At 34.5% G+C, this 288,358-nt stretch overlaps 2 protein-coding genes and 1 non-coding gene across 3 annotated transcripts; 1 reads left to right on the forward strand and 2 right to left on the reverse strand.

Moving 5' to 3' along the window:
* The first annotated feature begins 207 nt into the window (after window positions 1–207).
* Window positions 208–39,874, forward strand: LOC145662852 (serine protease 30-like). Its single transcript, XM_081728785.1, has 8 exons — window positions 208–356; window positions 20,664–20,737; window positions 22,036–22,248; window positions 25,573–25,757; window positions 27,421–27,643; window positions 30,286–30,447; window positions 31,626–31,826; window positions 37,826–39,874. Exons 3-8 carry the CDS (start codon window positions 22,137–22,139, stop codon window positions 37,948–37,950), a joined length of 1,008 nt encoding a protein of 335 aa, XP_081584911.1. The 5' UTR covers window positions 208–356; window positions 20,664–20,737; window positions 22,036–22,136; the 3' UTR covers window positions 37,951–39,874.
* Window positions 39,875–62,517: 22,643 nt separating this feature from the next.
* On the reverse strand, window positions 62,518–188,501 carry LOC145661683 (uncharacterized). The gene is made up of 12 exons (XM_081727011.1): window positions 188,406–188,501; window positions 122,834–122,915; window positions 114,563–114,664; window positions 103,380–103,508; window positions 96,423–96,573; window positions 94,508–94,683; window positions 84,879–85,933; window positions 76,091–78,005; window positions 74,720–74,867; window positions 73,026–73,116; window positions 70,329–70,502; window positions 62,518–65,512 (listed from the first exon to the last, which is right to left on the reverse strand). Exons 1-12 carry the CDS (start codon window positions 188,499–188,501, stop codon window positions 65,342–65,344), a joined length of 4,290 nt encoding a protein of 1,429 aa, XP_081583137.1. The 3' UTR covers window positions 62,518–65,341.
* A 6,485-nt stretch (window positions 188,502–194,986) lies between these two features.
* Window positions 194,987–195,058, reverse strand: TRNAQ-CUG (transfer RNA glutamine (anticodon CUG)). The gene has a single exon. It is a non-coding gene; the product is annotated as a tRNA-Gln (tRNA).
* Window positions 195,059–288,358: the final 93,300 nt, after the last annotated feature.

A 288,358-nucleotide genomic window follows, 5' to 3' on the forward strand; every position in this document is an offset into this window, starting at 1 on the left:
CGATATAACGCAGAAGCAATGGCTGTGGATGCCTGCGGGTTTGTTGTGATGTAACACTCTCACAAGTTGTCATGTTGCCTTTTTTTCGTGTGTTTTTACTTGTTTCTGTCACGTCTTTCATTGCCACTTCCTACCATAGCTTTTCCCCTCCATTCAGCTGCATTGTCATCATCCACAGCCTGCATCAAGTCCATGCTACAATGTGCAAAGCTTGGCCAATCATCAGAAATGAGGACATAGCACTGCACCCTCGTGGGCTGTATAAATTCCCACCCTTCACCCAAACAATTACAGTCTACAAAAATCTGTGTTGGTGATAGTTATGATACGTGTTGTGCCACATACGGATATTGAGGGTGAGTAACATTTTTTTTTTTTTAATTTATTTTTTAAAAATTATTTGTCCACATACGAAGTGATGGATCCTTGGTGTTGTTTCCACTTTCCTTCGTCGGCGCCCTTCCGGCAAGATTCTTCTGTGAGTTCTCATAAAACACGTGTTCACACACGACGAAACAGCCAATATCGGACCAGTATAATATAATATCGCTGCAACAATTAATGCAACATGGTTATGTCATCTTAATAGGATTGTATCATGACATTTTGTCAACAGAGAGATAGTTTCTATTCGTTTGTCATTTTTTTATATTCTTTTTTTTTTTAATCGAAATAAGAGAAACATCCTCTTTTAAATTAAAATAGATTGAAATGAGAAGATAAGGCATATCAATGGCAATTTCTGGAAGTTGAGCTAAATTGTTCCAACTATGCCTCTTGATACAAAGAAAAAAAATACCATGCTGGATCTTCGTCTGTTAACTGGAACTGTCTGTTAACTAGAGCCCGGATTTCTTTTATTTAAAAAAATGCATATATGTATATGCAAATTCAGATTTTGAAAGTTAGTGCGTATTCTAAGGGTATTCTGATATTTCTGCAAATATTTGAAATTAGGAATGATTTTTAACACTTTAGGTGCCACGTGCATATATTTTATGCGCACTGGCCTATTATTGTGGACCAAATGCATATATATTATGCACACTTCACGTGTTATTCAATAAGCCAGTAAACGTTGCTGATCCCGGAATAAAACGTCTGATTTTGGGGACTTGACGCTTAAAGTGCTAATATTCTTTACGTCCTGAATCAGTAGTTACACGTGCATCGTATATCCATTAAGAAAGTATTTTTCCTGGCCGCTATATAACGGAAATACAGTTTTCTAGGATCAAGCTATTAATTTCATTCAGGTATCTACATTATTCGACAATTATTACATTAATTAAGCGTCTGCAAATTGAAGGTTCATATTTCTATAAGTCTCTCGAGCTTTTAAGAAGACAACTGTTCGGACGAAATTGAAATAAAAAATAGTTTAGAAGAAGTTGAATAAGGTGCTTAGCTCAAATCCAGGATTGGGAGGGATTGAATTAAACAGCCAGTATAAGTGTGAGATCAGTAAACCAGTGCTAAATGATTGTGATGAACTTTATGTATAATTGTACAAATGTTGTCCAATCATATCAGTTATGTTGAGAGGTTCCTCTTCGGCCTATGAGTTAGTTTAGTAGACATTAAATGAAGTTTGACATTAGAAAACCTTCAAACACTTCTAATTTTCTACGGAATTTCATTCTGCAGTAAGTAAACGTATACAAAGTAGCCAAATAGAACGTTTCGGAACCAAATGGAGTTAAAAGAAATAAATTGTTTCTTAAATACAATTTATAGTACATACTTTCTAACATTTTAGTGCGTATATGCATGCACTTTTTTCTAGTGCTATAAATCCAGACTCTATTTTCATTGCTGTGAATTTTGGAGATAGGTGTTCTTTTATTTATTAATTATATTTTGACACTATAGTGAAGAGTTGTTATCAGAATTTCTTATTTTAAAAATAATGATATATTTAAAATAAATAAATAAATAAATTATAAATACTTTCTACGTTTGAAACAGTGGCGTCATTTCAGATTTTACTTCGGGGAGGGGAAATTAATAAAGTTTCGTGTTTTTGCTAGTATATTAGTATACTATTGATTTACAAAAACACACCTCAAAATCAAAGGAGGTAATTGAACCTCCTGCCCTCTATAAATGACGTTCTTGCTTTGAAAATATGAGACAACTTTTATTCAGCTTTACAACTTCAATAGCGATTACTGGGAGAGAGTAGATTCCATACATCACTGACCAAGTACTTACGTAAGTCACAGTACAAATATTGGTGTAGAACACGATTTTCTGTTCAAAATCTTCAAATTGCAGCTAAAATTTACGTAAGAATGAAATTACATGAATTGTCATTATATTATAATTTAGAAACAAAAGTACTGTAAATGAAAATGAAGATGGAGGTAAACGGCTTCGGTGTTGAAGCATTTTTCACAAGACACGTCGTATCACATTACGATTAAATAGTTCAATAAAAATAAAGTGGAAGGGGGATCTCTTCATTTCACATAGACTTTATTTATGCGTTCGAAAACTTAGCTACTTGATAGCGATTCTTGTTTCGAAGTTGCAACTTTTTAATTCGTAGTTTAGTGCTACATGCTGAAGTAAGGATGTTCACAAAGTGTTTCATGGATGTATCGTATTTCGCATGCATTTGTTAAAAGTAGCCGGCGCTTAGTTTCCTTGACAAGTGAAATAAAAACTCATTAGGAATGAGCCTAATTCTAACCAACGTTACATCTCGCCTAAGCAAACCTGTTAAGTTATCTATACTGGTATTAGTAACTAACTAGGCTACCTGCTCAGTTGGTAGTGTGTATCAATGAATTTTCCATTACTATCTTCACTTCGTGATTCTGTGGCTTCATGGTTAACCTGCTTTCTTTCGCTAGAATATGCCCTTTAATCAAAGTGATGGTTGAAACCTAGCTCGAGGTACATACTGTACTAACAAGGAGATCTACGGAAGTGTAACTCACCGATTCGAGTAAAACTTTGCATACTTCTAAAACATCAAAAATAGTTGATTCTTTTAAAATTTCTGCAGTGGTGCATTTTAAGGGTAGAAACCACCCTTTGAACGTTAGGGGTGTTCTCCAAGCACAGACAGAAAACAGTCATTTAATGTTCAAGAAAATATACTGACAGGGAGGTTTTAAGGCAGTTGATTCAGAATCTGACGTCAAAATAACAAATTTCAAAATGGTGAGTCCAATATGGTGATTACAATTACAAAAAAAAAAAAAAAAAATCTGGTTTGAAATGCTCTGCAGTTAGCCAAGAACAATCATAGTTGGCAGGGGTTACTGCGAGAAGGTTACAGACAGATTTGAAACCCCTTTCTGTATTTATTTTAACGCGATGCTTGATTAAAGTGTACCTCTCACTATTCGGGGTGCTTATTTATAGTGAGCCTCTCACTATGTCAGAACTTCAAATATCCCTAATTGTTATAATTATTGATTTATTGAGAAAACATTTTACAGTGATGATATTCCATAAAAAAGTGTGTGATACACAAACATTGTTTACACCACGCACACCTTATTACGACAATGACTGTGCACAAATCACAAAATGATGCACGATCTTTATACTTAAAAAAAAGTTGCGGGATGTTCAAACGCAGGTGGTTTTCCTTCCAAATAACCACTTTTGTACCACACATACCTAATAAGATTTGCAAATCTGGGAGAAGAAAACCGATTATGAATCAGTGATTGGATCTTAATTGTATTATTATGGAGATATAAATTTATGATACAGTTGTAGAGAAGGACAATGTCAGAAAACGTCGCAAAAAGTTTTCCCACGGCCTAAAGAAGAACACATCAAGAGGCTTAATCCTACGCCTATGGCGTTCTTCACGGTTTAACGCGGGTTCCAAATATACTATATAAATCACTATAAATGAGCATCACAACTAGTGATAGGCGAGGATACTCACCGTAATCAAGCATCCTTTAAAAATAAGTACAGAAACGGGTTTCAGATTGGTCCGCAACCTTCTCGCAGTAACCCCTGCCAACTATGTTCTTGGCTAACTACAGAGCATTTCAAACCAGAAAACCTTTTGTAATTATAATCACCTTATCAGATCAAGATTTTGAATTTTGTAATTTGGACTTTAGATTCTGAATCAGCTGTCCTAAAAAAAAAAAAAAAAAAAAAAAAAAAAAGCTGGCAGTATATTTTCTTCTACATAAATGATTGTTTTCTGTCTATGCTTGGAGATCACCCCTAACGTTCAAAGAGTGGTTTCTACTCTTAAGCCCACACCACTGCCGAAATAATAATAATCAAAAAACACCTGTCGATTATTTATCGATGTTCTATAAAGGTAGCCAAGAAAGTTTGTGAAGGTCTGTATTCAATTGGCTCTCACACAGTGAGTTGAATGCGAATGGAGATAAGGCGAAGGTCAGTTGTTGATGTGGGTATATCCAACATACTACCTGGTTCTGGCAGTTCAGTTACACCGTGAACTTGCGTGAGGACTGGGTGAACATGGGACCTCCACAGAGCGTCATAAGGGCATGTATGCTATACGAGTTCAAATTGGGTCAAACTCCGCTGCAGTTGGGCGGAAGATATGTCAGGCCTTTGGTGAGGGTGTCGTGACTACGCGTACAGTGCAGCAGTGGTTTAACAAGTTTAAGGACTATGACAAAACACTCGGAGACGCACCACGTGCTGCAAGACCACACACGTACAAACTGATCTTCAGGCAGCAATTGAGGCGAACAGTGCCCAGACATGTGAGAAACTGGGACTACAAGTCAGTGGCAGTGGAGAAACCATTCGGCAGCACCTCCATCAACTTGGGAAGCACTACAAGTTGGGTCGATGGGTCCCACGTGATTTGACTTCGGGCGAGAAGTCAATGCGATCAGACAAAGGCGTTGACATGTGATGAGAAGTGGGTCCTGTAAAAAGCTCCACGGCGCCGTTATCATTGATTAACATCCCATGAACCGGTTCCAAAACAGCCGAAACAGCACTGCACCAGAGGAAGATCTTCCTGTGTGTTTGGTGGACTGCTCACGGTATCGTGCATCGGGGACTGCTACCAGCTCTTCAGAGCATCAATGCAACTGTGTACTGTCAGCACTTGAGCCGTGTTCAAGAAAAAACTCAAAACTCTGAAGCCAGCAGTTCTGAATCGTAAAGGGGTATTCCTGTTAGAGAACAACGCTAAGCCCTACGTGGCTGGAATGACCCACAGGGGTGCCCACAAAGAGGAGCTATGACGCAAACTGCGTCATTGAAATATTTGGGGGGGTTAAAAATCTATATAAATATGTTTGAGGGGGTGTAAAAATTAATCGAAAAGATTTTTTCATGGAAGAACACCTGCGGATAGACAATTGGGGAGTGCGTCATGGACATAAGGGGGGTGGGCACCACTGATGACCCAGGATACCATTCTACGCCTTGGATAGAAAACACTATTGCATCTGCATCCGCCATACTCTTGGGCATTGCACCGTCCGATTATCACCTGTTCAATTTCTTGGACAATCACCTTAAAGGAAATCCCTAGTAGAGGTGCAAAATGCATTTGATACCTTCTTCGCTTCACGCCACCATGTTCTACCGCGATGGAATCCATGGCCTTCCAGAACGTTGGCAGAAGGTCATCGATGCTGGATATTAATAAGGACTACTTTTGATCTTCCACCTAATGTATCGGTACGTCTTAGGTGACATATCGATGTTCGAAGGTGAAGGGTGAAAAGGCGATAGAACTTTCTTGGTTACCTTATCCCTTTCAACACGGTGACAGTTATGGCTTCGTTGAGAACACTACTTTTCTTTCTTCTTGTACGCGCTAAAAATGACCTATCACAGACCAAAACAACTGAAAATCGTTGAACGAAACTTACACAATCACTGCACGCCGTTTCGAAGCACAAATGTAATAGGGGGCACTTCTATATCGATTTTAACCAACCCGCACAATTGTGTTTCTCCGTGTTGAAAGGGTTATACAAGTATGCAAAGCTTCATTCAAATCGATGAGTTACACTTCCGTGTGTCGTTGTATGTTCGAAAATTAATTTCTAAGTTTTCAACCGCTTTTCCGTGATCACAATCAACGAACAACGTCACTTTCAATGTGGAGAAAAATATAGAATGCCCCTTTCCACTTCAAATGCAGGCAGAGCAGGTAAAAACTATGGCGGGGAGCAACCAGAACCCAAACTATGATAGGTTTATCATGAGTTTACTATAAACTTTCAAAAATGTAAGTAATAGCTTCAATTATTTTTGTCACCTAAAATCTGGAAGGCCTAGACCCCCCTGGCCCCGGGCTAGATCCGCCACTGCTGGCAACGTTGAAATATGTATTTCCTTATTTTTAATTTAAAGTTTATATATCAAATTTCCAATCTCTATCATAAGCGAATCCTCATATTCGGCACTTTTTGATTAAACAAATGGAAATTTTAATATTTTAGAAATGTCTAGTTTTTCCCGCTTAGGAACAAAACTTTCGAAAACGCTGAAATACGTGTTTCCTTGTTCCTGATGAACAATAATTCTTATATTTGAGTTTACATCTTAGTTACTGCTTTTTAGGTTCTGGGAGAAAGATTTGTAATATATTTTTATTAAAAACAAGATTAAATTGAAAATTATCAATAATAATTATATTTTTCTAGCTATGCCATTGTCGTAATTACACACCAAATCATTTGAAAAAGATTTTGCGGGTGTATAAATAATCAGGTACGTCAGGCAAATAAATAATCAGATGCGGCTTCGAAATAAAGCCTTATCCGCTACACTAGTCAATAGACCATGTCATATAAATTGAAAGAAAAAAGCTATACAGCCATGAACACACTACACGTATATGTAAATAAACCTGATTTTAAAATTAACAAAATTAAACTTTAAAATAAAAGATGCGTTTTCCAAAAGGAAAACCTTGCCCCTTGCTTACAGTACTGAAGAAACTGTCATATAATCCGAAAGAAAAAAAGTTCTATAACTATGAACATATTGTATTTAAATAAAAATAATCTTTAAATTAACAAATACAATCAAAGTTAAGGCATTAAAATAAATGTGCTTACATGCAGAGTAAATTGAGGAAAGTAAAATTGTGATACTAATCATTTTATTCTCTAAATGTATGACGTGTGCCACGCATCTACATAATGATTCAAGTCTTAAGTACTTTAAAGCGTTCGTTTATATGCTTCCATTTCATCTTTTGTGGCTTAGAATAATTCCCAGCTTCCAATATGGACGTTAATGCGTCGTTTAATGCTTGTTCCTGTTGCATCAAGGTAATAAACCTGAATATCTTTGGATGATCAGTAATTAACTTTCTCCTCATCTTCGAATGTCATCCTTCCAAATTATTATTTATTCTCTCACTTTTGTTCTCGAAATGATTCCATATGGATCTGAAAAACAAAATTACATTGAAAATAATTATAGATGTACAACATAAACATTTACTCCGTAAATTTTACCTAAACATTAAAACGCATTTATGATATTCTGATGAGAAGTCTGTATTGCATAGACTGCAATTTAAAGTATTGGAGAGATTTTTAATAGACTGATATTTTCCGCCCTAAAGAGATTTTGTTCGACAATAAGTTCCAGTGCTTTAATTTTCATTGTTAATTAATTTACTTTATTAATAATAGTCGAATTAATAATTAATTAAAAAATTAAGAATCAAAGATCGGAAACAGTTACAAATAAATAATTTTCGCTACTGATACCATGAAAGTCCCATTCACACATCAGCAATAATTATCACTTAAATATGTTCAAATAAATAAGAAAGATGTAGGCAAGTAGAAAGGGTGTATGTAATACTTACGGAGGAAACAACACGTCGACCTCGTCTCTCCGGGCGGTATTCAGAGAGAATTCGTTAATCGGAGGTTAGTCATAGACTAGCTAGTAAGCATACTAAATCTTTACTAAGGAAAGTGCACTTTTTAGTATTCAGAGTCTACTTTGAGTATAACTACAATGATGATTTGGGTATGATTAACTTATAGAACCCCAATGCATCGGTGAGTAAAATAAATGTGGCAACTACGGAAAAGTAGATGAGCGCATGCGTAGTCTGTAGAAATGAAAACACATGAATTACGAAATACGAAATGTTGTGTCGCACGCTAACCCGTGGGTAAAAGATTAGCCTCTGCTCTAGATTAATTAGTCACATGTGATTAACTTCGTCAAATACTACGGGGCCGCGGTGGCTCAGTGGTAGAGCGTTCACCTCTGGTGCTTGGGGTCCCGGGTTCGATCCCAGCCCTCGCCAAGTGAACTTTGTGGTGGACAAACACCGTGTGCGTGGGTTTTCTCGGGGTTCTCCCGTTTCCTCCCACTTTCTTCATTCCAACATTTCATTCATTACTCATCATCACCGTCTCCTTTAGCCTAACCGGCATAATCGTGGGACGTAAAACTCAAAGATTTCATTTCATTTTTTTTTTCGTCAAATACTACGTCCTAATCAGAAACTCTGAATACAATTTTGAAAACCATCCGTTAGTCAACCCCGTAGTATGGCGTTAATCAAACTTCAAAAGGACTCTGCATAAGGCCCTCCATGTTTCCACCAAATAGTCAAGGAAAGGTTCCTTGTTTGGAAAATGGGTTGCGTTTTCCTGCAAGTCAAAAAACACTTCTTCCATTCTTTGGAGAGGAACTAAAGGAAGTGCTGTCGCTCGACGAATCCACTTTTTCATATTTGGATCTTTTTTATATAATACAGATAAACGCAACTCTTGCATCTTCCTTCATATGCACTGTGTATAATTGAAAAAGGTAACCTCGTATAGTGACACCAGGAAAAACACCCTGCCCTCCATCCAATGCTGACTTCTCAAAGTTTATGGATATTTCGATAGAAGTTCATCCCATTTTGTCCAGCCCTTGTCTTTATTCGATGAAGTAGTGTTCTGTATGAAGTTTCTTGGAAAGGAAAAAAAAAAATTATTCTGTACTTAACATCTAAGTGGAGTGTATGAACGACTTTCCATGAAAACTGGCAACATTGCACAAATTAACTATAAGAAAATGAAGACTTAGATGGGGAAAATCCCTTTCTGTACTTAAATTCCCTTTTAACTAGTTCTCGTCCTAAAAGGATTCTGCGAAATATGAATTCCTGTTTTGCTAAATGTGGCTGACTGCCCACATATGCGAGAATTTGGTAGCTTAAGGCATTCGGTGAAATAGACAGAAACCGTGTGAAGGTAAGCCCCTACACTTCCATGACCTTGGTATTGAGAAGATATGATCTAGTCAGCACCAAATCCTGGCTGCCCTCATCCCCAGGTTCCACGAAGGTATCCATTTGACAGAGGTTAAGTGAAGCACGGAACCACACTTAGACCAGAATAAAACGGAAGAATAAATTCCGCTCCATCGAGGATAGAATCTGAACTTTCTTACTGGTAAGAAGACACCTTACTGACTCAGCCATCGTGGCTCTAATTTTATCAAGGAAATACATTTTCAGTTTCCCGAAACATGAGCATTTTAATAAATTATACAGACGAGCTACGTATGATATATTTCATATTCAGTCTGATGTATTACTTTTAGTCAACTTACTTTTGACTCAAGAAATAAAGCTATACATTAATACATACTATTTAGTCCAAAATTTAAAACAACTCCTTCTGATAAAAGAAATTTTAAAAAATGTTTAAACTTAAGTTTACTTTTTAAATATTAATATGCATATGATGCATTTCAAACTCAATCGTTTTCCATTTACGCAGGGCAGCGATGGCTCAGTGGTAGAGCGTTCACCTCTGGTGCTTCGGGTCCCGGGTTCGATCCCATCCCCGCCAAGTGAACTTTGTGGTGGACATACACCGTGTGCGTGGGTTTCCTCGGGGTTCTCCTGTTTCCTCCCACTTTCTTCATTCCACCATTTCATTCATTATTCATCATCACCGTCTCCTTTAGCCTAACTGGCATAACCGTGGGACGTAAAACTCAAAGATTTCATTTTTTTCCATTTACGCACTTTGACCGACAAGTATTACCCTATAACTATTGACTTCCTTTCTAAAATATAATTTTTTATGTTAACAAAAAAAAAAAAACAAAAAACAAAAAAACATCGAATTCAGGAAGAACTTGGATTAATAATAATAATAATAATAATAATAGATCAGATTATTTCCATTTGAATTAAATATAACAGATTACCTACCTGATGGAGTATTAATGTAAACATGCTTTGGGTGCCTTTGCCCAGTGAGCCCTCAACTGTGTGGATTGAATCCGCCAACACATGCACAGAAAGCACGAACGCTATCCTCTTAACATATGAGACCCATGATATCAAAAATGAAGCGCCAAAACAAGAAGAAGAAGCGAGAAGCTCTAAAATCACAACTTTTAATTTCACACAATTTATTTCGAGATTATCGAGACGAGATCGAGACTTGACCAGCATTTATTGATCGAAATCGAGACCAGCATTTATTGATTGAGACGAGACCTCTATTTATCTACCGAGACTGTCATAGAGTCTCGTCTCGTCTCGGCACCATCCTCGTCCGTGTGTTTGCTGCTGTTACCAAACCGCTGCTGGGTTCCAGTATTTTTAGAAAATTCTATTTTCTCTACATCAGGGAAACCAGAATTAAAATTGTTCTGTCTTAACGAAGTTATCTGACAAAAGAAAACGTTGGCTGTGAATAATTCGTGTCACTGGTGATTGTGAAAGAGATGGTAGAACAACTTGTGTAAAGAGGCTGCCACAAGATGGGTGGAATTCGGATGTCTCTTAGAGGTATTTAGAAGCATTTCATGTTTATGTAGAAGGCAAATAATGTTTAAAAGACTTCGGTTATTTCATTTGTTTTCATTTCAAGAATGATCTTAGAATACCTAACGTTTACCTTCTAGAATACGTGCTTCCTTAGTTGCTATGTGTTTCCTTAGCCCGTCATCCGCTGGTATGTTCTTCGAGTACATAAATCCTATTTACCAGAATTTAAAGATGAAGAAGTGAGGGCACGTTGACTCAGTGGTAGAGCGCTTACCTCTGGCGTGTGGGGTCCTTAGTTCAACCCCCGGCCCAGTAAGTTTGTGGTGGACAACATCGTGTCATGGATTTTCTCGAGGTACTCCCGTTTCCTCCCACTTTTTCATTCCACCAATTCTTCCTTCATCATCCACTTGCCTTAATAATCGTCTCCATTAGCCGAAAAAGGGCATAATCGTCTCCATTAGCCGAAAAAGGGCATAATCGTCTCCTTTAGCCGAAAAAGGGCATAATCGTCTCCTTTAGCCGATAAAGGGCATAATTGTCTGCATTATCCGAAAAAAAGCATAATCGTGGAACGTTAAATAGAAAATTTTAATTTCATTTCATTTTCATAAAGATGAAGAATTTGCCATGCAATTATTTAGCATGTTAATCTTTGGTTTACACATGATCGTTTTTTACATATGTTCCTAATTCTGCATTATTTCTTTTTAATTTGCATAATCACATATCTCTATATTCTACGTACCTGCTTAGACCTACACGTGTACACACATAGTCGAGTATGTGGTGGTGGTTGTAGGGAGTTGATCAAGTACACAAGACAAGATCAGTTGATACTAAACAAACATACTTAAAGGAAGTGTTTTAGCAAACAAAGCTCTACGTGCCTTTCTCGTTACTGTTATTGGGTTGAGCGTGAGTTGAACAAAGGCGTGGTATCACTTTCACAGAGAATGCAGGCCTACTTTACTCGAATGTCCAGACTTCTTATCTTCTGGCAATCTGGTTCTCTACTACTCATCTGATTCATTCATTCATTCCTCGTAAAGAGAGAGAGAGAAAAATCCACCCACGAACATTCTTGTTCCTTTCATTTGTTGTTGCACCATTACAAGCTCAACAATGAAATCTTTAATGTGCTGCAAAATAATGGGTGAATCGAAGAGAAATAGAAAATACGTTAATGTAGACATACTGAATTATATGCATGCTATTCTCCATATTTATCAAACATCAAGATGAGCTTACCTCCCCCTCCCCGCAGGGCCGTACTTAGGTAAGTGCTATTCTGTGGTCGAGCACAGGGCGGCAGAATTTAGGGGGCGGCAAAATTTTGATTTTTTTAAAGATGTATATAAAGTAATATTTAAAACTAGCAACCCGCAAAGTCCCATGCAAGCGCGAGAAAATATGTTTATGTGTTTAATTCGCTCTAATTACAGTAGTTACTAATTAGCTACCGGTAGCTTATTTGATTATTTTTAAAAAGTCATCCTCTTCCACCCCCACCCCAAGGGGTGAGGATAAAAACTGATACCCTTAAACTCAGCAACCTTGAAAATTATGAATTTAACACGAATCTACACAACATGATCGAATCTGTCGTTTTCGATTACTTTTAAAATCTTGCCCTCTCCCTGGGAAGTGGAGTATGAGCTTGAAGTTGAATTGGATTATAACTGTCACTATTCATCTCAGCGACCCCCAAAACTATGAATTCAACTCTAATATTGGTCGTTTTCAATTATTTTTAAATTGTTCCCATGTTATTTCCATGGACTTTGCACCCGCTATCTCAGCTCAGGAGTGGCCTAGGGACCTGAAACAGGTCATTTGGATATTTCTCTGATAGCTTTAAAACATTAAATTTTCATGTTTCTGTCTATTATGGTTCTCTAGTTGCAAAGTACTACAGACAGACAGCTTACTGCATTATTACTATACTTAAACTGCTACTAACTTGTAATACTGTACTTAAACGGCTAATCAACAAGAGCTGGGGTATTTGCAAAATCACGGCTTGTTTCCTTGTTTGAGACATAAGTTTGTGCGGGGTGGGGAGTTGGCGGAAAATTATTTAGAGCACAGGGGCGCACAATATATAAATACGGACCTGCCCCCACCCCCCGGCTGCGTCTAGTTTCAGCTCCCCTGAATCTCTCAGTTCTTTCTCTCGATCACAAGTGGTCAACATTTTTAAGCTTGAGAACTACTTTTCATTTCAGAAATCACTGGCCGTATACTTATCTAAACCTTGTTTTATACAAATAAGTTCGGTGCGACTATGCTTATAAAATAGCAGCAGTAGGTATTGTAAGATTTTACACTACCGTATACAATTAATACACTAGGGTATTTGCACATATACCCTCGATGTCGACTCAGAACTGCCTTGTGACTATATGGTTGGCATAACATACAACTCGGGTTTGATCCCCGCTGTTAGCTCATGTGGTTCGGATTCTACGTTAACCTTAATGGGGCGTTTACACTTGGTCGATTTAGTCGCACGACTAAATCGATTTAGTCGCACGACTAAATCGACTCGCTGCATTTGCCACTAAATCGAAGCAACTAGACCGAATCAGATCGATGGATGTGTTCAATTATTTCAACCACAGAAGATAGAACGTCTTTTAATTCAGTTGCCAGTCGATTAGTCGCTTTCGATCAACAAGCGATTAAGTTGAATTCCCGTTTACACGGTCGATTAAGTTGAAAGTGACGTCAGTTCAACTGAATCGAACGCAAATCGACTAAGTGTAAACGCCCCATTAGGCTCACGTTTCATACAGCGTCGGTACTGAGAGGAACGTTAAGCGTCCGTAAAACCATCTAATCAATCTCAACTTGAATATCCCGCGTAAACAAAATTTCAAGGCTGTATATATATAGTATACTGTATACCAGTGGTGCATACAGAATTTCGTCAAAGGGTGAATTCAAACATAACATCCCTTATATTTTGTGTAATCAAATTAATGAATAACTGATTATTTAAATTGTATTTTCATTTCAGTTATATTAACAATTTGGAGTTCTTAAAATATAATAACAGAATATTGAAAAACACAACCATATTATTATTTCTACTTACTTATATTTCTCGACGTTTCAAAAATCATATACAAAAATTAAGTTTTTACGTCTCACGAATATGCCGACTAAGCTAAAGGAGACGGTAATGATGAAAAATGAATGAAATGGTGGCATGAACAAAGTAAGAGGAAACGGGAGAATCCACGCACACGGTGTTCGTCCACCGCAAAGTTCACTTGGTGCGAGCTAGGATCGAACAAAGGACCCCATGAACAAAATTATATACAATGAAGAGAACAAAAACTAATTTTTATATCAAGATATATGTTTGAAGTTTCTGCAAATTCAAATGAAAAATGAAAACACAATAAGTAATTCGTTATTATCACTTGATTGGTTTTCTGGAAATTATATATAATTGAAATAAAAATATACGTACAAAAAAGGAACTTATCGTTCTGGAGGCTAGCAAGAAATTGACAACAAATAATGATCGGATTCATGTTGCAAATGTTAAAAATAAAGAAAACAATAAGATAATACGATATTCCTTTATCCGTTCCACTGCTTGCTGTCAACACATGCTAACAGTTGTTTCCAAATGCACAACACGGTTACTTATGATATTTCACTACTAAGAGAAGTGAGGCAGTAGATATTTTGAGTATTTCGTGGAACTGACGACCTTATCTAGATCTACCGTCACAGCTGGAAAGGAAAAAAAATAAATATTGTGCCGTGTTGTTTTGTAGCCAATTACCATGTCGAAGTAATCAAAGTTAAACCAGTTGAGAATGCTCCAAGAGCATTGCCAGAACGAACTTAAAAAGAATGGAGAAATGAAGCGGGAAGGATAACTGTCATTGTTTCTACATGTAAAAGTAAATCACTTTATTCGCATCTTCTTCTCTTTCTCGCAAAAAATAGCAAAATATTATCTCTCTATGACTTACAGTTCTCGAGATATGGCTGATCAAGAAATTCAAACTTTTTGGCCAATATCTGGGGAACGGTGGTCAGTTAGCCAGTAGATAGTTAATCTGTGGCAATCGGTTACTATTTGGTACCAAAATATTCACCATTCTCTTAGGTATTGATCAACATTAATATGATCTATGTGTGGGTAAGCCATAGAGAGATGATATTGATGTTAATCAAATCCTAATAAAATGTTAAACATTTTCGTACCGATATTAATTGATGACCACTATCCAATTAGCCCCTGCCCAAACCAGTGACCAGTTGGATAGTGGCCACCGGTTACTATTTGATATCAAAATATTTACCATTCTTTTAGATACTGATCAACACAATATGATCTCTCTATGAGTTACGGTTCCTGAGATATGGCTCCTTAAATTTTTGGTAATCGGCCATTTTTGGCCAATATTTCGGGAACGGTAAGAGTGACGCGAAACATTTAATCCCTTTCTGTCATATTTTTGATGCTCTATCGAATACAGGGTTCAAAATTAAAAAAAAAAAAAAAATCGCAAATAACAAACAGACGGATAGCCACACAGACATAGGGAATTCAATAACGAACTTTTTAAGTGCGTTGAATAGGTCTATAGCGTGCGAATGACAAACCAATATTCATATTTATTACATACATACGGCTCGTATATTACGAAAAGCTATCCGTAGAATTGACGACAAAGAGATGGGCTCTTCGATGTTTTATAGCATATGGAAAACAAGAGCTTCAATGAGCTTTCGAAGTGCAAGATTTCGGCTTACTTTTAGGAAATAACTAACGAAAATACGGAACTTTGGCAGTTCTCCTTTTTCTGTCCCTTTGTTCTTTCAAGTTCTCGGGTAAGGAAAATATAAATGGCACACCTGCTAGTTATTTCATAGCATTGACCCAAAAACTTTCTTTTGCTACTTTTTCTTGTTTTTTCACTGAAATGGCGAAAAAAGGTAGCGTTCTATTTAACATTTTTTTTTTATAAATATAGAAAAAAAACTTGATCCTGGCATCATTAGTCTATAATAGAGTTAGGAAACTAGCACTTGTGCAAAATTAAGTTATTGCACCTTTCTTTTTAAAATACACGTTCACTTCGTGGGAGTGCGTAATGCTAAGATGCAAACCCCAAAAATAGAAGAGTGACTCTTTGTCATGGAAAGAAAGAAGTTTCTCATAGAATTATTGACCATACGAGTAACTCCACGAGCAATGTTTTTACTTATTGAAAGTTTCCTAAGATATCCATCAGAAAGCAACTTATTGCGAACAGAGAAAGAAAGAGATTTAAACTTGTTTGCAACTGTTCTGTACGGTGCTCCGTTAGTCATCGACTTGAAAACCCCAAAGACATTTTGCAGGAAGTTGATTTTCTGTCTACTGTACTAAATACGAATAAACTGAGATTAATTTTTGTCCATTATATATATAAGGTTACTGAAACGTTAGATTGAAAAGGAGACTCTCTCCATGTCCGTGAAACGGAGGGTTGCGTGTCGTAATAATACATAAATATTATTTCCGCGACAAACATCTGCCCGTATTATGAAGTATCCGTTAAGGGAGATTTCACTGTATTAATAACTGCGCTTAACGTTTATTATTACGCATCTATTTTATATAATGTATCAGTACGTCACTTAATTAATAAAGCTTGATTTTGGGACGTTAACAATTAAGTTTAGGCATTCTTTACCCTTTTAAAGTAGTAAATGATGGTATTGGTTTCAAGAGCCAAGACAGATAGTTCTTTCTAAGTGAATACTTCTTGCTATATATAAGTCTACTAATTTTACAAATTAGAGTTGAGTTGAGTTGATTTCAGTTTAGGGTCCCTTTTAGCAGCGAGATTATGTGAGACGTTGACTTACAACTTAACGTGGGATCCGAACCACATGAGCTCCAGCCGGAAATCGAACTCGAGTCTCCCACGCCACAGGCGCGTACGCTAACCGCTTAGCCACGAAGGAACTCCTTTAAAAATTAGACTAAGTTCTTTCGAGATGAGACGAGACGCGACATTTTGAGGACCAACTGGCCTTGTGTCCCTCACTGTCGAATCCTAAAAAGCATGTTTCGTCTCAAATCTCGTCTCGTCTTCGAGACGAGACACCTAATGACCGAAAAGACTCAAAGAAAGTATATAGTATATATTATTAAGTCGTAAGCCCACACCTTATACGAGAGCGTCGGTGCTAAGCGGCACGTTAAACTCCAAAACAACCAACCAACTAATCGATCTCGAATATCCCATGTAAACGAAATTTCAAGCCTCTGTACATAGTACAGTGTACACCAGCGTGAACAAGGCAATATTTACCGAAGTTATGGCTGAAAATTATTTCGTTATTGCATTATGTATGTGAAAATTTAGGAGTTAAGTTAAAGTATTTACTTCACTTTAACTCTTTTATTTATGTTCAACTTCAACTCCAAGCTAAAGGATGATTAGGAACCTTCAGAGAAAATATGCGCCTATTTTGATCAAATTACGTATAAGTTTACCTAGGATTATCGCGGAAAATATTATGTGATAATTTTGTTATCACGTTTGTGTATAGTTGTGTTGTGTATATGTTGGGGCAGGGGATCCAGGACAGACTTCTGGGGGGGGGGGGTTGTAATACTGCTACTTACATCTACTTTTAAGAGCTCCAAACTCTGGGATTGGTTTTATTTATATATAAAATAAGAAAGTTTCCTCTTCTGGGGGGAAAGCAATTGCCCTGATCGCCCCCCCTTGGATCTGCCCCTGTGTTGGGGTAAACTTACTTCATTTTAGCCACATATTCTTGACCATTTTAACCCGAAAACGAGTACATAGGTTTATTTTCTAATACTTAAAGAAAGCATATGCATTTTTTTAAAATATCGAATAAATTAGGAATGTTACCTGCAACAGACAGGAAGACAAACACAAAAGTTCCTGTTCTGTTGAATGGTAGAAATCCTTTTACACTTGCTGTAATAATTGTTTATTATTAGTGGTGGCATGTAAGTAGAAGCAAAGGCATGTTCTTTTCATTTAAGGAAAAAAAAAACTAGGGATTTCACCGTCTAACATTTGGCCACCGATTTCAATCCCAACCAATGACAGTAAGTTGTAGAGTCAAAGAGTATATTCTATATTTAACAAAATGACAGTGGCATAAGTATACTACGTGAAGAAGTTTGATTTGTATTGTGTGATATTTTCACCATTGATATTGAATCCGAAAGTGGAAGTATACCACTTCCGGTTCTAGTAGAAAGATTAGAGGGGAAATGGAATCTATTTTTGGGACGCTTAATTGATTACAGAAACAACTTCTCGCTATCTGTTACCATTTTACTCTATAGCAATCAACATTAGAACCGTAAGTGGTTGATTTCTTGCACTTCTAGTTTGAATAGATGGTTAAGAGAGAATATGGTACGTATTCTTAGAACGCTAAGTCGATTTTAAAAGAAGTACTTCTCGTATCTCATAGCGTTTGCTGTAAGTAGATCACTATTAAAACTGAAAGTTGTAGTGGATTTGTACCACTTCCACTTTTAGTAGGAAATTAAGGATGGAGATGAAATGTAGTTTCGGGACACTTAATTGATTGCTGAAAACTACATCTCGCTATCTATTACCATTTTCGTGCTATAGCAATCAACGTTAAAACCGGAAGTGGTTCATTTATAGTACTTCCGGTTTGAGTAGAGAGTTAAGAGAGAAGATGATACTTATTCTTAGAACGCTAAATTAACGAGATTATTTAAAAAAAACTTCGCTATCTCATAGTTTTTGTTATATGTAGATCACTATTGGAACTGAAAGTTGTACCACTTGCACTTTTAGTAGAAAGTTAAAAATGGAGATGAAATGTATTCTTTGGACGCTTAATCGATTACAGAAAACAGTTTCTCGCTATCTATTACCGTTTCTGCTCTATAGTGATCAACGTTAAAACCGGAAATAGTTGATTCTGTTTGAATATCACCTCCATCAACCAAGTCGATACTTAACTTTCGACCCTCGTTTAAATTATTTTGAAAGAGGGTCAAAAGTTGAGTACTGACTTCATTCTGGTTTTAACGTTGATTATTTTCGTTGATTATTAACATTGATTCGGTTATTTTAAAAAATGTTAATATAATTAAAAAAAATGGTACTTAATTCAGATTTGATGTATAAAGTATATTTTGAAAAATTCTTACGAAGTATAAGATAGACAAAAATAAATTATAATGTACTTTTTTCTTTTATAACGGGCGTTTTAATTAAGGAGTAAAATTACCTCAATCTCACAGGTAATGAAAAGTTCCTTGGATGTTAACGCGATATTATGCAGTATGTGAAGTATTCTCATTATTAATATACCGCTAATTGTTGATTTTTATACAATGAGATACCTGTAGGAGTGTACGTGATTCGAAAACAAAGTTAAGCTCTAGATTCATGTCTAAAATAGCCTCAATATTGCCTCAATATTAAGAAATAATTTTGAGCCCCAAATAAACGAACAAACACTATACAGAAAACATGGAAGTTCGTTACTATTATTATTATTATTATTATTATTATTATTATTATTATTATTATTATTATTATTATTATTATTATTATTATTATTATTATTATTATTATAAGGTATGATATAAAGAAAAGAAGGCCGTTAAGAGTATATTCATTACGGAATTTGGCCTTAAGCTACTGATAATCACCTGAATATTTAATATATAAATACTATATTTTCACACCCTTTTGCTATGCCGGAATTTCACGGCCAAGTGTTATCTTTCTTTGCATAGCTCACTTTTCGTTCACTTTTCTATATATATATAATAGTAAATGTTTTTTGATCATATCGCCTACTCTTTTAATACTTATAGTGGTCACCCCGAGTTGTTATTGGTTATCCCGTTGGCTAATAAATATACCTTGTGATTAATCAACGATATTCTATAAAATTTTATAAACTCGTTAGCTTCAACAAGTTAGGAAATCTACCCATTATGATAAATGACAATAAAGATTATTCAAAGCATTCTAAAGACATGCTGAAAATGCCAATACAATTATTGAAACATTCAATTTGTTAATTGTTTCGTTGTTTCGTCGTATATTAGTGAATCCAGGAGTTATAATATAGAATGAAGGAAAATAATAAAGATATCACCGTGGATGAAATTGAATTGATGATGATGATTTTTATTTATTTCCAATAGAGGAGAGGACTTCTCACATTTCCGAAAATTTATTCAGATGTGATAATACTTGCCAGTCGGAAATTGTAGCAAGTAAAGAAGTTCTTATCATTCCCTATTAAAAAAAAAAAAAAAAAAAAAAAAAAAAAAAAACCTATTTTGATTCTTTATATTGGTTCAAGTGCAGAGAAAAATAATGTTTAGATTTATTGTTGGTTTGTTCACATTCGATGGAATAAAAATTAAGAGTATAAGTGGATTACTTTCTCTCGAATATCTGTCATTCGGTTATTAATGTAAATTAATTTACTATACATCTTGCAATTGCTAATAATAGTAGGTTCCAATAGAACTTGTGAACAGTATTAGGTTCTAAATTTATGAATATCCAGTTAACAAAAATGTCTTCTTTCTAAAGATACCAAAGTTAGTGTAAGTATTTTCTTGTTAAAATTAAAATTAAAAAAATTACTGTTCTTTGTGTTTCTTCATACATACTCATTGATGTAAGTATTTTCTTATATGTGGCAATATAAAACGAAAAATAACTGTTCTTTGTGTTTCTTCTTATATACTCAGTCTTAATACAATATTTAATTCATGTCAGTTGAGGACAATTCGCAGAGTTTGGATGTGATTAAAATTCCGATTTTGTTACAATGTTAATATCACTTAACACAAGTCAACTATTTATTTTTAGCATTATTATATATTTCTTTCTTTCTTTCATTACAGACTGCATAACAGAAAAGCAGATGATCGGAGGAGATTCAACGGGACCACAATATTCTGGCGATTCCTCTAGAAAGGTATAATTTTACTTTAACTTATTTTATTGTGCACGATTATGATACCTAAATGTAAAGTTGATTCATTTATTCATTTTTCGTCACCATCATGAGTACAGTAGCATTTTTTATGTGCAAGAAAATACTAAATTTACTGCCAAATAAGTCTTATTACTGGTTCATTGCTTGATTATGTAATGTCTTTCTTTATGATTAAATGTAGAAATGATAATTGTGTACAGATGTAAGTGCAATAATACCTATTTGTTTCTGTTCTACGTTCTTTTGTGTTACAATGAGTGACTACAGCACAGGAAATTTCTCGTAAACCTATTTATCCGAAATCGAAAAATAGAAAAGGTCGATAGTGCATCAAACCATATAGTGTTTACTTAAGAAGAGCTCCTATTTATACTAAGGACATATGTGTTTCCCAAACTATAACGCATGGAGTGAGAAAATATGCACATTTCTCTTATTTCACAGGCTATAGATAATCTACATAAATTGCCTGCCGCTCTCATGTAAAAAAATTTAATTCACAAACTATCTACATTATACTTAAGGAAATTGAACTTTGGCATGAAATAAGTCTTAGAACGTTCTTAATTTTCTGGTTTGGATGAACAGTTATTGCTTTGCGTTTGGTGCGACAGACCCGGGTTTGTTTCTCAGTAAGATTAAACCTACATGTGGTTCGAATTCATTAAAGTTTTAGGGGATATTTCATAAGACCTCAGTGCTGAAGGGAGATGCTAAAATCCAAATACAAACGTCTCTGTACGTAACATTAGAAATTAAATAAATAATATCTTTTGAAATAAGAGAAAGTGAACAATGCATTATTAAGTAAAATTTAATATACAACAAAACAATTAGTTTTAAGATAGTATTTAGATCAGAAAGTGCTACATTTTAACAGTTCTATTACTAAGTCTGTTAAATTATGATGGGAAAAATAAAAATAAACTGTTCAGAAAATGAAAGTTCCTTTTTATACTATGAATAAATTTTCTAATTTTCAAGCTATATGAATCAGAAATTTTATAGATAGGCATTGCCACTTAAATTTTCATATATTTACGTATATCTATAGGCTGGGCAACAAAAATCCACTGATTATCTTTACCCGTGATACAAAATATTTTGTATTAATTATTTTGACTAAAAGAGAAATAAGTCATATTTGATTTATAAGTGAAGACATACTGTTCAAGTAACCTAAAATATTACAGTGAAAAACAAAAGTTTGTTTGATAATTCCAACATTAACTCATATTTATGATGTAATATCGATGATGTTTTGTTTTTCATTTCAGAGACCAACTAACAGCACAATTATCAAACTAGCTGAAAGTCCGGGTTCACCAGGTCAACTAACGTAGTTATCATCACTAAACTCAGCTGAACTGGCTTAATCATGCTTCTCCCAGCATTACAAACATTATTGCTCTTTCTGTGCCACACCATCTTCGCATCACCAATTGGAGGTGAAAACATTCCATCGCTGTTGGATTCAGTGTTGTATAAAGGTAATTTATCTATATGACTATCTCTGAAAGATTACGTTCAAATAAATTTATTTTTTTTTTTTTTTTTTTAAGTTTTGAATTCTCAATAAAATGTTACAGCGCAGCCTTTCTATATATATTTTAAAAAGAAAATATTAATTTAATGGGAAGTCACTCAGAATTTTGTTTTTGATTAAACTAACTTCTTTGGATAATCATAATTTAGAATAATCATAATTTGATGAATCAGAAGTAGCGTACATCATTATAGATATAACTTTCGTACACAGCAGCAGATTTAACTTGGATCACAGTCTCATGATTTCGGATATACGGATAAAAATTCAGAAGAAAAATAAAAGATAACAAAATTTTCATAACAAAACGATTTGATTTTTTAAATATAATCTCTCAAGGATTTGATGCTGAAATACTAAAGGACAACAATGTTGAGTAAGATTGTCAAACTAAGATTCTGGTAGATTTAAAGATGTAAAGTGTGATGATAATATGAATGATGAAAACAACAAAGATAATGTTGGCAAAACGTGAAAAATTATTCACGATACTCTAAGAGAAGTAACTAAAAAGAGCATAATACATTTCGAGAAAGAAAAATGAACTGTGGTTCAGATGAGAAAAGAAAAGGGTAGAAGAGTGGAGAAAACAGGCCAAATTATAGTAATGGCTTCAAGCTCTGAGCACTATAAGCACGGTAACATGCAAGAGTTTCGCAACAAATTGAAACTCAAATATACCTGATTATTAAGTACTGTAAATATACTTGAACAAGAAGAAAGAATAGAAAAAAGTAGAAAAAACGTAAGATTTCGGAATCAGAGAAAAACTACAAATACAAAAATATGGAATTTATGCAAAGACTAAATGTGATAAGGAAGGAAGGACAGGTCGAATGTTGTACAAGATGGAAAAGAAGCATCTAGTCGCCTGGAAAAGTATTAGATATGGGAAAAAAATTCAATGAAATCTTCAATACTTACAAGAAAAGGAATACTATAGTAGAACAATAGAGAAATAGCCTCTTGCAAAAAATGGAAATGTTTATTTTAATAAACTGAAAAATCGGCCAAATGAAAAAAGTTGCATCTTGCGAAGCTTTGTAATTGTATAAGTCATTAAATGTCATCTACCTACAACATATAAGTAGCAAATATAATTCCATCGGTATATGTATGATACATATCACATGAATTACTTACCAGAAGACAGTGAAAATATGATCACAATATGAAAAAAGAGCACTTTCGCTAAGTGTCTCATCAGATAGGGGAGAAGACGGGACAAAATAAAAGGAAGACTAATAAACAGGGAAAAAGTTTTTTTTTTTTTTAATGAGCGACAAAGATTATAAGTAAACCAATATTATATCTTTTTCTGTGGTTAGAGCAAAGAAATATTTGCCACACACACACACACACACACCCACGCATATATATATATATATATATATATATATATATATATATATATATATATATATATATATATATATATGTGAAAAACCAAAATACTTAGCTTTCGAGACGTGATCGGTCGTCAACGAAGAAAGAAGTGAGTAAAATAACTAAGTGAATAAAATACTAGAGACAATAACTCTGTTGTGTGCCATTTTCAGTCATATTCGGCATTGTGCTTGAATGTTATAGGCAAAAAATGTATGATCTTATCCCAGTGAGAGTAGTTATCAAGAGAAAGGAGGTTATATTGGCAATAGAGAGAGACATAGCCAGTAAAAATCATTACACTATAGAAAAACAGTTGTAAAGTTATACAGTAGAGAATAAATGAAGTAGCGAGATACAAATTGAAAGTTGGGATGGGAAATAGTAAAGAAAGTGAAATAGAGTTGAGCGAAGAAAGTTGCAAGGTTGTTATTATTATTATTATTTTACACTACAGCTTTCAATGTCTGGCTATTTATAAATTATTAAACTAGAGATCAGAGACATTGCAAAGAAAAATCAATTCATTCTTGACAAAAGGAAAATACAAGATTTTTACAAGATGTTTAAATAAATATTTAAAAGATATCTCTGTTGACAATATGTACTACATAAATTATTCTTTTCTGCGATATGAAAAGAATTTATAAGAGAAATTATCTTTTATTTCATTATTGAAACTGATAAATTGAGAAACATAATAGTAGAGCATTACAGGAAATATTTTCCTAATTCTCAACGGAAGTATGCGTCTCCTGACCGATCAAATACTACACTTTCACAATTACTTCAGTGTGTAACCTTACTGTCAATGACATATTTTTGAGATTAATGACGTAAGTAATGCTGTTTCTATACACTGGAATACACTATGAAAAATGAAATGCCTGATCAATTTGCAACACCTAAAGCATTAAGTATACGGAAGAAAGAGTATCCATCCGGTATTTTCTATATTTTGAATATTTGTTTAAATAACAATTATTATTATTTGCCACGTCGTATTTTAAAGTTTCTAATTACTATTTGATTAATACATTATATACACTCATGTAATGGAGATCACTAATGTAATAATGTATAATCATAACTCTTATTTACAATTGTTTTCATCTTAAAGTTGATTCCATATATAAAAGCGGACTTTTCATTTAATTTCTTTTTAAAAATTTTATCTCCATGGTTGACAGAAACAATAATTTTAAGTTAATCTTTGAAAGCGAAGAGCTTTGTTTGTGTTTGAGTAAGTTGATTCCAACTTTTGTTCAATTTGCCTAGTCGTTTACATAGCAATTTTTAAAAAAATCCGTCAGAATTGAAAAAAAAAAGAAAGAAAATAATACTAAAACAATGATGTATGATTCGAGTTTATCTAAATTTAATATGACATTGATTTTGAAGAATATTCAATACATATATAGTCTATGGAAGCACTGAGTCTTAATTGGTGAAAAGATAGTTATTAAACATTTTTTAAAATAAACAATATAAAACATCCGTTAAATAAAATAATATAAATAGATCCAACTTATTGATGCACACACAAAAATGTCAGTTTTCAAAAATTAAGATGATAGTTTCTATAAAAATAGGAAATTAAAGACTTTGAAAAACAAATTAAATCAGAAGGTATTTTTAAAAATGGAAACAATTTCATAATATAAACAGTTGAAAATACGAGTTATTTTATTATATTTTATTGTTCTATTAGTGTTCTCCTAATTTCTTTTCTGTGTTATCTTAAAGTTTTTAATCTTTCCTTCATATTTATTTTAAATAATCCATTCCTGATAACTTGAAGAAAATGCTTGATTAAAAGTATTTCAATATATAGAAAATTACTAAAGGCATGGAATTAATAACAAATTTGGCATTGTTATAGCAAATGGAAACTTAACCCGTTCCAAAAGGAGTGGAGGCTATCCAAAATTTCCAATTTCAGAAAGAGTCACTTGCGGTACGAGGGACATTTACCACCAGCCTCAACGAATAGGGGAATACCAAAGGCGTCCAATCGCCAAAATTATTGGAGGAGTCACAGTGCCTTACGGAGCTTATCCCTGGCAGGTAACATATCCATATTCATAACTTGCTCAAGTAATAGTTAGTAAATTGTAAAATAATGATTCCTAATAATATAGTCATAATTCAAAAATTTGTGACAGTAAATTTTATTTTAGATGGCACAAGTATTAGAAAAAGATTACAAAAAATTAATATGTTCTTAATAACTGACAGCTCGATATTTCGAATTGAAACTCAAACAAAAACACTAGCCTACACCGGTGGTCAACTGATACCACATACATCTTTAACTTGAAAGCATTACGGTGGTTCGGATTTCACTTTAAACGTCTCATATAGCCTCGGTGCTGAAACGAGACGCTAACTTTCAACAGACCACTGTAACTAACTCAAACAACACTCAACGATGATCGTAACAAATATGGTACAGGCTTTAATGCTGAGCCCAACAAAAGTTAAAACCTCATTATGAGTAGAAGGGAAATTTAATAAATTTGGCATTTTGAATTTTATTGAGATGCAAACAAGAGACTCATGTTCACATATAAAGGGTTAATTTGGGTAAGAACTTGCGTAGCTATTCATCAAAATATATTTTATTGCACAAATGACTAGATATGAATTTATGAACACGTAAAGCTTATCAAAGTACACGACTCAATACTGATAAACCAAATAAGTACATCAAATCAAGTAAGAGAATACGGTAAGATATGTAAAAGATTAGAAGAAAACTTCAATAAATAAATATAAAAAAAAAAATGTAAAATTTTACATTTGTTACATCCAATTCAACCCTTCATGTGGTGACACTTTTCTATTCGTTCACAATCTTTTTTAATGTATTTTCCCGATCATTCAACAAAGTTTTATATTCCAAAAAGGTGCATGCGAGAGGAATACAGAGAAATGTTTCTATGATGATTTATGAACCAGGAATGCACCGATAATCATACATAGTGATATTTCAGATGCTTATGAATGAAATAAAGAGCAGGTTGAACGCTAATGTTCATTATGTTAGCAACAGAAATTCAATCTATTTTCACAAATGAGTGCATTCCCAAGAAACATTTTCATCAGTGATTGTTGCAAATGACCCGAGCGCTGATCATTAATGTCTGATACATATAATTCTTCAAATATGGCTTGCACTATACATTCTGGACCTTTATCCTGTAAACTGTCATTAATTTAACTTTTTCTGACCACAAAATCATATTACAGAAGCATTTGCTTCTCTGAAATGCAATTTTCTGACAGAGTAGCTATGCTTTTATTACTGTCATTTGTTTTTCTTGGGGCATAATGGCTCAGTGGTAGAGCGCTTATCTCTGGTATGCGTGACGTATGGTTCGATCCCAGCTCGCACCAAGTGGGGTTTGTGGTGGAAAAGCACCGTGTTCGTGGGTTTTCTCGGGGTTCTCCCGTTTCCTCCCACTTTATTCATTTCACCATTACATTTATTTCTCATCATCACCGTCTCCTTTAGCCTAGCCGGCATACCGTGGGACGTAAAACTGAAAGATTTCATTTCGTTTCATTTTTGTGTCGTTTGTTCCCCTGCCACTTGTTGCAAACTGTATGGGACCTTTACCCAATAACTGTCTTTTTACGATAAAGTAGTTTCACAAAATTACTTTCAAATCTATTATGTCGTGGGAATTGCCATTGTAAATATTCATAAAATGGTGTTGTTATTTAGGCTGAGATCCAAGTGTGGAGACCAGAAAAAGGCGGATTTGAACACCATTGTGGTGGAGCAATTATTGAAGAGCATCTAGTAGTGACAGCAGCACACTGCCTTCGAGATATCCAACCTAGCCAAATGAGGATCATTGTTGGGGATTTTAATTTGGATAAAAGAGATGACCATGAACAAATATTTGGAGTAGAAAAACTATATACACATCCAGGTTTTGGCAGAGGTAAATATAATTAAATCGTAGATATTTTTTGGTTTAAAGAGCTAAAGTATGAGTAGTGATATTATGTTTATTTCATATTACTTAATGAAATGCTAAATATAAGATTGTAAGATTTGATATTATCATTAATCTGTATACATCAAAATCAAAGTACTACTTGTGAAATTACTGACAATTCTGTTTAATAAGTTGAACAACACAGCTTATTGGCTATAATTTATTTTCTGTTCTAACTATTTATGGCCACAGAATTTGCATTTAACTCAAATTTATGCTGGACTTTTTTTTTTTAAGTATGTTTTGTAGACTATTAACGTAACATTTAATCTGGCAGGTAAAACACTTACTCTATAGATCTTTGCGACAGGAAACACATAAAACAAACAAAAACAAAAACAAAAAAAAAAAAAAAAAACGCAACAAATTAATCTTTGGATCCAAATTTTGACTGAAACAGTGAAGTCGTTAATTTTGGTTCAAATTCGTTTCTTTCTACAGTAATTATTTCGGTGATACACAAGCTAGGGAAAATTTATCACGGTGAATTCAGTTCTGGTCAGTTCTTGTTCTGGTCAGTTAATATTCCTGTCTATTCTTGCTCTATTTCTGGTCAGTTCTTTTCTGAATAGGATATTAGACTACAATGTCTTTGTGAAGTTGTAGATAACATATGATAAAAGAAAAAATATCCATAAAAGAAGAAAATACTTTTTATTAATTACAACATTTCATTTTTCAGTTAAAAAGTTTATATATTAATATTGTTTAATTCTATGCTCTCAAAGAGGCTTCAATCTTAACAAGATTGATCACAGTTCAGCGTTTATTTCCAAGTTATTTTAGAAATCTATTAAACATGACCGTAAGATTCCTCAGCAAGTTATCATTTGGTACTTGTTTTTCTTCATTTATTTATTATTTTATTTATTTATTTATTTTATTTCTTCTTAATCCTCTTGTGAAGAAAAAGTTTTCTCGACATTCCTTACAGGTTCTAGTAAAATTTCCAATATTATCCTATGCTCTCGAAACTTTTAAACAGATACTAATACTTTCACTATATCCCTGGATTGCGGAACTGTATCGTTGCCAAAGGAACTTCGCATTCTTTTGTGTGTTGATTTTACTGCGCTTTTCTATCTTATACTAGTTAATTCCGTAGGTGAATCTATAGAGGGAACGAATGGTCTATCTATTATTTTAGTTTTCTTCAAAAATCTTGTTAATTTATTTAATTTTTTAACAAATTTAACTAATTTCATTTTTTTAAATATTTTTTATTTGGAATGGTTTAATTATAGAGGTTTCGCCACTCCTAATCTATAGCCTGTGTAAACTTATCTATTTAAGAATCCTGTTCATAATTTCTACGAAAAACGAACAACTTCCGTTTAGAGTCACATGTACAGAACAGTTACTTCACTCAATCATCTTTAACCTTGCTGGATACCGTAATCATCATAAGTATTCTATCAATGCTGACAGATCACCAGCTGTTCAAGTTAAGAAGCTTCTGTGCAACATGGTCTACCATCAATCGTCTTGACACAAGAACTGTTCTCTTTGATATTGTTCATCAATTACAATATTTTTTATTCTCTACTATCATTTTTCTTCTCCCACGCAGGGCCGCTTTACCGTTTAGGCACGCTAGGCACGTGCCTAGGGCGCAAAAAATTGGAGAGCGAAAAGAGAAAAAAATAAAATACGCTGGTGCAGAAAACGTCATTTCCGTTCCGGTTGAGCTACCTGGTTACAAACAAACTAGATCTCGGCGGCTAATATAAATGTGATATGTATAATTTTACCTTTGTTAATTGAAAATCACGATTTATATTACTTGATAATTAATAATACTTAAGGGCAGTTGTCTGAGGATAATGGAAAGACTCTCCAAAGAGCAAAAACAAATAAAGGGGAAAGAGTAAGAGAGTTAAGGGAAAACCACTCCCGAACCAAAACTGGCAAGGTAATAACTGAAGGGGGATGCTCTGGAAATAGTGTGAGGGCGTAACAATTTGAAGTGCCTAGGGCGCCTGGGAGGTTAAAAACGGTCCTGCTCCCACGCCTTCTACCACGTTCCCCATTACACAATTCGTTGAAACAATATACTTATCAGTTAATCTTCCTCTTTTTAATTATTTTTAATATTGTTCTTCTATACTCTGATCTTCTCAATGCTCACCCAAATATTTCCATTTCTTTCTTGTTCTATCTATTTTAATTTTCTAAATTCTTCTGTATTCTTTCGAAAACTTCTAGGCTTTTTATTGGTTTTATTAGTAACCATGTTTTTACAGCATCGAGTACAGATCGAATGATAGTCAATGTTTGTTCATTATTCAATATAATAGTACTTTGAAATCCAATATTATGTCTGTGATATGTCAATTTGAAGACACACATACACACATACACATACACAAACACACACACACACACACACATATATATATATATATATATATATATATATATATTAAGGATAAGAATGTGGTATACTAGATTGAAAATGAACTATTATGTATTTTTAGTTTGGTTTTCGGATGGTACCAATTATTAGAAATTGAATCTAGATCTATAATACAGAGATATGTGAAATAGTATATTTTAGTTGTTGAAATAATGTTATTTCTTTTCAGACGGTCCCTATAGCAACGATATAGCTGTTATAAAAGTTCATCCGGAAAATGGCCGTGGAATTCATTTCAGCAGTTTTGTTAAACCAATTTGTATGCCAGAATCCAAAACGCCTTATAGTGGAGGCACATGGTGCACCATCACTGGATGGGGAGTTCAGAAACGTAAGTCATTTATAGTGTCTGAAAAAAGAAAAGTAAGCGTCTTGTCATTGAAGAAATGTTTGAAATTATTAATTTATTCAACCTTAGACAGTGCTTTATGAATATGTCTAAAATTAAAATTTAAAAAAAAAAACAAAAAAAAAAAAAAAAAAAAACGGATTAGTCCATGGTCGCCTGTAGCAGGGGGCAAGGGAAGGTAGTTGCCCCATCTAGATTTTAGAAAAGTGTTCAATTCTTGGAAGTACCTAGGTACATGTCAGGACATTAATTTGCTTACATACTATAGTACTTAGTACTATTGTCCATAAGACATGTGCGTAAATAACTGCTTTTGTGTTATGTGTTATGTGCAAGTGTGCATCAAAATGTTTATGTATTTACGACTGTATTTGTGTGTCGATCTTTTGTACCTCCCCCTTGAAAAAATTTTGTGGGTGTCCCTGCACCATACTAAATAAATGATTTTTAATTCTCTCAACTAAAATTTCAAATGAAGGCCCAAATAACTTCAGTTTTCAAACATCCATTCAGGAACTAAATATAACATAAATTTCCAATGGTAGTGTGCCGAAAACATTGTTCGTGAAACTTCATTTAAGATATAATGTCTTTAAGTAAATATAACCATAAATTTTTAGTTCAGAAAAATGTATAACTTTTAATGGAGTTAATCGAATCTCGCAGAGAGTTCTTCAATTAACATATAGAATTTCAGGCGTTTCAGCTATATATTTATGAGCCTTGGTATATTATTTACTTATGATAGCTTCTAGAAGTGAAACACATATCTACTATTAATCGTTTTATTTTTATTCAATTAAAAGAAAAAGTTAAGCATATGGAAAAACACATTGTTGTATACTGTATTGTTACCATGAAACATATCATTATTATTTAGTTTCACAATATGTCTTCGTCAGTACCCAGATTTCTGTAACTTTTAAAGAATTATTATAAAATAGGTTTGTAAATAATTTGCTGACAATTTCTCTTTACATTAACATGTACAATTAAATGTGCCCTCAATCCCTTCAAATATGATATTGTCAAGAAGTTGCATTGTTTTCTTTATTGAAATACAGTATACATAAGTTTTTAAAATTTTATGTGAATTCTAAGGGAATATTACATTATGTTGAAATTAATAACTAAAACACTATCTTGCTTCATCTTTCTAGCTGATGACATCGGCAGTCTGTCTCGAATTCTTCAAGCAGCAACTGTACCACTTCTAGATATTGAGACCTGTAGATTGAATGAAGTCTACGGAGGCAGGCGACAGTCAATACTTGACAGCATGTTATGTGCTGGTCTTATGCAAGGAGGTGTAGATGCATGTGGAGGAGACTCCGGTGGACCTCTTGCTTGTGAAATTAACGGTGAGTAAACAACTAATTAATTATCAAAAAATACTCTTTTCCGAAAGATGTATTAAACATTTAGTTTTGAAGTGTTGTGGTACTATGAATTTTAATATTAGAAATTTTTTGATCAAACGTGCATGTTATAGTCGAGGAAAGCTAAGCTATTAGTACTCACCGGAATCGAATCCTAGCCTCCCGCTCCGAATGCGCCTATTCTAATCATATAACCGTGAGGTCATCTTATTTTTTCTTTGTTTTAAGAAGAAAGACGTCAACTGAGTTTGAGGAACCATGTTTGATTGGATAAGATTGGATTTCTTGCCGAGGAAGTTATACATGTAATAGGTGATGTTGGAAAGATGCTACAGGAGTTCGAATTGGTAGTCTCAGTAATTCGAGATCACTGTGTTACCGGTCCTAAAGATAAATAATTTACATTCGAAAATAACTGCTACCACTTACAAATCAAGAGCCCTACTATGAACGCCATACTACTAATACGCTAATCTATTGGTGAGAAACCTGAAACAATAAATTCGTAGCTCTTCACCATTTGAAATTTTCACGTAACTTCGATCATAGATTGCTTTTCTTTATGTGTATCACAGCATTAGATCTTATGCTACAGTCCCTAAACAAATTTCCCACCAAATTCACTTGATCTTTATTCATTCAAACTATTATTTTTCTTAATAAGAAAATTATATTTAAGAACAAATGGCTTTAGACTAACGTAAAATTCCCAGCAGAAGTATGAAATACCTATACTTCAACATTACTCACGCTACAACATTACCCATAACATTTGTATCATATGCCTTAACAACTTAGAGAATCCTTCCTGTTCCATCACTACCACAAAATCCTCTAGTCAGCAACCTCCAAAAGGGACATTCCCTAAACTTACTACGAATTTAGTCCTGAGAAAATAAATAAATTTGAAATAAAATCCTCTACTCTGAATTCCTTCACTCAATACAATCCCAGCCTTCATTATTCATGAATCTCGCCTATCTTCTGCTCACTGCCTCATATGAAGATGAAAAGACTTTCACAGTTTGTTTTAAAGTTACTTACCGAACTCGTTACGAGAACTGGACCATAGACTTCCTCTATATTCAATACCAGTCCGTTTTTCCAACATCCTACCACAAAAATAACACACACATATTCTATCGTTCCAGTAGTTGTGATATTTCATTTCTAAATGGAACTTCTATCCAATCTTTCACGCTGGCGCAACTCTTCTTCTATTTTCTTCCTTCTTCAAGTCAAACGTTGGTGGACAAAATGGGAGGATTAAATTCTCTGTCAATACTGTGTACTCTATGCAACTCTTTTGTTTCTGGTTTTCTGTATCAATAATCACAGATACAGACTCCATACCTAACTAGGATATTCTCCAACTACGATCTGATTCGATCTATTTCTACTCTCTTTCTTCTTCTTGAGTTTCGTTTCATCTGCACAGAAAATATATTTTCAAAGGAATGAAATACACAAGAGCTATTATAAAATAACATAAATGGCTTACATATATGTCTTCAACTTGGCTTAAACTTGTGAAGTATATGCCTTCAACATGTTTAAGTAATTTATCAAGAACAGACAGTTGACAACAGCCGGACTTTTGACAGCACGTTCGGAATATTTTTCAACTTCGGACCGACTGTCCGACCAAGATTTAAGTTTTTCTCTGTTTCTGTTGCGCTCCAATCGTTTTTTCTTTATAGATGTCATACAATGAAAATAACGAAATTCGATGAGTTTGTACCGATATGTTGAGCAAAAATGATTCGAAGGTTTTAAATAAATACACAATATTTTATTTCTCATTAAAAAATCTTAAAACTGTTTGCATTGTATATTAAACACCACAAATATTGCATTTACAATTTTATTATTATTATTATTATTATTATTATTATTATTATTATTATTATTATTATTATTATTATTATTATTATTATTATTATTATTATTATTATTATTACTTTGTTAAATTATAGAATGTAAACTATGGTTTCACCAACTGCTCATCACAATAATATATCCTGAGCAATTCTCTTCTATGTTGAGCTCCTTCGTTGCTAAGCGGGTAGCGTACCGCCTTTGGCGTAGGAGACCCGTGTTCGATTCCCGGCGTGTGCTCATGTGGTTCAGATTCCACGTTAATCAGTAGGTTCCGTCTCATATAGCCTCGCTGCTGAAAGGACGTTAAACTCAAAAATCAACTCAAATCAACTCTTTTCTATGTTATTCAGCAGCCCTACTTAATTTCATTACATAAGGACGTTGTCTACCTCAATCTTCATCTCTTAGTAGCCAGTCAAGTATAAATTTGATCAATATTCATAATTTCTTCTTGCGACATCTTATCTCCAATCCATATATCAAAACAAGTAGGGTACTCTCTCCAGATACATCGGGACTTAACTTTTTAATGTGAAACTGTTTCTTTCAAACGCACTTCAGTTTAATTTAATGCGTCTGTTAATTTTTTTAAATGTCGTCATTCAAAGAAATCTTCTATCCCATGTAGACTAGATGTTCTTCTTAGGTATTTTCAATCAGGCTTCCTTGCTCTTCAAATTAAACAGCTTTTTGATAATGTTTGCAAAGAGAATGATTTCATTAGTGCAACCACGTTGACTCAGATATCAGATATTCTTCAGTTCAGAAACAGAAGAACAACTTATTTTCTTTGTTCTATCAGCTCAGAAACCCAAAGATATATTCAAATATATTTGTAAAAAGGTGGAAGAGACATTATTTCTCTACCACTCTCGCTTGACGTTTTTGTACAGTCAAACAGTTGGATAATTTCACGGGCTTGTTCATAGATATTTTCAATATCGTTAATGTAGACTTCTTCAACATTGATAAATTTAAGGGTATTGATAATACCAGAGCTTTCAAAGAATTCAATGCTTATTCATATTCAATGAAGACAATACACGAGGGTAATTTATACTCACCTGATTCTTTTACCAGTTCTTTTAGTCGCTGAAATTATCAACTGCAATAACTAGTCCTAAATTTAGTCTATTCTGTCTTTAAAATCAGGTCTTTCTTGTCTCTCTCTAAATTTGTGCATTTGTAGTTTCGTTAAATTCTGTGGAAATGACAGAGAGAAGCCTTGTAACTCTGCAATTGTGTATTTTTTAGACAGCATTATTATTACTAGAAATGCAATGGATGTACCCGATTGCAATGAAATGAGCTGAGCGAGCTTAAACTACGTAATCATTCCTGGCCATTATGCAATAATAAATGCCATTTTTAATTGTTGACAAAAAAATCGCGTGAAAACTTTTTCCCCATGTTAAGTCTATGCAAGCGTTTTTCGGTGATTATTCCTCGATGGTACATCGGATTTTTGATTTCGACCTATGTTGTCACTCAGCACGACATACTCTATCAGCGTGCTAAGTTTTGTTGGGATCGGCCAAACGGTCTAGGAGGAAGCGTTTTTCGGTGATTATTCCTCGATGGTACATCGGATTTTTGATTTCGACCTATGTTGTCACTCAGCACGACATACTCTATCAGCGTGCTAAGTTTGGTTGAGATCGGCCAAACGGTCTAGGAGGAAGCGTTTTTCGGTGATTATTCCTCGATGGTACATCGGATTTTTGATTTCGACCTATGTTGTCACTCAGCACGACATACTCTATCAGCGTGCTAAGTTTGGTTGAGATCGGCCAAACGGTCTAGGAGGAAGCGTTTTTCGGTGATTATTCCTCGATGGTACATCGGATTTTTGATTTCGACCTATGTTGTCACTCAGCACGACATACTCTATCAGCGTGCTAAGTTTGGTTGAGATCGGCCAAACGGTCTAGGAGGAGTTTGCGGACAACCAAACGGCAACCCAATTATAAGAGCTTCGCTTCGCTCAGCTCAATGACACTTCTCGGTGAAATCTACATTTCTGTTGTCACTTAATATGATATGAAACTGTGCTAATACTGTAGCCGCCCCTTCTCCAACTTCAGTCTGTCTCTGAACCTATTATCTGAATAAAAGTGAACAGCTTTGGTAGTATACATCTAAATTTATCGTTATCAGAATATCGCTTTTATCCGATTCGAAATTCATTACGTCCGATTCGAAATATAGACGGTGTGAATGACAGAACAGTACAAACTCTACCTGTGAGATTCGACAGTATTGATGTTTATACAGATTATTCCAAGGTTTTGTAAAAACCCATGTAAATAACAATAAGTTATCTAAAAATTATTCGATTTGCATAATTAAACATACACTGAGAAATCGGACGTGATACGGCAGAAGCAAAAATAAGTCAGGGAAACCCTTGACTTCTTACTCAACTATTAAGTGTATTTCTCCATAAATATTAAATTGACCACAGTTACAATTAATTTAGATTAAAATACAATATTTTTTGAAAGATATACTGACTAAATCACTTAAGAGAAACATAAAACTCAATTCCTAAAATATATATCTAGTTCAATTTATATGGAGTAACACACCATGTATATGTATCTTCCTTTTCTTTCATAAAAAGTTAGAATTATGTTTAAAAAAATATATACCAACATAAATGTTTAGCAATATACTTATGTTTTGGCTAAAATAGACAAAATTGTCCACAAGGTCTGCTATACACTATAGGATAGATCCCAGGAAATTTCTTACGATTTGTCCTAGAGATAAAATCTCAACAGGTATGGCATCAGATCACATATCATTTCCTATGTTCTGAACGATCCTATGAGATTTCTCTTGTTTATAGCACGCTCTATTTCAGAAAGAAAAATTCGTAACATTTCGATTTAAGCGACATCAGGTAAGAGAAAGTGAAAACAAACAACTGATGAGGTATGTTTTGCTAACTTATCTTCTGATTGTAATGTCTTTTTAGAGGTGTGCAATTTAACTATATCACCTGGTATCAATATCACTATGATATGCAGTGTAGTTAGCATAGGAATTTATCAATTTTGTACTTTTATTGAATAGAACTATCTCGTGATATTGAAAACGTCATTCGGTCAGACAGGAAAACTCTTCATGTGTATGGCACAAAAGGGTGGGATTTTCTACGAGGTATGTCGTAACATTTTTCCGAAGATAAATCCTAAGATATTTCCTAGGATTTATCTCATAGTGTATAGTAGACCTTACTCAATATTAATAATTATACAGAATTAAATCTAAAATATTTACGAAATTAATACATTAACACATTAAACATAATTTACATTAAGATATTTGAGTTTGGATTTCGTTTTTGATAATTGTCTATCTGGATATAAATAACCTTTTCCCGTTAACTAGATAAAAAGAGAATACTTGCTCGAGAAATGAGAACTATTTCAAATTATTACATTTCACTTGTTGAAGAGTCAAAGACTGTAATGAAAAGTGAATAACATGATTCAGTATACTAGGATCTTTCTCGTTTTTTCACCAAGTTCTTTAATATGTTTAACATAGCACCATATTCTTATATTTTCTCTCATTTTTTGTTCTTAACAAGGTACGTAACTTGATTTTTCAGCACAAAGGAAAGGGAAGAGACTTCTATGTTTACCGTCCTAAATTGCTTTTGGTATACCATAGCTTGAATGTAACTGTTGAGATTCGTAATATTTCTCGTTGTGAATGTAACTTCATAATATTTTTTCATGGTTTTCAGTAGTTGTGACTTTTTTTTTCTTCAGCGCTATGATTTGTTTCTGTCCACTGCTTACATTCTTGTTTCTCTTCCTTAGTTCCTGTTTTGACTTTATAAAAATACCTTTCAAACGATGAACAAGAGCTATTATAAGTTGTGCGAGTAAGCTTCCCATAAGTGTCTTTGACTTAGTTTTAACTTGTGAAGTACTATATATCGTTCAACATGCTTTCAATTAATTACCTTCCGGCCATTTTACATATACTTGATTACAAATAAATAAATTTTATTCTAAGCTTTCGATATTTAAACTAAAAATGTTCCGTAATTTCGTAACTTTATTTCTTTTCCTTGTTTTTTACAGGGAAATTTGTTTTGACAGGCGTAATATCATGGGGAGATGGATGTGCAAAGAAAAACAGACCTGGAGTTTATACTCGTGTATCATATTATTTAGACTGGATAAAATCGATATCTGAAAAAATTTAGTTTCACATTTACTTTATTTGAAGTTGAATGAGCACCTGTAATGATGATTTGTCCACACTAGACTGAATGTTTGATCGCACTGTGTAATCAAAATCTATGCGATTTCTGTGGACTTACAAACATAAAACATTTTCAAAGGTGCAAGTTTTCTTGCAACAAATATAAACTTACAAACTATCGACATTATATAAAGACTTATCTTTTGTTGACTTTTGAAAAAAATATGAAGCAGCGCTTCAATTGTTTATGTATAAATACTTTAGAATGAAATAAATTATGTGGTTTATTCATGTAAACTACTGAGTTCAATGTAAATTATACATGTAGATAAATGTAAATAAATGTGAGTATTTGAAAACAAATATATATTTTTAAATAAAGATAATCTGTGTGTTATACGTAAAGAACTGAACATTAATTGAAAGAATTTCTAGAGGAAGTGATTATTGTCTTTATTACAAGCAAATCTTTACTAATTGTTTTGAAAATTAAAGTGGAAGACAGCTTAATAGGAGAAGTATATTAGTGTCGTTCTATCAGACGAAGATAGGAGGAAAGTTGTACATTACAATTACACGTGGCTTTAATAGTTATATATGTAATTATATTGTTAAATCAAGATTTCTTGGTAAATGTTTTCAACTCTACGATTCCATATTATGGATTTGACTGAACACGTTTACATAATAGTAGACTTACGTGAACAATGAATATTAATACTCTTTCTCCTTGTTTTCTAATTTCTGCATTCATTTTCATGATAATTCCAATTGAAGTTGTTAAGTTGTGTGAGGCAAGTATCTTTACAAAAGTGTGCAATTATATCCCCAGAAAAAAATCAACAGATTACTTCTGCAATATGTCTTTTTAAATAAGACAAACTGCAGCTAAATGATGTATAAAATCACACTAAAACACAAAATACTTTTTTCATTTTATTCAATGTGTTACGCGAATGCTCGTCTGTATAATTAAAAATACGATAAAATTAAATAATACACTATATTGAAGTGTAAAATAAAAACAAAACAAAAATTTTAATGGATTGTTTTAACTATCTGGAAATGAGGTCTAAATTCAGATCAGGGCGCATTTATACATACTTTATATAATGTTCTATATACAGTATATACACATAATATATACATAAAAGATGTGTCCTGGCCTCAATTCAAGTCTCATTTTGGGCTAGTGTGTGCTACGTTGTTTTGAAAATAATATGCACACTATATTATTTTCGAGTTTTAGGTAGTGTAATAGCCCTAAAATATTCTTTCTTCTTCTAGTATTTTAAGTTATATTTCACTGTAAATACAGCACAGTTAGGAGTAATTTTATTGTTAAATTTGTAATTCTTCAAAGAAGATTAATACGATTTGTTAATTAAGAAGCACGTTAGTAACGAAGTTCATGTCTTGATATCAGAACCAATTGTTTGTTGTGCATGAAACGTGTTTGATAATAATACACTTTGTACATCACAAGTTTTGTTTAATATTTTAATTAATATCCGGTAAAACTTGTTTCGTTGAACCAATATGATTTTATAACTTATTTCTTACCTATCTGTATAACTATTGTCAGTTAAGTAACTAAAGAAAGAAGAGATTACATTGTTTCAATTAATTATATATATTATTACAATTTATTATGTAATAATTAAAGAAAAACATTTTATTTATTACTTGAAAACTTTTACCCTATCATATCTAATATTGCACTATGCACTCGATTATTGTCTACTTGTTCAAAAAAATGCCTTAAAGCTACATCACCAATTTAATGTGGTGAAATAATTATTACATTTATTTGTTCAAGTCTGTGTTTACAACAATCCTCAAACCTTTGTAGCATTGTAATTAGCTTTCAATTTAATATGTTTAAATTTGGCTAGTCAATAAAATTCTAGTCAATTGTTCAGAAATGAATTTTTATTTATTATATTCTTCATTAAATATCAGGGTATATTAGCTTCCATTACGAATGTGTGAAATACTCTTCGCGTTTTCAATGAAAACAAACTTAGCAACAAAATATCCAATATGGTGATAGAAATAAGTTAAATGAGCAGAATTTCACTAATCCTGCGAAGTAAATTGAACAATCCTAGAATACATGGATATTTTCTGTGCGTATTGTGTTAGGTTTGTTTTCCAAAGGAGAGTCATGGAAGTTGGATCCGAGTTTAAAGTAAATCCATGTCTCGTACAATCTCGGTGCAGGAAAGAGGATTTAAACTGCAAACGAAAGGTTTTTAATTATTTTCTCACGCCATATTATATAAGATTTTTCGTGTTTTTCAACACTGTTTCATAGATACTGATATTATATGGAAGTAGTTTGACATTTCGAAACGAAATTATCTAAGATAGTACTGTATTTACCACACTTTTAAAGCAGAAAAGCTCATTTTAGATATCCACGGAATAGCACTGCCTCTACGAAATAACTGTGACAGGACCTCTTGTTTAGATGCATAAACTGTACACATAATATCTGTCTGTCACCGTTAGTGCTGCAGTAGAGAATTTGCCCAACAAGAAAAAAGCATTTGATTTTCTACCAGATTGTGATTGGATCTTCATGTATTTTTCAAACAAAGGATTTCTTACTACACTTTCTTTCTTGACTTACATAATTACAGACATCTTACAAGCCAAATAAATCTTCATTCTTTTAATTATTCATTGCACAAATCTGACTCTGCAACATCCCATTATATCAGTTAAAACACAAGTCTTATTGCACTTATATAATTAAGATGTTTCATGACGAATTCATTATATTAAAGAAAAAATATTCTCATAGTTGTAATTTGAAAAATTATAGTACGCTTAGTTACGAAATAACATGATTAAAAACTTGTGTCAGCAAGAATAACTTCCATCTAACAACCTCCTGAACAAATATGGTAGGTTTTGCTACATCAGATCAAGTTTTTGGTAGACAAATTCATGGAACTTCTAAACAATGAGTTTCATTTCACACTATGGGACTACTATATACTTCCAAACCATGAAGGTTACTGTGTATTGTTACTGCGTACTGAAACTAAAAATGGTAAAGGACTGAAAATGATAAGAGACACAAGGGTGAGGGCAAAAGATGTTTGGATTACTGAATTCGTATTAATATATATATATTGCTATCTCTTATCGTTTTTGCTCTGATATATATCAGCACACAGATGGACAAACACAGTCGTTTTATAAGACTTTCCATATCTGTACATAGCATATTTTGGAAATCAGAAAACTTTCCCGTTTCTGAGGCAAAAAGAATTTCCATGTATGTTCTCTATGATATCCCAAAATAGGTCAAGTGTCTTTCTTTATTCATGTGATATCTCGATTGGAAACTATCCTAGCTGATTCAAGTTCTATCCTATGTCAACAGTTGGTGCGACGCACCTATGTTTGACTGTTCTTTTGACGTATAGTAATAAATAGATCTTTTTGACGCAAAATTTTTCATACTAGGAATTTCATAAATACCTATGTATAAAAATAAATAAGGGAGATCCCATGGAAATAGGGAATGTCTACGACAATAAATATTTCCATCTCTTTCTCTTTAGTTCAACTGAAAATATCGAATAATGAAAAAATCCGTATTCTATTATTTTGAACAAATAACTTCGTGAGCATAAAATATTTCACTCCTTTCTTTTCAAGTATTTTTTTAAAATGAACTTTCTGAATTTGAGCCAATAAAGGCAGAGAAATCGAGCTTGATTTGTTTTGAAAAGTAAATAAATTGCTACAAGTTTCTACCCTTCTTCATTCTTAGTTGGCTAATAATAATAATAATAATAATAATAATAATAATAATAATAATAATAATAATAATAATAATAATAATAATAATAATAATAATAATAATAATAATATATAAGAAGAAGAAGAAGAAGAAGAAGAAGAAGAAGAAGAATGTAGAACGCGAATTCCATAATCCAAAGTAATTTGTCACTCCCTAAACAGCAAGAGATAAAAGTCAATTCAAACATTTTAAATAGCTATAGAGACTGTGTGATATTTTATTTGAATGTTTTTTTTACTGTCTTTTTACAAATATTCATTTTCTAAAAATGAGCTAGTTAATACTGAGAAATCAAGCATAATTTTTTTCGAAAATGTCAACTCGAAAATGTTGAAAGAATATGAGCGGTTTAGTATATCATTTCAACCGCTTCTTTTTAGCTTTGTTTCAAAATTATTTCTCCAATATAAGAGAGTCTATATGAAAATATCGAGCTGTTTGTGTCTGATGAAGAGGACGTTAGGTCCTTGAAACTGTAACACATTGTAAGTATAGTTTTTAATATATTTCATTCTGCTCTGGCTAGAACTGTGTTTTACGAGTTTGTTTTCCAGCTAAAAATCTGCTTTTTAAAAATGTAAACGTATAACTTAATGAAATTGTTAAAACAGAAATTGTTCGCAAATTCTGTGTTAACTTCACAGATATCAGTTGTTTACTAAACATAACAGTAACGAACAGGAGCTTCCTTTCGCATTGTGAAACAACAATAAACTCTCAATTGTAGTGATTCAATATTGAAATCTGCAGTTACAGATCCACCACTTTCGGTTCCAATAAAAGGCCAAGAATGGAGATGGAACCCGTTCTTGAGAAGTTGAATACCTACCAGAAAAAAAGAAATCACTATCTGTTACCGATTTTGTTCTATGGAGACAACCACATCCAGTTTCAATAGAGAGATACGGGCGAATGTAAAACCTATGCTTGGGACGCTTCATCTACATCAAAAGAACATTCCTCATTCTTTTACCGTTTTTGCCCTGACAGCTCTTAACAACCAGACAGACGGACGAACAGAGTTGTTCTATAAGACTTTCCATACCTATGCATAATAGCTTGGAGGTTTGACAATTGTTGGTGTACGTATGTAGGAAAGTCAAACATGTAATTATATTCTGAACTATGAGAATTCCGAATGTGTATATATAAAAAGTTCGAACATCGTGCAAGATGATTATGCTAGCCAATTCTCATATTAGTAACTTCAAGCAGCAATACAGAGTTTAATATTCTATTACACTGAGTATGACTTCATATATTATTCTCCCGATTCCTATCATTACCGAAGTAATGATTATTTGAACTTGAAGAAAACGATGATTCGTTGGTGAAACAAACATCAAATCATATATTCGCTTGTATTAAATTTTCACAAAATTGTAGATGATGATTTTTGTTATCCACTGATTCCACGTATAACTGTTAGCATATAAGGTTGATCTTGCTGCTGACCTTCAAAATTATATGAACGGAACCTGGTGATGTTGCCAAATGAAAAGCGTTTTTACAGTGTCAATCTGCAGATATATAGTTCTATTCAAAAATATCAGAATTCTAACTTGTTTACAGCAAGTTCATTGTGAATACAAAGTTAACAGTTGCCGATATGAATTAATTAATTATTCTTTTGAAAATAAAGACCATAGCTGCTAGAGGCTGGAGTGGCTCAGTGATTGAGCACTCACCTCTGGTATATAGGGTCTGTGGTTGGCTTCCATGTCCCGCCAAGTGAGCTTTGTGTTGAACAAACAACGTGTGCGTGAATTTTCTTAAAAAAAGAAAAATTAAAAGAAAGAAACATACCTACTAGGTGAGTGCATCAGGAATCCACATTCTACAACAGGAATCTTGAACACAGCAGTAGGGCCTGCTCATTTTGTTCCTTCAACAGTTCGGAATCTGCAAATCGTTACGAGATTCTTCACATATTATAATGAAGTGAGAAGATTTTTCTGTAACTCCGAGTTACCGAGGAAGACAGGCGGCTTTTCCTAAACTGTGCAGAACAATTTTAATACGACGCAAGCATTGGTAAATTTTGTATAATGATTTATCATCATCATTACCATCATCACTTTGACATTATTGCCGCAGCTGAGAAGCTTTTATGCTCCATGGTATTCTGCTAACCTCTTTGTCTTCACGTACAATTCTTTCTGTTTTGATACCGTTCAACTGTAGACTTCTCCGGCTCCTTCCTCTCTTTCCTGCCACCATAACCTTTAGCACGTCCCTCATGATACAGTTCCTTCTAGGTCAATGTCCCAACTAATATCTTTTCCTCTTCCCAATTACATCTAAAATTGTTCTATTTCCCTCTACCATTTCTAACACCGTCTCATTCGTTTTCCGCTCGACCCAGATAATTTTCTCAATTCTTTCCAACACCCACATTTCGAAAGTTTTCAATTTTTTTCCATCGCTTTTGCGTCCCATCCGTTTCTGCCCGTATGCAATTGCTCCAAACGAAGCATTTTATGACTTTTTTTTTTCCACTCTTTATTCAAGGACCAACAATCTAGATTTTTCTTGCTTCTAAATCCTTCTTTCGAAATTTGTATCCTTGCTTTTATTTCAACTTCAGAGTTCTCATAATACTAAACCAGATATCAAAAAATATTCACATGTTCTGTTTCTCTCCTCCTACTTCTATATTTGACACTGACCGCTTCGTTTCAATCAGCATGACTTTTGTATTTGTAACCTTTATTTTCATTCCATCCTCTTTACAGGTCTTCCTCTAAGTTTACTAACATCTTATTGATTCTCTTTTCACATTCCACAACAAGAATTATATCATCTGTAAACTATACACACCTAGTCATTTTACCTCCTAGCGAAATACCGTCTTCATTATGGCTCTTTTTTCACTGTCTCTTTTTGATAGATATTAAATAACATCGGCGAGAGACAACATCCCTGTCGAACTTCCTTTCCCATTGCCCTCTCTTCTATCATTTCTTTCCCTATTCTAACACTTACTTATTGGTTCATACATAAGGTTCTTATAAGTCTTCGATCTTTCTATTTCAACCCAATCTTCTTTTGAACTCCCAACAATAATTTCCAGTTCACGAGGTCAAAGGTCTTTTTAGATCAATAAATATAACATAGTCTTCTTTCCGTTTTTATATAAACCTTCCACCAATTATCCTTGATAAGCCAATTGCATCTCTTGTGCCCTTGTAATTAGAAAGTAAAATCACAAAAATATGTCAAGTTTACTCTAATGTAAAATTTCGAATTTATGGAAAGAGAGAATTCATTGCCTAACATATAGAACTGTTATGTTGATACAAATGTAACACAAAAAAATTAAGTGACACAATGATGTGCAAAGTGTGTTAGTATAAGAGAGAAAGGTAGGAAATGTTAGTATTAGTGGATGCTTTTATTGTTTCGTTCCAATATAGGATTTTTTTAAATAAAAAAAAGTAATTGCTAATGGTATGCATGAAACAAATTGTAATAATAAATAATTTACTCACCATCTCGTATTTCTATATCAAATTGTACTTCAATATTTTCACTTACAGTAAAAGTTTACTTCAATATTCCAACCTCAAGAAGTTCTTTACGTATTTAGTTATATGAAAACATAGGAAATTAAAATATATAACAAATTATATAAACAGATAGTAATAAATTACAATCAGCAGTAAACTTGGAGGTAACTCCGGTTTTCTATCAATATTTAAGAAAAACTATGAATCTAAGTAATTTTCTTAGTGCACTAAACAATTAACAAATATCCTATTAAGTTTTTCTTCTAACAAGTGTTATTAGCGACTGGATTCATCTATAAAAGAAGTTTATAACATAGTTCTTATCACTGATCGGGCTGGAATGTTATTTTTATTTATTTATTTATTTATTTATTTAAGTCGAAGAATCCGGTTGCTAATAACACCAGTAACAAAGGAAAAATCATATAAGGTATTTGTTATTTATTTAATGCACTTCGTATTAATTAGATTCATAATTTTATTGAATATTGAAAAAAAAAAACAAGAGTTGCCTCTAAGTTACTGGTTGTTGTGACTACATATTCATATACAGTGAAACCCCCCTAACTTGGACAGTTTTCTTCGGAACCAGAAAAAGTTGCATTGATTTATATATATTGGAAACCCCTGTAACCTGGACACCCCTCTATCTTGTATTTTGGACACACATATTTCAATCTAAGTTGGACACCTGAAGGATACATCACACAGGTAAAGGAGAATGAATGAACCGTTGACAAAAGGTTATGATCTGATGATTCGCGATATAAGATTGCTGGAAGTCCAAGAAGAGATGGTAAGTGAGGAAGGAGAACAGATGACCTACAGCATTTTCATGAGAAAACAATGATGAAATTCCGAGAACATGTGAAGGGTGACAGGTAGTGACCAGCAATATATTCCTTATTCTGTACAAACTAAACACTGCAGTTTTATCTATGGTGTGATCGGCGTCAGAAGACTTTTGAAGTAAAAATGAGTAAACGGAAGTGGAACGAAATGATATAAGAAGAAAAGAAAAAAATATCGCTTGAATAACGGTGACAGTTGTAGGAAACTAGCAGATCAATTTCGGGTTCCAAAATCGACAATATCAAACAATAACAGAAACAAAAATGTTATTGTAGAATCATGAGAACAAAACTGTAGCGCCCGAAGGAAACGGGTATATAAAACACCACACGAAGAAGTGAATGATAAGGTGGTCAATTTTTTTTTTTTTGTCTCTGTCGCACAAAAAATATCCTTGGAAGTGGAACTATACTTCAAGGAAAAGAAATTACATTTAGTTTAAATGTTAGTGACGTCGTAGCTAACAATGGATGGGTTAGATAGGTTTCATAAATGCCATAACATAAATTTCAATGTTTTTTGTGGATAGTCTACCTCTGCAGATTTTCAACCTGCAGAAGATTGGAAGAAAATGCTACCTGCTGTTACGGACGGGTATGAAAATGAGAATATTTTCAACACGGTAAAAAAAGCCAGCAATTGCCAACACGATCTCTCATGAAGAAAGGAGACCGTTGTAAAGGAGGAAAGAAATCGAAAGAAAGAACTACGGTTTAGCTATGTTGTACAGCAAATGGTGAAAAATTGAAACCACTTGTTATTGAAACGCAGCAAATCGTCGTGCTTTTAAAAAAAAACAATGTTGGTGTAAGTGATCTTCCAGTTTATTGGCATTCTAATTCCAAAGCCTGGATGACCTTAAACATTTTCGAAGAGTTAAAAGACATAAATTTGCAAATGAGACGTGCAAAACGTAAAATTCTATTATTTATTGATAATGTCACAATCACGGAGATCTTAACTTGTCAAATGTCAAGTTACATTTCTTCCTCCCGAACCTGACTAGTGAAGTCCAACCTTTGGACAAAAGTACCATTCAAACCGTAAAACTTCGTTACAGGAAAACATTACTCAGTGCTCTCATGAGATCAGTAGAGAACACTGAAGGCGTGAGTAATTTTACACAAGAATAACAGTTCTGGATGCAGTACGCTGGATTTGTGGAGCTTCGAAAAACATTTCGAAAACGACAATTCAGAAAAACTTCAAGCATGCTGGCTTTTCCGTCGACTTAAAGGGAAACGAAATTAAAGAAGCTTTGGAGATGAAATAGAAGATGAATTGAGGACTATTCCAGGGAACCTTCCACGCGAGATCAGTTCAGAACATTACACATTTTGAAGATGATCTTGTTCATCACAAAGATGAAAACCCCACCGAAAATGAAACAGATGTTGTCAACATCGCAAAAATAAACCACATTGTCAGACGAAGAAGAGGAAGCAGAAATAAGTCAAGAAGCTTCTCGGGGAAAAGTTGCGAAACAGAAAGCTGTTGAATGTTTAGACAAACTAGAACGTTACGCCTTTCCAAACAATGAACCAGGGCTAGTTGAACTACAGGGTGTTTCAAAATAACAACGGCAACGTTCAGGTGGTGATTCCTAACGCCAAGATAAGACGAAAAGTATAGACCAACCTGGGTGCATAAATGCATCCTTTCGGAGTTTTAGGCTGCCGAAAACATGAAAAAATGAATTTTAAAGATCCATAGCTCTAAAACTATGGGACCTACTGCAATAGGGCCAAGACTTAATTTAGGAACTAATGTACCCGATTAAAATATCCATGTTTCGAAATCCTAAGGTACTCACGTAATAATTTTTATAGAGGGAGTTTGGCTACGGGCATATACTTTGAAGTACTCAACAATTACCTCTATAAAAATCGTTGCGGAAGCACCGCAGGATTTTGAAACATGGATATTTGGATAGGGCATATACTAGTTCCTAAGTGAAGTTTTGACTCCACTACGGTAGGTTCCATAGTTTCTGAGCTATGGGCCTTTAAAGTTAATTTTTTCGTGTTTTCGGTACCCTATAACTCCGAAAGGAAACATTTGTGTACCCAGGTTGGTCTATACTTTTCGTCTTATCTTGGCGTCAGGAATCACCTCCCAAACTTTGTCAGTGTTGTTTTGAAACACCCTGTATATTTGGTGTGAGAAAATTAGTTGAAAATGTGTGGATGAAGGACAAGTTACAGAAGAGAAAACAAATCTTTGTAACTTGCTTCTTCACGAAAAACTGAAATTATGAAAAACAGCCATATACTGCAGAGTTAAATATTTTCTTCTCAATGGTGTTTGTGTCTATATGTTTATTACTGTGTGTGCTGCTGTTCAAGTATTAAGTGTTAAATGAACTGCTAATATATGTACGTACTTTATAAACTGGATTGTACCATGTATTGTAGTGCAAGTTCAATTATAGATGTGTTTCAGATAAAGATAGTGTAAGAGTTTTCACTATCAACTGTATGCTACTTTTCTACTACAATATACGAGTATTGTATTGATGCATGTAGTAGTGTAGGATTTTTTTTAAATGCAACATGGCCATGATACAAACCACTACCCCTATATCTTAGACACCTCTCTAACTTGGACAGTTTTCGAAGGAACCGCAGGTGTTCAACTTAGAGGGGTTTCACTGTAATAAGTTATATATATATCATAAATTTTATTGTGATAACACAACTGAACATGAAGAGCTTGTAAAATGACTGAAACCAAGATTTGTTTCTGATGATAAACGTTCCAGTAAAACATTCGAAATATTGAAGAAAAAACTGGTATAGAAATACAAGAAAGTGGATAAATTCGTTAAGATAATTTTTTGAACGAATGTGAATAGATTTCAAACTGAAGTATTTGGAAACAACAGTAACAGGAGGATAACACTAATTGTTATAGCGTATATTCAATTTATTGGGAGTTGCATTAGTCAAAATGATCTAGAACCGAAGTCTAACTACAGATATCGCACAAGAAAATAAAATTAAAACACTGGTATCTCGTTAAAAGAAAGGAAAAGGAAAAGGAATTTGAAGGCTGTTACTCCATTATTAAAGAAAACAAAAACAAAAAAAAATTGTTTTCTCTAAGATCTCATCTCTCCTCTAAGGTCATATTTTCGCAACCGTACATATGAAATTACAAAATACTCAAAAAAAAAAAAAAAAAAAAAAAAAAAAAAAAAAAAAAAGATCTCATTGGCAAAAAAAAAATCTCGTTTGTATAACGTCATTTCATCTATAGATATGAATTCATGGATTTTCAAGAAAGGAAAAAGAAAATGACCAGTTTTTAAGACTACATATGCAATATTTCATCACGTGAAGAACATAATGACAAACCAAAATGTTCCTAAATAGAACAAAAAGGGTGAACTAACGATTAGTGGGGAGTATTTTGCACTTTTGTTGGAAATTCGATGACAGGTAACGCAGAAAAGGTGCCATTAGTGGCACCGATCTTACTGAATTTTTTGGGGATATTTTTCGGACAACCCCTTACCCTGTCCCAACGAACTTAAAAGTTTTTATCGTGTCTGGTTAGGCAACACGCACAACATCAAGGACAGAAAAGCTACTGAGTTGCCTGATTTGCTATAATACAATTATTTTATTGAAAGATGCTTGTAGCAATGCCAGTAAATAATTTACTAACGTTCACAAGTCAAAATACAGTCATATTAGATCAGTTGTTGGAATGAATGTCCAGATTTTCTTCGAAAGGTTACGTAAAAGATGATTGTAGACATAGTCTTTGTTACAACACAGTGTATTGTGCAACTCTTCGCTTTTATTTTAGTCTGTACACAAAATAACCCAGAACTCACCACGGCAAGGTGGTTGTACATCGAGTTCCGCCCACCCACCCACCGGTAGGCCTTTCACATAAGGTCACATAGTTCTTCTTGGTCTCGAAGTGGGGCTTTCTTGTTCTAGACTTCAGTTTGACTCTAACGTAGATATCTCTTGCATCCTAGCCGCACTTTTTCGACGCTGTCTCGGACACTAGCTTCACTGTGCGTTCCACAGCTTGACTATGGCAAGGGAATTTTGTTAGAGTAGCTGAAGTTCTGATGTTTTCTTCAAGCTGCTGATCCGTTATGTTTCGTGTCATTAGCGGCTCTGTTAGACGTTTAGGCCAATTAATCATGTCGTAGTAATTTTCGGCTGTAAGTTTAATTTCGGAACAACGAAGTCACGGGGGCGGCTTGATTTTAGAGTCTTCTGACTGCGGCACTTTTTTATTCTTTGCCAGCCTAACGATCGAATATCTGGATTTTCATCTGCTGTCATCGCTATCAGCAGGTTTCCATGATGAGCGTAATATCCGTTTGTTTGTTGAACAGAATGAACTATGCGTTGTAGATTTTTTGGCAGAAAATGTGAAAGCTTAACCAGGGCGCTTTAAATTACAAGTGGTGCACCTTCCATAAGACCCCGTAGTTAGACTGAAATAGTTCCAAATTCCAACACCATGCGGCGCGCCGTTCGTTTGGTGAAAACAGAGGGAAAACAAAGTATATACTACGTGTAAGTTTAGTGCCGGTGAGGTTCTTGTGTGAGTTTTAAAATCATTTGAAATAAGTCTTTTTTATAATGCCAGGTTGTTTTGTGCCAGGTTGTAAGTCAGGACATACTAAAGGCGATGGTAGGCATTTTTTTAGACCTCCAAAAGATTGTTTAGACGAGTGGAACAGAAAAATTCCTAGAAGTGACCGTGCGTTAACCCTAAATGATCGTGTTTGTGATATACATTTCAGTGATGACATGTTAGTGAAAGTAGATTCTTTTACAGTAGAAGGGAAACTAGTGGAAATAAAATGTGACAAATGGAAACTAAACCCAAATGCTGTGCCGCATAATTTTCCCGGGATTCCAAGCTATTTAAGTTTCAACCCGCGTAAACGAAAAACCCCCTCTAAACGTCGGCGCCCCCCTTCTCCTCGGAAGAAAAAGAAATCGGAAGTAATTTCGAACCCAAAACCAGGTAGTGCGACACCAGTAGTTTATAGTGCTGAAGAAAGCTCAAGTGCAAGTAATTCAAATAACCTTGCAAATGAAGTTATGCGTCTTCGTAGAGAAGTGAAACGATTAAAACACATGCTCACTCGAAACCAGAAGAAGCGACGTGATCACATCAAAGAAATTGAAAAATTACGAACTATTATAAGACAGTACAAAACGGAAAGACTACCGGACAAACAAAAACTAGTCGTTTGTACCATGACAAAGAAGAATGAATCAAAGAAATGCGGAATGCGCTATGAATCAGAATTCATTTTGGAAAGTTTGCTTTTTTTAATAAAATCAAGGAAAGGATATGAACATTGTGCGAATCATCAATTGTTACCGTTGCCTTCCGTTTCTTTACTACGTAAATTATTGCGCGGTCTCAAGTGTAATTATGGCATAAATCCTCATGCTCTCTCAGCTATAGCTAAGGACATGGAAGATAGTGATGAAAATGGTCGTAATTGTGTTCTGATTTTTGATGAAGTAAAATTACGCGAGGATATTAGATACAATTCCAGCAAGTGTAGTTTCGATGGTTTTGTGAACATGGGTGAATTCACGAAAGAAGAAGATAATAATGTTTTAGGCGACCATGCTTTAGTGTTTTTTCTCGCTCCTCTTATGAAATCGTGGGTGCAACCCATTGCAATTTACTTAAGCAAGAATGCCACTGATGGTTATACACTTGCAAAAATCATCTTACAAGTAATTATCCAATTAGAAAATAATAACGTCAGGGTAGTGGCTTTCACATGCGATGGTAGTCAACCAAACAAAAAGGCTTGGAAAAATTTAGGAATATCAGGAAATTTAGGCAATATAAAGAATTTCATTTCTAATCCCTGCGATGCCAATAGACAAATTTTTGCAATGGGAGACATTTGTCATATCATCAAATGTATTAGGAATAATTTTCAAAAATTTGGAAGTGTAATTTACAATGGTCGTTCTGTGCGGTTTGATTACTACAGAAAACTATATGATTCCGAGACCAAATCACACACTAGTAAGAGAGTAGTTCCGAAATTAACTTCTTCTCACATAAACCCTAAGGCATTTCAGAAGATGAGTGTAAAATTAGCCACACAGCTTTTCAGTAGAACAGTTGCAACAGGTATGAAATTTTACCGAGAACTTGGAGTGACCGGCTTCGAAAGCAGCGAAGACACAGAGTTATTCACGCAAGACATAAATCAAGTTTTTGACGCATTGAATTCCAAACGCCCAATAGAAGGACTTCGGAAAGGAGACAAACTTCACAATGTATTGATACGTTTCTTCGAAATTCTTCAGCGTTCAGACAACACCTTTGCATCCAAACAAACTTTAGAATCTCTTCGAGTATCAGTTAAAAACACTATTGAATTGTGTGAATTGCTTTGGTCCTCAGACTACAAATATGTTTTAACAGCTAAATTTAACCAAGATCCTGCTGAAAGACATTTTGGTCTTATACGTGGTTTGAGTAGTGATGACCATCCGACATCAATTGATTTCTTCCACCTTCACCTGCTTCAGTCCATATACGTACCCGTGAAAGGAGCACTTTCTTCAAAAGCAAACTGTGAAGATTCCGTTGATGGAAAGTTAACATCCTTTACGCATCAGATAAGATCTATGGCTCAAATGGAGATAAACAAAAGCAAGGAAATAAAGGAAGGCATTCAAGACCACATAAAGAAATCAATTACACTAACTGACATTGAACCGGAATTAGACCCTTTTAATTTATCCGCTAGTGATCAGAGCACAACAGCAAGGGGGAATAATGTAATTTATTATTTGTGTGGCTACTTGCTTCACAGTGCAAGTAAACAACTTGTTTCGTGCAAAAATTGCTTGGCATCTTTGCAAAGTGATTCTGAATCTCCAAGCGATACAAATGACGTTCATATTCTTACTCGGTTAAAAGATTTTGGGGGCAATGATTATAGTTATCTCAAATACCCCTCTATAGCATTTTATGATGTAATAAGACACGTCGACAAGGTATTGGAACAGAAACTACAAAAAGAAGACGCACTTTGGGGTGACGTATTTTCTGATTGTGTGGAAATGTTGTACGAAATACCAGTGTTCCGAAATTTATGTTGTTCAGAGGATCACCTGTTCATGTATTTACCAAAGTTAATATTCCACTACATTAAGTGTCGTTTCATTTTTCGCGCGAAAGAAATGTCAAGGAAAAGAAGATCTGCATCAGTGGCAAAATCGGCGAGAAAATTGACAAAACTTTCCTCCAGCTAGGGTAAGTAGAATTTCTTAAAACATTTGCCTTTTTAAATTTAAATTTTAAATTTCTTTTTCTATATACTGAGCTTCAGTTTGTTATTTTGAAAAGTGTAAATGAATTTTTATGGTTACTATTTCTTTTTTCGTCTAGTGTGTGCATATGGGCAAAAATATTTACTTGTTTTTCTTGCGCTAAGCAATGCATTTTCTGGCATCTCCTCCGTTTCTCTTTCACCAAACAGCACTAGCACCACCAAGCGGCAGAAACATTGTACTTCCCCAGTTCCACCACTTATAAGTTAAAGCGCCCTGGCTTAACTAAGCTAATCAGATGCATGGTGCCCATTTTGCACGAAGGATTTCGCCGTATAGAAAACCAGACAGGAGCGTATACTTTAACAATGTACTGGCAAAGTAGACGCAACATTGAGCCAGTGGCTCTCTTATTATTTACCTTTTTTCTGTGATTGTGTGTGGTGTTTATGTGCGTGCTCTAGTGCCTTCATGTAGTTTTGGTGCTGTGAAAGATCTTTTCATTTCATTGCTGCTACTTGCATATGAAGGGGATCGTCATGTGCTTTGTCAGGAACTGCTAATAGTGACGGAGGAACTATCACTGATTGTGTGACAAGGTACGAGTCAAAAGCCAAAACACAGTACCTCTTTCTCTTTTGTTTTCGCCTGCTTTGTGGTGATATTCACGTAAACCCTGGCCCACCCTGTCTTGATTCCACAAGTGCTTTTAACATATATTACCAAAATGTTTGTAGTATTGAAAACAAATTACTTGAATGCACAATGAATTTAGGTGAGATAATTGAATTGGATTGCTTCGCAGTGACCGAATCGTGGCTGCATGAATCAGTGAACGACAGTGAATTTAATCTTTCAAATAATTTTTCCATTTATCGTAAAGACCGTATAACTCGTGGAGGTGGAGTGATGATTTGTTTAAATAATATGTGGAAGAGCAAGAGAAGACTGGATCTTGAACGGAATTGTGAGCTTATTTGGGTGGAAATTTTTATTCCGAAGCGTCGCTCTGTGTTTATTGGGTGCTTCTATAGGCCGCACAAGAACACTCCCCAGCACATCTTAGAAGCTTGCCATAATTCACTGTTAAAAGCGTTGTCACGCGGTGACGTCAGCCTATTAGGTGATTTCAACCTTTCTATCACGTGGCAGGGCAGCAAGCATGGCATCGTTAAAGACGGAAACGACAATTATTTCCTGGACAATTTTATTCATGAACTTGGACTAGGTCAACATAATATGCATAATATCTGCATAAAAAGCAATCTTCACTATGTTCTCTCTAACCTAGAACCTCGTTGCGTTATCCCATGCTGAAATCTTTTTCCCTCGGATCACGATTCCTTGGATGTTTCTTTCGATTTCTTCCCCTCCACTACTACAAACTAGCCCCTCAAAAGGTCATAATTTATTTGAAAGAAAGGCCCCTGGTGGGACATCTGTCGGGCTATTAAACTGTTTCATTGCTGTTTGTTAAAGGCTGGAACTATTGACGAGGCTGTGGACTTATTTACATTTGCCGTTCACTCAACCATACAGGACTTTGCTCCTCTAAAAGCACCAAAATCGAACAAGTTTCCGGTCTTGCATGGCAAGGAACTACGTGATCTTCTTAAAAACAAAAAGCTTTCCTGGAATTTATAGGAGCCACATCCGAGTGACTACACATACAAAATACCTTGCTAAAGTTAGAAGCCTTACTAAGAAGGTACAGTGACGTAAGTACTTTGAATACATGGACTCAATTGGTGATTTTACTGTTAGCAACTGTAAACTCTTTTGTCAGTAATTAAATCTAGATCGAAATCTCCCGGCATACCGGCAACCAGTTCAGGACGAGGATACTGAACCTGACCTCTTTAATAACTACTTCTGCAAAACATTTACTTCCCTTTCCCCTACAATCCATCTTCTCCCTCTCCGACCCATCTGTTGTAACACCCTGTCCAACCTCTCTACCACCCTGGACGAAGTTCAGGCTCTCTTGCAATCGCTATCTCCACATAGATCACTTGGACCAGACAACATTGGTTCTCTCTTCCTCAACAAAACTGCGTTAGTTATTGCGGTCCCTCTATCCATCTTATTCAATAGATGCTTCAAGGGTATTATCCCACCAGTTGGAAACTAGCTCACATGATTCCAATATATAAATCTGGCCTTAAGGATCAAGTATCCTCTTATAGGCCAATATTTCTTTCTGTAATATCAATTACTTGCGAAAATCTAATCAAGGACAGGTTGCTTAACTTCACATCACCTTACATTCACAATTCTCAGCACGGCTTTCTACCGAAAAGCTCAAATCTCACAAACTTAAATACTCTTCTGTCCTCTGCAGTGAAATGTATGAATAGCAATACTGAATTAGATGTTATCCACTTTGATCTCGGATTCTGTCATTCATATTCATCTTCTCCACAAGTTTTCCAATAGGTTTAATATACATGCCAAATTTCTCTCTTTAATCACCAGCTACTTGAAGGACGTAAACAGAAAGTTGTTATTTCAAGGGCGACTTCTAAACCCCAACCCGTGATCTTAGGGGTGCCTCAGGGGAGTGTACTTGGGCCCCTGTTATTTGTCCTGTATATGGATGACCTCTGCTCACACTTATCAACTCATCCTAGTCGTGGTCTACTTTTGCTGAAGATTGTAAGTTATATAGAGAAATATTGTGTCTCCATGACACTATTGCCCTACAAGAAGACATAAACTACCTTATAGGCTGGCGTAAAATATCGCACTTGAAACTTAACAGCAAGAAATGTGACAGTATTATCTTTACTCTGAAAAAGTCTCCCTTTCCCTCTATATATCATATCGACGATTCCCCTATTACACATTCTGCTAGTTATAATGATCTTTGTGTCATCTTTGATTCCAAACTCACATCCTCTGACCACAATACTTAAGAATTCAATGCACATGTTGGGGTTTCTCTATTGATTTACTTAACTACGTACTGTGTCATCATTATCAACTTTTTATGAAATTCTAATAGCGCCCAAGATCAAATACTGCTCTCCCATATGCGCCATAGCAGCACCCACACATCTCTCTAGACTTGATTCCATTCTCAACTTCTTTATTTCTATAGTACATTTTCGTCTTCCTGCACTTCGACTCTTAATATCCAGAATCAGAAATAACTCTGACCTAAAATTTCTTCATAAAATAGTTAATGGAAACTTAAGATCCGAAACATTACTTCAGGAACACTATTCTTAAATGTCTCTTTCCGCATAACCCGAAATACCCATCTATTCCATCTTGCTCGCCCTAGGTTGGCAATTACAGAGGTCTCTTTTCTACTAATTACCAAACTGTTATAATTACTTAACAACTGATGTGAATATTTTTTCGAGCTATCTGGTGTTTAAAAGAGCAATTAAACGGGTTTTGGCGAGATAATATTACTTTTGCACTACTTGTTGACACAGATTTTGTTGTTGTTTTCCTGTTTGTTAACATTTCTCTGTGTAAAATGGCAAAGTTATGCTATATCTCGGAATTTGTTCAATACATAAATAATATTATATAATATCTTGATCTTTCATAAATTCTTTATCATTGATATTATATATTATATAATATCAGTGATAAACCTAACTCAATGTTACGTCTACTTGCCAGTACATTGTTAAAGTATACGCTTCCGTCTGGTTTGCACTACGGCGAAATCCTTCGTGCAAAATGGGCGAAAACGTTTTATTTTTGTAAGGTAATACTGGAATAAAAGCTTCTAAAATACTCAGGAGGCTCTTAGCTCGATTACGTTGTTGTTTCTCATGACTTTCATTCCAGGTCAAATATTATAGAAAACTAACGAGAAGAAATTTCCAGTTTACTAATGTTTCTCCATTTCTTTTCCACACTATGAGAATGTAAGCATAGAATATACAATTTTTTTCCAATAAAATATTATTTCTGATTTTTTTTTTTTTTTTAATTACCAGTTTAGTTCATACAGAATAACGCAAATCTAAAATTTTAGCCGAGGAAAAACTTTATATAGAGAACTAGTACAGAATTTAGAGCCTTAATGTTTTTTGTGCCACTTTCAACAAAACACTAGGAAAAATTCACAGACTTCCTCCTGTGACTTAGAATAAGACCAGACTCAACGTTACCAGTAAACTTTATGAGATCTAACTAACGTTTCAGAGAGCATATGTTTTCTGAAGTACTGGTTGCAAAATTTAAAGGGACAGGACTATATGAAAATTGGATTTTCCAAACCACATGCTGCAAGTTTGGGTGGTTCTTATATTAGTATTATTATTATTATTATCTATTTAAGTATTGAGGGGCAGCGGTAGCTCAGTGATACAGTGTTCACTTCTGGTGGGTGGGGTGTTTGGTTCGATTCCAGCTCGCACCAAATGGTCTTTGTGGTGAACAAACACCATGTGCGTTGGTTTTCTCAGGGTTCTCCCGTTTCCTCCGTCTTTATTCATTGTATTCATTTCTCATTACCACCGTTTCCTTTAGCCTAGCCGGCATAATGGTGGGATGTAAAACTGAAAGATTTTATTTTATTTATTTTTTAAGTTAAATTGGTTTCATGAAAGTTATTTGTTATAATTGTATATTAACTACAATTATTACAGCATTTTCACTCTAAGTTTTTAAATATTTCGTAGAAAGTGTTCTTTGTACAGTGCGTAGCAAAAAACCTGCTACATGAGCTTGTAAGTTTATTGTGGAACGACGAAGTCTTTTGCTCTAAAATAAGTGTACAGGAGAGGACGCCGAGGTTTCTCCTGGCGTGTTCGTGCCACTTTGACGTTATGTTGATTCCATGCGCTGTTAGACGTAGTTTCACAATAAACTTACATGCTCATGTTGCAGGTTTTTTGCTGCGGACTGTACATAGCATCTACCAGTGATTTATTTGTGGATTTTGTAGAAGGGGGGAATATTTACGAAAGATTGTGTTCCGTATAATAGAACAGCTATAAAGTCAGGTTGGGACAACGTTATTTTTAAACCTATCTACTTTGAAAGTATGGTACTAGTTTCAGGGAGTCCTCAAGTTCATATTTTTTTTTTCATTTTTTTAAAAAAACAATTTTATGATAAATATTGGGGGTACGTTAGATAAAATTTGGTTAGGTAGATGATATCACATTTGTTACTTGCCTTGCTACTTTTCGTCCTACTGCTGAGGACAAGTGGGCAGCATCCAGCAAAAGCCCTATAGTTACATTGCAACCTGCGTAACTTATCATAACAAGTATCACACTCTTACGTAAAACTGTTTTGAATGAATGAATGATTGGGGGTTAATGGGGACGTCAGCAACGAGTAAAACTGTTTTGTTATGACAAGTAATTCTTTAGTCCATTCTTATTAATTGAAAACGAAATTCATCGCCCCAAGAATAAATACTAAAATAGTTAAGAGTTTACTTTTTGCAGAACAGTGATAGGTGCACATACACTTGATCTAATTTTATTAAATAGAAGGGAAAAGACGGTACTAAATGTCATTCTTCATACCATAAATAAGTTTTAGTACCAGTCGAATTAATAGTACTGTCACACCGTACCTCACTTTAGAATAGTGAAGCAATAGGAGATTGGTTTAAATCGGATACCGGCTTTTCCCAGTTGTTTTGTCGGTAGCAGCATGATGTCCACTTTTTATCCAGCTGATGACATACTTTTCTGCATTGAAAGAAGTCTCGTAATGTCTAGATTCGATTTTTTTTTTTTAATACAGATAAACTGTTTCTAGCGTCAGTGTGCTGTAAGTTTAAGCTGGAAAAGCCCCTCTCACAGTATGCAGAAGAAACTAGAACGACAATGATTTCATGTTAAGATTTTGTAGATTTTGTCCAATATTAGGAGTTATCTCGGAATGCTGCAGAATTTTGGCTATATTATCAGAGGAAAATTGTATTTTATTTTTTTAATTTCCATTAGTTCTTTGTCGCCGTATAACATTCTTTCAGACAATTCTTCTAGCCACTTGCATTGTAGCAAAACCTCGAGCCTACTGAACGTTTCATTAGGAAAGCAAGACCGTATGTTATCTGCTAGACCCTGACAGAATTGCAATCTTATTTGCTGGTATTTCTCAAGAGAACTGTCTAAGGGTTTTACAAGTGGGACTCCACAAAACTGACCAGTTTCTTCAAACTGACGTAATTCTTCCATGAACATGCCATCCTTATTTTGCAACGCTTCCAATACACGCACAGTTGTTTCAATTTTGCTTATTGCCTGTACAGTACAAAGTATGCTGACCTTTCTTGTAGAAACAGGCTAAGGACATCTAGAGGTTCCAGCATATCTCGGATCATGGACATTTCATAAACAAAATTCCACTTAGTGAAATTTTGCAGGCCCGCAAATATTACACGCTGCTCAAAACTTCTGTGCCAATTTGTAGAAGCTTCTCGAAAGTGTTCCACCAGAGCGCAGGGTAGGATTTCCACAATGCTTCTACTGAACGGTAAGAAGAGCGTAACCACCGTATATCAAAAACTGTATTAATATTATAGAAGAGAATACCTAGTTCTTCTGATATTAATTCGATTTCTCGTGTTCTACGGGGACATTGGATAAACACCGTGTAATCGCTCTAGTAGCATAGCCAGGATGTGTGTTTGGGGGGGGCCTAATGCTGTTATAGGTACATATAAAAATTACAAACAAAAAAATATATAAACATAAAAATATATACATTGTCGGACCTCTTTGGGGGGCCCGGCCCCTCTGCCCCCCTTCCCTACGTCACTGCGCTCTACAAAATGAACCATATCTGAAACCGTATTAACAACGTTGTGAACAACAAGTTCCATCTTCTGACTCATGTAGCAAAACACGAGTAAATTGGTTTCTAATTCTCACTGCAGTAAAGGGACAGTATCATTTATTTCGCGTCGCATGTTACTGGCGCTCTCAGACAAACTGCCATAAGTCTTTCCCGTAATATCTCTTTGGAAAGATTCATACGTTCACATAATCACGGAATCACAAACCTCTCTGCCTGTTATTGCCTGTAACTCAAATAATACTAAAATTGTATTGATACATACGCGATTAACTACAGTACGGATATACACAATGAGAACAGATTTATGAGACACAGTGGAGGATTCATCCACCATTAGGATTCAACGGAACGCGCAAGGTACTCGGCCAGTTTGCTTTTATTTGTGTAGCTAAAAGTCAATAATATTTGCACATGTAACATACGAGTAAAGAACTTGTCCAAGGTCCATTAAATTTATTTCTTGCAATTTAATAAGACGTGAGAGCACCGTAAATGATAGACGATTTTGGACAATAAAGTAGGTAGTCCTAAATATCGTAGTTGTCTTTTTAACACGAATTTAATTCACAATTTTCCACCTGTCTTCTGCATTTGCCATTGAAACCTATATTTCTTCCGTATCCCTTTGTTCACACATCGACATGTGAACATTTCTTGTGTGCAATAGTCTTTTCGTGGTCAAAGATTTTATAAAAACAGATTGTATAGCCTAAGAAAGGGGGAAAATATCTTCCCAGGCTGGGAAGACTGAATTAAATCTAGAGACAGGGAAGTCAAAACTTAGAAGGGGGGAAATTCCCAGGCTTCCCTGGCTACAAATAAATCCCTGGCATCTACAGTAAAAGTTATTATCATGTTTATTGGATCTTTCTATTTATTTTACTTACTTATTTCTTGTAGTGTAATATCACATATTTATAGAGAGGTATAAAAGTCCAAATTACAATTTCCTTTGAAGTCAAAGATGTTACATGTGTAACATGACTTGTATAAAACGTCATAAATTAAAACTGAAGATTGATATAAACAATGAAAAGATGAGACTATCTTTAAACATTATTTAACAGGAAAAAATATATTTTGTAGTTAGAACAGCTTCTCAATGTTTCAGTTTCCTTACTCAGGTGATATGATTGTGAAACATGATATTCACCTAGAATTTATTGTAGTTAATAGCAATACCTTAATTCACTTTTGTTAAGTTTCCTAGTTTTTGAGTTATGCCGACTTAAATGTATTCTAAGGGCTGTGGTAGCTCAGTGGTAGAACATTCACCTCTGGTGCGTGGGGTCCCTGGGCTTTGTGGTGGACAAACACTGTGTGCGTCGGTATTTTAGGGATTATCCTGTTTCCTTCCACTTTCTTCATTAAACCATTTCATTAATTTCTCATTATCACCGTCTCTTTTAGACCACACGGCATAACCGTGGAACGTAAAACTCAAAGATTTGATTTTTTTAAAATGTAGTCTTCGTTTAGTCCGTTTGTTCCGTAGTTCCCAAGGAGGCAGTTTTCTATGATTTCTTTTTGTTTTGAAAACCCTATATGATTCTATGTATTTTGTATACATTATATTTATATAATAGTTACAAAGAAAGACACACTAAAAAGGTTTCCAAGATCGAAACCTTGAAACTGTGGGAATAAAACAGGGAAAATAGTATAGACAAATAAAAAAAAAGTGTCAATTGGGTATATTGAACGTTGTGTTAAAATGTTATGACGAGAGAAAGTGTGCCTAATCAATATATGAGTTCATATCAAGCGAGATAGAAATACTAGAGCAGTCATTTCAAACTGGGTGCTCTGTGATGTCACAATTTGATGCTCCTATTCTCCAAATCATACAGAGGAGAAGGAGCAGACAGAAAACACAGTGGTGAGAGTTGACGTACTCTATGGATTTGAAGATACGGTACTCACGGATCCATGAATAATACTGGTTATACTTGTTTTTCGATTCCCCTACATCGACTTTTCCCTACTATGGTCCAGCTATTTCTTACAGTCCTTCGTTCTATCGCATATATCATCCAGTTAAAAGTGACTGTACAAGAGAAAGAGAAGGCGCACGGCCCGCTGAAAACCACTGAGTAGAAACATGTAGCTGTAACGTGAAATAACGGAGGATACAAAGAAATGGTTAGGAAGAGAGAATGGTAAAGGTAGTGGAGACAATGTAGGTGAAGGAAGCTGGAGAAAAAGGTGAAAAAAAAAAAACTAAATGACCGAAAATACAAATACACATTTATCTGTCTATTTTATGAAATTCTTTGTTCTCAAGCAAAAGGTAACGAAGAAAACAGAAATTTGATCTGAATAATTTAATATCTCAAGTTACTTTGTACAACTTACTATTGTGCACAATACACGTGGTAGAGTTTCAAGGTAATTTTACAGACAAAAGTAAATGACATCATCTATGAAATAGAATGGCCAACACACAATAACACAAAGTATTCACATTCTTTATCTTCCAGTGAAAACGTACCAATAAGGTAAGTTCTTGTTAAAATAAGATTATAAAACATCCCCCTAAAACTCCATTGGTGTCAATTACCTTTGCCTCCTAACTGTACATAATTTATATTTCTTACATTCGTTCATTTTCTTTTAAAAGATGCAGAGAAATTATTATACCTGAGTTTCAATTACAATTTGCTATAATAATGACTGATTCCTTTTTCTCTTTTTTTTTTTTTTTAAGTTGTTTGAGCAGGATAGAACCCCTACCAGACACCAAAGTTAGAATTTATTTTTATACGTGTGAATATATACTATGCATGTATATGTAAGTGTACACGTTGATTGAAGGCAAAATGATATTAAGTACAGCCCACCGGAACTCTTAGAGTTCAAATACCTCAAATTATGCCTCACAGCACGCTCATCTAACATTATCAGTACTGTAGAAATGACATTTCATTACACTAACAATATGAATGTTAGAAAAGCGAGCCATGATTTATTTTTCTTCTAAAAGCATACCATAATTACACACAAGAAAACACATGACTAGCACAAAAAATGATCACAATTAAAACATAAACCTCTTTCTAACAATCTAGTCTATGATAGAAAATCCTTCCTTTTTTATTATCTGTGTGAAGATAACAATATATAGATATATGTACCGTACGTATTAGAATTACATATTTATGTGGTATAGAGTTATTATCATACATTATACAACTTCTTTACGGCGATTTCTGTTTTAGGAAATACTGAGCAAGATTGTTTTATTGGTAAAATACCCAGAGGATACCTTCATGCTAGAAGAACTGAAGTGTGCTTATTTCTCAGCGGTTTATTAAAAAAAATACATCCTGGCTTGCACTTTCACAATATTTTCTTATAAATACACAAAAATATACATTTGCATTTTTAACCAAGATTTACAATAATTTTATTTTGTTTATAAATTCGTAATCGGATACAAGTTCACCAATATTAAATCTTATATAATCTTGATTTCTTTTTAAAAAAATGTCCTCATTTAGCTTCTATTCAATAACGCAGTTTTATTATAGTGAATTAAATGCAATTTGCTGGTTATTAACCCAGCACAAAATGTTTGATCAATTCCGATACTAATGAACTGGACATGTTATTATAACAAAGATAAAAGCTAAAACTGGATGGAACTTAAATGATGAATGATAATTATGTACTTCATGAGGATGCAAACCAACAAATACCTAACACAAAAGTATAAGTTATTGTATGTGTTACTTTAAAAAGTAGGTAATTATTTCTATTATGTACAAGGTGTCTCAGAAGTCCCCTGACATAGGGTAACTGTTATTATCAGAGTTACAACAAAATCTAAGAGGGGAAACCGTCTCCAAATATGATATTTTCAATCTAAAGTGAAGGAATCTTTTAAATCGGACGCGCCGTTTGGGCTGTACACTCTTTATGTGCCCAATGTTAAATGAAAATGCAACGTTGCCATTTATTTGAGCCCACAGCATAAACTGAATGGGAGCCTGTTTGAAACAGGGTTGGCCATCAACACGATAGCGTAAAAGATAGTAACTTCATTCACTTATGTTGTGGTGTTCAGGTAAATCGAAACTTGCATTTTTATTTAACATTGGGCGCGTACAGCCCAAATGGTTCGCCCGATTTAAAAAGAAATCATTCACTTTAGATTGAAAACATCATATTTGGAGACGGTTTCCCCTCTTACATTTTGTTGTAACTCTGATAATAACAAAGTTACCCTATGTCAGGGGACTTTTGAGACACCCTGTACTTTGGACGCTGCTGTATAGATTACACACATGCACATTTGGTAATAGCTTTGTTCTCAGGTATCCAATGGACATTTTGTACTACTTTATCAGGTTCAGCAAATACTGTAGTTTAAGAAGACTGAAACTTTAATATATATATCTTTACATCATTAAAGGACCCGTAACTAACTACAAATTACAAGGGAGTATAGTTTAAAATTTTAACGTTGGGCACTATAACATTCCAAAAATTTTCCCTTACAATTATAGAAAGAGCTCGAGAAATGTTTGAAGGTGCGATCTACAACTTCCTTCCTGGCTACGGGTCATTTCATGAAATAATAATCATATTAATCAAACGATCCGATGTATCTATATCTATTATAAAATTTCTGCCATTTTCAGTAAGCTATATCAAAATATTGTTGTTTGATTTTATTTCTCTTAATAAGCTCATTCTACAATATGGCAGGTTCAGAGCATCAAATTTATACGTTAAAATTTATTTCATTCCTACATTGTTTCATTCCTATTTGTATGTATAAATACATACATAAACTTGTTTATTTTTATTTCCACCTTTCCATTTTTCATTGTGACTAATATTGAAAGTGATGATAATATTACTACACACAATCGTTTCTGGAAGAAATAATAGTAGCACTGTTTTACTTTGCTGCCAGTTACCACAATTAACATACAATGAAAATATAAAATTCTCTCTTTTAAACTTTTAGTTTCATTTCTATGCAATAAATATTTGGTTTTAGTAGTAGATACAATTCACGCACACTGTTCTTTTGTGATAATAATTTCGTCACTATTCTTCTAAAGAAAACTCTAACACAAATACGAAGAAAATATTCACAACTATTTACACTGTTTGTTATTAACTTTATAGTGTTTCGCTCTCACGTCCCTGTGTTCGTTCTTCTGCAGCTCTTTTCACAGCACTCGTGGCCATTACATCTATAACAGCGTATTCCACATCTGGTTTCACATGCATTGGACTAGGAGGCTCACTTTCTGCATGTTCCACTCTTAGGTAGTTTAGGTCATTACTGTCCTAGGAAAACGGCAACACGTTAGAACCAGAACATTTACATAAAAATTATTTCAGAATGTGTGAAATAATTAAGGATCTATGTTTATGTAGTTTTATTTTGAATGGAAAGACGAATCAATACCAATAAAATTGCATCTCTTACTTTTACCACATAATAAATATATTAACCCAATAAGCATCGTCTTCCTTAGCCTTGGATCTTTATTATGATTTTTTTTTTTTTTTTTTTTTTTTTTTTAAAGTATGAAGTATTAAATAAATGTATACAAGATTAACAAACTCCTTGAAACAACTGATAAGGTTCTCTACCCTCTTAAATATAAAATCTATTCGGGTTCAATTCTATAACCTTACTATAGGCAAACGCTTGTGTATAAAAATAGAAATCAGTTTATCAGATTTTATGAAGAACTATATTACAGATAAACGAAAAATATGCCAAACAAAATTGGATACTGTGTTTAATATTTGTACAGAATAGACTATTATTAGTCTTATTAAATTTTCTAGTTTGTCATATTGGAGTTCATTGGATAAGTCTGAACTCTATATATTATATCTATATGAATAAATGAAATGACAGAACTTCAGAGTTAATGTAACATTTCAAAATGAGAAAACTTAATAGGAATAACTTGGTTCCATTTGACATATTTGTCTTCCATCTCTAATATAGTTCTACCCTAAACTCCCGTCAAATTGTCTAAACCTAGATGAATCTAATACGAAAAGTTTCAGCTCGTAAAGGTGGTATGAGTTCTATTCATGTTCAGATGGACCATTCTGAAAGTTTCCGTGTTAAAAAAAAGATACAGTATTTAAGTGAACACATTGTTGGTCAGTGATTAAAACAGTAGATAAGAGATTACACTCATCTGAAAATTGTTATATGTCCAAACGTTGTGGAAAAAAAAAAAGTACACACAAAGGGAAGGAGTCAGAGCTTGCACCCGAAAGGGAGACAAGAAAGGAAAGGCGATGGAAAGTGGGATCTCTTTGAAGTAGGTAGATGATGAGAGAGTGGCTAGAAATGGACTTCCAAGCAATCCGTGATTTCTTCTTGCTTCCACGCCTATCCATTGTTCAGAGAGTGAGCGTAGTAGAAGACGTCTCTGAGTGTATATCAGATACAATCTTAATTAATAATTTATTTATTTACTCATTCATTCATAGGGTAATTCAAGATATAAAATCTAGAATAGATCAGGCGAAGAAGGTATTTGAACAAAAATAAAAGTTTCTAACTGGAAATTTCGACATAATGCTGAAGAAAATGTTGAGGAAAGCGGATATAAGGAGTGTAGTTTTGTACGAATGTAAGTTATAGATTCTAGATTCTAGAAGAAAAATAAAAAGAATGCTGGAACTTAGATGGGTGAGTAAGATATCAAATGGAAGAGTGATGAAAATGGTAGGAGGAAAAAAGGAGTACAGTATACTGAAAATGAACACATTATGAGACATGGACGAATCACGTTATTAGATAAAGACTGGCAGGGAAAAAAGTACCTACAGGAAGTCCACGACTGAAATATGTGGATCAAATAACGAAAAATGTATGGAAGAAAAATTACATGATAATAAAGACTCAGGATAGGGAAAAATGGAAAGGTGAGTCAAATCGATCGAGAGATTGCTGATCTAAGAAGAATAGGACAATTACTGCTTTTGTGTCATGTTAAAAGCGATCTTAAGAAGTAATAAACTGAATTTTTTCATCTTGTCATGAACTGGTTTATTTATTTTTTTTTAGTTATAAATAATTTAAAAATTACATTAAATACTATTCTTCATAGCGTATTACGTTTAATGATACATTTCTGTTCCAATAGTGAAAACAGTTCTTTAACATCAAAACACAGAGGCTGATCTATTTCCAGCCGAGGGGGCACGGTGGTTGAGTGGTAAAGCTCTTACCTCTCATGTGTGGGATCCCTGGTTCGATCCCCGGCAAATTAAGTTTTTTTTCTGTGGACAACAAACAACATCGTATCCGTAGGTTTCTCGGGGTATTCCCATTTCCTTCCACATTTTCATTCCCCCATTTTTTCCACAATCATTCACTTGCCTTCATCATCCGTTTCCGTTAGCCTCAAAGGCGTAACGTGGGACGATAAACTCAAAGATTTCATTTCATTTCATTTTTTTTTAAATATTTATTTATTTGAGACGGAACAAATTAAAATTGTTGCTTACGTAAGATATTTCATTTGCTACCATCGATCAAGTTGGCTGTGATGGCCACTGATATGGACCATTCCATGACACAAAAATTTTCACTGCAGCAAATCTAGTTGGAGCTGTGCAAAGAGTATGCTGTTCCATTCCTCTTATATCATTTACAGAGGCTACTGTGTGAGCTCGACATGATAAAAGGTGCCGTTTGAGAAGCATTAATCCATGGGATTAGCATGTAAACTCTTAATGGTAATAGCCTCGAACCGAACAGCATGGATACCAGTTGTAGCAGCCATCCGTCGGTAGAAGGTCAGTGATGTTTTGGCCATGTAACTTGAAGCTTGTCCTGGTGCAGTTCCACACTATTAGTGTCGTCGCTATACAATGCTCGTATTTCGTTCAATATAACTGTGGGTAGTTACATCGGCCTTTTACATGAAGTTCTATTTAGGTGATGGCCTGAACTTTTCCACAGTCACTTGATAGATCGTCCACTGTTACAACAAATTTTCCGCGGTCACCAGCTAGGTGAGCTCTACAGCCTTTGTCCTCGTTCTTTTACTCCGAGATATGTCGAGGTGTTAACGCATGCACGCTAGCTTTGCAGATAATTTTCAGTCTCAATTTGTGATGGATTGCAGGATTCACTGTTGATTGGAACACATGTAATCATTAGTCCATAATACGATAGGGTAATGAGTTATCATAGGCCACCATATCCTAGATATTCTATAGCACAGATCTTGTAAGTTTCACTAACTCCCTCTTTGGATGAGATTTCACTGGCGACGTAAGCTGTGGAGGAGACTACTAAAAGTGACCCGTTCAATCACAAAGTCATTTCTCCGACACTTTCTACTATGCGGACATGCTAAAATTTGCATGGGAAAGACATAGCACACCGTTCTGAAAATCTATTTTTTCGGCGACCATTTGACAACTAGCTACAACATCCTCATTCTGGTGTACAACAGCTGAAAAACTTATATATGTGCGCGTACAGTTTTGTTGCTCTGTAAAACCCGATTTGATAGGTAACGCTGTCTGCAAGTTGTTCGGATTTAAATGGATCAGCCTCTGTATATGATAAAATGATAAGATATTAAGATTCATATTAAGATTCTAGAGCTTAGCTTTGAAGAGTAAATAAATAAGCGTACCAAGGAATTGAAATCTTCAAACCAAGATGAAATATCAGTTGCGGTCAGCAGAGAATGAAAATAAGTAAACCTCCATTACTTAACTTATTTGATGAGTACCATTTGATTATCATCGAGATGTCTTAGTTGCTGAGTAACATTGACTATCATCAAGATAAGGCATTTATAGCTTCAAACTACAAAGAATACTAAATACATAATACTAATGACAAAAATTGAAATAACGGCCTGTGGAAACATTTCATTATTTGAAATCACCATTAAATTTCCATTTCTCGAACTATAGATGTCTTCAGTGGAGTACTGTTTAAAGAAAAGTTCTTGGACAAATAATATTATAGCAAATCAACTTATGAGATCTCCAGATACTTATATCACTAGCTAGAGAAAAGGACTAGTATTCAAAAGAACGCTAAATTACTTTTGAGGTTGAATTTCCTTTAGTAAGAAAGAAAGAAAAAAAAAAGAGAGAGAGAGAGAGAGAGAGAAACAGAGAGACTGTAGCTCGACAGATGAAAATATAATGATTAGAGATAATAACATGTTTCCATATTGAGTTAGTAAGTTGTTTCATTATGCTATATTACTATCAACTAAATTTTCAATGTTGTTTTTGGTAAAAAGTGTGCGCAGTTCATAATTAATGATGGCAGAGACTTGACTAATTTCGTAGAGTTTATAGAATTAAAGGAATTGTTAAGTAAAAGATGAAATCAGTATACACTAAATAAGATATTCATGTACTGTCAATTTCTGGGGTGAACATCAGCTAAAGATTTAGAAAGAAACCTCTATAATGATAGGTACCATGCTGTACGCTGCCAGGATAAAAAATAGTTGTTACAAGACTTAAATATAATTCAATGTATGGCTAACTGTATAGATGATTCTCTATATGATTATATGATTCAATAATCATGACGTTCGTTCTTACTTTTTGAGAAAAGACAGAATGTCGACATGGACACAAAAGATCTACTTCTGAATGAAGAAGAAATTTATAAACAAAAGAATAAAGAAGGTTTGATTGTGCAATCTCCAACTAAACAGAAATGTCTTTTTCAATGAGGAAGAAAGAACAGACAGCTTGTATCAAAGAGTTATTTGAGTAATCATGTCAAAATAATTCCCTGAAATATTTTCTTTTTTCTTTCTTTCTTTTTTAATATCCGAAAATATTACATTGGTCCTCTTCATATTCTGCAAAGACAAACATTAAAAGTTTGCCCTAACACGTAGCTTTTCAAAGCACAACTAAATACGTTGATAAACTTCGAGTAACAAATCAAATCTTTTTCTATCATCATCAGAAGAAAAGGAAAAGAGCATCATGGTAATCTACATTTTTCTCCTTTACTATAAATAGAATCATATTGAAAGAATAAGTTTGTTCTTTTTTAATTTTTCGAAGCTCATCTGAAACCTTAAATTCTAATAATTTATGAGAAAAAAGGAATATTTTTCGTAATTTTGTTTACCTTAGGAAAACAAAATCTATGATCATCTTTCGGAGGTATCTGCTGCTCTTCTCTTTCCTGGCCTGGAGAGCCACTCATATAACCCGGAGACGGAGACTCTGCCTTTTCGGGAACTGGAGTAATGTTGGCGTACTGCGGAAGACTTCGCAGCGAACCTTTCTCCACTATATTACCCTAAAGTACAAAATAAACTATGAGATTTATGATATCGTCTTAATGCAATTAAAATGTAATAGTAAAGATAAACAAGTATTAGTTATGTACTCCTACTCCAGTGGTTATCTTGGAACATGAAATAAACTCCAGTGGTCATCTTGGAACTCCAGTAACATGAAATAAAATATTATAGCACAAGTATTAGCAACTAAACTCTTATTCTGCTGGCTATGTATTTAACAAATTACAGAAGTGACGTTAAAGGTATTCTAAACCAGCTTTGTCAATTAGTCACATTCCCGCCTGTTATTTTCTATTCTTTGATCCAATGAAAATAAATAAAAAGAAAAGGTTCCAAAATGTGACTTTTAGCTTTCGAAGATGATATTATAATATAATGTGCCGTGTGACTCATGAATTTTCATTAAATATTTTGAAAAATTTGAAGTTAGAATGTCATTACATTTAGTGTCCGTAATACATTGACGTGACTCTTAGTTATGTCAATGTATCATTTGCAGCAGGAGCAAATAATCTCAAATACTAGACGAGCCTGGTGTTGATTTAAATTTTTAAGTGTTTCTGATGTTTCAACGGAGAGAGGAGTTGGGAAATGACGCTGGCAAAAACGACTGACAGGGAGAAGCTGCTGATGTAGAATAAATTGTTCAAGGTAGACGTAAGATTACTTATAGAGAAGTTAAAGAAGAACAGAATAGAAGAGGAAAGAAGAAAAGGAGGAGGAAAGGAGAGAAAGGAAGAGAAGAAGAAATGGCAGACAGAAGTATTAAAAAACTTACTAAGAAGAGGTGGTGTAAAGACGTACAGAAAAGGAGGACGGAGAATTCTGGAAGTGGTTAAGAAGGTGAAAAGTAGAGCGAAGGAAGTATGTGAGGAAGATGTGGGTGCAGTGTATAACGTGGAGTGTAAGGATTGTGATATGATACACATTGGGGGATCAGGGAAAAACTTAAGGAGAGAATAAAACAACATAGAGATGGTGTGAGACTTAAGAGAGAAAATAATGCCATATACAAATATGTTACAGAAACGGGGTATGATATAGATTGGGAAGGTGTACAGGGACTAGAAAGAGAGAACAGACTAATAATAATAAAGAAATAGAAGGAAGCACAAAGGATATAGAAAAAAAAGTGACAAACTAATGAACTGGACAAGTGGACTGTTAATACATGAGCTATGGGATAAATTATTGGAACAGATTGAAGGAAAAGAGCAAGACTAGGGAGATTTACATGTAATTTATATCCATATATTTAATATTGTTATACTTATATGTAGTTTTATTTACTGTTACATTGTTTGTTATATGTATTTTTTATATTGTTATATTTATAATCAGTTGAATTTAGTATAGTTTTGTTACTTTTAAATTATGGCTAATAGTCATCGAGGAAGGACTAAGAGAAAATTTTGAAGTCAATCGTTCAATTATAAACAACAGCTGCATTACAGATGTTTGGAAAAGATAAACATAGGTGGAAGGGTTGGGTTGAGTTGAGTTTAGTTTAGTTGATTTTAGTTTAGCGCCCCTTTCAGCAGCGAGGCTATATGAGACGTGAGCTTTCTGATTAACGTGGAATCCGAACCACATGAGCTCCAGCCGGAATCGAACCCGGGTCTCCCACGCCAAAGGCGTTTACGCTAACTGCTTAGCCACGGAAGAGCTCTACATAGGAGGAAGGGTAATTAAGTCTGGGCAGGGGCCGCCAGATGAGACCCGAGGCAGTAAGACTCAAGTGGCCTCCCATACAAACAATGAATTTTAGTATATATATTTCGAGCTCTGAAGATATCTCTTTCAGTTAGTGTCTGATGAAGAAAACATTAAATTGTCGAAACAGTTAAACTTTATTTTAGTTTTAACTGTATATAAATAAAAAACTGTTCTCTGCTACAAGTGTCAACCACATATTTTTATAGTCATATATACAAAGCACTCATAAGATCGTGCTATATACATTTAATTCCTATACAAAATGCAACACCATGCCTACATAAAATGTTAAACATTCACTGTAACCATAAATGTTTAATTTTAATATATATTTCTTTTAAAATTTTATCTGTTATTTCCACATTGACTTCGTTATCATTGTTGTTCGTAAATTTGTTAACGTCTTCATTTGTTTGTTTGCTTAGTTTAGCGTCTCTTATCAGCACTAAGGATATATGAGATGTGGATCTACAATTTAAGATGGAACGGAAACCAACATAATGCGTTTAATGGTATCCCATTGGCAATCGAACCCGAAACCAAGTGCACCAAAGGCTCACGCCCTAATCATTAGCCCAGCAGAAAAGTCTTATCATCCACATCTAATTGGATATATTTTTCTTTGGAAGAAATTTAATAAATTAAAATTTATTGCAGATCTTACAGCTTCAAAAGAAGACAAAATTGAGTTTTCTACAGATAAATAGATTCCAAAATCTTGTTACTGGGATTGAATGCTTAAATGTTTCTGATGTGCACTTAAAAAACTGTTCGAAAAAAAAAAAAAACTCCATGATCTTTACCTTGCACTCTCCATCCAGCAAAGATCTATCAATCTTCTGATATTCCTTTCCTGATCTAGGCCTTAAAGTCGTTGTAGCTGGCCGGATATTCCTATAAGTAAAACAGGTCATAAAGTAATAATAATAATAATAATAATAATAATAATAATAATAATAATAATAATAATAATAATAATAATAATAATAATAATAATAATAAAGTTCTTAAAACCAGAAAATAACTGTTACTATTATCTATAAAAATTCTGAAGTGTGTGCCAAGCTAAACAAATTAATCTATAACAACTTATAAACCTATTACCAAATTAGTTTCGATGATAATTTTACGAAGCATTAGTTTGTTCGGCTTGACAGAGGCTTCAAAATTTTTTATAGATAATAGTAACGAATTATTTTCTGCTTTTACGAGTTGCTTTTAGCGCTTTTGTTGAAGTCAGTTAATGTTTTCTTTTTTTTTTTAAAAAAAAAAATGCTTTTATTTTCTACTTTTTAGTACGTTTTTAAAGTCCGTTATTTTAAAGTTTGTTTATTTTTCCACTTTTTCGTCACCCTAGTAGCTTAGTTAGATATCTAATTTAAAAGTAGGGGATAACTTCCTATAAAGTGAATTACTCAAAGAAACACCGTAGCTCCGTTTAGCTCCGTAGACTATCATTAGATCCTAATTAAATTTATATGGAACTACCGCGAAAGTATACTCTTTCAAACAAAAGAGAATCATCAAAATCAATCAAAGTCAAAGTTATGCGTGATCATACCACAATTACAATTGAATACTGACAGCTATTGAGGAGTTTTATGGTCTAGCTCTGAAGACTATTGTTAGATTCTTATGAAGTTTACATGAAATCACAAAGAAAAAATACTCTTTCAATCAATAAAGAAGTTATGAAAATACGTACATTTTGTCGAAGTTATGAGTTATTATACACAGAAAACTTAATGATGAACACTGTTACGCGTTGAGGAGCTTTATGGTCTAGTTCCGAAAACTACTGTTAGATCCTTACAAAGTTTATACGGAAACACATGGAAAAAATATTCTTTCAAACAAAAAAAGAATCATCAAAATCGTTGCACCTTTGTCGAAGTTATAAATGACCATACAGAAAAATATTAATGAACACTGTCAGGCATTGAGACGTTTCATGGTGCAGCTCTAAAGACTATTACTAGTTGAAGACTACAAGGTAGTACAAGGAAAGAAGATTCCTCCTTTTTTGAAGTCGGTTAAAACGGAATAAAAATTACAAACATACGTAACTCAATGGCTATTTACAAACTAATTTTTAAAATTTATTTTAAAACTCACTTTACGTGTAATCATCACTTACGTAACCACTACTAAGTATTTTTATCTTCTACAGATGCCATTTTACAAAACTATGAATTTTAATATTTTTCTGTCTTGTACTTTGTATTTCTGATGAATAAATGATATAGACGCATACACAAAATATAAAAGGAAAATTATACAATAATAAGTAACAGAAGAATAAACTACCTGAACAAAAATAGTAAAACAAATATTGAGTCTCAAGAAGTGAGATCGCACATAAAATTATATTCCAACATAAAAATGAGAAAAAGTTTCGATGTTAAATTCAAGTTATGTTAATAAATATTAATTTATTCATGCATATGTTACTGTATTTTATTGTCATACTTCTTCAATATTAGCATTATTTTAATACCTGTGACTATCCGGAGTGTCTGAGGAACTGTAGGACGATAGTGAGAGTGTTTCGATGTAGTCAGACATATCAGAAGTACCGCTGCTCGTGCTTCTAGAATCTATGTAAGCAGTAACCAATGCCGGATCAGTTCCTGGACTTGCATATCCTGTGATTAAAAGTAACACACTTTCAGCAGAAGTAAATTTTATTTTTTAAGAATTTTGCGTTTGCTAAAGCCATTCAATAACAAAACAAGTATATACCTATATAATACACATATAACATATAACGTCAAGTCTTGTCTACAATAAACAAACCAAGCTTTCTACACAATATTTTTACTATGCGGAAGATACACGGAATGCAAATCTAGTCATTAATACCGGTAAAATATCTTGTTGTAAAAATTGTGTAAATGTAAAAGTTGTCATTTAGAAAGTAAAATTAGAGGAACATGACATGGATATTAAAGCTGTTTCTGAATATGAATAATCTCCCAAGCTTGTTTAAGGTAAAGTAGTTAAGCTTTGAAAAGATATAGCATTCATGTATTGATTCAAGTATACCTTAATTACTTAGAAGTAAGACTTAAAAATTACGAACTTAAAAAAAAAAAAAAAGAAAGAAAAGTGCTCTCCAAATTATCTACTCTACATTTCTCCGACGTGCAGTTGCGAAGTGTATGTATATATATTACAGTGAGAGATGTTATATCGGCAATCATAACAATAAAATTAACTTCAGAACTGTATTAATGCAACTTTATCAGAGTATCTTTTATAAATATTGGATTCTCACTTAATTTGCCTGTTGTTATTATTATTTTATTTTTCCACAATCATAAGTTATAACTTCTTGGTTTTAAATTTTAAAATACATCATCTACAAATGCTTCACATTATTAGTGCTATTGTGAAGTTGTTAATACTCACTGCATTATTACGCCATATATGTTTTTGGACAATTTAAGTTTTTTTTTTTTTTTTTTTTTTTTTTTTTTTTTTAATGCAGACAGATCTTAGTAAGATGTAACTAATGATCTTCTGTAAGTTACTGAAAAACGTATTCAGATTTATTTATGTATTTAATTCACTTAAGCTAGTGTCAAGAGAGTGGTGTACGTATACACTTCTGCCATTACTTTATAACTACGCTTATCTCTTTCTCTATAGTTTAAAAGAAGATCTACAAACTACTATAGCTTCCTTCTTTTTTAAGGCATTTCTTTCTATATTTGTGTTTCGATTATTTGTAATAGTGTAATGTATTTTAGAACTTGGCGATTGATAATTCTATTGCAGCACAATTTATTTGTTATTATAGATATTAAATTACTCAAGCAGAACTAATGAGTTAGATTTTAGTAATTCAATCAAATTACAAACTTACCTTTCACACTATCTCTCCTAACACAGATTGGAACTTCTGCTTCGGCAGATGAGGATTTTGGTGGAACCTTAGGCTTCAAACCTTGGAAGCTACTAAGTTCACGCAATGGATCTGAAGACTTCGATCTACGTGGTAAAGATGAATGAAGACTAGCAGCAGAAAGTCTATGGTCAAATTCCATAAATTCACCCCTATGATTTGGTGATCCTGTACAAACACCAGAATCATTTGAACTTGATGAGTCCCTATTTCCAGATTTACACGGAACACTAGAAGATCTTCTAATGTTAACAGTTTGTGTTAAGTGTTCAGCAAGACACTCTTGCACTAATGTCCTTAGGGAAGCACTATTGTTAGATTCTTTTGTGTTAGGTTGAGTCGACATATTAGTTCTAGAAATTTTATGTTCACACTCAGAAACTACTGGCTCGTCTGAAGGTAATTTGGTTTCTTCTGACACTGACGATTCTTTATCGTTGGTTATTTGTTCCGATTGTCCATCAGGAGTATATGTTGAAACAACTGAAGATGTTGTAGCACTTTCCTCCTCTTCGTACTCATCAAGGTATCTAGAAGAATCTGCAGAACTCGAACGTTTTCTCATCAACACTCTTCGCTTTTGGTCATTTGCTTCACTTGATTCAAGGAACCTGCGAACTGTCTGTGATGGATACATCAAGGCTGATCCTGGAATACGTGGGAAATCAGATTCAGAACGCTTTCTTGTCCTCTCCATTAAAGGTCCTGATAAGCTGGGAATACTGGCAGATTTTTCTGGGAAACTATTTCTAAGATTTGCTCTGAACTGTGTTCCTTTTGCATCAGTCTTGCATGTGATAGGTGACATAGCCAAATATCCTGGATAGTTATTAGAATCTACAATTTTCGGATCAATAGCTTTGTATGTAGTCGGTTCCATTAAAAGGTATTCATCCTGATTTGCAGTAGAAATAGCTGGTTTTGCTTCTGAGGGCCGCTTCGGGGGTTGATTTGGGACACCACTAGTAGTAGCATGACCACACTTATGACAGATTTTAACTCCATCATTAAAAGCAAATGATAATGTATTAGCTATTTGCATACTAGTCGCATCAAGACCCTGTTGTACTAGCAATATTTGATCTTCGTTATTTCCACTATCGTCAGTTTCATCTTTTGTTATCCCTACTCTTTGCAACACATCTTTGGCATTTTCATAATATTCTAAGGATTCAGCAAAGTCAATATTTGCATAATTTGGCTTTTCATTTCTTTTAGATGGCGTTTGTGTAACGTTTTGTTCTTCATCTACAACAGTGGTATCAACATTCATATAATTTGCAGATTCCAAATTGTTGTTTTCAGAATTTTCTGACTTCTCTACATTGCTAGCATGTTCGTCTACTGCTGTTGCATTAACTGTGTCTGTACACTCACAAGATTGCTGTTGTGCCAACCTCTTTGTTTTCTTAGATTTATCCACTGTAGCGTAGATAGCAATTTCCCCGCTAGGGCTCATTACAGGCATCTTACCTTCTCCGCTTAATTTGACCTTATGGATAGGTACTCCAGTGTTCTCCATGCCGCTACCGCGTCGACACGGCATCCAATTCTCAGCCCATCCCATCACTTTCTGACACGGACATTCAGCACCCCGAACGTTATCTCCAACTACTTTTAACTCCACAGGTACAGGGACCACTGCTTTTGCATATTTGATAACGCACCCGCAAGGCTTCTTTAAAGTTTTGGCAGCTGGCGGAGTGTCATAATTAGCAAATTGTGGCAAATTCTCCTTTTCGAAGACTTTCTTCTCTGTTGCAGCTGCAAGGCATTCCGTAACTTTCTTAGGAGTATCATAGTATTCACCAGGATTTGGATTCATCGTAAATGTGTTCTCTGTTCCTTTCTGTTCGTCATCTTTCGTGTTTTGCTCCTAAAAATAATAATAAAGAGAAGTATTAAATTTAAGTAAGCGAAAAACTCTACATTGTCATTTCTGTAAATTACATATAACATAACTCAAATACAAACAATCTTATTTTGTATCCCGGAATAGTAGAGCCACAGTGATACAGTTCCCAGTGTGCGCTAATTTCCGAGTATTGCTAAACTAGAGTGACACGTGAAAGTTTCTGCCTTCCTATGGAACCATTCTCACTTATGACTCCAGTTTAGCAGTACTCAGAAGCCAGCGACAAAGATGTCAGCGCACACAACTATATCATTGAAGCTCTGCTACTTCGGGATACTTTCATATTTGAGTTATTAATTGTGTATCATATAGCATCCATCAGCAATTACATACTTAAATGGCAAGAAAGTCTTGAGAGAAATTAACAATTCATTAATCACTTTATAGATCCAAAAATATCACGTGATAATAAATCTAAAAAATATTTTAACAACCTTACACTGCTATCAATATAAATTTAAAACATGATTTATGTTTTCTGCACTTACTTATCCTTCTTTACTCAAGTTAGAAATACTGTAACACACACACAGAACTAAATATTGCGGTCTCAGTTCGTTTATAATTACTTCAGTATCCATCAAAACTTACCACGATAATTATTTCAATAAATTAAACTATTTTTATTTCTTTTAAACTCTGTATTTCCTTAATACTTATCATTCATTTCAGAGAAATTAATCAGAGTTTTAGGAATGATCCAGAAATGGATCAAAGGATTGCGATCTTGGCCAATAATTAATTTTCGGATCAGAAGCAACAAAATTTTTCAACGGCCCCTAAATTGAGTTTGGCTACAGTATATGTAGTTCTCTAGATATGGGTCGTACAAGAAAATGTTTGATTGAATGAAATATAATGGATTTTTTGGATCAGAGGCCACAAAATTTTTGAACGGCCCTAAATCGAGTTTTCTTTTTCTTTTTTTTTTTTTTTAATATACGGAAGAAGAACATCATACTGAGTTAAGTGATAGTTTTGGTTTGGCTACAGTATATGTAGTTCTCTAGATGTGGGGCGTACAAGAAAATTTTTGATTGAATGAAATATATTGCATTTTTTAGATCAGGATAACAAAATTTTGAATGGCCCCTAAATCGAGTTTTCGTATTTTTTACGGCATAAGCACATCATACTGAGTTAAGTGATAGTTCGAGTTTGGCTACACTGTATGTAGTTCTCCATATATGGGGCATACAAGAAAATGTTTGATTGAATGAAATATATTGGATTTTTTGGATAAGGGCCACAAAAATTTTGAACGGACCCTAATCGAGTTTTTATACTTTTTTTACGGCATAAGTACATCATACTGAGTTAAGTGATAGTTTGGGTTTGGCTACACTATATGTAATTCTCGATATATAAGACCTACAAAAATTTTTTTTGTCTGAAAAATATTGGATCTTTTGATCCAAAAGCACACTTCAATCTATTATGGCTTCCTCACTTATTATATCTTTAACAGCATAAATAAAACAAGCTTAAACAAGTCTGGCCACAAGCTCTGTTATCATAAGGTACCGGACTGTTGTTCTTGTTGCCCATTACATAAACGTTATCGTTCCAATACGTACATTCATTTTATCGGTTTAAAATTATATTCATGTCTTGTAGAAACGTAGACCTACTTTAATAATCATCAGAAAGTATATTCAGCTTATCGAAATATCAAGTTATAAAGAAAACTACCATCAGAACTAAATATCTTTTTGTTATCACAAGTAGACCTCGCCATTTCACCAGTGCGTTAGCAAAATGAAACAACTACTGACATATAGTAGGGACAAGTATAATATAGTGACGCAAATTTTAGCTGCTAATGAGCACTAGAAGTATGGAAAACGCAAATGGAATCGTGAATGTGAGAAAGTGATGTACAGTGTGATGCAATTATTCCAAGACCCATTTTCTCCAAAACAGATGCAGGTACAATAGTTCTGACGTTAACATTGTAAATCGGGCTAGGAGGCCTACGTTTTATGGCTCTTCCGGATAATGTCCACCATCTTGATGTTTCATATAATATGGTTCTGGATACTTTATAGGTTGAATGGAAATATATTACACTCTTGCAGAGTAATTTCAAATTTGTTGAGCAAGAAATTTTACATATGGAAATGTGAGATTTTGTTATAAAGATAATTAAGATTTTGTGAATAAAATGAAAGCATAAAGAATAAGAGTTTGCTTAAAAATTATAGTAGTTACAGTCGGATATCGTGGATAGGTAATCAACTGTCAGTAGCTATATATAAAGGATATATATATATATATACTTATAGGAATCAAATGGAAGCATCCAGTATATTAATTGATGGTAAGTCTGTCCTAATTACCAAATACAGTAGAACAAATGTGGACCACAAGAAAAAAAAAAGAACACTAAAAACGTACATTAATTTCGTCCTTAAGCGATTGAAGTCGAAGATAAAAATAATTCAGACTAATATTATAATTTCCTCAGGATATGCTTACGTTAAAAATAATAATAAAAGTGCTCGCTTGTAAAAATTAATAATATTTATTCTCAAAAATCCCTCAAAACTGCCAGGCATTTTTTTTTAAGATCAGCTTGAATAAGATGTTACAAATATATGCGATCGAAAATAATTTAAATTTATCCAGAAAAAATGCGAAGCACTTAATGTTTTCATACATTCATTTTTTAATTATGATGCTATTTTCTGAAGTGGTGTTATTAGCAGGCTTGTAATTAATCCTTTCAAAAATGATTAAATTAATCGTTAATATTTTTTGTTTATTTTTAATTTAGTCAATTAAAGTTTGCAGAAGTTGCTTATTTGATCGTTATCTTTTTCTCGAAAAACACGTTAAATGGATACTCTGTAAATTAGTATTACTCTGGCTTATTTCATAGACTTCGTAGGCGGTAACACTACATAATTAGATTAATGCAGGACTCTTTTCCCAAAGTGGTCCCAACTTGCTTTAAGGTATGGATAATGGTAAAATCAGGTGGACATTGTAACGATGAAATCACCGTTATTGAAGTTATATACGTATATGTCGGGTGTTCTAAAAATAGCGCCTACAAACAACAGAGCGCTATTCTTCAGGTCAAAATAAACCGAAAATGCTATACGTATAATGGTATACCCTCCGAAGCTTCCTTCTGCCCGCCATGTGGCATCAAAATTTCACTATGTGGCAACGTGCAGATTAACTCGGAACCATTAGTGTTGCTCTACGAATCCATCAAGCAGTTATGTCGATTATTATGCTAAAAAGTGGTGTTAGTGTCAATCTATCGACTTTAACAGCAATCTGGAAAGAATCGATGTAACTATTTGATGGATTGGTGTATCTTCTCTTTGGTTCTTTATCTGCGACGTTGTCATATAGTGCAATTCGCACCTCTCGACGAGGACCCGAAAGGTGTATATATATATATATATATATATATATATATATATATATATATATATATATATATATATATATATACTTTTCGCTTTATTTTGACTTGTATAATTTTCGTTGATTTTTTTCTCAAATTTATGATACAGTGAAACCTCTCTAAAGCGGACAGCCATGGGGAATCAAAAATTGTCCGCTATAGAGAGGTGTTCGCCTTAAAGAGGTTTCAATATTTTCTTACGTAAATCAGTAAATAAGGTAATATGAAATTAGAAAGAAATATGTTTGCACGAATCATGTATTTACGAATATTATCGAAATGTTGCTGTACCTGCATTATCCTCCGCTATCCAATACTCTATGTTCGAGGCACAACATGGAAATAAGATGTCATAGTTCTCTGCACTTTACACTTATCAATGGGTACTACGTTTTCAGTATGTTGCTTAATTTGCGGATTAATTGCAGTCCAGTAGTGTCTTTTTCGAGACAATATGCGTACTCGCAGGCAAGAAATATCAAACTTGTCTTCTGTTTGGTTAGAGATTCCAGCGGGACAGTAGAATGACATGTCATCCCAAACGGCGGGCAATTCTCAATCACTTTTGGGTCTAAAAGAGGTTGGGTGGGAGTCGAATGCAGGCAAAGGATATGAGAGTATTATTAAACAGAGACTCTTCGTCTGAGTTGCTCAGCAGACAGTTAATGAGGCAAAATGTCACAGTGCTTTCTTGGTGACACGTGTATGAATTACTAAAACCGTACTTTTACTGTAATTTTCAACTTATTTCTTGAGAAAGTGTCCGTAATACGAAGGTAAATAATACCTATACAAGACAGAAAAGACTGTCCGTGTTCGTACTAGAGAGTGTCCGCTTTAGAGAGGTTTGCCAATATGTTTTATTCCTATTACAGTGTTTGGGGACTACAAAATATGTCCGTTACGGGAGGTGTCCGCTTTAAAGAGGTGTCCGTTAGTAGAGGTTTCACTCTATTTTATTTTGTTTTACTAATTATAAGTTTTGTTTGGAAACAGTACTTTTTTTTTTATAATAATCGACTAATTTTCCTATGCCCCTGGTTATTTTACCCATTGTATTTTACATTAACTTCCGAAAGTCAAGTCAATTCTGGTTTCGTAAAAATCAAAATTGCAATTTTGAATTCCAATTTAATTCTGAAGTTAATTTTACTTTTATCTGTTAGTTTAATTTAATTATTTTTATTTACCTTAATTTTTAATCTTAATCTGCTAACTTTTTCATTAATGTTTTCAACAATGGTTATGAGACTATGTAAAAATAAATGAATAAGTTAAAAGAATAAAAATAATGTCATCAAGGTCATTTCAAGCATCTTAATCATCACGATGTATTAAATATTTTACCTTATACATTTGTTTCAGAAATGACAACATTCATTCATTACAAACAATATAAGAGTAGGCAAATTTACATTTCCACACTTTTACTTAATAACGAGACAAAATTCCACTGAACAGATTTGACTGAAGAAATCTTCAAATACTAGGCAATGCTGCACTTCTGTCTGTCTTAAATGACTAAATTTCAAATTTGCAAGTGTTCGTGTTTTATGAAACCAAAATAAATAAGTCAACAAAACATTTTGACTATCTACATTTCTAAAAATATGTAATAAAGTACTATTTCATGTAATAAACTAGCATATTTACCCAAGAAGAGGGATACTTTTTTCCAGAAGTTTGCTAAGAGTTAGATTCGATTAGCGTTTTAGTTCGGCAACTTAAAGAAATCTATTTAAAGAGCCACATTGTTTCTGAAAATTTATAAATTCTATGACATACAAGAGTATCACAGGAAGCACAATGTAACAGGGAAAAACATCAACTGATATTTTCAGATGATCTATCAATTTTTGCCTTTGCATAATTAATGTTTACTTAATCTTAAAAAATGAAATTGAAAAACTGAATGAACTCTTCAAAACTGTAAATTTATGTTAGGGTTTTGACTCTTCTTTTTTTAAAAAAAATGACGAAACCATTACTTCGGCAAGAAATAAATAAGTAAAAAGTGTAATGTAAATAACATTATACTGTATGTCCAGACAGAAAAATAATAATTTCATGTGTTATTCTTAAAATGTACATGTTACAAGCCATATTTGTTTTGGTATAAAAATTCGTTACGTCTCGTTCTTCGTTCTGGAAACACTTTATTGTGAGCTTCAGATATTCTATTAAAACTTCATATAAGTTCAGTTTACAGAATTAATGCCATAAACATCCATTTTAGATAAAATATTAGTTTAATGGTTCTAGAAGTTTATTATTTACAAAATTTATTCTTTCTTTCTAGTTATATCGTATCTACATGTTTGAAATACAAAACTTGAGCATAGCCTTTTCAACCTTCTCCAGTTCGAATTTTAACGGCTTTGATAAATAATAAGTATACAAATAGATATACTTGTTCCGCGTAACTTTCTACATAAAAGATGTCTTTAGCCCAATAAAGCTGAAGTTTGAGTTCATGCATAAATTCTAACTGATAATTTTGTTCCACTTAGGTCTAACTTTCAGAGCAGTTACTGCTAACACTATTAAATTTTCACTAAAACACTTTTTGTCGTAGAATATTACTCAAATAACTCCACAAACAATTTGTTTGAATTGGAAAACACATTGTGTTCATTAATATGTCTTTTTTCTTTTCTATCGAGTGATCGATTATCCTTGTTTATTGGACTTTTGATATTTATTTTTCTTTAAAATGCATAATTAAATACTTCTCCGTGTTACAATAATAAAGATGGAACGTACTATTATTTCTTCATTAAAGTTGAAATGTTCAAAAAACACTCCAACTTTTCCAGGCAAAAAACCTCAGGAGGAAAACTTTTTTTTTGAAAAAAAAAAAGGAAGTCTTCTTTTTTCGAGCCCTTGCATCTCTAATTTTTAACACGTAAACACAACATGAGGTAAGAAAACTAATTGTGGTAAAAGCAAAGTATATCTATTGTTCATTATCACCTTTCTATTACTTGAAGTCGATAACGAAGCGTACAATCCTGTAGTAATGAATAATAACAAAGGTGTTTAAAATCATATTTCACACTTCTAATTTATTTTTATTTCTACTCTTTAAAATTTTACCCGACTACCACTGGTCCATACACTTAAATCAAAGGCATAAGAGCTAAATACTACCGAATTGATTAAAAAGGAAAATACAAACACATGAATTACAAAAATGCATATCTAACGGAGGGGCAAAGTACGAAGAGGTCTGATAAGGGTGAGAGGAATATATATATATATATATATATATATATATATATATATATATATATATATATATATATATATATATATATGGACACAATATATATTATGACAAAATAAATTAGTAAGGACATTAAAACTACGAATTACTTCAATAAATTTAAGGAAGCAAAATATATTAAGCTTACCTGAAGATAAGATTTGGGTACAACAGCTCGAGGAACATCGTAATTCTCATACGGATCAACCGCTGCTTGTTGCTGCTGATGCTGCTGTGCGAACTGATGGCATAGACAATGGGGCACTGGGGGCATCATTTTCGGTATCTTCGGTGCTGCCTCATTTCCTTGGAAATTAGACTGATTCGACTTCTTTGGCGATACAGACGGCGATCGTGTCTGTGGTGGAGACATGGGTGAGGCCTTGGGAAGCCTTGGGGGAACAGGTACACATCTACATTTATGGGCATCTGGGAGCATCGTGGTTGATGCACCTCGCTGAAGTTCTGGTGGAGCAGGATTTCTTGTATGTAGTACGGAGTGGCTACAGGCTGAATGTAATGCAACAATATCCCTTTGGTGGCCAGTCTTTGCGTTTTTCGGAGAAACGATTGGCATATTTGGCATGCCCATGCCTCGAGGTTTGTCATACCACGCGTCACCATATGCTCTTGGTACACAATATTCTGAAGTGCTAGCACTGCTGCTACTACCCTGTGAAGATAGCGAGAGCCTATCACTACCAGTGCTCTGGCTATGGCAACTGTTTTGTGAATGTACACTTTGAGATAAATTAGCAACACTATCCATTGTCCATACAGGGCTAAAAAGTCCACCGTCCTGGGATTTCTGAGTTGTTCTTGGAGCACCAAGTTTGCTCATGCAACTGGCACATCTTTCTAAAATAGCTCTTTTGTTCTCTGGATGAGGTCCATCTGGAGTAGATGATCGACCCTCCAGATGAGGTGGGTACTCTGGTAGTTCACTCACAGTAACTGATAAGGTTTCACAACTTTCCAAGTCCATATTTCCAGATTCTGCAGATGACCAGAAAGGTGATTGTCCACAATGGCACAAATCTTCTGCACTCTGTAGATCTTGTCCGTGAGAACTTTCTGAACAAACCTCACACAAACTTCGGCTAAAGTCAGCTGCGAGAAGTGGATGGAAGGAATCTGCATAGCTAAGGTCTGAGGTTCTCGTCTCCGCACGTGAATGAAGATGCTTTCGAGGACTTTCCATTGCTACAAATAGAAAAAAAAAAAAAAAACAAGTGAAAGTTTGATTATTTATGAAGGTTCACTGTAAAATACATTAACATATTATACACATTAAACATACTATACTATAATAATATTATGCTTGATTCTTTAAGAAAACAACTACTGTGCATTAATGCTTCCATATACGAACTTTTCAAGCACATTTTACAAATTATCCATAATTCTTCTTATACACTACTGATTTCACCATTTTGTGCTTAGAAAATAAGTTTTAAAAAAAATATTTCAGTTTAACGGCCCACGATTATGCCCTTTGGGCTAAGGGAGACGGATGATTAAGGCAAGTAAATGAGGATGGAAGAATTGGTAGAATGAGGTTGTGAAAGGAAACAGGACTACCTACAGAAAGCCTACGAACACGTTGTTGTCCACCACAAACTTACTTGACCGGGGATCGAGCCAGGGACCCCATGCACCAGAGATAAGCGCTCTGCCACTGAGAAACTGTGCCCCACAGAAAGTAAGTAAAAAGATGAAACTTATTTGACCAATTACTTTTTTATTATTCCTACCAATATTTCGATTATATTTTAAACATATAAAGGATAAGAAGATTGTCGAATATAGGAAGCAATCGGATGAGGAAGGAAGATGGAAGATTTGATTATATATAGACATAATCTACGTTCAAGAAACTGACCAAGAGACTTACAAGGATGGATACATAACCTTTTCCACCGGAACAATGATATAATGAAAAATTGCAGTAGAAATTATATTATCCAGACTAGTATTCGAAGTGGAAAAAAAGCAGAGGCGGTATGTTTTATTACGATTTTGACTCGACATATTGCCTATCTAAATGTTGAAATACAGTGAGGTATGTTGCCTAAAAGATTGCATTTCTATTTACATAATGATTGAAAACCACTGGAGAGCTTATCTTACGAGGGGCTTTGGAGACTTTGATTCATCGCCAACAACTTTCTGAAAAAAAATAAATAAATAAATAAAATATCCCCTTACGTTGTATTATAGAGAATTATACACGAAAATATTTAAAAGCCGAGTTTTTATATTAACAATTTCCTGCAGAAAACTCCCGGATCTCCACACGAATGAAGGATATTTCAAACCCCCGTAAGATCCGCCCCCACAACAGACAACCCCTAAATCCGCCCATGCTCAAGACACGACATTTATATGAATTAAGACAAGAAGACACACATACATACCAAAGAAACAATTCAATATACGCAAGGCGCAATATTTCGAAATTAGACGCACTCGTCAATCCAAAAATGATGGTCGCCAGTATCCCTCACGTACAAATTATGAGAGATACCCCTCACGGGCTTTGGTTTGACAAAGAAAGAGATTACCTCAGGGCATAAAACTAGACGATTAGATTTAAGACAGGGGCGGATCCAGGGGGAAGATCGTCCCCCCAGAAGAGGGAACTTTCTTATTTTATATATAAATAAAACCTATCCCAAAGTTTGGAGCTCTTAAAAAAGCTCTGAGTAGCATTGTTACAGCCCACCCACCCTTTCCCACCCCGTCCGGTATCCACCCCTGATTTAGGATATAATCAATTTTGAATTGGACAATTCATAAACACGTTAAAATATATGTTATCTTAAGACTTCACGTTTGCGTAACGCCCTCTCTCTCTCTGCACTGAAGTATCAGTTGTCGACTGCAGCTTTCAGATCAAAGTCCTTAAGTGAAGCGCCATTGATGGAAACTTCACAAAATGTGACAAATGGAATCAAATTTGGGAATCTCGTAATGAAGTTTTCACTGTAAATCTTTTTCAGTGTCTGATTCAACATCAATGAGAGTGAGAAAAGAGGGGCGAATTACAACGTTGCGAAGACCACATTCCGTGTTTTCTCTCATTCAGTGACAACTATTTTCGTGTGCAACTGAAACTGTGTAGCCCCGTGAGTTTAGGCAGAAATAATTCCTACTGAACACTGGTCGCCAGCTCTAAATTTCTAGTCGCCAATGGCGATCTGCCGACCGGAAATTTTGCGCCTTGCAGTATGGCAAATCAAAATATAAACTAGATGAGCTTCTTTGAAGACACCTCATTTTAAAAATAAAAGGTAGAAAAGAAGATTAAAATATCGGTGTTGTCAACTTAGAAATTACTTCTATATAAGAAATAAAATCTTTTTACGTACAAAGCTATTCGTCAATTACTGTGTGTAAAAATGGATTTAGTAAGGTATTTAGCATCTACTTTTCCGTAACGGTATGTCTTGCTCACTGAAAAACCAGAGGCGGTATGGCATACCACTGCATACCGTGTCACTTCGATTACTAATTCAGACAAATTAAACCTAAAAATGTTAAATAACGTGATAGTGGATACAATACTTCGAACAAGAAGCACGGAGAAAGAAAGAAAAAAAAAAAACAGTAATTTTGTAACTTAATGTTTAAACAGGTGCAGATTACATAAGGAGGAACAGTAATAAAGGAGGAGACTTCTAAGCAAACATACCGAGAAAAAATTAAGAGGATTTGAATATGAAAGGATTGTAACGAAAAAGACAGATATATTTTCAAAGTGACGTTTTAGAAATGTTCCAAGGGGATAGGAAATTGTAACGAAAAAGATAAAAAAATATTAGAAAATCAAGTTAACAGACAAAAAAAAAAAAAAAAATACAATTATAGAAATATTCCTTATTTCATTGGACAGTATATACATGTAGAAGAAACATAGAACTGTAAGCTACTACAATTATGGTAAAACCAAATGACCACAAAGAAACAAGTAAATGGAATTAAATCTCCAGGTTTTGGGGACATCCTATTTCTTAATGCACAAACAAAATGTCGCAGGTAATATAAAAGTAGTGAGTGCAGATTGAAAGTTTAGGTTTGGCTTCCAGGGTTAGGCATTCAGTTTCAAAAAAGCCAAAGAATACTATTTGCAGAAAAACGAGGAGTTTCTTATGTTACTTTTATTAATAGTATTATATATTATTTATGTTAGCCATTAAACATGTCTGGCTATACTAAATAGCATATTTGATGACAATATTTGTATTTTCAATCATTATTGACTATGATTTCTCTATATATAAAACTGTAGTTTGGCTAGGTCTCAAATTCGTTAATTAATTATAATGAAATATAATGAAATTATAATCATAAAAATAATGTACATTTTTATAAATTAAAACTTTTACATCTTCCGATTATAAATATCTTGCTATATTACCCAGGTAAATTCCAATATACTACTACACCAATACCAATATACCAATATACTATTCGATTCATTCGTATCTCATATTTATCAATTTCCGTCACAGAATAAATCGAAAGACAGTCGGATCTCTTACTATATTGCTGAATCCCTTCTTTAATAAGAAAACAGATTATTTTATAATGTATAACAGAGATTACATATTATGTAGAAGAACATACCTTAAGGAGAAGGAGAATTTGAAGAGGACATGAAGCATCTATTATAATGAATGGACATACTAATTAAAGGCAGAAAGAACACAAAACCAAGAAAACAATGCTTAAAGAGAATTAAATAGTTTCAGCTGAAAGACGAAGAATCTAGAATTAAATTTGGGAAAATGAATTTGAAGAATATTTTTGCAGAAACAGAAAATGTATAGTCATAGACAAAAGAAAACAGTGAATTTGTGTTTAGATCGTATATTATTTACTTTTTTCAAAGACCGTACAAGATTGATGGTAGAAGATGGTATTAAATCCTTAGGCTCTAATAATGCAAAGGTTATTAAATCCTAAGGAAGTAATGAATAAGAGAGACTTCAGGGAAGATATGAAAAAGTAAGGAAAGCTGGTAATGTAGCCAGGAAGTCCAAGACACAATTCAAGTAAAGGAAGAGGCTCTGAAGAAATTAAGACAAAACACAGTATCATGAAAAGAAGAGCAGAAAAAATGATAATCCAAGAAAAGAAAAAAGCAAATATGAATCTGTACGAAGATTTGGCAATGAAGAAAGGAAATAAATCAACATTTTCAAAGACATCGAAACAAAAGACAAGAGTAACACAGATTCAAGGCTTTTATTATAATCTCCTTCATGGTAATGCCAACTATATGGTTGGTGGCTTCTGAAACTGAGGTGGAGAAACACCGTGAAAGACTGAATAAATACAAATTAAATGGAACAAATATTTCGAAGAACTACGAACATAGAAAATGATAGGAAATGTGGTGAAAATGAAAAGCCAAATGAAGAATGGAAACCGCTGGAGCAGATAGAATCCTAGTAAAAGACTGGAAGAAATAGTGTGGAATTTCATGACGAAAATACCTGTATATCGAAGGAGAAAACGTACATCTGTACCAATTTACAAAGGGAGAGGAGATACTAAGAATTACAAGGATTACAGAGTCGTAAAACAAATTTCTCATACTATGAACGTATTGGATGGGTGCTCAGAGATGTGGTCACATAGAATATCAACATATGCCAGATAAAACAACAGACTCTATCTTGAAATTGAAGCAAACAATGGATAGCTAAGTAAACAAAAAACAAGAAAGAAAAGAAAAAGACTTGAAAATAATCAGCTAAAAGCTGAATTTTTGCCAGTTATTAAAATCTACAGTAGTATTACAGATAATGTTACCTATACTTTTCTCTCCCCTCCCCCCCTCTTTGCTTTTCCCGTAAAACCCGTGAATATTTTGTGTCATATACGTTATAGTAATTATCTCCGTAATTATTTTTACTAGCCAGTAAAGATTTCAAGGGGTGGCTTGGGAGGAAAGCGAAGAAGCAAACTTTTGCCATATACCGTTCATCTTCAATGTTGGTTACCAGAATAATCAAAGAACTATTTTTTACCCCCTGTATATTGAAAGTCTTCTCCGGAGAACTGAAATCACCACTGATTCAAGCAATCTGATATTTCTTTTGTTTTAGATATGGAGCAGAAACTACAACAATGCTGTTAGTAAAATTTATGCTAATCATAACAGTTTAATCATAATTTTAATAAGAACGTCAAAATAATTATATTATTATATTGAAAAAACCACCATTCTTTAAAATGATAAACATATAAGTGACATCCATCTTCATTATTATCTTAAAGAACAAATGTAAAGTGTTAATAACTTTCACTTAGAAATTTAAGCTCATTGCATTCATTGCATTTTGGTCTTCTCCTGCGCCAGGTCGAAGCAGTATTAGGTTAATGACGTTTATAACAAGATGTGATGTTCGCGTTATGGCAGACAGAAATATTCCACGTAGTGAATTTTGTCTTATTTATTGTAAGAAGATAAATGGAAGAAAACAAGTTCATCAGGTATGAATGTTTTGAATAGTTCAATAACATTGTAGAACTTACAATAAAAAGAGATTACTCTATATCCCCTCCCCTGACACAAACACTTGTGAACAGATGTTCAATTGAATCATGTGCTTGAGTATCAGTCCATGTAAAAGTAAAACACATCTTGACTACTAGCTAGGATTTCGTCCGTAATCAATATTTGATAAAGTTTCACTCTGTAAGGATTCTAAGTATTCTCTTGCGTAAATATCTGAAGATGGTATTGTCATTTCAAAGAATTTGATATAGCGAAAACTTTCCCAAACGATGGCTCGTCACCATCTAAAAGTTATCACAACCCACTAAGTAATTCTTTTTCGTGATACTGCAGTTCACAAAAATAACTTTTCATTCTTATGCATAAATAGTAAGATTTTTCCTAATATAAACTTTGCATATCAGAGAGGTTTCATGAATTAAACATTGTGCTTTTATGTTTAGTAATTCAAAAAAAGAAACATGTGAATGAAGTGAGACCCTTCTCCTAGCCTTTGAACTTCTTAAAATTCAATATCGAACAGAATCCGAGTAATGATCTATCATTATGCAGTTTTCAAAATTTTACCTAAAAATTTTATTCTTATATTGTAGATTAATATATTATCTATTTATGAGTTATATTTAGTACAACTTATTGGATTATTTACTCTATTCTTTTAAAACGTTTCATTATACTAGACTGGTTAGGGACGGTAATATCGACTTGTCCATAACCAATTCTAAATTAATTTAATAAATTTTATTTTCAAATCTCTCATAGGAGCTACTCAGGAACATGAACATGTTTTAGACAAAGCAGGATTTCTTCCCCTTAATTTTAATTATTTTCTTTAGTTTTGACAATAATATTTTTTTTAATTAAGGATTTTATATAGAAAATATAGAAATAATAGGTGTAGCCACTCATATATCTAGTATTGTAGATACGTTAATCAATACAAATTACAGGTATTATAGTTGCATTAAATCAAATTTTTACATCCAAAGTAACGGATTAAATATACATGCTCTATTTGCTCTAAATTAACCAATTATAACTTAAAATGCTGCTTAATGTTTCCACAAAGAGAATATTTCAATAATGCTTTGATACCCTTTTATTTATGGAATATAATGTTGATTTTTCTTACAAATATTGTTTGCTGGCAACAGAACTGTCTGCTACTTCAAAACAATTAAGGTGAGAAATAACGAAAGAAGAAGAAATTATTTTCCGATGTAACGAGAAGAATAAAATAGCTTTTTATTCATCACAGTGAAAACTGCACAGTACATTTTGTAGCTACTTTGTTTCATATTCACTAATAAACTAAGATTGACTGTTAACCCCCTTCAGACCCATAAAAAATGTCAGGCAAGTAGAACATATTTTTTGAGTTATTTAGGCAAAGTTCGAACTGTAGATTCCAAAACTAGTCATTGGAGGTTTTGAAACCGTCAAACTAATCACTTCAATGGTTACCTACTTTTGGTCTGGGACATATATGTCCCTATGGGCAATAAATTATTTATTTTAAAACAAACAAGCATAAACAATTCTATCTATGATAAGTGATTTTTCATTTTTTTTATTTGGTCTAGGAATTAATTCGTGCGGTTGGTACGCACACATTGAAGCTGTAGTACAAACACAAAATACATAAATACCTTAAGAAAAATATTGTCCATCGCTAGCCACCACTTTCGCCCATCTGTCAGGCAATGTACGGATTCCGTGGCGAAAGAAGTCCTCATCCTTGGAAGCGATCCAGTCAGAGACCCATGTTTCGATATCTTCTGAAGAAGTAAACCGCTGTCCAATCAAATCGTTGTTCATGCAATCGAACAAGTAGTAGTCCGAAGGAGCAACGTCTGGTGAATACGGCGGGTGGGGTAAAACTTCCCATCCGACATTTTCTAAATAGGTTTTGACCGGTTTTGCGACATGTGGGCGAGCGTTATCATGTTGAACAATAAGTTTATTATGTCTGTTCTCCCATTCTGGTCGTGTTCTGGCCAGAGCTTGCTTCAAACGCATTAATTGTCGTCGATAACGTTCTCCATTCATAGTTTCACCCGGTTGCAGCAGCTCATAGTACACCACATCTTTCATATCCCACCATATGCACAGCATAACCTTTGCACAGTGAATATCTCGTTTTGGTTGTGATGGACCTGGTTCACCTGGTTTCACCCAGGCCTTTTTTCGTTTAGGGTTCTCGTAATGGATCCACTTCTCATCACCCGTAATAATTCGATGCAGAAACCCCTTTCTGCTCTGTCGTTGAAGCAGCAATTCGCAAATGGTTTTTCGTCTTTCAACGTCTCTGTCTTTCAATTCATGTGAAACCCAATGTGACATCTTTTGAATCATTCCCATGGCTTTCAAGCGTTTGGAGACTGTTGTTTGATCAACGCCTAATGCTGCTGCAAGTTGTTCCTGCGTTTGACACGAATCCTGCTCGAGCAATGCTGTCAATCCTTCGTCTTGAAATTTTTTTGGCTGTCCAGCTCGCTCTTGGTCTGCCAAGCCGAAATCACCACTTCTAAACCGTGCAAACCACTTCTGACACGTTCGCTCAGCTAGAGCATGGTCACCATACACTTCCACCAAAATACGATGACTTTCAGTCGCACTTTTCTGCATGTTAAAGTAATGCAGCAGGACACCCCGCAAAAACACTTTATCAGGCACAAATTGCGCCATGTTCACTTAACTACAAACTGGTGTTGTTGACGCTTTAATCCACTGCCCTATACTACGAACGATACGCGATGACAGGGGTTTGCAACACATGTGTGGATACACGGAACTGTGGGACGCTCCGTTCGTTGCGCCATCTCTTGTCCACCCGCACGAATTAATTCCTAGACCAAATATTTCTCTGAATAGTATTAGCAATTATAATGTTTGTGTGTGCTAATAGTAGTGTTTCCTACATATTTCATAAATCCATGAGTAAAAATTATATAAAAATTATAAAATTGGTAAAAATTATATAAAACCAGAGGCTAATTTTTAAACTACTATAGAGCAATTTGTATTTATATTCATGCATATTTAATCTCATTTAGGTAGTCTCTGAAGTGTTAACATCCAATACATGAAAATTGAAACATTTTAAATGATCCAATACAAATCTAGGACAGTTTAAAGAACTGGGACAAATATATCCCCTGGACTTGAAGCGCTTAAAATAACCCAATTTCAGACTTCATTGTAAATAATTCAAACACGATGGTTAATAAAGATGAAACGAAACTCACCTGACATTTTTCTAGCCACAGGTCGTCGTCTCGATGCGAGTTTTCCTTGGGACGCAAGCTGAATAGTTTGTGTGATTTCTTCCCCTTGGTCTGTGACAACAACATGCAGACCTTCTCCTTTGCCACACCGAGAGCCACCTTCGAAGCAGAAGCGACCGTCCACAACGCCATAACGCCTAAGAAGATAAGAATAATGATATAAACATTACATTTACATCAAAATTACATTAAAAATGCAAAAGCTGAAAATAAATTTTAAAAAAATATTATTCGATGTTATGCATATTTCGAACTTTTTATCCAGTAGGGAGGTGACCAGTACATATAATTTTGGACACCCCTTAGGAGATTCAATTACTTCAATTTAGGAGCACTCCCAATGAGATTTCACAAATTATAAGTGTAATGTACGGTATTTCTGGTTGTTGAGATAAGGACATTCAAAAGCGAAAATTTTCGGTGAGAAAGGGCATGGCGGCTAAGAAACATTCATCATTGATTACAGAGGCTTTCAGTATTACCCAGTGATGGAAGTGTTATTCTGAGATGACAAGAAGTTCGAAAAACAAGAGAAAAGCTGAAACTTAAATCCTCCTTTGGAATACCTTTTATGTCCCTAGTGATGAAAAAATATAAACACTGTCACCTAATTTTCGATGGATTATCAACTGGGCTCTACTGCTTAATTTAGCCATTTAAAATGTCGGCTAAACTTCAGAGAGATCAAAATTGAAAATTTTTGATAAATGGAGATGTGAGGGTCTAGAATACCTTCCCCTATCAATAAGTGTGGGGGACTTAGAGTACTATCTAATAATAAAAGTATCATCTGATGGGTGTACAGAGATTGATTCACTTATATTTACCCGCAGTCAATGTGCTACTGTACCGCGTATGTGCAACCCATCGCCCTGAGATTGCCACGAGGCAAGGAACAATATCTAGTTAGTCACATACTAAAGTAGTGGGTCGAGCGTAGTCTGATACTGCAGAAACTGAACAGATTTTAACAAGGGTTCATTGTGGCTCTTTTCTACCCCAATTCACAGCATCGCGCGTCGGAGAAATGTCTCCAGTGCATGGTTTTCGAATAAATATGCGGCACAAAGCCCTGGGCCAATCACACCGACGCGAGCAGTTATAACAATTTCCCAGAGAGGTTCATGATTGAGTTCCGTTTCTTGTACAGGGACAAGCTGCGTTTCCGAAAGGTGGAGCGAAACGACAAAATCAACGCTGCGCTCTACCAGACTCATGTCCTGACTGAAATGTTCCAGCATAAAATCCCAAAATTGTACAGAGAAGACGTGAACCAGGTTGAACTTCACTAAGACAAGGCATCCAGCCACAGGGCGAAAACATCACTGGAATTCTATCGCTGTATGCAACAGGAAACTGGAATTTCGGCAATTCCCTTCTCTGACATCCCTGTCATGAGTCCAGATGCCATCCCAATACACTATTGTGTAATGATATAAGTATTGTTTAATAAGTAACTCAATATGTCAGTAACAATGAAGCTAGTTTGTGTATTTTACACATATAATTTCAAATTATAACTTACTTTCATATTTTTGTCCGAATATGAAGCGTAATATTAGTAAAACAGATACTTTATTGAGCGCTAATATGTGAAAAAAGCACAGAATCTTTATTTATTGATATTTTTTTTTCTTTAATTTTGAGTTTTATATCCTGTTCTGTCCTTTAGGCTGAAGAAAACGATGAGAAATGAGTAATGATAATCATATGAATGGTGAAAAGACAGTTCACAACATCTAAGTCCTGAACGGAATTCAAACATGAGACAAATCGCCAGCCTAGTCTTACACCGCTCGACCATTCCAATTAACATTTATTAATTGATAACTGTTAATATTTATTATTGAATACTTATTGAATACTACTGTCATACCTTAAGTGAGCTATTTCCCAGAAGCCTATAAGTCTAGGAGGAACTCCAGTTGTTATACAAAATCGTTGATCTTGCACATGGAGTCTTGCTGGTCCAGTGGCAATTTTCGCTTTCGGTGGTGCTGTGGTAATTTGTATCAAAAACTGTTGATCTGAAATAAATAAATATTTCATAATATTAAAACAATTATTTTTATAAATATAGTTTATCAAATGGAAATGATTGCGCAATCAATGTAAATTCTTTTATCAAACTTAGAAAATGCATTCGTTTACAATTAAATAATCTATATATACAGGCGCGGATACAAAGGGGGACTATAGCCCTCCCCCCTTGACGCTCAGGTATACACTGGATAAAATGGGCTTCAATCCTACTTTACACTGGATAAGGCGGCAAACTACGGTTTAGCCCCTCCCTTGATCATATCCTGGATCCGCTACTGATATATATATACCTATATAAAAGAAAAGTAACTGACTGGCTGATCAAACTGTCAAACTGCTTAAGCTAAAAACTTGAAGTGTATAGGATTTGTGACGTAAGGTACTATTAAGAAGGTAGAATTTTTGAGAATTCGACGAAGAAGGAGATAAAAAGGGTGGTAATTATTATAGTTAAACGTTCATATTTCTGAATCTATAAAGAGCAGAAACATAATAGTATATGGACTTCACCTTTAAATAATTAGACACGTGTTTCACTATTTTTTGGTATTTCAACTAGAAGGGAAGAGGAAACGTAGGAAAGAAAAGAGTGCAGTTAGAATTGTTATAACAGGATGACATATCTCGAAATCCTTCAAGGTTAGAAATATGAAATTTGGACTTTAGAATTTTCTTTGAAATAATTAAGGATATGTTTCAGTTGCTATTTTGCCTACAAGAGGAGAAAGAGGTGAGAGAAAAAATTGTAAAGTTGTAATTGTTAAAATAAAATGGTCATATCTCGAAATTCTTTACGGTTGGAGACATGAAATTTGGTATTTAGTTTTTTTTTTTTCATTTACAATAATTAAAGACGTGTTAAGCGTATTATATATATATATATATATCCCACAGAAGGGACGAAAAAAGTGGGAAGGAGAAAGGATGGCAGTTAAAATTGTTGTAATAAGAGCCATATCGCGAAATCTCTTGTGGTTAGAGACACGAAAATAAGTATTTAGGCGATAATTATTTTAATTTAAAATAATTAAAGACATGTTTCAACATTAACAAAGAATTGCTTACTTACTAATAAATCCTCCCGTGGGAAAACTAGATACTCTCCACACGTTTCGGAATAAGCTAGTTCCGTCTTCAGTGGTAAGGTAACAAGAATGATAACGGATGAGAGAAAAACAGTGTAGAAAAAAGAATACATACTTATGCATCATTTCGCATTGTGCTCTGCTCGTGGTATTTTAGTATCCTTTACGTTATATTTATTCATTCTGTGGTATGTATTCCTTTCTCTACACTTTTTTTTCCCTCTCATCCGTTATTATCCTTGTTACCTTACTACTGAAGACGGAATTAGCTTGTTCCGAAACGTATGAAGAGTTTCTAGTTTCCCCACGGGAGGATTTATTAGTAAGTAACCAATTCTTTGTTAATTTGAATCATCTTCTCATGCACCTACAAAATAATTTTAACGCGTTTCTGCAATTTTTGTTATTTCTCTTAGAAGAAAAGAAAAAAGGGAGTTGCAACTCTTATAAGAAGATCGCTGTATCTCGAAATCCCTCAAGATTTCAGACATGGTTGAGATATGAAGCTTGATATATAAACTCCTTATTCAAAACATGTGAGCATATACCACAGCGTTTCCACAAATTCGTGTTTTAACGAGAGAAGGGGCAAATTATATATATATTGAACATATAAAATTACTTGAAGAAAAATCAATAGATCAGATCACTAAAACTCTAAAAATGATAAATGATTGTCGATATAAATCAAGGGACTTAAAAAGCAAATATGGCGCATGCAGTAAACACACTCAAGAATTTATTCGAAAGATTTATAAAATTTATAGTATAAACAATGCACATCTCTAGACATTGATCATCTGATTGACGTATTGAATATATTGTAGAAAACAATCTTTTTCTTGTTCTATCAAAAAAATATTCTGCATCAAAAAATTGCTCTGTCCGCTGCAAATCTCTCCGAAATACTACTGGCTCTTAATTCAGTTGAATGAGTGAGATTGAAAAAAAAAAAAAAAAAAAAAAAAAACGAATAAACTAAACTGCGATAGACAGTAATTTTATTCCTCAAGCAAGGACGCTTTGATTGATGCAAAGAAAGAAGTGATTCCACATTTCTAGTGCATTTACGAGCTACCGTCAAACGGAGCAATGCTGATACACTTTTGGGGTAAAAAGGTGTGTAATTTCAAAATGATTACAGCTGGAATTGCAAAGAAAATTATTTTTTGTACATCCTTCCTAGATCTTCCCATTTATACAAAAATGGGATTAATTAGTGTTAACATTTTACAGAAATAATAATAATTAGTACTGTATCAGGACTGCCCCGACCTCGGGGTAATGCTGATACAGTCAGTTGAATTGTCATTATCTTGACGTAGGTGTCTGTCAGTGGGACAATGCTGATACAGTAGAAACATACTCTTTTAGCTGATTCTGTAGATATGTAATATGACATGCTTGTGGAAGATTTTGTCCGTTTACATGCAGGTCACCTGGAAAATGGAAGTTGTGCAAGATAGAACTTCTATTAGGTAAATTGGGTAATAAAATAGTGTAACTGAACCAAAATACTTTCAGCATGAGACCTTAATGTACCAAGGAGCATGATAATTCTAAAAAATAAAATAAAAGAAAAGAAAATAAAAATAAATAAATAAATAAATAAATAAATAAAACCTGACAAAAATTATACATTCCAAAAAAACATTGAAAGTGAACACTGAAAAACAAATAAAATTAAATACAGATATTCTGCTTCTGTGAATGCAGTATACATATTAATGAACTTCTTTTGCTGATCCATTGTGTACAATACCTGTACCATATCAAAAACATGCCGTTCTCACAGTAAGTGAAAGAAGCAACAATTTACTCGTGCTTGTACCAATGTTTAACAGAAGCATAAATGAAACAAAATAAACAGATTTGCCACAAAAACATGGGGCTACCTATCAAAAATAATCTATTTACTCTATGAACATCTATTTACTGCACATTCAGACCCTCAAATGAAACTGAAAAAGACATAGTAGTGCCCCTTTTGTCTAGCACAGGCTGAGGCAACAGCAGGACAACATCATCAGCAGAAATAATATCTACATCCTCTTAATTTGGCCAGTAAAACACAGTACCATTCATACTTTTGCGAACAAATCTGACATCATAAAAAGAATCAACTACTTGAATTACTTGGCCAACAAAATTCACTGATTTATTTCCTAAGTATTTAACCAATAACCACTGTCCAACTTTATTACAGCTCGAATTCCATGTTCATCATAAAAAAAATCAACAAATACCATTGTCTACATATACATTGTTTTGTTATGCGCCATTATCAGGCACAAAATGGGACAAGTAAATTAACTAACTATGAATACACTATTATTGTTTAGCATTGCCCCATTCTGATAACATTTTGCCTCTCTTTGAATAAGGTCATTTTTAGGCAATACAACTTGGGTGACCACTACAGTAATTGTTGTAGATAGCGACACTGATACATTTCCTACAATAATCTGCCTGGAAAATATTTTTAAATTTTATTTGTCAAAAAGTACAGACCTCTTAAATTGACCCACGAAAAATGGCAAAAATAGGTCCTGAACAAAACTTTTTCTTTTGGCAAAGTGGGGCTAAAAATACACAATATAAGACCTGTATTACCGTGTTATATATTTGCAGAACTGGTGTATATTTTTAATTTACAAATTTATTGCAAATTTTACACTCAGGGTAAAAACGGAAACTTTTTCCCTTTTTGTTCAGGTTTACCCTGTGCGTTCAGCATTGCCCCGATTGACGGTACTGATAGTTTTGACTGACTGTAAGATGAAAAGAGAAAATATTCTTGTAATGTTTACACCTTAACCTAATAATAATAATAATAATAATAATAATAATAATAATAATAATAATAATAATAATAATAATAATAATAATAATAATAATAATAATAAAGATTACGTGACTGTATACTCATGTTAAACGCTCACTATTGTGACATTAACAGTGAGGTGTTTAATCTGCATAAGTGGATGAAGTTACCATTCCAATTGCTACAGCATATGACGGGAAAGTACTCATCAAGAAGCAAGAGCTTGCATATGTGTTTAAAATCATCCATTACGTTTAGGATGACTGCAAAGTCTTTCTCACCAACTAATTTTGACTAATTTTGCTTTCGTCAAGTATTATTACCACCAAGGGGTGACAACAGTAAGTAATCTAACCTATTTTTGAGACGTGTATATGTGTGACGAATATGATATAACTTTTTATGTTTGAGGTAAACTATTTTTTTCTACGTTAAACTACCAACAAGAAAAACAAAACAAACAGAACAAATAGTTATTGTTTTGTTTTTATAACTTTTTGCGTTATTATTAAGAGAAGTTTACACAGTTTTATTAGTACTTTCGCAGCATTCTTTTAAAAGTAAGTTTAAAAAGGAAAATATATTATCAACGTTTGATGCTAATAACTAAACAACTACAAGAAATGTTTAAAAACAACATGCTGGGTAATCTTACATGAATCTTAAAGAATACCTCTGTAATTTTAGTGTTCGTTTTGCTTATTACTTTAACCGCAAATTAGATTTTTTTTTTTTTTAATGGTCAGGTGGAATATTTTCCTTGTTGATCTCATCCACTCAATTACTATTGTTTTCTGTTGATTATAATTTATTGAACTTTGTAGCTGGATGAATTAGGCTATTTAATAATAATAATTTGATATACACATAACACCGCTTATAAATAGCATACTATCATTCAACAAGTGAGTTTTGTTTGACAGCGAGTAACCGCGGTAGACTTCCAAACTATGGCAATTCAGCACTCAAATTTGAAGTAGTACATCTATAACTACCAGTTACAATAGATTAATAAGATCAAAAATAGAACTTGTTCCTCGCACGCTGAATTCATATCGGAATGCAATTACTCGCTAAGTCTTGCTGCTTTTGTTTTATGGTGCTAAAAAGTTGATGCCAGAAGTCGTCAATCTGAACCACTTACGGTTAAAATAGTTGGTTAAGGAAGATGGAATCTAATCTTGGGAAGCTCCACCGCCAAAACCGGACCTTGATATATCTTACCGTTTTTGCTCTATGGAAATCAGTATTGACACAGGAAGTTTCAACTACTTCCGGTTTTGATAGATTGTTGCGGGTTGTGACGATATGTTCTCTTGACACTCTAAATCGTTTGCAGAAAGCCGCTTGTCGCTATTTAATAATATATTGTTCTATGGTGATAAATGTCGAAACCGGAAATGTTAAATTTGAGCCACTTCTGGTTTGAACAGATGGTTAACAGAGGAGATTGAACCTATTTTTGAGACATTAATCAATTGTAGAAAACCACATATCGATATATCTTATCGTTTTTGCTCTACGAAAATCAGTATTCAAACCAGAAGTAGTAGTAGTAAATCTAAATCACTTCTAGTTTGGGTAGTGTGTTCGGGATAGTCATTGTACGTTATCTTAAGACGCTAAATCTTTTGAAAAACAGTTTCTGTTACCGTTTTCGTTCTATGGTGATAAACGTTAAAACCGGAAATGGATAATTTCAACAACTTTCGGTTTGAATAGAGGGTGAAGAAGATGAAACCTATCCTTAGGAAGTTGAATCGATTCCAAAAAAAAGTTTCTATTAGCGTTTTTGCTCTGACACCTGTCAACTGACAGACGAACGGATGAACGGACACAGCAGAAAACTACATCTCGATATCTCTTACCATTATTGTTCTGTGGAAATCAGTATTGAAACCGGAAATAATGTTCAATGTGACCACTTCCGGTTTCGATAGTGTGTTCAGCATAGTCGAGGTACATTACCTTGTGACGCTGAATCATTTGAAAAAAAAAAAAAAAAAGCTTCTCGCTATCTGTTACCATTTTCTTTTATAGCGATAAAATGTTGAAACTGGAAATGACTAATTTGAATAGCTTCCAGTGTGCGACGCTGAATCGATTGTAGAAAACCACATCTCGATATCTCTTACCGTTTTTGCTCCGATACTTGTCGACAGATGGATGGACAAAGCCGTTCTATAAGACTTCCAACACTTATGCGTAGCATACTTTGGAAGTCTCATAAGAGGCGAAACTATATTTGTATGCTACAAAACAATTTTTTAAAGAAATATTATACATACATTTCAAAATGAATGGCAGTGAGATCTGACATGGAATAGTAATAGAGATATGTATTTTGAAGAAAGTTTTGGAATTAGAAAGGAAGAAGCAAACATTCCGAAGAGAGCTATTCAGAGAATTTTGTATTACATCATCTTCTTTTCTAGATACAAGCTTTCTTGTTGGTTCTCATTTTTAATTGTGCATTTGAACTTGCATCCCTTCTAGCATCAAGCAATACGAGGTCGCAAAGCTTATAATGGTATACAACATACAGCATTTTCGAAAATTTGTGAGGCGTCTTTCTCTTGGTCAAACAAAGTTTTAAAGACAATTTGTGTTCAAATGGATCGAAAAAAATCTTCGATTTGAATATATTCTATTGTTTTAAATACATACATATATATATATGAACAATCAACCCCATTGGATGGCATACACCTAGAACTCCCAAAACAAGATGCCATAATTACTTTTGGCTGCAATACAAGACATCCTTAAAGTCTTAGACAAATATTATATTTTGTAGTGTATTTTATATTAAAATTTAACGTCGTATTTAAGGTTTGACTATGCATTCTACACATCTTATTCGATTTATTAGACAACTTACCTTCTCCGAGATTGTTGGATAATTTTACTTGCCACTGGATAAGACGCTCCCTGGTATCAAAGGCAAGTATTACTGTTACATCTTGGCATATAATAGCTATGGTATTCGACTCTTTATCTAGAGTAAAACCTGTAAAGGATATAAAAATAGTAAATAATTAAAATACATTATGGGACATAGATCATTAGTAGGTTACGTAATTTTAGTTTCTAATTTAAAAGTCTATTAATAATTGTCATTTGCTACAAAAGCACTGTATTTTATGATTAGTATTAAGACATACAAAGCTTACAAGAAATGGATTATAACGAATGCTGACAAGAAAAAGTAGCAAAGTATACATGTTAACTAAGAATTTACTGTTGCATTTGTATACTAATTAAACATATGCCGAAACAAATTTAAACTATGATTAAACTCTTATCATTTTTCAACTGTGTGTCTTTCTAGAGTAGTTACACATAAAAAAATATCTGCAAAATTTAGAAAATAAGTGCCAATTCATTTCATGTTAGACTGTAACTAATAAAAGATACGTATCATTACACTGAAGATACTCGCTCCCACTTCTTAACTTGAATCATGCAATTAATAACGTCACGAAAATATCAACAAACTTATGACAGGCTTTTTGGAAAACTTCGTTAGAAGAAGACTCACCTTAAGACTCTTGTATTTTTTTTTTTTTTTTTTTCATGAGAAATGATCTATGAAACATTCTAGGGTTGTTAATGAAACATTTATTTTTGGAATATGAACAAAATCGCTTGAGTTGCTTTTGAGAAAATCTCGATTTTTTCCCTGAGGAATGACTTTTTATATTACAGGGTTGAAATAAAAGTAATTAATTTTTGAAAAATAAACAAACTCGTTACAGTCGTTTTAAAGAAAAATTTCAGTTTATTTTCGAACTACCCTTATTCTTAGGGATAGGAAGAAAATTCAGAAACCTCTCCTGGAGAATTTTATAAAAATCCTTAAATTTAAAATTCGGTCCTGAATGAAATGGCCTCTAGGAAATGAACATCCAAGAAAACGAACGGACGAATAGACGTTAAAAATGACTTTTTTAAGTATGTAGGGGCCATGACATGTCTAAATACGTTGAAACCTCGAATAGGAAATTTTTCATGATTACCATACTTTCTTTTCTCCTACCGTCGCTCGAAAGAAAAAAAAGTAATGGAGTCTATTTTCAACAGTCCCTAGGTGAAGATTCTAATCTCAAAAAATGGCTAAGAAATACAGTAATATAGAAATAAAATAACTGTATGAATTACCAATAATTTAAAACTTACTTAATTACAACACCTTAAGTAAGACGGAAAAGTAATAAAAAAAGTTGAGTAAGTATATATAGAATATTAACAACCATTGACCCATTCTCTTTTGATCCATGCCGCCATATGAATTCCCCTGACATGTGTCCCAGGAAAAGCATTAAAATTTCTAAACTTGCTCAATGGTTCTACGCTTCAATAATCCTCCCCTATCTTTGGGTACTCCTTGATTAGAATGTATTTTTGTACAAATTACTTTTTTTTTTTTTTACATGTTTGGTTTACTTTTTATTAACTTTAACTAATTTCCTTTCAATTCCTCTTGGTGCCTCTGGTTATGTGATGAAATAGATCATTAAGGATGTTAACTACACTCCCTACAACTGTTTTGGATTTTAGTGAATAAACATAACAAAAAAGAAGTATAAGTTTTCTTTTTTTCAGAAAGTGATCCAGGTAGTATTTATAAAATGAAATAACGTAGTTTTACGTAGACTGGAAATACTGTATGTTTCTTAGTTTATAACGACATAAATAGTGAGTGTTCAAATTTCTTACAATTTTGCCACTCATTCTGTCCCCCAAATGTACCTTTCTTCCTTCCCAAATTAACCATTCTCCAGTTTGATTGTATTATTTTCAAAGAAAAATTATGTCTTTGCGAATATTCTTATCGGCACAACCTGTTTACTAAACCCACCTATGAGTATCTCTGGATCTAAAAGTTTTTTTTTTAAATAATTACGAAAAAAGTAAGCAATTTCTGTAGTAGCTTTTTACAATCAAATTTTTTACCATGTTTTGAAATGTTACCTATATTGAGTGAGATCTGTGAATGTTTTTTTTTTCTTTCTTGAACTATATGTACCAGCCAGTCAGCATATACATTCATACGGTTTTTGCAGTTCTATCGTGCATGCAACAGTTGAAAAAAAAAAAAAAAAAAAAAAACTAGCCATGGTTCGCTGCTTAATGACGTTTGCAAACAATTGCTTTAGTTCTTCGCGTGCAACACAAACTTCTAAAAGTGTGTTTTTCGTAAGTAAATACGGTAAACCGGGATCATGTATTCTCATCATGCGTCAATGTGAACAGAACACTGACTCTGAAAGCATACATTTGCATATTATATATTCGTTTACAAAAGTTGCTCTTATTTCAGGAAACAGCTCTTGTGAATATATATATTCTGGAAACATGCTCAAAGTTATGGTGCCTGTTTACAGATATGAACTTCAAGTTGCTGCAATATATATGCAGTGCGAAAGAATACTTTCTACAAATTATTTTAGTCAAATAACTAGAGCACAAAATTATATCAAGTAGTTAAATTTACTCTTGTATAAGTAAATGTCAATATTCACAATTCACGTTTTTTACAGACAAGCAGCAAAACTTGCTCCAACTGAATGCGCATCTAATATCAATAAACAGTCAAATTTACTTACAGTGAAATCTTGTTTAATGCGGAAGAAAGTTTTAGTCCTGTTAAATGCCGTCTAGGATAATGTTCTACAATTCTACTCATATAGCTATTTCGTTCTTTTCTTGGGCAAAGATGAATAGTTTTAAACAAACTTAAATCGTCAGCACAATTCAGTATTTCAGGAAGCGTTTATTTCCTTTAAAACTGACATGAGAGATGTTTCCTTAAATAACTGACCAATATATATATATATATATATATATATATATATATATATATATATATATATATATATATATATATATATATATATATATATATATATTGTATTAAAGTATAAAAAGCATGCATCTGACAGATAGCAGCACATGCTGTAAACAAAAAGAAGGGGAGGATTGTTCACTAATTGTTGCAGTGTCAGGGTCACAGTGGCTCAGTGGTAGAGCGTTCACCTCTGGTGCATGGGGTCCCTGGTTCGATCCCAGCTCGCGCCAGGTGAACTTCGTGGTGGACAAACTGTACGCATGTTTTTTTTCGGGGTTCTTCCGTTTCCTTTCACTTTCTTCATTTCATCCATTTCTCATCATCACCGTCTGTTTTAGACTAGCCCTGGGACATAACACTTAAAGATTTAATTTAATCACTGCAGTATTCTTCCATGCTGTTTCTACACAACCAAGGTAACTGACCACTCCTATGCCGGTAGTTGAACGTTGAATCTTCTGTCAGATATTCCAAGTAAATATTATTTCTGATATTTGGAAATTATACATTACAAGTTTTGTTATATTATAAGGAATATAGACTTATGACTTATTGAAAACACTCTAAGCTTGTCATCAGAGTTGTTGTCTATTGCTGCAGAGCCTCAAACGTAATGACGTGTTCTGTCCAACTGCGAAACGCCAGTCTTCCTTGACTGCACGAATAATATACCAGAAACTTAAACCTGTGGTTAAAATTGTGTTCAATAATATTTTCCTGATTTTTGCTTTAGGAATAATTTTATTTGTTTATTTGTTTACAAGCCCAAATATTACATTACATCTTTATAATAGTTATTTTAGTGCCTTACAAGTCATTCTACATGCATCCATTTTATCTTTTTTTTTTCACGTAATTTGTTATAGGCAGAACATATTCTCCAGAATGTGATTTCGGCATAATTTTTCCTAACAGTGTGTCGCGTAGCCCCCTAACGTAAGGTATATTGCAAAATTTTAGAATTTAAAAATATATTTATATCATCCTATAAGTCTAGGCGTTATTAGACACATTTTTTTTTTTCTAGCATGAAGCCTTTAATAATAAGTTAAACTAAAATTTGAGATTGAGTATATTAGTAAGGGGCGGATCTAGGACCGACTTCTGGGGGGCGGTGGGTTGTCATACTGCTACTTTTAAGGGCTCCAAACTTTTGGATGGGTTTTATTTATATTTATAAAATAAGAAAGCTTCCTCTTCTGGGGGGGACGATCGTCCCGATCGCCCCCCCTGGATCCACCCCTGATACTAGTCAATCCTGGAACGACACCAACAATACTTATTAATGTTGCGATGCCATGTACGTTCAGTTAAACGTGACGTCAATCAAGAAAAGGTTGAGAAGCACTGTCTTGCATTTCACAATATTGCTTTGATGCAAAGAGGAGGTTAAAGTGCTGTTTATTCAGATTACAATGAATTAACGATGCGAAAGGGTGGTTGATTGAAATCATCCGCTCTGATAAGCTGTAGTTTAAAGGGAACAACGTGCAACTGTCCCGAAAAATCGAATATAGTCGCGGTTACATATTTACTATAAGGATAATTAAGCGGATGCAAGATTATAGTTCAATGAATAACGCTAGGATGTCGTTTGAGTACAAAGTAAAATCATCTTACACACAAAAATGTATAATGAATATAATTAGACAAAATTGAAAATAGATAGTTCGTTTGAAAGAAATCATTTTAGAATATTTACAATTACACGAAAATTATCGTGGCACAAAAATCTGAGAATACAGCTGATAAGCCCATTGAACAAAATTTTCTTAGTTTGGTGAAAAGCTTACAATTTCAATACATACAGAGAAGCACTTATTTTTTCCTCTTGTTATACTGATATGCAAAACATATTCTAAATGTCGGTAAAGCGAATAACCAATCGAAGCATCGATTCTTTCCTGGCTTCAGACTACTTTAATTTTGGGAATTCGAAATTTACCTATACAAAATTCATACTCAAAAATAAATAATGGATATACGAGGTGCATACTAAAAGTAATTGCCGTTACACCATAGTTCAAAAGCTAATAAGGATAGGATTACCATATGTCAGCATTTATGTGTTGACATGTCCGCAATTAGAGAGTAAAAATCTCTGTCCACTTACATTTTCCGAAATTCCATGATTTGTCCGTATTTTTTTAAAAGCTGAAATGTATTGTTAAATTATATAAAAGATTTCACATATAAATATTTGTTTGGCTATTTGTATTCAAAGAAGAAATTATCAAAAGAAGATTAGATCTACTGAAAAAAATATGAAAAGGCAAAGTCAACATGATGCAGGGTAAATACTCTCGTTTAATCATATTTCGTACATTTCAATATATTCATCATAATGCTTTAAAAGCAAACCTGAAAGTAAAATATAAAACTTACCATTTTTGTGCCGAAAGTTAATGTTTACATAACGAGTTAGCCAGTTGGAAGTGTGTCCGCGTTTTAGAATTTCAGAATATGGAAACTCTAAATAAGGGTAGAGACTGATATTAACTTGAATTAACTTTAGACTTTAAAGTCCAACTGTGCAATATTTAAAGCTTTTAACCATGTTCATTTTTAATAACTTATTTATCTGTAAAATAAAGCCTTTTTCGATAGTCTTGAAATGACAGATTTCATCATAGAGATGCCAAATGAAAATTTTGTCTCAACTTTGTGAAAAAGGTATCGATATTCATCGCCAGTTGAAAGATGTTTGTGGGGACCGTGGGGACACTGCCGTTGCAAACTGTACTGTGGAAGTAGTTGCAGGAATGTACGGGGAGGGGGGAAATCAACTGAAGACTTGCCAAGGTCCGGAGGTCCAATGTTTGCAACCACTTAAAAATAAATAAATAAATAAATAAATAAGCTGCTCCCGTTGAGGTCATATCATGAAGGACAGAAGATTAACCGTTGAGAATATCTATAATCTTAACACGATTCTCTCATTGCACCATGAAAAGAATCTTGACAGTTTACTTGAAGATGTCGAGGTTGGTTCACGTTAGGTCCTTCGACAGCTGTATGAAGGGAACATGGTCTTTCGTATAAGAAGACGGTATTTTACAGAACAAGAACATCGAAGGGTTCCTCATCCATTCTGCTGCTAAGAACTATCACTCAAAGTGCCCTTCATATTTCGAAAACTGAGGGATTCATTGCGAGGCAGTTTTCAGTTGAGAAGTGCTCTCGGAAGTGACATTTTTCGTGCCTAAAATACCTCACAAAATGACTTCTCAGTCGTTTTTGATAGAGAAATACGAAGATTGCAATAATGTGTATAAGAGGACAGGAATTGCGTTGAAAATTCACAAAGATATATAACTCGAAAACTGTGAGAGTTACGGGAAAATCATACGTACTTTCGGTGTTCATCTCTTAATTAGATAAACTTCGTTCATCTAATTGATAGCTGGTTCGTTTGAAATACGAGTAACTATTTTAGAAGAATTACAATTCCACACACAAAAAAATAATGTTACAAAACCATAAGAACATAGTGAAAAATTTAGCAAAATTTTAACGTTCAAGGACAGTTACTTCTTCCACATTTCCTAGCTGAAATAATTATTTAAAATTATTTGAAGAAAATTAGCTATAACTCTGTCCTCTATATCTGAGGTGCTTGTATTTTTATTAATAAAGATTTTCCTGTAATTAAGATGAGTGGAAGCACCCGCCATGCATTTGACTATGATAATAGTTAAAAAGAAGACGATGCGAACTTTTGAGTATTTCATAACTTGATTGCGTAAACACTTAGTGCATTTTGTTAATAATGACCTAAATTGAATTAGCAACCTAAGTCAGAGATACCATATCTACAAGGAGAGTTAAGACGTAAATTAAGTTGTTGATATTTGAGTGGAATTAGGAAAGAAAATGGTTGAAAAATTCATAAAGACTGAAAATTTGTATAGAAGGGACATAATTTATACTAACACATCTACTGAAGACTGGACGCATGGGTGGAGTAATTTAGGGCCGGAATCTTTGAGGAAAACTGTAGGGACAAAAATCTATGAATGAGGATTAATTTCAAGTATTGAAAATAAATCTTTGAGGCATGAAAAAGGGTCCAATAGAAAGACCAAGAGTAGTTGCCGCACTTCATCGAATATTCCTGTCCATCTTCCACTTTTAATTACTCCTAGTAGTAGTATGTCTTTTGAAACACACTGTAAGATGCTTTGCGGGTTTATGATCCAGACAGTTTCTAAAAGAAAACCTGGTCATGGACATTGTAGTTCTTTCCTGCTTATTAACTTTATAAAAAGCTGCACCTTTGTGAATATTCCGATGCATAAAACATAGGGTAAAAAAGAAAGAAAGAAACGGGAGTACAAGGCAACAAATAAAGGCATTGTAATAAAGAAATACAAGATTCATGTACTTTTCAGTCATAAAGAAGGGGAGAAGAAAAACATAAAAAAGTCTCCAAATATTGGGTTTTCTTTTCCTCTGAAGGTAGAAATAAAAGAAAACTTTGCTTTTTAATTCCGGGAAAATACTTTCCCCCTTTTGTGTAAATCATTTGTTTCTTGTGCTTGTATATATATATAAACCTCAGTGGACCAAGCATACAAGCAAGGTCCATCCGTACGCGTATGTAAACGCACACACACATACATTCGCGTATATATTTGATGAATGTCCGACATTCGAGACATCAAAGACCTATTTTGGGTTTTTGAAGTCGTCGCTAATTAATAGTCGACGACAAATTGGATTAATTTAGACTCTAGGGATGAATATAACCCACAATGTGTTCAGTATTTCATTTTGCAGAAGGGAGTTTTGTGTGTATACGGAGTCCACACACAAACAGAAAGGGGGTAGAAATAACTGGTGTAGAGGAAAGGGCCCTTGTTAGCTGAGTTTACTTTTCACCCTCCCTTCCCCCTCTACTTACCTCCCAGACATAATGATTAATTAGCAAGATTGAAAACATAGGAATTGAACATAGTATAGAGTGCTGTATGTCCTCAATGGCAGAGAAGAGGGTAGAAGGGCAGCGGACGGGTTTAGTTATTTCATCTTGAATGGAAAACTGTAGAGTGGTGATTTCGCTCTCATTTTTTTACTCTGTATTTTGGATCCAGGACAGAAATTGAGACTATTCATTTATACGCTGTATCCCAACAACGGATAATGGACAAGCCCCCAAAATAACAAGGTTAAAATTCATACCACACAAAGCATGTATACCTTCACATATAAAAGCTATATGACCTACAAGCTAGTTTTGAATGTAGGGCTATAGATAACTACAAGAGAGTTTGAAGCGATGACGTATTTAACAACAAAACACAATATATTGCACTATAGTCAATGACAAAGCTCCTATTAATATATGTTTAACGACTCAGATTGAAAACGCATTGAAAACGAAAAACAATCCTAAATTCACTTTATCTAAATCATATTTTTAATAGTAATTGAGATACTTTCTTACAGGCTTTTAATTTTTGTACAATAATCTTAATTCTGTGACGTTTAGAACATTGCCTTTGCTTTAGGGGTTTCCTATCTTGCGGTATTGTTTTCGGTGTAATCAGAGGCGGCTCGTGAAGGAATCACACTAATAAACAAAGTTTTATCGCTTGAAACTACGGGAATAAAGGTTAACTAACGTATTAATTATTGTATACAATAATTAAGTACATTAAGAAAGTTTTATTGTTTTCGTATCAAGCGAAAAAACTAATTTTTACCGGTATGACTTTTTCACGTGCCGCATCTGGGTGTAATTTAATTATGCTTGCGACATAAATAAATCTAAACATTAAGAGGGCAGAAATTAGTTGCACTGGAATGGTTAAAATCTGCTAAATGCAGAGCTATTCCATTGATTTGCGAAAGTAAATTGAGGGACCAATGATGTAGGTGATCACCAACATGTATAAATTGTTTTGTGCCAACTTTAACTTCTTCACATCAATGGTAATGATATCCTATTGTGATTGCACTTCACAACATTACAAATATACAGATGTCTTATAAAATGATGGTTCTTCACCTCTAAATACAGAGTGGCCCAAAAGTAGGTATACAGTCCCGCACTGATCGATCATGACAGTTTACTAGAGATGGCCAGAACCGGTTCCTGTTGGAACCGTTTTTCGAGTCTGAACGGATCCGGTTCTAGAAGATCCGGTTCCGAAACCGGTTTTTCGGATCTAGGTCTGGAACCGGTTCTTCAGATCCAAGTCTGGAACCGGTTCTTCGGATTCAGGTATAGAACCGGTTCTTCGGATCCAGGTCTGGAACCGGTTCTCAAGATCCGGTTCTGGAACCGGGTTTTCGGATCCAGGTCTGGAACCGGTTCCTAGGACCCGGTTCTGGAACCGGGTTTTTGGTTCCAGGTCCGGAACCGGTTCCAGAACCGGTTCTGAAAATCGGATCTCCGAGAACCGGTTCCTCGTGGAACCGGTTCCGCCGGAACCGGAACTTTGTGGCCATCCCTACATTTTACATCATTTACTTATTGTTATCCTTAAGATCGGAACAAACCAAAGCACATAAATTCACTATCTTAATCAATTAAAATGTCATACTTGATAGATGTAGGTCTGTATACTTACTTTTGGGCCTCTCTGTATTTTGAATCTCAAGAATGAACCAGAAATAGTAAACATGTTACATTTTCTGAACAGCCTAACCAGGGGCGGATCCAGGACGGAATTCTGGGGGGGAGGTTGTAATACTGCTACTTAGAGCTACTTTTAAGAGCTCCAAACTCTGGGATGGGTTTTATTTATATATAAAATAAGAAAGTTTCTTCTTCTGGGGGGGATCGCCCCGATCGTCCCCCTCTGGATCCGCCCCTGGGTCCAACTCTTTCCTCCCATGGAGTGGGGCGTGGAGTGACTCTCTAACTTGCCCCACCAATGCAACGGTTCTGATAGATTGATTTTCTTTATGCAATTTGTTTGATGAAGTTTAACGTTTCTTGTTAGTACCGAGAATATACAAGACAAGGACTGCAGTTAAGCACGCTAATGTCTGAAGCAGATATGCTCACATTGAAGATTGGATTTGGGATCACGGGCATATAAAGCACGTGTGCTCTTCACTTGATAACTCGAAGAACCAGCTAAGATCTCATAGTTAAATTTTAAGACTGGAAATACGTATTAACAAAAGTGGCAACTCTAAGACTCCCAAAATTATGTAATGTTTTCATTACAACAATATTAAATGTGCAATAATAATAATAATAATAATAATAATAATAATAATAATAATAATAATAATAATAATAATAATAATAATAATAATAAATCTGGCAGTTTTGATCCCTCGTTTGAGAACATGTGCTCGAGGTGAAAAGTTGAGATAAAACTATAGATGCATTCTCACATGGATTAAGTGTTGCAAAGAGACATCAAAACTCAAAAAAGTAGAAGATACGAACAAGTAGTTTCCAACCTCTGCATCGCAGCTCCGTTGGGTATGTTGCAAAATTTTAGAATTTAAAAATAAATTTTATGGTATGCACAAGGTCTGCAGAGTCCATATTTTAAACAACATGTTTTAGTTTTACCAAGAAGCCTTTAAATAATACGTTAAAGTCAAATTTGAGACATGCAATGGGAGCAATAATGTTCAATTCTATTCAAAAACCTATAGTCTTATACAGGGTCATCATTTGGGGAGAGCAGGGGGGCAGTTGCTTCTCCTGAGTTTAACAAGCACACACTTTTTAATAAATTGTATACTAATAAAGACATGGAACTTTCATGTCGGTAGATAATTCCTCTCCCCGCAAAAGCAGAAGCTGAGATGACACTACTAGCAGACTCGCAACCAGCCACAGAGGTTTGGGGGGCCATGAATATGTAATGGGGGCCAAGTCACCAAAAATTATCTTACAAATATCTAAATTGTGTTTTTTTGAATTAATAATAGAAATTTGTATTGAGGCCTAGTTGGGCCACGAAAAGATTTTGGGGACCGGGCCCCTAGCCTCCTCTAGTTGCGGGCCTGGCTACTAGTCTTATAGTCTATGCTTGTGATTTATGTTATTGATTAAATATTATAATTTAAATTAAATATCATAATTCTTGTTATTGATAATAACAAATGGAATAAGGGTGCACTGTTGTAAGTATTGAGTAAAAGGCAAAAATATCATTGAAAAATAAACTAAAAACTATAAATGCATTCGCACACAGATTCAAATACAGTTACTACTTATAACAGCTGTTTATTAAAAGTACCTGATTCGATCCCCAGAAAGTGCTGTAGCGAAAGAGATGCTTTGGTTTGGCCTTCTTTGAAACGATCTTTACTGTCTCTGTAGAGCTGAAGATGCAGACAATCTGGAAAACAATGAAACGAATTAAGAAATTAGTTACCTATTTATTAGCTATAGCTTCTCTGTATAAAGCAATTTTACATTGAAGATATAGCATATATATACAAAATCTTCACTAACTCCCTACCACTTTTTGTTTTATAGTTTGATAAATAACTCAATGACAAGAAACGACATGGTATGCACAGTGTAAAAAGTAAACCGGTGTTCGGACATTTTTAGAGAATTTTTTGTCATTGTTTAGCATGTCTAAAAATGTATTAAAGTGTTCTATCAGTGAAGAAAAAAAAGTCTAGAGTGCGTCCTAATAGGGATTAGTAGGAAGTGTCCTAAGCAGGGTTGTTGGAATTCCCTCCAGCCCCCACCAAAAACCCACAATACTCCCTTCAAAAAACCTCCAAAAATACACCTCAAAATTTGAATTGAAATAATGATCTTAATGAGATCATAATTAGTTTCTTCATTCGTGTTTCTCAGTACATGTCTAGTTTGATAATTGAATATAAATTATGTTTTAAAAAAAATCAAAAGGAGGTATCCAGAACAGAATACTATTGAATATACAGGGTGTTTCAAAACAACACCGACAACGCAACAATTTCTATAGAAGTAGTTGGTGAGTACTTCAAATTATATGCCCGTAGCAAAACTCTCTCTATAAAAATGTCGCGTGAATACAGCAGGATTCTGAAACACGTATTTTTGGATTGTGCACGTATTGTTCCTAAGTGATGTCTTGACCTGACTACGGTAGGTCCCATAGTTTCGGAGCTACACACCTTTAAAGTTCATTTGTCCATGTTTTCGGCTGCCTATAACTCCGAAAGAAAGCATTTGTACACGCAAGTTGAACTACACTTTTCGTCTTATTTTGGTGTTAGGAATCACCTCCTAAACATTGTCGGTGTTGTTTTGAAACACTCTGTATAATATGCGCGGATCCAAGGGAAGGGCTATAGGGACTATAGCCCCTCCTTCACGCTCAGGTACACACTGGATAAAATGGGCTTCAGTCCTACTTTTTTTTTTTTTTTTTTTTTTTTTTTTTTTTTTTTTACACTGTATAAAGTGGCAAACTATGGTTTAGCACCTTCCGTGATCATATCTTGGATCCGCGAGATCCGTGTTTGGGAACAATGCATAAGTAAGTTTGTTCGCACTCGATCAAATTCACTGTAACAGTGTTCAAATGTAATCTGGGATAAAAGGGAATGCGACTACGTTTTTGTAATACATAGCTGTGTATTAATACAAGTCAATAATAAAGTGTCTTTCTTTCTCCATGTGTCAGTTGATTGCAAATTGAAAATATTTCTTTTTTTTTTTTTTAAAAAAAAAAAAAAGTTTCCCAATACTACATTTAGATAATTACACACACATACAAACGAAACAATGTTGCACTTAAAAAGGAAACTATGATAATGATCAAATGCAGAAATCATTTTTTTTTTTTTTTTTTGTAGTATCGTAATTTGAATCAAAGACACTATAAATACTTTACTTAAAAAGGAAATTACTGAACATCTACCTCTATTTTCTCATCGCTACATCTGGATAATTACACACATAAAAAGGAAAAATAGTTGCATTAAAAGGAGATCGGGAAACTCTTGAATTCTTGTGTATCTGGTGGAATACGTGACGTACAGTACAACTATCGTATGTTACAAAAGACCTTTGATCGTAAAATGTATTGCAAGAAAGCAAATTGGCTACTACTAAAAATGAGATTTAGAGAAAAAAATCCAACATTTAAGTTCCTCTCTCTTCACCAATAAAACAGAATTTTTAATGTTTTAAAAAAAATCCATCAACCCTTTTAGATTCTTCCATTTTTTGAGGAAAATATTGACTTTCAGTTAAGTAGCTACTGCTTCAGTATTATTCATCCGAGTATCATGGATAAGTCATTCTCTTCAAAATAAACAAGCTCTCAAATGGTATTATGCGCATGTGTGCATGATGTGCGAAAAGGGAAATTTGCGGAAAATAGAGGAATTTCCCACTGCATATCTTTTTTTTTTTTTTTTTTAATTTGGTCTCCCCCTCAGCGGCCTTGGCTACAGGACCCAAATAATCTACCTTGACAAATATTATGGTTTAAGCGTAATGCATGTACCAAGTTTCATTGCAATATCTAAAATAATTATGAGGGGAAATTATTTCTCAATCCTGTTCTATAATACACATTTCATATATAAATGAGAAAAAAGTAGGAAATATAAATGAAAGTTTCCAAACACTGCATTTATCAGAATATCATGGTTAATATGTCATTCTCTTCAGAATGATACAATCTTTTAAATGGTAGTATCTGCATGTGTTCATAATGAAGGAAAAAAGAAAATTTGAGATAAATAGGGAAATTTCCCTCCAATCTTTTTTTTTTTAATTTATTTATTTTGGCACCTTTTGAAGCGGTCCCAGCTACAAGTACCCAGACATAACCTACCTTGAAAAATACTATGCCGAATTTCGATGCAATATCTAGAACAATTACAAGAGAATAAATATTTCTTAATCCTGTTTGACACTAGAAATAAAATAACAAACTATCGGAGATTCGATCCCAGAAACCGCATTTTTATCCTTTTAATATACTACAAATTACACCACTCAATTACCATCCGCAAACTCACGTAAAAAATAGCTAAAACGATACTTACTTCCCTTGTTTGGCCCAGAACTAAATCATATAAAATTTTCTGGATGTAAAGAAGGAAATGAGGAGAGAGGAAAAGAGGGAAAATGCTACCATGTTCATTTCATAATATATACCTATGCGCATTGGATGTGGACCTGAAGTACTGACCGAACAATACTGATACATTTTCTTTCCCTTCCACTTTGGCGAAGCAAAGGCGTAAATATTTTTACGCTACCCTACAACACTTGACTTCGTTTCAAGTGCAAACTTTAGGGGACGTTATCACATTATATCGTCGAACACAAAGAAAAGAAAATACATTTTGATATAACGTTATACCCTCTAGACATACGACAAGAAAAATCACTTTGAACTGGAAGTGGTAGAAATCTACTACCGCTTATGGCTCCAATTTCAATTGAGAAAATATCACACCATACAAATCAAACTTCTTCACGTGGTGTTCACGTGGCACTGCTACTTGTTACTCCAATAATATAAATATGATGTCTTATAGGATTTCTTTATAAAAATATAATCTCAAGTTAGCACATTTAGAGTTTTATCACAATTTTTCACACGTGTTCACAGAGTGTTACAAAAGTTGTATTCGATGATGATATTTGGAAATACATCATCATCGAATCCAAATAAGAGAAAAAAAAAAGTTCATATGGACTTGTGCTCGGAAGTGCGTAATTTCGTAGTTTTACGGTGACGAGAACGTGAAAAAAATAAACTTTAAAGGCCTATAGTCTCACTACTATAGGATCGATGGTATCCGGTCAAGACATCACTGAGAAACTAGTATGTGAGCTATGCGAATATCCATCTCTCAGAACCACCGATACTTGTACAATCAGGCTGTTTGGGAATACTTGATCACTCCCCACCTACCTCTCTAAAAAATTGGTGTGCAAGTACTGGAACATTCTTGAACATAGATATTTGGATAGTTCATATACCAGTTAATCAGTGATGTCTTGAACGGACTATGATAGGTCCCATAGTACAGGAGCTATAGACTTCTAAAGTTCACTTGTTTCACGTTTTCGGTACCCTATAACTCCGAAAACTATCCACTTTTGAGCACAGGTCTATATGATTTTTTTTCTTATTTTGATGTAAGGAATCTGTTCCCAAAATTTTGTGACACATTTTTGAAATACCCTGTATATTGTTTTGAATCACTTCATTTATAGAGAAAAATAAACGAAAGAAAGAAAAAATATAACAGATGAGTAGCAAAGGTACTAAAAAAAAAGCAGAACTAAATTAAATAAATTTATATTACTGATTGTTTTTATTATTATTATTTCTGAAGAAAATATAAGACAAACGGAAGACGCCAAGCAATTGAAAGAACAAAAGGAAATGCAATTGACAAATTACAAAAAAGAAAAAGAAAGAAAGAAAAAGGAGCAAAGAAAGAAAGAAAAAGAAAATGCAAAATTAAATTAAGTATACAACAAAACACGATTTTAATTTACATGGTAAATAAGCCAAACACAAAGAAAATAAATCTCTATTAAACAGTACTCTACAGAAAATACAAGTGAGTTGCAAAATACCCCGACCTTTGAGAAGAAGAAAAAGAGGAGGAGGATGAAACGAAAAGATGAAAGAAAGAAGCTATAAAGACATTCAATCTCAAAAAAGCTTTCTTTTTCTCTCATTGGTATTTCTTTAAACAATCAACATACTGCTTTCAAAGCTAGATTTAACAGATTCTTTTAAACTGTGAATTTATCACCATGTTGAAACAACTTTATTAAATTTAGTTTGAATTTGTTAGCCTCAAGTGACACAACGATTTAAGTCTATCTCACAGAAGGAACGACGAATTAATTACCTCCCGGAGCTTCTCACAAGCTGACGAATGATGAGAAGGAATCAACTACCCAGCTCTGTAATTGTAATTGAAAATTTACTATCAGCATCTGACTGGCGAAATTAACTCTTGATTTAAAGTAAATAAATAAATAAATAAAACATACAGAGTAATACAATAAACCTTTTTGCTCACATTTCTATAATTAAATCAAATTAAGCTTCAGTTATTACTGAAATATTTTTTAAATGAAATATGAACAAAATCGCTTGCATCGTATATGAGAAAATAACTCACTGCTAAGAATGAACTACTCCTTTAATGAGAAACCACAAACGTCACATTATATTTTTTTATTAATAAGATATAACTTTACTTGTATATGAATAAAATATGAACAAAATAACTTGAGACGTTTATGAAAAATCGATCGACAAAAACTCACTCCCTTCCCATTTTCAAAAGGAAAATTTATTCACTCCATATTGCTAAGTTATTGATGATGTACAAAATGTGAACAAAATGTTACATAGTATGGAGAAAATCGTCTGAAAAATAAGGCACCCCCTTTTAATCCCCCTCCCCCAGAAAAACGATTTATATCGTACTATCGTCAGTTAGGCGCTTCGGTGAGTTAAAATAAGACAAAAAATAGCAATATGTTCCGTTAGTCAGTCAGTTTTTACTATTACTGAAGCACTTTCTGATACACGATGTTTCTTATCTTAAAAATTAAATATTACTTTTGTGGGCTGAATTTGGATTTAAACAGCATCGGAAGTGTCACTGTTCATCTCAGGGACCCCTAAAACTAAGTATTCGACACTAATATTGGCCATTTTCGATCATTTTATATATCTCCCTCTCCCCTTTCCCTAAGTTGCATCGTCAAAGTGAAATGATAAACTTCATCCCAGGCCTGAACCTCATCTATGTGGAAAATTTGATCGAAAGCAGAAGGATGGATCAAGAGTTATGAAGTTACAAACATAGGAACTTTCATTTTTATGTAGAATAGACTATAGGGTTATTAATAATATATTGATTTATAAAATATAAACATATCAGTCTCGAAGAAATTACAAATTTTAATTTTTATCATCTAATAAACTACGTTATTTTCAGAGTGATGAGGAAATTTGAACTCTTCCTTCCCCCTTCTAAGGAATCTTATAAAAGCTTTTAGTTTAATAGGTCTATTTGGTCCAGATACATTGAACGGTATGGCGTATATATATACACATCGGAAATATATATAGGGTGTTTCAAAACAACACCGACCACGTTTGGGAGGTGATTCCTGACACCAAAATAAAACGAAAATTATAGACCAACCTGGGTTCACAAATGCTTCCTTTCGGAGTTATAGGAAGCATGAAAAAAAAACATAAAAAAAAGAACTTTAAAGGTCCATAGCTCAAAAACTATGGGACCTACCGTAGTCAGGTCAAGACTTTACTTAGGAACTAATATGTACTTTATCCAAAAATGCATGTTTCAGAATCCTAAAGTACTCACGCAACAATTTTTGTACAGGCAGTTTGGTTACGGGCATATAACCTGACTAACTACCTCTATTAAAATTGTTGCGTGAGTACTTTAGGATTCTGAAACATGCATTTTTGGATAAAGTACATATTAGTTCCTTAGTAAAGTCTTGACCCGACTATGGTAGGAATATCATTTTTATTCTATCAGAATCATATCTTTTTTTTACTGTTTTATATATATCTATATCTATATCTATCTATCTATCTATCTATCTATCTATCTATCTATCTATCTATCTATCTATCTATCTATCTATCTATCTATATATATATATATATATATATATATATATATATATATATATATATATATATGTGTGTGTGTGTGTGTGTGTGTGTGTGTAAAGACCAAGAACAAAATCCTTCATTATTACCCCGGAACAGTATATATCTATATCTACCATTGCTGGTTTCAGTATTGGATCTCATAGAGGAAAAATGGTAAAGAATACAAAGATTGTTTTTTTTAAAAATACGGATTCAACGTCCTAAGAGTAGTTTTATTTTCGTCCTTAGCTCTCTATTGAAATCAGAAGTGGTAGGAAATTCAGTATTGAATTCAGATAGAGCAAAAACGGGGCCAAAAGCAAGAAAATGTCTTTGATATGGATTCAGCGCCCTAAAAAGATATTAATATTCTGTCGTTATAACTGTATTGAAACCAGAAGTGGTACATATTTGCCATTTTTTGGTTTCAGTATTGAATCCACTTAGTTTTTTTTTTTTTTTTTAAAAGTTGATTTAACAGCCCAAGCGTGTTTCGTTTTTTTTTTAAATTGATTTAACAGCCCAAGCGTAAGTTTAATCTCCTTCTTATCCTTTTTCCAACACGAGAAGTGATACCAACAGAAGTGAATTACTGAGGCAATTAGTATGTTTAGTGTACAAGAATTCCTGTCAATAAATGACGAATACCAGGTTTGTATTTAATTGTAGTATGATTGGTGAAGTTACAGTATTATTATCGTGGTGTATAAATCGAAAAGTTGAATCATTTACTTGCATTCAGAACATTTAAAAGATTTGTTATTTATTTTGATCACAATGCAAACACATCTGAATAATAAAAACCTTCGCATCTTTTATGAAATCATACTTTGCACCAGCTGCGCTCCATACTCCTTAACTAAAGCTGACAGGAGTAGTGAAAATGTTTATAGATCATTATTGAGACGTTGTATGTATTATCATTTCTCAGTCCACATGGACGGCAATAAATTGTACTTGATATAATGAGGTCCCCTGAGATCGCTTGGAGTGATTTAGGTCCTTGTTCTTTCTTTTCTTATTCCTCCCATTCTCTTTCCCTTTCTTAGAACCCCAGGCCTACAACCACCCTGTCACCATGAATTTCCCCTACCTTCCCTTCGTTTTTTTTTGTGTGCCCTGTTTTTTAACGACTTTCAATTATTGAGTCCTTTATGATTGGTTTGGTCAATGCGGTGAATTAGCTTTAGGGTATGTATGATTCAGGGTGCATAAAAAAGACCACAGCATGACCTCCCCCATACTCTTACTCATACTCACACACACACCAACACACACACATATACACGTAGACAAAAAAAAATCCAATAGAACTATAACAATGTTGCCACTTAATTCACTTTAGGAAAAGAGTGAACTGAAATTACATTTAGAATCGTAAAATTTATAGACAATTTCAAAATCTCCAAAAAATTCTAAGTGGGTAATTATGAAGTAATCAAGAATAAATTATTATAATGATATGTCAATATGTCACGAAAACTATCAGTGATCAATTATTTGAATTTCAGCATAATTACACTTTATTTCTTTCTGGCTTTATTTATTTGATCTTTAAATATAAAATAGTTACTGGTTGTCTCCAATATATGAGAGAATACCCAATCTGCCTACGTATATTTTTACCTTAATGAAGGGTTATGCATACGAAACACAAAATGTGTCTTACTTCAAATGGCTACAAAATTTGTGCTTCAAATTGTACGTTTTAAATAGGCCTACATTACGGAAAATACTTAGTTAAGTGAGTAAATAAAAAAATGCAAGAGCAATCAAAAACTAAAATTATGCCAAGTATCCTCAATAGTAACAGAGAAAATTATTAGCACATACATAGTCCTCACAATTTACGCAAATTTGTCACATATTAAACTATACTGGAACTATCAGCCTCCCGTTGCGTACTGGAAGCGTAATTATAACAGGCACGATTCGCATTATCACTCATTACACACAATGGCTAAAAAACGAAACAAAAAGGGTTAGTAAATTTTAATCATTAAAATCGTATCGCCTAAATAACTTTTTACTAAACTGGTCCGATTACTTTTATTGTATTATATTCGAAACCTACGAAAACGACTCTCTAGCAGGCCGCAGACATCCTTAAATGATTTTTTCTAAGCTAAGATGTTCGATTTGAAGGTACTCCCACATCCGCTACATTTTCCCAACTTAGCTCTTAGCGATTACCATCTATTTGGGTTCCTGAAGAATCATCTTCATGGTCGACATTTTCGTGACTGAAGAACTCTAAAAAGCTGTCTAACCGTTGGTGCAACATACACCTAAACGTGGTTCACCGAGGTACTAAAGAAACTTGAACACCAGTGGAACAAATGCTTTTGGTTGGAGAATGATTATATCGAAAAAGTAAGACTGCCTGCTCTGCAGTGAAGTTTGTGAATTTATCAGAAAAGAATAAAGTTCAAATCGTTATGATACACTCCACGTATAATTAAGTTGACCATGAAAAGATTTTTCTGCAACCGTCATTAAATGATTCTTTACAAAGTAGGGACCTAGATTTATCATATCCGAAATCGGGTTTTCGCGAAATTTCATGAAAAATGGTTAGAATCGTTGTCAATACTAAATTCACAAATATTCTAATAATCATTAACCAAGAACTGACAGCAGCTTTAGATTATAGGACATATATTATATAAACACCTGTATGGATATCGGTATCCACATAATCTTCCGATAAACACAGATCTTTAGGTCTGTGAAGTGAGACTCGTAGCCGGATGACTTGAACAAAATAATGATCCAAGTGATCCGAAGACCTATGCACGTGAATCGTGAGATTGTTTATTTATTTATTTGTTTTTTTTTTTCATTACATATTTTCTATTCTCTAGTGTTGCGTATAGAAACAATAAATAAATAGACATGCACAAAGCAGAAATATGAGTTATTAAAATTATATACGAAATTTTAAGATATCTCATTCGTTCTGGTTAAAACCCAAAAGGCTTTTTTGTGTTTGTGTGTGTGTATGTGTGTGGGTGTGTATTTTCCATCATGTATAACATTAATTAGCTGACTGGCGTTCCTTCCAGCATCGAGGCTATACGAGACGTAGATCTACAGATTAAAGTGGAATCCGAGCCACCGTAATACTTTCAAATTTCAAGGGAACTCCTACCTGGAATTGAGACATGCCAAAGGCATGTGCATTAAAAAGTTAGCGTTCAAAGTAGTGAAAAGTAGTAAACGCGTCACCTACTTGCTAGAATGATGTCTTAACTCTTTAACGCACCATTTTTCCGATCAGATTGGTTTTGTTTTAAACTTGTGGTGGTCTCGGTGTAGGAAATACGGGATTAAAAAAAAAAAACAATAGTGCAAATAATATGGGGTCTATGGGATATTTTACGGTCTATGCAAAGTTGCGCATTGATATCTGCAAAATCCACTAAAACCAGATAGAAGCAATAAAAAAATCAACAGTTCAAAACCTGTCCACCTAAACGAGCAAAGAAAGCTAAAAAATGACAAGATGACAACTCCGCATGCAGCAAGTAAGACTAAGAGTCAAACTCTGGCTTATTATGACATCTAGCGGGAAATTCAGAACTTCATTAGTGAAAGGGCATCTTAGCTGATATGCAAATCTGCTTTTCTATGTCCGAACTTGAAACTACATGGTGCAATATAATTTAAAAGTAAACTTCGCATATATGCAAAGCTGCGCACTAAAGGGTTAAGTTTGTAGTAAACGCGTTAGCTACTTGCTAGATCTTTCTATTTGAAAATTTTAACCTGAATCCAAGATGGCGGATTTCAAGATGGCCGCAATGACAGTACTATACAAAATTACGTATGTTTCTTCCTCTATTTTGATTATCCAGGGTATCTTCGCATTACCTTTAGCCGTTTCTAAATCACATGAGTTTATTTCAGATTTTTCCCATATAATATGTACTGTAATCGGATTCAAAATTTTAGGTCGCTTGGGGCACCATTTAATATTATTCAATGAAGCTAATTTTTCTCCTGGCTTAATTTAGTTCCATTTGGAACCATTTTAGGGGGTGAGACCAGCCCGATCTGAAAATTGATATTTATGGACCATATATATATATATATATATATATATATATATATATATATATATATATATATATATATATATATATATATATATATATATATATGCGGTGATTCTTTATCGGGTTTATAACTTCAATCAGTTATAATTCTTTATTAGAACCACATACAGACTTGGTTTATATGTCATTATACTACAAAACACTTTAAGTTTGACTTACATAGTGAGTAGTTGCGGAATTGACCACATGCGGCGCCACCGATGAGTCGTTGAAAATGGAGACTTTCACTGGTACGGAAAGAGCTAAATACGTGTTTTGGTTTGAAGAAACGAAGTCAGTAACGAGTGTACAGTGTAAGTTTCGTGCACAATACGCTAAGGAACCACACAGCAGACCAACAGCGTACAAATGGCACCAAACATTTGTTGAAACATGTTGTTCTGTGCGACACACAAAGGCTCCAAGGCGCTCACCCGTGACTGGCGATGTGGTGCAAGCAGTTAGAGAGAGTTTTATCCGCAGTCCTCGAAAATCTACACGACGTGCATCACAAGAAACTGGTATCCCTCAGACCACTGTTTGGCTTGTATTACGTTGACGTTTGTCCATGAAGCCATACAGATTGTCTTTGGTTAATGAACTGAAACATCGCATCACAACAGCCATCGCTCACGTTATCCCCGAAATGCTGGATACTGTTTGGCAGGAAATCGATTTTCGTTGGAATGTGTCCAGGATGACCGCAGGTGCACACATTGAGCCATAATGAATTTGTCACAAAAAACTTGAAGTGTTTTGCAGTATAATGACATATAAAGGAAGTCTGTATGTAGTTCCAATAAAGAATTATAATTGTTTGAACTCTATAAAGAATCACCCTATATATATACACAGTGGCGGATCCAAGGGGGCTATAGGGGCTATAGCCCCCTTGACGCTCAGGTATACACTGGATAAAATGGGCTTCAATCCTGCTTTACACTGGATAAAACGGCAAAATATGGTTTAGCCCTTCCCTTGATCATATCCTGGATCCGCCCCTGTATATATATATATATATATTAATAAAATACTAAACATTCTGTCTCAAACATTTTTTTAAACAGTAAAACTACTAAACTTTGAAAAATTAAAATTGTCTTCAGTAGTCATTGCAGAAAAAGAATAGATTAAATATTAGTGTTTGAATATAATTTCCGCCCTGATTTCATCTTTCAACATTACTCTGTATAACTATTCATTTGCAAATAATATTCATTTGCATAATATTTGGAAATGTTTTGTATATATCTACTGGTGAGTGAATACATCTGTTTCTAAAAACTTTATATATATATATATATAAAGCACTTATTTAAACCGCTTAGTGAACAACGCAGAATTCATAACATTGTTGTTGTTTTTCTTTTTTTTAAAAAAAATAGAAAATGTTAGGTACTGACGTGATCTAAGTCATTCAAGCAAGCATAGTATTTCAAAGGTAGTTCAAATTAATAACACATAACTTCTTGGCAATATATATATATATATATATATATATATATATATATATATATATATATATATATATATATATATATATATATATATATATATATATGCATGCGTATATTTTTGAACAGTTTGTTCAGCTCATGTTGCAGAATGTACATACGAGGCAAACTGGGAAAATAATTCAAAATATCAGCGAATTTTACGGGATTGCACACAGTAATATTGTTCAAAATAAAAACTGACTAAGAGGAAAGTTACTTATGAATAAATGTATATAGTTTTGATGAACAAAAAGGTAACTTTAATAACCACATAGAAGCTCATTACAACACTACATACATTTTTAAAGATAAATTCCCTACATTACATGAAAAGGTTCAGTGTAACATTTCATGATAATGTCCTGTATCCTAATACGGAAGGCTGAGTTGATTTTTTTTTTGTTTTACGTCCTTCTTCAACACACAAGTTATGAAAAACATGAACCCCCAACCACAATCAGGGCTTGAATATGGCGCAGTTAGAGATGCGCTGACCATCATGTAAAATCACTCGTCACAATATAGGTAGTTCCCACCACACTATCTCGCCTTCAAGAGAGCTTGATTACAGGATTACGACACCACTCCCCGTTTCTAAAGCGGAAGATGAATGTAAATAGATGATAACGGAGAATTGATGGAATGATGAAGTGAGCTCTACCACTCACCATCAAATGTAATAAATAGATGATAACGGAGAATTGATGGAATGATAAAGTGAGTTCTACCACTCATCATCAGAGGTGATAATAAATGATAACGGAGAATTGATGGAATGATAAAGTGAGTTCTACCACTCACCATCAAAGGTGATAATAGATGATAACGGAGAATTGATGGAATGATAAAGTGAGTTCTACCACTCATCATCAGAGGTAATAAATAAATGATAACGGAGAATTAATAGAATGATGAAATGAGTTCTACTACTCAACATCAAAGCTAAATGCTCTATTATTGGCTTAATTGTAATGCAAGAGTATATGGGAGAACCTAAGAACAACCAAAATGTTCATGACACACATTTTCAATAAGAAAAACAACTTTGTATAAAGAATAGTTAACTGATTTACCAGGTTCGTTTCCTAGTGTGAGTACTATAGTGCCGATTTCACGTAAAGTTAGTAAATACATATGACAGAACATTAACCAGCACTTCTCTCGGTTAGTCATTTCACATAAAAATAAAATGAATTCCTTCGTTCTTCGGTGCTGTCTTTTCTGCTCCCCGAAAGATTCAACTGTCATCGCCCATGCTTGGCTGGGGTGAAATGTAGGAATAAGACGAAATCGTACTGCTTATTTCTAATCTCATTTAATAGTCTTTTTAGTAGGATTGCAGGTAAGTCAAAATTACTGATAGAATATAAAATTGGCTATTCAGCTAGAAATTAGCTAGGTTCCAAAAGACTAGCAACTGAATCATTTTGAAATCCTAAGGACAGTTGTATCTTTTAAGGACAAATCTTACTGAATTTTCGATTGAAAGACACTGAAGAGAACCAAGCAGTAAACTAATAGCAATCTAGTAAATATAACTTTCCCATTTTTCATCAATTCAAATTAGTTGATCTCCTCAAGACTTGGGTTCGATGTACGCTATAAGTTAAAATCACCATTAATTAAAAGTTCTAATTATTTACACTTAACCCCTTTTTTTTAGTTCATTCAACTACCTTGCGCTTACACAAATATTAATGCTCAAATCTTAAAAAAAAAAAAAAAAAAAAAAACTTTACGGCCTATTAACGGTAGTGTGTTTCATGTGGGTTAGTGGTAATGCATATTAAATATTGCACTGTCCTAAAAGTAAACGGTAAGAATCATCTGTAGTTCGTATACGATGTCCATATTGCTTAGTTAATACATTATAGTGCTTCACACGGAATATATACTTACGGATTTTATATAAGTAACTAACCTTTGGCTAATTACGGACTTCGCTTCCAGACCCCTGTTCGCTCGGCCTATTCCTTCGCACCCCATACTTCAGCTTTTGCGTCAGTTTTCCGCACAGCAAAAATACGTTTATGGCATTATTCTTTGAAAAAAAATTCCTTTCTCCCTTAGAACACGAATTTCAATCAAAGTGAAATAATAAAATTCCATGCAGGTCCAATTGCTATATATGTTCAAAAAGTCATTTCAAACGATTTACCCGTTTTCCCGTGATGATGAGATTGACAATCGAAGTCATTTTTATATATTGGGGAAAAATAAACAGAAATTGAAGCCCTTCTCTCGCTAAAAACGGAATTTCCGGAAACGCTGTTATATATGCCCACACGTTTTGAATAAGAAGTTTATACATTAAGTTCTATATCTATAAAATGTATCTAATCGGGATTTCGAGATATAATCATATCATTATAAGAATTGCAACTCCCACCTTTTTCTTTCTTCTAAAGGAAACATAAAAAAAGCTAAAACACGTATTTAATTTTTTAAACAAAAAGTCTAAATACCAAATTTCATTTCTTTAGCTTTAAAGGATTTCAAGATATCGCCATCCTACTATAAAAATTATTCTAGCTCTCATCCTTTCTCTTCTCTTCTAGGGAAAATATTTTCTAAAATAACGTTTAAATATCTCTAATTATTTTGCATAAGAAGTCCATATATCAAAATTTTATGTGTCTATCCTTTAAAGATTCGGAGATATGGACATTTTACTATAATAATTGCTACCCCTATCTCCCTCCTCTTTGTCTAATTTCCAAAAATATTTCCCTAATACTATCTTACGTCACAAATTGTATGCACTGTCAAAATTTCAAGTTCCTAGCTTAAGCGTTTGGCCTAGGTGTTGATCATTCACTCGCTTACTCACTCAGGCAGGGGCGGATCCAGAGGGGGGCGATCGGGGCGATCGCCCCCCCCCCACAAGAGGAAACTTTCTTATTTTATATATAAATAAACCCATCCATAACAAGTTTGGAGCTCTTAAAAGTAGCAGTATTACCGCCGACCGCCCCCCCCAGAAGTCCGTCCTGGATCCGCCCCTGCACTCAGGACTACTTCTTTTGTGTAGAAAGATTACATTACATTACGTTTATATTTAATACTGCTTTTGTTTTGATAATAAACAAGAAAGACGTTTATGTTCTGCATAATCACTATACATTTTCAAATAAAGGCAGGCAGCTAAGGTAGTGGGCGATTGTCAACTACAAGAAATTAACGTTACTCATAGATTGAAATTTTTGTATTATAAATAGATAATTACTTGACTTATTTGGGTATTGCCTAGGAGGTGTTTTGTTTGTTGAAGTTTAGCATTACATTTCAACACCGACGCTATACAAGACATGGAACTACACTTTAAGATGGAAACCGAACTACTGTAATATGTTCGAAACCATTTAAACCGTGAACCGGGAATCGAAGTCGGGACTGTGTAAACCCAAAGGCGCGCACGTTAGTCATTGGACCAGCGCAAATGGCACTAGAAAGGTTTCCAGTTTGTAGAAACATATAACTTATGAGTCACATATTAGATCCATGCACGCTGAAAACAACATAGAAGGTAAAAATACTTTGCATTAAAGCTATGATACGAATTGACTTTGTGATGAACAAATGCTATGTGCGTGGGCTGTCTCGGGATACTCCAGTTTTCTCCCACTTTATTAATTTTACTATTTCATTCATTCTCACAATCAACGTTTCCTTTACCCCACGCGGCATAAACGTAGGACGTAAAACTGAAAGATTTCACTTCATCATACGAACTGAATTGGAAAAACACTCTGCTTGTTAGAAGCCATATTACGTCAAGAAACACATGTACACACATGCACATGTACATATATGTTTTCATAGAAATTCAAACGAACAAGCATACATCTATTTAAGAGTGCCAACGGCAACATCTTTTCAGAAACAAACAGATGACAAGTTCTTTTCCTCCACCCATTTCTCTGTCTTTTTCAACGTTCCTTCTTATCTGTTTAAATTTTTATTTAGCAGAGACCCTTCGTTCGAAGGAGAGGGAAATAAGACGAATAATAGGGGAGGAGCCCTTCTGATTAAAATATTATATTCCTTTTTTTTTCTGTGACGAAAGAAAGAAATATTTTTCATTTTAGTTTAGCATCTACCATGGGGAAAAACCAGAATCATGCATTACCTGTACCTTACATGGTTTGGTTAGAGACGGAGGAGGTTCATCCAGATGAAATTCTCTTACGAGAGGGCAGGAAGGAAAATGCTCCACGTATTGAGAAGAGAAGTAGAGGAAAACAGAAGATTATATCCGAATATAATGAGTTTTCTCCACTCCATCTTGAAAACGTTGATAACGTAACTTCCCATCCTCCTTCTGGGAACATTGTTTCCTGTTACGCATTTTGGAATCTCTGCTCTCCACGTTCCACTCTCTACCATTTTAGTTATGGTTATGTGATAACTAATCCAAAAGTAACACACACAAAACTGAGATACGGTTGGTTAAGTTAAATAAACACATTTAAGGTATATAATTGCTTATTAGAACAAAGTTTTAATAAGCAACTACAAGATTGAGGTGTATGTTTTCTACTACATAAGATTTTAGATATTCAATTACGAGAAACAAAATACGTTCAGTGAAGGAATTTCTTAAAAACGTCTTTGATGTTGATTGTTTGAGGATTAATTTGGACTTTAGCTTGATGCATTTGACAAGAAACTTAAAAATTAAACTTAAAATTTATGTTTACTAAGTTGGCTAGAAATGAGTGCTTGCTATTCTTCAGTCCATTACAATCAGAATTTTATACAATACTTATATGATGTTAACATATTGGTAAGCTTTTGTGTGCTGAGATTAATCCGTAAGTATAGTAGGGATGTAAAAAAGAAAACGTATAGAAATTGTATGTAAGAAGCGAACAGATTATATTGTAGATGACGAATACAGTCATTACAAAGACAAAATTTCCCTGTTAATAGGCCACCAAAATAAACAAAGACCCAAAAAAAGAAAATTTCACATGTAGCATAACATAACAGAAAGAAAGGCTACAGAAGCACTCGGCTACTAAGAAAGATAAATGTTATCAGCTTCAAGCACGCTTTCGAAAAACAGCAATTAGATTAAGAAAAAGACTAAAACCCATTTCCGTCCAACCAGGAATAGAGTATCAAATTCAAATTACTACAAGATTCAAAGTCAGCACAAAATTTCTGGTCAGCCATCAAGCACAGTTTTGAGGTAAAAGACACTTTGAAACAATAAACACATCTATTTACATTTCTACAGTCAAGGTTAGGTTTTCGTTTTCACACAGACTTATATTTTCAATATTCTTCTGTGGCTTGTTATTTAACTCAATGCTTAATTCCTTTAATGTTAAAAAAGGATATTAATTATTGTTTACAGATAAACTTGGCTACTGACACTGTAATACATTCTATTATATACTTTGCTTAAAGCTACGTAAAATACTACTTTTATTGTTGATAACCACTATACTATCATCATACTTAGATATAATCATTTTCTGTTATAAAAGCAATACTAGCTCCCTCCGTTCGCCTAGTGGCCATCGCGTGAGCCTTTAAGCATAAATCTCGGGTTCGATTCTTGGTGGGACAATCTTGAAATTTAAGCCGATTACGGTAGTACAGATTTCATCTTAAACTATAGGTCAACGTCTTATACAGCATCAATGTTGAAAAGGGATGTTAAACTCCAACCAATAACAACAAAAGATATACTATTAATTAACTGTGACAACTCAACATAAAAAGCAATCTGCTTGTTTATATAAAGAATATTCCCGAGAAATTAGTCGTCAACATTTACTTGTTCACTGACATATTCAAATAACTTGGTTTCATTTTGTTTCTCTCTTAATTACACATTCATTATCATATTATATGAAAGTTAAATAAAGTTGTCGCTTTATATTTTTGTGACATGACTCCCCAATGGGAAATCGAACCCCGGCTGCCCGAGTGACAGTAATGATAATTTGTTTCAGTTTTAGCTCATGCTTTCACATTTCAGAAGATAGTTTATTCATATCCATGAATACATTATTTTTATATATGAGGAATACGGATGGGAAAGAAAAAGCAAACACGATATTAGGTTTCTTTGAGCTGAAATACGAAGAAAAGTAAGTTTGAGTTCCTTTTACTTTAAAGACTGCTTTACATTTCCGAAACGCTCTTGTAAAGAAAGGGTCACCGACATTCAGAAACACGTGGAGGTCACTTTTCCAGTTTACTGAACTGGACGAATGACGTCATCAACACACTATTTTCAAAAAGAAAGAAGAAAAATAAACTTTTCTTAACATAATCCAAAATTTACTTTGATGACGAAAATTAGTTTCGGTATTGCTTATAAATTAATTTGTTTTGGTTACTTAGCATTATTTCTTGGTCGTTCCAGGAGTTAAAAACTGTCTGACTCCTTCCCTATAGAATACTGCTACACTGTCTCCCCTCCTTTACGTACAGTTGTGAAAAATGATCTCAAAATCCTTTTCCTATACCTTTCAAGCATTCAATTTTCAACAGGATAAATATTATACGTATAATATTTAGAAATGTTCCTAATTCAGAAAAAAAGAACCAACTAGAAAAAGGTGATGGTGTGGGAATTACACATCTGAGGTAGGGGTGGGAAATGAAATTTTCGTGTGTCGTTAAATCTGTCGGAGGTTCCTGTGATTTCCTTTGCGCAATCTCTGAAAGCTGATTATTCAGTTGAGTGAATGTGCCCAGCGGCGGAATACAAGCACGAGTAAAGCATGTATGAGACATGGAAATGCTTTGCCCTCTATGTCACACACACACTAATAGTACTGGTACTTTTTAATTGCATCAGACTAGTTCCCCATTTCTATTTTCTTTTCTTTCTTTCTTTTTATTAAGTAAGGTTCTTTTTGTCAATGCTTACTTGCCGAATCCCTAATAGAAAGAATATTAATAGCATTCATTGTCTACATGGAAAAAAAAAAGAGAGAAAGAACAGAATACAATGCCGCAACTCATTGGATTTTCAGAGATGGAAAACGTTTAGGGAAGATATGAAGCATGCCTGATCAGCCTAATAGAAATGAGAATCGTATGTCAAAGTAAAATGGTTCCCTTTGTAGAGAATATGCCACAATGCGAAACTTCTTTTAAAGTAACTTTTGATTCAAGTCTCTTTCAAGCAATACATTCAGATTTTGGTTGCATTCTCGAATTCTTTACGGAAGACATCACATTTCTATATGACAATTGAGAGATTATCTCATTCTAAGTAAGATCAAATCAAACCTCTACGAACTTAAAATCATGAAACCCAACATCAACTGATTTATTTATTTATTTTTAGACGAAGGTCTTTCCCAGCCGCAAGTTAATTTTCTACTGTATGAATTGATCTAACTTTTTCCTATTATTCCTCTAATCGCTTCACTTACCGTGTTCCATTGTAATCTATCATTTCGGCTCTTTTAGTCTAAAAGGCATAAACGTAGGATGTTAAGCTAAAAATTTCGTTTTATTATACAGAGACAAATTGTCTTTAATGTAACTGGACAGCATCAAAATTAATTTCGTTCTTTGTTCTATTTTATGGAAATTAATTCATTAAAGAGCGATTTTTGGTTGAATACAAGTTCTGTTTGTTGAATACAACACAGATATCACATAGAAAACCATGTACGAATGCTGATGGGCAAATTGAAATACGTTTTAAAATATTTCCTCGCTCCATAAATTCTCTTCTGGTTCATTTCTCAATAATTAGGCTACTTATGGAAATATTTGTTCATTCGGAAGTTAAGACAAATCTACCTTCTTATATGGCAGCACGCACAGGATTCCGTGAAAAAATTGAGATTTTCTTCATTTTCCTCTGAATTCTGCATCCATGTTTTTATGTAGACGGACAAGATTTAATGGTGTTGCTGTACTTCTTCGTCTATCGGATATACTTATTGTAAATTTTGCAATAAGCGTATTACATCTTCAAGTTAGAACCAAAAAAAAAAAAATAATAAATAAATAAATAAACTCTTGAAAGAGAACTCTTCGTGGCAGTATGATTGCCATACATGCCTTTGGAGCGGGAGACTCGGGTTTGATTCCCAATGGGAGATCATTTGGTTCTCATATAGCCTTGAAGCTGAAAAGGGATATGTTAAACTCCAAATGAACTAACAATAATTTGAAGTCTAAATTATGATCAAGGTATCGGGGACCAGGTGTGTCCCTGTACCCCATCTCTCTCTCTCTTGGAGGCGAGAAGTGAACCTGTGATCCGACTAGATTTAAGCCCCGGTCGTAGTTCGGAGCCCATGTTAATAGTAAGTCCAGTCCTCTATGATCTCGGGGTTACCTAAAGAAGCAAAAATTATCGTTATTATTTGTTAGTTATTATCATGATTATTATTATTTCTTATTATCACATAAATATTATCATTATTATTTGTTAACACGGTATTTTAATTGAAAATCTAGTGTATTTACTGTTAAAATAATTTGGAAATTCGAGTTCGTGAGACCCAGAAACGGATTAATCTAGTTTCTATTACTTCAAAGAGAAAATATTGTCTTGGAACTGAACGATTTAAACCTTAGAAGTTCTGGAACCAATTCGATTCCAAGATATCACTATCAACGTACGTATCCTGCAGTGGACAGCAACCAGCTTTCCTTCAGAGTTGATCAGAGTTGCATAACATTCAGGAAGTGATGAACTAAAAAAGTTCAACGGAAAGAAAGAAATATACACAATTGCATGCACTTTTACATTAATTACGGATTTTCTAGTTTTTCGTCGCCATAGTACATGATTATTTCAAACGTCACAAATACTTTCAGTGGAATTGAAATTATCACTCTGATCAACTAATCTTTAACAATGCAAAATGATATTTTTAAGTAAGACTAACTACGCTTACTTCCAACGCACATGGTTCGAGTTAACTCCTCTTTACAGCATCGAGGAGGATATATAAGATAAGATATGGCATTCGAACCTCATGTACTTGCATAAAATAATATAGTTTCTGGCTCACCCTTTTCAAGAACGCTAATATCAGCCTTAAAATTCCATTGCTTACATAGCAAAGTTAAGCTGCATTGACTTCTACCCACTTAATATATATTCATATTTTAATCAACTCTGACAAAAACAGTAAAGAAAATCATGTGAAATATTTGGATGTATGGGATAGGATAGCCAACGTTAAAGTCACCATTTCTATGTTAATGGATCCTTGACCGACCTACTGCATGATCCTAATAGAAGTAAGATGAATTTACAGTTAACGGAAGTTTTTTTTTTTTAATTTAGAATTTTATGTTTTTTCCGTTAAAAATAATGAGTATGAAATGTAATTTTCCTTGAAGATATGGATAATCTGTAAAATGGAAAAAATGAAATCTTTGAGTTTGACGTCCCACGATTGGGTCGGCTAGGCTAAAGGTGACGGTGATGGTGAATTAATGAATGAAATGGAATGAAGAAAGTGGGAGGAAACGGGAGAACCCCGAGAAAATCCACACACATGGTGTTTGTCCACCACAAAGTTTACTTGGCGCGAGCTGGGATCGAACCAGGACCCCAAGCACAAGAGGTGAACGCTTTATCACTGAGCTACCACGGCCTTTATATGTAAAATGGAATCCATGACACATCAATCTGGATTAAATTGAGACAATTACGCATTCAAATTTACAACATTCCAAAACACATGCACTTTGAATGAAATCAAATTAGATATTAACAATGATATTGTTGTTTGGTGTATTATTTTGTACTTTTACCAAGAGATAAGCTGAAAGAAACCATTAGGAAGAATGAAAGCGTATTTTGTGGGTGGTTGAAAAATCAATTCATTAAATGTTTAGTTTGGAATATTGTTCTATGCTAAGCAGAAACATGTCTATTATAATAGAGCAATCAAAAAAGTCGCGAAGCTTTTGAAATGTGAGTGTGAAGACGAATAGAATTACTGCTGTTAATTACCTAGGGCCAGACACTAGAGACCTGCATGGGCCGGGCTTGGGCGGGCCGAATCTGTTATTTCTTTGGGCCGGGCCGGGCTTGGGCGAGCCGACACTGATTTCTCTTCAGGTCGGGCTGGGCTGGGGCCGATTAATTGCAATTCTTTAATAATTATTGACTTTTGTTAAACGATAATTAGAATAAAGAAAAACATTGAAGAAGTGTGCCCGTGAAAAATGTTACAAAATGAAACTTTTAAAATTTATCGGGCCCGGGCCGGGCTTGGGCCAAGAATTTTAAAAAACTTATTGGGCCGGGCCGGGCTCGGGCCGAAAATCTCCAAAATATTTCGGGCCCGGGCTGGGCCGCGCCTAGGTACATTCGGGCTGGATTGGGCTCTACAGACACTTGACAACATTAAATAAAGTTGTAGGGATGGAAGCTTCCCCAAATCAGATTTGGTCATTAGAAAAGTATTTTTGAGCAGATTTTAAATTCAAAACATGAAAATAAATCGATTAATCAAAAGTGGACTTATTAAGAAACCAGACCAAATTTGCTTCCTTGGTTCGTTGGTTGAACTGAAATTTATTGTCCTTTGTACCATCGAGGTTATATAAGATGGGATTCGAATCACATGATCTTCCACCGGGAATCGAATCCATCGCAAAGACGAGTATACTAATCATATAACCACGAAAAACTTTTTTAATTATTATTACCGCAACTGGTAACATTTTATGGCTCATATTGATCTCTTATATCGAGCCACGTTGTATTTGTAGGAACAGATACAGTACAAGATGCATGTAACAAAACTGAAGATTTCAGTGCAAGAAGGGGACAGTTCGAATTTTACATTTGTTCAGGATTGAAACAAAAAATATTGTTAAATTCAACCTATTATAGTTTCACGTCTGTAATCTTTTTATAAAGAAATTTGCTATTCTAGGGGTAAAACCTTTCTTGCTGTAGTTCAGAAACTGACAAAGATAGATTAATATAGACCCCCCTAATTAACTCTAGACTTTAAGGCTTAACTGTGCAAAATTTCAAGCATTCAACTGTGCCTATTTTTAACAGATTTACATATAAAGAGAAATCTCTTTTGATATTGAAGGATTTCACGGTAGAGAAGCTAAAGCTTTTTTCTGTACGTTGAGAAAAAGCTGTCGATGTTCATTGCTAGTTGGGGGATTGTTGTGGCGATGTTGTCCTTGCTGAATGTAGCAGTACAAGGGTCAACAGAAGATCTGACACGGTTTGGGCGCCCAGTTTGTGTAGCCGCCGCAAAACGCATCGTTCGTGTTGAGATCCTGGCCAATGGCCATGGAGGTCAACAGGTAGTGAAAGATAACTGTAACCGTACAGGATTCTCTCATTGAATCGTGGGAAGAATTTTGACATATCATTTGATGTTGCACAAGGTAAATTCACAATGGTATCTTCAACTTCTGTATGAAGAGAAGATGATCTTTCGGATAACAAGGCATCGTTGCATGATAAGAACATCGAAGTGGTCTTTCATGTACCTTGCTCTCCTTATCTAGACAGTAGGATACACAATATTTGCAAAAGCGTATGGAAATGGAATGGATTTGTGTTGAAAAGCAACAGAAATACATAACTTGCAAATTGAAAATTACGCGAGTTAGGATTATAAGTAAACAGAAGGTAATTTTGGTATGCACCTCGTATATCTTACATGCACTATTTTCGTGATTCTGTACAGATTAACGTGCCACTGAAGTCAAATTCGTTTTGTGTAAGGTGTACTGCATACTGAATAAAACAGAAGAGGGGAAAAAACTGTAGTAGACCGGTAAATTCTTATTAATAAACAATTGGAAATCGACATTACTCCTTTACATTATTCAGCTTAATCTTTTCATTCACGATTCATTCTATAATCTGTCACCAAAACTGCACACACACACACATACATAAGGATAAAGACCTACTATAGAAGAATAGTGAAACTAGGAGTAAAACCTACGCAAACATGTGTGCTTATCTCAATGTCTACATGAACAGTATATGTGTGTACGAGAGAGAGAAAGAGAGCATGGATGCCGGAGAGGATGTCCACCGCTAAGAATTAATTATAAGCTTGGTTTATCTTTGCCACAGCACAGAAGCCAATCTTGTAGCAAAAAGCGAGTGAGAGAGGGAGAACTCCCTCAGCATTATCATAAATGATTCATAGGAGCAGCTGAGCTGTGTAGCCCAGAGAAAGAGCGCTGCTCTGCTAATGTTTTTAAGTATTAATGTTCCACCTGCAAAAGGAGGGACGGATTAAAATGAGTCACGAACTTCTGCGACAATTTCAGGAAAGATTACTTATATAGTGAGAGAGAAAAAACTCGGCAAGATACACACTAACTTCGCTGTTGGATTATCACTTTCTTGCTCTAATTAGTGGTGCTATCTTCTCCTCTCTCAAAATTATGTAGCACAATGTAACCATCATTGCATAGCGTGTCCAATATTACCTCCACCCATACCGAACATATTACACACTGTAAAAAAAATAGGTGTTGAAACAACACAAAATGACTACCACTTTAGCGTGTTACTTGTGTGTTAATTCAGCACCAAGCACATCGCCTTCCGAGCATATCAAAAATAACTCGTTACTACCTGAGAGAATTTGCATTGCTATTTATCGTTTAATATGAGCAAAGCTTTGCGAAATATCTTTGGCACTTATGCCAAGTAACGAATAATGTTCTATGTTTTCTGTAATTTGTCACAATAATATTGTAAACCTGAGAATCGTCTGACAACAGTTATATAGGCAACAACAGTTCTGCAATCTTATGTTCATACATGCTAAGACACAAGAATAACAGATAAAGAAAACAGATGGAAGTACAGCTATCTGTGTAACTGTTGTCAGATGATTCACAGGTTTACAACAATATTATTGTGACCGATTACAGAAAACATAGAATGCCATTAGTTAATTGCCATAAATGCGAAATATATTTCACAAAGCTTTGCTCATACGAAACAATAAAAAACAATGCAAATACTTACAGCCAGTAACGAGGTATTTTTGATATGCTCTGAGGCGATGTGTTTGGTGTTGAATTAACACACAAGTAACACGCTAAAGTAGTAGTCATTTTGTGTTATTTCAACATCTCATTTTTTGCTGTGTAAATATGGACTTTTTCAAATTATTTAACTATAGATCAAGGAAATCTATGCTGAACAGTAAAATTCACAAACAAGTTGTCCCCTTATGCAATTATCAACTTCCGAAAAGTTTATTCTTTTTATTCTTTAATATTGGGTAATACAAATATCTATATATATATATATAAAAAAAAAAGCATTAAATTATGAGAGTATACCGAAAGCTCGTGATAGTAACAGAAGTACATTTCAAAACGTTTGTGAAGCCATAAGGACATACATAAACGGACGCATGGTAAACGTAAATTAATAATGATCCTGCTGGAAATATTATATATAAAATACTATATATAAATGAAATCTCTACACGCGCATCCACCAGTTACAAAGCCAATATCGATGTCCAAATAAACGAAATGTGTACTCCAGAGATGAGTACTTTCATCGCAGTGCTACAGTCGTTTTATTGATAAATTAATTAATCCAATTTAACATTCTCCTTCAGCACCAAGCTAATATGACACGAGATTTAAATACTTCAAGTACACACGAAACCTACTGCTTGAAGTGGGTACTGAACAACTACTCCGGAAATCGAACTCGGAGACCACGTGCACAGAAGAGCACACACTCGTTAGTCATCTGGCCACAAAATGCACACATCCAAGTTATTTCAAATCTTCTTTTATTATTTATTTTTTTATTCCAATTACCAGTTGCCTTACTGGTGCAGTTCAGTTAGGTTCTGACCCTGGCACTCGTACACTGTTAAAAATACTTTCTTAAATCTGAGAAACCATTTATTATCTGTGCACCGAAAATATATTTTCTTAGAAACAAGAGTTTGAAACTCTCATTATGAGAAATGAAGAGAAGTAGATGAGGTTGTATAAAACGGAATGAGAATATATACTGTTACTTTTCTTATGAATGAAAATTGCCAAATCTCATTTCTAAGAAAATATTGTCTCAATGCATAAGTAAGAAACGGTTTCTCAAATTTAAGAAATTATTTTAACAGTGTATCTTGCAACTGTTCTCTGTGACTGGGAAATCTGAATAAGTTAGATTCCTTTTTACCGGAATGAATGGTACCAAACATAAACAAAATGCAATGAATTCTTAGTTTACAGGTCAAAAGTCGCTAAGTAAGAACAAACACAATCATAGGCGGTAGTATATTCTTGGTCGATTGGTTTGGAGTACAGCATCCCTTCCACGCGATGCGACGCGAAATTCCAACCAAGCAATTAATGTCAACAACCCAATCAAATTAATATAGTTCAAATTGTGTTTAATAATAATAATAATAATAATAATAATAATAATAATAATAATAATAATAATAATAATAATAATAAACAATCTAACTGAAATACATCTTGGTAACATTTAACGAAATAATTACGTCCAACAGACACAAAACAAATAATGACGAGGTACACATTAATACCACAAAAATACTAATAGCAGAGGATAATATTTGTCGAGTTGAATGTTTAAGGAGAGGTTATATACATTATTCTGTCTTATGTATTCATCGTTGCCTCCCCTGCCCTCTCATATGTGGGTGCCTGTATTTGCGAACACGACTATGCATTCTTAGTCATGACCAGGCAATGTTTGCAGAAACATGTCTCTCTATGTAACTTCATTACGGATGGAAAATTGCTGGGTTCTTTGCAGAGTCTTGCTACGTCAACACTACGTCACTCAATCGCCCCTCTACCTCTGACGTCAGAATCAATCTTCAGCATGATTAGCTACAGTCAACATAGGTGACTTTAAATAATGAATGGGCTCTCTGAAGTGAATGAGCCTAAATTATGTATTTTATACCTCCTTCTTCGTAGTGTTTGCAACTGACATGATAAAAATATTACAATTATATATATATCTGTATATATATATATACAGATAAATATATATAGATAGACATAAATGTATCATAAATATATAGATAAGAACGTGTATGTCTGTCACAAGATTTTCGCATAGAAGGGAGTCACCTAGAACCTACTGACGTAACTAGGCGGAAAACAGGGCTTGTGTCCCGCGCGCCGGATTGGGAGGGCGCAAATTTGGGCAAATGTTTGGGGGAGCAATTTGGGTAGCCAGGAAGGCACTAAGGCGAGTTCTTGCCCCGGGCGACAACTAGCGTAGTTGCGTAGCTGCTAGAACCATCAAATTTCGTACACTAATTTTCATTAGATCTAATCGTGTACGAAGTTTCCTTTCTTAAAATTGTATTTCGACTCGAGGGTGTCTCTTGTGCAACCCTATATATATAATTTATACAGATACCGTATAGAAAGAATGTTGAAATTCATAAAATGGAAGTATAGTTTAACGAAGTTTTACGGAAGCGCCAATATACTTGTTGGTATAGAATCATTCAATACATTAAAATCAGATATTAATTTTAGTCTAAATCTAGAACAGTAGTTATTGTGGTGAAACGTTCCGATCATAAGGAGAGCTAAATATCAGTTAGTTACGCATTTCTTAAAATTACTTACACAGGTATTTCTGTTGTGAAGACCCCAATCCAAAACGGGAAAAATAATTCGCGAATAATTGAAGATAGCTTCTTACTTTATAGTAAATGCAGAGCCATATTCACGATATTCAAGCTAATAGGCTAACCATAAATACAACACACTATAGTTTTATTAAATCTATGATATGTGATTAACCAGTCGCCAAACCGACAGCTCGTTCATCTTTGATGTGCAATATCCTGTGTTCGATTCCCTGAGGAAGAGCATCTGCACGAAGCTACAGGACATAACCGTTGAACATAAAACTAAATAAATAAACAACATGGAGAAAAGCATCCGGGATTCGACCTCCAGTGAGAGTATACATGGTTTAGATCTCACGTTATATTATAGCTCTTTATTAGCCTCAGTGCTGCCAAACCTTTATAATATATATACAGTACACTCTTGTCTGCATAGCATTCCGCCTACTCCAGCCAAGTTTTCTCAAGAGTACAGAGATTTAGAAATTTGCTAGCAACTTTATGCAAAATATACATATAAACTGTGCTTACATCATCTCTTATGACAGTTTTCCTAACTATTTTATGCATAGGTATAGGGAATCTTGTACAGAACGATTCTGTCCATTCATCTGAACGACAAATGTCATCGCAAAAGTGGTTTTAAAAAAAAAGCTAGAAACTTTTTTTCTTTCTCTTAATAAAGATTCAGTGCTCCAAGAACATATTTTGCCCTTATCATTCTATTGAAACTTGAAATGGTACATTTCGCACCCGAATAAGCCAATCATAAGTCAAAATAACTTTTAAATTGTTAAAATTTTTAATGTTTAGGAAATATTTTTTTCTATGATAATTAACATTATACATTGCTGAAATAACGTAACAATTCTTAACAACAGAAAAGATAATCAAGTTTCTTTAGATACAAAGAGTTGGAGATTTAGATACAAAGGTTTTACAGGATACAAAGAACTGTAAAATTAACCTTTTTGAGTTACGATTTAATCATTTCCGGTTTCAATTTTGGATCCTCATAAAGGAATATTGCAAGAGATAGCAAGAAACGTTTTGATCTACGCTCTAACACTACTGAAACCGAAAGTTTTTAACTCTTCCACTTTGGGTTACAATATTGCATCTCTCCATAGAGCAAATACAATAAAAGACAACGAGAAATGGTTTTCTGATATAGAAGCAGTCTCTTAAGAAAATGTTTCACTTTCACCTTCATCGGTATTGAATCCTGAAGTGGTACATCGTATTACTTTCGATTTCAGCATTGATTCTTCATAGATTGAAGTGGACATCGTAGTTCAGTGGTCCCTGGTGCGATTCCAGACCGTGTGAATTTATAGTGAAGAACATTGTGTCCATAAGTTTCTTCGAAGTTCTCTCGTTGCTCATCAGACCCTCAGACCACCATGCTAACCAATGGCATGACAGCCCTTTGTAGGCCTGATTCGCTCCTACGCCACTCCAACGCCATCTGTTAGCGACCGGTTGAACTACATCAGCCTAAGGACAAACACGTCGTCAGCGCGTTGCGTCGTCCTGATTCTAACAGGCGTTTCAGGAGCTTTCTAGACGTATTTTATTCACGTGACTCCTCAGTTTGCCCCACGACGCTAGGTGGATGCCGAAAATTGGGAAACACCGGCTGGTAATCGAACCCGGGACCACACGGACGTGAGTCCAACACTCTAACCACTATACTACTGTGTCTCCATCCTCAGACCACCAATTATTTAATAATAGTTTATTTTCATGAATCATCCAGAGCATAACCGTGGGACTACAGAGAATTTTATTTTTTCTATGGTTACACACTGCGAATATGTTTGATTCTTAGCTGTCTTCCGGTGCCCTTTCATATAGTGCAGATAATCTATTGGAAAATTTGAATTTGACTAAATCGAGTATGTATTACCATTAGATGCCAACACTGTTCTACTAGATATGTTGTATATTGTGGACTACGTTCCGTACCACAATTGATTCTCTGAAAACCATTACATAAAAAAAGGGTCCCTTTCCTATACTCTCGCTCTCTATACCTCAACATTCCTGCTCTTGTTAAACCTACATTCGACAATCAATAGTCTTCTTTCTCCTCAGGCAACCAATATCAAAAGGGATCATGGGAAATGATGACGTCACATTTCTCTCCCCCAACCCTTAAGCTAAAGCTATTGCACATGGACAAATTCGGAGAGGTCAACTGTAATAGAACCGATTCAAAAATATACAATAAAAATGGATATAGGGGGAAAGTGAAGGAGGCTACTGGTTGTAGAAATAAAAAAAAAAAAAAAGAATTTGATAGCTTGAATAGGGATGAAGTACCCTTTAAAAAGTCCACTAAGAGTCCAGACAGAACTCTACAATATGACACTGCAACGAAAAAGAAATCTAGGAAGCAAAATAAAATTGCTTTATATACTGACTGCTTCAGAAAATCGTCCGAAGTGTTATCCCCACAAATGGATATCGTCCGGATCCAATGACACTTCCATTTATAGTATTCTTGCAACAGTAACAATATTAGATACTGAAAAAAAATCAATGAGATTGTTCCACTGCATGAATTATAGTGGCTCGGCTATAATCACAGTGAGTTTCTACAAATCCATAATTTACGTCTACACTAATTCTTTCATTTTGTTTCAGGAAAATGACAAGCTTTCATCAATATATTTGTTGTAAATAGGTAAAAACTAGCTAAATAAATAGCAGTATGTATACATAGATATAAGGAAAGCAAATGAAGGATTCAGAGGGAAGACCAACTGTCCATTTTTTAATATATAGATACTCGTATCACTGCTTCCTCTCATTTAGAAGTTTTAACATGTGCAATCAGTGCAAGGGAGAAACAAATATTGTCCAAGTTATGAAATGAATAAGTAATAATTCTATTTAATGTTTTAAGTATGTGGTATGTAAACCTGGATTCCTGAAACTACACTATAATGGATTTTGTTGGTTTTCCCAGCATCCTTTAAAAATAAGCAGTTCACAAGTCTACTGTTGTTTCGGAGAAAAAATTCTTTTTAGTCGTGCAATTTACCAACAGAAAAGAAATTGGTATACCTAATGCATTTTATATGAAAAGCAACGACTAATTTCTCAAATGTTATCTCAACAATTATTTGAAAATTAGTCGTGGAACGAAATACAGGCGTTCGCCAAACTTTTCTCAAGTGGAGACCGCTTTTATTAGTTACCAGTATACTTATATTTTTAAAAAAGTATTAATTAAAATTCCCTTAATCTTATATTGATACTAGCTCAAATTACCGTTCTTTGTACGCGAAGGATAAGTATATGGAAAGTATTTGAATCTCTTCCCTCCTTAGAATACGCATGAAGGATGAATCCGGATTCAAATGGCATCAGACGTGTCACTATTCGCCTCAGCGACCCCGACAACTGTGAATTGGGCACTGATGTCGGTCACTTACCATTATTGTTGTATGTCAACACCTTCACTTCTTCCCATGTCGATTGGGAATTAATTTGTATTTAAATGGCTATTTATCTCAGCGACCTCGGAAACTATGGATTGGACACTACAATCAGTCGTTTTCAATTACTGATTCAAGTCAAGTTCTTGACTTCTTCTTTCCTTTATCGATAATACTAAAAACCAAGTCAGGTTGGGTCAGGGTGGACTCCTGTATCAAAAATATTCAAAATCGGGTTGGCGGTCTACGAAGAGCTATCGAGCAAACACCATTGCATTCCTTCCTACTTATATAGATTAATAGAAGAAAATACGCGTTTGTTTTTGTTTTTAATAATTGAAAGGTGTCAAAAAGACTTTATAATAATACATTTTCACTAGGCTATTAGAATTTATAAAACCTTATTAAATTGTATAACCTATTATTTGTGCAATCAATACCTGCTTCAGATTTTCAATGATATTATCTGATACTCAGTTCACTTGAATTTTATTTTTGTCCCTCTTTTTTGGACTAATGTTAGTCTAAAAAGACCACTTCTAATCCGTTGAGTACAATTTTAGAGACGCTGCTCTAAAACTAATGGAAATTCCTCACATTGTCAAAGTTAAGCGAATTCAATCCAAAATTCAATTAAATCGGATAAGAAAGGGATAACATGCATTTAATTCATTTCTTTATTCTTTAATTCATTAACACTTATCTAACCTTCAACTGATATAAATATTAGCTTTCAGATAAAAAAAAAATTAAAAATTTTGAAAACAATTTTTATCTCTGACACTATAGATTCAAATTTAATAACCCACAGCTCAGGTTTCCAAAAAATATATTGGTGATACTCGACTCTTCGTGAAAGGAGAACATGTAAAAATATAGGAAAAAGCACTTTAAAATTAAAATTAGGATAGAGGATCACATGACTGGGACGTATTCCTTCAACTGAGATTCGACTACATGCTCATGATCGAAGTCCTTGTCAGTACGTTCATAATGCTCTCGTTTAATTACACAGTTTGTGAGCATAATGACAGAGGAGTGAGACAAGAACTTGAGAAAACTAGAAGAGACCATAGGAACAATTAGGCAACGAAATCAACATGTATAATGTTTACTATAGATTTCCAAGAAGTTATATAAAAAGATATTTTTCATTTAAGAGCATATACATGACAAAAAGGCGAATAAATCCATTAACCTGAGATATTAGGAAATTATTTACAGATACTACTATATATGGGAGTATAAATTTACAATAAGCTGCTCAGAGGAATAAAAAATGAAGAAAATATAAATGTTTTTAAAAAGAAACTCAAGAGATTCCTGGTGGATAAAGTATATTACAGCGTACCAGATTATCTTTGCAATAATGTGTGTTAAATAGTGTAACATGTTTCCTTTTTTTAAGTGTATCAGAAACAAGAAAGAAAACTGTCTGAACCCTCCAAATACCAAATGTATCTTGGTTTCAAATGGAGTAAATAAATACAAGTACATAAGCTAACAAAGCACATAGTTCAGAGTGCTTTCATTCACATTTTTGTAAACAGGCATGTTTTGAGACATTTTACAGAACCACGGCACAAAAATACCACAGGCAAGCGTTCTAAATTTATGGTGATGTGATACGGTTATCGAAAACGAGCTTAAATACAGGCACATGCTACAGAACTATACTATCTTAAATTCCCGTGAAAAGTCATCCTGTAACCTTGTAGGCACGCGTGCCCCAGGTTGAGTACCACTGCTCTAGAACATGGCTTTGCGTTGCAGAATAAAGATTTTCTATTATGTAAGAAAAGAAAAGAAGCTGTATGTTAACAATACAAATATAAAGTGATGTTTTAGTATTGTCCTTTGAAACAAACGACATTCGATCTTTCTTCTATAGAATTCATCAGTTTATAGGTCGGTATTCAGTTGCTTATGATATGATAGAACAATGTTTCAGTAATGTCTCCCCGGAGGGCTCTGCTGAAACAGGTCAAGAGAATATTCTATACTATCTGTACTCACGTTATATTCGAGATACAACACACAAAAAAATTCACTCTCAAGGGTATTATTTCCAGTAAGACTCCGGGACGGAGATCCGACTATTCATAGTGTTGTTAGTGTTTGTTTCTTTTTCCTCTTCCTCATTTCTTTCCTTTTTCTTCTCTTTTTATTTTTCTTCGTCTTGGACTTGTGTTTCGATCTATTGTATCAAATGGCATTGCTAAAATCTATACAAGCTATAAAAGAGAGGAAATCCAAGTTACTGGAAAACTTTTTAAAAAATTACAAAGAAAGAAAAAAAGAACATCTATACATTTTTAAAGATGAATATGAAGAAAAAGGAATTTGAAACAGGCTGCAGTATTCCTTCGTTATAAGTAGTATGTATATACATCACTGTTAGGTTTACGTCAGTGTTAGAAAAGTATGTGCGTCATTATTAAGAGTGTGTGTCATAGTTAGAATAGGATAAATTACAATACAATTTGCTACTTAACAATATATATATGTAGTACCTAAATAAATTAACAATACCAGGGTGTCTACTGAAATTCTAAAATGAAATTTCGTGACTTTTTCGCGACTTTCGTGACCGATAGACACCCTGAATACGTTCCAGCAGCATAAAAATACTCTTAACTATACTAAGTGTCTCATGAATTGGTGTATGGCATTAGCCAATAAGCTCGCAGTACGCTGTTACTAAACCTTCAGGGAAGAATATAATCATTCATAAGTGATTTTATTCGTATTTGTGAGCAATTGTTTATAATGTCTAATTTAAATATGGGAAACTTTGGTCTAATATGATGTACAGTGTACACATTTTTAAAACAAAACATTCATGTAAAACATATAGGCCTAATTCTTAAAGAAATAAATAGGTCTAATTCTTAAATTAACAATACACTTCTTTTATTGTTAATTTATAAATTAATCCACAAATGTGAAAAGATAGGCCTAAAAGAGTCAAAACTTACATTTAAAAAATGTCTTTGATAGATGACTGTTTTCCCTTGGCAAAAGCGCGTTTTTATGGAGACGCTACACGTCGAATAAGTAGTTCTAACAATGTATTCCTCATTTTATTACACAGTATGTGTTTCTTTCTCTTCATTTTCAAAACTACCGGATAGTCGAAAGTCTACTGTACAAAGATTAGACATAATATGCTAATGGACAGATTATACTGAGTTCAATATAATAATACGAATAGGGTTATCACATATATTGATGAGTGAAAACCAGGACAAATGGATCGGAAAATATGACAGATTTAAGAAACAACAAAACCAGATTTATCCAGAAAAATTGACAAAATAATAGTATACTATCATTTTTTTCATTATAAATGAACACAATGTACTGTATACAAATTTAATCAATCCAGTTCTCACATGTGCATTACTACTGACACTCTCTTGCTCACTACGTAGTTAGTGTATCGAGTTCCAGTTCACGAAACACACCTGGGTATAAAGGAAAACACCCAAAGGCGGTGTGAAGTATTTAAATATCATTTGTGGATTTAAAAAAAAAACGGACATCTTACACATTTTCAAAAATAAGTACGGACGTCAGGATAACCACTATAAATACAATTTCTGCTAAATACGGACGTTTGGTGACCTTTGATATAAATATAAAGCCTCATGAGTAGTTTTCGAAAAAACGATTTTTTTATATACCTAAAACTTGATGCTGTGCGATAATTACACCAGCTGTTACTGCTACTGAAGTATCCGTTACCATGATTTTCATTATGGCTATGCAGATGACAGTATGCACTACGGTTGTTGATGAGACAGCGCAAATTTATAATTAACTCTTAATTCTTATTTTACTATAATATTGTTCCACGTTGAGAATATATCAAACGTTAGATGAGATCGTGTTCAACAATGAGATGCTTATGGGTATTCTCATACGTAGTTTAAAAAAAAAATGCTGCGAAAGATATATCGTTCGTTGCCAGTAATAATAGATAGTTTTTAGACCAGATCGTTTATTTACTTATGTACTGTATACATAAAATATACATTGTTAAGGGTCTTCACTACAGCGAAATTAAACTACTGTTAATTTTTTAGTTTTTCTGTAATATCTTCAAAACAAATAAAAATATTCGAAAAGCAAAAACGTAGTGAACTAAACAATACGATTTTGCATGTGAAACCGTTATCACAACTCATCTATCTGCTTTCGATTTACAACTGTAGATAGATTTAGTTAGATTTTTTTTTTTGCGGGTTCTGTAAATAGTCGCATACCAAAAGCAGATAGGTGAATTGTGGTAAAGGTATCACATGCAACATCGTATTGTCTAGTTCACTACGTTTCTGATTTTCGAATATTTTTTGTTTTGAAGATATTACAGAAAAACTCTAAAATTAGCGGTAGTTTAATTTCGCTGTAAAGGAGACCCTTAAGTAGCAAGATAGATCTACTATTGTCTGTCATCTTCTAACGATAACATATATACTCCTAACAGCAATATTTATAAATAACCTGACAGTGATACACATTACAACTTCTAATAACATGACAATATACTGCACATTCTCCATTCTTTCAACAATCACTGCGAAATCTCAATAACAATCTACGGTTAAGTTCAGAGGAAGATTAATGGTCAATGTATGTGTGTTTGTAAATTTATTTTTTCTCATGAAGAACTTTAAACGAATTGACAAATGAGATAAATTTATGCTAATCTCAAACGTAACACTGGGTATGGTATCAAGCATTAGTTTATCGCTAAGTTAAATTTCAGAAAAAAAAAAGTATTGTCTGAGTTATTCTGTTAAATGTAAAGGTTTGGTTGGTAGTTATTTCATTGAACAAAATTCATAAAATCTCTGTACCAATCGGTGAAGCAGTGAAAATTTCGCAATCCCTTGCGATGGAAGCACATTTTTTAAAAGCCACAACCCACATACCAATAAAACATGTGTGGTTGCATACCAGCAAGGTGTTCAAGACAGTATCTCTGCCTTTATTGAAGGAATGAATTGAATTCCCCCTGGATCCCTTAGATCCTCTGAAGGATTGAATTCTTCAGGGAGTCAGGAACCATTAAAGGATTGGATTCTTGAGAGAATCAGGAGCTGTTTGAAGGATTCGATTCTTTAGAGAATCGATGGATGTTAAAGGGTTTGATTCTTTGGAGAATCGGGGAGCACTGAAGAATTGGACTCCTTTAGAGAATTGGGGGACGTTGAAGAATTGGATTCTTTGGAAAATCGGTGAGCGGTGAAGGATTGAAATTTTAGAAAATCGGTTCTTCGCAGGTATTGCTAGAATATGTTGGAATAGCGGTTTAAAAAACTTTTCTATGCAACTGTGAAATGATTGGTGATGATAAGGCTAATGCCAGTTGTGATTTCTTTCCATTCTGATTATACCTAATTTCTTTATTTACCTAATTTTACCTTTTTACCTAATTCTAATGATTATAATTCTTTAAATTGTAAAAATGGTTCAGCTGTCTCATCAATCATTATAAATTATATTCTACACATCCCAAGTTGGAATCCCCTAGAGGAAATATCATGGCTATAACGCAGTTGAATTTCTGTATATACATTTTCAGCAGCTTATTTACGAAATCTCCTATCTGAATCAAATAAGTGAAAATATAATAACTGTTTATCTTACCAATCTGTATTACAGACGTAACATCTCAGATGAAGATAGAAGAAACATACCTGAAATAGAGAGAAAATAATTTGTTATTTATTTGGACATTGAAATAATTTTTGTTTTTATTTATAATATAACCGCACACTAGGGTAAATCTTGTATAAATTTTATTTCGTACAAGTATGTACAGGGTGATTCTTAATAGAAGTAACAAACTATGGGATATTATTTCTTATTCCAAATGTAGAAAAAAATCTAATAATATAGAAAAATAAAAAATCTAATTAAAACTATATTATTTTGAAGCTACAATGTATATTCCAAATGTGGGTGTAGAAAAGAATTGTGAAAATGAGCTGGACCGATTTTTTAAAAAAGAACAAGAGTTACGAATAGTAGAAGGAAAAAATATTGGATGCAATTAAAAAGAAGAAAAGAAACTGGTAATGGTATCTGAGAATACATTGAATTGTACACATCATGATAGAAAATACAGTAGAAGAAAAAAAACAGGAGAAAGACAGCCATTAACAACAGCAGTAAAACGTATGACTCCTGTATCAAAGCAAAAAGAGTAATTGATGTTAGCCGTGAAGCATGGAAGCTTCTTGATTTGTTACAAGTGACCTCTTACTGCTGGTGAAGTATTATGTATGCTGGTGCGCAGTTTAGTTGAGTATGTTTATTGAAGTTTAGCGCCCCTTTTCAGCACAGAGGCTATATGAGACAAACCTACAGCTTAAGGTGGAATCCGAACTACCGCAATGCTTTTACATTTTTCAATACTCTCCTACCGGGAATGTAATCTGGGACCGCGTGAATAAAAGACGCACGCGCCAGACACTAAGTCTGCTTTTACCTTAGTTTTAAAACATGTCATACACGAAATGAACCCACAATTCATTCTTTCTTTAAGTTAGTCTTCATAAGAGGAACTTTTGGAAAAGTCGTTCATTTGTTTGTTTATTCCTTAATTTTTTTGTCACTTTCCAGCACCAAGGCTATATGAGGTATGAATCTAAAGTGAAATTCGATCTACTGCAATGCGTTCAATGATATTCTACCAGAATCTAATCTGGGACCATGTGCAATAAAGGTGTGCGCTCTAGGTACTAGACCACAGAGAAAGACTAACAAAGAAAAAAGTCGTTCATAAGTTTAGTTATATTGTAAGAAGAGAATTAGAATACAGGATATCGTTTATCTTCCCCTACCCTCGAAATAAATAAGTAAATTACAGCCTACTGCAAAGCTATTATGACGATAGTGGTATTTTTTTTTTTTTTTTTATGAGAACAAAAATTACAAGATTGATCTATTAAGTTCAGAGTAGTTAATACGACTGATAAATTGGGAATATAATTTATCTGTCTGCAAAGTTAAGGGTGGCAATTCAGCGATTTGGATCAGAAATTCGCCACGGATCTGCTTTCCTAAAGTCACGCAAAATGGACCAATAAATCTACAAATACAATGTGTTCGAATGCTGATAATATAAAAATAGAACTCCCGGAAAGGGATCTGATGAGAATATGCATTAGGAACATGTGGTCGTTGAGTTCGAATGTGGTCGTTGAGTTGAATTCCGAAATGAGAATTTCAGAAACTAAATATATACACACACAATCTTTCTCCCTCTTTCGAACATACACACACGCAAGACCCTCATTAAGACAGATTGTTTCATTCTACTCTGTTAGCATAATAGAGCTGACAGATGGCAGCATCGACTCCACCTTCACTAAAGATGCCGCAGGGAGTTCGGAATTAGAGAAAAGATAGGCAAAATTAAGGTAGAAATGAGGGAATTACAGGATGCGAATATCTTATGTATACCGTATATGTATGTAGCTGCAAAGCAAAGAATGAACTCGAGAGTTAACAAGAAGGAACATGTTTGTCAGTTCTGTCTTTTGTATAAACATCAAAGATCCACACTTAGAAAAAGTAAAATTATCTAGTTAATCTTTCCAGGTTAGAAGTATACCTACACTGCACTCCACGCAGTAAGTCTAAAAAATTGTGACTTCAATATACGCTACTCCCAGGACTCAATATACGTTTGCCTGACGGAGCACGCTGACGTACTTTCAACAATTCGTTTTAGTTGTCGTACTATTAAAGGCAAGTACAATGCGGTTTAAGGACAAGTTATGTGAACAATTTTTCCCTTCGCTTAAGACCAATATTTTGGGATACGAATGCACACACACGCCTTTACCGATAATTTCAGTGCCTAGTAGTGCTTTTGCGCATTTGCTGTAAGTATTATCAGCCAGGATGTTGTAATCAAAAGTTCACCTTTCTCTCCTTCTTCACTTATTGTATATACAGAGTGGCCCAAAAGTAGATATACAGACATGTACAGGTCCTGAAATTTTATACCATTTACTTATTGTTATCCATACAGGTATTGACTTAGTTTCTTCCTTATCTGTTCCTAATTTATTTTCATTTATACCTTAAGCACCGAACAAACCAAAGCAAATAAATTGTTTCTCTTAATAAATTAAAATGTCATACTTGATCGACGCTGGTCTGTATACCTACTTTTGGGCCATCCTGTAAATTAGCTTTTATACTGTTTTGTTTAATTCAGTGTTACTTATTAGACTTTCAGAACGATGTTTTGCTATCGTTTTATATCCTTTAATACATAAATAAAACTCAAAAACGTAGAAGGGAAAAAGAAATAAATAAAAAGAAAGCAAAGAAGAAAAAGAAAGAAAGAAAGAAAGAAAAATCCATACAATACCATGTTTTTTGAGGTAGAACTGATTCATTGTATTTAGCGTATATTAACTTAAATGGGAAAAATAATTTCGGTTTACGAACAATGTTACGGAACGAATTAAGTTCCTAACCCAAGGGTCCACTGCATAACACTTCACGTAAAATCGTGACAATGGAGAAACATGTTGCAACGTAAAGAATGCTTAGATATGAAGCGGCATAGATAAAGAATGGTCATATATTAGCGACATAGATACGGAATGGACAAAACTGTAGTGACATACATGAAGAATAGTCACCGCTGTAGTGATATAGACAATTATTACAACTGTAGTGACATAGATAAGGAATGATTATAATTGCAGTGACATAGATAAAGAATTGCCACACTGTAGGGACATAGATAAAGAATGATGATAACTGTAGTCACAGATAAAGAATGCTCACAATTGTAGTGACACAGATAAAGAATGGCCACAACTGTAATTGACATAGATAAAGAATTGTCACAACTGTAGTTATATAGATAAAGAGTGGACACAACTATAGTGGCATAGATAAAGAATTATCAACAAGAGTAAACTATCCCTTGTAGATTTTGTCATGAGAAGTGATTTGTACCAAATTGCAACGCTTTTAACGAAACGGTTATTTAATGAACAACATGCTTTCCTAGGATGTTTATGGGAAAATCCTCCAATAAGAACTCATCTGAAGAATAAAGTATTACAGGGAGCTGGCTTTAATGCGAGGCTGAGGAATTCAGAGTTGATTGACAGGTGCCCCACCCCCGTCATCAAGAAACGGTCACTCGATGGTCCTGGGCAGGGTTGCCAGTGCGCTGTAAAAAATTCTCCTAATACTCACTTAATTCAAAGAGTTTATGCAAACTGTGCAATCTCAGCGAAAGATTTTTTTTTAAAAAAAAATGCATAAGCAGTTACTGTATTTGAATACATTTTGCATATTACTCACCTTCTATATTTTATAACCACCCGGTTTAGCATTTTTAGTCTTCGATTGCAACATAAAGAGTCAATTCCGCTGGGGATAGTTGAATGTAATGGTTCAAATCCCGCTTTATGCAAGAAAAATGTAGGTCCTACATTTAGAAGCTTCTAAGCTCGTTTAGAGCGTTATTTCTTAATAATAATAATACGTAATAATAATAATAATAATAATAATAATAATAATAATAATAATAATAATAATAATAATAAATATTAATTCTTATTAATAATACCTAAGAATATTCCGATCTTTTAAAGAAATTTTGTTGGCTCTAAAAATAGCATTGTCTTCCTATGATACATTTATTTACAATTTTAATTACAGAGCTTATACATAACACTTGAAATATATAAATTATATACATAATTTCTTATTAACACTTTAGAAGTGCAAAAAAATGAAGAATATACTGGTATGTTTTATGTTTAAGTTCGATTAATCATTATCACTAGAGACCAGATGTTTAAGCATTAAAACCTGGAAAATAGGTGGGCAAATAGGCACTTAAAATTTACAAAATAGGCAGTAAAATAGGCGCTAAAACGTAACAGAAAACAATGAAGATAAATACTCAATACATTTAAAAAAAATTAAGTCATAAATAATGTTCAAAGAATATAGAAACGTGTATACGTGGACACACTCAAATTAGACTGTGATAACAGATGCTTGTTTTTTTCTCCCTCACTTCTTCGTCACACTACACTATGACCTTTCTTATTACTTCTCTAGCTTCGCTGTGTATAGTTTGCCCTCTCTTACGCTGTGAAGCCATTGTCAAATGAATAATAAGCAACAAAACCGCGACCACAACAACACCCAAAGCAACAAAACCGCGACCACAACAACACCCAACAAATAATCAACTAACTCTTCAGAATTACGTTCATGTGATATTGTTTTTACGCCTGGCAACGCTGACATATAGAAGGAGGGTAAGGGAGTGTCGCAAGTCAGGCAGAAAAAATGTTGAAAATTTTCCCCCTCTACCTCAGCCCCCGCTGGTAAACAAGCTAGCTCCCTATAATACCTCTTCTGGAATTTTTCAGAAAAATGATTTACACCATATTGGCATATTATAGATTGTTGTTGAAATTTAGCGTCCATTTTTCAGCTCCGAGATTCTATGAGACATTATCTGCAGTGTGGAATGCAAACGACCGCAAAGCGTTGAACGCTCTCCCGCCGGGAATCGAATCCAGAACCTGGGACACCATATTATAGTGAAACATTGACTTATGAAAATTAAACTAAATAGTTAAAGCAGTTTTGAAAAAAATTGATTTTTTATTTGTATTATTTTCACCCTCTAGTAAACTACCCTTATTTTTAGAGATAAAAAGAAAATTCAAACTCCTACCCCTTGAAGAGCCCTATAAAAATATTAAGTTTAAAATTTGGTTCAGATATGACAAACAATATGACCTCTAAGAGAATATACTTACATAGGAACAAACAGACACACAAAAATAAGTAGTATAACCTTTTCCGATATATATAGATCATGAAACATATAAATTCGTTGAAAAGTTGAAATTGATTTTTGTTACTAGTATATACACCTACTGAATATAACAATATTGTTGAAGATTATTTTAATTTTGATTACAAACAAAACAGAAAATCATACACCATAACCTATAGTGTACGGATATTAATAAATACTGTAAAAATATGCTTAAGTACAGAAAAAAGTTGTTCTTAACATTAAAATAATTGTATTTTCATAGTTTTAGGGAGCGTAATTGCATTCGTTAGTATTAACAATATAGAGAAATGTGTTAGAACTGGCAACGCTGTAACACTTATAAGCCATTCATAAGCTTGTCAAATATTGAATTCAAATTTGAGTGATTTAATAATTGATTTTCTACCTCTTATTACTCGCATATTAAACCTGACGTGGGTAATTAAAACTGGACAGCAATCAACTCTGTTGCAAAGCGAATATATTAAAAATGTATTGATTCGAAGCATTTGTCATGCTATTGGTCTATGTGATACGTTACTAACTTAAAAAAAAAAAAAAAATCAGTAATAATAATACTTGTGCGTGATGACTTTAATATGAGAATACTTCTGGATGGATCTCACACAGTCTTCTAAGCTTAAACAGTCAGAAATATCTTAGAGAGATTTGCATTTTAAAAAGTATTAATTTTTAACATAGTGCCCTGTTTATTTATTTATAACAGTTACGTAGCGTATTAGTGTAGCATGGAATGACCTCCTACAACAATATTAAGAGATTTATTGACGTCAGCAGCATGGCTATGCAGGACAAACTTAACTTACAGTTTAAAGCGGTATCTGAACTACTCTAGTGTGATCGATGTTCTCCAAACGGAAAACGAACCTACAATCGCGTTCACCTCTAGTACATGGGGTCCTTGGTTCAATCCCATCTCGCGATAAGTGAACTTTGTCGTGGACAAACGCTGTGTGCATGAGTTTTCTCGGGGTTCTCCAGCTTCCTCTCACTTTCTTCACTCCACCATTTCATTTATTTTTCATCATCACCGTCTCCTTTAGCCTAGCCGACAAAATCGTGGGACGTAAAACTTAAAAATTTCATTTCATTTTCATTTTTCCCTAGAATCTCGTGCAGTAAAACTGCATGCGCTAACCACTAGATCAGGGATCAAAGAAAGATACTGGTGTACTGGTGTACAAAGTACATCATGGGTACACTTCGTTGAGAATCCACACGAAATTCTGTCTGTATGTAGTCACCAAGATGTTTATATATATGGACAACACCAACCTATATTGGGTAGTACACATATACATACACTTCCTACGTAGACCAAAAATTGCATCGCAAAATGAGATGCATCTATGATCATGATTTATTACCAAAATGGACTATTTCCCCCGTAGCTATATGGTTACCGTGCACGCCTTTAGCGCGGAAAACCGATGTCCGATTCCCGGTCCGATTCGGATCCCATGTTTGGCGGTAGATCCTGGTCTTATTTACTCTCAGTCCTGTATGGGACGCTAAACTACAAATCAACCAACAACTAATGAAGTGAGCTATTTTAACAAGAAAATAGCATAATATATATATTTTCCTTCATGATAGACAGTTATTTTTAATCAACATAGTTGTGACAATCCTCCCTCGAAACGTTTCCCTTTGGGTAATATTTTGGTTCTCAATAATACATACCAATCCACCATGTCGTCGACACCATTTTAACGAAGACTAGCCGTAGAATTGATGGCAAAGATGGTGCATATGTGCACTTCGATATATTATAGCATATGGAAACAAAACGCTTCCCTCAGCTTTCGAAACGCAAGTACTTAGCGTACTTTTCGGAATTTAGGGAACCAGCGAATAAATGAGTTTAAGCGTACTCCCTTTTCTGATCTCCTATTTGAAACTCTGAGATAAGGAGTTCATAAATGACACAAATGCATAATTATTTCATAGTATTAGCTCAGAAATAATCTTTTGGCACTGTCTCGTGTTTTCACTGGAAAGACAAAAGGTAAGTGTTATACGCTTTACAACTTAAAAGAGAAACAGATTTGTAGAATGACCTATCTTTTGCTTTTCATTATTATACAAGTTTATTATATATGTATATAACAATTGTTTATTTTCCTTATTTCATGTCTGCGTAAATCAGTAAAATAAATAAATGATTTCCATTTTCACTGCTGTCGAAAATAATACCTAATTACCTAGGTATACAAAAATTATATTTTGGGAAACAAATTGAAGTTTGTTTTGCAAATTGCTAAGCAAGAAGCAAAATTTAATAACGTAAAAACGCTAATATATAGGGTGGGTCAAAAATGTATACACACTTTGAACCGTCATAGAAAATTTATTCCGTTCTACAAGGTTCAATTGCTGGAAATGGAAAGCTTAAAGTCCAATTTGAAGCACAAATGCACTTTCTCACGCAAATGTTATTACTGTTCAAAATGGCGGCCTTCGGCATCAATAAATTTCTGAGTACGAGTCACCACTGATTTCGTATATTGCATCAACGTGTCCAGTGGGATTTCTGCGCACAAAACTTGAATCTCAATTTAAAGTGTGTCTAAGTTAGGTGGTTTACGTTTGTACACCTCATCTTTGAACCGCAGCAACATTCTCAAAGTTCCAGTACTACTTAATTACCTGCTTCCGCGCTTTAAAATTCAAACGTACGTCCGTCATCTTGCAGTACCTTCCTTGCCACTAACTGGGTTGAGTAGCTAGAGCGACAATTCTGCTGCCACCTATTGAAGAAAGATAGCATTAATTTCTCCCAGAAATTCAACTTTGTAGCACGGGAAATACGGTTTTTTATAACGGTTCAAAGTATGTATACATTTTTCTGAAGCACCCTGTATATACCTAGGTATATAAGTGCCATTAGAGAAACACATATTCTGTTATGCTACACTGAGAAAAATATCGTATGTGGAGTACGTAAAAAACGTATGTTACATTTATAAATCCTGTAGCTTTTGAACTTAACATACAGCAAACGTATAACTGAAAACGCATGTTCTATAATACTTTCCACATAAGTGTTCCATCTATACATACTTTCCGTATGAAACAATAAAGGCGGTCAGGATCTCACATACAAATGGACGTACGTATATAACATATAGCTGAGGAATGTAACATACGTATTAAATATATGTATGTAATATACCGAAGACTATTAGATGTCAGGCATCCTGCAACGGCACGATGTAACATCTAAGGGTAGTGAGTATGTAGCATACGGATAACATATGCTCCGTACTGATTTCTATAGTAAGCAAGAGGATTCCGTATATTTGTACAATATACAGCTGTCTGGATAACGAATTTTTCTCAGTGTAGTTTCTTTCGAATTTCGGACGATATTTACTAGGCTCTTAAATGCATTTTCTTCAGTGTATAAAGACTTATATAACATTCGAATATGCTATATGAATTCTTAAGTACAATGGCAGTATTCATTAATTAAAATTCAATAAGCGACTTCTGTATGTCTTATTCTGCATTTTCCTTCGTCTATATGCTTTATTATTTACAGATTCTAACAAGTTGGTAACATTGATGATGGTTGGAGAGAGGAATGGAAGAAACAGCTAATTGGCGTGAAAAGAGAAGAGGGAAGCACAAGAATAAAGAAAAAAGTAGAAGAGAAAAAATTGTGGAAGATGCTGTGACATCCAGTTCACAGAATCAACTTTGGTCCTGAATTGCTAATCAATAGCTTAGAGAAGAGATAATGAGGGAGAAAACTTTTTAAAAAATCCCCTTATTTCACTTCTTACTGCAAACTTGACTCCCTTCTGCATTTTTTCTTTCCTTTTTTTCATACGAACAACTAGTAGAAAAGAAATGCTGAAAAATAAATTATATAAAGATGAAGAAATAACATTTTTCTTCGAAATATGATGAATAATAAAAAAGGGAGCTCCATTTCCTACTTCACGCTCCTCAAATACTGCTAACTAGGAACTTACTCTTGCATGAGGATGGGATCTATCTTATTATTAGTTTCAAGGCGTCATGGTTCTTTCAAAAGCATCCTTACAGATGCCAATCTAAAAGATTTCAGAACAATACAAAATATGAAGCTGTGAGTGTAAAGGCAATTGCCTAACACAATGTTTTTTACAATAACTTCTACCCTATTTGTTTTATATCTACTGTATTTTCAATTTACTTTTCCCTTGAATCTATTGAGGGAAAAAGGACTTTCTTTTGGGTCAAGTAGTTAATATAATACATAATTTTCATATACTACAGCACGTCAGACAGAACTATATCTTAATTAAAGTTTGTGATAATTATCTTCTTAAACAAAGATATACCTCAAGTGTAAAGAACACGAGATACGACAAAAGAAAATTAATCTTTACAGAGTAAATTAGAACCTATTTCCTTTAGCTTTTGATTCCAGATTAATAAGAAAACTAATGAATGTTGAATAAATCGATTAAAGAAAAGAATAGGTGGTCTGTATGTACGGTCACAAGCAAAATTACCTATACTAGTATATGCACTCCATATGAACACTTTTTCTTTCTTTTTTGGTCAATAACTACTAGCCACGAGACGAGTACATTTGCAACGAACTTAAAAATTTTGTTACTGAATTCTCTATGTCTGTCTGTGTCTGTGTGTGTTATTTGCGATTTTTTCCATTTTCATCGTATTGGATCCTAGCCTGGGAACATTCAGCGCGTTGATCAACATTTACATCGCTGCACAGTCTGCACTGAAATTGAAAAAAAAAAAAAAAAGTGTATAGTCTTTCGTTACGAACAGTAAACAAAGGGACGGAAATCGAATTTCAGAGCTAACGGGACGATCATTGATAGGTACAGTCTGACCAGGCTACGTCGAAAGAACATTAGCACCAGAGGGAAAGGCACAAGAAAACTTTCGTGGATGACCGACTAAAAGAATAGCGTTTAGAACAAACAAGATCACCATCCAAGTTTCTGGTGTTTATTAATAACTACTGATATTCTTCCTTGTTTTGAGTGAACACTTCAGCTTACTAAGGAGAGGTCATCCACTCGCGTCACTCCTCATTTCCATCTCTAAGTACACAAAATACTTCATGACCATTTGCTGTTCCGAAAAGTGAGTGCACGTTGCGTTTCGAAACAGTTTTTCCCTTTTGACTGCCACAGAAGAGTTGAAGCCTGCACTGAATTGAAGGACTAGTATGACAAGGAAAGCCCAGTGTTTCCTGGATCAAACCACCATATGTTTTGAACCATTTCACAGTGATCACGAAGTGAAACAGGCTATTATAATATGGTTCAGATGTACTAACAAATCTTTAAAGGCAAAAGTCTTCCAGGCACTACTGGTAGTTCAAGTTGAGGTAAAATGTGTGAATGATGTAGCAGGGTTATGTCGAAAAATAAACTCAGTTTAAACTCCTCGAAATTTGTTGTTGTTCTTTATAACAGTCCCGGATTTTCTTGAACGCTCCTCGTAATATAAAAAGGGTTCCGAGCAGATGCTTGTTAGTGGCGCCTATTTCTCGCAACTCTTTTCAGTTGTTACAACCTAGAGAGAAACAAAGAAAGTAAAAGAACGGGAGCGAAGAAAATAAACACAGGTAAATATTACAAAGAATAACTGAAGGATTCTGATAGAACAAAAGCAAACAATTAACTATCATAATTGGACAAACATCTGTCAAGGAACAAACTGTGTTTACTCATTCAATCAACATGGTTGCCTTGGCGCCAACTTAACTAAGAACACTCAGCGCTGTCACAGAGAAGAAAAGATTTCAGGTGAAGGCCACGTGAACATTAATTCACGTATTGTTACATTTCATAAAACCTATAACAACTACAAAAGCTTTTTTTAACTTAAAAAACACAACAGAATAACGTTATGTTCTTTATTCTTGTCCACTTAAAAGCACTTTAAAGTTTTAGCCTTGTTCTCCCCAAAGCGAATCCTGCTATTATGTACAGTAGACGGAGCAATCAAATTAATAATAGGAAACACTTCTTTTCTAAATAAAGGATTTTAAATTTTAATTTACATGTTCAAACCAGCCCTACTCTAAAAGGCTCATCTAGCTTAGTCGCAAACAAGGGTATCGCTCTGTAAATATACAAAGAAATATTTCTAAAACAACCTTAAAATATACTAAAACAACCCTAAAATATATTAAAACAACCATAAAATATATAATCTTTAAAAAAAACTACTTGCTCACTTCTGGGCAACCACAGTTGTAAACAGTAAAGGGAAAATGTAGTGTAATAATAATAATAATAATAATAATAATAATAATAATAATAATAATAATAATAATAATAATAATAATAATGCCATCACTCTCAGAGCATAAACCGCAAATTTCTACTCATCCACCATTAAGAACCTTCGTTAATTTCTTCAGTTCATCATCATCATCATCATAGGTATTCTGCCATTATTGATAGGTCACTTGCTGCAACTGAGAACATTCCACGCTCCACAGTCTTCCGCCAACCTTTTCGTCTTCACGCAAGATTTCTCTGTTTTGATATCGTCTATTAATTGTACTCTTTATTCTCTTCCTCTCTTTCCTGCCAACATAATCTCTAGCACGTCCCTCATGATATAGATCCTTCTTGCCCAATATCCCAACCAGTTTCTCTTTCTCTTCTTAATAATATCTAAAATTGTTCTTTTGTCCTCCACCATTTCTAACACCCTCTCATTCGTTTTCAGCTGCACTCAGCTAATTTTTTCCATTATTCTCCACATCAACATTTCTCAACGAAGTTTCCATTCGCTTTTCATCATTTTTGCATAATGCCAATGTTTCTAACCCATATACAGTGCAATGGTTCACACGAAGCATTTTATAAGTGTTTTTCTCAACTCTTTATTCAAGATCTCGCAAAATAGTCTTTCTTTCTCCTAATGGCTTCTTCTGTCATTCCTATCATTGTTTTTATTTCACTTAGACATTAAAAAAATATCGCTAATATTTCAACCAATTGCAATATATTCCCGTTTCTCTTTTACCTTTATAATTTCCCATTTTAAGCTTTAAAGTTTTGCTGTTAAAGCTGAATGTTGACAATAATTATTTATTTTACAATGTTCTATTTGTTTTACAATCTTCTATTTATTCTAATTATTCTGCGTTATAGAATGTGTCATTTTGAAAAAGTCAATGCTTGATGTAATATACATATTCTTGACTACATGATGGTTCTTACGTTTTATTAATCTGTGGTGATGATAGCTCTTATATTTTTCTGTATCTATGACACAGTTCAATTTTGATATGCAAAAATCGTATACAGGTACAAAAACATCATGGTTATTCTCCTCTTTCGTATAAATATATTCTGGCATCCAAAAACTAACCTTCAATTAAAATTCTGCCGCAATTTTTATTAAAGTCCGGCTTAAACCTTTGAGAAAAGGAACTTACTTTAATTTTCAATTATTATAACTTATACGTTATTGAATAGTAATTCTCTGCTGTGAAAAAGTAATAAACAACATCACTAAAAAGTGCTGCTCAAATTTCTTATTTGGATTCACTTATATCAACGAAATAACATGTAATAATATTAATATATATATATATATATATATATATATATATATATATATATATAGGGTTACCATAATTTTTTGATCCAAAATACGGTCAAGGCTTAAAATGACGACCCATCAAAGGTACGGTGCCCAAACACAGAATAAATACTTTGAAATTTCTTAGCTAAAAATCACGTTTCTAGGTTATCACACAATTATTTAAAACACTATTGGAAACTAATATGTTTATTTTTTTTTTCCATTTACACAAATATAATAAAGCATGCAATTAAATTACGTATATTAAATCTAACCAATGGAATCCTGGAATGGAAAAATGAGACACTTTTTGAAAACATAACCTACTTTATTAATAGTGACCAAAATATAAGTTATATTATGAACACACAGTTCTTTTCACCCAAGATTTTAGCGATTCCCGACTCGGTAATTTTCGGGCAGCTCCGGAACTGTCAAATACGGACAGTTCATGCTTTGTACGATATGGACATGGACACGGTCCCAAAAATACAAATGGTCCGTACAAAATACGGACATATGGCAATCCTAATAGAAGACTACAACTTCCTACTCAATTTGCATAAAGGTTAACATGATAAGAACTGGCTCAAAACTACAAGGACCTTTTCCAAGTTCATGGAATCATACTCCCATTGATCTTTATAATTTACTGATATGTGATCATTGTGCTTAAAATAATTACTCTTTTTCTACACTTATAACACACTTCGGCTGATGCCTGGTGACCTATTCATCACTACTAATAGTGCAGAAGAAAGAAAGAAAGATCGAATATATCCCGCCGAAGATGTCTTCTAGATCATCCATTAAGTTATACGATTCTATTTTGAAAAAAAAAATATATCAATTTTTTACTTGACATCACTTTACAATTTTGACAAATGTTATTTTGTTATAAATATTGAATTTTATACGGTTTAAGTTTCAATCATCCAGTGCTAATATCAACAAGTATTTTATGTTAATTTTATTGTTTTACATTACCTACTAAAAACAGAAATTGGAGAACGGCCATGCCATTTTAGTTGCAGTGAATATTGCAGCTAGTGAAACCGGTAAATATTTAGCAGAAGGGGTCCAGAAGTACATAAAAACTACAAAATTTACGGGAGAAATGGAAAATGCAAGTACTTAGTTCCAACATAATCTAACCAAATTTAACCTAAACTAAACTAACTTGAACTAACCTAAACTAATCTAATATTAATAGAAATAAGCGAAAATCAATTACTTTTTTTTTTTTTTTGAAAATTATGCAGAACCCTTAACACTAATATAATCTAACATAAACTAACCAAACCTAACCGAAACTAACCTAACTTAACCTACTGTAAACAGAAACTACCGAAATTGTAACATTTTTTTAGAAAAAAAAAATAGCTGACCTATTCTGCTAAACATTGTCTGTGAAACCATTTAATTATAAAACAACAAAATTATACTTTAAATGATTTTAGTGACAGTCGATAAGGCTCTATGGCTGCGACTTACACTAAGAAAGATCCAAGGTCTTGAATAAGGTTGTATGGAGTTAATAATGTACAACGTGATTTTTTTAATTTTTGAAAGAAATATTTCTTTAATCGTATTATCCCCAAATCTGTGATAGAATTTCAGTAAAGTAACTTTAGAGCGGCGACTTTTTATTGTTTTATATTGCAATAATGGAATCGTTTTAATCATTTAATCATTTTAATTACTTAAAACTGCTAAGTGCGTTTTGTCTCTATGAACGAATTTCTATTGTAATACAATGCAATTATATTTACAAAAAAATTAGTGGATATAGTATACGTAAGACCGTCTGAGTTCCAGAAGAAGCTGGACGCTCATACTTTTAGGGATTATTCATTGAGTATCTACGAACTTAGAAAGGGGGTAACAAACCCACTTTCATTTACTTAACCACTGATACGAAAATAAAAAAGAACGTACCTATTTGCCCTTGTACTTTATATGCTATAGCGCATTACATTATATGCAACAAGGATTTTGGTCTGCATCATGATATAAATTTAAAAATATTTAACATTTTTCGAATCGAAATCAACAAAATTTATTCTAGAAAGTAAAAATAAAATGTTAAGCACATATAATGAAGACAACCCAGTGATTTAATTTGGTAACGTATAAATATATAATATGAAGTATCCTCGCGCACGGAAGACAGGGGGTTCTCATGTATACTATTACCAAATTAGTAAAGTTTATGTAAATTAGAGTAATATTTACATAAATTTTATTTAGATAAGTAACATAAATTTAATAATTTTATCTCATTCTAATGAAAATGCTATGCAATATAAAACGGGAGTAGGAAAGGTTTAAACATGATATATATTATTCGCTTATTTTGCTTTAATTAAGTGATTTTATTCCATATAGCGTATTGTGTAACAGGAATACGGGTATATTTTAAGTTTTCTGAAGCCACCTCATCGCTTGATTCTATGTAAATTTTGATATTTTGTTTACACGAAAGAAAGAAATATACATATATACCGGTATTGATTTGGGTAAATGTTTAGCAGAAGTGGTCCAGAAGTATGTAAAAAATGCAAATTTTACGGAAAAAATGGAAGATGTAAGTACTTAGGCCTAACATAACCTAACTCAAACTAACCTAATTTTAATAGAAATAAGCGCAATTTTATCTAATTTTTTTTTTTTCGAGAATGATGTTGGACTCCTACACTAATATAATACAAAACAAACTAACTTAACCTAACAGAAACTACCGAAATTGTAACACTTTTTAGAAAAAATAGCTGGAACCCTTCTGCTAAACATTGTCCCTGATTTGATTATGATAGCTAATGAAACACTGAATGAAGAATTGTATAATACAAATAAGTACAATTCATGTCTAAGAATAGATGTGAAAAATACCAAGGTGTAAAGTTCGTGCTATCTCATTTTATGAGGGCATACTTACAGTATATTGATAAAATATGGAGTTTTCGCAGCAGAAAAAATTGGTGCAGATTTACTATACGGATTCACATATTTAGAAAATTTACAAAACAAGTTTGTAATAATATTTTAATAGGGCAGTGTGTAAAAAAAAAATAAAAATCTAAATATGTTGTGTTCTTACTGTGAGATGCGTATCTATGCAGAGAAACATTAATGTAAGTCTATCCTGTTGAGTATGGATTTACAAATAAGGTAGCCATTAACTACATTAATCAAAGTGAAGTGAAGAGAAAAAAAGTATCTGAAGTTTGTGTGCTCACTCAAGATAAGCAACCATAGAAGTGTTGAGTGTTAAAAGATCCATATATTTGTGAAATGTACATTAGTAATGTGTTACGTTACTTTGGAACACAAATAAGCAAGCAAAAGACATATCGGGATATTACCCTAACGTTTTTAGTAACGTACAAATACATAATCCAACACGTAGGATAAGGGTTTTTATGCCGTATACAATGTTTTCCGCTATGCTCGTTTATATGTATACCCATCACGCTGAAGCCCGGTCCTTCCTGCTGCGTAGTGGATAATACATATCTTGGCGTCCCTCCACTTTCTAAAAAACGTTAAAATGGGCAAAGAGAGGCACGAGGGAAGGTGAGACGTCATCCGTCCCCCTACCTTTTCAGATCCACTTTTACCTCTGGCTGGTACCCAAAATGTCATCTTGGAATCTCACGTTTACCCCTCGCCTTCCTCCATCCCATTTTTCAAGTTCAAATTATCTTTCACCTTAATGATAATGAATAATGGAGAATACAATATCAAAAGTCATATGGAATAATGTAACATGTATATAGCTATATGTATTGTATATAATATGCGCTTCGTTATCTGACGTAGGTTGATCCCTATTAATAGTCTTTCATACTTCTCCAGAGAAAAGCGCTACAATTAGGAAACCACCGTTCTTGGTAATGATTTATTATTATTTATAAAAGAGAAAATGCATGTATTATTGAAAAACAAAAACAAAAACAAAAACAAACAAACTGGTAACTAGGTCCCTTCATATCTTCGTAAATTGGAATTTTATATCTTCCTTAAAATTCATTTCTCCTTTCCTTCTTAATGCACAATTACATTTCCCGTCTTCCTTTGAATCTGTACACGACGAGAAAATATCTTTGCAAACATAAAATTCTTTGTAAAATGAAAATGGTGCCACAATAACATTGTTTACGATCCAAAATGGCATTCAAAAAGCAGTACTGTTAATGTTTCCTATAGAGCAATAAAAATCACCGAAGCAAACACCGAACCAATGGGTAATGTACGCTAAGAAGAAAGTTATAAAAGGAAAAATAAGAAAGAAAGAGGACTAGGCGATAAACGATGTGTGGCAAACAGTAGAGGAATATCCCAAGGGAAGATGTTAGGATTTCTGTTAACGTGTAAGTCGAAACGACTCTTGAGACTCATGTTATGCCAAGTAATTGCTGGCGTCTTGTTGACGACAACGAAATTCCTCTCAAACGTATACAAGCACTAAATTTAACTGTCTGCCAATTCTAATAGTTTTCTCTATTTTGTTTTTATCGCTGATGTCAAGGAGACTTAAAACTCATTTGAAGGGCAAATGACAAATTCCGTTATTTTAGAGACGAACAAAAAAGGCTCTGGTGACATGGTAGTTTACGAAACTCTAAAGGTAAAATTAAAAAAAAAAAATGGCATTAGGAGGGGAGGGGGAAACAAAAAATAGAATCGTATTATTTTTGGCTGCAACTTTTATTTTTCTCAGCGTCGTATACAACTATTGCATACCTTCGGAAAAACAAAGCAAAATACATCGAACATTGCAAAGAAGATATAGAGAAGGGAAAGAAGTTACACATAGTGGGTGAACGCATAAAATCTTGTACTATTGCTTAACCCTTAACGGTTCACTACCTTTTCAGTCTGCTTTCGGTACTGCTTGCAAAACAACATATCCACAGACTACTTCCGGCGTAAAATTCATGAGAATTGTCACCAGAGGGCAACAGCTGCTCTACCATCGCGGAAAGTATGTACACAAATAACCACAACAAACAATTCCTGAAAATAATACTCTTCAAACGCAATATGCAAGATCAAAAAATGTGTAACCAAATGGTTACGAAAACTTTAAACATTATTATTAGTTTAATATTGTCTTCAAACCTGTAAATATTTATTGGTGTTGGCATTAGGTCTAAAGTTTTCCTATGCAGCTGATAGTACTCTTGACTCTAAAAGGTATTGCGTAACAATTACTTTCCTAATATTTAATACTGTTTAAGAAAAAATAATATTCCGTTAGATAAAGTAATATCACGTAATTAGGAGGATAATTTTAAAGAAAGCAATAAATAATGATTTCCTCATAAATCATGAATTTTGACTTAGAGCTAGTGCTAGAATTTTCTGATGAGTTTAACCGAGAATAAGTTGTTGATAAGTGTTCTGTTATCATATCATATACAACTATACAGTATAATGTCAAGTATAACTTTCGTAAAAATTAAGAACACGAGTTCAAATTTGTGTAACAATAAAACTCACATTTCTCCATGGGATTTTTTTTTTTTTTTTTTTTGTTGTTGGCGCATTCAAATATCCCATTTTAAGGTAAAGTACACGGGTGCCGCCAGAAATAATTGTTAATTGTTCCAAAATTACAATTCTAATTATCTTCCAATGCAGTTTGTTTGTTTGTCAATCCCCTGTGTGTGGTTGTCCAAGACCTTCCTTTCTCTTTCCTTTTCATCTATCTATTAAAATGCTACAATAGCAATTAAAAGTGCCTGAGTTCCAACCTATAACTTTAGCTTTCGAATCTTTTATTTACGGTTATATGTGATTTCACGTTTAACGGAGACAAACAGTTTAAGTATTTGTACTTTAAATAGTCTAAATTAGTTAACTATATCTTTTTCATAAAGTTTATGATATGAAATTCGTGTTCAAAACCTTTGTATTTTAATAAGCCTTCTCCAAAATGAATGCACATGAATTATGCTGCCATCTTTGGAGTTCTTTTAAACTATATGTTTCTGGAAATTTATATGTTTGTGGCCAACCCGTTCGACAATGAGATCTCGGAAACTACAGGCTCTAGAAAGATTATGTTTTCACTGATCGATTGCAAATTTTGCGTAATTGTCCAGTTCTAATTGAATATTTAAAAAAGACATGGGCATTATTTCTTTATTACATTTTTAGGGTACACTGGAAGTGTCGAAATTAAAAAAAAAAAAAACAAAAGCATCATATCCTACGCGTTTTACATTCCAACACCACATTGTTGTATATCGGGGTTGTATATGTCTCAGGCGTATGTTTCATGGCCAAATAATAATGAAAAAGGAAGGATAAGCATTTCTCGAGTTTAAGATAAATCTTTATTTTTTGAGTGTTTTGCCCAATGAACACCATACATAACTGACATTATAATTAATTGTATATGTGATGTATTTGTTTATTACATACTGCATGCAAGAAGAAAGAAAACACTGGTCATACATGAATTAGAAACTCCAACCGGAAGTAGGCTCAATTCTTGCAAACGGTGCGAGATATTGAGAAAAAATAATCGAAAAAATCTCCCCTTTATGATACTCCTTGCCGATTTTTTTTTTTTTTTAAATCAAGACATCTTTCACTTGTGTCTGTAAAGGGACATGTACATATGTTCTGAGGAATGAGAAGGAGATTTATGCTCATATGCGATGATGCGCTATGTAGAGAGCGCAGGTTCAGCTAGTTTACTTAAGAAATAAAAGGTACGAAAAACAGAATAAACAAACATTCGCAATGATGATACCTCGCCGGTTTTGAATGCTCAAGACATAGGCTGAGAGTTACGGAGCTGTGCGAATGAAAAAAAAAATCTCCCAATGCCTTCTAAATTCTTATTTTCCTGACACCTGTGCATCAACTGAATACAGGGAAGAGATTTATAATACACCTGTAAATTTACATGCGATTAAAACGAATGGCAGAGAAAAATGCGTCAACCTGTGCTAGGTGGTCACTACACGTCAGCATTGCATCTATTTCGAATCAAGAAAGGGCAAAGCTTGTAGGCCTGCTAGTTAGTCCGTATGCGGTGTGTCAAGTAAGAGTAAGTATCAGCGTAAGTGGGAGAAACATGAATCAATGTGCTAGGTGGTCACACAATACAAGTTAGACTTGAATTAGAATTGCATAGTAATAAACCACTGTTTTAATTTTCAATGCTTCTTAAATATTACTCTTTATTTGTAAAATAAAATGTTACCTGTAAATCTGTATTCTTAATCGGCACCAAAGCATTCTGATGGTTTTAATGTAAATCAGAAATTTAAAAGCTGATCACAAGTGCATAGAACCAGCAATTAGTGACTATCATCAGGGGTGCCCACAAGGGGGGACTATGACGCAAACTGCGCCATTGAAATATTTGGGGGAGAGGTGTAAAAATCTATATAAATATGTTTAAGGGGGTGTAAAAATTAATCGAAAAGTTTTTTTTCATGGAAGAACACCTATGGATAGACAATTGAGGGGGGGAGGGGTGCGTCATGGACATGAGGGGGGGTGGGCACCACTGCTATCATCATAAAATTTTGGCATCGTTTGCAGGTTACTTTCCGCGAGAAAGAGATTTCCCAATCATTACGGTTCCTTGCTAACTTCTTAGTTTCCACATTAGTCTTTTTAATATAAATTTTTCTTCCTTTCCTTCTCTTACCTCCCACCACAACCCTTTAAGTTTTTTTTTTTTTTTTTTTTAAATCTTGTAGTTGTAAATGCGGTTGAAATAGAACTTTTATAATTGTATGTAAACTTCTAACTTTGCACCTGGAGTAGTAACACTGACAGAAGCAAGTAAGATAATTTGGAATTACATCTGAAACAAAACATATACTAAAAATCCATTTAAAAGTGTGCTGAGTAAATAAAGATGATCTTAATTAAACTCAAGGTTTTCATTAACTCTGCAAAATTGCAAATCACCCATTGCCAATAATACTCTAGAGACAACGCAAATAAAACATTAGAGGTTCAAAGAAAAATTGTTTAATTTTCACTCTCATCTGCTTTATTCGTGACAAAATGTAGAGAAAAAGTAGAAGAGCAACTATGCACTACCATATACACAACCATAGTGTAGAACATAAAGCCAAAAAGAGCTCAAATTAGCAATAAAGTGTGTAGAGTATTTTAAGCGTTTTACATCCCATAAATTTGTCCAACAAAAGCACGCATGCATCTGCTGCTCCTTTCATCCAAATACACAGCCATAAGTACGAGATTCACACATAGAACACGAAAACGTGTGTATATATATTCTGCCATTAGCCACTAGGCTTTTTTTCTTCCTTTTTCAAACAAGAATAACAACACTATGGAATGCCATAAACCCGCCGGAAACAGAAGCAAACAAATTGTTCCGTGGTTTCTGTGGAAAGAAAGGAATCAACCACAAACAGCACTAAAAGATAAACCATCTGATCTAGTCACGTGGTAAACGCAATTTACAAAAAAAAAAAAAAAAAAAAGGTTAAAATAAACAAAATTCGATTTAAAACTGAATTAAACTCAGTGGCGGCTCTAGCCCAGAGTCTGGAGGCCTAGGCCCCCCACTTTTTTTAGTGACAAAAATACTTTAAGCTATTATTTATACATTTTTGAAAATTTATAGTAAACTCATGATATACCTATCATAGTCTAGGTTCTGGCTGCACCCCTTCAGTTTTTACCTTCTAGATCCGCCACTGATTAAACTCCTTAATTCTATAAACCACGAAGAGCTATAGCTGGCCAGACACTGTCAGTTGCATATTGAGAGCTCGACGTCATATCTGGTTTTCTCTACTGGAGTACGTTACCTCTTAATTCACATAGTTCCCCAAATGCCTCACGAACCTTGGTATACACCGAAAGAATTGTGTTATTCCAGGAATCGAAGTAAGGTCCATGCTCACTAAAGTTACGTGCGGTAACTTTTCGATACAGAAAAATATTAAACATAATTTATTAATTGCCTTTCTACTGTGCGTTTAAGGAAAATTGGCGTCTGAAAGACAGAACATGTGATACGTTGAAGGCGCTGCTGCCAAAAGCCCTGTAACAATAACGACAGTAATTCTGGCGGCAATCTTAGAGAGTTTAAAAGTCGTAACTCTATAATCGTAATATGATGACAGGATGGTTTGTAATGTATGACTTCCAAATAGCAAAAATAATAGTACTTGGAATAGAATATTGGGCTCATCTTGTAATACTGACGTACCGAGAGAGCGCAGTTGGTGACCTGATTTGCTTCAAAAGAACGTGAAAGAACACTACAGTAATTGACCAGCATTTTCTTCTGAGGTGAACATGTTGTATATTAAATATCATGCGATGTAGATGAAGTGGCAGTCGGGCACAAATCATTACATTTCTCCACAAAATCACATTTCAAATCGGGTTATTAGGGAAGACAGTCCTTCCTAGTTCCAAAATTAAGGGAGACATGTCTCCCTCATCACCCCGGGATTTGCACCAGTGGTTGAAAGAAGAAAAGATAGAAACAACGAGCTTGATCAACGAGTTTAATACGATACAAAGTTATGCCTGTGACCATTTTAATGAGTTAGCTTCACACTTTATACAAATACCCTTGGGGATTGAAGAGGCAATCTCGCAGTTGCGCCTCGATACTGGCGCTCTCTCGTGACATCCCACACCTTTGGAACGCGATATTCCAGGAACGGTGCATCCGACCACTCTGGTTCTTTTACAGGCGTGTTCTACGCATCACTTGCACTCAAGTTTGGACAAATTCATGGGGAGATGAAATTGAGGCTCGAGGGTAATGTTTTGTTGGCCGCACTCTTTAACCTTGTAGTTTGGAAAATAAGATTTTTATGATACTTCAAAGTGTGTATACCTTTTTTGACGCACCCGGTATATAGGAAAATTTAATTTTCACGAAATAAAGGACATTTAAAATAGACTTATAGAAAAAAAGCAGTAAAATCGAACCATTAAAATTTCAGTTTATTTCAAAGAAATACAAAAATAATTACCCGTATAAATCAACGGACTAAACAATACAGATGGACGTAATTACTGTTTTCTTTGTAGCGAAAAATGTAATTTTTAATCCTTAATGATTCCTTGATACAAAGCTAATTCCAGTAAATTTTCAACTGTTCATATTCCAGATATAATTACAAATGAAACTTAAAATTACAAAACTATACGAAGATTGAGAATTTTAGTATGAAAAAAAAAAAAAAATAAACAGAGAGAGAGAATATCTTTTCTGCACTTTTATTTATCTTTTTTTCAAAAACTTCTATACTGTGCTTTTGCTACACAGCAGTAATTTGTTTTGTATCTTGGCACCGTTGCGTAGTAATAAAATCCTGTTTTCTACGGTAACAGAGACGCTTTTAGCACCAAATCCCTGTGTGCAAGCTGCAATTTTATGGGGGCGATTTAAACCCCTTCCTGCTCTACGAGAACTCGTTATCGTCTAGTAGAAAAGTTTATTTAAAGGCAGGACACATAAGTTTCATTGGAAAGAAGAGGAGGAGGGAGGAAATGTATACTTTTAACCTCTCTCCCCCCTCCTTTTGAATAAAACTGAGTAATGTAGGAAAATAGAGAACATATGTGTGACTGCAAATTAAGCGGAAGAAAGCAATTTTCAAAAGATAACTTCTTCGAGGTTGGATTAGGCCAATAATCCGCCATATTTTCAACTGAAGTTCCACTTTCATCCCTATAGAAGTCAGTTTGTAAAGGAACTATGTGAATGTTCCAGAGAATTTTGGGAAAACATAAGCATATATACACTCCTAGTGATCTCTAGTATATTAGATAGTAAGATTTAAAAGAAAAAAGTTGGAGAGAGTTGGTTGCTTACGTAGTTGTGTACCGAGAATAGAAAGACGCGAGGAGGTTTGAATATCAACAGAACTAGTTTCTCAATATAAAAAATAGAATAATACAAAGAAAAAAACATGAATCTCTCTCCGCAGCAAACCTTAATAACACAAAAAAATCAATATTTTCACATAAACAGGAGCACGAAAATCTAAAAAAGAACCTACTGTGGGTTTCAGCGGCGTTTGTTAATATTTATTTGAAGATTATATTGATTAGCATTGTCAGTACTAATTTACTTTACACAACGTGTACTTATCGCTCAGTAATAGGTTCCTGATCTACGGGTTCTAGTCAAACTATAAGCCACGTGAGCTTGCATTGGATAGCACTGTGTGCGTGGATTTTCCCGAGATTCTTCGTGCTTTTCTTCCACTATTCAATATACCAATCATAGTCATTTTCTTATAACTCATTACGCTAAATAGCATGTAAGGTGGTACAACTCTTGCCTCTGGTGCGAGAGGTTCCTTCTTCAATCCCAGGTCCTCTTGTTTCCTCCCTCATTCTCATTCTACCATTTCTTTCGTAACAATTCACTTCATTACTCACTTGTCGCCTTTAGCCTAAGTGCATTAAATTAAAAGACTACATCATTTTCTTATGCTAATTATTTCATTCGTTCTCCTTTTCTTCCACAGTTCACGCACGAAGCTTTGCATTATATTTATTTATTTATTTATTATGATTTGAAGATTGACTGGAAGTCTCCTATGTCAGGTTGTACAGTAGTAATGTTAAAACTGGTTACCCCGATAGCAATCTGAAAATTATTATACTTTACTGTAATCATCACATAGATATTCTGCTCTTATTGGCAGGTCACTTGCTGCAGCTGAGAAACCTCCATGCTCCACAGTCTTTCGCTAACCTCTTCGTTTTCACGTATTATCTTTCTGTTTTGATATCGTCCATTAATTGTAACCTCCTTCGCCCCCCCCCCACTCTCTCTCTTTCCTGCCACCATACTCTCTAGCACGTTCCTCATGATACAATTTCTTCTTAGGCAATGTCCCACTCAGTTTCTCTTCCTATTTTCAATAATATCTAAGGGTGATTTTTTTTTCTCTCCCACTATTTCCAACACCTTCTCATTCGTTTTCCGCTCGACTCAACTAATTCTTTCCATTCTTCTTCACACCACATTTCGAAGGCCTCCAGTGTTTTTTCATTAGATTTACATAATATCGATGTTTCCACCCCATACCAGGCCTGTATCCAGGGGGGTCTAGGGGGGCCGGCCCCCCTAAGTTTTTGCGGGCTTCCTCTAAAATTTTCACGGTAGGCTTGCAAATGAACTATAATATAGTGATGAACTATAATATGGTTGAATCGACCCCCCTAACTGCAGCCGGGCCCCCTACATTTTTTGGGCTGGCTACCGGCCTGCCCCATACAGTACAACACTCCACACAAATCACTTTAGTAGTAGTACAAAAAATATTGATTAGTCCAATAGCAATGTGAAAAATTACTTAATTCAGAAGTGTAGAAACATTTTCTTAATGCAATACTAGCATAACATTATTAAGTAGACCCGTAGTAAATGTAGAAGTAACTTAGTTCAGCGGTATTGTGAACAATAGGTAGTTACATTATTCGAGTACTGTATTAAATTATATTCGATTTTCTTGTAATATTTAAAGTGAAATGAAATATTTCATTTCAACGTCCCACGAGTATGCTCTTTAGGCTAAGGGAGACGTGTGATTAAAACAAGTGAATGATAATGGAACAATTGGTGGAAGGACAAAGACACGATGTTGTCCACCACAAACTTACTTCACCGGAGATCGAACCAGGAACCTCATGTACCAGAGGTAAGCGCACTACTACTGAGAGACAGTGTTCCCCTCCTTGTAAGATTGATCGCTAGAATGAATCACACAGAATTCAAACAACAAAACATTGCAGAAAGACGTAGTATACAGAATAATTTAGAGTATACTGCAACCTTATGTTGATGTACTCACTTTCTTATTATTTAGGTAGTTTTTCTGTTTAGTTGAGAACCTTTTTATCTAAATAGTTGACCATATCAAGCAACGAAACGTGAAATGTTGAAAGCAATATTCTTCTTCTCATATTAGCAATTCATTTCACGCCGATTTCCATGCTTCCCTATTCTCAGCAGACTTTTCATTCCCATACTTTTTGTTCTCTACGTCTTGCACAGGCAGCGACAAAAGTTCTTTCCACTTCGTAAAATTTATTTTGAGAATAACGATGGTAGGGCTGGAACGTACAAGGGTGGTATGACTGGAAACGTACAGAAAATTGCATTCTTTTTAATTTTTCTGAAAACTGTACTCACAATGTCCTTCCATTCTGAAGTTATTTACGAAACTAATTTCATCAAACGGAAAGAACTTTTGTCGCTGACTGTACCTACTTATTATATGGTACGTATATTTCAATCGCAGCCTCTCAATCTAGGCTACTTTTCCTTTTGTATTTCCTCCACATTAAGGTGATTCCTCCATGTCCCATAATGCGTCAATCATCCTATCTCTTTTCGTAATATTCTTCATTGAACTTGTAAACATACCTTAAGGAAATCGTCTGTTAGTATTGTATTAATATTAAAGTAATAATAATATCAGAAATATAATTCTGCTTTAGGTCGTATTGTATATTAACAGAGTTCTCCAAGGAAAATGAAATGAAACAAAATCTTGTAGTTTAACGTCCCACACTTATGTCTGTTAGGTTAAAAGAGGCGATGATTAAGGCAACTGAATGAAGATGAAAGAAGCGGTGAAATGAGAAAATGAGAGAAAACGGGAGTATACCGAGAAAACCCATGGACACGATGCTGTCTATCACAAAATTTGCCGGGGACCGAACCAGGGACCTCACGCAACAGGGGTAAGCGTTCTACCACTGAGTCACTGTGACACCCAGTCCTCTAAAGTATGTCACCAGGAAACTAAAAGGGTAATCAATTTCATCTCGCTTCTCAAACGAGAGAAATGAGTTCCAAGCCAGGATATTCGGAATAAAATTACAGCTCACTGACAAATAAACTTCACAAACAAATATTCACTTATTTTAGTAGCAAACTTATTTATTTATTAACGCATAAATGGATATAGCTAATAATTTTAAAATGGATACATTCATAACAAAAGATAGAGGGAATATCCAACAAAGTACACTAAAGTCGTTTTAATGTCTAAATTATATTAATACAAAATATGTATTACGTAAATACTAATCATTAATATATTGCGAGAAACTTGGATTAGATCCATGGTGGTAGGTCCGATCCACCGATCCGATCCTTGGATCCGATCGTAGGTCCATGTTTGTCTGGGATCAGAAAAAGTTATACAATGTCTTGTAACCACCATACCAAAGTAAGATACCGATCACAAACCAATATATCCGGTAATAAATCCGCCAGATTCGAACTACTCAAAGAAACAGGTCTGACAATTATTCCTCTCTCTATTTATGGCGGTCCGTAAAAGCCTGAAAGGTTCACGACATTTCATTGTGGTATGAGTACAGAGATATGCTCTAACAATTCGAAATATACTTGTTCAATGAATTACCTTATAAAAACAGCTATATCCAAATATGGCAATATAAAGTACAAAGACAGAAAGAACAATCTCCAAACAAGCAAGTCAACAAAAATCTTTCGTATTCATTGTTACTTTCAGACCTACCTTGTATTTAAATAAATTACAAAAATAAAAATATTTTGATTATTCATGCGAATTATTTTCTTCGTCTTATTAACAAATGATTTTATTAACTTGATTTAGGGCAAATTAGAAACCTCATTTCATTAAAAGTTACAATACTTCTGTCAACTTAGTAACCAATGTCTTCTCTATGCTTCTACACTACTATGGTTCCACATTTGAAACCTATTGTCGTCACATGCAGGTCAACATGTTTAAAATGTATACTTCAGGGGATTTGTGGGCCATTTCAAATGTTTTCCTTAGAATACAAAATGAAATTGCAAGGAACAACAAAAGAAAGAAAAAATAGTGCAGTACCTCTGGTCAAGAAGTCAAGAACAGTGTCATTAAAAACGCATATTCACGTCGAATATATTTTTGGATGTTGGAGAAGTATGTGTACGCAGGGTATATCCCTGTCAAAAAGCTGTCTGTGTCTGAGTGCAAGGGAGGCAGACACAAGAGAGAGAGAGAGAGAGAGAACCGTTTTCCCTCCGGACTCATATCGTATCCCCTTCAGGATCTGTGGTGACTCTAGCAAGGGGGAGGTCATTTTGAATGGCAGTGGAGGGCTCCGAGGGGCTATGCCCCCAAACACAGGAAATGGAGAAGGGGGCTTGAGACCTTTTATGGTTGTGTTCCGTAATGAAATTTTCACGAGCCCTGAAATGTCAGTAGTGGAAGGGAGTCGTCGCTTTATATACTCCACAGATGCCCAGCTACGTTGCTTAAATGTCGTCTATCTCTGCTCACAAGGGTTGCCACATTACAATAATTTTCATTATATTATTATTACCTGCATTTCTTTTTTCTTTCATCTTTTCATTTTGTTTACAATGATAGAGAAAGTAGGTAAAGAAAAGTCCGATCAAAAAATACAATAATATCGTACTTATAGTCAATAAATTTGGAATACATTTTAAAAAGTCAGCAGTTTGACGGGAATAAGCACATTAAAGAGATAACGAGGATCAATGTGATGTAAAAGTAAGTTGGTTGATTCGTTTAAAGTTTCACGTACCGTTTCTGTGTCAATATAACTGAATGTGAGTGGAACTCAATTTAACGTAGGATTTCAACGATATACACTGGTACTGGGAATCAAACACAGATCTAACCGTTTAGCTTCGATGAAACTGAGAAAACAAAACTAGGACTTACTGAATGAAATTACTCTTACTTATAGTCTCGAACTTAAAATTCAAATCCCAAATAGACTATTTTTTACTGATTTATGGTAGGTTTCTTGTCTTTTATGAGATACTACAGGAATTGAAGTCTAATCCCAGAACACAATTGAATCAACTGAAGGTTGCAAGCTCGGATGTTTCTTCCAAGATACATAGGTTTTTGTAAAACCCGAGGAAAGGTTCAGCCTCGTTTTGACTATTAATGTCACAATTATTCGTACATTTGTTTATCGAATTGTTTGATAATATATTGATCGAAGATCGAAAATTAGAAAAAAGTAAGTTCGTTTCGGTTACTCAAATAGGAGATTATTCGAATTTTCACAACATTAGTTTTGACCCAATGACAATCGATCTGCATAAAATCCAAGAATGACCATTCCCCATATTGTCTATGGCACTTTTAAAATCTTCCTCAATGTTTCTGATTTCGACTACTCCACGTCCAGGGTAAGATCTTGATTAAAACATGTTTCCTTGCATAAATTATTGGTAATTATACATATTTTTCAATAACTGGTTTCACTTACTTTTTGACTTCATTGACGCACTCTTGAATGATAATACCACAGTAGGCGCTCTTGTAAAAACCAAACCAAATATCACTCTATAACCATTCATAGGTATTTTATCATTATTGCCAGATCACTTACCGCAAAGTGAGAAATTTGCACAATCATTGTCCTCTCAGCTAAAATCTTCTAGACGCAGTTTGTTCTATTTTAATACTTTTTTTTCTGCCACCATATCTTCTAGCATATCTCTCATAACAGTTCGTTCTTAGCCATGTATATTCGTCGTCTTTTTTGTTATATTTAAAATTGTTCTTTCAATCACAAATCAGTTCAAAATTAACGTCAGTTTTACAGTGTGTTACGTTTACATATATATTGGACGACCGATGACAAGTTTCAGTGGAAAGGTAGTGTAATTTGTATTTCTACTGTTATTTAATATTTTGGTGATATACTAATAAACAATAGATTCTGATTGAGAGAGTTTTGGATACGATCTAGAAAATAATCTGGTATATCTTTAAGAGTCAGGATATCTTTGAGATGGTAAAGCAGGAAGTCTTATTTTTCAAACTTGAAACTCAATAAGAGTAAGTACATTACAAATTCTTAAAGCCAAATCTCCATCCGATACAATTTTCTGCAAGTGCTTAAAATTGTTTTGGGTATTTTAACAGAATCTGGTTCTAAAACATTACACAAATAATTTTAATTTTTGTTTCACACTTCACTACGAAAACTCAATTTAGTGCAGTCTACAACTAATACGTCATTGGCAATAAAGTACTGAAATGTAGCTATTTTGTTTAAGATGATAAACTAACTCGACTTTCATTCAACATTTTCCTGGGTTAATCGAAAGTGGGATGGACAGATGAGCATTGTTCGGTCAAATTAAGCAAGATTTAGATTTCTATAGGAATTTAATAAAACTTAATAATAACTAAATTTAGAAAATATTTATTTACTATATTGAATGATGTAATTTTTCTTTGTCTGATTTTATACGAATTTACGGAATGTCGGTTTCTTTTTTTTTTTTTTTTTTTTTTTTTTTTTTTTTTTTTTTTTGCAGATACTTGTTCAAAAATTCTATTTTGATAAGAACAATGAAAAATCTAAGTTCATTTTTAAAAACTTAAGTGAGTTTGTTGATTGATGGATGTAAGTGCACGCCATTTTGGTGCACTAGGTCTGGGGTTTCGTTTCAGAATTTCATCATGTAGTAAGCTACTTCAAATAAGATATAGTAATCTCCATTCTAGGAAACTGGAGACAATGGCGTTGGGAACTGATGCTCTGACTCCACACATTACCGAGTTCAACTTTCGCTATTCTTCAACCATAATCTTTCATGCGCTGTATGACTAGAGAACGAAGTTTGGGGGAAATGAATATACACACAGCGACTGTTAATATTTGTTCTTTTTTCTGTATACTCAAGACATCTTACAAGCAACCTATATGTATATAAATGTAAGTGACTATGTTTGTGACTTAATAACTTTTGAACCAAAAGAGCGATTTCAACGAAATTTTCAACATTAATGAGGTTTAGGCCTGGAATGGTTTTTATCATTTCATTTTGATGGTGCAACTTAGGAGAGGAGGAAGGGGATATATATAAGTGATCGAAAGTGACCGATACTAGTGCCGAATCATTAATTTTCGGGGTCGCTGAGATGAACAGTGACACTTTCGATGCTGTTTAAATTCGAATTCATCCCCGAAACTCGGGAGAGGGGGAAAATATATAAAAATGATTAAAAAATGACCGATATCAGAAAGCGCTTCAGTACTAATAGAAAGTGATTGACTAACTGAACACATTACTGTTTTTTTCTTATTTTAACCCACTGTAGCAAGTAATTGACGCTAGTACTTGAATATATGCGTAACTATTAGAACTGTGTGCCACTGTTAAGAGTATGTATGCCATCCTTAGGAAGTTATTGCTATTTTTTCTACATGTACAATACATAAATGCAAACAATTTGTTATGGCACAATATAAGCTATACATCATTATTGACAAAGACCAACATATTTTGTAGCCCCAAAACCCTTGTTTTTAACAACTTTCTCGAAAACTACTCATCAGAGTTTACCCTCAAATATGTCATTTTGTTCAGTTTGATGTGATCTATTGATTGTTATGTATCTCACATTTAGATAATATATTATAGTTAAACAAAAATTAAAGTTAATGGGTTAATTTTAATTTTGGACTATATCATATTAACCATAAGGTGTACTGTCATCTGAATAGCGCAGAGACGGATTTCGGTTTGGTGAGGCCATAAGCTTTAAAGGTACTTCGACCTTTGTCAACTAACATTTTATACGTCCAGCTGTCCCCTGTCAACTGACATTTTAGGGAGAATGCTAGCAGGAGGAGTCCCATTACTTACATCATAGGAGAACATTGTTGTTAGATTTTATGTCATTTATTTTTTAAAATGTATATCCAATTTTTTCCTTTACTTTTTCTGGGGCCTCAAAGAAAGCAGGAATACAAATTATAGCTTGTTTAGCTTATACGTAAATCCGGCACTGGCTCAGTGCCATAATGAAGAGCTTAGTGAAGGTATACTTAATTATCAGTTTCATTATCTTAATAGCTGTCGTGTGTTTCCTACAATAATAATTTTTAGATATACAAAAACACAAGTTTTTCTTGATTTGTTCGAAAACTACGCATGAGGATTTATAGTCACAATATAATTTTGTTCAGCTCAACGAGATCTACCGATTGGTATATTTCTCCTCTTTAAACACATTTTCTTCGTTATACGCTGGTAATATTGTACAATTACGTTATTATAAATTGAAACAAGTTCTCTAATAAATAATATCTACATTACTCAAATAGTAAGAAAAGAAAGGAAATAAACTTGTTACTTTCTTTCGTAAAAAGTTGGCAACCTTGTCACAAAACCTCCCAAAACCATTTCATCTTCAAAGCTCGAGAAATGTTTTACTTCCCCTTCCTCCTGGAACACTGTCTATTCTACCTGGAACCTCTTCTTACTCTTCGAGTTGTGCAGGAGAAAACGCATTCCGAAAACGGACGCGCCTGTTTTCCAGCACGATGGACATCAAGCGCATTAGCCATTGACTGAAGTTCATCTGCTCTCCCTTTGACTCTATTGCGCTGCCCTTTTCCCTTCCTTTCTCTGCCTTCGTTATAGAAACTCAGTTAACTCCCTCCTTCGCTACTGTTCTAATCGATTTCGTTAATGATGTGAATTTAAGGAGGAAACCGTATAATATACGACCATGCTCCCCCCTCTCTACATTCCCTCTCCCCCCAAAAAAAAATAATGTAGAAAAATATCCACAAAATGTGGTCGTTTATGATATTTTCATTTTACAAGGGAAACAGGAAAAAAACCTGGTAGAAAATAATAATAAATAATAATGAAAAAAATAACTTCGAGCGTTTTAAAGGAGAAAACTATTTAAATTACATCAATTGGGGAACGTTCAACGATTATACTCCGAGGCTAAGGGAAGTGAGTAATGAGTGAAATAGTCGAATGATAGAAGTGGGAGGAAACAGCAGAATCCGAGAAAATCCATGAACATGGTATTTGTACACCACAAATCCCACTTGGCGAGGAATGAGAATGAATCAGGAACCCCACGCACGAAAAGTAAGGGTCTTCCCAGGTTTTAAAGTTTCTTTCATTTAGTACAAATACAAAAATAGATTATAATAAATACAAAGGGTATTACTATATAAATACCACTGAGCCATTATTATCTCTTCATGTGTTGAAATTGCATTTCATTCTAACTTACGAAATTGATCATACTTTTTGATTTAGTGGAATATTGAGTTCCTTTATCAACTGAGTAAAATTAAAAGGGGCTTAAGTTTCTATTTTAGAGGATCTAAATTTTATTACAGTAGTGACATCTTACCAAGATTTTTTCCTTTGATTTTTAACTGATTAAGACAAATGGCGTAATCGTGCCTTGCACAAAGCGCAAAGCTGCTTCGAACATTAGAACCTACACTTCTGCAATATTTTGCAAACAAAAGAAAAAAGGAAGAAAAAATCGTAATACTGAAAGAATCAGCACAGGTAACATGAAGCAATAGGTAGAAAAAGTGAAGGGAAAATGTTAAACCTCTATATAAGGTGAATGAAGTAGTCCTAACTAACTGATCAACGCCTAGATCAAACCGCTTAAGCTGGAAACTCGGACATAACATAGGATATGTGACGAAAGGTACTACTAAAGAAGAATTTTTGGAAATTCTAATGAATATTGTAATGAGATGTCCCTATCTCGGAATCTATTAAACTTAGAGACATTAAATTCGATATCTAAACTTTTTTATTTAAAATAATTAAACACGTGTTCCAGTGGGGTTTTTCGGACCTAAAAGGGAATAGTAAGATCGGGAAGGTGTAGGTGGGTATTGTTCATTTATCTAGGTCAAATACCAAAAAACGCTGAATCGTGTGTTTAATTACTTTCAATGAAAAGTGGAAATACAAAATTTTATATCTATAAATTTAAGTAATTTTCAGATATGGATATATTATTGACAATTCACCTTTCAAGGAGAATAAATGAGGGTTGCAGTTATTATAAAATAAAAAGATATTCATATCTCCGAACCACTTAAGTTTAGAAACATGAAATTTGATATTTAGATTTTTCATTTAAAATAATTATCACATATTTCTACGTTTCTTGATATTTGACATATAAAGAGAGACAGAAAGGGGTGGAAGACGAGTCGAGCTCCCACTGTGCTACGTTCTTCAATTGCTCGGCCATACATAAGTTTGTCGATAATGAACGAAGTGTGCTACAAATAGCCAGCCACCTATGTGAGAGTATGAATGTAATATTCACTAAACCTTATTTTCCCCATGTGAAGAACGGAAACTTTCGCTAGTGTTAGATATTTTGGGCATTTCATATGAGAAACTAAAAAGGAATGCCAATTCGAATACTAGTATTATGCTTCAATCTGATAACCTTATGACTTGTGTAACAAAGGGCATTTCTGTGGGAACTCATTGCTACACTACTTACTGTGCCAGTTCCAAATGGCTTATTGTGCCTCCGAATGCATTTAGAATTTGGACACTTTTCTACGCGAACTTTACTCATTTTACTCACAAGAACAGTTAAACCAAAGCTAATCCTTCCGAATAACTTGAGAACGAGTTGATGCGCAAACTCATGTACCACAGAGAATTTATCATTAACTCACTCTCATTTTGCTTTATTTGCTGAAGTTTAGTGCTCCTTTCAGGCTATCAGGCTATTAGACGTCGACCTGCAATTTAAGGTGGAATTCGATCCATCGTATTACTTTCAAATTCCAATACTCTTCCACCGGAATAGGCGTAACTAGAGGGGGGTCAGGGTACCTTGGAATATCACTGAACCACATGTAAGGTTCTTTCAAGTTTCAGAAGAAAGAGGCTATGACTCCATAGCAAAATATGCCCATCAGAAATCGAACCCAGGAGTACGTGTACCAAAGGCCCATTTGCGAGGCACTAGACCAGAAGGCGAGGCTTTTTCATTCTGTATTAGGGGTCTAATCATTCTGTATCAATTCACTAACATATATATTACGGCATGCCATTATAACGATAACAATACGATAAATAGATAACATTGCAGTACAGCGTGCGACAATTATTCACAACACAGGTGTACACAGGAATCTTATTTCGGATGTAATTCAAATCCAAAATTAGGATAAATTATACTAAAATTTGTAAAATTGCTCCTAAAATTACACTAAATTTACACAAAAGTCGGGATTTTGAGTGTAACTGGACCTCCAGGACCCACCTCCTGCATACGTCTGATTCACCTGACACAATTGCTAACCTATGTTTTAACATGATTATTTCTATCGGTATAGAAAGATGGCTAAACAAGATATTATATATATAAAGCAAGAAAATTTCAATCTTATGAATTAAATTTAAAATGCTTTCAGTAGGAAATTTTTGAACTTTTTCCAGTATATAGATCTCAGTGTGACCAAATGCCGGATAGAAAAACAGAAAAAAACATGGCATTAGACAAATGAAACAATAACAAGAAAAATACTATTTACGAACTTCAGTGTGCACAATGAGGACCTGAAAATATTTCAGAGTCGAGAACATCTACGGTAGGTTGAAGTATATTGAGTGGGAACTGGGAAGCCTGAACATAAACAACCTTATATTATGTTTCGGATCATAATATAAACTTACGTTACGTGTACTGCAAATGGGTACTCCGAACTTAAATGTGGGAAGTAAGGAATGAGAGTTTAATTTGCCACTATCTTATGAAGAGAAAAATAGAGTTCTGTAATGCTATATTGCGTTATCATGAAGCTTTGGAACTCTATGACGAGCAATGTCTAGTGTTGGAAGATATATAGGACAGAGTATAGAGATTAAATCACGAAAAATATTCCAAAAGGGGTTGTTGTGTTCAATGGTAGAACGCTCACCTCTGGTGTGTGGGATTCTTGCTTCGATCAAATGGGCTTTGTGGCATCATGGGAGTGGGTTCTCCCGTTTCCTTCCAGTGAGGACACTCGGTCGAAAAAGTGTAAAAGTTTTTTTCCAGGCCACGCATCCTGAGTGAGATTTTCCTGGGTTTTTCTCCTCATTCACATCAGGCAAATGCTGGGATGGCACCTAATATATAGGTCCCAAGCTTCTTCCTTCTTTATCTTTCCTCGGATAATGTGATTGCCGAGGTACGTCATCCCTCATACGTGACGGGATATAGCTTGGCCATAGATGTTGAAAGCCCAGAAATCTAATTTCTAATCCTAACTCGTAATCCCATTTCCTTCCGCTTTCTTTACTCCACCATTATAATCATTATCTCCTTCTTTCTTAGGATCGCTGCATAATCGTCGGACGTGAAATTAAGTTTATGATCAATAAAAGGAGTAAGCGTTTCAAAAATTATTAAAGAGTAATAGGTGACGTAGCAATAATACCGCAGAGAATGCAATGTCCGAAATCAGAGTTGCCCAAGAGACAGAAATTTCGTGACGGAAGACGAGACAGAATTCTTCTAATAGAAACAGATACACAGTATAGAAACGAAATCTCAACTTTGTTGACACCTTTACGAGATGAGACAAGCACAGCTCTTATGTTGTAAGCAACCCTATTTGGAATAACATTAAACACAGTAAGTTGCCATGTAATATCATGTGCTTTTATTTATAAACGACGTGATCTTCCACTAGAAGTTACTATATGAAACAGACGACAGGAATCATCGTCATCACTTGGTCATGTGATTGAAGAGGAACACCAGCGCCATTGCTACTCAGTAGATGGTATAAAATTACAAGCATCGCCTTACCGAAATCATTTCGGCTGGTCAGCGGTCCCCTCTCTTATCTTGCCTGGAGCTCTGAGGCGTCCTGCCCACCTGGAGCATTATGGGAACTTGAGTGGAGCTTTGACAGATTTCTAACCGCAAGCACCCAGCGGAACTTCGTGATTTGTCTTTCCGCTTAGCTTGCCTGGAGCTTTGAGGGACTCCAACGTCACTTTGATTACGTGGAACACTGAGAATCCTAACCCTATTCCCAATGGCGTATTTAGGGTGCTTCCGAAACCTTACTATAGTAAAGTATATGAAATATCCTGCAGAATTTTCACATTTTCAGGCAAAGTCCCCTCTCCCCCCGAAACAAAATCGTAAATACGCCACTGCCTATTCCACTCAGCTTGTGGGAACTTTGCTGAAATCCTTCCCTAAGCTGCCTGGTCTTGGGACACCTATTTACCCTAATTAATTACTGGATTTTTTTATTGATCTTAGTGAATCTGTGATGTTCTTTTTTAACAGAAACTTTATATTATATATATATATATATATATATATATATATATATATATATATATATATATATATATATATATATATATATATATATATATATATATATATATAAAGATTTTGGGAGAAAACCGATTCCCATGTGTAAATTGCTCTATCTTCTATCTAACTAGGTAATTTTACAATATAATCGGGAAAAGGAAAAGGAAAATGCTCCTATAGCTAATTTTATTTTACTGAGAACTTACGAAATTAATTCTGCCAAATAAAGACGGTTGTTGGACAACATTATGTCCTTTGGCTTTGTCTGTACATTCATCTGCTAGTTGCTCTTCTTTCTCCATTGTTTGAATTACTTTACTTTCTACATTAATTTACGAATCCTACAGCATCATCTTTCACTCCCAGTTTGGGGAACTAATTAGCACTCTTAAACATACATTTCTCGTTTAAAGATAAAACATACATTGTTTCTGAGTGATCAAATATCAGATAATCAACATTAAGACTTCATTACTTTTCTTAATGCAAAAGAAGACACTACAATAAAATAGAAAGAAGGAAATTCTAAATTACTGTTTTTTTTCTTTTTTAAAAAATAAACCTCAAACAATTTTGTCTTGCAGCAATTATGCGACAAATCTCTAAAGGGAAAAGACTATATATATATAAAAAATATGGTAAAAAAAATCTGTGGAGTAAAGAGGCAGTGAGTTTGACATTTATTAAACTTCTGTTCTACTTTGGCTCCGTGTTTGATTTCCCACTGGAGTAGTTTTCGCTTATTTTAAACGCTGAATATTCAAGCGAGAACGTTAATATTTCGTCGTTCTTTTAGGCTATAATCCGTATAACGTAGGAGGAACGAAGAAAATTAAAGTACAAGTAAAAAACACTATATGTATATATATATCTAGTAGTGTGATTATCATTTCCAAACAATCTATGGTAATGCTTCAATCTAAGTTTTTAAATACTGCAGCATCATAAGAAATTAAAATCCCATTTCCCATCAGTAATCTACACACACACTAACCATAATCAACAGTCGTCAAGCCCATTTCACTGGAAAAATATCAATGTTTCTCGAGAAACAACAGCACTGGAAGAAAATGAGGAAATAATAAAACAACGATGTATCTTATTATTTTACATTTACTTAATTTTTAGCTAATGACTGGTGAATTCCAAACGCGGACATTATTTTTCCATGATAATGATACGCTTGCAACAATACATGAATATGCAATGTGGAAAGAATATTAATTTCTTGACTATCCAATATTGCCCAGTACAAATTAAGCTGCTATAATCGTATGAGCATGCTCCAATTTTGTTTCATATTGTGTTAAGCATACAATTTCTTAGTTTTTTAAACGACATGTTAATATGTGAAGCGAATGCGACTCTTTATTAATGTCAGCAGTTCTTAAAAAAAAAAAAAAGTCCAGCAAAAGAATAATGACTGTTTTCGATTTGCAGGAGATTTTCGAAACATGTATTATCAGGCAAACATACGGAACAGTATATGCATGAAGAAAATTATTGTTTGGACATTCATGAACAAAAATTCTTTCCTAGCCTTAGAAATAGCACCACAGTGAAAGAACATTTAACATAAAAATCGAGTTTTTAAAGAGATATTTGGTTTGATTTGAGGAAAAATTGTTTAATTGAAAGGAACCAGCTTTTGTCCATATGTGAATGTAGTAGCTAATAGATTGTTTAAATCTTGACCATTCAAGTAGCTGGGTTCCAGCCAACCAAATATGTATTTGACAGCTTTAATGTTGTTGCTCTTGCAAAAGTGTTGTTTTCTCTGAATCATAATGATTTGAACGTGTGTAAACACATATTATTTCCTACACATAATTTGTTTTCAGTGATATGGTACGTTTCAATGGTCGAAGTGAGACGGTATGCGGTGATATGCCATACCGCCTCTGGTTTTTCGGTGATACCGTCTCTGGTTTTTCAATGATTAAAACATACCGTCACTGGAAAGTAGATGCTAAATACCTTTAACAAATCCATTTTTATATACAGTAATTGACGAATAGTTTTGCATGTAGAAGGTTTTATTTCTTATGTAGAAATAATTTCTAAGTTGTCAACACCGACATTTTTACCTTTTTTCTACCTTTTGTTTTTAAAATGAGGTGTTTGCAAAGAAGTCGACCTAGTTTGTATTTAGACGTGTCATATTGAATTGTTTCCTTGTTATGTATGTGTGTATGTGTGTGTCTTCTTGCTTAATGCATATAAATGCCATGTTTTGAGCATGGGCGGGTTTAGGTGTTGTCTGCTGTGGGAGCAAACCTTCCGAGTATTTGGAATACCCCATAGTCGAGTGGGGGACCGGGAATTTCTCGCAGGAAATTATTAATATCCTCATTTGGTTTTTGAGCATTTTTGTGTATAATTCTCTGTGATACAACATAAGGGATATTTTCCCCCCAGAAAGTTGGAGGGGATCAAAGTTTGTCCATCCTCCCTCCCAGGGGCGGTGTGGTGATTAGACGTTAAACGCAGGGGGGCAAGACTGATCTGCATATTTGTATGTCAATGTTAATTTCCTGGTTGTTTCTAACATTTTGTTTGACAAAGATTGTATAATTAATAGGATACTATCTTTTTCAATTAAAATACTGTATATCGTATTTCATATTTTATTAAGTAAATTGACAAGAGCAACGCAAGTAGGTACTAGCCCTTTGTACACTTAAACAACGAAAGTGTAAAAAGAGATTTGATTCCTTGCTCATGAACATCTTAAAATTCTGCCTGCAAAATTGATTATTTAATAACAAATGTGATCAAATTATTTAAGAACAGATTTACAAACAAATAAATAGAAACGATAATATTAATCATAGTAATGAATAATGAGGCTTGTTTTGCAAAAGTTGTATTGAAACTAGGGTTAAATGAACAACTTATAGTTTCAATTCTACAAATGCCATTAAATGTACAGATATGTTATTACTCTTAGAAAATGAAAGACAGTAAACACTACAAGCATATACTACGATATTTAAAGAAATGTGCAATTGCAATAATAATTGCTTTGAATTGCAGTTAAAACGCAATTCCTGTAGCTTTCTTAACTTCACGGGAACACAAATAACGAATACGTACTCACGCAACGGCAAATATTACATGGCATCATTTTTACTATGAACCAGTAATACACACGAAAAACTTTACATTTCCAAAAGAAACTATATGTATATTAAAGGGTCACTTCAAAAAAGTGGGGGCAACTGCCCCCTCTTACCCCCCTATACGCCGCCACTGCTCCCTCCGCGTTACTACAAGAAGCTCTCCAATGGTTTTCAATCATTATGTAAATATAAATGCAATCTTAAATGCAACATACCCTCACTGCATTTCAACATTTAGGTAACCGGTATGTCAAGTCAAAATCATAGTAAAACATACCGCCTCTGCTTTTTTCCCCACTTCGAACACTGGTACGCTTTCAATGCTATCATTGCAGTGTTTAAGCAACATAAACTTAATGTGCTCTTAAGTTTGAAAGAATAGTAGTAAATGTTGTCCTTTACCAAAATGTCTCTTGTCCATTTTACAAAACTTCCGGCAAAAAGCTTTGATCCTTTTTTATTTTCTTTCTTTCTTTTCTTTCTTTTTTTTTTAAATCTTAATTTCTACACTTGACAATAAGCAAAATAGTTTTGTAAAATGCAATAAGTTTTGTGAAATGTAAATTAAATATGTGAACTCACTAAATGAGATAAATCAGATGAAATTAAGTATTAACAAATCAAAAAGCATGAAATAAACACATTCCACAAAAATAGACAAGAGACATTTTGGTATTGGGCGACTCATATGAACTGTAGTCGTCGGGAGTTTCTTAAATACACACTTCGGAAACTACTTGTACAATTAAAAAATATAGTAAGGAAAGATATGGAAGCTAAATGATTACATTTTCATTCACATGACAAGACTGAGAAGAATGTCACTTCTGTTGAAGAACAATTACGCTCTAGAATACTGAAACCGACTTTATTCCCTCGATTTTGCATTACTGAAGGCATCAAATCGGCAGAAACAAGCAGGAAGGTCATACATTCGAGAGTCGCTTCTATCGGGCTTCCTTGTGGTTAAGTGGCTAACAGCATAGATACAAGCCTTGAGTAAAAGCCATCAGTAGCACTTCAGACTTCACTTTGTACACTAAGTCCCATCTCATACATGGGTATTAAACTCCAGTGAATCAACCAAGTTCCCCTTCGTATTGGGTATCAATAATTTTATTCTTCGATTTGTTTTATTAACGTCACGTATTTGTTTCTCAACTTCTTTAGCCTACAGAGTAAAACTGTGAGACGCAAATAATAAATAATAAAATTACTGAACAATCATATGATTTTTACCTCTGATATAAAAAAGTTCAAGTCTGTGCATCCTCACTCCACTTCCTCTATTATATAGGACTAGGACACACGTTGAGACAACAAAGAATTTTCGTTACGAGATATCGCTTTTACTACCTTCTCGCGACTAAACAACCTGAACTCTTCTGTGTGTGGAGAAACTCCTTCGTAGCTATATAGCTTGCTTACGTCCCTTTGGAGCGGGAGACCCGGGTTCGATTCCCGGTGGAAGCTGATATGTTTCGGATCCCACGTTAGACTGTAGATCCACGTCTCATATACCCTTAACGCTGAACGGGCCGATAACCTCCAAACAAACCAACCAATCTTGTCTCATGGCCAATCCTAGATAGGACATGGCTACAAGTATATGTTTGACGGAGAGACAGAGTAACATGCTTCAAGAATGTTATTCCGCCGCCCATGTAATCGACTTATTCGAAAAGCATTACCAAAAGGATGCTGAAGCACTATTCTCGAATAAAAACTCAACATTTCATTTATTTTAGGTCCTTTATATTCAAAAATAATCAACATCTCGGAGGCAAAAGAAGGTGATAAAGTAAATAAATAGAAGTTTGCTTTTGATAATTTTCCGAATACTTTTGTTGCTTGAGTCCAACGAGAAAATTGCAGTATATGTTCTCTCATTACTTGAATTTGATTTTGAGTACTTCAGTCAAATGAGGAGAGTACATATTTTATCACCGTTTGCAGAATAGCAGAATATTTTTGCTATAAACTTGATCTCATACACATTTTTATTTTAATAAGGAAAGTGCACATTATATGTCACTACTTGCGATCATAACGGCGATAATAGGGATAGTAAGATGTAAAATCCAGAATAGCTCAGGCAAAGGGATGCGAAGAAAAACAAAGTTTCTAGTCGGAAACATCAACATGGAACTGAAGTAAAGGCTGATGAAAGCATATAAATGGAGGTCTGGTGTTGTGCGAATGTAAGGCATGGAATCTAGAAGGGGAGAAACGGAGAATGGAAGACTCCAAAATGATGGTATAGAAAAATGTCAAAAATAAGATGAGTTAATAAGGTAGCATACTGTAAAGTTCTGTTTGTGCAGGTATAGGTAGAGCAAATTACAGTCCGGAATCGTTTTCTCCCACTACCAGATTTTATTAGAAAATTCCACTGTATAATACAAACAGATACACAAATTCTCTAATGTTTATATAAAAATAGGTGTCCCTTTAAACTAAAAGTCTCTGGAAGGATTCCTCACGAAGTAAGCTATGTGAGGAGTCGTAGGACACTCAATACTCTACTCCAAGCAAAGAAGGGTTGGAGTTCCGACAGAACAAAACTGCAAGCCAAACCGGTGTTGTGAAAAGGAATCTACCAATGCTCCACTGCAAGCAGATAGAGTGGTAAAAGTTTCCACAAGGCACAATGCAAACCAGGAGTAAATGGAAGCCAAGAGCTCCACTGCAAGCTCGAGGCTTTGGGTTTAGGTGAGGTACTTGAAAGAGCTCCACTGCAAGCCAAGGAAGGGGATTTGACCAGTAGGGGCTCATGCTTATCACTGAAATCCTCTCGGTGCTCCAGATGAGGCGGTGGCGGTATTGTTCCTTTGTCGTCACATGACTAGCGGTGTCGCTGTTTTCCCTGTCGTCTGCAGCTATAGTAATCCGTAGTAAGACGCACAGGATTGATGTTTTTAAATATAAGCACATGTCGATTGTTTGTAAATACAACCATGCGGGATATTTCAATATGAAAGAATACTGGAAATGGTAGGAGATAAGAGGAATATACAGAAGTATATTTCGAAAAGAAAAAAGAAACGAAGTTTCTAGTTTGACGTCAACGGTTTTGTTCTTAAGGCTAAAGGAGACCATGATTAAGGAAAATGTACGATGCTGAAGAAATTGGTGGGCTGAGAATACGAGAGGGAACGGGAAAGAACTCCAAGAGAATATATGGACACAATGCTGTATACCGCAAATTCATTTGCTCTGGGTTCGAAACAGGGGGCCCTACCACCAGAGGTGAGCGCTCTAATACTGAGCCGTCGTGCACTATTCGAAAAGAAAAGACAGTATAAATGGGCATATTATAAGACATGGAGGAATCGCCCTATTAGGATGGAGAAAATGGCAGAAGGAAAAATACCTAGAGGAGGCCACCATTGAAAATATACATGTGTATATACAGGGTATGTATTACAAATGATTCATCACGTTTTAAAATCTTATAACTTAAAATATTTAATGCCCACCTATTTCTACTAATAACCAATCGAAAATGAAATGAAATATTTTACGTCCCACGGTTATGCCTGTTAGGCTAAAGGACACGGTGATGATGAGAGATGAGTGAAATGGTGGAATGAAGAAAGTGGGAGGAAACGGGAGAACCCCGAGAAAACCCACGAGCACGGTGTGTGTCCACCACAAAGTCCACACGGCGCGAGCTGGGATCGAACCAGGGACCCCAAGCACCAGAGGTAAACGCTCTACCACTGAGCCACCGCGCCACCGCTCTACCACTGAGCCTTAATAACCAATCGAAAGAGCATACTTTAAAGTTTTGTTTATGTCATTGCAGGTTCCGTTGTGACTCACCAGGTGGCCGGGTGATGGCAGTTTGCAAAATGGCGAATAATCAACAGAAAGCATTTTGTGTGATGGATTATGTAAAGACAGAATCAATCACCACCGTGCAGTGTGCGTTTCGAAGACAGTACCACATACAACCACCAACCCACCCAAGCATTTTGCGATGGTATCGACAGTTTAAGGACACATGCTGCAGTTTAAGGGCAGGACACTGTGGTGAGAAAACATTGACAGGGATATGCTCGAACGTGTATGGGCTGAGTTTGACTAGCGCATACGCATAGATGTATGCAACACGAGGAGCGTACATAGAAGATTTGTAATAACCCTGTATATATATATTCATAATATAATATGTGTACAGAATAAAAAGTACAGGGAAATGATAAGTCTGTCTCACGATAGGGAAGAGTGGGAAGCTGGCCTTCTGGTATGATATTTGGTCTGAGGAGAAGATGAAATTGAACCATATACTTTATCGTAATGCGCACACTATACTGTGTCCAACACTTTATAACCTTAATAGAATGATTCCTTCTATTATTATATTCATGATCTAAACATGTAAAAATTTGAAGAAACAATACTTATGACGATGAAGAGCTCTCCATACAATTTTCTTCGTGGTAACAGATCCTTCACATTTCTTTTCCCTCGTCTCTAAGACTACTCTTTTAAAACTTTAAGTACACACTGCCGTTTCCCTTCGATTTTCTTGTTATCACGAATTGTGTTCTCACCCTCACAATCTTCGTCTCCTTCTAGATTGTCCCTGGCTTTCAAACTGTGTATTCCCAGGAGACGAGGCATTTCATCGTGTTATTGACATTGACACCGCCAAGAAAGAATAGGAGGATCTTGCGAACTTGTAGATTGCGTCCGTATTTTTTAAGACTTGAGTCAAGTGACTGGGGAAGCACTTCTTTTTTTTAAAAATGCTTAAACTTAAGAGTAAAGATTATAAAGAATGGTACTATTTTTCCCCTCTTTCTCTCTCGGAGGATTAGGGTATGAAAACAAAGATCGGCAAACAGAGTATGAAATGAGGAGTGTGGATGGGGTGCGTGAAATACTGAATTCGAATGAGTTTCGGGTCAAATAATGAGAAGGGGAAGTCGATGGTATGTTAGCATGTATTATCTATGGAAAGAACTTCTTAAATCGTAGGGGGAGTTATAGCTCTTCCTCCGTGGTACTTAGGGCTGCTAACTTAGTTTCATCAGAGCTCGTGCATTACAGAATTTTACGTGACTTTTCGCTGTAGAAGATGGGAAGGAGCTAACCTGACCTTGATATGTTTAATCAGTATTCCCAAAGCGTTTCTAGCTTTAAGACCTCAAAATGTTTGCGCTCTATGGAGAGCGTCTCTCTTTTCTTTCAAAATAAGAAAACATGTAGTAGTTCAGTAGAACAGGTAATGCATACGAAACTTTTCACATATTTAGTTATAATCTACACAGTCACCTCGTGCTGGAACTACAAAAACATGTCTGTATCTATGTATCTATCCAATGTGTTATGAGACATCGTAGTTGCCTTAAAATATGAAGTCTTTCTATTCCCAGGTGTGGCCAATATATCAACAACGTGTATGAATATATACTGTATATTAACAGACGAAAATGATATTCACGAAGAAGTTAAATGTCGACTAAAAGCAGGGAATTCGTGTTATTATTCAGTACAAAATCTCTTGTCGTCGCGAATTCTATCGAAGAATTTGAAGCTTAAAATATATAAAACGATCATCATGCCTGTTGCTCTGTATGGTTGCGAAACATGGTCCCTTACTCTGAGGAAAGAACATAGACTAAAAGTATTTGAGAACACGATCCTGACACAATTGTTTAGACCCAAGAGGAACGGGAATGGGGAATGGCGAAAACTTAATCGTAACGAGGAACTACATAATTTATACGGTTTATCAAACATTGTTAGGATCATCATGTCTAGGAGGCTCAGGTGGGCAGGTCATGTAGCCAGGATGGAAGAAAGTAGGAATGCTTTCAGAGTCTTAATTGGAAGACCAATCGAAAAACGACCATTAGAAAGACATAGGCGCAGACGGGAGGACAATATTAAGATGGATCTCACAGAAATAGGAATCCAAAGTAGAAATTGGATCCAGTTGGGTAGGGATAGAACTCAACGGAAAGCTTTTGTGAACGTGGCATTGAACCTCCGTCTTCCATAGGCCATAGAGTTAGTTATATATATAAATAGTTATAATATGAACAATATATAAATGAGTTATTAGGTACGTGCAAAAGTCCTACTTGTGTTTGGTGTCTATAAGGAAGTGCGAAGAACACAAAATGTAATTCACATAGGACTGTGTATAATCACTAGTATCTAGCCATCTTTCCGGTAGAAGATGTATCTCACGATAACAAAACTCAGCAGGTTTGGAGAGTTGAATAACTCATATATGGCAATTTTCATAGTCTTTATATAAGCTAAGATCTTCCCAGTGAAGAAGGTCTGCAAAGCTCGAAGAAGATAGAAGTCTGTAGGGTCAAGTTATGGCAATAGGGCGGGTCGAGTAAAACTTCCCAAACATAGTCTATTAGTTTCCGGTGTCATCACAGCAGTATGCGGCTTAACGTGATCATGTTGGATGATAACCCCTTGACAATTAACAATCCCTGGCCGCTTCGACAGCAATGATTCCTGTAGTCTGTCTAGTTGTTCACAGCAGAAGATCGCATTAATGATTTGATTAGGTTCCAGGACCTTCCAATTAATTATGCCTTGAATATCTACCACACATTGAACAACGCCTTCTTGGGATGAAGTTCTTGTTTGGACGTCGATGGAGGTAATTCAGAAACGCAACACACAATCCTGAGACCCTTCACGTTTCGGTACCTACCTCATTTCTCATTCCCTGCGACAAATTGTGTCAAAAGGAGTCATTTTTTGTGTCTGGAAAGTAAAGAAATATGTCGTAACTCGCCTCTGTCGATGAGTTGCACTCAGCTGTTGTGGAACTCAACGATCGAAGCTTGTGCTGAAACCCGGCGTCACAAGCCTTCTTTCAACTGTTCTCCTGTGTACCTACCTGTATGATTTCCGCTAATTTCTTTTACAGCTGGATTCGGACTGGTTCAGAAAATGCCGGAAAATGTTGATGAACGTCCAGACTATGGTTGATCTTGACAATTTCTGTCGCCGTCCCTAAATTTTCGAAACCAGCGACAACTGTGCTTTCGTCAATTGCAACCTCACAATACACTTGCCTAATGTTGCGGGAGGCTAAGATCGCAAACTGCCCTTATTGAACAATAAACAGTATGATGTGTTCTTTACTGTTAGATGGGTACAACACCAGTTACCCACTCTCTCACCAGTTACGAGCCACTAGTACACACTCACTGTCCGCTGCTGCAGTAATGTTCTCCCGATAACATGACAAGCGATTCCAGCTCTTGGAGCACTATCTATTCGGTTGCAACACCTTTCAGCAGCGATCTATCACAAACGGGCAGTACTTTTGCATGAACCTAATATCTCTTCATTCATTGATTTAATATTTTGGAAATTTTGTATTAGTTGTTATTTTTATTTTCAGTAGGAAAATAATAAGTCAGGCGAAGTGTTAAAATGAACACTTCACCTTTACTGGTACAGAAGAGGTGCTACACCACTTAAAAATATTACGTAGTATTATGGATCTAGTAATAGCGCTTGAAAGGTCTTTTAATTCTCTTAAAAAATATATGTTCAAGAGGATCAGGGATTATTAGAATATTGAACTTCAGTAACTGTAACTTTGCATTCGTTTTATAGACTGAATTCTTCAGAGAATTAGAGCCTTTAAAACTGAGTGCATATTTTTACTGTGGGATTCGTAACTTGGCATTCGTTGAAGGACCTACACATTTCTGCGGATGACACAAAAGAAATGTGTATTCTTACGGTTCAACATTACACTAACACGATTGTAACGTCCGTAACTGCGGCACGTGGTGATATCTGTTATCAACTCTGTGAAAACTGATTCCAGGCCGCCTCTTTTCACGCATTGGAGACACTCCATCGTCGGTGCATACCTCAGGCTTACTGCTCTTGATTTCACCCATTTGAGAATACCTAAAGAAGTAAATGATCGAAATCAGATCAGCGCACATGGAAGACTTCAAATAACAGAAGTGTGAGGCAACAAATGCCATACAGCACTAGATATTACAACAAAAAATAAAATAGTAACTTTTACTAGAGCACAACAACAGTGGATTCGAACCAATGGTGGGTAAAGGATGTATGTTTGTTCAAGCTATGTCAGATATAGGTGTGATAGTCTCTAAAGTGTGTTCCTTATGCTCATACTATGAACACAACGCATGCATTTTGTAGGATTTCATAAGCTATTCCACGTTTAAATTTATTCTTGCAGCTACCAAAGTCTTCATGCGTGCGTGTGTGAGAAGAGTTTGGTCCATTCTTCTACACATAACAATATCCAAGCAGTCTTAACTTGCAACCTTTCCTGGGGAGGACAAGCATTAATATTTGGAACCCTCTAGAAAAAATGAAGTTGAGCCCCTTAGAAAAATATAAAATTTGTGCACCCTAGAGTGTAAACCATATTAAATATATTTATTATTTCTCCGGTCCCAATTGGAGTTTTACTGAAGTAGGGTCCAGAGATTACATTTATTTTTACAGATAGTCTTTTAATCTCAAGAAAATATAATTTGTACAGATGATGGGACAGCAACAGCACCTTAAATTATTTTCAGTTATTTTAGAAATGCTCATTTCATGCTTCCCTAGTTAAACTGGGGTGGCAATATTTTACACAACTTGAGTTGAGTTGATTTTGAGTTTAATGTTCCGTTCAGCACTGAGGCTATATGAGACGTGGACCTAATGATTAACGTAGAATCCGAGCTACATGAGCTCCCCCGGAAATCGAACCTGGGTCTAACACGCCAAAGGCGCGTACCCTAACCGCTTAACCACGAACGAGTTTTTACACAACTTAATGCTTTAAGAAATGGGGCAGTTGCCCCCTGCTCCCCAAACAAGTTATGGCACTATATACAAGTCATAAGAGTAATATGCTTATCGAATATTAATACCATGACTCATTTCGAAACTTGGCCTGGACTTGAAAGCGAAAGATAGATTCAGACATCATTAAGTAATTTTGGAGGCTTCAGTAGCTGCAACTCTCCATAGAATCACTGGCTTTTGTTTCGCTTTGAAAATTTCCCGTAGCTATTAGTCTAAGATGATTATATATTAATCACCTCTTTCTCCCCTATTGGCACATGCCTATAGCGTCTGAATATTTGATCATTTTCGGAACAACGTTAAAATATATAGCTGAGATTTTCATCAAGAATAGAGGGTCGGCAGGACTTAAAGGGAGGGATTACAGAAGGATATTGATAAGCGAGAACAAAGATTTCTCCTTTTCGTATTGTCTTTTAATCTGTTGGGAATTGTGTAAAAATTGAAACATGAAAGACCGAAGAAGGAACCCCCATCGTTATCTATTCAGGCAAAAAGAATTCTTCCGGTTGGTTACACCACATCGGAAAATTATTATTCTTTCATACTGCAGGAAAAAGAAATTAGGGAACCGAAGAATATTGAAGAAAGAGTAGCCCCACTTTTTCTTCCTTTCTGACTAGAAGAGACCAGTGCACAAGATAATTATGTCCATGTTATATTCATGAAACGAGCTGTCCTTGATTTGTCCAGAGAGCTCGCTGGACATGTAATACGAGGGGAGGAGTAAATGCCCACGAGTCTCCAGGCAGCACTACCTATTCCCCTCCACCCAACTCACTCCCTCAATTCTATCATCATCCTCATCATCTCCTGCTCTGGTTCCATCACCTCTGTTATTGTCTACAAGCTTTATTATTCTGTCCATCGTGTTTTGTTGGCCCTTTGGAGATTAACCGCGACGGACAGAGAGAGCTTAAAACGTGTTCGAGCAACTTTCGCTCAATCTCGCCTTTAATGGCACACACACATACATACACCAGCATATACTAGCAGTGCTTTATTATTATTATTTTATTCACATACACAAGCTTTCACAAAATCCAAGAGAATTAAAGATAATTATTTTTTAAATACCTTGAAATTTATTTTCATACCGAAACAAAGAAAAAGAAGCATCATTGTGTTTGCATGCAACTAAATGTACAGAGAATTCCTAGTTTACTATATACCCACGCGGGAGCTCACTGGTCCAGACCCCCTCCCCCCCCCAAAAAAAAAGAGAAAGAAACTTTGTAACCTGACATATATATTTACACTTTCCTAACATAACTGTACTTTTTTTTTTTTTCTTTTTGATAGCAGAAACTGACTGATGTAGACTAAAGATTTGAGATTTCGCCTTCATCCATGCTCTTTTTTCTTTTCTTCTTCTTTTTTTTTTAAAATCGTGTTCTACCAGTTTTAAAAGAATATAGGTGACAGTACTTAACAGTTATTTATAATCTTTTAGAGTATAGAATAACATCAGTTCAATACTATACAGAGTTTGTGTGTTGTAATACGGATTCCTTCCCAAACCTTGGCCACCTCCCAATAAAAATTTCCAGGGAGGAAATTCCACTCCGGATTCCACTGGGTCCGGACCCCCTTCTCCCCCCCCAAAAAAAATTCTAATCAACATACATTTCTACACTCTCTTAATACAACCATATTTGTTTAACCGTGAAATGATTGATGCAGTATGAACATTTAATTTTACACTTCATCTGTACTCTTTCTTTTATAAAAACAATCTAGTTTTATCATTGTTTTTCTGAAAATATAGATAGAATATTTTACAATTACTTATGGGGTACAGAATAATAGCTGTTCAATACTACATAGACGTAGTAGCTTGAATTTTGGTCCCCCCAAAGCTTGGATCCCCGAACAAAAATTTCTGGGTGCGTGCCTGAAAACCGACAATTATTATTATCTTATACTTTAGAGAGAGATTCTTAGATTGGGAGTGAATGCCAATTCTTTTCTTGAGAGTTACGTTATAGTCCATTTCGCCTACTGACCTATTATAACAATTTATACCAAGTCCAAACACGGAAGCCCGGCTCTCAGACTCAATCGGCCTCCAGCTCAATAATTGAGCGCAAGTCCATGCCAAGATAAGTTCTGGAAGTGGATAGTATTGAAGACCTTCAGCTCCGATGAGATTATTTGCCACAAACACGAGCGAATACAAGTCCCACTTAGGATAGAAAGTCCAAGCCCACTGAGGTTAATGAGCGCCAGATTGAGCTCGTGCAAGCCTCATTGAAGATCAAGCGGGTGCGACACTGCGCTGTAAGCCTCTTTGAGACTAGTGAGCGCAAGCCCTATTGATGATAGTTAGTCTGAGACCGCGCAAACCCTGATTGCAAAATGGCCGAAATTTCTGGTATCAAGTAGACTTAAAGTAAAGATCATGATATACTACTAATATTACTCACGAAAACCAAAGATAATTAAACATGATATATTAGTGTGGAGCCGCTGAAGCTTCGTTTAAGAAGTATGAGTATTAAAGATGTGGACTTATTCAACTTTCTGAAACTATTCCATGTATGTATGTTAATTCAAAGAGTATAGAAAATCATAAAAAGAATCCATCGAAGCGAAACGCAAATCACTGCTGCATGATTCCTGACACGGGAGGGTCCCAAAAGTTGTCGCTAAAATCTGATTGTCACATACGAGGGTCACTACGAAAGTTTTGAGATACATTGTTGTGGCACAGTATTTGAATTCCAACAATTGCGTTCGGTAGTGGTATCCAGAGCGAAGAAGCGAAGCAAGTTTCAACTCGCCTCGCTTATCGGCGTGGCCGTATCGCCTTCACTTGTTTGTTGATGTGAGCAGTATCCGGCTGTCTAGAATAGAGCTCGAAAGGGAACGTTTTCGGGTAATGATCCTTCACGATTTCAGTACGGTTAGGACTGGCTTCCAGGAGTTAGAAGATCAGGTTTAATCTGTCAGATTGTGGTCATACTGTGTGATTACGTACCAACAGGAAGATTTCCTTAATGCTGTGACGCTGATACTGCATTCAGAAAAATTCCGTTATCCGGGCAGCGGTATATTGTACAAATAGACGGAATCCTTATGTTTACTACGGAAATCTGTACGAAGCATACTTTATCCATATGCTACATACGTACTGCCGTTTTCACGCTTACATGTTACATCACGCCACTGCAGGATGTTTGACATTTAACAGTTTTCCGTATATTACGTATATTACTTCGATCTGTATGTGAGATGCTGATAGTCTATATACAGTTATTTCTTTCATACGTAAAGTACGTATAGATGGAACCTTATACGGAGAGTATTATGAAACATATGTTTTCAGTTATACGTTTGATGTAGGATGTTACCTATAGTCGTGCGTTAAGAGTCTTCATCCCGGCGAAATTAAAATACCGCTAATTTTACAGTAATTATGTGATATCTTCAAATTGATAGAAGATAATCGAAATGTGGAACAAGAGCGCCCTAGACAATCTCATTTTACATGAGATACCGTTATCACAACTCACTTATCTACTTTTGATTTCGAGCCATTATGAAAATCGGCATTTATTTTCGCGTTTCTAAATGGCTGAAAACGAAGAACCACTAGGTAACTTGTGATGACGGTACCTGACGCAAAATAATATTGTCTAGGACGCTCTTGCTCCACATTTCAATTATCTTTTATCAATTTGAAGATATCACATAATTACTGTAAAATTAGCGGTACTTTAATTTCGCCGGGATGAGGCCTCTTAAGTCCAAAAACTACAGAATTTATGCATGTAACCTATGTTTTTACGTATGTCACGCACGTTTTTTTCCTCTCTGTATGGAGATTCCGCTAGACTCGTACTTGCTAAGAGAGTTTTCTTCACCGTAGGTATAATGGGAGATGGACTTTGGTCCGTCGAGCTAATGGGCGTATACCGTTTCCCTTTCTCGTAAGAATTCTCTGTATGCAGCAGGCAACTTTCGAACGATCAACAACAACTAATAATTAAGATACACAGGTCAGGTCTAAGTAATTAAGTACTGCTCTTTAAGGAGGGCGATTACCAACCCATTATGGAGAACTAGTGAGTAGACTCTCCACCAACCTTGTCACCGGTGTCCACTGTCAACAGTCCGTGAAGGGGTATCTTAGGACGAAACAAAAACAAAAACTAAGGATGGTAAATTTTCACATGACATTACTGTATCTTTTATTCACGAAAATATCCACACAAAATTTAGAAGTACACTGTCTTCTTACGGGATGAGAAACTTTGGGGGTAACATGAAATTTAAAAATCGCTTATTCTTGTCCACCAAATCCCCAACTGAGAAAGATTACGCTATCAACAATATGGACATATGGGCTATGTTTTAAATTGCGAATTAACACTTATAATCAGTCCTGCACCAAATTCAGATATAGTCTTGGAGGCTCACTCCGAGGATTGGAACTCTTTTTTACACTGAAAGATCATGCAGAAGCACTAAAATTAACATAAAAAATTAATTCCAAACATGTATACGTTTAACATTCTAAAATTGTCTAAATTCTTACAGAAAACATTCACAGTTTTCTATCCTTGTATTATGTTATGCTTTTAGCCTCAAGGAGGCAGATGCTGAATGGAAAGTGAATGAGGAAGAAGAATCGATTAGTAAAAATGACCAGTAGAGAATAAGAAAACCAAGTTATAGTCTGGAATCGAATCAGAGACTTTTACATCCAAGGTGAACACCCTACTACTGAGCCACCGCGCTGCAATATAAAGTTAATAAACACTCGGTATTTTTAACTCCCAGTTTGAAATTTATGGTAACTTACTCTGGAAAGATAACAGGAACTATGAATCAATTTACAGTGTTTGTGGTTTATTATTCAAGCTAACTTTTCCTAATCGAATAAACAAACAAATGAGAGATTTATAGAGAACACATGTCAACAATTTATAGAGATGTATAAGCGATTTACGAATATTTCCTACCGACCATATACCACAAAACCATAAATTTTGTCCCTATTATATGGAATGTCGGAAATGTATGGTGCCTGTTCATATGAATGAAAGTGGGTTTATACATTAAAAGGGGGAGGTTGATTCTGTAGGGTTGAAATTTTATCCCTTTCTCCACACTCTCTCCTCCATATAAATATGGGCCCTCTCTTGCACTTCCACACACACATACACAAATACAATGTATATACATATGTGGATGTAGGAGTACATAGTGTACCCATTTATGATAGTGGGTGGATGCGTAGTAATGTGTAAAACCTGACCATCAGAATGCAAAAATATCCATTTTCCAACCCTTTCTGTACTCATTTCCCTTCCCCTGGCATACACCACCCGCAAGCACCTTAATGATACTTCCTAATTACTGGGGGCATATTTATAGCACTGGTTACTCTGTATATCCCTACTAATTAATTCGCAGTCTCCCAATGCAATTAGAGGCACGTGACCTCTAACGACTTCCCTTTACATCAAAGTGCAATTAGCCAATTAATTAAACACCTTCCTTTTCACCCATTCTCCACCCGCGCACCCATCCGCTCCACAGGACTTATAATGTTATTTAATATTTACATTACATACTACGGCTTCATCTGCTTCTATATCTGAGCAAAGTAACTGCTGAAAAGCTTTTGAAGCCGTCGTGAAGAAACGTAACCATTGTCTCCAGACAGAGAATTCACAAACTACCCTGTGCTATAATAAATTCCATTCATAAATGGCAAAGGACATGAACCTGTCGAAATCTACTTATAAAGCTATTTGTCTGTTGTTCCTTATCCAAATTCAAACCGTTGGCTAGGCATGCCTCTCGGTAACTGTAAGAAAAAAAGAATGGCTATTTAGAATATTTGGAATGAGCATTCTAGAGAAAAACGAGGTTCAGAATTTAGGAAGTATTTCACAAGACTCTCAACTTAGACAACCCAAAACGCTCCGCTGTATTTCAGGTTGCATACAATTCAGTGCATGTAAAGAAGTAACTTCGGTAAATAATGAAAATGAATTGTCAGTGAGGCCTCACGATTATGTCCTTTAGGCTAAGGGAGACGATGATTAAGGCAAGTAAATGATGATGGAGGAGTTAGTGGAATGAGCATGTGGGAGGAAAAAGGGATACCTGAGAAAACTTACAACATGTTGTCTACCATGAACTTACTTGGCCGGGGATCGAACTAGAGACCCTACGCACCAAAGGAAAGCACTCTACCACTGAGCAACCGTATCCCCAAATCACTTCTATTAATTAACTATACATTACAAGTTGAAATGCAACAGTGAACATCGAATGGCTTACATTATGTATCAAGCTCTAAAGCTGCCGAAAAAACTGTCTAGTTTATCCAAGTAGAAACAACCAAAACATAGTTCTTACACCATCTCTTCGACAGCAAACACAATCGTCGAAAGAAACCTACCTGTGTTTATTCCTAAGTTTTTCTGGCTGTGCTCTACGTGTAGTTAACCTCATCCTCCGCGATTTATATTGAATTACACGAATTATATTGAATTTATATGAAGCAATAATATGACATACTTCAATAATTCCTCCAATTGGCAACATTATTACCAGTAGAAAAGCTTATGATGTTATTTCTTGTCTCCTGCGTAAAAAAAAAAAAAAAACAATAATCCAGAAATTTATATTAATTCCCTTTTTAGAAATACGTCGCCATCGTTACGAGTAAGAAGTTAAAGAGAAAAAATGTTCGTTTCTAGAAAAGGAAAATATTTCTATCCAAAATAAAAAAAGAAAGAAAGAAAGAATAAGAGAATTAACGTAAATACATATGAAAGATACATACTGCAACTTCTTTTTTGTACACAAATAGGGTACAAACAATATGTCTTGCGTGACAACATTACGTTATGTCATGTTTGAGAACTATGCAATACTTACTATCTTTAAGATTGAGATTAGATGAATGAATGTGAAAGAGGACAAAGTTAAGACAGAAAGCATTAATGGTAAGCAATTTAGTTGATTAATATACAAATTTGCCCGCATGCCACACGTACTGTATGTACATTTACAGTATATACGCCCACATTATACTATATTATAAAATTTAATGATAAAGGGAAATGAGCTGAAGTAAACTTGATATTACAAAAGCAAGAAAAATATAAGATAGTTAGAGACGAAACTTTATCGTTAATGTGATATGTGCGAAACGTTAAAAAAAATACATATATGTTTCAGGAAACCTCAAACTTTTTTGTTTCAGAGACGTTTACATTATCGCGAATTTTCGCGAAATTCGCAAAAAATATACGTTTATATTATCGCGAATTTTCGCGAAATTCGCAAAAAATATACGTTTATATTATCGCGAATTTTCGCGAAATTCGGCATTACTTGCGATAAATGCGAATGAAAACGAAAAAGTGGAGTTCTTGATAATTATTGCTAATAATAAATTAAAAGCGTATTTCCAATATTATTTAACTTAAAAAAAGATGCATTTACGAAAAAGCTCTGCGAGTTATTTGATCCAGAAACTGTTTCACTTCATAAAAATGTAGACATCAACAAAATTGAACTGTTGTTTAAATCGTTGACTGTGTTTTGTAATGAAAACGTTCGTTATCTGTTGGTTGCTTACAGTGAATTTTAAAGTAAGATTATTGAAGATCTCAACAGTGAGGATAAGGAAGTTGACATTGTATCATTGTTAAACAGATTAAAAGTTGCTTGCCAGTCTCGAGTGTTGATGCCGAGAGATTATTTTCCAATATAATGTGATTTTTACTGACAAAATAAGAATTGGTCTTGCTGCACAGGAACGTACGCAGGAATTTCTTTCGGGAGGGGTCCAAAGCTTTTCGGGGGGAGTCCAAACACAATTTCAGGCTAAATTATATTTAAAATTGTAAAATTGCCCCTAAAATTAGACTAAATTTACCATAAAAGTCCGGATTTGCGGGGGTCCGGACCCCAGGACCCAAACCCTGCATAAGTCCCTATTGCTGCATGTTATCCTTTAACTAAGGATGAGGTTAGAGGAAGTGTTTAGATTTTTGCATTAATTTCTATATTTCAGTGAATACATTAGGTAGAATATGCACCTAACCAAAGTATATCCTCATTTTTGTATTAGATCTACATCTTACTACCAAAAATATCTTGTTTACAAGTTCCATAATTTAAAAAAAAAATGTGCTACATTAAAAAAAATATCGACATAAATGCGAAAATTGTGATAATTAATGGTACAAAATATCAAAATTGTTGCGAAAAAGTTTTGTCTCTAAGGATAGTATAACAGATATATCAAATTAAACAAGTAGGAGTATCACTGCACGCCACGTGAAAAATTCGTTTTTTAAGGTATAATATTTTCCGTATTATTGTATCTCGAAATATTAGTATAATTATATCACTTCCGGTTTTAGTAGAGAGATTCGAGTGGAGAAAGAACTTGCATTACAGCTTTTACAAGGTACCGAATATTTGTGTAAGTACTCACACACATCGATTTCACACAAATGTGAGCATGCTCCTTATGAAATACCGACTTGCTTTATAAATTTTAAACCATGACGTACTAATGATGTTTTTCGAGTTACTGCACCATTTTCTCTCCTCTACTGTGGCAACACTGTTTAACTGACCCTTCTAAACTTGGAGTCAACTTAAACACTACTTGCCAGTATTTAATTTAACGTGCACAGATAGTTAATACTTCATTCCCTATGTGTGCAAAAGACGTTTTAATTTGGCACATGTTTAACGTTATTTCTCGACAAGTGTGCAACACAGATCTGCGAGTGCCATCTCTTTTGTGTTTGTTTTCGTTGCTCATTCCAATTATGAAATCAAATTTAGGGCATTCCATTAAAAAAAAAAAAAAAAAAACTTCATATTGCATTGGCAACACTGTTTATCTGGTGATGCTAGCCAATACGTGGATAGGTGTCTCCTTTCCTAAAGTTGCATCGTGCAAAATTTCGCTTCTCTCCCTCTCTTGGTGTCTCCATTATCAGGATTGGACATTATAAAAGGTGCATCTACTGTATATATAAACAGACGTTTCTATATAAGATGGAGCGATGACTTTTGAGCAACTTTTTTTTTATTTTTTAATTTCATCTCAACGAGAGGAGGTTACATTATTTTACGTTTCTTTTGAACCGTTGAGCATAAAGACCTGAACTTTGTACAGTATATGGAAGTGACTTACTTTAGCGAATACGAATATGTGAATTTCTTGTACGAATTTAACACAAACGACGCAGAAGAAAGGGGCAAAATGCTGACCGCGGCAAAACTCGGAAACATTTGCTAGTACTAATTAAAATAAATAATTTGTATCGCTGTACTTTTTGTCTTGGCTGTGTACTGTAGAATAACAAAAAAAAACTTACATTTATTCATGAATCATTATTAATATTACGAAAACAAGTTTAAACTATTGCGAGCAGTAACTACCTTTTGTATTTATATAGCAGCTTTAAGTAGTCGTAGCGTAAATCCTATTCTCCCTCGTTACCATAAATCCAACCATTTGTTTGTTTCTTTGTGAAACGTATTGTATTCCGGTAGCCTTCAGCAAATGAAGATTTAACCACTGGTCGAATGAGATTCAGCGCGTAAGATTGTAGTCAATGGCCACCCAAGCCTCAAGACCACAATTCAGATAGTGAATGGGTTTAAGGGTAGTGGTGGGGAGTAATCTTAGACAAGAAACATCACGGTGACAATATCTGAAGATCGTCTGCTTCCGCAAAAGAAAAGATGGAAAGAGAATAAAACAAAGAACTATTTCTGAAGAGACTGAGTTCTCTTTTTTTGTGGACGATGAGTTTTTTGTCTCCGTTTCGTGGTACTATTGTCCCGATAAAACTTTAAGAGGCAGGAGGGTGCTTCGAAGATCTTTGGTTGTTTGGTGGACGAAAGAGGAGGATGAGGGATGGAAATTGACCATTGAAGAGGGGTTCCGTAGCTCTGAGTAGTAGTAGTCGCTCGCCGTATTCTGTTCCACCCTTGAGTCCGAAAATCTGGGAATGTCGTCGTAATCTTCTTTCGCCTTGGTTCCTGCGTAAACGAGCTGTTCTGATGTTGATCTGTCTCTACAGAAGGACCCCACACACTCAGTCGTCGTTTTCTTTCACTTTTTTCTTTCTTATTTCTTGGAGAAAAGATCTCTGAACAGATGGAGCTAAGATGAAGGGAAGGAAACTGATGGTTTGTGGCACAACCAAACCACTTCCATATTACCGATCCAATCTTCCATCTAATTTCTCTTTCTCGTCCATGTTCTGTTCAATTATCGGCCTCCCCTATTCCTTTTCACCCATAAATTCGGTTGCTGCTAGTCGTTAATTCGTCCTTCTCCCTTTACCCCCTCCTCCCAACAAATTTCTACCAACGGTCTTTGAGGTGTTACCGATAGCTTGTCTTACTTTTAGTAACCACAAAGTGCTACTTCCCGAAAACGGAGGAGTAAACCTTGACATCAACCGTAGTAGGTCACTACTAATGTGCTTGTTCCCTGATTGATTAGATCTTGGTTCAAAACCAAGACACATTTCACTTTCATTAACCTTATCTCCGGTGAGAACACACATACACGAGAAAAGGCCCATTCTTCTGAAAATATTTCTAATCGAGATATTCGACCAAAAAGAACTCTTCGCACACAGAAAATCTCAGAAATAAATACGGCTTTTACTGATTGGTTGATTTGGAGTATAGCGTCCCGTTCAGTACCAAGACTATATGAAACGTGGACCTACGGCTTAACGTGGAATCCTAACCACATGAGCTTCTATCAAAAATCGAACCTGGGTCTCCTGCGTCAGGAAGGAGCGTACGTTAACCATATGGCTTCGAAGAAGTTTCCACTGGTTTTAAGCAAAATTGTATTTTAAAAAAAAACTTTTATATTATCCCCTGCAACATATTATAACCCTAATATATATAGGGTTATAATATATTGCAGGGGTATAATATAAAAGTTGTTTTAATACAAAATAAAATTTGCTTCGTTTATGAAATCGTTTATTCATTTTAAAACGTACATTTAAAAAAGAAAGAAAGAAAAAAGATCACTTCCAGGTTAGAAACCTAACATGTTTTCTGGCATCTATTTTTCTTATTTATTCTGAATATCGCTCCCTAATTATACTTATAGGCAGCGGAACCTAAGGCTCATATTCCTACAGCACCATTAATATTGTTGAGGGGGAAGAGCTCTCTCATTTTTCAGTGTGGTTTTCGTGTTCTAATTTCTATAAAATATTTTTCCGAGTTAAGCTTGCAAACATGACTGCTATCTGTGCAATACTGGAAAAATTTATATTTGGAGAAATTAACGGAAATCATTATGCGATAAAACTTGAAAGTAACTGAGCCTCTCAATATTTTATTCCGTGTGTGCTCTTTACACTACACTCCTCGCTAATTCCGCCATTTCTTCCGCAGAGGGATGCAAAATTTCAAAAAAAATCCCTGTTCACTGAGATCGCTTCAATTTTTTTTTTTACTTTCAATTTAATACATTTTGAAGATATAATTTAATTATTTTAGTATACACTGGCAGTACAGCAGATTTAATCACAAATACAACTTAAATTGAATAGAAGTGTCTTTAAAATACAGTACAGTGTATATATATATATATATAAAACATTGAATTATTTTCCTACTATCCATTTCATAAAGATAGGCCCCTGACTTCGCGGTGCTCCCGTGACGTCCAGTCAAAACTTATACTGCATTGTCGTACCTCGTTGGAATTGCTGGAATGTTGTCTTTCCAACACTTAAGACATACAAATTTTCCTTGTACTGTATAGTGAGAAAAAAATAGAAATTAATGAAAAAGTGCGTATTTTTTCGTACTTTTTTGGCAAATCAATGTTTATAGGACTATATCTCGGAAAGGAGATAACATGAAATAATTTCCTGTGCACGATATGTAGATGCATATATTACCTGCAAGTTCTGAAAATTTCATTACTTAACACGTAGTAATTTTCTTGTTATTCAGTAAAAAGTGAGACATCATTATCTCTGAATTGCTGCGGTGTATTAACAATCTGAAAAAACTTTTAGAAAGATCTTAAAGTAGCTTTTTCAACCAAACTATTTTGACTTGTTTTAAAGGATAAACAATCACAAATATGACATTATGATTTTCTCTGCTTTGCGCCCTTTGCTATCGCAGTTTATACAGAATGCTACGTTGCCACATTTTCCTGGCGCGTATACACTCTCAGCCGGACGGGTATTTAAACTTGTCACGCACACTGTCCGGCACTTTTTAGAGATATTTTTAAAATGTAATGTCTCCACAGATTTTAAACGAACTTCTTAGAAATTAACAGGATGTACAGTAAATGTACCAAGTGTTCAAAATTAGAAAAGCGAACTCTTATCTTGTTTGGATTTGCATGTGATGGTCCTCGAAAATTTGTTGCTTTTTGTCAGTTTTTCACTTACTGCACGCAGTACAAAATACACTTGCACAGATACAAAAACACGCACAAAGTTTATTATATGATACAACCTTAGTTGATATGTAATATTGAGTTTACACTTCACAGAAAATCTTTTCTCAGATCTAAGAGCTCCAAGCTACATTAGAATCTGCCTTTGAATAGGAATGACGCGTTTTTTTTTTTTTTCGGCGCAGCTTCAGGTTTACTTGAAACAGAGTTACTATCTTGTTCACTCCCGGATACGCCACTGAGCACAGAATAATCAATGTCCTTACTATTAATTACTAACTCATAACCGTCTGAGTCGGAGTCATTCATCAGTTCTGCAATTTCATTATCGCTAAACATTTTGCCTCTTCTTTTTGTAATACTGCCGCTCGTGAAGGAATATCCATTTTTTTTTCAATCAAAAAGCACAAGATATACTCAGGAAAATATAAATGCCCATTCGTCCGTCTCATTGCAATGAACCCATATGATGTAAGTTTGTCTGTGAGTTTTTGACGCCTACGAACCGAAGGGAAGTGTTGAAGACTTAATCAGTGCGACGTGATTAGACGCAAATACAGCCCTCGTCACCTACTCATTGCATTGTTTACTTTCGTTGAAAGAAAACAAAGGACTCATTCTGTGTTACATTCGGCAGGGGAATTGATCGCAGAACTTGGGTGAACATATGATTGCCAAGGCTACAGTACAATTCTTTTTAACCTTTAACATGTTCGTAAGCTGGAGAGTGTGTATACTGATAGATCTTGAGGTAGAAATGGAGCCATTGTTTATAAATATTAGGGAAGATAGCAGGAGCAGCGATGAGTCAACAAAGCCATGACGAAAGTGAATGAAGTAAATAGATTAAGAGATGAGTTTTTGGATGTGTTACTTCAACGTTTTATTTCGATTACATTGAGATGTGTACACTCATGTCCAAAATTATTGGCGCATATCTATAACTGTCTTCTTGTAAGAATATAATTTGATAATGATTTTGCAGGGTACTTTTAATACTGATACTATATGTAGAGTCGGGAAATGTATATTTGTGGTAAATTTCATAGGAAAAGAATACGAAAATTAGCATGAGTAAAACAAAATGTTGCTAAATGGATAAGAAAATTTTAGTTTCGTTTTATTGTTCTTATTTACTGCTCTTTTGACATGAAATTTGCCACATAGCCTAGATGTCTTTGCCGATTATACACATACTAACATTATAAGAAACCAGGCGAATTCGTTATCAAATTATATTCCTACAATAACATATTTATAGACATGCGACAATAATTTTGGACATGAGTGTACATGCATTAATATTTTTATGATGTTGTAAAAGGTTATAATAAATACTTTTTCCTATTACATTCTTATGAAGTAGGCTTCGCGCTACAAGCTTTCTGAACGCGACAACACTGCACGACAGCGTTGCCGCACTTTCATTTACTGTATGCTGTTTCTTCATATAAGCGCGGGGAATTTAAAGATTGGGCGGCAACATGGCTCACCGCTTAACGCAGAGAATATGTTGAAGTAAACATTTTTTTTAAAAAAAATAAATACTCTACCAACTAAACCCTTTTTTGTTAATAGTTCCAAATATTTGGAACACTAGACTTCCAAATTTTCGAACAGTGTTTTGTACGTTTCTCTACCTACCATGGTAAAGAAGATCAGAGCGTCGTACATTTGTTTTAATTACTTAAAAAGTATCAAGTGATGAAAATTGAACTTTTCACAACTTACAGCTAATTGATGCATCTACATATTGTACACAGGAAATTATTTCACGTGATCTCTTTTTTGAGATATAGCTCTATAAACATTGATCTACCAAAAATGTGCGAAAAAATACACACTTTTTCATTAATTTTTATTTTTTTCTGACTACATAGTACAAAGAAAATTTTTATGTCTTAAGTATTGAAAAGACAACATTCCAGCAATTCCAACGAGGTACGACAATGAAATATAAGTTTTGACTGGACGTCACGGCAGCACCACGAAGTCAGGGGCCTATCTTTATGAAATGGATAGTAGTAACTTGCGACGTTTCAAAATATGACACTACTTTTTCTTTGTTTTAGTGGAGATTATCGTCGGGGTATAGTTTGTCATGCAATCTCTTCACTTTTAAGTAATAACAACAATGTAAAAGAAACAACAAAAATAACACAAAACTTTTGACGACCGAATAACTCAGAAGTGGGTTAATTCATAGCCGGATTAGCAAGAGTATAGTATACTATATTGTAATTAAAGGATTAATATAATTCTCAAAATATTTGTTAAATGGATCTGAAAATACATGTACATAATTATTATTATCATTAAAACTAAGTCAATCCTAAATAATCTAATAATCCATACTTTCCTAATAATAGAATATAACACTAAAATCAATGAACCAACTAGCTCACCTAATCCGTACTTTAGTTCTTTCAAGCGAACCGTAAACTTACACCCTATGCGCTCAGATACCAATTTAGTACTGTTGATATAAAATATAATACTCTCTCTCTCTCTCTCTCTCTCTCTCTCTCTCTCTCTCTATATATATATATATATATATATATATATATATATATATATATATATATATAATGGATGAAAGAGAATGAAAAGATGATTTTACTAATAATTATTTTATTATCATTTTGTTTACTAACAAATAAATAATGCTTATGATCTGAATACAACAGACACAAGCAACAGTTTATTGACTAACATTTTCCTCAATGGACACTTTCCAACATGATATAAGCATAATGTAACTAAAAATTTGATACAGATCTCCCGTTACAGGTAGGAAATTAGTCATTTCGCACAAAAAAAAAAAAAAAAAAAAAAAAACCTGGATGTTTCACAACTAAGCTAAAGATTTTTTTTGAAGAAATTTATTTATCTTCTTTATATGTACAAATACCACTTCTAACTAGCACATATCCATTCCTGTGTTTTTTTTAAAGTGATGGTGACAGATATAGCCCTACTACTTTTGCACTTAGAGAATAATTAAGAGAAAAAGAAAAGAAAAAGTAATTTAATCACACATAGTTTGTATGCAGATTTTCTCACTGAAAGACCTGATTAACTAGTGGCGTACACAAGGAGGGGGATTAATCTCTCTTGACAATATATTATGAAAAATAAAATATTTACTATTATGGAAAAAACATACTTGCCCTGACATAATATGATGTTGAGTGCTAAACACCCCCATTGATGAATTTCTGCGTACGCCACTGGTAGTCACTGAAATACGTCATTGGCTCTGTTAGATTTGTTTACTTTAAAGAACTAAGGAAACAAAAGAAATGAATACGAAAACTAACAAATTATTTTCTTTTTTTTATTTTGTTAAACTTCGATTTACCTGTAATAACGTTCAAATGTTTTCACAGTTTGTTCTAAACAATGCGCTTTTATCCTCAACACATCAAAAGCAGAATTTAATTTATAACAGCATTCATAACGTACAAGTTAGAAGACAGAAAAAAAAAAAACTTCATTTACTCTGGTATCGATTTCTTCCTTTCTGAATAACGATGGTCCAAAGCAGAAAAAATTCCCCAAGTTGTTTCCAGCGGAAAACCGAAAACAAAGAATGCTTTTCTAGCGTATAGAACAAGTACGAAAAGGATTTTCAACGACGAACTGAACGAAGCAATACCGAAGGGAAAATAACGCGGTTTATTTGCTTGTTTATCGGTTCTCCATTTCCCTTCTACGAGTGCCTCTTTTTATTTTATTTTTTTAACTTATTCTTTTCCTGGCCAGAAACGAAAAAGCACTTTTGCAACCTAAACCAGGTACGTACATGGAATGCAATAATTAGTTTACATGCTATTTTCTTCTGGTTTCTCTAATAATGGATAAAAGGTGTTACGGAACTAGTTCTCGGTTCAGAATCGAAACGTATTTAAAAATCACAGTTAAAATTCTCTGACAAGAACTTTCTAATTTTTTCTCTTTCGATTCTTTCAATAAGGAATTTTTAATAAAGGTATAGCACACTAGCTCCACAGATTGGAATTCTCTGCTTACCTTTCTCACACATACATTATATTGTTATTGAGAATTTGTACCAAAAGACCTATCTACAGTAATGATTCTGGATGTTACTTGCCATCGATTTTACTCTTTAAAACTTATTTACCTCTGCTAATTAAACATTGCTGCATTGGTTGTACTAATTACATATTAGCGGGTAGGTATTGCCATGAATGCACAACAATGTCATGTTTAAATGGCTGACCGCGTAAGGAACTTCTTCCATTTGTGCAAGCGTGAGCGTCAATAAAAGAGGCATATCCACTCTAGCATTTTTCTTCAAAACTGTGTAATTAACTCTACACAATATAATCAGAATTAGGACCCTCATAAATTTCGCTGTGCGCTTAATAGAAGTTCTTATTCCCTTTAGAAAAAGAAAGTTTCCTTTAACCTAGAGCAGTGGTTCTCAACCTAATTTCTATTACGAACCTCATTTTATCACATCTTCTTGTCAGCAAACCCTTATGATTTCTGATTTGTAATAAGCTTTTGTGGGACTTTTAATATACTTATTGCGAACATCTCACGATATCCATCTATTTCTATAATAGTAGAATCCATTTCTCGTATATAATAGATACAGTAACTTCCCTAAAAGCAAATGGGATGGATTAAAATAAGATTTGGTCAGTTCATTCATATTACGAATATCGAATCCGATCCATCATACTGTTTCAAAATGAAGGTCGTCTAAAAATTTTAAAACTTCATAACTCCCTTTTGGGTCATATGATAATATAATAAAGTGATTTCTAATTTTGCTTATAACAACTTGGACAGTTGTTAAAAAAGTTATTGAGTACTTTAAATGACTTGATAATATGTATCACGAAGATTGAACCGGGTATTGCCGCACTAGTGAAATCACTCCATGTTCAGGTATCTCATTAGCTTTTAATTTTAATTGTATTTCAATATGCAGGTTTTGTTGCATTTGTATTTTTCTGGTATTTCAGTATGCAGTTCTCATTAATTTGATATCGTATCTCTTTCATTTAAATTGATTTTTAAACAAATCTGTACCTGTTGAAAACCTGTTCTGTACCTGTTTAGTAGACCAATTTTTTGTTGTTCTTAACAGTATGCATAAAAATAAAAATATGCCTACCAGAACAAAATTCAAAATAATATTTAAAAATATTTTCCAGTATTAAATTCCAATTATATTTATCTCTTCCGCATATCTTCGCGACCCCCATGAAACCTTGTGGCCGCTACACCCAGGTTGAGAAACCCTGACCTAAAGAATATGTTCCGAGGAAGACTGTGAAAATGAGATGGATGATACTGGTGGAATAAAGAAAGTACAAGGAAACGGGAAAACCCCAAGGAAACACTTCCCACAATGTCTGTCCACCACAAAGCTCACTTGGCGCGTTCTGGGGTAAAGCATACTAAATAGAAATAATAGGCCTTATACAGAGTCGTTCTGAAGCGTGATTAGTGCCATACTAAAGAGCTCGATTAACATATCTTTCCAGTAGTAGTCAGGATTTTAGTATGACGCTAATTATTCCTCAAAACGACTCTGCATAAGGCACAGAGTGTTTTAGCAAGTAACAACACTGAAAATAGTATATCTCATTCTGCTTTTTACTTCTGCCACCATGCAACGAAGAGGGAAGAAACCCTCCCCTCAACGTTCCGTGTGCAAAATTAGATTTGTAAGCCGTAACCCTATAATCAAAATATTTCCCTCATAATTAGATAAAATCCCTGATTGCTTAACGTTGACACAGTAGGCTGAATAAAGAAAAACTGCAGGAAGTTGAAAATTTATAGTGATTTTACCGACATAATAAGCGTAAAGGCAATGAAACAAACAGAAGGAACATTGGATACTTTCATTTTCAAGCAATACTCGGAAACGAAAGTTTTACATCTATTGAAAATGTTTGCATGTTCTCAAGTGTATGTTTTCAAATTGTAATTTCTGCAAATATGATGAACTTTCTTTCTATTTTGTAAATTTTTAATACACATGGAGTGATATTACAGATAAATAATTTTTGAAAAGGAATGGAAAAAGAATTAAAAAACATGCATCAATTTAACATTGCGTATTATGAACAATCAAGAGAATGAATAACAGTGAGCGCGGGATCCCAAACAAGACCCGCGATTGGTAACGACACGTCATAATGACGTAATACACGACTGTTACAATTTCTCATTAATTTTCCTTCTAATAATGTAGAGCGATATTACTTTCTACTATTTCCATGTCTAGATCTTAATATTTAAGAATAAATGAAATATTATTATCATGAATTTATTATGTATTCCAAAATTATATATATATATATATATATATATATATATATATATATATATATATATATATATATATATATATATATATATATATATATATATATATATATGTTGTGGACGTATCCCTTCTATGTTACATTTTGGTCGGTCCCGATCACGCGGGCTGTTTTCATTGGGATCACTCGTACATTAAACATGGCGTAAGATGAAAACTGTAACTGATCTCGCGTAATAAAATTTAACCAAAGTACATAGGTGTTATTTCAATGTATGAAGAACCATAAAATACAAATACAATAATCACCTCTATTTGAACAGTGTTATTTTTTTCAGACAATGATAAACTTACCAAGACGTTCCAGATAGAAGATTTGGACATGTATGAGTTTATATAGATTCCAAGATAGAAGGTCAAGTATACATAAGGCAGACAAATTGTTCTTGTGCCATTTTTCCATTTTCCATGTAGTAGATTTTTTTTTTGGGGGGGGGGCTTGTTATGGAATTAAGATAGGAGTTTCTGAGTCATTACCAGAGGAATAGTAAAACAGTCTTCATGCCGCAATCATTGCTGCACTACAGGGGGAAAAAATCCAATATTCAAACCGAAAGTGGTACATATGCCATTTGCCCTGGCATTTGCGTGCTGAAAAAAAACTGGGAAACCTGTTAGGACAGCCAGTCATCGGATTCAAACATTCGATTTGATTTGGTTGGTTAGTTGGATTTGAGCGTTCCTTTCCAGTTACAAGGCTATATGAGACGTGGATCTACAATTTTAAGACGGATTCCGAGGCACCGTAATGCGTTCAATTTTCAAGGCTTTTCCACCGGCACCAATAGCTATTAGATCAGCGGGTAAAGCATCGAAATCCGAGATAATAGGATTTCCAACTCCAGTAGTTTTACTGTATAAGTGTGGTAAAATAAATAACATTTTTAAGAACTCAACTGCATAAACTATTGGAGAAATTTGATTCTGAATGCATAGCACATAGCTTTTCACAATAGTTTCAAAGCCAGATCTTCATATCGAAAGCACAGTTTCTGGAGTTAGAATTGAGGCTAAAAGCACGAGCAAGTAGTCGTAGTTTCTTTGGTCATTGAAACTTAAGGAACTAAAGTGACCTAAGAAGGAAAGAAAAAACTCACTGGAACATTTGACGAAAGTTCCAAAGTTTCATCGGAACAAGGAAGTGGAATTTGGAGACCGAAAGACCATCTTTAGCTTCCTCTTTCCCACCCTTCTCTCCGCCTTTCTCGAGACAAGTTCCGTGTTTTCCGTTCTTTCCCCCTATTTATTACTTCCCAATCTCTTGCACACCGTCGTTCGAGTAAGGGAACACACGAAATATGGCCGTGGAATCGAACCTCTCTAATGGAACTGGAAACCTCACCGGGAGAATTCATGGAAAAGAAGGAAGTGCCAAAACGATCGCAAACTTCCGAAACGAACCTCTTCTTCTTCTTTAAAAAGAGACGACCAGAGCAGCATGGATGCTTGTGAATGGGATTATGCAGTACAAATACAGACAAACTATTCCCTATGGGAGGCGAGGGATCGCTATATTCCTCTTTGAAACTCAACATTTCATCTCTGAATGAAACTTCGTTACTACTACATGTCACTACAATTCTTCCATCTACTCATGAATGAACGAACTGCAAAACACGGAGATGATGTCGATGAAATGTGCTATATTGGTATTGAACACATGGTCGTACTTGTATGGAAATAAAAACAAATATCCAATTTTAAAAAAAATATTTAAAAAATCCCACAAGAAAATTGTTGAGGGTTAAAAGTATTTGTATTTTCGGAAAGGATCAAAAGTATTTTATCATGGAAAAGGGTAATTCTGGGTATGACGGCCATACGGGGGAGATGACCAATCGCTCTTATTTACACAGCAATAGGCTGATCAAGTGTAATTCAGTAGGCGCGGAAACTTTTAGTACAACAGTCAATTGTTGTGCACAAGCGGTGCTTGTATTAGTGTCTGAAAATACGAAAAATTTTACGCGTTATTTTTTTCAATGCTGTCAATTACTTTGTGGCTGAAGAGAGAAGTAGAAATGCGACGTTTTCGCGAAGCGATTTTCAGAAATATGTTATCTGAGGTAAGATACTCTATTATGTTTTACATTTGGGAGAGATGGCCCCTACGACTCCGGTAGGCTTGGCCAATATAATTTCAAGGCATACTTTGACAAGACATTTATACTTTAATTACCTTTTGTAGTACATTTTGTATAAAGTGCTCCAAAATTCACTTACCAAAATTAGAAGAAAATAAATTCGCAATATACAAGGTGTTTCAAAACAACACCGACAACGTTTGGCAGGTGATTCCTGACACCAAGATAAGACAAAAAGTATAGACCAACCTGGGTGCACAAATGTTTCCGTTCGGAGTTATAGGCTGCTGAAAACATGAAAAAATGAAATTTAAAAGTCCATAACTCCAAAACTATGGAACCTACAGTAGTCGGGCCAATTCTTCAGTTAGGAACTTATATGTTCCCTATCCAAAAATCCATGTTTCAGAATCCTAAGGTACTCACACAACAATTTTTATTGAGAGAATTTGGCTACGGGTATATAACTAAAAGTAGTCACCAACTACCTCTATACAAATTATTATGGGAGTACCGCAGGATTCTGAAACACAGATATTTGGATAGGGTACACACTAGTTCCTAAATGAAGTCTTAACCCGACTAAGATAGGTCCCATAGAACTGAAGCTACGGACCTTTAAAATTCATTTTTTTACGTTTTCGGCAGCCTATAACTCCGAAAGGAAGCATTTGTACACCCAGGTTGGTCTATACTTTTTGTCTTATTTTGTTGTCAGGAATCACCTCCCAAACGTTGTCGGTGTTGTTTTGAAACACCCTGTATATGCATTAAGTAACCATATCATCGTGGTCAGTACTCGTTTTTGTAGTCGTCGTCGTCAGTAGTAGGAAGTTTATCTGTATTGTGTTTTGAAGAGTTTCCTTTGTAAGGAAATGTTTTGTTTCGGTAAATTGAACAAATTCTGGTGAAGAACTAAGATGAAATAAGGCATGTAACAGAACTGAATTTAATTTTAAAGAAAAAAACTTGTAACTTTATAAATTGTTTTTGTGAAGCTAAGACTTAAGTTCTAGAAGAGATTCCGGCAGAAATTTCTTCAGAAAAAGGAGAAACTATAACAGTCGTTGTATGTTGCAATGTAGAAGAGACGATTCTTCCACCAGTGTCCATCATGAAGGAGAAAAAACAAAATGCAACAATTTGAAGATGAAATGCTTCCAGAAGTAGTTGTTTATATGTCTGAGAAATCAGGACAAATAAATGCAACTCTATTTTCTGCGTGCCCTACAACTTATTTAGCTCCTCGAAAGCCAGAAGGAAAGTAATTCTTGTATTAGTTGGGCATACTTCGCACTGCAAGACAGTAGAGATGCTAGAATTTGCAGAGGTGAATGGGGTCATGTTGATTTATCTGCCAAGTCGTATGACACACAATCTTCAGCCTTTGGACACCACAATTTTTAAGTCATTGAAGAGCTATTTTTACAGTGCTGTAGCAATATGAATGAAGGATCACTCCGGCCGCAGACTAGTAAGGTTTCAGTATGAAGAATTGTTGAATGAAAGTTAGGCAAAATCAACCACATCAGAAAATGTCATTTTTGGATTTAGAAATTATTCCTTTAACCACAGCTTAATATGATCTCTTCTATGTCATCTTTATTACCTGCCCGAATAACAACTGCATATCGAATTACCGGTTGGACACCTCTAACTCACCTATGTCGGGTAATTTCGGGTGTGATGGCCATAATTTTTCAAAGCCTGAAAACATAATGGAGTTTTAAAGAATTAGATAAAAAAAAACAATTAGATTCTAGAATATATACTTCTAATAATGAAATGGCTTTTGATGAAAAAAAAATCGACGACGTAGAGAAAAAAATTCAAATTTTGAAAATTACTTGTATAACAGTGGCTATCTCTTCCGAGTTCCGAGGAGATCGAGAGAGATGGCTATAGGATACTGGGATATTTATTCATCTTGCTTCTGAAGTTAGAATTATCGGCATTTATTTTTTAAACAAGGAATAGTAATATATTTTTTCCACAAACATAAAAACAATAATAGAGAATAAGTTTTACAAGGAATATATCACATTATTACGAAGTCTAACTAAGTAGCTTAGAACTGTAGGAGCAAAAGACAAATATATTTGTCACTAAAGCATTCGCTTAACTTTCCTTATTATCACTTTCCCACAAGGCAAACAAACATCAATGAGTAAACTGAAGGTTGCAAGAAGCCACCGTTTACAGCGAATACAGTGAATCCAATTGTATTTTTTGTTTAGATTTTCATAGTATTCATTCACCACTTCCAACACATTCTGTAGTAAGATCCATGAACTCATCATTGCTGAACTGATCATCGAATACACCTTTTCTCAGAGCTGGAGCTGCACCTGGATGAAAGAGACCGCTTTCTGAGAAATCAGCTGATTTGCAATGTGCTTAGGACGACACTTAGGTCTACGTTTACTGATTTCATCTTTACTTTCTTTATGTATCTGGAGAAGTTAAAAACAGTAGCATGAAACTTTGGTCTCTTGCTTTAGGAAGTCTGGCCAAAGATGGTACTTATGAAATCGACTCCAAAAGTTTTGTAGGAGACTGTTGCATGTTAAGCCCAGATGTAGGCCCTACTTGGCCGTGGTTCAGTATTTCTTGGACGAGGAGAAGCGAAGTTTTCATTGGGATCCCCATGCTCGTCTTCAAGTTGATTAAGCCTGTCCAGCAATTTCTGCAGTTGAAGGTCCACTTGCAAGTGAGTCTGCAGTCATAAAAGCGCAGTCTGAAGTGATGTGGGGATTGTATAGATATTCCTAACATCTGTGACAACTTTTGTTCTAAATAAAGGTTGTCATTAAATATCATTAGAAGTCAAAGTATTATTGGTGTACCTTTAAGTAGAGATATTTAGCTTACTGAGTATTGCTTTTAAACATATAGATGTTTCTCTCTACTGCTCATTAATGTAGTTTACATCTTAGTTGTTCTTATCCCCTGAAAAGTTCAGTACAAAAGTAGGATTATTTACTTGTTATATGCCAGCTTTCATGATGTCGAACGTTTCCTCAAAATAGCAACTGTGCAGTGTATAATTTAAAAGATGAGTGCAAACTGAATCATTATACAAAATATGGAGTATGCAATAGGCTTGGATTATTTAATTGATTAATATGATTTTATTCTGCGATTACAAGCAGATCATCTGCAATAAATGATCAAGTTAACCTTTCTAACGTTTTCTGATGACTTACTCGTTTTGACGTAATCATTCACTTAAATTTCGTTCATGATTTGTCTCCTACCTCTCTCTCTTCTTTCTCTTCTAAGGTATCTTTTCGGTGGGCATGACATTTCAGAGGAAATGAGAGTCAAAAAGTCACTGTCAGCCTATTCCTCTGTAAGTAAACGCTCTCTTGTATTTAGTGTTGCCAAGTATGTTGTGTGTTTACTGAATATCGAATATTTCTGATAGGGTTTAGCATGCGTTATCAGTAGATTTTGAAACGCATGTATCAGAATATACTCGTAAATAGTCCCCATTTGTACTGAGTAAATATTTGGAACAACATTACCAAGGTTCTACGAGATAAAACGAAAAGATAAATAACGAAAATCATGACCTTTTCCAGTATTATTCGCCAATTCTCGAGTGGAATAAGGTAAATGCAATACATTACACTTCATGAGAAAATCATTCATTAAAAAAATGACAGCTCAATTTATTCTTAGGGAAGTACGCTCGTCTCTGGCGCAAGGAGTCCCTGGTTCAATCCCAAGCGATGTGAATTTGAGGTGAACAACTTCATGTCCGTGGGTTTACTCAAAGTTCTCCCGTTTTCTCTATCATTTTCACTTCATCAGTTCTTTTCTAATCCTTTACTTTCATTAATCGTTTTCTCCTTTAGCTTACACGGTGTAACTGTCGGACATAAAGCTAGAAGTGTAAATTCAATTGATTCCAGTTTTCGTTTATAATAAAAATTTACGATCCGGGAATAAATCGACATACTCTGCACACGTGTTCAGGATCTCGATACAAGAAAAAAGTTTACCTGCGGCTTTGATCGGAAATATTTAATTATGGAGATGTGGCCAATTTAAGGTAACCAGAGGAATTATAAATCTTTGAGTTGCACGTCCCATGGTTATGCCGGCTAGGCTAAAGGAGACGGTGATAAGAAATGGATGGAATGGTTGAATGAATAAAGTGGGAGGAAACGGGAGAATCCCGAGAAAACCCACACATGGTGTTTGTCCACCACAAAGTTCAACTGACGCGAGCTGGGATCGAACTAGAAACCCCACGAACCAGAGGTAAACGCTCTATCATTGAGGCATCGCGAACCCATCAGTGGAATTAATCCTCGTAGGGTAGCTACACTGCATAAATCAACCAATAGATTTCGCGTATGTTCAGGATATTAGCAAAAGGAAAACAGTTTATTTGAGATTTTTGTGAGGAACGTCTCATTATGGAGATGGGTTAATTTAAGTTAATTAGTTAAATTGATCATAGGGTAGCTTAAGATGCCTCATTTCTGTAATTAACTGTTTCCGACTTTAGTCGCAGATAAACTTTTTTCCTTGTATCGAAGTCCTGAGCAAATATGAGAAATCTGTCGGTTTTTATTCAGTGTAGGTACCCACGAATCAATTTTGCTAATATCCTTAAATTGGCACCGACCGAAGTATTAGGCATTTCCGACCAAAGTTGCACATAATATTTTTATGTCGTATTCAAGTAATGAATATGTATGCGAAGTTTCTCGGAATACTTTGTATATACTGTAATATCTACTTTAAAAGTGATATCTGGTAAATAAATACCTGATTTAATATTTTAAAAAATCATACAGAAAAATAGCCACTTAATCTTTGGTTACATCTGTTTATCTTTTGAAAATCAATTATTATTTGCTTGCACACTTCGTTTGAAGGAATCTGAAGAACTTTAGGGTTCTGATTTCCTTTCTCCTTGACGGTCTATAGACCTTGTTACCCCTTTGCAGTTGTTACCCATTCACGCTTTTAGGTAACGCCATAGAGGAAATGCTTCAAAGGATAAGATTCAATTCTTCTCTTCACCGAACACTGCTGGTATTTCAATATAGGTCGACATCCCATCGTAGCAGAAAGGCTGTTCTCGCAAGGGAGTTGAGTTCGGAGAGAACAGAAGATAGGAAATGTGGTGGTTGCTTGTCCTCGGTATTATTATGGGTAGGGAAAAAAAACACAAAAAGATCTTGCCAGATCTAGCTTCAAAGCAACATATTTTCTGGACCAGAACGAAAAATGGGAAAAGTTGTCAAAATATGAGCTTCCTTTCTTATGTCATTTCCATTTTAATGTTTTTTATTCTTTTTTAAATTTAAGTTATGGGATTGTCTCAAAATATTTCCAAAACACATTCTAGAGTAGACTTTGGATATATTATTATTATTATTATTATTATTATTATTATTATTATTATTATTAATAATAATAATAATAATGATAATAATAATAATAAATGTATTATTATTATTATTACAATGGATGTCACTCTCGTTAAAAACAATCTATTTTAAGCGCTCGTTGGCGCAATATAAATCTTACCATTGTATAGGAGTTTGCTGAATTTACATACTGCCTACTTCTTTCTGATTTCGTGTAAGTTTATTTAACACAGTCCACAAGTGCAAATGATACTTCTTTTATTTGTAACTCAACAGTCTTTCAAATATTGGTACCTGTTGATGTTGAAGTTTAGTGTCCGTTCAGTACCGAAGCTATATGAGACGTGGACTTACAGCTTAACGTGGGATACAAACCACCCGAGCTCTCACCGGGAATTGAACCCCAGCTCCCACGCCGAAGGTGCATACCCTAACCATATAGCCACGAGCGAGTTCGATACCTCCTTTACATATATGTGTCTATTTGTGTTGGTAGCCTTTATAGAAATTATATATAGCTATATATTATCTCTGCGTAACAAACTTTTAGAATTATCGATAACAATGATAATACACTAAATACCGAGGGGAAAACTTTTATGTTTGAAGGTAATGTTATTTAGCTGAACTTTTTGGTTCTATTCCCAAAGACTTATTCCTTGCATAAAGACGTTACAACATAGTGGGATTTAGACTAATTTATTTATTCTATTAAATAACAATATTTCGTGCCTTATCAAATGAATGTATTTATTTTTTGGTAATTATAACTGTATTTTCATTTGTAACATAATGTACAGGGTGGTCCGGAAGTGGGCTTACCCCCCCCCCCTTTAGTTTCAACAGTATAGTGTTAGCTATGGTAGAATGTCTGTACACAGTTACCTTGAAGTCTTAAGAGTCATAAACATCGGTATGATCACCATCCGTGTCGTAACACGGCTGAATTCTGCGCCAAATTCTCGCAGATGTTCTGCGGAGATACTCCGGAATCATGAGGGTGAAGGCGTGTTCCACAGCTGCTCGTAATTTCTGCGTTGTGTGATATCGATTGTTTCTTACTTGTTGCTTTATGAAACCCCAGAGAGCATTGTCTGGTGTCGTCAGATCGGGACTTCTTGGAGGCCAGGCAAAGGGAGCTGGTGAAGATGCACAACCTCTTCCAATCCAGCGGCCAGGAAACGTTTGATTCAGCCAAATAACTGTTACCAAGCAAATAATAGCAGAAAACAAATGAACATGGATAACAATGTTGGCAGACAATGTCAACCAATGTTACCAGATAGTGCCAAGCAATGTTACCAAACAAATGTAGGTAAAGCCTAAAACTGTCAGAAAACACCAAGTAGGGGTACGCCCACTTCCGAACCACGCTGTAACCGAATGCTGGTTTGGTTTCTGGTTCGAATGCTCAGATCAGACATCAAAATTGATGCATTTTCCATTTTCATTACAGAAATTATTAAAAGCTTTAAAAAATCCAATCACGCTGTCAAATTTTCTCTTTCACAGTTCTATTGACCATACGATGACTCAGTACTATAGTACTTACTTCTAGCGCTGGTATCTGATTCGTCTCCAGATCATGCGAGTTTGTAAAAAAAGATAGTGTCATGTTTGTGGAATTTCACAGAATTCTGTCCCTCCCCCTCCACAAACACACTTTGTCATTCTCCTTCACTTGCGTTTGAAGTCCCTAAAACATGCTTCTGAAACATTAAACCTAAAATTTATTTTCGTTACATATTTTCCTATTGTAGTGGTGGCTCGCACCGATAAGTTAAATTTTTTACCAGATTTGCCAAATATACAATAATTTATCGTGATATACGATAATGCTCTTGCGATAATAGGTGAATATACGATAATTTTAGAACGCACACTTTTTTGCAGTTTTTGAATGTAGAAATAAATTGTAGATGTGCATTAAATAATTACAAAACGCACACACTGAGTTTTTTTTAACAGTCATTCTCGCTAAAAATAAATCAATAGCCATTTGAGAATTGCTACATGGCATCCCTGCATTGATTCGTTAAACTCAACTATGTTTTAAATACTGTTGTTGTTCAGAGTAATGTTAAGACGAATTTAAAAAGTGGAAAGGACAGTGACGCTGATTTGATGTTCGAAACTGAAGATTACTACATAAGTTTTATTATATCGTCGCATAAGAACCAGAGTAACGTAACTCCAAAAAATGCGGTTTTCGTTTTCTATCATGTTTGGACATAATTTTGAAAACCCCATTTGGTGTAAATAGAACGTAACACCATCTGTTCTCCTTGTCGATCATCTGTTGTAATGGAGCTCAATTACCATCTTATTAAAAACACATCCTTCTTAGAAAATAATATTTTTGTCCCCTCGCCTGTAAACCTATGAAAATGGAGTTACGTTCCTCTGGTTCTCATTCGACGATATATTATTGCTATTATTAGTAATATTACATTTGTTTAGCACGTAAATAACGAATATACGATAATTTTTGTAGTATACGATAATTTTAAAGACGAAAATTGCTAATTTATTCTCTGAGGTTAGCAACTCTGATATTTACCAATGCGACTTTCCTCAAGATACGTAACTACAGTTGAGTTTAAAAGTTCATTCTTTATTATAATGAAATACCTTTTCCTGTCGATAATTTCGGAATGTAATAACAAATGAAAATGAATTAATTCATGGCTGATTTCTTTTATTTGCAAAAAAGCACTATACAGTATACTCGGAAGGCATTAGGGAAAAAATATCTGAGTAAATCCAACTTCTAACACTACTGTATAATATTCTAAATAACGTATCCTTGAGAAATATGCAAACATGTTTATGTTGAGAGAACCCTAGTTGAATATCTACAGGATGAAAGGAAGAATAAGAATTCCACAGCAATGGTAAGAAGTAGTAAGTGAAGTTTTTAAAGTGAAATGCGATTCCCCTACTTTCTAGACAGACGGAGACAGAAAACAGAAAACTATTCCATAAGGACGAATAGAATTGTTTCCATAGCAACCGTTTCTTTTACCCGAGTGAGAAACCTTTCTCATTCCCAGTCTGTCATGTTTTCCCTTTTCGACTATGGTCTCCCGTTAATAAGAATATTACTGTAATATTCCGTTCTACCTGTATTATAACGTAGCATTGACTTTTGTAATCATCTTCATAAAGGCAACTTCTTCTTTGAGTGTGAGAACAAAGTGCTTACGATTCGCTTTTCCCTCTTTTGCATTTGCAAAGGCTTCCCTTTCCTTATATTTCTGAAATTCAAAACCCGTTGGCCCACGAAAAGACGCTAAAATGGTTATATGCGATGCACACAATTGCCCGGGCGGCAGCTTCTCATGAAATGAATTCATCCTGAAATAATTTTCTTCAACAATGGAATGCAGCAAGGAAAAGCGCTATTTTCAGCTATCAAAACCGAGATGTATTATGAGAGGAAATACGAATACAGACACTCAGAATAGGAGAAATGTCTTAAGGCTATTGCATTGCAGTCATTATACAAGATATTTATTAATGAGAAAGTCGTTCTTCATACACAAATCTGATTGAATTTACTGATCCGAAACTCCATGGTTGAGGAAAAGAATCCTTCAATACTTACAATCTCAAAAGCATATATACGTCTGACAAAGTATCCAAAACCAAGAAAAATGTTTTATTACAATTGAATCGTTGAAGTTCGAAAACCGGTCATCTCCATCGAAGCTAATTTGAGAGGAGTGACAAACAGAACTAAATTAATCAATATGTATCTAACATATAGGGTTATTTTCATTTTTGGAAACTAGAAAAATGCCAGTTCTACGGTCCGAAAATGAAAACAGCCCTATATGACAGACACATACGCATTGACTAATTTAGTTTCGTTTGTCACTCCTCTCAAATTAGCTTCGATGGAGATGACCGGTTTTCGAACTCAACGATTCAATTATTCTGACTAGTAGCTCAATTGGTAGAGCGTTGGCTTCGCATTCGGGAGGTCGTGGGTTCGATTCCCGCTACTAACTATCCTGATTGACGTTTTCCAAGGTTTTCCTCAGTCCCGCCAGGCAAATGCCGGGATGGTACCTACTAAAACAGGCTCTGGCCGATACCTCCCAAAGTCCTTTTCATTGTTAATGTCGTTGTTTAGATATCCAGTATAAAATAGCCTCTGAGCTATATCTGGTGATAGTTAAATAAACAAAATGGAATCTAAATATGTCCTATGATTATGCCTTCAGGCAAAAGAAAACAGGTTATAGATCAACCTATAATAAGCTGGTTATAAGAAAATTAAGATCTTTAGGCGAATATATCCGTATCAGTATCAACAACTACTCTTTATATATACCTATATATTGTTTTTATTTTATTATTTTTATTTTTTTTTTTCACCTCACATTTCCTAACACAGAAAATTCTATTTAGAATGCAGAACAAGAACCATTTCGTTTGCGAAGTCAATACATATTACTCAACTAAAACAGCATTTTCCCTAATTAGATCCTTCTTCACTATTTCTTCTAAAGCAGGGAAAAGTCTCAGCGCCCGATCCCGAAGTTATCGCCGCCATTGGCGGCTTGCATAAGTGACCGCGCGTACAAAGGGCGAGTCCCTGACACTTGACGGTTGCTCACATTAATAATCAGACCATTTCTTCAGCGAGTGTAAAACTACAAATTTCACAGTTCATATGAGTACAACGCTAATTTAATATTAACAGGTCCGTTGTAAGTGAAGAGTCTTTAAAATTAATTTAATGTTGCTAATCTTTTTCCCTTCAACTTTCCGAGTTATTTAAATATGAATACGGAACAGCAACAAAATGTCGTAAACAATATTTTACTTGGGATCAATCAACAGTAGTGGCACAATCTGGTAAAACTCCGCTCTAGACGACCTTGCTGCAGCTTCCCCAAGGAGTTACTATACGACGAGAAAGCAGTATCCCTTGTGGCTCAATTGCGGCAAAGTTAAAAACGTCGTTAGTAGTTGACGGCGATACGGGAAATTGGTATTCCATTTTAAAGTAGATATACGTCAAATGATCTTAGTGAGAAGTATAACTCCTCTCCCAGTCACACTTTTTCTCCATCATCACTTATATGCCTTAATTCACAACATTCAACAACAGCTTATTTGGTAAAGCATTTTTTTACATGAAAAGTTATTAAATTAAGTTGTAATGCACTTTAGAATCAGCTGTGGAAGACAGGGAAGACACTATGTGCACGAATGTTGTTCGAAATAGTATATTAATAGTACTACAACCACTTTTTGAAGTTATGAAAGATAACATACACCACTCTTAGTTTAAGTGAGATATTTATTAACATAATCAGCATTCGAATTAGTAAGTGTGACATATGTTAAGCTTAAACTCCTCGCTAAACTGAGATTTTTAACGAAGAAGGCAAGACAAGAATATATTCAATGATATAACGCATTATCAGATTATGATATGGATATGACAGCTCTCAAAGTTACAGCATCCTAGTTTTGAGGATTCTGTAATGTACACTGTTGATGACACTGAAGTTAGCATTTGGCACCACATTTCGATATATAAAAATGAAAACAATTAAAAAAAAAACTCAGAAGTTAATTTGCTGCCTTTAGTTACCATACGAAAAAAAAAATAAATAAAACATCACAATACATCGATGGAAATTAAAATTACAGCATCAATCGCATTTCACAACACATTTCGCTTCCAAAAAGTTTTCACACGCAACGTAATATAGATGCAGTTCTCAGCGTTTCACCGAACAATGTAACATCATTCAGATCCGTACAAAAGCCACCTAATTGCCCATATGTCGGCTCCATTTTCATCGCCGTCACTTAACAAGCTATTATTATTTTTAACGTTGGCCTTTGGCAGGTATATGTCGAAGGGCATACGGAATGATGGCTGCGAGGGAAGGGGGTCAATGTTAAAAAGAGGAGGGGGAGAAAGCTATGCACAACGTTTTGTATGCAAATGTGTGAGGACCGGTTTAATCATGCTGGAATATCGTTTGATTGATTCCATGTTCTGAAAAGAGTCGACCTATATGTACACATAATGCATATGTGTCTAAGTCAGCGTGGCGTATGTTATGTGTGTGTGTGTGTGTGCTGTATTGATGAATGGAAAACTTGTCACTTTAGCACAGCGACATCCAGCGCATTATAATGAACCAACTTGGACTTTTAATGTCACAAGTTTCCGATGGACAACCGATGATATATTGAACAACCCCGAACAGGTCAATAAGGTGTAATTCGCTTTTTTATATGTTTTTTTGAAATTCTTTCTTGTACATAATGACTCCCATTTTGTGTTTTTCTTTTTTCATTCTTCTTTGTTTAGGTGAAAGGGATTATGACATTCAACAGAATTATTTGGCCGTGAATAATAGTTCATTTTCATTTTCACTTTTGGACTGTGGAAATGGGTTGGTTATAAATGGAGGTCTATACATCTCTTTCACGGTATTTGAGTGTGACGTTTGAAATAGAAATATTTCTGTTTTTCAATCAATAGTTTAAACAACAGCTTCACTGACAGGACAGGAAATAACACGCTGAAATATAGGAATTTGTTCTACCTCTCTTAGGTACAGGTAATAACTCACAACAGCATTTCACAGTATTTCCATCTTTTACCGTACAAAGATTCGACCTAACTTTGAACAAAATAAAATTCGAACATTTCTTTAAATTTATTTTCAATGAAATCCAAACGATTAATCAATAATTGTCGTTATGAATTTTCATCAATACATTGTTGTACCCACATATGGGATTACCTACGAGGCAAGAGGAGACAACCTCGACTCTTGTCTTGCAGCCCCGCGCAGCGTAGTGGCTAACGTTTTCGTCTTTTGTGCGAGTGGTCCCGAGTTTGATTCCCAGTAGGGGCACTCGGTCGAGAAAGTGTAAAAAGCTTTTTCAGGCTAGCCATCCTGAGTGAAGATTTCCTGGATTTTCCTAATTTCCGTCAGGTTAATGCCGGGATAGTACCTAATATACAGGTCCCAGCCCGCTTCTTCCTTCCCTTTCCTCGAATAGTGTGGTCGCCCAGTGACATCATTCCTCATATGTGACGGGTTAACATGGCCATAGATGTAGAAATCTAATTCCTAATCTTAATCAACTCTTCTCCCGTGTGCAGCTCTACTACCGCCATGACTTATGCCATGACTTAAGCAAACGTTGCATATTTTTGGCTTTCACCGTTTCATGCCCTGCTAGTAGTAGTGTTCGTAGGTTTTCTTAAGAACATTTTCTCTTTTCTTATCAAATTTTCCCTAGTTTTGTTGAGTGTCCAATTCCAATAACTGAAATTATGTAATAAGATTAATTTTGCTATATTCAACGAAGTACCAACCAGATTTGTTTTATTCATTTGCTTTTTGCTTCTTTTCTTACTTTTCCTTAACTTTTTAAACAAAAAAATACACTTAGTCAACTGTAAATTATGCTACTTTGAACACATACACAATTGCTATTGTATTTGTTTATTTTTAAAGAACAAGGAAAAATTTAGGCATTTAGATTGGTCAGTCAGTCAGTGCAGGAATTTCCCTGGATTTTCATGTTTCATCGATTTTTTATTTTTATTTATTTATTTATTTTTTGCTAAATTTACCTATGAAATTTCCCTGCCTCAAACTACGAATACTAACTAGGAGTATAATGATTCGGGTGAAGTCCCAGTAATGATTTGAACCCCACTTTAACAATAAATCCTGTTATGTAAAGACATAAAGTACAACCGCTCCGCAAGGTTCATGTCACATTAAAGCTCCTCCAAGGGTGATAATATACGCCACTATCTGTTCTTCAAATAATAACGATAAGCAGGGCGCCCAGACGTCCTGGATTTACATAATCTCCTCCCTCCTATAAATTGTTCAAAACTCTAAATGTTGCAGTTTGTCTATAAAAACGTTAATATCATTCGTTTGATATTCGAAATATACTGCTTTTATTAATCATCGATATTCAACAGGAATAATCACTCAATTTTAGCGAGTGTTGACCTATTACTAAGTCCTCCTCCTCTTCCTTTTTTTTTAAGTGTCCCGTTTTCTGCCTCGTTGTTACCTAATATACTAGTAAGTCCTTGTATGGATTTTCTGCATGTTTTGATTACACCCAAGTTTAACGTCCGTTTCAGCAACCAGACTATATGAGACATGGATCTACGTGGGATCCGAACCACATGTACTTCTTCCGGGAATCGAACGCCGTACGCTAACCGCTTAACCACAAGGGAGCTCTACATGTTTCTGAAGGGAAGGCCAACCATTCCACAAGATTAAGTGACAACAGATGCCCCAATTCCTGATTTCTATTAAATGTTAACAGATAATACAAAAATTAAAATTGGAGCAAGCTTACATATGTAAATAACAATCTATTTATTTTGAAAACCTACAGACTTCTTGCTCACTGTCATGAATAACGACATAACTACAATGAAACCATGTTTCGATTTTTAGTGTACATTTTTATAGGGTGTCCCAGTTTAGTCTGAAAATCTGGGATCCCTACATATGACCACCCACTGTTTAGATTAAATCCGAGCCACCGTAATATATTCAAATTTCAATGTTCTTCTGCCGGGATCGAACCCAAGATCCTGTGCATCAAAGATAAGCGAGCTAGCCACTAGACTAGGAGAAAGGTAATAATAATAATAATAATAATAATAATAATAATAATAATAATAATAATAATAATAATAATAATAATAATAATAATAATAATAATAAATACCGGATGAAAATTCCAGAAAATGTGAAGAAACGATTGAACACATCACAGGCTCATGCCGTATTATGGCTCCCACAGACTATCTAAGAAGACACAACTATGTTGCGAAAAGGATTCACCAGTTGTTGCCACATAAAATGGAACTATACTCCGCGTTACCTGAATTGGTGTATGGCATCAACCAATAAGCTTGCAATACGCTGTTACTAAACCTTCAGGGAGAAACCTAATCATTCATAATTGATTTTGTTCGTATTTGTGGAAAATTATGAATGATTAGATTCGTCACTGAAGGTTTGGTAACAGCACACTGCGAGTTTATTGGCTGATGCCATACGCCAATTCGGATGATGCGGATTTTTTTTTTTTTTTTTTTTTTTCATAATCACCGGTACCAAGCAATACTGTTAATACCAGCCAAGTCCAGTACTTGAAAATTATAAATACAAACTCTATTCAGATCAAGAAATCAGAACAGATGTAACGGTATCTGCAAACTGACCTGCATCGCTGTTATCAATAAAATTGACCAAGAAGTAACCCTCATAGATGTAGCAATACCCTTGACTCGTAACATACGTACAACATTCAGTACGAAAATAAGCAAATATAAATCAAAAAGTTATGGGAGTATCAGAAAGTTACAGTAAGACCAATCATTATCTAAACCACAACAATTCCATAAAAGTACTGTGACACAACTTGAACAGATAAACGCAAAACATCTCCTAACAAATCTACAAAAATCAGTAATACTAGCACCTGTTATATGGTCAGAAAGTTTTTTGGAGAAGAATTCTTCAAATAATCTTCACTTGCCCGAGACGGCGGTCAAATTACTAACTTAAACCGGTTTAAACCGATATACAATAATAATAATAATAATAATAATAATAATAATAATAATAATAATAATAATAATAATAATAATAATAATAATAATAATAATAATAGTGATGATGATGATGAAAAATGAAACAATTAGTTAAAATTGATTGAAAAAGCATTACGCAAACTTATGAATACAAATTAGTTAAATCTGTCTAGCATCAATAAATGTTCCCACCAGGAGCTAAATGAAAATTACAAGTTACACAACTAATGCACACGTGTATAATACAGAATAGAGGAAAAAAGGAAGAGAGAGAGAGAGAGCGAAGATTTATATATTCTGTGGTAATTGGCTCTTTTCTGAACTGAATATAATTTGCGCGTGTGCAAAATTTTATTGCATCATTGGACTGTCCTTTTATCTTCTTCCTTTAATCCGATCCAAATATTCGAAAAATGAGAGTTGTCCATCTGCTGCAAAATCGTTGATAACATATAATCCTGGGAGCATGGTGTTTTCACTGATGTTTTAAAAAACGTAATTCCTATTTCATATATCCCTCCTCCTTTCCCCTGTTCCGTTACAACACGAAACCATATACAGAGAACACATACATACACACATTCAAACAACGATCATCCCAATGATGAGTCGATGTTTATTTTTTTATTTCTTTCTTTTTTTTTAAAAAATATAAACTGAAATAATATGGTTTTCGGAAGCTCTATTTGATAAACAAATAAACATTTTGCATCATCATTCTATTATACGTATACGCGTGTATGCATTGGAAAATAATACGGGAATTCTCGAATTTATAGAAGAAAATTGTACTCATTAACTCAATTACAGTTTGAAATTATTAATCTTTGATACGCTCTTTCAAATACTTGTTTTAATTATACACACAGCAAAAAATAATGATGTTCATCGAGCTCAATTTTAACACAGACCAGTGCATCCGGCATACCTACCACTTTCGCGTGTAATTTCAACACCAAAGATCCACGATTACCGATTTCACAAAGAGCCGGTGTTAATTTAGTCTACGGTGTTAATTTCGCAGTGTGAAAATACACTGCGCTTAAACTGTTAAAGACCTTAGATGGATGAACGAAGGAACGCGGAGATAGGAACAGCCAACTCAAACTGGACTATTTTTATCTTATTATAGCTGATAAATCTTTTCTACTTCTCAATCAAAGGTGATCGCTAAACAAACGAAAATTGAATTGATCGCAAACTGAAATACAGCAGTTGTGACCATGACAAAGAACGTAAATAAATTTAATTCCGTATTTGTCAATAAATAAATAAATAAATAAATAAATAAAAATGTTTTTAAAAAGTATAAACAAGAATAGATATTGTTAACTGTTTAATTTCGTTTCGTGCTAAACTGAGTATCAGGATCAGAAATCTATAGAGAGGCTATATCAATGACGTATGCACAAATTCCTCAAGGGAGGGGAGGGAGTTCAAGAACTTAATTTCATATCCTTTTGGGGCAAGCAAATGTTTTTTTTTTTTTTTTCTTCATAATATTTTGCTTAATGACGTGTTTAAATCCTGAAATTCACCTTACGTATGCCACTGAAATATATATATTATTGTCTAAAGCCTCTTGAAAAGCCAATACCATTACCTAAAAGGCACAACTAAACGGTGTGAAAAACATCTTGGCATTTGAAGGCGGCGCTCCAAGTTCCCTTTAAATGCTGCTAGCAAATGAGAGACCAGCGGTATTGCCACTTTTATTTTGCACACATCCACGCCTATCCCCTATCACCTGATCGCGCTGTAGTTTGTCTGCTTACCCATGGCCACACCCCTTTACTACTTGGCAACGTCACGCCAGAGCTTGCGTTTTATTCGTTTAGCTGAAATGCCAAGATGTTTGTCAGAGGCCTTAATATCGCTAAATAATAATAAAAATTTGCTCACCATGAATGAAAACACGAAGAAATTGAACTGGACTACTAACCTGCAAAAAAAAGAATTATAAAATATTAATATATAGCAAATAATACTAATGTCTGAGGGTATAGCTTATGAATGATAGCCTAGTTATGATGATTTCTGTACACAGATTGTTTCTTACTAACTTGCCTCGTTAACATGCATGAAATCAAAATATGCAGAAATAAGTTGATAACTTTACAGACACACACATTAATGAATAAAATATTTGTCTACACTTTATGTTGTGTGTGAAGCTTTCACCAATGTATTTTTAACGGAGAATAAGTACGTACAATAATCTAGTCAGATTCAAGAGATAGTCGTTGAAACTTCATCCAAAGACAAATTGATTCAACATATTTTAGTTAATTGATCCATGCGTGAGAGAGGTTTATATGTTATCGCAGTGTAAATAAAACTATTCTTAACAATGAGTGAAACATTATTCTTATTCTTATTATTATTATTATTATTATTAATAATAATAATAATAATAATAATAATAATAATAAGAAGAAGAAGAAGAAGAAGAAGAAGAAAGTAAATGGATTATCGTTTTGAAGACTGGTTCAATTGTCTTTTTATTCTTTTCAATTCGCCTGAATTATTTTGAATGTTATCGTTCCATCAAAAAAAAAAAAAAATAAATAAAAAAAAAAAAATAAAATAAAATAAACGTGTCATCTATTTGGAACTTAGGCGCCTTCTACACACATCTTCAAGTTAAACTATGAGAAACAAATCCACTATCTCAGTTTTTTATTATTATTATTTTTGTTTGTGACCTAAGCTTATCCTATCGGTTTACGTCCGTTTTCTTAAAGATCTTTACAGTATTATATCCTCTACGAAACGAGAAAAAGAAGGTATAAATGTGATTTTTGGTTGTCAATATTTACAAAAAACTAACAGATCGATTTAAATGAAATGTTTGTTAATATCATTACTGGAATCTACAGCAATACCGTAACTTGTGATGCACAGGGGCAACTGCTCCACCATTTAAAATTCTCGCTGTTCAAGAGGGGTCACTTCAAAGTGGAAACTTCCTTATTCCATTTGATACGATGCAAACAGAAATATATAAATGAAGCATGAAATAGATTAACCACATTAAGAAAGAAAGAAATTATGATGTGGGCTCATTGCAGTAAAATGTCTAGTTATTATGACTCCCAGAAAGAAAAGATATTTCCTAATACTCTAAATTGCTTTAAATATCGTCCCCTCAATTTAACTTTCGAAGCATGAAAAATTGGTTCACAGTACCAAGAACTAAAAACAATGTAAGGTCATGCTGGTGCCCCATCATTCGAAATACATATCATCCAATCGATACAAAATTTGGAATCGACCAGTGAAAACGGCACGTTTCTAGCACTTGTGGTTTTCGAGATCTCATTGTCGAAATGATTGGAGACAAACATACAAACTTTTCTTTGGAGACAAACATATAAACCTAACATTTAATATATAGGTACTGCTTTGGTCAGTTGGAGTTTTATTAGCAATTTTGAATTTTCCAGTTCAATGAGTAATTTACAATAATAATAATAATAATAATAATAATAATAATAATAATAATAATAATAATAATAATAATAATAATAATAATAATAATAATAATAATTCAGAAAACGTCTGTTGAGTGCTAAATTGTGATGGGAGAGCATATTACAGAAGGGTGTACTCGAATACGTCCCATTGTCTCAGTGGGTCACCTTATATACTCATTTAATCATCAACTGTCCCACCGAGACATTGTAAGCAGGGTCAGATCCAGTATTGTCTGAGGGGGGTGCACAAATAACTATCAAAATAATCAATCACACTAAAGCTCTTGGTGCACAAATAACTATCAAAATAACCAATCACACTGATGCTCTTCAAATTGACATGTGACAATATTATTTAGCCCTGACAACATTGATGCATAGACGGAAGAAAGTATTTTAAAGAGGGTCGCAAGTGTTATGCAGGAAAAAAAAATGTTATTCTCTCCTCCTGGCTTCTGTTTTCTTTCCTACTTGACAAATGTTATATTGTTTTGCTTGGTGAATCCTTTTCTTTCAACCTTTCGAAAATCGACTTAAACTATTGCTTTTGCAAAGCTCTGCTTTGTTTTAAGCCCCAAACGTAAAACATGATGGCAGAAAGTTTCGGAAATGTTCGTATTTTCACTGCTAGCTTCTCATTTTAGATACTGTGTATTTACAACGAGGGGGGGGGGATAAACAGTACAACAATAAATAAAAGATACAATTCCAGCATTCGGCTAATGTTTCTTATAATTACCAAGAAGGAAATTAGGATTGTGAACTTTTGGAAATCGAACCCACGTCCCATTAAATTACAAACTGAAAGCTCGCTTATTCCGCTTCATTTGAAATTGATGTTATAGGCTTCTAGGCTTCTCATGGATGTGTAGGGTAATTTTCGAATGGAAATCGTTAACCAATGATAGATAATATACCAAGGCATCTGTCATTTAAAAAAGAAAAAGAAAAAAGGCTTGATTGGTTCCAATCTATCCAATCTATATATATATATATATATATATATATATATATATATATATATATATATATATATATATATATATATATATATATATATATATATATATATATAAAAACGAGGAAAGAGTGCGGATGAAGAACTGGGATTTTGTGCTTCGGTGCATAACACAGAGGTTGCACGTGACATAGGTTGAGTCGGCAGTCACGCTCAATCATTTGAAGCCACGCGGCGGTCGCAGGGCCTCATTAAAAGAGGCGATGACGTCATCTCGGAAACCTCCCTTCGCCAGACAGCGTGTCAGAAATCGAAGGTCAATATTTGAAAAAAGGATCCAAAAGCTATAGATGAGGGTTAAGTCACAGCTAATCTCTTTCTCTCTCTCTCTCTCATACGCTCACACACAGTCGTCTCAAGTACGTATACAGCCATTGATATGTGGCTAATGTCTTAGCTGTCAGTATAAAATGTTTGCTCATTTTCAGAATATAAATACGTTCGAAGTCGTTTTGTGCTACACGTACGTTCTATGCCATTTGTCTGAAGTGATAGGAATCTGCCTATACAGTTGGTATCATCCTCTCATGTAAATAAGATACAATATTCCAAACTAAGATCGTACCAATGAGCAATACTAGACGTGAAACCTTCCTCTAAACTATCACGTTTACACAAGATACAATGACATGGCGGCTGACTATCCGCACTATCATGGTCTACTGATTTGCAATGGACAAAACGAGGATTTTAATGTTTTAATTTTCCTTATTTTCTTTTTAAAAAAACTATTTAAAATATCCCTTGATGTACAAAGAGCGTTCAAAAAGTTCTGCACAATGAACCGTGGTTGCACTAGGATCATGAAATTTTGTGTGCATGTGTCCATACGCATGTTATTCAATGTATCCTTAATAAGCTGTGACGTATATAGCCTATTGTCCTTTCGGTGCCGTAAAGGCACTTCGGTAAAACCCCGGACGCTATTACACCATTGTTTCACACACACAGTGACTTCGTGGTCACTGGTAAATTGTCTAGTGTGAAGGTGGACCTTCGGAAGATCAAAGAAAGAAATCGGCTAGAGCCAGACCCGGAATATAAAGGGATTGAAGAACCATTGGGTTTGTTATTGTTCGCTTGTGAACAGGTGAGGCATCCAACCGGCATGGATCCTATTCTCAGCGGTTTGAAAGCTACAAGTTGTGAACAATTTTTGACCTTATATTGCTTATTACTTACCCTGTAGTTACTTACTCTACAGAGGTAAGGCCTAGCGCTTTTGAATGGTAATGGAATGACCTTTCCGACGGTGTGCAACATTGTAACAGTGGTGTCCTTGAATAGGAAATTATTGAGGGAAATATTGGAAAATTAAGATTTACTTCAGGAAACACTGATTCTCAAATTTTCCAAGCATTTCCCTTTTAAGGACATCACTGCCACACGCTACATACCATTGGAAATGTCATTCCATCACAATTCAAATACACTGTGTCTTACTTCTGTAGAATTCCTAGAAGGTGAACAATAAGGAACTGAAGATCAAAAATGGTTCACATCCTATACTTCTCAGATTGCTGAAAATAGAATCCATGTTGGTATGAACATTTCTGCTTAGAATCAGCCATACTACCATATATATTAAAATATACAGTTTAAGAGTAAATATATAGTAAATTTAGTAAGTATATAGTATATTAAAATACATAGTAAATCTTTATTCTTCCATATCTTGCTTGTGCCCCCATGTAGCGTAGTCGGTCCGGTTCGATTCCCGGTGGGGGCACTCCGTTGAAAAAGTGTAAAAAGCTCTCCCAGTCCAGCCACCCTGGATGAGGTTTTCCTGAGTTTTCCTCATTCACACCAGGTAAATGCCGGGGTGGTATCTAATTTATAGGTCCCGGGCCGTTTCCTTTCTTACTTCACTTTCCCCGGATAGTGTGCTCGCCGAGGGACGTCATCCCTCAAACATGACGGGCTAAATGGCCTTAGATGCCGAAAGCCCAGAAATCTAAACCCTAAATTCTAAAATCCATATCTTGCTTAAAGAGGGAGGGAATCAGAACAGTACCCGAAACACTGTTGAAGATCAAATCGATGGGTCAAAAAAATGTATCAAAGAAAATCACCGGCTAAAGGAAGAATTAAGACTTTGTTTCGAATCGTAATGTGTATTTTCTGTAGTACCAAAAAGAAAGAATTTGCTGTAGTGCCGAAAAGAAAGAATTTGACACGTCTTTCGTACTTCGCGCTTTTTTTTTTTTTTTAATACCAACACTACTGGACAAGAAGTGAGGAAAATCAAAGAAAATAAACAAAAATACTTAGTTCTCGGAATAGGATACTAGAGAGCGCCACTTGAGGATAAAATCGAAAAATCTTATCCGACGGTTTATATTCGTAAGTGCATCTGCTAGCCTGGAGAGTTTTAAAAACGACATAAACGGTGCAGCTTTGTTGGTTGTAATGTTTCTATAAAACATACACACAAACCCCACACACGTACGTAGAGGGAAAGAAAAAATACCCCATTTCAGCATCGTAGCCGTTATTGCCATCTGCTAGACAAAGAATCGTTTCAACATCACGCTTCAGTTTCTCTTCTTTACTACCAGATGGCAGTCGTGAGTAGCAATGAAATTGTTTGCACACATTGAACCAGCTGTAGCTTACTGTTGACAATTTCAAAGTATATATGAAGATACGGTTTTTGAATTCAATTTCGATGGAAGAAACCTTTTTTTTTTTTTTTTTTTGTAATATGATGCTCAATATTCTACATTATGTCTTGTAGCATTTTTAAATTAGGGTTTATATGTTCCAATAACCTTTCAAGAACACATTTATCTTTCTGATGTGCATATAAAAGTATATTTAACTTAAGAAAATACAAAGATTTGGCGAACACTATATTGCTTCATATATTTACATTCTCCAGTGGTTTGATATGTATGAACAAAAATAGTATTTTGTTTACAGAAACTCTTTGTCTTTAGAAATTTGTCTTTTATGGTTCAATAAAACAAAAAAAAAAAAAAAAACACTTGCTGTTTCTACAGGTGGGTTATTCGGAATCTTCTATTATCACATTTCCTAGGAAAACTCCAAATGTTTTCGATGTCCTACAAAACATCTTTCCAGATGAGTATCACTTGTCTCTATACAAGGAGCTATTATACACGGGTTATTATAAGGAGCTCAAGATTTATTGAACTCCTTCGTGATCAATGCTGATTTCCGATTTCCCTGGGAGAATACTGCTAACCCACGTTGAGCATGATCGGAGATATGTCTCGACGGGTTCGGAGCTCGACAGAAAGGAGGGAAGACTCAAATCATCACTGTTCGGGAAAATAGGACTATTGCTCAGTGCTCGCAATTTCGCCGCGAGAGACCTGTGTTGAATTTACGGTGGAAGTTCACGTGATTCAGATCCCACGTTAAACTGTATAGTCTGGAGGAAAAACCCTACTTTTGGACCAAACCAAAAATTTCAGTATGTCTAATATTTTTCAGCGGTTTTTAGTTCATTTGAGGGTGCTGAAGCTGAATCTGCCGGGTGTACAAATGTACACCTTGAGCATTTTGAGTAATTCAAGATGGCGGCCAATATGGCGGCTGTAAAAGTGACAGGAATATTTTTGTATATTTTGTCAAGATGTGTATCAAATTATATGTTTTTGGGGTTGCAGATTCCAATAATAAAGTCAAAAATGTTATGAAATTGATACAAATCGAGATATTTAATATGGCGCCCAATATGGCGGCTGCAAAAGAAGTTTATGTTGTCATTTCTGAAACCTATTTTTGAAAAAATATTTACTGACATGATTAATAATAAATCGTAAAATCTTAATTTTGTGCTCACAGATGGCAGCATTTTCATAGAATTTAGGAAAAATATCTCAGAAACAAAATAAGAGATACTTCCAAGTGAAATACTAGAACGATTTATGAAAGGCGAACATGTTCTGCGTCACAAACCAGGTATCTGAAATGCTATATGGTCAGACATGTTCATTGAGAATACATTTATGCGTTATGGCCATGGACCAGGAGGAATAATCGGACTTACACTAAATCTATCAGCAGTGAAGCGATGGGCTTTCAGCCTTCACACCTGCAGTCGTTTAGTAATGGAAATAACTAAGCATAAGGAAGGAATGCCATCTCGAGTAAAAGGAGATGCTGCGGACCGAATTAAGTTAAAGGAAAAGCTGTCTTATTGTATAGATCCTCTGAAGACCGATGATCACCCAAAAACTATTGTGAATATTGTGAGTGGGAAAATTTGTTCCCAGAAAGTGAATGTTGATAATGCTGTTGAGATAGGTGAGAAGGCGTTGTGTTCTTACGAAGAAAAACTACCAACTGGTTTTCACGATCCAATCTAAACAACGCTTCGTAATGTTTCCTGCGATGACGTCAAAAGAACAGCTAGTATTGGTGTCATTGACACAGAACTCTTGTACACGCGTACAATGTGTCTCACATCTACAAGAGATATTGATGCTAAAGGAGTTATTTCATATGAGCTTGCCGCTGTCCCCACAACTTTGTTTGATGAATGTGGGACTCCCAGTTTCTGCAAAAGTAAGTCAAAATTGAAACAAATATTACAGGTAGAGAAGTCTATGAGATCGTACAAGCACGAAGATGCTATCACACTTGATGGTTGCGCTGTTTTGTGAGCGATCAACTGGCCATCTAACGGAACTTTTCTTGACTTAATAAAATTGTATCGGTCATATGTGCTTGAAAAATTGAACAAATGCAACGTGTGCCTGATATTTGACTAATATAAGGAGTATAGCACCAAAGGAGGAATACGAAGCGTCAGAACAGGATCAACATGTAGCAGGTATCATAAATTGTCTTTCAACACGTTCTTGCCCTCCCAACAAGTTGTGCCGAATGTTACGAAGAATAAGGTACAACTAGTACAGCTGATCTGCAAGTATCTAATGACAGAAGGGTTGCCATCATATTCCACCAAGAGCCTATTCATCACTGGACCAGAAGATGTTACAACAGAAATAACTGCTGATCAAGGAACGTCCAGATACTAAAAACACTCACAAAGAGGCTGATGTCATAATTATCACACAAGTAGTGATGGTAGCCAATCAGCTGGACAGAAATTGTACAATAAATTTAATTAGTGATAACACGGATGTTCTTCTCCTCCTGATGCACCAATACCACACACAAAAACTTACTTGTAACATTTTTATGCAGGCAACTCAAAATCATAGAGGAGTTATTGACATGGGATTGTCTGTGTCCAAACACTGTGATATTGTTTCAAACTTACTAGCACGTCATTCTCTTTCTGGCTGCGATACAGTTCCTACTCTTTATGGCATTGGAAAGCAGAAGGCAATGAAAGTACTACAAAGTGAGAAGGAGCTTCAAAAGCTAGGAAATAAGACATCACTACTTGAAGATGTGATTCAGGACGCAACTGAGTTTATAGCTTCTTGCTATAGTAGTAGGATAACTGGCCCTACAATGTCTGATGTCAGAAGAGATGTCTGGCTGAAGAAATTGTCAAAGAAGTCTGCCTTACATATCCCGAAATTGAAGAGCTTGCCACCAACTACGGAGGCATTCTCTGAAAATGTAAAAATAACTCATTTCCAGGCTTGTATTTGGAAAGAAGCAGATAAACCAGACCCACCAGACATGGATCTGACACATTTTGGGTGGTATCGTGATGAGTTGAACAAAACATTGGAACCAGTTACTGTACCACCGGGAACTGTGATGGCACCAAAAGACATCTTGAAGATGGTGAGTTGCGGCTGTTCTTCTGAAAACATGTGTAAAGGACGTTGTGGCTGTGTGGCAAATCATAATAGCTGCACTGACTTCTGCAATTGTGGAGCCTCTAAACGATGCCAGAATATCTTCACACGTCAAAATACTAGGAATCTAGAAGACGAAAACATGGATACTTCTTCTGACGAAGACTGACAAGTGACTGATCTGTGATATTTATTATTTTGTTGCGGGATAACATAGAAACATCGGCATTTTGTATTGTAAATTTATATATTTCGCATTAATGTGGCCAGCAACATAATTCTTGATTAAGAAAACGTTCAGGAAAAAATATAAGAGAATCTTCAAACCTAAGCTTGTGTTGTTTGTTTTCTTTAGCACACAGAAAGGAATGGTTTTGTAAATAAATATAGAGAAGCCCAAAATGTGGGGAAAAATGTTCTGGAGCGCAAACAAGGTGAGTTGCGGTGACGAAGAAAGCATCAGCACCCAATCCAAAATTTCAGTGAATCAGATATTGTTCTAAGTATGTACCTAGCTCGAGGGTCGCGAATCTGAATATTCCATATTGAATATATTGATTTCTATCAATTTCATAAGGTTTTTGAAGTAACTATTGAAATCTGCAACCCAAAAAACATATAATTCGATACCCATGTCGATACAATACTCCAAAAATATTCTTGTCAATTTTACGGCCGCCATATTGAGTGCCATATTGAATACCTCGATTTGTATCAATTTCATAACATTTTTGACATTATTATTGAAATCTGCAACCCAAAAAACATATAATTTGATACCCATCTTGATAAAATATACAAAAATATTCCTATCAATTTTACAGCCGCCATCTTGAATTACTCGAAACGCTCAAGGTGTACATTTGTACACCCGGCAGATTCAGATTCAGCACCCTCAAATTAGGTAAAAGCCACCGAGAAACATTAGACATACTGAAATTTTTAGTTTCGATAGATTTCCTCCAGACTAGTATGTCCACGTCTCACAATGGCGCTGATAGAAACGTTAAAGTCCAAGTCAATTGTTATATTCGAAGGTGCATACAGCTCACAGATGACGAGAAGAACCCTAAAATAGGGAAAGCGGGGAAAGGTCAACGACACGGTCAAGTCCATTTTCGGTTTTTGAGGTGTGGTCTATACTTAGATGTCGTCTGCTACTCCGGGTAGTTATCTGTGTGCTTTTTCGTGGTATCATTTGAAACCCCCATGCGAAAAGTGGACGAGCCCATACCTACGTCACACTACTTCTGCTAGGGTTCTTCTCGTCATCTGTGAGCTGTACATGTATATTATTAGCCAGTGGTTTACGCACAAGTTCGTCAAGAAGAGAGTTCACGCTTCTAAATTTGTATAATTTAAGGTGTTTGTATACATCTTAATATGATAAATGCTTAGTTTTGCATATCATCTTGCTCGAGGAGGGGGGATTAAAATCCCAAAGACACCTTGTGTACGCCACTGCTGTCAATATTGGAAGGTTATTTGTTGCATAATGAGAATACATTCCAAGGATTACGATTTTCAAACTTCTAACCAATTACTTCTTACTTCTCCCCTCCTTCATTACTTCCAACATTGTTCAGTACTCTCCAGAAATCCCTCGTCGACTTCTCTATCGATCAAATTTATTTCTAATATTCTTCACACCAACACTTCGAAGGCCTTCTAGTCCAATCATCCCCAACTGGCAGCTGGTATTGTATTTATTTATTTATTTATGATAGAAGCACGCTTTAACTATCGGAGAAGAACCAGAGTTAACAGATAAAGTAAAAGATGGGCGGGAGAGATAAAGATATTGAATAAAACAAGTGTTAACTGCGTAGGAATAGTTATAAGTGCGCGAATAGCATTATCTACAATACCATCCATCTCGATTGCCATACATGTTGTTTACCTATTATCAACAACAGGTTTTCCTTTTTCTTTGTGTGTGGGTTGCTGGGAATTACGGCTGCCTACGACACAGGACTGAAATGAAATATTTGAGTTTTACGTCCCATGGTTATGCCGGTTAGGCTAAAGGAGACGGTGATGATGAGTAATGAATGAAATGGTGGAATGAAGAAAGTGGGAGGAAACGGGAGAACCCCGAGAAAATGGGAGAACCCACGCACACGGTGTTTGTCCACCACAAAGTTCACTTGGCGAAGCTGGGATCGAACCCGGGACCCCATACAACAGAAGTGAACACTCTACCACTGAGCCACCGCGGCCCCGACACAGGACTGAGGCTATCTTGTTTCGTAATACTGTAATAATGCCTCTTCTTTAAACTCAAAAGTGGCAAATTTCTATTACGGAATGAAAACTTAAAATAAACTAAACTCCTGGTGCAACTCAGCCTTCGGAGTATAGTCAGCACATTGGATCCCTTCGGCGTTAACGCTGATTTTCTAAACCAGTGTACGATATTTGTTTAAAGTAGCTCCCCAATGCTCTCACGACACTGGATGGACACCGTAATGGGTCAACACCATGTGGTGAGTACGAATGTTCACCAATCTTTCCTCTGACCCAGATGTGGCAATGCTTGACTTCGCTGATCTCAGGAAAAAGCGGTATTCTAGAGCAGCGTTTCCCAACCTTTTTCAACTTGCGGCACACTACAGGTGTACCTTGAATTCTCGCGGCACACCCATATTTTATATATATATTACTATTATTATTTGTAAATATAAAATACCGTGGTATTTTTCTGTGATTACTGATCTCATTCTTACAGAGTAGAAAGCTCGATCACGGGTTTTCCCTCGTGGTAAATTATTATGCTTATTTTTCATTCTATTTGGTTTAGGAATTAATTCGTGCGGTTGGTACGCACACATTGAAGCTGTAGTACAAACACAAAATACATAAATACCTTAAGAAAAATATTGTCCATCGCTAGCCACCACTTTCGCCCATCTGTCAGGCAATGTACGGATTCCGTGGCGAAAGAAGTCCTCATCCTTGGAAGCGATCCAGTCAGAGACCCATGTTTCGATATCTTCTGAAGAAGTAAACCGCTGTCCAATCAAATCGTTGTTCATGCAATCGAACAAGTAGTAGTCCGAAGGAGCAACGTCTGGTGAATACGGCGGGTGGGGTAAAACTTCCCATCCGACATTTTCTAAATAGGTTTTGACCGGTTTTGCGACATGTGGGCGAGCGTTATCATGTTGAACAATAAGTTTATCATGTCTGTTCTCCCATTCTGGTCGTGTTCTGGCCAGAGCTTGCTTCAAACGCATTAATTGTCGTCGATAACGTTCTCCATTCATAGTTTCACCCGGTTGCAGCAGCTCATAGTACACCACACCTTTCATATTCCACCATATGCACAGCATAACCTTTGCACAGTGAATATCTCGTTTTGGTTGTGATGGACTTGGTTCACCTGGTTTCACCCAGGCCTTTTTTCGTTTAGGGTTCTCGTAATGGATCCACTTCTCATCACCCGTAATAATTCGATGCAGAAACCCCTTTCTGCTCTGTCGTTGAAGCAGCAATTCGCAAATGGTTTTTCGTCTTTCAACGTCTCTGTCTTTCAATTCATGTGGAACCCAATGTGACATCTTTTGAATCATTCCCATGGCTTTCAAGCGTTTGGAGACTGTTGTTTGATCAACGCCTAATGCTGCTGCAAGTTGTTCCTGCGTTTGACACGAATCCTGCTCGAGCAATGCTGTCAATTCTTCGTCTTGAAATTTTTTTGGCTGTCCAGCTCGCTCTTGGTCTGCCAAGCCGAAATCACCACTTCTAAACCGTGCAAACCACTTCTGACACGTTCGCTCAGCTAGAGCATGGTCACCATACACTTCCACCAAAATACGATGACTTTCAGTCGCACTTTTCTGCATGTTAAAGTAATGCAGCAGGACACCCCGCAAAAACACTTTATCAGGCACAAATTGCGCCATGTTCACTTAACTACAAACTGGTGTTGTTGACGCTTTAATCCACTGCCCTATACTACGAACGATACGCGATGACAGGGGTTTGCAACACATGTGTGGATACACGGAACTGTGGGACGCTCCGTTCGTTGCGCCATCTCTTGTCCACCCGCACGAATTAATTCCTAGACCAAATAATTTTAAAATAGAAAACAATCGCAATGAAATATAGGACTCGGGTTTTTAAAAATCCACTTTCTGTTTCGAAAACTGTATCTAACCTTTCACTAAAAAGGAAGATCACTAAATAACGAACAAATAAACAAATCTCTTGTACCTTTAAAATACAAGTGTAGGTAATTTGTATGCATGTTTGCTTTGTTGAATATGTTAAAATTTCAAGTTACGAAATAGTCTGCAACAATAAAGAAGCAATAATGGTTATGGCAATGATAAATACGTTTTTCAACATTAGAAATGTACAGAAAAGTAACACAGTATGAAACTTAAAATTGTGGATTTATAATAGAGGTTCATAGTAATGTGAAATACAAATATACATTTTCCCTTATGTCTTGCAATTTGATACCTATAGAATTAATAATTTGTTTCGATTTCCTCGCGGCACACCATCGGACCATTCGCGGCACACTGGTTGGGAAACGCTGTTCTAGAGCGACTAGCCAACATCACCTAAGTATGAAGATGGTGCGCGTTTGGACTAGCGCGTTGAAAAAAAATCTAACAAGGACAATTAAGAGAAAACTAAAAGCCATGAGTTGAAGATCAAAATTGTTAATTAATAGAAATGGTTTGGGGGATATATATCATGGTATCACTGAATTTTGTACAACTTAGATGGTAAACTGATTAAGTTATACTATATTTCCAAGTAATAAAACTCATTACTTAACAAGTAATCACACTCATTGGATTACACTCAGTGAACGTGAGACATAAAATCTTTAACAAGTAAAATATCTTCTAGTCTTAATATGAAATATCTGGAAAATGATCTAATCTACGGTACTGCACAGAATCATATTATCTTGTGAATAAGAATCCCATTGTATAAATAATGCCATAGATTGCTCTATGGTCATACTAAACAGTTCTGACACAATGGTCGAGAGAAAGAAAAAAGTATCTATCGTGTGCAAGCAAAAAATTAGTGAACGTGTCGTTTTGCCTCGAGTTCGCATTTTCACTCTGATGAAAAGTAGATTTTAAAAAAATATTTTGCCTCAATTTGGAATTTTTTTCTCTTACTCTTGCTGTCCCTCTCTGAATTCTACTGTTGAGTGAGAGGACGAAATACACACATACATACAAGAGTGAAAGAGAGAGGGAGATCCATTTCATATCATTAGTGACAGAGCTTATTTCTTGCCCCACAGGAGGCCCAGTTCCAATTTATTATTGTTTGACTAATACACGTTACCAGGATGCCATTTATTTGCAGACTCATTCATCATTTTCTCTATTTTTTTTAAATTTTGCATATTTTTTTTTAAAAAAAAGATGCAAAGAAATAATGTAAACATTGCAAAATATAAATTGAACAAAGAGGATATTTATTTTTTGCTACTTATTATTAAAATCATTATTTACCTTTTCGAAAGACAAACACGGTAACTGATACAAGAGAGGAATTTAAAAATAATCCTAAAATATTCGTGTCGACCCGGTCGAATTCATTGTAACATTATCTTGAACGGTTTTCTATAATGGAACATACTATGTAAAATATTGCTATTGGTAAGGTTGCAGTTTTAATGTCTCTTTCTAGTTCAAAGGTTCCAGAACACATGGATCTAGATTTTAACGCAGCATCCTAACCGCATGAGCTCACACTGCGAAACTGAACTCTGATCTCGTTCATAAAAGGAAATAGCTTTAACCTTTTTGTTTCATGATGTTATAGAAATCAATTCTTTCTATAAATGGTTCTACACTATTTGAAGATATCGTGGCATTTGTTTTATTGTCTTGATTTAAGTCATTCAAAAGACTTAATTGTTATAACAGGTTTCTTCCTGTGATTTAATTTATATAATAATACTAACTCAAAAGCCAACATACGGAGAATACATGGACAGAATGTAACACCAACACACGAACAAGAAGTTCACAAACACATGGTTAGTCAAATTCACGACAGAGTTCTACCAACACTACACTACAGGAAATACATTCTGAAAGATTCAATGGTGAAATCTGAGAAGCACAGATTTCAAGACAAGAAACAACAGAACATATCTTCATAGAATGTAAGAACCAAACACCAATCGAATACATAGAAAAGGTGTAGCAAAAATTGTAAACCAATCCAATGCAAACTGAAATTATCATATTACATACACAAGCCCCACACCATAATGTATAACAAAATCTTTAAACTACGAGTATTCTGGAACATATCTATCAACAAGGACAAACATGCAACAGATCAGATATTGTCTTAGTTTTAAAAAAAAGTAATAGTTAGTGCAATATCATCAGTAATCCTACAGAAGAAACACATAGGAAAAAAGAAAGTACACTGACGTAGTAACTGAAACTAAAGACGTGCAGAAACAATAAACTGTAACGATAGTCCCACTCTTAGTATCTGTTCCAGAACTTATCCCTACAAATTTTGAATTTTTGTACAGAATAAAGTACTTCTTAAAAGCTCTGGATTCTTTGCATTGTTCGTTTCAATGTAATGATCACTTTTGTTGCTTTATTATTATAATCAGATAGTCAAAAAAGTACTGAACTTTTTGTGCACGAGATGGTGTTAGTGTCCCAAATCTCAGGGTATATGAGTCGCAGCGACCAAGGATCTTATAAAATAGAGGATCTGCCCTTACAACAAAATCTTGAAGCCATACGTCACAGTTTCGCCACCCCTACTCTGCCCACTCCGCCCAATAGGATCGCAATGTTTTGAGCCAACAATCATGGCGGAAACGAAAGTAGCCAATCAGACGATGGAGGAAACGAGAGTAGCCAATCAGACGTGCCGATGTTCGGTTGTTTTTTGGCTTCATCGATTTAATAGGATGAAGATACATATAGGCAGATCCTCTATTTATAACATCCTTGGCAGCGACTCACACATAATGTCATTAGACAGCTGATAGTTCAAGCTAGTACATGTGTACAAAGTGTTAGAATGCTAATAAATTAAAGTACTACGCCGTGAAGATGGATGAACCTTCCAACTGCGTTACTGTTTACAATTTTATTTCGAAGGTCCGTAAACAAATTTGTGTTGTTTGTGAGCAAGAGACGTTATCAAAACAACAGCCAAAAGATGGTTCAGTCGCTTTCTTTCTGGAAATTTCGATGTCCAAGATGCTCTCGCAGTGGGCGACCAATCACAGAAAAAGTGGGTGATATTCTGAGAAAGCCGAGTAAGATTGACATGTAAGTAGTCGTGATCTAAACATCCAACAGTACTCAAAGTTTTCTGTTATTTAGTTTAGTACAAATTGACTTCCTCCCCCATGGTAATTCACTTAACAGATACGAGCCTGGTAATTCTAGGATTATACCAAGCACTCGCATCAGAATTGAGCAAACTAAACACTGAATCCACGCTCACCCATAAATTGCAAAAGCCAATACTAGTACTATCAGCAAGCAGGATAGTAGGAAGCTTCTTAATGATCAACACGCAGTAGAAAAGAAACAACCTTAGCTACACCGCATCAGAACAACAGAAAAGAGAATTTGAGATAGACAAGAAATAATAAAATTTTGCAATATATTCAATAAATCCTGTAAAGCAGCGATGCCAAAATATGATTAAAATGTTACTTTATCTAGAGTTTTTTTTTTTTTTTTTTTTGAGTTTAATCATAGCAAATGAACTATTCATAGATTGCAATTTCGAAGTTTTTTTTTATTTATTTATTTTTAAGTTTCTGACACGACTATGCACCGAGATAAAGGAGGACTGTGATGATGAGACGAGTGATAATGGCAGAACGATAAGAGTGGAAGTAAACGGGAGAACTCCGAAAAGCACGCACACGGTGTTTGTCTGCCATAAAGCTAAGTTAGTTCAAGCTCGAATCGAACTAGAGATAAGTTTAGAACAAAAAAGAACAGGCAGAAGCATATTCGGAAAGTCAAATACATGTTGACAATTAAATAACAGATTGGTTGTTTCAGAGATTTGCGTCTCAATGCAATAATACGAGACGTTGATGTATCTACAGCAGCTCAACAACAATTTGATCCACATGAGCTTTCACCATAAATCGAACTTAAGTCTCCTTTACCAAAAGCAGCAACTCTAGCCATTATGCCATGCAGGGTTGTAACTTGTAGGGGGGCAGGGGGCAACTACCCCCAGGGAAGCACCCGTTGTTCGAGGACGACCCACTTTAAGACAATTTTTTTTACTCCATATACGATACGAACCTGAAATTATAAATGAAGCATCAAACAGGTTCATTACATTACATAAACAAAACAGCATATAAAAGGTAAGTAAAATAAAAATGAATCGAAGGCTCATTTTAATATATATATGGAAAGAAGATGGAATAGTGAGAAAAGATGGAAAGAAGGAGCCTATTTTCGAATTTTGCGGGACGGCCCACGCGATCTTTTTCTAGAGGGGCCAATCATTAATGCTTGCCGTCCCAGAAAAAAGTTAAGTTGCGGCACTGATGTTATGAGAGGGTTCGAAATAACAATGTCAAAAGAAATGACGAAATCCTGTCCCCACCACCAATACATTAACACAGAACAGCAACTACGTATTGGTAAATAGAATTCAGTTGAGCTACCGGACAATGGAAAGTGGAAAATACTCGTAATGACAAGTGGAACATTACACCCAAACATAACATCCAAACTACATTACAGTAAATACCGTCTTAAGAACCCTAGAGAATGTTAATTTATTTGTTTAATGTATCAAAGTCAAGATCCCTTTACTTCGACAATCCACTACTATATACATAACAGGATCGATGTGGGATCTCTGGTGGAATACATCAGACAACCTGAAAGTTCTATGTATGAGTTTAATTTCACCACTACGTATTATTATTATTATTATTATTATTATTATTATTATTATTATTATTATTATTATTATTATTATTATTATTATTCCATATAATGTACATATTGTACATGTTTTGTCTGAAATTATTTGTGAGCACATAATCTTCCATTAGCGAGTCGCTGGAGTCATAAATGTGTGTCCACATGCAGGATGAATAACCTACAGCTGCTTCTGAGATTTTCTCATTCAGTCACAAGGATAGAATATTGGATGTGGCATTTTCTATGACAAAATGATGTAGTGTTCTTGGCACAAATGTTTCATTTTTTTTTTTTATTTGAACGTACTTTGCAGATGTTACATCAAATAACTCTTCTTTTAAAGTTTCCTTTCTTTTCACTTTAAAAAAAAAAGATTTAAAAAAATATACCCAGGTATTACAAAGAAAAGAACATAAGATTCCAATCTGTGAAAATCTTTGATCTTTGTAGATCTAAATGCAAGTAGTGCCAAACGAAGCTTAACACCGAAAAGAGGAAAGATGTTAAGATGTTTTTTAGTACTTTTTGGCCTCATCTTTTTTTAATTCAGCTCCCTTCCTCCTTAGATGGGACCTCAACAGTACTTGTTCTTTGCCAACGAAAGTAGATTTTTTTTCTTTCTTAATAAAGAAAAAATCCTGTACATACATGTACTCACTGTGTATACAGTGATGAGAAACGAAAATATTTTTTTTTTCTCAAAGGGTTGCGAGCTTTAATCTTGAGAAGCAGCAGCTCTGTTTACATTCTTTACTCAGACAGACACACCAAAGGAATTATGTTCTCTTAGTTAAAGGTGAGTCTTTTTTAGAAAGATTCCTCCAACCAATTAGAAAACTCCAATGTTTTAGTGATAAATGAAAAATTTTAGTGAAATCTCAATACAGTAGCTATCTTCCGTGCTCTTAACAGACTCTTAGTTGATTATTTTGGTAATTATAGAGAAACAGTTATATTTTTCTTTGAAATTTCAAAATTCTTGCATACATACTGCAAGAGAATTAGAATTGGTAGAACAATAATTAATCATTCGTTTTATTAAATGACTTTGTTAATTAACCTTTAAACGTCTACTGACGCTATTGCGTCAAGGCTTTAAATTTCAATACTTCAGCCCCTAATTAAGATAGGAAGATAGCTTTGGTATCAATGCGCCCCTGAAGGATGAAGTTTTCCGCCGATATGCATTTTATGCATGTGGGGCTACCAGGGCGGAGCTAAGATCATTTTTTTTACATCGATGTTTTTTTTTTTTTTTTTTTTTTTGAGCCATTCCCCACTTGGGGGTACACTCATAAAAATTAATATGTGAAGCAATGAAGTAGTCTACTACATGGTAATACTCTGTATATGTACTTGTTGCTTATATGGGAGAGGAGGGGGAAAGTTGGCCACTTTTTGAGTCTCAGTTTTTTGACGTAAATTACATTTAATTTCAGGACGATTTCACATAAAACAAGATAGTTTTTCATTGAATTGGTATACACAAATGTTACCTTGTTGGAATTTATGTTCCATAAGCTTTCCAACGATGTTTCAATAATAACTCTGTAATAATTAGGAGAGTCACCAAGACCCCACAACTTGAGAGTCTACGATTTCGTTCAAATCCCTGACGGCATGAAAAGGTTAAAGCAGGCTTTGTCAACCAGTGTGTCGCAACTTCATAGGGCATATCATGAAATTTTAAAATTTAAAAATAAATGTATGTCATCAGGTGGCCTATAAGTCTAGACTTTATACGATACATTTTATTTTCAGCATGAAACCTTTAATATTAAGTCAAAATCGTTTTTGAGACTGAGTATATCAGTCAACGGAAGCATTAATGCTCAACTGCCCATATTTAGATAATACTGTATAGAAATTTATAACCTTAGACCTCTATAATATATGTTAAAATCATAATAGAAACTTATTATCTTAGATTATTGTAATTTATATTATAATGAAAAAATCTAACATACATGTCGCGATGTCCTGAGCGTTCTCTAAAGCGTGTAAAGAGAAAAAAGTTCGGAACCTTTAGGTTACGGCATACTAGTGTACCTACTTTGTTTTTAGTTGCATTCGTAAATCGTCGAAAGTATCCCTACGAAGACAGCACATGACATAATGACATGCAGCTTTTGGGTTACAGTTGTGCAAGTACTGAAGTGACTAAAAATTCAATTGTGAAGGTGCCAGAAATTTTTACAGGCAAGTTATCATTACTTCATTTCAATTTACGTGCTTATACTTCATAATAAATATGTAACTTTGACATAATTCTAAGGGCTAGTGTTAAGCTTTAAAGTAATGACATAATTGTGAGTTACTATTAAAACTTACTTGCTTTATACAGGAGAATAATATTTTTTTAAAAATAATGGCTAGGAAATGAATTATAGACCACTTCACTTTGCAGTTATCCCAGAATCCTTATCACAGGTTCTGTAGAACTCCCAGAGTCTAATGAGGAGGACAACATGCCACAGTGTTTTCACGAAATGATGTAAACCTTTTGTGGCAATAATATTTTTGAAGACGTTTCACGGGAAATGTAGGTGCTGCATCTTAATTGGGATATAGGGGCTATTGCTCTAAGCTATTTAAGGTAATGAGTCTCTTTATATGTTCAGTTATCCTCTGTCAATTACAAATTGTCTGCACTGAAGTGTGTAGCTGTATGCTACATGTTGCCATGCAACCAGTTCATGAAGAATGTAGGTACCTCATGCACAGAAATGAGCAAATTAGTGATATTTTTGGAAGTAGGCTGGCAGGAGGGGCCAATTATTTACATCATAGGAGCCTACACAACACAAAAAATTGTTAAAGTATGTAAGTTTTATAACCTGCTTTTATTTTATAGTTTGAATTGTACATCCAGTTCTCTTTTCCTTCAATTTTGGGGCCCCCAAGAGAGTGGGGCCCTAACCCATAGTTTGTTTAGGTTATACGCAAATCCGGAACTGTCCTAGTATTATGACGAAAGGCTTAATGAGGGTATACTTCAATATTAGTTTAACCTTAATTGGTGAATTGGTTATCGTACAGCAATTTTTCATTGTTTAAAAAAATATTTTTTCTCGAAAACTAGTCATAAGGATTTACACTCACCCATTTTTTCTCGAAAACTACTCATAAGGATTTACACTCACCCATTTTTTCTCGAAAACTACTCATAAGGATTTACACTCATCCATTTTTTCTCGAAAACTAGTCATAAGGATTTACACTCACCCATTTTTTCTCGAAAACTACTCATAAGGATTTACACTCACCCATTTTTTCTCGAAAACTACTCATAAGGATTTACACTCACCCATTTTTTCTCAAAAACTACTCATAAGGATTTACACTCATCCATTTTTTCTCGAAAACTACTCATAAGGATTTACACTCATCCATTTTTTCTCGAAAACTAGTCATAAGGATTTACACTCACCCATTTTTCTCGAAAACTACTCATAAGGATTTACACTCACCCATATAATCTATTGGCATCCATGGGCATTTTTTCTTTTTCTTTCTTTCTTTCTTGTTTCTTTCTTTTTTTTCTCAGCTTTGGGTCATTTCCGTTAAACGCTAATAATTTTAACATTCTAGAATTTTAAACATGCATCACTTCATCGCTTCATATGACAACTACTAGACGTTTAAAAGTCGATTTAAGAAATTATGAAAAAATAAGTATTTTAATAAAATTTAATATTAGGCAGACTTTTCTTTTAAATGTCTGCTAGTTTTCCTTTTTGTTTATGTTTTAATACCTAAAATGTAATAGGAAAATCTTCAAACGGTCACAATGTCCTCAGGTGGCCTCGCGTAGCGTAAGTCACTAATGCTCTCGCCTTTGATGCAAGCGGTCCCGGATTCGATTCCCGGTAGCGGACACTTGGTCGAAAAAGTGTAAAAGCTTTTTCAGGCCAGTCATCCTGAGTAAGCTTTTCCTCATTCACACCAGCCAAATGCTGGGATTGTACCTAACATAATGGTCCCAGGCCGCTTTCTTCCTTCCCTTTCCTCGGATAGTATGATCGGCGAGGGACATCACTCCTCATATGTGACGGGCTAACACGGCCATAAACGCCGAAAGCCCAGAAATCTATTTCCTAATCCTAACAATGTCCCCAGTCTCTAAATATTTTTAAATGTAGGAAGGTCTGAATTTTTATCACATATTATCATGTTATTTTCCAATAATAATAATAATAATAATAATAATAATAATAATAATAATAATAATAATAATAATAATAATAATAAACTGTGTTTACTTTCAGAAATTTAAATAACTTTCTTCTGTTCTCTATTCTATTTTTTATTGTATTTTTATGATTGTTTAGACTTCTAAAACACGACAAATCCTGAGCTATATTAGTGTTTAGCATCTCATGTCCATCAATGAGATAGGTCAATGTCCAACCACGAGTAGTTGGATGACTAACTGACGGTCAACAGACATGATTGAAGCTAATATTTGATTTCACTAATCTGTGTGACAGTTATCCTGTAAAGTAAGTAGAAATATTTTGAAATATCAAACATTCCATGCTTACGGCAACGAAACACCTAGCACGTGATAGTGCATTAATAGGCCTATGTGTTGTTTATTAATGAGATGACACCAGTGTCATATGCTTACACACACCTGTAAGATAATACTGTGCAACAGTATGTTGCAACAGTGAAATTTCACTGAATTAACAATATAGACAGATTTATTTTCTAAGTTTCTTAAGGGGAACACTCTAAAAGAAGTTATTATATATATATAATGGAAATCTGTATTGAATACACAAATTACATTGATACTACACAAAACAAAATGTTTTTTTTTTTTCAGAATGACCTAAATTTAAAAACTACAAAACAATGAATAAATGTTGATTATTCATATGTGTGCACCCACCCACTATCATCCTGCACTGCCTACTATCTTCATCCTCTTCTAAGAGCGTTAACAACCTTCAATGTATTTATTACAAGTATAATAGTTCTATCAACAATAGCGGAAACTTTACATTTGGTATTAAAATTACATTTGGTTAATACAAAAAAATCCCACTTCCAGCCACCGCCTCTCCCCCTAATCCATCCGGGCATCAGCACGAGAAGAGGCAACATAATGCATTCATTCGATTCCCGGTGGGAATATTCGGTCGGAAAAGTGTAACAGCTTTTCCAAGCCAGCCCTTTTGAGTGGGTTTTTTCCCTGGGTTTCCTTCTTTCGCACCAGGCAAATGCTGAGATGGTACCCGATATAACGGTCCCAAGCCGCTTCCTTCCTTCCCCAATTCTTTCTTCCCATCCTTTCATCGGATAGTGTGCTCGACGAGGAACGTCATCCCTCATATACGTGACGGGCTAAATGGTTTTACATGCTGACAAACCAGGAAGCTAATACCTATTCCTATTCCTATAATACAAACAGGAACTATTAAAGCATTCAACACGAAACTTACAGGATATCTTTGCAGCATAATAGGATATACCTTTTTAATTTCAAACGACGGTAGGAAGAAAGTGTGATAATCGTACAAAAAAAAAAAAAAAAAATCAAGCAATAGCCCTAAGAAAAAAGCGATTTTTCAATTTCTGTCAATCTGTTTCGTTCCGATGTACACTCGCCTAGAGGCCATGTCACAGCATATCGAGATCAACGATTCTCCAGCAGAGGAATAGTTCGAATTTTTTTCCAACCCTCCCCCCAAATAAGAGTAGTTTACTAAAGGGTGAAAAAAAAAACATGGTTTTCTCGAAAACGGCTCTAATGATTTTGTTCATTTTTCATATATCAAAACATTGTTTATTTTTTTGATATTCCACTCACAACCCTTCGGAATTACTGTATAAGTCGTTTCTCTGAGAATGATCCTGAAGGCGCAGTTTACTCTTGGGGTTATTTCCTCAGAAACGGTTCAGGCAATTTTCTTCATGTTTCATAAATAAATGTTCCCTTAAGAAACTTTTAATGTCGTATAATTCAGTTTCATTAAAAAAAAATATATATATATATCAGATTGAAATAAATTTCTATCAATGGCGCAGCGTAAACTATTAGTCTTACCTTGATCACGTACCCCGTTTTTTTTTTTTTTCAGCCGGAAGAGATCTGTGGTGTAAGTCACCTCACTTAATGAAGAAAATAATAATACGATATACGTATATATATATATATATATATATATATATATATATATATGTGTGTGTGTGTGTGTGTGTGTGTGTGTGTGTGTGTAATGATGTGATAATTTTGATATTGTCATGTTACTAATAATTTCTCTTACAGCTTTGTGTGCTCTGTTTCAATGTCATGATCACTAATATGTACATTCATTTTGCTGTTGTGTCATTAATGTGCTTTTATTGTATTCGGGTAACTTTTCGATTAAATGTTTTCTTCTCCGAACTTAGAGCTATCATCGATATCATCTAAGACTGTTGGTCCTAAAGGCGACTCACCGGGCCGTAGTGTCGCCTCGCGTCGCATCATTGTTTGATCTTAACGTTGAGGAATTGACACGTAGTTATGCATTTCCGTTGCGTGAGCTGTAACCTTCAACAGATACTCGTTTGGACATTGAGACTTCTGTGCTACTGAAGACAGAGATTTCTTCGAAATAGTATATCAGTCGTTAGTATATTCAGTGGAGTTGCGTCGTGGACAGAGGGGCTGTACAAACGACTGAAAAAATTTTGTTCATATTTCATAAATAAAGATTCCTGTTACCACTACAATACGGCGTGAATAATTTCTCATGGAAAAGTCCATAAGAAGTAGTTTGCTTTTGAAGGAGTTTTCTTCAATACAATTTTCGAAAAGAGTTTATTATAATTTTGTTCATACTTCCCAAATAAATGGATCCGTAATAACTACAGTATGATGTAATTCAATTTAAGAAGTGAGAACGAGAAAATTTAGTATGTAGGCCCGTATCCTTTATTTTTTCAAATTATTATTATTATTATTATTATTATTATTATTATTATTATTATTATTATTATTATTATTATATGCATCCCAGAGATAGGACTGTCGAGAAATAACCAAATAAATTACGAATTAGAGGATTTTTTAAAGTTTTCAAAATATCACTATATTACTTCACGTCGTACTTTGTGTTAAAGCATAACATATAGTATGTATATACAAAGAAACGTCTACTTAAATGCTATTCAAACAACGTATAAACTTCGCCTATGTTCGAATTAAAACGTGCATGAATGAATATTATCTTTCACTTCGCAAATTCACTTTTTTATTTCCTGTTTTCGGCCAAGTGAGAATATATATATATTGTCTGTTGCTATTGGAGGAATGAACAGAATTATAAATTCAGCGCAGTGTCTCTGGAATGTAATGAGATATACTTCAATAAATATTTTATATTTTTTGAGTCTAGGGAGTGTTCCCAAGTTAAAAGTGAATAAAACCAGGAAACGAACATTTTTGCTGAAAACTTTATAAAATGTCCCTCTCAAAAATCGTATTTCTGCTCTAATTAGAAGAAGAGTTATATGCGTCTTAGTGAAAATTATAATTTTGCCAGGAGAGAAAACTGAAAAAAGGGCGGAAATCTTATTGGTAACTATAGTACCTTTGTATCAAACCAAATTTGCAGAAGTATGCATAAACACTTATTTTGACATCCCGAATACAAATGAAGAAAAAAATCGTTATTTTCTGCCCTATCAGAACGTTTCTTTCTTAGTTTGCCACAAAGAGTTACGGTTTCATTTCAGTAGGCCCACAGCTTATTCAGAAGCATGATCTAGTGATGTGGTGAACACTCTATCAACACTGACACAGTTAACACTATCTTGTAAAACAGGTAGGCCCTACACTCATGTCCAAAATTATTGTCGCATGTCTATAAATATGTTGTTGTAGGAATATAATTTGATAACGAATTCGCCCGGTATTTCTTATAATGTTAGTATTTGTATAATCGGCAAAGACATGTATGTGGCAAATTTAATGTCAAAAGAGCAGTAAATAAGAACAATAAAACGAAAATAAAACTTTCTTGTCCATTTAGCAACATTTTGTTTTACTCATTCTAATTTTCGTATTTATAATTCTTCTCCTATGAAATTTACCACAAATATACATACATTTCCCGATTGTACACATAGTATCAGTATTAAAAGTAAACTGCAAAATCATCAAATTATATTCTTACAAGAAGACAGTTATAGATATGCGACAATCATTTTGGACATGAGTGTACACTTGGTTATAGAACATGGGGTCTAGGAATCTCGCCTATTGCGTCAAATATTCAGTAGGACCAATTAATTCCTCATAAGGCAAATGATTTTATACTGTGCTTAGTGCGACATTTACAAATGCATCATACTTGTATAATGTATCTCGAACTCGTATCTGGGAGCACGGTAGCTCAGTGGCACAGCGGTTATCTCTGGTGCGTGGGGCCATTGGCTCAATTTTCGGCCAAGGAAGTTTGTGGTGGACAACATCGTGTCCGTGGATTTTGTCTACTCCCGTTTCTTCTCACATTCTCATTCCATCAATTCTTCCATTATCATTCACTTGCCTTGATCAACCGACTTCCTTAGCTAAAAGGGCGTAATCATGAGGCGTTAAACTAAAAGATTTCTTTTTACTTCATTTCAAACTGGTGTCTGTAATAAAGGATTGATCGAGTGGTCAAATACTTAATCATTCCCAACCTTTGATGCCTGATTCTGATATTAGACGTCTCAGTTACTTACGACGACAAATCTTACTAATGTATAACATAATGTGTGCATGTGTCTGTCCCCAGGTTTTTGCAGAAAAAGTAATCACCTAGATCCACAATATATTTTATACACATAGATCTCACCAGGTCTAATCGCATATGAAGGCGTTTTTGATTTCCGACTCTAATGGGGATTAGGATAGGGTCACACATTCTGGAGGTTTAGAAACGTTTAGAATCTCTCAGAAATCCCCAAGTTAGGCAACCGAAAATACTCTAGTAAGTTGTAGGTTGCATACTTTTCAGTCTATAAGACAAATAGGTACTTCCGCTGGTAGGTAATAAGGATACTACTTTCTGGGCCTTTTGGTGCAGTTACAACCAAGTTCTACTGTATTTATTAAACATTATATTTATATTCTATTCAGTGCTGAACTGAATAACGTTTCAGTATTCAAGTGTTCACTAAAGTATGCTTAATGTGCTCTAGCACATGTTGTTTGATAAAGAAGCTTCAAATTACACATTACTAAAGATGAATTTCTTATTGCATGATATATATACTAAATTTTCTAGGACTTATTACTTTGAATGGCGGTTTTATTATTAAATATTGTAAATGTTACAAGTTCATTCCTTAATTCCGCGACATTGAACTCAACCTGAGAATTACTCAAATGAAAGTGAGCCTAACTTGAGGAGTGCATTGATATACAAAGTGTGATGAGTTCTGGTGTCAAATTTTATTCAAATTCAAATTCTAATTTGTGTGCACGCGTACGGTGTCATGAATAATAATGATAATATTCCCTTCAAATTAAATAATCCCTTCCGGACGTAGAACCCGAGACACACACACAGAGAAGATAAGAATCTTTTATATATACACAGTATAAAGTAAATGGAGTGCATCATCTTCCACTCTATTAGTTCATAGGTCCTAAAACAAAATTCCATGTCAAGAAAGGAAAAATACTTTGACACGCAGAAAAGAAAATTTAATTTCTCCTCTCTTCTCTTCGTGTGCATCTTTTCGTACAAATTTTCCCTTTTTCATCATGGTACGTATTTCATCCACGGTGACGCAAATCATAACTTCACTTAGAAAATCAGAAAATAAGGAGAGAGAGAGGAAAGGAGAAAAAAAAGGAGGACGGGACTCTGTGCTGGGTTTTGTCGACTGACAAGAAGAACCTTTTCCAACAGAATGAAAGAAGGACGAAGCAGCAACTGCAACACACACATAGACACATACACACACTGAGAAGAGAGAGAGATTTGCTCCTTCTCTTGCACATCCGTGTTTGTATTTTTAATGTAAACGGAGCCGCACTTACTTTCTTTCTCTCTCTCTCTCTTTCTCATCTTCATCCTTTGAAGTTTTTGGTTTTCGTTCGCTGTCAAGACTTTTTCCTTCCATACGTTCTTCACTCAACTCCGTAGTCTGGAGCAGGCGTTCAGTTCAAAAAGGAGGACCCCCCGCATCTTTCTGAAAATGCGATACGGACTCACTCGTTGCTTTTAATATTGACGAGTGGCTCTTGAAAGAAAGAGAAGAGAGGTGGAGGATGTAAGAAGAAAAAGAATTATAAAAAGGAAGGGACACGACGAAGGCATAAATATATATTAGAAGAAGAAGAGACTGCATAGGCCATACAAAGAGTAAAAACCCTTTCGTTCGTGACGCAATGTTGGCAGTACTTTTAGCAAATTCAATATTACATTAAATCCAAAACGACTAGCGTCTGCTATAGCGTTTCCACTACACGATTCAGTAATAGATTATACATTTCAGAAGGGAAATATTTGTATATAAATAATGATGGTATATTGCAGTTCTAGCGCCTATTTGGAATATCCCTGTATGCTCTTCACGTTCGTTGAAACATCATTCTGTAATTACTATTGAAAAAAGCACAAGATACTTGATATTTTCATCTTTCTTAACTGTAACCACTGGCGCAAATCCCGGGGGAATGAGGGGGACATGTCCCCTCCAATCTTGGAACTGGAGGGACTGTCCCCACTCCCAATAATTCTATTTGAAATGTGTATTTTGGGGAGAAATGTGATGATTTGTGTCCGATTGCCACAAAGGAAAGTGAGATGAAATTGATGTACCCCAAAAATAAGCCTCAAATCTGCCCACCTCCAATGTTGGAGACAACTTTGCCCCTTGATTCTCCACAGCATTGTTTTTCAAGTTCAAAAAAGTTATTGAAACGGTCTAACCCCCCCCCTCCCCAATGTTTAAGACAGATTTGCGCCACTGACTGTAGCTAATTATTCTTTTCCTTCCTAGTTTCAATCTGCTTATCGAGAGTAAACTAAGCCACGACTCTTCCAGCATACTTTCATGTTTCCTATTTACAGCTTATGTGACTTCGATGGGCTTGTCAACATGTGCCAACTATACGGTTGAAACTTCAATGGAAAATCAAACAAAAACCGTTTGGAAAGGACTTCTCGAGGCGGAAACAAGTCAGGAGACTGCGTGTAGAACACGAAAACAATTCGCGGAAAGGCAGAACTGTCTTGAAGATGCTGTAGCCCTTCTTCACTTATTGAATGACAAGATGTGTCATTTGATTGAAGATTTCTCGTCACTCTGCCTCTCAGAGACGAGAAGCCGGAACTTTCATGGCCGAGTGAAGAAGAAGAGGTTGTCATCTTCCATACTTGAGGTCAGGTTCGTGCTCCAGAGAAACGAGGAGCATTCGACGCTTGGAACATTCCGAAGACATAAGGTATACTATTGGAAATTTCATGACGGCCTTAGGGTGAGGTCCAGAAACTTGACCTATTACCCTTCTCCGCCCATTACATGGTAGTGAAACAGATATTTTTTCCGAAATCCGATGTTGCCAACAAATTCGAACTCCATGACAGCTCTCAGCTAAAATAGGAGGGGGTGAGTAAAAGCTGATCTCCGTTACTTGAGTAAGGAATGGAATGTTTTAAATGTTTTGGCGAAGAAAAAAGTAGCCTGGAAGCTGCGAGTCCTTCGTGTTGTTTTGTTATTTGACACTTCCAACAGAATATCTTTCTTCTTCCGTTAAGGAGCGAATCATATTTCCTGCCAGTTGGTCAATGTTTGTTCATCTCCCTGTTCTCTGTATAGAAAGAATGAAATAAACAAAGAAGGCAAGAAACACATTTTGGACTGTGCATTTTTTTAAAAGATAAACATGAATGCATCTATTGAAAAAAAAAAACACGAGGAAGATTTTAATCTATATAAAAGTATCTTCAATTCTAGTCGAATAATAATATCTGAAATGCATGATGAATTAACTTTCTCATTTACATAATAGATAAGGCAACAAGATATCAAAAATTTACAAACAGTGTATTTCAATTATATTTTACATTTTATTAAATTACATTATTTTTAATTATTTTATTACATAATTACACTATATTTTACATCGATTATTTTTATAGAATTCTTCACTAGAGCATAGGCCGTCTAAATTAATTTTCTTTTACTGAGTTTTCCTCATGACACCGGAAGAACATAGGCATAATATTAAATTTTCTTCTTTCTCTTCGGTATTTGATAGTGTTATGTATAGGCCACGGGGTTTAGATCGAGTTACACAGGATGACCATGGTTAGTTATTAGCGGAACAACTATTCTCATCTATTATATTATTATTATTGCTGAGAGGTATTTACGTATTTAATAGTGATCTAGGTATAGTTTGAATGAATTTTAACATTATAATGAGAAATGGGGAAATATTTTGGAAAGGATGCTGACAAATAATAAGTAAAAGGTAGTATCTCACAATTCGTTTGAGAGGAAAACGAAAATCGTGGACAATTCTGTCAAGATTTCTCGTTGCATAATTCTGTAAACTTTCCAATTGTAGTGTGAAATTTAGCACCAGGAAATATTTATTATTTTACTATTATAGTTAATTTAATATGCTTTATTTCGGATTGATTCCCGATCAAACAGAATTTTCAGTTTTTAATCTACATCTTTAGATAATTGAATTAAGAAAGAGGGAACCTTGGCCTAGAACAACAATAAAGAAAGCAATGTGATCACCACACATGACACAACTTGCCTTCGTTGTAACATTAAATTATTATTTTTATTACCACTAATCATAAAATTATTTATTAACTGGCTGAAGAACCGGCGTTCACGGGAAGAGTAGATTTATGGAGAATATTTGAAATGTTAATCATATTTGAACCCTTTTTTCGCATTTAGAACAGGTATTTAAATGGAAATTAAATTATAAAAGGTTAGGCCACCCAAGTGCTATTTTCAAAAATTGATTTTAAACTGTTTAACAGCTTTTGACATATTTTATATTTGAACCCTTTCCCCCTAGGATACGCCTTTAATGAAAGTGACATGAAAGAAATCCGACTCCAGTCAACTGTTACCTACATTGCAAAATCCATTTGAAACAATCTATCCGTTTTTCTCATGATGATGACAAATAACATCATTTTGAGTGTGGAGGACACATACCTCTTAGGAAACTCATTATAATGAAAGAGATCTGGAAAGCCCAGTTTGAGCCAAGTGCTAATGTTCCAAAATTCTTTCCAAACGGCTCAGCAGTTTTCTCGTGATGATGAGAAGATAGTCTCGATGTCTTCTTTACAAAATTTTCTTTTTACTTTCGAGTGACGATAGGAAATAAGAAAGTATAGCAATCATGAAAAAAAAAAAAATAGATTTAAACGGATTTGTACGTTAGATGATCCCTACATGTCTCAAAACGGAGTTCTGTTCGTGTCAGTGAAAATATGTTCGGTTGCCTAGAGGGCATATCTACGGATCAGCGTATCGAGACATAATTTTAAACTTAAGGTTTTTTACAAGATTCTCTAGCGTCATTTTCCAATTTTCTTAACACCTCTAAAACTACGAGTAGTTTACTGAAAGATGAAAATCAAAATTTGTGATATTCTCAAAAACTACTCTAACGAATTTCTTTTCGTGTTTCATAAATCATTTGGTAGAGCGTTCACCTCCGGTGCTCGGGATCCCTGGTTCGATCCCAGCTCGCGCCGTGTGGACTTTGTGGTGAACAAACGCCGTGCTCGTGGGTTTTCTCGGGGTTCTCCCGTTTCCTCCCACTTTCTTCATTCCACCATTTCATGCATTTCTCATCTTCACCGTCTCCTTTAGCCTAACCGGCTTATGCGTGGGACGTAAAACTTAAAACATCAGTAGCGTAGCCAGGATGTGTCTTTGGGGGGGACAAGTGCTGTTATAGGTACATATAGAGGAATTACAAACAAAAATATATAAACATAAAATATATAAAAAATTACAAACATCAAAGTACCAAAGTACATTGTCGGACCTCTTTGGGGGGGGCTGCCCCCCTTCCCTACGCCACTGGGCAACATGAGATCAGAAATTTATGAATAATGTATTTTAATTATATTTTGCATTTTATTACATTATATTCAATTACTTTATTACATAATTACATTATACGCGTATTACATCGATTATTTTTATAAAATTCTACACCAAAGCATAGGTCGTCCTAATTAATTTTCTTGCATTATATGCGATGTGGCCGTGTACTTAAAAATCTTTTATTTCTTTTTTTTTTTTTTTTTTTTTTTAACTAGCATTAACACAAAATAGAGCATGTACCTTTCGTTTGCGAGGGGGAGAAAAAAGCAAAATGGAATCCCAAATCCACGGCAAGGGGGAAAAAGAAAGAGAGGAAAGTGACCTCTTAAACCCACATGTGTAAGTCATAAATCAGAGTATAACAGAGACCCAAAACTATGGCAACGTTGGTGGATACACATTTACTTACAATGTCACTAGTAATGGGATACGAGTGTTCGGACATTGCCGAAACCACCCACGGAGAGTTTTCTTGTTCTTGCGACGAGATTAATACCTATATTGGACGATTTCGCACCTACGATATTTTCAACACCATTTCAACTGAGATAAAGGACTCATCATAACTGAGTTGCAGTAAACTTTTCATTTTACCTTATCATTTGTTTCTCTTGGATATCTTAATTTGCCTTAAGGTGTTTCACTTTATTTTGATCCCCAATTTCGATTGCACGCTTGCTGTACTAAATTGATCCCTAATATGCATTATTACATTAGATTGAATACCATCTCCACATTCTTTCAGTAGAGCAAAACAACATTATGTTAAACGGACAAAAAATTACTCTTGGGAGGGTTATTTTTCTATATCCTCCTATACAGCGTATAGGCATGGCGATTGCGAATTCGCTGTAGGGAGTAACACTCCGGATTCGATTCCCTGTAAGGGCAGAAAGAGGTAACTGTAGATGATGCAATTGTGGAGATGCGTACGTACATTTAAAGACAAAAGAAAAAAATGAACTAGAAAGCCAACATAACAATGATAGGAGCCGATGTTCTGATCACATATCGACGAAAAGAAACATTTGTGAAAGCTAATACTTTTCCTCGGTCCGTTATGCCAGAAAATTTAGGTATGTCCGTTTTCCTATGTCATATTTATTAACTTATTATATACGAACACAACTACAAATTATTAGCGTTTAACAAAAAAATGTACAAAGATGAGACCAATTGATTTATATAATTGAACTGAACAAAATTACATGTGTGAGTGTATATCGTCATGCGTAGTTTCCGAGAAGATAGGGAGAAACAATGTTTTTTTCTGTAAATCTTAAAAAAAAAAATGTACGATAATCACGCTACCTACTAAAGTGAAACTGACTGTGAAGTACACACTAATAACAAAAATAAAAGTTTCATTATTTATTTATTTATTTATTTATTTATTGAAACGGAATACAACAGGTATTATACCCAATTACAGTGCTCATCTTTCATGAAATAATATATTTACAATTTCCCTTTTAAACCTTGTGAGGCAATCAGCATAAATATCTATATTATTTGTCATTTTTAAGAGTCTGTTGTAGGTTGCACTAATCCTCCATGTTGGCGACTTATTTAGGATATTCGTCCTTGCTTTTGCATAATGAAAGAAGTTATAGTTTTCTGGACGTGTTTTTCTACCTGGTACGTTTATTTGAAAGCTCGAAAGCAATTCGTTGCAGTCTAGCTTATTATTAAGTACCTTGTGCAAAAATATCATGTCAGATAATGCTCTTCTTTGTTTGAGTGTTAGAGTTTCGAAATTTCTATTTAATGAATTAGAGTTTTCAGTTCTTGGGAAAATGTTTGCTTCCTTATATACAAGATATCTAAGAAATTTGGACTGGATTTTTTCTATTTTTAGTGAGTTAAATTTTGTATCTTGGTTCCATACAAGCGTCGCATATTCGAGTTTGGATCGAACGTAAGACGTTAATGAGACACAATATACAATGCGGTTGTTAACGAGATAAAGCCTAATACTATATTTAACTCTTGAATTTTAACTTTTGCTCAAGCATAATACTGTTTAAAGGTAAGACGCATATCAATCAACAGATCACATATATTTTAGAGTAAAATTATCATGTGCAGTTTTCGAGAAAAATGACTTTTTATTACATTAAAGTGTAGTTTGTTGCCAATCTGATCGAGTTGATTCTATTTATTATTGTTTGAGTTCTCCTAACCGTTACGCACATACTACATATAATAATAATAATAATAATAATAATAATAATAATAATAATAATAATAATAATAATAATAAAGTTTGTATGTTTGTCTCCTATCCTTTCGACAATGAGATCTCGAAAACCGCAAGCGGTAGAAACGTGCCGTTTTCTCTGGTCGATTCCAAATTTTGTGTAGACTGTTCAGTTCTAATTGAATATTAAAACAAACAAACAAACAAAAAAAAAACATGACCGTTATTTCTGTATTACATTTTTAGGGATACACTGGAATTGTTGAAATTTTTAATATATATACACCTCAGGGGTTTGTTTCATGGCCAAATGATAATGAATAACGAAGATAACCATTTCCCCAGTAAGACGAATCTTTGTTTGGAGTGGTTTGCCCAAGAAACACCATATATCACTGACTTTATAATTAATTGTGTATGGAATGTATTTGCTTATTACATACTGCATGTAAGAAGAAAGAAAACACTGATCATACAAGAATTAGTAACTCAAACCGAAAGTAGGCTCAAATCTTGCAAACGGTGCGAGATATTGAAAAAATAATCGGAAAGAAATCTTCCCTTTATGATACCCCTTGCTGATTCTTTTTTTTTAAATCAAGACGTCCCTCACTTGTGTCTATAAAGTGACATGTACAGATGTTGTGAGGAATGACAAGGAGAGATTCATGCTCATATGTGAATGAAGCGCTGTGTAGAGAGCGCAGGTTCAACTATTATTATTATTATTATTATTATTATTATTATTATTATTATTATTATTATTATTATTATTATTATTATTATTATTATTATTATTATTATTATTAGTAATAATAATAATAATAATTATAATAATAATGTTTCATCTACGAGTAGTAACCGTTTCATACTGTTTATTTTAAAGTTGCATCTGTTTCTATTCATCAGGTGAGGTTTAGCGATATGGAAAATGACAGTAAAAAGAAAAAAGCCTTTTCAATTTAACGAAGCTTAACATAAAAGGTTTGAAAAAAAAGAAAATAAAACAGTGCAAGAGAAGAGAACAGAAGAGACACGAATGAAATATCTAATGGATAGCGCTTTACAGTTTACGTTCCATGTAGACAGGTGGATTTTTTTTTTTTTTTCGAATAAGCTCGGATAGGTGAACGCAGGCACACTTAAAATAAATGGCAGTGCTCTCCGTCATGCAAGCAATTTGCTTAACAGGCTTGTTGCTTCGATATGAATGTAGCGCCGGAAGCTGCAATAAATGATACGACAAAATAGGTTCTGACACAGTACCCCTTATACATTACAACAGCAAAGGCAATTCATTACTTTAAATTACGAATCAAAAAGTTCAATACCAAATCTTGCAAAAAAAAAAAAAAAAAAAAAAAAAAACCTCATTTTTTAATACTCTGATTGGTATAGTTTAAAACGGAGAATAATTATTGTACCGATTTCTCAATTTTTAAAAAATTTTTGTCTAAAAGTTCTGTCTAAAAGATACAAAATCTTCAGGAGCAGATCCAGAACTTTCTTGAGCGGAGGCCGCAGATCTGCGAATAAATTAGAAATATTTTCGATATTTTCTCTAAATATGTGTTGTGTGAGAGTACGTTAACTTAGTATATCAACTTACTTTCAACTTCTGATATGGCCAAGATTTGATATTTCTAGATTAACTAATTCTACGTAATAATAAATGCATTTATTTGATCCTTTATTTATTTATTTATTTATTTATTTACTGACCTTCTTTTAGTGTGGATCCGTTCAGCTACGTGTCAATGCTGAAACAAAAGCGGTGCAAGAAATTTGCATCTGAGAAGATAGTGAAGAAAAAAAATGTATGTTTTCATAACTTATTGTATTATAACCTATTCTAAAGCTTTATAAAACTTGCGTATAATTCAATTTGAAGCCAATTTGCCTTTATTTCTTAAGTGTATAGGCTATGTCTGACTACTCTCGAGAATTTTATGTTCATTCTCTTTGGTACCGGGGATGACGGGGTGTATTATCATAACAACATGTCTTGAACAACTGTTTATACAAATCAAATCTTCTGCTTCGAAAGATTTATAACTCTTTATTCTTGCGCAAAACGATGGAAGAGTCGGAGAGTGAGCAAAATATTATTTGGTGTAACTTTGAGGATATTAGCTAGTTTTGTCTACAAACAATAAACTGATAGCAGATTATTGGTCTAAGATTTTCACAGAAGTAATACTCTTGTCGGTTCGTCTCGTAGAAATAAAAAAAAAACTATATTTTCACTCGGGAAGGGGACATGTGCCCCTCGTGTCCCCTTCTAGACCCGTAAGTAGTATATGTCCAACTTTGAAATACATAAACTGACTGGAACACATGGCAAATATAAATAGCCTGATGGTATTCTCAAACTGAAAAAACTGGGACACTTTCGGAAAGTCAGAAGGAATTATGCTGTTAGCTATGGAGGGAATGGTAGAAGAAAACACCTAGAGGAAGGCCATGATTGAAATGAGTGGGGGAAGGCCATGATCACATAGTATAAGATATACGAAAGTGAAAGTAAACGGATATGAAACGTCTGGCTCATAATAGGGAAGAACGGAAGCTGCGTCAAACAAATCGGAAGATTGCTGATTTGAGAAGAAGATAACACAGTTTCATTTAATCCTGTCACAGATCCATAATTAGACAAGAAACTCTACTCAGATCAAAATAATAATCGAACTGAAATTTGAAGGAGCACGTGTTGCCCTATTTCCACGTCGTGAGCATTCAGCTGAGACGGTCACTGTGCTCCTTTAACCTCGAATGACAAAAACTTCTGAACAACAAGATAACAGTGCAATGCAAGATAACAAGATAACAACAAGATAACAGTCTGTTTCTACAGAAACCTCCACACCGTCTATGATTGGCTCCCCTCTCGCTGGAATACGCGACAAAACGTACTAGCGACAAAACGTACCACCGACAAAACGTACCACTTACCCTGAGGGATGCTTGTGAAAGGTTTTCTAAAAACACTTTAAATTAAAACGATATCACTTCGTTTTAGCCCTGATTCGCTTTACGTATCTTTTAAATTATTACGTTATTATAGTAAACATATCAACTACTAATTTACTGACCATAAACATGAATTGCATCCAGAAATCTTCGATTTATTCCTCTGTAGTATACGTACATAAAATATCAGCAGCAATCATAGCAAGTAATGATCTTGATAATACCAACATGTCCTATCCATCATAAAACAATAATCTTACTCATGACAACGAGTCAATAACAACGTTCTTTCTTTTAATTATATCTAAGTTATCTGTTTAATTATTGCGCCTCTGATCAATGTTGATAAAATGGGTACAGATTAATTATAGTATCGCTGTAAATGTCGCCCAGAACGGGAATTCCGTAACAGTATTCACAGAGAAGGAAAGAACCCTGGATATTTTCAAAACACTTACTTTTTGAATAGCCCTCGTACTAATTATTACTAAATCAACTCTCCTATTAATTATTATTATTACATCAATATAAGTAGTTTTCTCTTCTCTTCTTTCTCCATATATATATCAATTCATTTATAACAACATTTTTCTTTTATTACTAATCACATATCATAAAGCGTCGATTCATTAAAAAATATTATTTGTGGGTCTATTCAAAATTATAAGTAACTGATGACTTACACAGAGTTACTAGTTAATTGTTCCTCTTTTACATTGAGCGATAACATTCATATACAAACAACATTATTTACAATTAAGATTGCCATCATATCACACGTCAACAACAAGATCAGAAGGTAATAATTACATTTAAAAGCTTCAATTTAAGTTCACTGTCATGGATTTCAAGTTAACACAATCAAATCTCTTTTGAACATGTAAAGTAAAATAAAGGTAAACATAACATTCAAAGTTAATACAAAGATAAGATAAATTAATCACATCATAACATGTTGCTCAAATATAAAGTCCAAATGAAGTATTCATAACACAACTCATAACATCTGAGAGAATAAATTAAGAATTGTTATCCAAGTTTAATTTAGTTAACAGCGGGTTTTAGTTTAAATTATGATTAATAAACGAGTCAATTAAAGTACATTGAACACCACAATCTTGGTTATTCTCTCTTGATCCATTTCCCGTTTCATTTATTACTTCGGTCCTATTCCGACAGTTCCTGTCATCTCGAGATCTCCAATTGAATCTGTTTTGAGTCACACTGGTATGCATGACATTGTTACTGTAATTACGTCTTCCACGAAAGTTTCTTCCGTTCGTCCAACTGTTCCTCGGATTACCATAATTCGTTCCATTTCTGCCGTTAGAATTGAATCTTCCATTAGCTCCAGTTCCAGTACGTATAACAGATCTTTCACTAATTCCAATGCCAGTATTATCACGTGACCTCTCATCGCTGCGAAGGTTTTCGATATTTTCACTAGTTATATTCAGGTTTCTGACAGGAATTGGATTGGGTGGATTACGATTACTTCCGCTAGGGTTCGGGAATTGATTCTCGAAGTTCTGAACTAAAATTATCAGATGATTGAAGTTTACGCATTGAGCAGACAACAGTATCTGTTGTAATTTATATGGCAATAAAATGCGTACGGAAGCGATTATTCTGGATTCGGGCTGAAACGGATTGACAAGTTTAAGTTCATTATAGGCATTAATCGTAAAATCTGTAAGAGATTTATCGACCCGAGGTGAATAGTGTCGGGTTCGCACCATCGCATCACGGTTAGCTAACAAGAAATCATTTTCGTAATTAGCCAACAGGGCCCGTTTAAATTCTTCGTAGGATTTGACATGATCGCGAATAGCTTTAAACCACAAGGAGCAAGGGGGAAGTAACAGATGTGGTAACAAGTTCATAAATTTAGATTGATCCACACCCATAATTTCACACTCTGCTTCAAACTTCTCTAAGAACGAGCTTGCGGTTTCGTCACACTTACCGCTGAATTTAGTCATGGCCTTAATTTCACTGACCTTAACGTTTATTTTACTATGATTATGATTTTGTTGGCGTTGATAATGGTCTGGAACCCTTTCGCTCTCATTCATCTGCCTTCTTCTTTTGCGATCTGGACTTTGGAATCGCCTACTGTGATCTTCCACAACTAAACCATCATCAACAGAACTCTTAGAAGAAAATATCCCGTCAGTTTCTATTAATGGAGTTCTCGGGCGGTGATGCAATGCTTCCTGTTGATGATGCAATATTTCCTGTTGATTGGGAGTACCCAAAGCCTCCTTATACATAAGATCATTGTAGCCACATTCCCTCTCTTGTAACGATCTGATTCCCTCTTGTAAGTTGGATATCAGTATGCTATGTGAATTAACCTGGGCAGTAATATTCACTATCTGATTTTTTTGTTGGGCTGTCGTCGATTCCACCGCTTCAACGGCTTTCTTTATCGACTCTGTTTCTAGAGCTAGTTGATCCTGTCTATCTTGCCATTTGTTACTAAATTGTTGAAACCTAGTATCAAGTTCTCGCGTCATATCATTTGTAATTTTGACGGTAACTTCATTAGCTAATACTTGCAAATTTTCTTTCAAACTGTATTGCAAGCGATCAAAATTTTCTTGCACACCTTGTACTTTATCTGCAAGAGATTTATGCTGCGCTAGTATCTGTTCTAACTTTTCATCGTACAATTTTTGTTGTTGATCAAATTTCTGTTCTAGCTTTTCATCTTGTTGATCAAATTTCTGTTCTAGCTTTTCATCTTGTTGATCAAATTTCTGTTCTAGCTTTTCATCTTGTTGATCAAATTTCTGTTCTAGCTTTTTATCTTGTTGATCAAATTTCTGTTCTAGTTTTTCATCTTGTTGATCAAATTTCTGTTCTAGCTTTTCATCAAGTAGTCGACTAAACATATCAATAAGGTTAGAATAGGAATGTTCAGACAAAGCTGTTGCATTTCCAGATATGGTTTCGTTTGAAACACTGGGTACTTCTTCAATCTCAGAATCCTGCATATTAACAATTCTTTGTATTCTCTTCCCGCTTCTTAAAATAGTGAAACTCATAAAAAGGTATATGTACTTATGCACATAAACTCAGTTCTTACTATTCTTCGGAACTAAATAGTATAGTCCCGGGTTCCGGCACCAGATAAAACGATATCACTTCGTTTTAGCCCTGATTCGCTTTACGTATCTTTTAAATTATTACGTTATTATAGTAAACATATCAACTACTAATTTACTGACCATAAACATGAATTGCATCCAGAAATCTTCGATTTATTCCTCTGTAGTATACGTACATAAAATATCAGCAGCAATCATAGCAAGTAATGATCTTGATAATACCAACATGTCCTATCCATCATAAAACAATAATCTTACTCATGACAACGAGTCAATAACAACGTTCTTTCTTTTAATTATATCTAAGTTATCTGTTTAATTATTGCGCCTCTGATCAATGTTGATAAAATGGGTACAGATTAATTATAGTATCGCTGTAAAATAATGACAAGCGACAAAACGTACCACTTGCCTGGAGGGCTACTTGTGAAGAGTTTTCTAATCAGTCATCAAATAATGACAGGCGACAAAACGTACCACTTGATAGGATGGTATATAAGTATATACATACCGGCCAAAATAAGGTTAAAAGTTGAACAGATTGCTGGTGAGAAAAGTAGCAATGCAAGACCAAAACTAAGACTAAGGCTAAGACTAAGACCATGCCTGCAAGATTCTCGCAACACCAAGACAATACCTGCAAGATTCTCGCCAGACCAAGACCAGCAAGAATCTTCCATATGCAATATTTGAATATTTGCTGATTTCCATCACACTTTATCCAGGCTTTGGACCAGAGAGGGATAGGCATTATTAGAGGGACGCGGGCGCTTTCTCCCACAAGGGCCACCAGCATCTTAATGTCACAAATCAATTGCAGTTTTCTTTCTACAGTAAGTCAATAGTATTAACAATTGACAATTAAAACCTGATATTCTTTCATCAGTATATTATTCTGAATTGTTCAAAATATTATATGAAGTTCAAGGAGAACGTACACTATATTACGAAATTAGCAGATGTTTTAGTGTACTAGTTTTTGATACTACTGTATCACTTTTGTATTCGAAATATTTATTAATAAATCTTTTTCAATAGACATCAACATAAATGTTTACAAATGTTCCTGAGACATGGTACTCGTTATCCTATTTTTAATGTATTTCAGTTTATTTAAGTTTTGAAAAATTTCTTTTACATGTTACCTGAGTTACGGGCAAAGTCAATAAAAATTTGTATGCTGGAAATCTGGATAAGTATTACTGCTAAATTTACAATTCTGCAAAATTAAAAAGCAGCACATTGGACAATTTTGCATTCGCTTTCCTTGTAAACAAATGTATTTTATCCTAATTCTGAATCACTTGCACCATCAGGACAGTCATTTTTTTTCGGTTGTGCTCGTCATCAAGACCGACTTTCAAGGATATCCACGTCCTTCAAAAGTCCAAGAGAATACATTTATAGTATCCTTGAAAACTTCTTTACTGAAGTTTTTCAGAAAATATGTAAGTTTATCGAAAGGCACGTCTGGAAGTTCTGTTACTTGGTTGAAGTGACTAGGGTCCAAATAATCCATAAAGTACATTGCTTCTTGAATCTTGAAGAAATACTCGAAACTACCATGTCCAATATTGTATTGAATGCTTCGATGAAATTCCTGGTCATTGGATAGAAGCAGCTTCATCTTCATATTTACAAGAAAATCTTTGTCCATCTCTGAAGGCGAATTGTCGACAGGTCAATAGAAAAAAGAAAGAAAAAAAAGAAAGAAAGAAATCACGTTCTAAGTCTTCAAATTTGTTACTGGTCCATTCTGCAAAGCTGAATGCTGCATTCTTAACGGATTCAAAATCATCTCTCTACTCTTTCACTTGGGACAGAGTAGTCTGCACCATCCGATAGGACTACACTAGCAGCACCCTCTATTTGGAGATAGGTTGACAGAGAGGTCGTCACTTGAAATATCTTAAGGAACATTTGTGCTGTCCGAGTTGTTTTGAACTTGAGAAGATCCTTTATATATCCTTCCGCTTTACACCTAGCCTTTGGTTTGATATTTTCTGTAGAAGCAATTTTCTTAATTATTATGGTCAACTCTATATACAAAGCACTTTCTGAGTTCGAAAAATGACCAAACTTTTTCTAAAAAACAGTGTGTTTTCTACCATCTTGTTTCCGCAATAACTGTAAGACGCCTTTGTTAACATTTGATCTTCCAAATGTCCATTCGCTGATAAGACTCACGCATAAATATCGCACAGTCATTCAGCAGAACAATGACACAGAATCAATGCAATTTTTTTCAGATCACACATGACATGATTGAGTATATGAGCGTAACACCACACGTGTAACTGAGTTTCTTAGTGGTTAAGCAGTTAGCGTATGCGCCTTTGTCGTGGGAGACCTGGGTTCGATTCCTGGCAGGAATTCATGTGCTTCGGATTTCCCGTAAATCAGTATGTCCCGTCTCATATAGCCTCACTGCTAAAAGGGCCGTTAAACTCAAAATCAACTGAATCACAGTGTAATTGATCATAGGTGAATTGAAAAAATCCGAATATTGTCCTTCCATGTTACTTGAGCCATCGGTTGAATTTCCAATACACTTCTTAATATCAAGGTTCAACTTCTGCAGAATTTCCTGCAGTAAACTGCAAGGACACTGGCCTGTGGTAGATATGCATTTTACAATGACAACAATACTTTGTTTAACAACCATTTTAAGAACATACCGTAAAACAACAGAGCACTGGCCTGAAAATACTATATCTTGAGTAGTGTCTAATAGAACAGAAAATATTGAAGCTTGAGAGACTTCTTTCGAAATATCTTCTCTGATAAGTGTGTTGATAGCATTCAAAACAAAATTCACCGTGTTTAGTAAAAGTTATGCGACAACTATCCTGCTTACTTCCTCGTATATGACTCTTCTCGGTGACCTTATCTAAATTACTTTTAAGCGGAAGATCAAATTTGCTTAAGAAAGGAATAATATCCAAAAAGTTTCCATGATCTATAGCTGTGTCTTTCAGTTTATAGGCTGCTACATTTCCTCTGTAAATGAGCCCTCTTTTACCAATGAGTTTCTACACTTTGACAACTCGATACATTACCTGTCTGTTCTTGTCAACCTTACACTGCCGTTGTTTTACCTGGTCATGAGGAAGTAGTTTCTTAACATTATGTTCTCTTTTGTTAGATATGTAAGCACCCACATTGGTCTAATGTATTTTGGAAGACTCGTGTTCTCTTACTCGCTGATAAACGTGTTTAATGTTACATTTATCACGTACAGAACCTTTAAGAGAAGGTTGTTCGATCTGGAGAATAATCTGTGAACACGCTGAAAAAAAAAAAAAGCTTGAAGTGGTACGTTTTGTCGCGGATGAAATATCCGAAATGTTTTAATTAGTCCAAGACAGGTTGTAATTTATATAAGTGGTACGTTTTGTCGTGGAATAAATATCAGAAATGCTTTAATTAATCCATGACAGGTTGTCATTTATGACAGGTCATCAAAAGTGGTACGTTTTGTCGCGAAAATTCAAGTGGTACGTTTTGTCGCTGGTACGTTTTGTCGGGACACCCTCTCGCTGACCTTAACTACCGCGTGACGTAGCTCTTATCTTCTCAACACAAACTTGTTTTGAACTGTCAATTCGTACCTAATTTTGATCGGAGTATAACAGATGCTTATACATCACTCCACTCAGACACCCTCTTAGGTCTGATGCATAACATTTTCTTGATGACATCGTCATTAACGTCGGCACCAGTACTTTATGTAATGAACACCATTGTTAAAGAAAAAGAGTGTTTTTCAAGAACTCAGTGCTGGTGATGAAGCGATCTTCTGCATCTAGGAGAACCTTTCTCACAGCATTGCAACGCAATTCATGGTTTACATTTTCTCTTTCGATTCACTTCCTTTTGTAAAAGGAAAGTTACATATAGCTAATTATATAGGAAAGTTATATATATATATATATATATATATATATATATATATATATATATATATATATATATATATATATATATATATATGCATTTTTATTATGTATATAATGAAATAAAGAATACTGTCAAGTTTTTGGTGTAAAAACATATATAAGGTACGCAAGCAAAATGACATTTTAAAAAATGTTCTCAGGACACCCAGACAACTAGCGAACAATCACCAATGTCGCAATAAATCAGTGATATCTGGTCATCCTGTCTGTGTAAAAACAAAATCTGTTAGATAGAACTCTAATTCATATAGATATTGGTTCATTGGAATCTTTTGTTTATGGGCCTGAATTGGACCTTGCTTCTATCTGTAATGCTATTACTAGGATTCTGTGAGCATTTGGGGAATTACACTTTGTAACTGTGAAATATGGTAGTATGGAACATTAAATATATAACTATAGTCCGCGTCACCCGAATTGGCGTGTGGCATCAGCCAATAAGCTCGCAGTGCGCTGTTACTAAACCTTCAGGGAAGCATCTAATCATTCATTATTGATTTTGTTCGTATTTGTGGACAATTATGAATGATTAGATTCCTCTTTGAAGGTTTAGTAACAGCGCACTGTGAGCTTATTGGCAGATGCCACACACTAACTCGGATGACGAGGACTATAGCTAATAGTGTGTATGATATGTCTTGTGAAAAACAATAGATCTATTTTAAAAGCGACGGAATAGTTCATATCTGTCGAGTGTTCCCTATTCTACTGTAGAATAATAGTAGTTCAGGCATAGTTACCAGTTTCTACAATATTTTTTATTTATTTTATTTTATTCTATTCTATTTTTTATTTATTTATTTATTATTTGTTTTGTAACTTAAGATCTCTTTCAGATGTGGGAGCGCGGTGGCTCAGTGGTAGAGCGTTTACCTCCGGTGCTTGGGGTCCCAGGTTCGATCCCAGCTCACGCCGTTGCACTTTGTGGCGGACAAACACCGTGCTCGTGGGTTTTCTCGGGGTTTTCCCTTTCCTCCCACTATCTTCATTCCACCATTTCATTCATTATTCATTATCAGTCTCCTTTAGCCTAACCGGCATAAACGTGGGACGTAAAACTTAAAGATTTCATTTCATTTTTTCTCTTTCAGATTTAGAGGTTAAATTTTAATGTTATATCGTCCAGCACTTCGACAGTACTAATTATCTAAATCCAGCATCCCGTTAATATGTCACAAACCCGTATGGTATATGTTTTTAAAAATCAAAGCAAATGTTACAACCATGAGAACTAGATTTAAAATCACGACTCTGAAGCTAATAGTTTACAGACGCTAACACCTTTGTAATTATAACAGATTTAACCTGCCTCGTGTTTCCCTCATTACGGGCTAATGAAACATCCTATTATGCTTCATTTTCTACTTAACAGCCGGAAATATCCGATAATTCTAGAGGCACGGTTAATTTCCACTTGATCACAGCTTGGGGAAGCTTTTCGAAGCATATGTGAACATATAGGAAGGAGTTCTCTCATTAGAGTCATTACACCAACTGAATGGGAACATTTCACGTACACTAACACACCTTGTTTTTTTGCTTCACTGTTAAACAAAATTGATTTTACATTGTGTGAAGAATAAATTATTGCATGCAGAAAGTCACGTCATTTGGAGTGAAAATTATCTTACTACAATATCTTTCTGTAACTCAATTTTGTAGTAGCACGTAACTCTAATGACCTACAGAAATGTGGTGCCACACTTTAGAGACAGGAAAACAAAAAGTCTTTTTGGGGCAAATAATAAACGGGAACAGATGTTTATAATGTTTATAATTTTATGATACGTCAGCTCAAAAGCATATCTCAGACCACATATGTTTATATATATATATATATATATATATATATATATATATATATATATATATATATATATATATATATATATAACTATCAAGAATGTGAGGATAATTATGTATTTTCCTGTATTTTTATCCACACGTAAAAGTAAAGTAAAGAAATATAGATCATCTTTGATTGTGTGTAAGATTCAGGCAGATAATAAAAGACAATCATCAAAAGCCAATAAATTAAACATCATGTATCATTTTACATCAACCACCCGGCATAGACGAACGGTTAGCAATTTTCGTTCACGTCCTAAGTTCGAATCCCGTGGTCGCCATTTTCAAAATTTCTTCCAGGAAAAGTTTTCCTCAGTGTCACCATGTGAATACTGTGAGAGTCAAGAAAATCAAACGACTACGTCATCGAAAAACTGAAGGAAAAGAAACTTGCCTCAGCCCCTTGTCCACACAATAAATCCTACAATTCTTTGACCACATCATGAGAAGGAAGAATGACATGGAAAAGTTAATTGTCCAAGGCAAAGTTAATGATAGAAGACCACATGAAGAAACAGTAAAAAGATTGATCGATCAAACTTGCGACATCACAAGATTTCCACTGAGCATCACTGCGAGGAAAGCAGAAGATCGCAAAAAATGGCGGGTCAATATCATGCAGCAGCTTCAAATCAAAAGTGATGTGAGAGAGAGAATTTTGAGGGAACAGTGTTCTTAAGTTTACTCTTATTTTCAGGTCTGCTCAGGCGATTGAAAATTTAGGTACCTTAGTTACCTTCTACCAAGCAATATGAACTTCAACATGAATAATTATGAAACTTAAAGATCATTATCATCATAAATATTTTGTCATCACGAGCAGATCCATTTGCCCTAGAACTTACTTCCAGTTTCAACAGAGGGATAATGAGGACGTAAATGACTTGCTCTTCAGACACTGAAACCTTATCGAACAAATCCTATCACTGTCTCTTACCCATTGATATAGTAGATATCAAAGAAATATAGTAGTAGGAGTAGTTGTTCCAAAACGTGCAAAACATGCTAAATGCAAAAATGTCCGATTTTCAATTGAATATGAAATCTCTTACATTAAATTTTTATATATGTCAAAACACATTATTTTCTATGGTAAATTCTGTTTGAAATATCACTTGCCATAGTGTTTCAACGTAGAAAGATGGATATAGCATGTTTTGGAAATAAACGCCTCATATTATATATATATATATATATATATATATATATATATATATATATATACATATAGTGTATGTGCGTGTGTGTGTGTCAATATATAGCAGCTAATTGCCACTGACATTTAAAAGATGTTTAGAAAGATAATACTATATTTTCAGTGATACAAATTTCGACTGTGTTATAATAGTTTTTTTTAAAAAATGCAAGTAAAAAATTTTCTTTAAATTTGTGTTTTGCCTTCTAATTTCATAAAGAATGTTACCAACAAAGGCACTACACATACATTTATTTAAATAAGTGTGTCAGTTGTAATATTTAAATTTCATTTTTACTTATTTTCCCCTCTCTCTTTTTCTTTTCAGTTTATGTTAAAAATGAAAGAGTCTGTATTTATTTAATTTTTGTGTTTACTCTTTTTCTTTCCTTCTTCCATATGTACACACTTTTTCTTATCAACTCATTTTCATTTTGTCTTGTCTACTTTAATACATATTTTCCGTGCTTGTTTCCTTTAAATTCGTTTTCTACATGATTATATTCGTCTGCACAAGAAAACCTAAAAAAAAAAAAGTAATAAAAGGAGAAAAAATACTAGGAGTGGGTGACTATGAGAAGAGCGCTTGCTCTAGCTGGATGACTGGAAGTTTTGGAAAATAGTAGTTCTTTTCTGGAAAGCTGGAATTCTTCCAGAGATTCTGATTCATTACTTGAACATCGCTAGTCGTAAATAATGTCACGTTTAACCGACTCTCTCTGTGTTTTCTTTCCTTTTTTTTTTCATTTAATCCTTTTATTTATATGCGAGCTGGAAACTTCTTCTTCTTTTTTTTTTTTTTTTTTTTTTTTACTGTATATTGTATGTACTTGCACAGAAATGTATTGCTATATTCCTAGAAACAAGAATAACCTTCTTATTGGGCATTGACCAAGTTTAGAAAAAAAAAAATAATTTAAATAAATCCACTTGAGTTCCACGTACTATATCTACCAATGACCTGGAAACCACTTGTAGCCAGGTTCTAGTTTCCAAACTCGAACATTAAGATTATTGTATAGTTACAGAGAATATGACTGATATTCCCTCATTCAAAATATGGTTGACTTATAGTAAAAGTAGTAATTAATTATAACAGAAATATATATATATATATATATTACTAGGTGGAGCATAAGAGCACGGAGTGGTAGAGCTAGATCTAGTGGGAAAGGTCCTTACGTTAATCCAGGCCATGGGAGTTTGTGATAGACAATATCGTGTCCGTACGTATTCTCGTTTCCTCCCATATTCTCATTAAATCAATTAACTCATAATTATTGACTTCATTAATCACCTATCTCCTTTAGATTAAAGGTCATAATCGTAAGTCGTTAAATTAAAAAAAAAATCATTGTAGATTGGTCATATTTTTAATTATTAATACTCAAATCGAAACCACCTTTAAACATTTGACGATGTAAATGAAATATACTGTAATAATAATAACGTTAAAAATTTTCGCCATTCATGATTCGATTTCTTCAGATTTTCGACATGATTTTGGAGCACATTTTCAATTTACCGCGTTGGTATGCCACTGGTTTCTTAAATGACGCTTATGTTTTGATGGCGCTGTGGTGGATAATCAGTTATTGGGTCTTGCTTACACCTGCTGATACGCATTCTTGCTCATTCCTTCTCATTTTACCATTTATTTGCTAAATTTCTCTTCTTTGAAACGCTGTATAGGTATTCATTTTTTGTTAAATATATATCATACATAAAACATCCAAAATCGGGTATTTTTGAAAATGTGGCACTCCTCAGGTTCAGAGTTCGCCGGATTTTTGAATGTCAACCTGTAATAGGACGGAGCATATTGAATCACACTTTTATTTTATTTATTTATTTATTTATTTATTTTTTGATCAACTTACTCCAAGACTGACTCAAGTGGGATAATTGAATTCATCACTGATAGTGATAGTGATGATATGTAAATCGTTTTGGAATAACCAGTTACGATTGATTTTCGTTTGTAAGGGATGACGGTACAAAATTGTTTCTAAAACTTGCAGACTGAACACCTTCCTATTCCTTAATGTCAGAGAAAATTTTATCTATAGTGAACAAACTGGTTATGGTGAAGATCGTTTGGAACCGATATTGATATAATTTATCATGTTCTTGAAGAAAAATTGTCGAAATTAAATCTTATAGTGCAGTCCCGTTAAAAACAGTACCCACCCACTTCTATTTGAAAGGTCTTGTTCTCTTATCTATATATAATTGGAATTAAACAGATGTGATCTTTCTTTGACGGATAAAGATCTTTATTTAGAGAAAAGTATAGAATTTCAAACACAAGGTTGTCCAATATGGTCTTCTAAAGCAAGGCGTGTTCAATATTTCTTTCTTTTTTTTTTTTTTTTTAAAAAAAACAAGATTGTTTATTTAATATTGTCATATTCAGCAGCGCTCTTTCCTTAGTGAGCGAACTACTCCAAGATACTTGAGGCAAACGTCCTCACTTAATCTCATATTAGACATTACGCTAACTTAACCTCACACTTACATCATTTTGAACTCACATCATTTGGACATCACACTAATTCGACCTCAAACTCACACCATTCTTTGCAACTCGCGCTCACTTGATATCACGCTCTTTTCGTTATAGTGAGTGGGAGTTCCTAAGTTGTGAATGACGATCTCATAAGTTCGGATATCTTTGGTTTGAAATAAAGTAAACTTTGCGTGGTGGCAGTAGCCGCAGTAATTTATACGGACTGAGGATTTTCCATGTTTTTTTTTTCTTAGTCGCATCAGGTGAAAGGTAGTGTTAATATTTATGTCTTGGTCGATATCTTTTCATTATTATTTTATTCTAACATAAAATGCTTCAGAGCTTATGGCTGAGAATGTTGAAGTCATGAGGTAAGATTGATATTAGAAGTTGATGAAGTATGTCAATGGCGGTTGAGGATTCATTTTTAAAGTAAAACTCTGGTAGACAGTGAAATGGACTACACTCTATAAGTTTCAATTTCGTCTGCTAGATGTCAACCGTTGAAGGATGTTTTCTGCCATCTAACGGCGCAATACGTAAATTATACCACCTTTCTTCCAACAGTAGAGAGTGGAGTATGGATAGAAATAATTAAGATCACCGTTACCCTTTAAGATATCAACAGATTGATTACATTTACGGACTCCGCCAAGGTAATTGCTCTCTCTTTCTATTGCAAAAAGCAGAATTCAAAAATTTGCTTTCGTTCAAGAGTCATCGTATGGAGTAACGGACGTACTATGCCTGATCCTAATAAACGCATGGAAGTACTGTATTAACGGAATGAAAAGTTTGTGTGACCCCAAAGGAGTAACAAATGTAATTGTAATAGTTAAGAAGACAGTGGTCTTATAGATATTGGCTGTGGTAATAGTTTCGAGTGGAAATAATGATAACTTTTTTTTTTCAACAAAAAGTGTGAAGAGTAATTATAGAAAGGAAGAAGTAATTATAGAAAGGAAGATACAATAATTAAAAAAGAGCAAATAGATATACTTATCAAAATAAATACGTATGACTCAGTGAGAGTAATTAAATCTTTCATTTCATGATTGGGGTCCTGAATGTCAATCCCGAGGTCGAACATAATTACTTTTCTTTAAATGATAATGGCACCTTAAAAAATAGACTCTGTCTGAATAGCTCCCGAATTTTCCTCTCTTTTGTGATTAACCATGTTAAGAATCTGTGTCAATTTTGTTTTTAAA

The sequence above is a fragment of the Thermobia domestica genome, chromosome 10 (genome assembly GCF_964235325.1).
Source record: "Thermobia domestica chromosome 10, izTheDome1.hap1.1, whole genome shotgun sequence".
Taxonomy (NCBI): domain Eukaryota; kingdom Metazoa; phylum Arthropoda; class Insecta; order Zygentoma; family Lepismatidae; genus Thermobia; species Thermobia domestica.

Excerpts from the sequence above, each read along its gene's own strand:
- LOC145661683 (XM_081727011.1), bottom strand. The coding sequence starts at position 188,501 with ATGGAGAAAGAAGAGCAACTAGCAGATGAATGTACAGACAAAGCCAAA. Across the intron at positions 122,916-188,405 it reads TATTTGGCAGAATTAATTTC|CCATTGTGTGTAATGAGTGA; the intron begins GTAAGTTCTCAG and ends TTCGTTTTTTAG. Across the intron at positions 73,117-74,719 it reads GACACTCCGGATAGTCACAG|GAATATCCGGCCAGCTACAA; the intron begins GTATTAAAATAA and ends TTTTACTTATAG.
- LOC145662852 (XM_081728785.1), top strand. The coding sequence starts at position 22,137 with ATGCTTCTCCCAGCATTACAAACATTATTGCTCTTTCTGTGCCACACC. Across the intron at positions 22,249-25,572 it reads GGATTCAGTGTTGTATAAAG|CAAATGGAAACTTAACCCGT; the intron begins GTAATTTATCTA and ends GCATTGTTATAG. Across the intron at positions 25,758-27,420 it reads ACGGAGCTTATCCCTGGCAG|GCTGAGATCCAAGTGTGGAG; the intron begins GTAACATATCCA and ends GTTGTTATTTAG.